General features: G+C 26.4%; 15 protein-coding genes and 5 long non-coding RNA genes across 35 annotated transcripts; 10 read left to right on the top strand and 10 right to left on the bottom strand.

Annotated features, from left to right (window-relative positions):
* Positions 1-7,817: 7,817 nt before the first annotated feature.
* On the bottom strand, positions 7,818-8,966 carry LOC126550201 (uncharacterized). The gene is made up of 2 exons (XR_007604243.1): positions 8,861-8,966; positions 7,818-8,175 (listed from the first exon to the last, which is right to left on the bottom strand). It is a non-coding gene; the product is annotated as an uncharacterized LOC126550201 (long non-coding RNA).
* A 1,372-nt stretch (positions 8,967-10,338) lies between these two features.
* On the bottom strand, positions 10,339-69,664 carry LOC114132548 (prothoracicostatic peptides). 3 transcript variants are annotated; one of them, XR_003593060.2, is made up of 6 exons: positions 43,163-43,566; positions 16,805-16,943; positions 15,806-16,063; positions 15,462-15,611; positions 12,263-12,355; positions 10,339-10,567 (listed from the first exon to the last, which is right to left on the bottom strand). XR_003593060.2 is itself a non-coding variant. In XM_027998035.2 (6 exons), the coding sequence occupies exons 2-6, from the start codon at positions 16,922-16,924 to the stop codon at positions 10,521-10,523; spliced, it is 660 nt and encodes a 219-aa protein (XP_027853836.1). In that variant the 5' UTR covers positions 16,925-16,943; positions 69,643-69,664; the 3' UTR covers positions 10,339-10,520. The 3 variants fall into 3 exon arrangements, 2 of the variants coding, with proteins under 2 accessions (XP_027853836.1, XP_027853835.1); XM_027998035.2 differs by lacking the exon at positions 43,163-43,566 and adding an exon at positions 69,643-69,664 and having other exon boundaries at positions 15,470-15,611; XM_027998034.2 differs by having other exon boundaries at positions 15,470-15,611; positions 43,163-43,565.
* A 3,774-nt stretch (positions 69,665-73,438) lies between these two features.
* On the bottom strand, positions 73,439-77,254 carry LOC126549677 (uncharacterized). The gene is made up of 4 exons (XR_007603804.1): positions 76,825-77,254; positions 75,638-75,786; positions 73,623-73,830; positions 73,439-73,563 (listed from the first exon to the last, which is right to left on the bottom strand). It is a non-coding gene; the product is annotated as an uncharacterized LOC126549677 (long non-coding RNA).
* Positions 77,255-77,403: 149 nt separating this feature from the next.
* LOC114132532 (thyroid transcription factor 1-associated protein 26 homolog) lies at positions 77,404-79,671 on the top strand. The gene is made up of 3 exons (XM_027998015.2): positions 77,404-77,803; positions 78,288-78,420; positions 78,925-79,671. The coding sequence occupies exons 1-3, from the start codon at positions 77,722-77,724 to the stop codon at positions 79,160-79,162; spliced, it is 453 nt and encodes a 150-aa protein (XP_027853816.2). The 5' UTR covers positions 77,404-77,721; the 3' UTR covers positions 79,163-79,671.
* Positions 79,672-80,225: 554 nt separating this feature from the next.
* On the bottom strand, positions 80,226-85,403 carry LOC114132525 (apoptotic chromatin condensation inducer in the nucleus). Of its 2 annotated transcripts, none has more exons than XM_050199665.1 (2): positions 84,451-85,403; positions 80,226-83,400 (listed from the first exon to the last, which is right to left on the bottom strand). In XM_050199665.1, the coding sequence occupies exons 1-2, from the start codon at positions 84,932-84,934 to the stop codon at positions 81,482-81,484; spliced, it is 2,403 nt and encodes an 800-aa protein (XP_050055622.1). In that variant the 5' UTR covers positions 84,935-85,403; the 3' UTR covers positions 80,226-81,481. The 2 variants fall into 2 exon arrangements, with proteins under 2 accessions (XP_050055622.1, XP_027853806.2); XM_027998005.2 differs by having other exon boundaries at positions 84,442-85,400.
* A 151-nt stretch (positions 85,404-85,554) lies between these two features.
* On the top strand, positions 85,555-87,764 carry LOC114132526 (mitochondrial potassium channel-like). Of its 2 annotated transcripts, none has more exons than XM_050199666.1 (2): positions 85,555-85,866; positions 86,596-87,764. In XM_050199666.1, exon 2 carries the CDS (start codon positions 86,669-86,671, stop codon positions 87,500-87,502), a length of 834 nt encoding a protein of 277 aa, XP_050055623.1. In that variant the 5' UTR covers positions 85,555-85,866; positions 86,596-86,668; the 3' UTR covers positions 87,503-87,764. The 2 variants fall into 2 exon arrangements, with proteins under 2 accessions (XP_050055623.1, XP_027853807.2); XM_027998006.2 differs by lacking the exon at positions 85,555-85,866 and adding an exon at positions 85,894-86,090.
* Positions 87,765-90,873: 3,109 nt separating this feature from the next.
* On the top strand, positions 90,874-94,648 carry LOC114132549 (alpha-tubulin N-acetyltransferase 1-like). Of its 2 annotated transcripts, XM_027998036.2 has the most exons (10): positions 90,874-90,998; positions 91,091-91,381; positions 91,550-91,667; positions 91,769-91,915; positions 92,076-92,244; positions 92,308-92,452; positions 92,532-92,562; positions 92,765-92,837; positions 93,385-93,446; positions 93,565-94,648. In XM_027998036.2, the coding sequence occupies exons 3-10, from the start codon at positions 91,573-91,575 to the stop codon at positions 93,704-93,706; spliced, it is 864 nt and encodes a 287-aa protein (XP_027853837.1). In that variant the 5' UTR covers positions 90,874-90,998; positions 91,091-91,381; positions 91,550-91,572; the 3' UTR covers positions 93,707-94,648. The 2 variants fall into 2 exon arrangements, with proteins under 2 accessions (XP_027853837.1, XP_050057221.1); XM_050201264.1 differs by lacking the exons at positions 90,874-90,998; positions 91,091-91,381 and adding an exon at positions 91,459-91,477.
* A 2,981-nt stretch (positions 94,649-97,629) lies between these two features.
* On the top strand, positions 97,630-103,449 carry LOC114132529 (alpha-tubulin N-acetyltransferase 1-like). 2 transcript variants are annotated; one of them, XM_027998011.2, is made up of 9 exons: positions 97,630-98,074; positions 99,093-99,239; positions 99,304-99,472; positions 99,537-99,675; positions 99,745-99,775; positions 99,839-99,911; positions 99,987-100,048; positions 100,112-100,267; positions 103,247-103,449. In XM_027998011.2, coding segments are annotated over exons 1-9 (876 nt in total). In that variant the 5' UTR covers positions 97,630-97,976; the 3' UTR covers positions 103,248-103,449. The 2 variants fall into 2 exon arrangements, with proteins under 2 accessions (XP_027853812.1, XP_027853811.1); XM_027998010.2 differs by lacking the exon at positions 103,247-103,449 and having other exon boundaries at positions 97,631-98,074; positions 100,112-101,212.
* On the bottom strand, positions 103,305-105,554 carry LOC114132530 (polyisoprenoid diphosphate/phosphate phosphohydrolase PLPP6). The gene is made up of 3 exons (XM_027998012.2): positions 105,326-105,554; positions 105,160-105,259; positions 103,305-103,866 (listed from the first exon to the last, which is right to left on the bottom strand). The coding sequence occupies exons 1-3, from the start codon at positions 105,461-105,463 to the stop codon at positions 103,466-103,468; spliced, it is 639 nt and encodes a 212-aa protein (XP_027853813.1). The 5' UTR covers positions 105,464-105,554; the 3' UTR covers positions 103,305-103,465.
* A 1,387-nt stretch (positions 105,555-106,941) lies between these two features.
* On the bottom strand, positions 106,942-113,542 carry LOC114132519 (glutamate [NMDA] receptor subunit 1). The gene is made up of 15 exons (XM_027997993.2): positions 113,132-113,542; positions 111,570-111,821; positions 111,380-111,472; positions 111,104-111,205; positions 110,377-110,651; positions 110,166-110,279; positions 109,942-110,089; positions 109,647-109,863; positions 109,441-109,575; positions 109,211-109,368; positions 108,589-108,972; positions 108,341-108,498; positions 108,096-108,268; positions 107,748-108,001; positions 106,942-107,653 (listed from the first exon to the last, which is right to left on the bottom strand). The coding sequence occupies exons 1-15, from the start codon at positions 113,327-113,329 to the stop codon at positions 107,393-107,395; spliced, it is 2,922 nt and encodes a 973-aa protein (XP_027853794.2). The 5' UTR covers positions 113,330-113,542; the 3' UTR covers positions 106,942-107,392.
* Positions 113,543-116,930: 3,388 nt separating this feature from the next.
* LOC114132520 (probable cyclin-dependent serine/threonine-protein kinase DDB_G0292550) lies at positions 116,931-127,556 on the bottom strand. 3 transcript variants are annotated; one of them, XM_050202412.1, is made up of 5 exons: positions 127,359-127,556; positions 127,228-127,293; positions 120,427-120,770; positions 118,072-119,362; positions 116,931-117,483 (listed from the first exon to the last, which is right to left on the bottom strand). In XM_050202412.1, exons 2-5 carry the CDS (start codon positions 127,268-127,270, stop codon positions 117,395-117,397), a joined length of 1,767 nt encoding a protein of 588 aa, XP_050058369.1. In that variant the 5' UTR covers positions 127,271-127,293; positions 127,359-127,556; the 3' UTR covers positions 116,931-117,394. The 3 variants fall into 3 exon arrangements, with proteins under 3 accessions (XP_050058369.1, XP_027853796.2, XP_027853795.2); XM_027997995.2 differs by having other exon boundaries at positions 127,007-127,293; positions 127,359-127,555; XM_027997994.2 differs by lacking the exons at positions 127,228-127,293; positions 127,359-127,556 and adding an exon at positions 120,896-121,581.
* On the top strand, positions 123,493-126,260 carry LOC126550571 (uncharacterized). Its single transcript, XR_007604679.1, has 3 exons — positions 123,493-123,753; positions 124,447-125,930; positions 126,000-126,260. It is a non-coding gene; the product is annotated as an uncharacterized LOC126550571 (long non-coding RNA).
* A 3,455-nt stretch (positions 127,557-131,011) lies between the features above and the next one.
* LOC114132537 (E3 ubiquitin-protein ligase Mdm2-like) lies at positions 131,012-138,360 on the top strand. The gene is made up of 6 exons (XM_027998020.2): positions 131,012-131,532; positions 133,195-133,245; positions 133,353-133,505; positions 134,870-134,994; positions 135,667-135,843; positions 137,879-138,360. The coding sequence occupies exons 2-6, from the start codon at positions 133,197-133,199 to the stop codon at positions 138,263-138,265; spliced, it is 891 nt and encodes a 296-aa protein (XP_027853821.2). The 5' UTR covers positions 131,012-131,532; positions 133,195-133,196; the 3' UTR covers positions 138,266-138,360.
* A 9,720-nt stretch (positions 138,361-148,080) lies between these two features.
* On the top strand, positions 148,081-155,380 carry LOC114132554 (synapse-associated protein of 47 kDa-like). 4 transcript variants are annotated; one of them, XM_027998044.2, is made up of 9 exons: positions 148,081-148,509; positions 148,608-148,793; positions 148,858-148,928; positions 149,199-149,320; positions 151,456-151,593; positions 152,329-152,468; positions 152,539-152,669; positions 153,037-153,171; positions 153,488-155,380. In XM_027998044.2, the coding sequence occupies exons 1-9, from the start codon at positions 148,379-148,381 to the stop codon at positions 153,490-153,492; spliced, it is 1,059 nt and encodes a 352-aa protein (XP_027853845.1). In that variant the 5' UTR covers positions 148,081-148,378; the 3' UTR covers positions 153,493-155,380. The 4 variants fall into 4 exon arrangements, with proteins under 4 accessions (XP_027853845.1, XP_027853843.1, XP_027853844.1 ...); XM_027998042.2 differs by having other exon boundaries at positions 148,084-148,509; positions 154,458-155,380; XM_027998043.2 differs by having other exon boundaries at positions 148,085-148,509; positions 154,258-155,380.
* Positions 154,434-158,411, bottom strand: LOC114132553 (ER membrane protein complex subunit 6). Of its 2 annotated transcripts, XM_027998041.2 has the most exons (5): positions 158,196-158,411; positions 157,957-158,117; positions 157,520-157,612; positions 156,688-156,707; positions 154,434-155,033 (listed from the first exon to the last, which is right to left on the bottom strand). In XM_027998041.2, the coding sequence occupies exons 1-5, from the start codon at positions 158,233-158,235 to the stop codon at positions 155,003-155,005; spliced, it is 345 nt and encodes a 114-aa protein (XP_027853842.1). In that variant the 5' UTR covers positions 158,236-158,411; the 3' UTR covers positions 154,434-155,002. The 2 variants fall into 2 exon arrangements, with proteins under 2 accessions (XP_027853842.1, XP_050058378.1); XM_050202421.1 differs by lacking the exon at positions 156,688-156,707.
* A 189-nt stretch (positions 158,412-158,600) lies between these two features.
* On the top strand, positions 158,601-161,573 carry LOC114132552 (protein Pixie). The gene is made up of 8 exons (XM_027998040.2): positions 158,601-158,776; positions 158,915-159,362; positions 159,449-159,656; positions 159,786-159,972; positions 160,036-160,157; positions 160,223-160,507; positions 160,590-161,137; positions 161,388-161,573. The coding sequence occupies exons 2-8, from the start codon at positions 158,934-158,936 to the stop codon at positions 161,433-161,435; spliced, it is 1,827 nt and encodes a 608-aa protein (XP_027853841.1). The 5' UTR covers positions 158,601-158,776; positions 158,915-158,933; the 3' UTR covers positions 161,436-161,573.
* Positions 161,574-162,962: 1,389 nt separating this feature from the next.
* Positions 162,963-171,567, bottom strand: LOC126550570 (uncharacterized). Its single transcript, XR_007604678.1, has 3 exons — positions 171,162-171,567; positions 168,180-168,267; positions 162,963-163,074 (listed from the first exon to the last, which is right to left on the bottom strand). It is a non-coding gene; the product is annotated as an uncharacterized LOC126550570 (long non-coding RNA).
* A 9,864-nt stretch (positions 171,568-181,431) lies between these two features.
* Positions 181,432-186,585, top strand: LOC114119276 (uncharacterized). The gene has a single exon (XM_027980783.2). The coding sequence runs from the start codon at positions 181,432-181,434 to the stop codon at positions 186,583-186,585; it is 5,154 nt and encodes a 1,717-aa protein (XP_027836584.2).
* Positions 186,586-187,389: 804 nt separating this feature from the next.
* Positions 187,390-234,274, top strand: LOC114132535 (cytokine-inducible SH2-containing protein-like). Of its 4 annotated transcripts, none has more exons than XM_050202420.1 (2): positions 187,390-187,767; positions 232,376-234,274. In XM_050202420.1, the coding sequence occupies exon 2, from the start codon at positions 232,465-232,467 to the stop codon at positions 233,446-233,448; it is 984 nt and encodes a 327-aa protein (XP_050058377.1). In that variant the 5' UTR covers positions 187,390-187,767; positions 232,376-232,464; the 3' UTR covers positions 233,449-234,274. The 4 variants fall into 4 exon arrangements, with proteins under 4 accessions (XP_050058377.1, XP_050058375.1, XP_050058376.1 ...); XM_050202418.1 differs by lacking the exon at positions 187,390-187,767 and adding an exon at positions 212,236-213,094; XM_050202419.1 differs by lacking the exon at positions 187,390-187,767 and adding an exon at positions 225,709-225,733.
* On the bottom strand, positions 205,425-207,813 carry LOC126550569 (uncharacterized). Its single transcript, XR_007604677.1, has 3 exons — positions 207,743-207,813; positions 207,274-207,455; positions 205,425-205,514 (listed from the first exon to the last, which is right to left on the bottom strand). It is a non-coding gene; the product is annotated as an uncharacterized LOC126550569 (long non-coding RNA).
* Positions 234,275-242,079: the final 7,805 nt, after the last annotated feature.

Genomic DNA, 242,079 nt, shown 5'->3' with positions numbered 1-242,079 from the left:
AGCTATTTAAAAGCATTGTAAATAATCATATTGAATTGGCTGATGAATTTTTAAACAAAAATGTACCTACCTATAAAAAAGTTTTATTTCATTATACATGCATGTACATATAAATATTATTATATTATGTACTTATTGTTAAAATATGTAATTAAATTAAAATGTTTTAATAATTGACTTATATTTTATAATATTCCAAGATGTGGAAGGACTTGATGGAGTAAAAGTATTGTCAACTGGTGACCGAGTGTTCTGTGAAGGAATGATTTTTCACTTGACAATTGTATAACAAATGCTTATTATTAGTTGCTCCAGTTTATGTAAAATAGAATATGGTAACAGGTACCTAACCCTAAATACTGTAATTTAGGTATTGATAAAAGGGTGTCTTATCTATTAAAAAAAAAAAAAAAAAAAAAAAACATTCTTTATTATAATAATAAAACATTATAATATACGTATAGGTGCCCATTATAGATAAATCATTATTATTTGTACTGCTATTTCTAGGTAATTTCTTGGCAAACCGAAATCAGCTTCGAGACGCACTCGTCAAATATCTCGCCCGTCTCGAAACTGACCGAAATAACGCGATTTCGGTTCACTATTATTATCATCATCATCGTCGTGATCATCATGATCATGATCACGATACGCGTATCGCTATTATTATTTAAAATATATATCTATATGTGTGTGTATACGTCATCGGTTCACCGTCAAAAATCGTTTACAAGACACGCCAATCACCGATCGCCATATACCGCGACGAGAGTGTATAAGTGCGTGTGCGTCAATATAGTAAAATGTAATGTTTGATCGGTTTGACCGAACCATTTATTGTCTTGAACCACAAATTATTGTTATTTGCAAAAGTAGAATAAAAAATAAAAGCACATATAAATATTATATAATACTACATTTTGCATTATTTTAATCGTTAACTATTTTTTTTTATTTAATATTTTTGAAATATTATGATTTAGGACAATTATTAGTATTTATATTATAGTATATATTTGCTCAATTGAAATTGTAGTTTTCGTTTTTATTATTAAATTACGTAATAATATGTCTGGTGCACACGTACCTAGTCCAAGCAGCTATGTGACACTATAAAGGCAATCCCGTGATCAGAGCTTCGTTCGCACCTGTTTTACGAAAACATATTTTTTTATTTAAGTAATATATTATGCGACTTTAAATTTTTATTTTATATCGTTTTTAATTTATGCATACATTTTTCCTCCGAGTCTATTAGCAGTATAGGCACAGTGCCTATAGGGTCCATCCGACCCAGAATCGATACCCTAGTTGTATGTGACTGTACCTACACAACAACGTATAATGTGTATACAGCTATACCACTTAGTACACTGCTCTATAGTTTACCTGTAATGTTTTATCGAATCGGTTTTGGCAGGTCGCGCGCCTCAGGTGAAAAATAAAACCACTTCTAACGTTATAATATACGATTATTATAAGTATATAATAATATTATATACATATATATGTTAAAAGATATCGCGCAATAATATCACGCGATCTTTATTCGATTATGATTACCACCCGAGACGCTGTGTTCAATTAATTATCCAATACACGACTGCGTGCTGCTACCGGTCTTGAGTCGTTCGAACTGCGTTTAAATGACTTTCCAGCGGTTTAAATAATAAATATGAACCTATAATTTTTTTTAATGCTCGTAATACGTATAATTAGGTAAAGAAAAATATGCGTTTTTTTCTTTAAATCTTCAAATATTTTTGCATACAAAATCGAAAACTTTTCTCCCGACTAACCACGTTTTATTAAGACTCCTAAATTTAGAAATAATACATAGGTACTTTTACATATTAGTTTTAAATTTCATCAGGTAAGTATTAGTTTATTCAAATTTGTATTCCCAATTTGATTTAAAGACATAATATTATATATTTTAAACATATTTTTACCAAAACCGTTAGGAATTTCAGTTTTTCCTTATAACGAGAGTATTTATTTCCCGGTTTCAGTTCGACGTTTATTTTTTAAGCATACTATACTAAAAAAAACTTCGGTACAAACTGGTTTTTATATTTATCTGTCAACATAAATATTCGATGTCACCAGCTTTAACATACTGCGCTTACCCTTAATATTACAAAATCATCATAATCACTTCCAAAATGAAAAATACGAGATACTCATCCTATTCTGTAGGCAATTAAATTAAATCATTTTAATTAAACGATTTATACTATGAATAGATTTTCAGTTTTCTATAGTGAAACCTAAATGTTAAAAATGGTTAAACTTGTTTAGTTACAATATATTTGATTATATTACATTACTATATGTTCTGGTATACTTATTGATTTAAGTAATTCATTTAATTTAATGTACATATACACATTTTTTATTTGATAGAATAATAGAATAATTATACTTATATGGTCGTATATATTTTAAATTTTGTTCAGTACACACATTGTTGTATTGACGATTAATGAATATACGACACAACGTTACTTTTCCGTCCTAAAATACGTTAATAATCGTATTAATAGAACCAAATGACCAATATCTCATGCCTTTATCATAAAAAATTAATCATTAAATTAGAAATGTCATTGAAAGTGATACTTATACCACACAATATTTAAATTTCTAAATTCTAATATATAATTTATACATCGTAAGATCTTGTTTTTCAACAAATATAGGTATACAATTATTATTATTTTAAAGATTCAGATAACATATTATACATATATAATAGGCATGTGTGTTTCGATATTGATAGATACATGTATTTTCTTTTTTAAATTATTGTTTTTTAATATTGACGTCTGGGTCAGGCTGGGAAGCTAATTTTGGGTATTTTAAAGATTTTTCTAAATAGATACAAGATTCAAATACATCACAGCTGATTTTTTGATTATACGATCTTGATGTTCCTCACGTCCATACTGCCCGCAAACAAACACGGTGCCTACAGTGATTGTTTACACAAGATAAAAAATGCTTTCCGTAACTCTATTATAAGCTAGTTATATGAGCCTGTCACGAATTTTATTTTTGATGTACAATATTGTTCCCAGGAATTATGAATACTCTTTACTTTTAAAATACTATGTTTTCTTATTATGTGTGCGAGAATAAAATTTATTATACCGGGATGTATTATAGTATATTTTTATTATTTTAAGCGTTTGAGATTAAGTGTTTTTTATTATTGAAGTTTTGGACTTAAAAAAATCATTCAATGGATTTCATTATACCCACGTTCAAAATATTTTTCTATACGAATTCATGAATTTGTGTACTGAAATTATTATATATGAAATAATAAGTTCGTCATTTTTATTAAAATATTAATTTAACCATTTCATTATGAAAATGAATGTTTTCGAAGTTCTATATTTTATAATAAAACAAATAAGTCGTTATAAACAACCAGCTGCACGTTTGTAATTATACCTATACTTTATAAATGAATGCGTACCTACATACCTTCAACATAATATTCATTGATCTTTTCATTTAATTTATGTATTCTTAATAAAATAGTTCTTTTTATCCAAGAACTGTGTTTTTATTATTAGACATTTATAAACCGACAAGAGATGTACCTAATAAGTTTTGAATATTTTATTTTTATTTATCATATTTCTATATTATAACTATAATAAAAGATCTTAGAGTTATTAAGACTACAAACAAATGTATTTTTCATAAATTGAATTTTTAATACCTATTTACAGAGTAAAGTCTGTAAAGAAGCACATATTTATTATCTATTGGATATTGCAAATCGCAAAATCATTAAGTATAAATTCCGAGATGAAAAGCAAATAATGTGTAGGTATACTAAAGAAAATCAGAAGACCACCACTTTGTTATAACTATAACTGTACAATGGCGGAAATGATCCATCATTAATTTTAATTTTTTATTTTTAAATCTATGTTTAATAACGTTAATCGCTGATGTGTGTAACTGAACTGCGTTTTAAAAATCGTTTTGTAAATATTATATTTCTCCTTTTACAGTTAATATATATTTGTAGGTTATACATTGTTGGTAAACTGAACATATTATATTTAACCAAAATAAAAGCAATTTGAAATAATATGCAGTTTACTAAATTTAGTATTAAGTAACTTTTATTTATTTTAACTTATCAAAAAACATTAAATGTTCATAATATAATTTACTACGAAATACAAATATCACAGTAAACAAAGTACCTATAGGGACAAAATTAGAATATATTAAATTGTATTGATCTCCCACTTACTTAACGTAACACAAAGTACCTATATCTAGATACCTACTTTTCCAAATCTCGATAGCAATTTCTCGATAATTTTTTTTTTTATTTTAATAAAATAAAACTGTATTTTTTTCTTTACGAAACTCTTTATTTTAGACTGTATATCGGGATAATAAGGAAGTTATTTTATTTTTTTCACATTTCTAGATATATTGATTGAGAAAAAGATTTTTTTTATGAAATGTTTCATGAAAACTAATCTTATAAAAAAAATAACAATGTTACTGGGTTATACCCAGTTATTTAAATTTTGAAACGTAGGTAGATAAAAAAAAAAAAAAAGTGGCAAATAGTACAAAATTAAATTGGTGCTAAAAATAATTTTCTCTATTCTTTCTTGAAACTATGAAATTTAATACTAAATGCTATCGGATCATAAACTGTTTTTATTCTTTTTTTTATCACTTTTTAAAAAGTAGCTCAAGACTGCAGAATATAAAATATTTATTATTTTTGATTAAAATAGAAACAAATGTGGGCATTTCCCTTTCTCATTATTTGGAAATTCTGAATTGTAAATAATAGAAGGTAAGAACCTGTATACATTGCATTGATAATTATGCACGATGAAATTATTTAGTTAAATTAAATAATAACTTAATTTAATATTATGTAGTGAATATAGTATTAGAGTAGGTATTTTAAATGGTGTTCATAATATATTTTAAATATTTTTATTCATCTGTAAGCACTATCGCTATGTGGAATTTTGTATACAATTTTAAAATATCATTGCCCAGTAAATAATATTTTATCGATATTTAAAAGAAAGAAATAGAAAAAATTGAAAATTGAAAATATTTATGAATAGCTCAAAAAGAGTAGAAATTTTTTTAAAACTGTAATTTATTGAAATTTATAATATAAACATTTAATGAAAAAGTAGAATATTTATGGTTATTCTGAAAAAAAATCGAGTTAGGTACACCAAAAACACAAATATTTTTGTTGTAAACTAGATTTGCGTAAAATTTCCTATTTTTCCTTTATTGTTTTGTTTGTTTTTGACCTCTTTATAGTACAAGCTAGATCCTATCTGCTACTTAAAACCACCTTTAAAGTTGAAAATTAAAGTTGTTTTCAACTGCTTATCGCGTAGGTTAGGGTACAATCTAACACACATACAAAATAAAAATAAAAAATAAACATATACACATTACTGTTTAGATTTCTTTGAAGTACCTACGTAGAAACAAAATTAATTAGAAATATTAGAATATTGTTGTTGTTGTTTTTTTTTTTTTTTTTAATAAAAAAGGTCAGTATTTATTTATGTAAATGGTAAAATCATAAAACTACATGACTTACAGGAAAAATCAAATAAAAAATAAATATATAGTAAGTCTGTTAGCAATGTCGAAGTGAATATTTAGATGATATTTCTTCGGTGCATGGTTAGTATTCGCAAGAACACACAGAAAAGCAAAAAGAAATAATAGATAGTATGAGATGAGACTACTTGTCTATAGGGAGTCTAACATGGGTCGGATTTCAAACATAATATGTAATGGAAACTGATGGAAGTTATGCGGTAATCGTAAGCACACGCCTTCTCGGTTGAGCGGTGGGTATATGCACTATGCATATTGTGATTTTATTATAGTTTTAAACAAGTTAATAATAAATTATTAATTTAATTTAGGTATAATAGACTTAAGTACTTCACTACTTTAGAGTTTTCATATTTCAAGACAAATATTTTACAAATTATTACACAGTAGACGGTACTAATTACTAACTTACATTAGTCTATAGAACTACCAACATAATTTTCGTATATAAGAATATATGTAATTGTTTTAAAAAAATAATAACGACGATAAATTGTTGTTTAACGCCATTGTTCAGCTATTTAATTATATTTTACATCAAATATTTAATACACCAATAACATAGATAAAATTTTTTTTTTACAGAAATTTTGATTGTTAAAACTTTAAATTTATGTTTAGTGTAAAAAAATTACATATTACTACAGATTATAAAAAATTATTGTAATCGTTCCATAATTAATGGTGTGTATACTTTTATATTCTGTAAAAAGTACTTACTTTGAACTTAATACTCACAAATTTTATCATAGTACCTACATAATTATTAATTATACATATTAAATTAAACCTAATGAAAATTACATTTACCTTCGCTTAAAATATAATATAATATTTGATTTACACGCCACCCTATAATAGTTAACAATTTAATGGCGCTACGTGACTATACCTAAGCATCACTGTAAGCAAAATAATTGTAATAAATACAAGCGCTCTGAATTCCAATTTCACATCTTATCAAACTTGTTGAATAGTGTAAGTATAATAATTTTATTGCACGCATGTATTATAATATTATGTCATGGTAATATTCGAATTCTATAAATATAAACAATTATCTAGTGTATAGCAGAGAATATAATTTTTATAAATCGGAAATAAAATGAAACTAAAAATAAAATACCTTCTGGTCATTTTAGGTTAGATCCAAAATCTTTAGTCTGCAACAACTGTAATGTTTAAATACGAAATAAAGCTGTGTCAGGTTTTGAAAGTAGCGACTGACGAAGACGAGCAATCAGAGTACATAATTTACCTATTATAGCTATTATTTACACGTAGACACAGACGTCCTCGTATCTTACATTGTCTACTGTCCACTGTACCTTGGACATTGTATACAAATTATACAATTATTGGCCTGTATGTGAACGTGATAATTTATACATTTACCATATCTACAAACTACAACGATAAAATAGAACTATTTGAGTACATTGAATATATTTTCATGTACAAAAATTACCATCATATACCAACATTGTAAATGGCCAGAGCAAAAATCATAAAAATTAGTAAATAACAATTTAATATACATCATTTTTGAATATTGGGGCATTCCATTCGTAAAAATTAATAGTTCAAAGCCACTCAAGTTCTTTTAAAAATGTAGTAATTTATTATTGAAAAATATTATTTTAATGGGTAATATTAAAATAGTAAACTTGGATAATTTCAGAAGCCAGTTTCAAAATACTTCTTGACTTTATATCCAGAGCGAGCACGTAGTACACCAATCTACGTGTATTATTATTTATTTGTATAAATTGCTTATATAAATATAAAAGCCATAACTTCGACAAGTATTAAATATAGGAACAATGATGAATTTATATCAGTAAACTTATTTGGATCAATATAATAAATTTAAACATATTTTATAATAAATAAAGTAAACTCGATCAAATTCAATAGCCGAGTGTTATGATTAATTTTACTAACTATAATTTTTATTTTAACTAAATTTTATTTATTTTAACATTAATAATATACATTACCTATTTTAATTATTCATAGTATTGACCAATATATATTTATATTTATATAAATATATTTCAATAAAATCATCAAATTTAAATTAAAGCGTTGTAGTTCTTATAAGCTTTAGTAATTGGTGTATAGAGTTTATTGGCCCAACAAACTATTAGAAGAAATAAATACCTATATAATGATATACACAAATATATATTATATTATACCTATGACCTATGTATAATATATTTGCAAAAATGTGATAATATTTAGCGTGTTGATGGAGATTTTTTTTTTCATTTGTTTTTCTTGTTTGAAACACAATATACATTTATTACATTGACAGTTTTAATGGACAAGATGCATTTATGACGGTGTTCAACTAGTTTTATTCCGTATTCTTCAATTTGTCCGTAACAAAAAGCATAAAAACAGCTTGTTTTTTTGTTTACCTCCTAGTCTGTTTACAACAATAAGATTGATTGTATATACTTGCATTCACTTCACCAGAGTCAATTAATGCACAGATGACAAATGAGTTGAATGAGACACCTGGTTCATATGGAAAACTCAATTTTAGGATTAAAATCAAAGTAAATAATTGCGATTTAATGGTTGTTTATTGTTTGTTAAGTGTATTAAAAGTTTAAGTCGATTCTATATCACACAGAAAAATAGTATGTCATTAGACCATTTTTAGAGACGATTTAACTAAGAACGTAATTATTTTTTAAAACCCAGTAGGCCTAATTACCGCACAATCTACTCGATGTTTAAGATTATGCATTTTGTCATGCACTCTCATAAAAAATATAAAATTCATTAGATTGCATTAGTTTTTTTTTAGACTTACTGTGAATTATTTTAAAATTTCAAATTAATGTAAGTGTAATAAAATATTAAATTTTGTCATTGAAATAAAAATTAAGTTAATTTTTAAATAGGATTATATTGCCATTTATCTGACGGCAATACATTAATTTAATAAAATAGATATAAAGTTAAGTACCTATTATAATTATTTAGATTAGAAACAATTTATCTACGATTTATTTAGTGTCTAGTTACTTATTTAGTGACTAGGGTCTATACTATAGACATTTGTGGTATTATTTTCAAAACAACGTAGGTATTGTTTGAACTCAAAATATATTGTATTGTTGTTATTTATTGATGAATTCTAATTCAATTTAAATTTAGTTATCTAAATATTAAAAATGCATATAAATATACTTACATGTTTAGGTTGTGTATCACCAAGTGAATATATACTAATGGATATTATATTTTGTATTTGTACACTACATATGTTATGCATTTATTAGCGTCATACGCACTATTGTGTTTTTTATTAAAAAATCTTAGATATATTATAATACAACTTTTAAGGTTAAACAGATGTTTTATTTCGGTAGTTGATACCAAGAAATTCAACGATGTATAAACGGAAATCGTACGGATACGCTACAGTGAACAATTATAAGTATAACATTATTTTTGTATGGGGGACAGAGTTGAGTTTATATGTGCAAGTACCCGATGTACTGTAGGTACCTACTGATAAGTTGTTTTTTCGATAAAATGTATATATTTTTCTATTGTTGACATTTAAGAATTGAAAACCCGCAGAGTTATGACTTCTGCCTAAACTTAACCTATTTTACCGTTAACATGTTGTTTTTCACGGATTTAAAAACACGTTTTACCTGGTTACCAAGTTAATTGATTTTTAAGTGTAAATTATTTTAATTTTATACACAGGAATTTAACTTGAAAATAAAAATTCAAAACGTCGTATTAGTCTTAGTCATGGTTTTTGATTTTGTTGTTTGGTAATTGATGGTATATTACATCCTAATGTTATACAATAATAATAATAAATAATTACATAGGTGGCAGACTTTGAATGAGCTGAAATAATTAAACGTAATAAACCATTAATATAAGCGGAAATTAACATTAGTAAAAGTAGCTGATTATTAAATTTAACAAGATTTACAAGGTGTCTACTTAACTAATATTAATTAACCGCACGAGTTTGAACAAAATTTAAAATCAATTATAATTTTATATTCAAACACTAAAACTAAAAGTGTTTAATTTTTTCATAACCATTTTTAAGTATAATTAATTTGGTTAATACTAAATATTAGTTTTATACTTCATATAACTCAACTGCGCACATCTTAATATGTTAGTGTATTATACATAAAATGAATTTGTAAGTTGATTATTTGTTTAATTTAGAATTTAATATGTATTATAATTTATAATTATTTTTATGGGAACGTGATCCTGAGCATATATTTTGCTGTATTTAATGTTTATAAACTAATAATGATCTTTATTTTAATCATAATTGAATAAAAACATATGTATTCGCAACTTTTTATAAGTTCATAAGATAATTTTAAGTTATAACTGATTAATATAACAATTTCGAGTCAATGTAAATTTACGTTTGAATGATTTGTTATTCATCTTTTGTATTATTTTTTTTTTTAATGCATTTATTTTAGTATGCATTAGTATAATGTACGTAATACTGTAATAGGTTAATACATATAAACATATTATATAATTTAAACCTATAAATTAGGCATTAGCTCATACTGTGAGCGAGGAAATATAATTTTTGTTTATAAGATAAAAAAAAATAAATATAATTTTGGTTATTAATATTTAATATTTACCTGAACAAAAAAAAAGTATATATAAATGCACAAAAATATTTTTAATTGATTACTTGAATGTAATAATATAATTACGGAGGCATGGGTACATAATATATTAATTTTATTTCACAATCTGATGTAATAGTATATAGTCTGTAAATTTAGGGCTAATAGTTAATAATTTTTTTGTGGTAGTACTTTCAAAAATTGAGAATTTACATCTCATTTTTCATATTCCGCTTGGAAGTTGGGTAAATAACTATTGTAACCTGAAATATAAAACATACAATCATCAATGCTTATTTTAAATAAGTATTAAAGTTAAACTATTATTATATTTTAATTTTTAACATGATGGTAATTATTACTTCGAGCATAAAATACAACAAGGTTTTATAGTTTGTATATACAGGAGAAACATGAATTGATGGGTATATCGTAGCATTCGACTAGAAGACGGTTTAAAGAGACAAAAAGTGAGTTTTGTAGAAATAAAAGAAAGCAAAATCTAAGTTATGTTATTAATTCTATAAACAAGTAGACTTGACGAAATTATGGTATGAATAATTGGTAAGTATAAGTGGTTAGTAATTACCACTCACATTGATTACGCTAATATCTTATTATGCGTAATCGAAAATTATCAAGGAAGATCATACTTTCAGGATTGCTAATGGTAAATGTATGAACAAAATTTGGCAAGAAATGTGCAACGATGATATGTGAATTCTAATAAATATGATGACATATTGACATAGTATATATGAATCATTATATAGGAATTATACGTGTACCAATATTAGGACCTTCGTTATAGGACCGATAGATTAAGGATCATATGATACACATTCCACTGTGGATAAATTTTACTTTAAGTAGTTATAGAGGAAATAGTAATAAGATATAAGATATAGGTTGTCTGAGGAAATTACAATGGTGTGGTTTACCTTAAAAATGAGAAAAACCACAAACTGAAAAAACAAATACCATATACCTAGATTTTTCTAAAAATAAAGTTTAAAAATACTGACAGCGTAAAATTAATGAATTTAAATTTGAAAATGTCATAAAATAGATTAAAACGTGAAGTAAAATAACCATAGATATGAACTTTATGCCAATTAAAATTAAAATGTTTCATTGTTATGAAATCACACAGTTATTTCATTGTTTGTAAAAATAAAAAGTGACGTCGTAATTATAAAAAAACCATAAGCCAATTTTTGTGATGTTTTTATAGATATTATGCTAGATGGTTAAACTTCTTAGAGTATTTGGAATTAAAATTGAAGATTTCTGTACAAAGCCTTATGTAAACGTTTCAAGTATAAAATAAAATGTAAAAAGTTTTGCTTCCATTCGGGAATCAAATCTATAGATTTGCCAAACAATTTTCAGTTACAAGTTTTCATATTTTCTAGAAAACTATTGGGAAATTCCATAAATAAGCTTTTTAAAGTATCATTTGTTTCCCACAATTAATTTTTATAGAGATTGAATTACGAATAAAATGAAATTGAACACAGTTTTTTATTTCTTTAAACATTTAAAAATATTCTTAACATTATTTTTAATTTTAAATTGGTTGTTTTTATGAGTACAAATTTCATATGACGTAACAATTAATATTTATTTTTGATTAGTTATAATATTACATGTAAACTAAAATAATTTAAAATCAAGCAATTAATATTATTATCACCGGTATAACTGGACTTTTATTATTTATTTTATACGTGATGATATTAATCGAATAACTGTTTAACAATTTTTTTTCGAAGCCGTTAATGTATTACTTTAATATTGTTAACAAAGTAATACGCACCTGTTTTAAATGACTATATATAATAGCAGGTGCTTAGCATATAATATTTTCAATTCAAATTACAAGCGTAACAATCGTTTTTGAACCCATATTGTAAACGAATAGAATACATTAAGTATTCAATTTAAACATAATTTACCTGGCGGAAAAATATAAGCTTTGTAATTATCGTTGTCTCCATATCCTGAATACTCGTTCATGTAGTCTACGGGATTTCTTTTCCCCCATGAACCTGTTTGCACACAAAGTATTTATTATCATTATTTATTCATTTTTTTTTTTATTTATTTATAACATACACAAGCATAATAAATTTAGTACAAAAAGTTTAATCTATTCATTTTATATTTATAACACATTAAAATATCATTGAGTTAATAAGTTGTCCACCGTTAGCAATAGCATACTGCAGCCAGTATAGGAACTTAAAATTTAAAATTGTATAATAAATAAATTGAAAACATAACATATACATTATACACATCATAATATTATTGTGTGGCATAACTAAATATTGATTTAGGATTTTGTTTAAGAATCTAAAGTAAAAATATAAATGACTTCAAACAAAAATCATCAACATTAAAATGATTTAAATACTTTATTATGAAAACAAATAATATAAAATAAATTATATTTTATTGTACATAGATGTTTGTGAAATTATATCATTCAAATAAAAATCTGAACTAATAAATAGTCTAAAACAAGTCTAATGGTCTTAAAATAAATGAATATATGTTTGAATTGATTTATTGTAGAACCATTAAACCATTTAACTATAATACTAATACTTTTTTTCTAATGTACGTGTATTTGTGTATATTTTAAATTCTAGAGGGAGTGATGAATGTATTGGTTTAAAAATATAGTTTTTATCAGCATAATTTCAGATTTTTTATCAATGACATATTAGAAACGATTTAACTAAAGCATTGAATATAACTATATAGTTATCTTGGAATTAAAGTCTAATTGCATATAGACATCGAGGTTATTTTAAAACAAACCATTTCTTCAAAGGAGAAGATGTTTAGAAGTTTAGTTTTTGTATATTTATTTTACAAATTATTTAAAATTAAAATACATTTATATGGAATTTTCTAGTATCTTTTTTAAGGCTATAATATTTTATAAAATAAAATTTAATTTAATTAAATATATTTTTAATCTAACAAACATATGCAATTAAAATATAAGTATGTCTCAATAAAAATGAATAGTTTCAGTCTAACGACATTATTAGATTGAGTTTCCTCATCGCTAAAATATCCATTTATATTAAAATCCCCATGTTAATGTGTTATTATATTTATATTATAATGAATAATAACCAAAAGTATAATCTTGTTTACCTATATTACCACCTATATGCTATGAATATTTTGCCAACTAGAGCATCTGCTCTTCTTACGTGCATTAAATTATTACGTCATAATGCATACATAATGACTTATAAGAATTAATTATGTTAAATAATAAATTTTCAAAATATTAAAACTTTATAATGCGTTGTAACAATAAAAATAATATCGTTTTAACTATCTATAACTAGTCGACCATATAAATATTAAGTAATTGAAAAATATAATTTTTACAAAACTACCTATATTATAACACCCAAGATATTGACATGCATATTGCTTAGAGTTTATTTTTTTTTTTCATTAATAAAATCAAAACATTCCTAATATTAATTGTTATTGGTTAATTGACTTAAAAATCTATTTTTAAGTGGGTAAAAAATTAATTTAATATAAATCATCTTTTATTTTGAGTTTTATTATTTTTGTAAATTGTATTTAAGTTATTATTTGTGATAAAGATCAACAATAGAAACATTAATCTGTTAAATAACATTTAATAACATTTTTTACGGATTGTATCTTTCTATCTTTAAAAAATATTACAAATAAAAAGTTTTGGTTCAATTAAATTATGACAATAATTTATTTATGTAGTGAAATAGGGAAATAGTAATTTGGTTGTATGTATATTATTGTGTCATATTAAAATGTAAAATATAGGGTATAATAATTTATAAACAACATTTCACATGATTTTGCATAAGCATATTATGTTAATAGAATATAACCTAATATTTTAATAACTATAGTTATAACACAAAGGATTTAAATACTAAACGATGCTTTTGTTTAAATGTAGATTATCATAATCCTTTTAACTTAAGACATCATTTAAAGTACATTTTAGTCTTCAACCTAATAATAGTAGTAATTTCTTGATAATCTAAGAAAAATCTTTCTATAGGCTTCTAGTTGGAGTCTTCTAGTAGAAGCCATGGAATTAATGGGTTTTCTACTTAATTCCAACTTAGAAACCATATCTCAAAGGATATTGTTTTGATAATGCATTTTATTTTATAAGTAATTATTAAATTCAATAATAATAAAAAAAATTAATAAGTAATAACTTAATAATTTATTATAATGACAACTATAATAATCTAACCTTACTGTTTTTGTAGCCTAATTAATTAGTAATCTTATAACTACATTTTATTGTAAATCTTACCGTCCTTGTGGTAAAATTAACAATTATGTTATTTCTGAGAAATAACATTTTTATGAAAATACTCGAAGACGAGAAGGTCTTAGGAATCTCCAAGGTATCGCATAAGAAGTGCATAGAAACTTCCTTAGGAACTACTTGGTATTTGGGAAACCATTTAATTGTTATTTATTTAAATATAAATTCTTGAGAAATAAGTAAAATTGACTTATTTTTAATTTTATTAGTACATTTATTAAAAACAGATTAAAAAAAAACCGAAACTACGATACATAGTCACAATTTTCAAACACCATAAATTAATTTTATCATAGCGCTTTGGAATTTAATACTAATATACCTATATCAAAATAATAATTTTTTCATCGACACTTCAAAAAAAAAAAATACTTAGAAAAATCGAAAATGTCAGTTTCATTTAAATTTAAAAATAATTCTCATTTTAAAAGTTTTGTAAATAAAAACATCTTTTAAGCATCATTATATTGTCATTTACAAAAGTCCATATATTATTATGATGAGTATAACATCTATATAATATTTTTTATTTTGATTGTATACTCATGACAAGAGGAATTAAATTAGAAACTCTAATTATTGCTTTAAAAAATATAAAAAAAAAAAAAATAATGATAGATTTTGTATTCCAAAGGATCAATAAATTTAAAATTATATATTAAATAATTAATATATAAATAAACTTAAACTTTAACAGGTCAATGTTATTTATTGTAAATTACAGCATTTAGCATATCAACAATAAAGCGACCCGGCTTAAACTAAATAAAATAAAATATTTAGCTTACCGGCTTACCTCTAAAGCTTGTCCAATCAGCTGCTCTCTTGCCCCAAGATCCTTGGAAATTGTCCCATGATCGTTTTTCTGCTTCATTAGGATTTTCGTCTTCGTATTTGTCTAAATACTCATCAAATTGAGACAATTGATCACTGCTTGGCTATATTATTATAATAACAATTGTATATTATATTAAATTATATTAGAACATAAATTTTATTATTATTCCTACGCACATGATAAACATTTTATTGACGTCAACAATAATATGTGAAAGTGCAGTACTACAAGCGTACGTCGTAAATCATAAAACTCTGTACGACGGCCTACGCGTGAATACCAAAATACACGTACCTGATCCTTAAACCTCTTTCCCCAGCCCCCGGACTGCATATCTTTCCATCCGCGTTTTCCCCATCCGCCGTGTAACTTTTGCCAGCCCTGCCTCTTGCCCCACGACGAGTGCAAGTTCTGCCAGTCCTGTGTCCGTTTGCCCCACGTGGTTTTTAAGTTTTGCCAACCACGTTTGCCCCAACCAGCCGTCTGCAAATCTCGCCATGCCCGTTTTTCCTCTTGATCTTCGTCAAAAGATCTCGTGTAGTCCGAGTTATCCTGTGTATGATCATTTAAAAATATATTATTCTTTGATATAAATATATTATTACAATTTAGAGAATTGATCAGTAATACGTTTAAAATGTAATACTATAATAATTCATAATTATTTAAATATTATTTAACGTGCATAGTTGTGTTTATACATTATACGTATATAGGTACGTATATAAAGTTTAAAAACTATTAAAGAAGAAAAATTACAGTGGAAATATTTTATGGTAATTTAAAAAAAAAAGTAAGACCGGATAAGCATATAATATAATAATCATAGAGTGTATTATTACATTGAAACATAGAAATATTTTTTTTTCAGTAAAAGAAAAATTTAATAAAATACGATTTATCAAATTTGTATACTAATATATTATCAAAAAATCGAATATATTCAGAAAGTACTATACCTATTATAAAGTATAAATATTAAACATACTTGCTTCACTATTGTTTGTACTCACATATTATTCTTTAATTATATACTTAACACTTATAATATGATTTTGTTTTTCAGAATTTAATGTGTAGGCAATAAAACAAGACACTTTTATTTACGACTAACTACCTACATTTATATTTATTCTGTATGCATACTTGAAAGTGATTTCCACGAATATATATATATTTTAAATTAAATAGTTTTAGTTAAATTGTTATTAAATAATGTTTTAATATGTGAAAAAATTAATTTGAGTTTTATTAAGTATAGATACGAATCTGATCAAAATCATTTTTCTTTACTTGTTCAGATTGACTTGATTTGATTGATGATGCTTGAATAGCAGACTCCGGTATTGAAAAGACAATTACTGGACATAAAATAACCAATGTGGCCGCTATCCTCCTTAAAACATTCTGCATTCCGCCACTTAAGTTAATCCTAGAACACAGAAGTAAAATAGTTAGATAAACGCTGGTGATACTTATGATTTATGAATATTATACTAATTCAACTAAAAGTAAATTATATGAAACCTACACAACTATTTGAATGATCAAGTACTCAAAACATAATATTATATTTAATAATAATTCATTTCATTTACAAACAAACGATACTTTATACTTCATCATTAACATACAAAATACAATGTCTATATAAATATTTTTTTAATAAAAACTAATATAAGAAATGTCTAAAATTCATTATTCTTATTTATAATTAGTATTTTATTTTATTAAAATGTTTCATAGTTCAAAGGGTTTTTTATTTAGATAGCTAAAAATATAAACTTATTATAAGTAATTAAAATTTAAAATTAAATGTTTATTTATTCTTTTTTTTTTAATAAAATTTATTTCATTTACTTATAATTTTTTAGCTACACGTCAGATTTTTAAAATAAGTTTTCTGAATTTATTGATTAAAGTGAATCAAGTTGAACGTATAAAATAACTACTAAATATTATCATAATTAGGCAATCAGCAAATAAAAAACCTCATTAATATGTTAATCACGACACTTATAAGTATAATATTCTTATCGTACGTTTAATCTTTTTATATTGATAACCGTGTTAATAATTTTTCCAGACAGAAATCGTCACTAGGTATTCAAAAAGTTGTATGTATAATATTATAATAATTTAAAATGTTGTCTAAGTTAATCATTAATTAAATAAACATATCAATATAAGTATGATTACATTCAAACTCTAGAAAAAAATTTTGATTTAAATTAAATAGGCCATTTAAAATAAATAATATAGGTAGATAGGTATGTTTTGCATAAAGAAAACATAAAACTGGACTTTTTATTATTATTATTATTATTATTACTTATTACTCTTCGACTAATGACTATTATTTTAGGTATACAAATACACGGTTGTTGAAAAAATGTATAGAAAATAATACCTATAATCATGTATATTTTAAAATATTTATTTACAATCGCTTGTAAATTATATTATTGCTTTATGTTATAGTAGGTAAAGTAGGTACATGTAGCAGTCACATACTATTTCAATATAGTATAATGATATTATAAAATTAAAAATGTAAAAGTATATTGTAATATGTTTACAGTATCTGATATTATAAACAGTTATAGGTTATATTTTTAACACCACTTTACAAACTAGTAAAATTCTTTACCTGTTTGATGATTATGGATTACGATAATTACATTTGTTTCATTGGGTAGCATTTTCTTTCAATTTCTTAACGTCCGGCTATTATTATTATTATTTTTTAAACAAATCATTCACACGGTTTTGAAATTTTCATTGTTGTTTAATGTTTATCTATGTTATTATTTTTGTTTCAAATAGTCGACATTTATACAAACACGGAGGGCTGTCCTGTCTTGTCATACAGTGTCAATCACTGCAGGGGCGTATACCTACACATGATTTTCTCATGGCTGACGATTATAACATTATTTATGAAAAAAGAACCGAAGGTATATAAATTAACTATTCGTATAACACATCAGTATAATAAAATTATATCACACAATCCAAATGTAAGTTTTTACATAAGTAGACAACACAAAATAATATATATTTAATAGCCGACTTTATAGTATTATTTATTATCATTGATCGTACAGAAACACTTTTACTATAATCAGTAAAAAAAAAAAAAAAAATTAAAACTGAATGAATTATGATCAAACTTTATAGTCTAATTTAAGTTGTCATTTATCTAATTTCTTTTTTTAATACAACCAATATTTCGTTCGAAGTTTTTAATAATTACTTTTGTACTGTTTTCCTGGCAAGTGCATTGAAATGGTTCTATACAACCAAATAGTAGCTGCACAATTTAAAATTTAAATATCTACTTAACGAACACTTGATCATCATTAATAATTATTATGTAAAGTAGACAGTAGTTTGTACAACATTAAAATTATTTACTAAACTTTTACTCATTAAATTTGAACAGCAAATATTTAATTTTCTCTTGGTATTTCTTAAATAGTTTTCAACATTTCAAAATAAGAAAACATCCGTTTAAGTCGAACCATTGACATAGGATATGTGCAAAATATTTTCAATAATTAATATGATATATTGGGAAATATATCAGCGTTAAAAGTTTAATGGTATCTACCTATTCTCACATTTGGAAAAGTTTTTAGCCTTGAACATTTTGCTTTCCATAAACGCAACACTGATTTTTACATTTTACCTAGACGTCTTTCCGTTTTAAGTAAATAATAAATTATGTTTATTTCTGTTTTACTAAATACTATGCCTATATTATAATATAGTTTTTGTTAATTCTTCTAATTGAATACAGTTAATGTTAAATTACGTCTAAATAATGTGATAATAAAGGTAAATAATAATAATCCAATAATTAAAAAACAAAAGGTTATGAAAGGATCTATGTCCCATATGACCCTACTGACAGATGAGGTTTAGTATTTTCGTCTGTGTTTTTAATATTAATATTTAATCATGGTTAATGACTGGACCTGTTACAGTATACCAGCCATAACATTGCAATAATACACGTTTATTTATTAATGATATAAACATTATTAATATGTATCATTTATCTTAGTAACCATATAGCAGTTTAAACAAAATAAAATGTCATCGGTAACCTAACCTAACCTAACCTTGCACATTTATCTATGACCACCAAATTATAATATTGCGTTTTGTATTGACTTTGTCAACTTGACATTCGACAATAATATAAGTTCTATAAATAGGAACATTATAAAAATAGGTACAACAACGAAGAACTATTATAACACACACCGCCGGAATTATTGTTTGATGCTATGTTATTTCGTCGGGTTGTTCAAATAAGTATAACATTAAATAGTAATTGGTATTATTTCACATAAATTTATTATTATTATGTGCATTTTTTACACGCACAGGAAAAAAAAAATAAGAAAAGTATGTTATAAAACGTAATTTATCTGTTGAATTCACGGTTTAAACGTGTATAAACATAGTTTAGCATAATTCAGCGGTAAACAACAATTTAATAACACATTATATTATTATGGTAAATTATACGGCGAAGTAGTAGGGAAAGTGAAATGCATCGGTAAATTAGCGTCCCGCGTAACCTGTTTCCCGCGTTTGCCCACCATATGGGTCATCTGTATTGTAAAGACACTATCTCTCTTCAGCAGTCAACGAGAAAAAAATAAAAATAATAATAATAATCATAAAAAGTAACATCTCGTACATAATATAAATTGATAATAATTATTAAATTTCTGCAGTATTGAGCAACGTGCGTGCGGGCCTGCGAGTGCTGGCAAGAAGGTGTCTGGAAGATTGGTGATGAGGAAGGGAATGACAGTGGCGTGCGTAATGCGAAAATGATGCAAACCGCTTGCAGTGTGATGAATGCGCTTATATTGGCTGACGTACAAAAAAAAGTTCACATGCGCTTGAGAACTTTTTCCACGTAACATATTACACGAAAAAATAATATTGTACACGTTCCTTATTTTGTAACTCGTGACGTTGTGATTTTCCTAATTTTTTTCTACCTATTTTTTTTATTATTCTTTTTTTTATCAATTACGTCATCAGATACTACTAATGTATGTTTGATTTTAATAGCAAACATTATTTGTCATTTATTTATACACTAAAAATAAAGATATGTTGAGGTATTCTGTGTAGTGTTATTATTTTTGTTCAATAATAAGTTGTATTAATATAATTTCGGTTTATTTAAATATAATATTAGTACATTTTAATCATTGGATCACTAATAAAATATCTAATCAAAAATAACTTATTGTAAAAGTATAATATCAATATGAAATTAAGTGATGCAATCATAGAATTGTTTTTTTTAATTTTTTTTTTTCTTTGTCATTATTTCCCTTTTTTTTATATAGTATAAAATGTGTTAGTAATTATTTAAATGATGTATCATTTCAATACTGTATCTAATAATAAATAAATAATATATTAAAAATAGCGGGTAGGTACGAGCAGATGTACAGTAACCGTTGTTTCATTTATCAAGTCAGATATTATTGTATCTTGCTTATACTGCATTCAAATTATTTATACAACAGCGGTATACAATTTAAGGTATATTATAACTATCAATGTATAATCCAATATTCCCTTATATGAATATAGGTAATTACATAATAAATAATAATATTTCAAAATGTAATCAAGTTAATTATTATAAACTCAGTTTGCACGGCCTCGTATATATTATATTATTATAACATAAGCATCTAATGTGTAATGCAAATAAAATTCAAAATATTCGTAATTGTGTTAATAAATTATTAGTGCATGATAGATTATGTAACTTGGTTTTTAATTAGTTAATCAAGATTTATATGATATTAACCTTTCTAAAAAATAAAAACGATAGTAAGAGCTGCGAATTACACCTTTGAACGTACAATTATGTAAAGTATTTGATTGTGTTTAAATAGTTAGATACAAGTTGTAACGGTGGATGGAAGTTAAATACATATTATGTACAATTTGAAAGTTAGTATTACTCTCTTTGAGTATTCTATCATAATATTATGCTCTTTGTGAGCATCTCAAAATAAATTAATCTATACAATTGAGCTTAAAAAATTATGATTAACTATCGGTAAATGGTAATGCATTAATGCATTTGTATAATGTATAATTAATTATAGTTTTAATATAAACATAATATTGTATTATTAATAATCTATGATTACAATTTTTTTAATTATTTATGGTATACAGATATAACTTATAAGTTAGACAAATATAAAGTTTGATGGTAAAGGTACCCAACACTAAATGTAAAACTATATAAGTTTAGGAAAAACGAGAAAAATCACTCAACCCGTAAATTTAGAAGTTTGTTCATTTACAGAAACTCTATAAGTGTATGTCCTTAGAATGTTTAAGAAAATATATATGGGTAAACATAACAAATACAAAAGAAAGATAATACTTAGCAAGAAGCACACTATTTGAATAATTATTACATAGAGTTGGTTTACAAAAAAAAATATATAAATAAATCAGAATAACGATATTTAAACTGTTTAATAAAAAATCTGAAACGATAGAGTAATTGAATTGTACCAAGATAACAATTAATATAAAATATCATATTTGCTAAAAAAAAAAAAAAGGATTGTGTGAAATTACTTGGTAATAAATAAAAAGGTAACCGATATAATCGCCGGACAATTTAGAAGGAAAATAAATAAAATAATGCTTTATTAATAATAATTGAAAAATTAATAAATATATCGGATACCTTTACTAAAGTGACAGTATTGGTACATTAGTTTCGTTCCTTTTTTTTCAAAAATAAAATAATAATAACGTACTTCAAATAAAAAACGATGTAGGATTATTATCTGTTTTCCACGAATCACAATTTATCCTGTAATTAAAAATAGGTATTTAAATTTTTAAATTTAGTCTACAAGCATTTGAACTTACATTTTTTTAGGTACATTAAATTATATCTAGTTAAAAAAAAAATTGAGTTCGTTTACGTATAAGCCGCTACTCATTTGCAGGTTTGTTCATCAGAACCTGTACAATGCTTATTAATTATTACATTCAATCTATTTATATCATAAAAATAAAAATATATAAATATACCTAAACAATATAAAAATATGAGTTTAGCGAATAATATAATTATAATTATATAACATTTAATTACAAAATCTAGTATAATACGTTTGCAACGTAATAGTTTTGTTATCTATAAAAACCATAAATTTGAATTATATAATACGATATACCTATGTAGTTGATATTACTTCTGATAAGTTATAATTTTTTTTACGACTTTTCAAACAATTGGTTAATAATTTAGTTTTTTTAAACTCGCATTATCTGTTGTTACAAATTTCATTTACACTTAGGTACCTAAACATCTTGAAATATCAAATGCATAACTAACGTAGCATAAGTTTATAATAATATTAGTTATATGTCGCAAGATAGTAGTGTAAGTAAGTTTTAACTTAAGTTTCTTTATTTAAATAATGTATAAGTCATTAGGTTAAGAAAAAAAATAGGTTTAACCTACCAAAACGTTTGCATTAATATGCCAAAAATAAAGTATAAACAAAAAACATTTTTTTGTTGATTCATTTTCACCGAAACTAATCATTGTCACATTAATTTGGTTTGGCTCATTTTTTTTCAACTATATCATTTCAGTGATTTAGACAAAAATAAATACTCGAGGATTTTAATTTAAAAATGAGCATACTAGCTTAATTGAAAAATTTGTTGGACCCATCATCCAATTAGAGTTTGTGTGGAATTATTTCGAAACTTTTTCATTATTCTCCGAAACCTAATGCAGCTTACACCCTTCCACTGTATAATTGTAATTATAATATTACACATAATTACAATGAAAATAACTCATAAAAATTTTTTGAAATATTCCTTCATTTTCAATTCAGAGGTAAAAGTAGAATTAAAAAACTTTCTGCAATAAATTCAATAATTTATTTTAATTTGACTCTTTTTTTTTTCAAAAACTTTTTTATCTGGTAAAATAACAGGAGAATTTCGTGTTTACAACGTTTACTTTTTTTGTTGTAATCATTCCGTTTAGTCGGGTTGAAATAAATGGACATTTTTACAAACCACGATAAATGGTAATAATTAATGTTAATCGTTGTGCAGTTTATAATAAATTGTCTTTCATCTATTATTCGTGATTCTAATCATTCCATACGAAAATTATTTACACAAATCCAATGTAACAGTGAGTAAAAGTTATAATTATTACCTATTAATAATTTATTTAATTTATTAAGCAATGAATGGTTGTTTTGTTTCATTGGGTTAGCAAATGTGTAATTTTAATTTCTATTCAACAGTTCGGTTTTTATTTTTAATTCAATATAATATAATAACATTTCAAGTAATCTGCAGTATAAATTAGATTTTTGATCATAAAAAAAAAAAAAAAAAACGAAATAAATATTTAATATAAAAAAGATATTAATATACCTACAAATAAATAAATTTAAAATTTTTCAATAATTTAAAACTGTTATAAACTAATAGACAAAAATATAATTTAGCATTTTCAACTTGTAATATAGGAGGTACTCGTTCATTGTACACGCATTTTAATTTAGTTGATATATATATTTATTTATTTATTTGGCATTTTTCCAAGTTTGGATACTATTTCATAAAGGTTAATCATTAAATTTACACGCAAATATACACAGGTACAATGATCACCATTATTCATTACATATTAGAATATTATTTATAATATGATGTATAAGTATAAATAATTATAACAATTTTACGAACCATACTGCATCACCTATTTACCTATATGGATATACGTCATCATGTCAGTTTATTAATATTTATTTTAATATTATGATATAAGTACTAAGTACTGTAATACTTTTATTGAATAATAATATTTTATACTTTTAATATTTGAATATATTAAATTGAAAGGTAACTAAACTGCGTATATCTTCGAATCATATTAATTATAATATTATTATGACAAGAAACTAATAATTTAATGATCTTTAAAACTATCGACTCTCCTTTTATAGTTTGTTGAAATAAAAGTAACTTTATATGCACTGCTAATAACAATAACTGCCAACAAGAATAAGAATTATTTTTAAAAAATTATTAAAAACATTTATCATATTATATTCAATATTGTCCATGATAATATGGATTATGACGTTCAAAAGTTTTATGGTCATACCTAGAATATCATCCTACCAAAACGAGTAGTGATAGCATTTTGTTTTTTTAATGGTGGGTATTATATTAAGTATTTCCTTATATTTTTGAACAATTTTAATTGAAAAATTAATACTCACAAATGGACTTTTTAATGAACGTTATCCATAAGTGATCTTAAAAGACCGTAAATCGTGACAGAGTTTTGAAACCGTACGAGAAAAAATATGTATTAAGTTATCAAACAAAAAAAATTGCAGTCATTTGGGGTTAAGCGAAACATATAATTTGTGTAATGCGTTTTTTTCTTTATCATCAAAACATACAGTCTTGTTTTAAGATTTTCAATATTCATTGCCACCATTAAATCGTTTGTAACTGACTGCTGGGAAAGATCTATTTATTATAGTACTATATTAGCACTCGTAAATAAAGTATATAATACATATATATATATATACTCAATGCATTAAGGATCTATGACTGTACGATCATTTTATACTTGAGTTGTTCTTTTATTTTTTTCCGCTTCAAAAAACCCATCCGCATGTATCTTTCGTATACAACGTATTTTTTCTATTCTTTCCACCCCCGCCGTTTCCACTACGGTTTGATAAAACTGTAGAGTTCACTGAACGAATTATTAATTGTCATTGAGAACGATTAGTCGTTTACATTTCCTTCTCCCAAAAATATATTTCAAGTATAATAATACATGTATATCCTTCGCCCAATGTATAGATAAATAGGTTGTAATAAAGTATTTTACTATTTTCTGGTTTTTGGATTTTATTGATTCTTTTACGAATACAGCGTTGTAATTGAGTGTCACTCTTCTGTTTTATGAAATATAAACATTTGCTATGATAGTTATAACGACTGTATGAACTCCCTTAAATCAAAAACAAAATTTATAAGTGTAACATAAAAGTTCAAATATTCTTCAAGAACTCTAGATAGCGTGTGAGTTGTATAAGACTAAAAAAAATGTTTAACAAGACCATAACATTTGTTAGTTAACACTTGTTATTTTAATTACAAAAACTTTAAGAAAAAACTCTATTAAAGTATGTCAATACTTTCAAATAGAATTGTAGTAACGGTTTTATAGCAACCTAGTTGTGTTGTGCGTAATCGATTCGTTTCATAAGAAATATAATTATGTTTATTCACATAAACTATAAAGTATAAACCAAAAATCAATAAAACAATTTAATAGAGTCAACGATTGAAATACATTTATTCTTAACGACATTTATTTATTATTATTATTTGTTGTTTTCTTTTTTGAAAACACTAAAAAATATTTTCTCATTGACATTGTTTTTTTTCATCAAGAAACTATTACAGCCGCATTGTAAACAGTTTTTTCTACCACTTACTTATGTTTAAGTAAATTGCAATTTAAAGTGAACATTATGATGCTTATTTTAATTTGATTTAATACAGTTAAACATTTAAAGCGATGCTTTGGATTTTTAAAAAATATTAAAAACATTTATCATATTATATTCAATATTGTCCATGATAATATGGATTATGACGTTCAAAAGTTTTATGGTCATACCTAGAATATCATCCTACCAAAACGAGTAGTGATAGCATTTTGTTTTTTTAATGGTGGGTATTATATTAAGTATTTCCTTATATTTTTGAACAATTTTAATTGAAAAATTAATACTCACAAATGGACTTTTTAATGAACGTTATCCATAAGTGATCTTAAAAGACCGTAAATCGTGACAGAGTTTTGAAACCGTACGAGAAAAAATATGTATTAAGTTATCAAACAAAAAAAATTGCAGTCATTTGGGGTTAAGCGAAACATATAATTTGTGTAATGCGTTTTTTTCTTTATCATCAAAACATACAGTCTTGTTTTAAGATTTTCAATATTCATTGCCACCATTAAATCGTTTGTAACTGACTGCTGGGAAAGATCTATTTATTATAGTACTATATTAGCACTCGTAAATAAAGTATATAATACATATATATATATATACTCAATGCATTAAGGATCTATGACTGTACGATCATTTTATACTTGAGTTGTTCTTTTATTTTTTTCCGCTTCAAAAAACCCATCCGCATGTATCTTTCGTATACAACGTATTTTTTCTATTCTTTCCACCCCCGCCGTTTCCACTACGGTTTGATAAAACTGTAGAGTTCACTGAACGAATTATTAATTGTCATTGAGAACGATTAGTCGTTTACATTTCCTTCTCCCAAAAATATATTTCAAGTATAATAATACATGTATATCCTTCGCCCAATGTATAGATAAATAGGTTGTAATAAAGTATTTTACTATTTTCTGGTTTTTGGATTTTATTGATTCTTTTACGAATACAGCGTTGTAATTGAGTGTCACTCTTCTGTTTTATGAAATATAAACATTTGCTATGATAGTTATAACGACTGTATGAACTCCCTTAAATCAAAAACAAAATTTATAAGTGTAACATAAAAGTTCAAATATTCTTCAAGAACTCTAGATAGCGTGTGAGTTGTATAAGACTAAAAAAAATGTTTAACAAGACCATAACATTTGTTAGTTAACACTTGTTATTTTAATTACAAAAACTTTAAGAAAAAACTCTATTAAAGTATGTCAATACTTTCAAATAGAATTGTAGTAACGGTTTTATAGCAACCTAGTTGTGTTGTGCGTAATCGATTCGTTTCATAAGAAATATAATTATGTTTATTCACATAAACTATAAAGTATAAACCAAAAATCAATAAAACAATTTAATAGAGTCAACGATTGAAATACATTTATTCTTAACGACATTTATTTATTATTATTATTTGTTGTTTTCTTTTTTGAAAACACTAAAAAATATTTTCTCATTGACATTGTTTTTTTTCATCAAGAAACTATTACAGCCGCATTGTAAACAGTTTTTTCTACCACTTACTTATGTTTAAGTAAATTGCAATTTAAAGTGAACATTATGATGCTTATTTTAATTTGATTTAATACAGTTAAACATTTAAAGCGATGCTTTGGATTTTTAAAAAAATATGATTTTAATTTTGTTTTTTTTAACAAATAATAAATTTAAAAGTCAAATTAGAAGATATTTAATCACAAATATATTGCAAATATATACCATTATAGTATAAGCTATCATGAACCACGTATCTTATCTTATAAAATGACAGTTGAAATACAAAATATATTTGTTTATCAGATAATACATTTACCTATTAATAAATAATAGTGTCAAATCAAAATCTCAATAAAATGATGCACGCGAAAAATCTTTAAATTTATTTTAATGTACTTAAGGGATTTTTATAATTTTATATCATTAACTATTATATTTCCTTACAATAAGAATGCTTCTGATGTACGAAAAACATAATACCTAATATGTATAATATATTATGTGCCTATAATACTTTTAAGTTTCAACTTCATAATTTGATCGATAGTGGCTTTAAATTGACAACAATGAGTACGTAATATGTATAACAATCCTTTGACAATCGTATATAATACCTATATTACTTCTACGATATATTATTAATTCAATTTAAAAATAAGAATTAAATAATTATAGAAATATATATTTTTCTCACAAATAATTATACAATTTAAGATGATTAGTAAATTAGTAAATTTAATATATAGGTATGTTCAATTTATTCAATTACAATAATTATGTTATTGTAATCATGTCTTATGAGTTTCTATACTAGACATTTTATAAATTACCTATAAAGTACAACCATATTTTCCATTCAAATACCTATCTAGTTATTGACCACAGTAATCATGATGATTATTTTGGTAATAATTGATCAAATGCTGGTAAAATATAGTATAATAAATAGGTAGGTACCTGGTTATTAATTTCCACTTATTAAAAATTATGGATTATTATATAGGTAACGCCAGTATAATATTATACAAATACTAATAAATAATAATATAAAGTCAACTATATTATAAAGGTACCTACTTATATACTAAAATAATATAATATAGTGCATACATTATTTAATTATTGTATACTTGTAATAAAAACATGCAATTTATATAGATTGTATAGGTACTAGGTAGGTACATTAAATATATTATTATACAAACTTGTGTACCTATATTATAATATAATATGAACTTTGTTAACATAGGATCACTATTAGATTACTTTTTGGTAAATCTGTGACGTAGAACCCCCAAGTCTATGTATAATGCAAACAATTACGGAGCCTGTAAAATATATTTTTATGAGGTCCTAAAAATGATAGCGGCAACGTCCAGTTTTGAATTTTGAAAAATAAAACAATTAATGTAAATTATAACAGTATTGTTATTTTAAGTTAAGTTTAAAATTATGAAATCATGAAATTATAACTACCTTCACTTTTTGGCAGAACTTTAGATACGCCATTTATAACTATGACATATGTGGAGTTTATATTGTTCTCATGTAGTATTATTTTTTGCTAGTTATATTTTAAAATAACTTCATAACGATTTTTTTTCAAATTCCAGTAATAATTATTTGGTTAGTTTTAGTAGGTATTTCTGTGGGTTTTAAGATATCTATATGTATTATAGCTGTATAAAAAAATACTTAAAATTATCAAAATTTGTCATTCATTTATTTTCAGTTTAATTGTCTGAAATATGTGACTAAAATTGTATGTCTCAAAATAACACATACGCTGTAGTCTCGAGAGATCCGAATCCCAAGCCTGTAGCCTAATAATATTAAAGCCAAACATATTATAATATGCATATTGTCTATAGTATTCCCCGGCGTACCTATGTGTGTTGTATATCTATATGTTGGCTGGTCCCTAGAATTATTTCACGTTCGAATTCTTTACACACCAACATCAACTTGTATATATATATATAATATAATATAGCCTATTATAGTAATTTGCATCATATTTAACTCAAGATATTGTTTTCAATGTCAGTTATGGTCCGAGAATTTGCTCGCACATACTATACTAAATATACTTTGTTGTCAGAGCAGTAAACCATCTAATCTCGTTATTAAATAATAAATATTTTTTAAATATCATCGCATGAAAAATCGAGATAAATTTGAAACTGAATTTAGGTGAAAGTATTGTATGATTATTAATGTTATTATATTATATATTATTATTATTATTATTATTATATATTATATTTTACCATTAAATATAGATGGAGATTTTCAAATTTGAGTTATCAGATCTATATTAAATAAGTTAAAATGTAGTGGGACGGTTGTTACATCTTGGAGCACACTGCTATTTATCCCTGTCGAAGAAAAAATGATATACTATAGGTAGGATTTTATGATTAGATATAGTAGTGATTATATGAGAGAAATACTGACTTAAATAGTAGGTCTAATTAAATAACCTATAACAACTTACTCCCTCTGAGATCGAAAATTGGAAGTAGTGTCAATGAATGCTTCTTCCTCTCATATTATTCTAGTCATGTACAAAATTTCACCAATTTATATATTGATTTAATTGTGTATACAGTTATATGCAATGTTTTTGACAAAAATTACATAAAGTATAATTTTATTAAATAATAATATAATGTAGAAATCCTTAGAAATATTTGCTAATTTACTCGATTCGTTCAAAATCGTATTTTACAATGCAATTTATCGATGAACTAATAGTGAATACATCCATTATTATAATGACTTACTCAATTAGGAGGTATACTCGAAAACTACTACACAGCTACTGAATGATTTCCCCAGTTTTTTTAGTTTTTCAAGTACAATTATAAAAAGGCAAGATTGGTATTAAAAGTACAATCCTTCATTATATTACTTATAATATGATAAAAATTAACGATAAATAATAAACAATAACATTTATAAGTGAATACTTTTTTACATTAAAATCGTACCTATGAATAATAATAGATATTACGTAGTAATTCGTTACATTCAAAAATATTGATTAACAAATATGAAAATAAAATTAAAACTATAGTGTTGTAGGTCTTGCCAGTAAGGCAGTACATAGTGTATAGTAACGAAGAAAAGTAATTAAAATTCAGCAATCACGTACCTATAGTTTATTTTATTTGATTATGTACGCATGTATCTTCATAGTTCATACATAAGTACAGACTACAGAACCCCCACGTTTCAGTTCGTGCCATTCATGTTAGTCACCAAGTACATAATAATAATATTAATTTTAATTCTTTTTCGTTTAGTATAAACAAAATTGAAAATTCTCGATAAAAATTGAAGTATAAACTAAGTAATGTCAACATTTCTTATGTATTATTACAACCAGTTTTTTCAGCTGTTTAATTTACACAAATAATTTATGACTTTCTTTTTATGTCTCTACAAATTAAATTTAAGAGAATTAAAAAAATATATTAATACTATATCAATGAGTAATCTATAAAACATGAAGTTAAAATAATTCACATTATACTATATTGTATGATTTTGGTATTAAATAAAATATTGAATTCTACAAATAGAATAATATAATAATTTTGTTTCTTGCTAATTTAACTGCATAAAATTCAATACATGTTAGTGATTATTTTTAAATCATAATATGCAAGCGATAGTTTTATTGTTGATAATCTCGAATAGATATATAAAGGTTATATTAAGCCTAAATGTATTTATATTTACATTATTTGATATATTTGATTAAATTCATATTCAATAGACATAATATGTAAAGAAAAAAGTAGTCTATATTATATAGATATAATGTATTTTTGCCTTAGGACTAAAAGTAAAAATATTTGCTAACATAATTGTAAATAATGCTTGTAAATAAATTCATACAAATATATATATATACCTGTATGGCTGTATACAGTTCACATAATAACATTCTTGAATTTTGATTGTCTTATTACAATAATGTTCACTTCCGCGTGCATCGTAATACTATAAATACGATAAATTATCATAAAATAGCCTTTTATAGTTGTTTATTACGATTTACGTGATTCGAATCGTATAGTTTTACAGTTTACCTACTTTTGTACGCCTCTAGGCATTTTTTTTTTCAATTCAAGTTTTGTTGTTTAAGAAAATGACTGATAGAATACACTCATAAATAAGTTACTGGGACAGATTAAAAAAAAATTGCTTTCATTTGATTCCCGTTTAACAGGTTGTATAATAGTATAGAGTTTAAATTAAAATGTATAATATAATTGATATATATTAATATATTCTAATGATGCCTCTTATCAACATAGGTCGTATTACGATATTTTTAGGGCGTGACTATATAAATGAAATGTTCTATTTTTTGCAAATATTTGATTGTACATTACTCTGATTTATAATAAAAATATATATATTATATATATTAGTATCATAATTATGTAAATTCGGTTTTGAGCCAAAAATAAACTCTATGATTAATAAACCATACAATTTTATAAATTTTACTATTTTAATTTGATAAATTTCAATAAATAATCGTCCATTGAATTCGTCAATACTTAAGGATTGAAAATTTAAGATTTAATATTGTTTTTAAAAAATAAATTAAATTTTACTATTTAAAAAATGATTTGTTCAAATTAATCATACTCCACGAATAAAAAAGCAATCATTATCTATGATTAATTTTATTTAGCTTTATTTGAGTTAGTTAAGTATTATAATACCTTTTTAATTATTATTATATTTTATCTGCTATGTATGGGTGATAAGTACAGGTATTGGTAACAAAATCAAATCATAAAAATTAAATAATATTTATAAATGTTGAGTGATATAAAACATAAAGTCTTTATAAACTTAAATCGTTAAATATTTACTGTGAATGTCTATTATTTCATTTTTTATAGTTAGGTATGTCTAACGGTAATTCAAATTTTAAAAGTAAACTTTTTTAATAAAATACTATTTATAATAAATTAGCTATATTATAATGTAACAATGATTCTATTATATAATATATGATTATTATAATTTATAATAAGCAAGTGTGTAAAAATGTATATAATTAAATAAGTAGTAAAGAAGTATATAATTTACAAAAATTTGAAAACATCACAAAATAAAATATTTTAAGTGTAATAATAAAAACGGATTTTATGTAAGAAAATAAAAAGTAAAATTGAAAATTGTATAAAAGCTAAGCATTGTAATAGGTTAGTATTTTATGAAAAAGATTTCTGGGTATAAAACTAAAATGTTAAAATGTTATGTTTTTTGTTATTTCATTATACGAAATGGAATATTGAATGAAACGTTACGAAGATAACGGAAATTAGATGTTTTTAATTAGGGTTTATAAAAATACATAAAAAAAAAATGTATAAATTCACCATATGAAGAATAAATAAATTCCCGAAAAGGAAGACAAAATAAAGTATTTACCTATGTATGTACAACTCATTATTAAAAAAGAAAATTGTATGTACATATACTTATACGTATTAAATTTACAACTTATAGAATGGTATGTTATTCATAATATATAGTATGTATATTTTACTTTCAAAAAATGTATTTTCAAAATCAATTTTTTTTTTATCTCTTTATTTACTATTATATAGGAAAATTCACTAAGCATCCTCCTTCCTCTATTTTTTGCAATCATGCAGTTATTAAAAACCGATTTTTAGAAATTTTAAATACACTTACTTTAAGTCCATAAGTTTCAAATACTTGAGACTTTTTGTGCTTATTAAAAAATTTTATTTGAAATATTATAAATTACTTTTATTTAAACAAAAATCCCTCTTTCCTACTGTAAATTATTTAATCTATAATTTTTTTGAAAATGCTGACAAATAAAAATAAAAATTCGAACGGGTAATTTTTGAGTTATTTAACAAAATAATAAATCCATGATAATGGGTTTGAAATATACATATATGGGTACCATGATTATTAGACATTCTTTAAAAAAAACTACTAGACCCAACATTATATCTATTATTTATTGATTTAAAACTATTTTTAAGGACTATTATAAGCTAGAAGTAAAAACTACATTTTAATAACCCAAAAACTACTCATTTCAATTTTAAATTAATTACATCGAAATTCCCCAAAAAATGTGAATACTAATTTTAAAAATAAAATTTCAAATCCATAAGTAATACACTGAAAAATTGTTGTAGGTAATATTATATAATGGTTAATTGATCTTACTGTATACTAAAAAACAACTAATTTTATTTTATTACGATCAAGTGACGTACACATGACCAGCTGCATCATAGCGTGCATATACCTGCAAGCGAATATTGTAGATAATGCATAATATAATTATATTATGTTAAGTGAACTTTCGCCAATTGATTGCAATATAATGAGCACATATACATATATTAATATACTTACGGGTTAATATTATATGGTTGTGCGTTTAACATATTATAGCCGGTAGTCCATAAATACATAATATCAATTAAAAATCAATGACGTAACAGTATATATGGTCGTAATTTATAATCGCGTGAGGATATTGCAACAGCAGCGCCCATTTGAAATGCATTTTTTTATTCCGCCGCAGGTCTGTTGTAGTTGTAGCGTCTACGTCACCGAGGGAAAAAAATCCATCTTGAAAAGTCTCCGGGGGACAAATCCGTACATCGTTCCATTTCTTATACACGGTAACAATATTATTATTATATTAAACACGGTATCATCTTTTGCAGCGATGTTTTCAAACTTCGTTAAACATACGGCGATAGACAAAATACGGTAGTAGAGACTCTACCGGATACTATGCGAAAATATCTGAACGGCCGCCGTTGATGAGCGTGTCGGAAAAATACGAATGTCGCAAAATTTCCGATACAGCACCATAACATTATATTATGTATAGTATGCTTGCGATCGATATATAATTATATTACGGCCGGCCTGTAACTAAATATATAGTTACAGTTATGATTGTATTTTATAAAACATACGTATATAACTGAAAAAGAGTGATCGTTATTTTGCGTTACAAAATTGATTGTGAATGAATAAAATGTCATTACTTTGAGCAAGTTCGCTGAACATGGTTTTAAGTTTAAACTGATAATCCTGCTGGTGCAAATTCCACAAATTCAAATTTACCGATTGCTACCGCTTGAGCGTAACACACTGCAGTAAGTACTATTGTGCATAATAATAAATAATAAATATTTTGTATGTAATATTGTAATCGGTCATGTGTATACATTTTCCGTATTTTAAATTCAAGTAGGTAGCGATGACTATAGGGATGTTTACCATCGTGTACAATAAAGTTAATATTACAGTTTATCAATTTTGTTATTATTATATATACCAGTTGATACTGAAAAATATTACTGTAAATATAATACTCAAAGCTTAAAATAACTATCATAATATAATTGAAAATTATATTTCATAAACTAATTTTACAAAGGCAACTTTTATTTACACACCAGCACATAGGTATAACAATAAATAACGCGTCGGTACATATAAATATATAGATTGATTGTTGTTTGAGTTTTTGAAAGTTGTTTTCACGACAATTTGAACTTTTTTGAATTTTTCTGAACTTTATCAATTAACATGAATAATAGAGTCATAAGAAATATTTTCAAATAAAATATAAATATAGAAACCTAACCAACATCTAATACAATATAATTTACAAAACTTTGTTTCATATAGGAGTGATAGGACTTTATAATAACTGATTAGAAACGTCTTTAAAATTTTAAAATAGAGATTTAAATAAGATGCATAAAATTATTAGTAAATTAGATTTTTATTAAGCACAGGAGTTGTAAGATTTAAAGATCACATATATTGTCAACGAATACCGTCAATATAAAAAACATATATTGAAACTTAAAATAACTCATCTCGTAGAAAGAAATCTAAATCCTGATAAAGTGAATGAAAATAGTACAATAATGTTTTGAAATTACCAACAGTTAACAATAATGTAGAACTTACAGTTTATAAGTGAATAACGCTAGATATAACTATGATATTATTATTATAAATTTTAAGATTATCTTTGCTTTTACTATGTACCTAATATTATTATTAAGAAACCATTCAATATTTCCGTATTATAACTCTATATGTACACATAATATATACATAACCTTAATAGCTATTTTTATTTATTTAATTTTGTATAATATACAAATATATATATAAGTATTAATATTTTGTTATTTTTGTTTTTAAATTTTTCGTTTAATGTTGTTATGACATTTTAACAATATCCTCGTAAATATTAAGTTATTACATTTTTAATTTAAACGATGACAATCTGCTAAAATGTCGAAGTGAATAAAAAAATAAAATGTCAATTTTTTTAATTTCTCACTATTTTTATGGTTTTATAATTCGAAAATACGATTGATTATATTATATCTACGTATTTTCTAACCATGTTGAATTTTAAAAATATTATAATTTTTTTTTTTTTACTTTTGGGTTCAATTTCATAACCCGGACAATTAAGAAAAACATTTAGAAACTACCTATGTTTTTTTTTTTAATTTTAATGGTCGTTTATTTAATTTTGAAAAACTGTGTACTGATGAGCATTGAGTACTTTTCTTACTATCTAATAAGTAGTTTTTCACCAAATTTACTATATTATATACCTACTTATACTTTGTACTTATATATAATATTTAAAAGTGGTAATAATAAAAAACGATTCACAGCTTGTATATAGATTACTATTATGTTAAACTTTCGATAACTTAAAGAATGTATCAAATAATAAATCTACAATAAATTATATAAAATTGGTGTATGGTAGGCCATAATACTTAGATAATTTTAAATTATTATATAGAATCGTGATTTAGTAAAAAAAAAAAGAAAAAACTGAGTAAGTAATTTATCGATTGTTTAAAAATCTTCAACAATTTATTGCATTTTATTTAAGAAATTACATATTTTAAAAACAATCTCTGTTTATAAATTCACAATATATAAAACTATGCATGTGATGCGTGTTGCATTTTAAGTTTTTCTATTATACCGCCATAAAAAGCGTTAATCGAAATGAAAAAAACCACTTCATTGTAAAATTCATATCAGCCTTGCTCTGATAAAAATCTATTAAATCTGCATTATTTCCGAAAGCAATCAATTTCGCATTAAATCAAACTTTAAACGTGTATGAAAAAAGATTATTTAAGGTGCATTTTCTGTTTTTTTTTTTTAGAAACTATAGTTTGGATTTGGATAAAATAATAAATTTTAGGTTTTTAAAATTGATGAGAAAAAAGTAATTGAATGACGTAATAAAATCGTATGCTAAATACATTTATAATAATTAAATAAATAAACGGTAACCTATCAAAATTATTTTAATGGTTTCAAAGCTGTTAATTGTTATCCTCTGGATTATAAGGAATTTATATCTTATATAAAATAGGTTGAATCCTATATATATATAAATGTGGTCTAGTTTTTTATACATCCTTGGTAATAGCTAATAGGTAATTAATAATATGACTAACAATTCTAACAATGATCTTTCTAAGCTGGTTTAATCTACAGTATCCTATTGTCGATGTACAGATGGGCTTTACACATGAAACCATTGCAGAAGTATATTTTTTTTCAACCAGGAAAAAAAGAAATAAAAACATTGTGAAACCAAAGGTACATTTTTTCTCCTTACTAAGAATCTAGAAATAAATAGATTAGAAAAAAAAACATTTAGAAAAACCTACCTATATATTTTTCATCTACTCTTTACCCTCTGGCATAAAGCAATATTAAAACGAAAACAAATATTTAATTTATATATCATGTAGCTATAGTATAATTTATTTAGTGCACTATTATAAAAATGCACACAAATAAGAATCGAGTCTAGGGTTTGAATATTAGCAATCATTTGTTTTAAATAACTATAATATTCTATTGTTTCATTATTTCTACATAAAATAGTTAATATATATAAAATAATCCAACAAATTGTTATTATTTATATTTTGAAAAATGAGAAATATTACAATTAAAGAAAGCATTTGATTGCATCGATCAATTATATCAACTAATGAGATGATACAATATCATTGTTTGATAGATAATTTGTATATAACTACTGATGCTCAAATAACTACATTGTCGTACACAATACAACTTATTGCAATTATATAATATAATTATTTCCACTATAACATTATTAACATTTATATACAAAATTATTTGTAAATATAAATACCTACCTATACATTTTAGTTGGCATACGAATTACTATATAGTATTATAATACGAGTATGTATACAATGTAGTACATAACTAAGTTTATTATTATTATTATTATTATTATTATTATTATCCTGAAATCGAATAAATATGAAAATAAATATTTATTCAAAGTTTTTGCAATTTTCAACTTTTTTTTATATTATATATTTATAACTTATTTATTTTTATTTTGCAAGTTATATGGACTTATGCGATGGAGTCGCTACCTGCTGATAATATATTATATGAATAAATAAAAACAAGTGTGTATCTTAAAGTAGCGAAAGGACATGAGCATTTAAAATATAAACTTTATATAATATATTTAAATCAATCGTGTGATATTGAGAGGTGGATTGTGTTTGCACCTAAACACTATACTTGCGCCTGTATAGAAAAGCCTCGATTGCACTTAATAAAATTTAATAACGTTCAAACACTTGTTTGTGCTCAGAAATACATTACAAATCAATAAACTTGGCAACGACAAGTGGTTCAAAAATAAAAATAGTAGGCTAAAATTATCTATTTTCATTTTCATTTTTAAATCACTGTGCAATGTGAGAAAAACTAATTTCTATATCTATTGTAAGAGATGAGATTTTATCTATTACCATAGATATCTATCTTTCTGTCTTAGATGTAAATAATTTTTAATACCTCGATACTGCATTTTATGGCTTAAACAATTTTTAAACGCTAATTAGGTAATTAGTCAGTCGTCGTTGTACTTAATTTAATATCATGTTTATGTTTGGTTTAGTTTTATATCAAAAATGAAGGGAAATAAAATTATAGGAACTAGTAAAAAATCACAATTAACAATTTTACAAAGCATTATCAAGTAGGTTTCGCTGTATAGAAGGTAACGAGTCGACCTCAGACATAGATTAGGTCACTATAATGGATGTGTTAAATTTAAATACAACTATAGATATCATTGTATACGAAAAACGATTATGAACAAAGATAATTTATCATCATAGGATAAATTTTTCCTAGGATGGTGAAAAAAGTAGCTTAATTTTTAATGACCTGAATACCGCAAAATTAAAGTATGTACAGAAAATACCAATTTAAATAATTGGTGTATGTTTCACCACGACTGGTAATTTTTAATTATAACAAAAATCTAAAATAAAATGTAATAATATAATATTAATATTATAATATAATTATAATTTTTGAATTGATAAAAATTTAAACTTAAGATAAATTTTTTTTAATTGACTAAAGCTCAACTTCTTTTATAACTATTATTAAAAGCCAAACTTATGGAAAACCTTGTATTCAATCTTCCATTCTTAGCTCCTTATACAAAATTTTTTAAATACAAAATAATTTACAAATATTCATTATTTTGACGAATTTTTATCAATCAAATGAACTTCAAATGCTAATAAAAATTTGTGCCTATCTATGTATTCTTCTAACTTTTGAATCACTATAAGACTAACTCACGAGGAACTTTGTATTCAATTTTCAAGTATTTTGACTCAGCCAAAATAATATCATCGACATTTATAAAAAAAAAAACTTTAAAAAATCGAATATTTCAATAATATCTATAAATAGCTCAAAAAAGTCGGAAAATTTAAAAAATTTAACCGTATATAAATAAAGCTAATATAAAGATTTGGTATAAAATATAAATTTAAAGTATTTACAATGATTCGCTTTTGAGTTACAACTATATAAAAAATCGAATTTATCAAAAACTGGTTTAGCATAAAAATTCTCGTTATGCCGTCAATTTTTTGTGGGTTTTTCCAGTTTTATTAAAATGCTGGAAACTTTTAAACATCTATAATGCACCAAGGATATTCAGTTTGCAACCGGAAACCCCCCTGAATTTTTAAATTGAAGCATTATTTCGACAATAGTTATGGGGTACGCAGACAAAAATTTTAATTTTTCGAATGACAATATACGTTTTTAATTTCATATTCTGTACAGAATATTTTTCGGAGTATTAAGTATTTCAATAGATAAAAATTGAAATTCGGTCGAAAAGTTTATAAATATAATATTATTTTAATTGCTTATACATACTTATCCACTAATACATAAAGTATTATGTGAGTGTAGTGGGGAGGTACGGAGATACCCCGAAAATGTTGTTATACTACTTCACCTACTTAAACTTTAAATACTTATAACTCATCATAAACTATTCATACAAATTTTGATTTTTATGTATCGAAACACTCCGGAAAATATTCTACTTCAAAATATGAAATTAAAAATGTGTGTTGTTTTCAAAAAAGTAAGAAAAAAATATATATTTTTTTTAAAAAAAAGTTGTATTATTTTGACTAAAAATTACATAAAACAATATTTTCAAAAGTATATATATTAAGTATTTATGTTTAAATCTAACCTTTGAATTTTTCATTTGTTGAAATATATTCTGATTTTGAAAAAACCATTATAAATTCTTTATCTGATATCTGGCCAGTAATAAAACTTCCCACTTGCATATTTCACTTGGATCAATTTTGGTTCAAAATATTCGAAATCTTAGATTAACAAATATGTATAGTTCTAATAATTCAGACGGAAAATGTTTACAATATTGTTTGGTATTCCATTTTTTACATTCACTATAAGTATTAGATTGCTGGAACTAATGAAACTAATTTTGAAAATGTTAGCAGAAAAAATACAATCATTATTTGATTTAAGTTAACAATTATATTAGCAAAGATAGTGTATATCCCTCTCAACCGCATGTACTGAAGGATGTATAGTCAAACACAGACAACAGACGCATGTAAATTATTTTATAAGAATTTTAATTGGTATTTCTTTAACGTTCATCCATTAATCATAAAATTTGTAAAAGTCTTAATACAATTTTGAATAAATATATAAAATTAAATTTAAATCTTGATAGAATAATAATTAAATAAACAAATAAAAAGCAATGTTAAAAAACATAAAAAAATATGGAGATATATCTGTATCACCATTTAAGTTTATAAAAATAGTAACAAATTTAAGGAAACGAAAGAAATTAAAAAAAAAAAAAAATAACTATAAAAATGTTAAGCGGTGGGACGGTAATGATAAAAAATAAAATTTTTAACTTAACCACAATATTAATGACACAAATCGTAAAGCCAAATTCTTAACCACGCTAGAATAATAAAATTATAATATAATTTACGCTGCTTATTTAGCGATGTTGCTAAATTTATTTATTTATAATGTAAAACTGAGTGCAAACGATTATTTTAATGTTAATTAATTTTATTAAGCGCAATTGAGGTTTTTACATATAAATGAAAACTCGCATCTCTCTCTAAAATATTGAGCCAGTTCACTGAATCTAGAAATATTAGACATAGAACAGTGCGATAATCTGGATTCTAGAAATATAAACTTATCATTATTCGATTTATGTATATTTATAAGTTTCAACGTTACTATACAGAAATTTGATAAACGTATAAAAACAATTCTTACTTCGGTGTTAAAATTCTTTAATATTAAACTTGAAATAGTTTTTCCGTAAACTTTTATTACACCCATACTATAATTTACTTGTATTTTTGAAAATAATAATTAATTTATTGAACTTCACACACTATGTATTTTTACCTATCTAGAACAAAATCACAACATATGCGATAATATAAATAGGTAAAAACCGTGATAACAACTTAAAATTTATTATTAAAATATCATTAATATATATAAAACCAGCCGACAGAAGTTTATTCCCACATTTTAATAATAACATTGCTACGAAGTGTTTTACGTATTAATAATGTTTGAATAACAAATACTTTACTTAGATTAATGTATTGCATTTAACATTATTATTTTTTTTTTTTGTAATATAATTTAAAATTGATATTAAATTATTCTTTAGCGTTAATAAAAAAACCTCTATTAATATTATCAACAATAATTTATTTGTATTTAAACTGTTCTTATTTATTTTTAATTTAGAAAAGGTAAATACTTTTTATTTAAATATATAAATATATTATGTATAATAATTTTTTTTTTAAATAATTTAAAAATTAAATTTTAACGTAATATTTATTTTTAAAATTTGACATTTTTTCAAATAACTAGCTTGATTAAATTACAACATTGGGATTTATATTCAATATTACTATAAATATTACTGCTACATAATATATTAGTAGGGTGTGTGAACAATGAGATTTATAAGTATCTCTGTGTTAACAACTTAATCAGTGGATTAATATCACTTAGTTAAATTAATTAAACAACAAATGTGTATCACGTAAAGTACAGTTAACTAGTTAAGATGAAATTATATATATATTTTTTTTTAATCGTTTAAGTGGAAAGGACTAATTTGATTAATTATTAAATGACGGTACAAAAATTTTACTTAAAAACTGCTTTCAAGAAAAAAATAAATAATGCATCCTTTTTACAAATTATTAATTTATTTTCTACAGATATTATCCAATAAACTATAATATCCCAATTAATATATTTTCAATATTTTATGATTAAATAATAACAAAAAAACAAGAATATTATACCTTAAATGATAGTAATTGATTTCAAAATATGTATACCTTAAGTGTGACTAAATGCTATTATTTTTAAATTTTCTTTAGTTTATTATTACGAATCACTATTTATTCAGTTTTTTCAGAATTTGAAAATAGAACATAATTTAAAATATTTCAAAGGAACGCTAAATGATATCTAAAAAGTATAATATATTAATGTAATTATTGAAAATTATATTGATTATTAGCGTATCATTATTTAAAAATGTTATTTAATTATTTTAATAAGTAGGTATATTTAATAATTATGTACACATTAAAATGATTAAATAATTTTTATGTTTGTAGTTATATTTTTTATATTTCAAAAAATAGGCCATGCCTGCATTGTACACGTATATCTTTGTACCTACCTACCTATAATTATGCTGATTGCACAATATTTTATAGGTAGTTAAAAATGTATACTATAAGAATATATATAAAAAAAAAACAAAATTTTTTTCACAGTCTTCATCGTCATATCGAACATAATATGTTTATTATTCGAATATTAAATAATAAAAAAATACATCATTATATTATAGTAAATTAAAAAGGATATTTTCTTATCGTATTGTATTATTATACACTTAACTATAAAAATATAGAATATCGGCTGTACCTCTACACACATTATGCCTATTATATTATGGGGATTGGTATTAAAAATAAACGATTTTTATTATTATTATTATTATTAAAAAGGTACAAACCTTTTCTGCGGTTATCCGGTAGTCAGACGAACGGTGTTAAATGTACACGCGTGTACCGCCGTTTGCGTGCCGTTAGCGTATAAGGCGGCGGCGGCGGATCAAAAGCCTGTTGCGTACAACGCCGTGTGTGCGGACGACGACGACGACGACTCAAAGGCGGACGGGTGCAAGTCACGGCACGAACGTGTGCGCGTGTGGCGCCGGAGAGCGAAAATATTATGGAATATATGTTTTTGGGACGGAAAAAAAAGATCGCGGATATCGGACCGACGACGACCGCGTGTGCAGTATAGACGAAATGTGCCGGAAATGGATCCGATATAATATTATTATAAATAATATAATAATGTATACTGTGGTCAGCCGCGATATTTTTTTAAACGTCGTGTGCGGCTCGACATCCCGCGACAACACGTTATATACACAAACTCCGCGTCGGTCCCGCCCCCGCAATCTTTTACACCCTCTGCCCTGTACACGCGCCCGCGCGAACGCTATCTCCCCCTAAACTAAACACTCCCCCGCAACCAATATATACATGAATATACTTACAGTGGCAATGTGTACTTGCAGTGATAATACTGCTTCAAAGTGTCCGTCCGAAAAGCATGTGTGTGCATGTGTCTGTTACCGATCGGTCGGTGGCAAAATCCTGTTGCCAACTGATATAGTATATACATTACCTCGATACCTCCTTGCAGTGTTTTCGGCTAGTAAGCCTGATGTTCCTGAGCCTGGACACCTCCCTCTATCATCCCTCTGGGACTGTATTCATTTCGGGCACGCATAATTTGTAACGAAAATCAAAGGAGAAAATAAAAAAAATAAAATTTGATAAATATAAAATGAAAAAGTTGTAGGTAAATCAAATAACACTGCGCCGATCCATTTCGAAATTCAAATTATTTAAATATCAATATCTACAATCTACATGTTCATACTCGGAAAAGTTGTAATAGAAAGATGTGTTTAGAGTGAAACTTTAAGTATAACTTAAATCGAATTCTCCAGCTTAATCGAAAATATAAATTAATTATAATATAATCTTTTATACATATATTTTAGACCATTTTTTTGTTTTTAAGAACGTAAAATCGCAATTTTTATAGAAAATTCAAAATATAGTTTTTGTTTTCGCTGTATATTATATAATTACAGATCTTAGAGTTACTAAATGTAAATGTTATGAATTATTTATTTATAATTTGTTATAGGAACATACATTATAATATTATATTTGTTCAAGTACAATTTATATCTACTTACTATACCCTTAAGTCTTTTCATCGAATTTTCAAATCATTGTATCATTGGCCATTGCTAATAATATTTAGCATTTATTATAAAATACCATAATACAATTTATATTTTTTTCTTACAATATCGTTAAATATCTTGGAACCTGGACGATCCGGGTTTCATGAATATTAGTTTATCTAAAAAAAATACTCAAATTAAAATATTTTATTGATATCGATAACCGAAGTGGAGGCTCGAAATAATTTCACTGATGAAGAATTCATCGAATAATACTAGCAAATTCCAAATATTTTTAAAATAATTGGAGAAACCTTAACTCTCTTAACTATACAACAGAGCTATTTCCCGGTTTTTTTTTTATTTAGTCCTAGACATTAGAAAATATTTTGAGTCCAAACACTGAATTTTCAATCTATAGTATTTTCAATCTCCTAACATTATAAATAAATTAGTAAATCCTCGGGGGAACAATCCTAGGAGAATAAAGATATATAGTACTATAGTAGGTACTACAAGTATGATCGATATCTTAGTTTGAAAATATATTAGACAACGATACATTAGTATTTATTTCTAACATTTCTGTACATATTTTAACATTTCATGAATTTAATTTTTTTCATCATCAATACTGAGTACTTTCACTATTTATATAAATATTTTAATTAATAAAAAAATATTAAGTATTTTAACACCCAAACTAAAAGTTAATTTATATTTAAATCTGTTACCTGATTAACTGCGCATTATTTTCATTCTATAGTATGGCATAATTATAATATTGATAACTGAAAAATATTATATATTAAACAATAAACAGTGATTGAGTGATGACATTCTTATTTAAGTAGCTAATAAATTGACTTGAACTGTCTTTAATTTAATTTTATACAGTTCAATATCAGTGACACCAGAATTGATTTAAAGTATAGTAGCATGTTTATGAATAAAAACATATCTCTATAATTCAAGACATCTACCAATTACCATTACCCATATATTAAACATAGGTAATCTGGTAAAAATTTGCATATTCCCACTCACAAAAAACTAACACTATTTCCGTGTAATAATTAAAAAGGCAATGTGATGACCACAATTTCTGTTTTCATCATAACATAGGTTCAACACCAAAATGACAAAATAGATTAAAAAATACTTAAAATTTAAAATAAATAAAAGTTTTTTATGCAACATTTCAAAAGAATAAATTAGTTTTAAATATTTTGAACTAAAATGTTAAGTGTAAATCTAAATACATTTTTAGTTAACATGAAAAGTTTTATTATATTTTTATTCTGATTGTACATAAATTAAATCATCAAAATGTTTAAAATTTACAAAAAACCCTAGAACCTATTTAAAAATTAATTTTTTTATAGAATTATGTTCAAATTATAACTTTAAATTTTGAGGAACTACGTCCTCGCCCCTCTTATAATTAATATCGATGTAAATTACAAGTGTATAGGATATAATATAATATATAAATAAATATAGGATCCCTAAGGTATAGTTAATATTTAATAGATAAAATACGTACTTTTTAACATTACAGATTTATTGAATTAAATAGTTATTTAATATAACTAAATACTATAGCATCGATTCCACCATTATGAACTGTAAGTATTACATATCTCAGTTTGAAACTTAATGTTTTATTTTTAAATATTTTTAAGCAGTAGTATTGCTTTTTCAAATTTAACAATGTGAAAAATATGAGCATGTTAAATTGAAATACATCATTATTTATTCGTATGATGCATAAACTATAATTCCTCCCTTTTTAAAATGTTGATGATCTACAAATACTTTTCGTATAAAATAATAGGTATTATAGTATACTATGTATAAATATATACAACCATTTCAACTTTCAAACGATTTCATAGTGGGTAGGTACTTAATGTTTTTATAGAAGTACAATATTTCTTAAATATGAGATTTTATATTTATTCAAAAGCCCAAAAAATAAATATTATTAAAATCCATAAAAAAAAAGATTATTAACATTGTATTTTCTACAACAAGTATACTGTGTGTGGGTGTTTCAAGCTAAAAATATTGTGATATCTTTTATTTTCAAATCGAAACAAGCTAAAAAAACTAATTTAAGACTTACTTAAGAACTTAATTGTTTCATAAGTTATTGTAGATATTTTAAAATATGTATTGGTATAAGCTGTCCAATTTCCAAGAATAAATTTAATTTTAAGCGGGACAAACACTTAACAATAGTATACGTATCGATAATTACTAGACCGGAAACGTATAAATACATGACGTTGTTTTATATTCTTAATTAAATAAACAATGTAATGGTAATGTAAAGCCTTCAGAGTGGAAAAAATTAATAATAGAGTTAATTTATGAAACTTTGAAACTTTTGAGAGGAGAAAAAAGCATATCAATAAAAAAGATTCTTACTATTTAAAAAGAGATTATTATTGAGATAATATATTAAAAAAAATATTCGTTTAGGACCGAATAATAATAAAAATCATTTGATTATATTGACAATACTGTCTGAAACACTGTGACCACAAGAGCGTATAAGCGTATGAAAGGTAGATACAATATAAAATTATGTGAAACAGTACCTACAGAAGCGAGAAATATAGGAAAAGATTAGGTTAGCAAAGGATATGTTAAAATATATTGAATTATATGCTAACACAATATTGTTTCTGCCAAAATACGAGTAGTAGAATAGCCTATATATAGGTAGGTACAATCATATATTTGTTTAGCAGAGTCCCATTATACTATAGTGGAACTCGCACTTACTATTTATATGTGTTTTCTAAATACGCGAGTGACGAGTGTTAAGCATTAACATGAAAACGTTTCCGTTTCGAATACGCTAAAAGTCTTTGGATTTAAAAAAAGGGTCGAATTTGGGGACAAGGGCGCGCGCACGCGCACGCACACATATACACATCATGCACACACATGCAAATATTATTGTACGAAAGACAACACGCGTGACGGTAAGCTCGTTTCGAAGCTTTACCTATAGGTACAATGATATAAGGTGTTACGTACTTTTTGAATATTATACTCTAGATTCTTGTATATATTTACATGCAATACGATACGAGTTACGATAATATTTTCATTCCGTAGACGTTGTTTTCATAGATTTGAGATTAATCAGTATAATGTTTGCATTTCTCGTTCACTACTTTAAGTGATAAATATGTAAGAATGATCGTGCATACATAAAGTCTAAACATCATGTGTAATGCTCGACAAGATTAATGAAAGGTTAAAACTGTAGTACACAGTTCAGAAACTTCAACTAATTAGGTTTATAAATAATATAAGTGCACTATAATATAACATTGCGTTATGTATATTATATATTTTCTCTGCTATATTATGTACAAAGTAGTGATGTAGGTGCCTATAATAAATACAATTTAAAACCTATACTCTAACGAACACCTCTAAATAGTAGACAGTTTTAGAAACAAACTTAACATTTCTACAGACTGAATTCTTTAAATAGCTGACACCTCCAAATAACGGGCAAAATGTCAATGACAGAGTATTTGATTTTTAGAGGTTTCACTATTATATAATATTAACGAATAAAATAACTGAACAATAAAATCGTATACTCTTAATATATTTACGTGTATTAATTTTATATGTATCTTTTGGCCAATACGTATATGAGCAACAGAATTTTTAAATATTCCATTAAGTTAAAACAGAAAAACGGTACACGCTGTTCTGGATATACGATGGAATATAAGTGAAAATTTATTATTAAGCATAGCATTTTAAAAAGTTTTCAACTAAATCGTATTTATTTATTTTCATTACTCAATATGTACAATTTATTTACTGACAAATATATTATAATATGTTACTAGTAAAAACATTTATGATAAGAAAAATTGTGAATTAAGAAGTATTTTTAACTTCCCGCGGAATCATTGCCTATTCAAATATAATTTATAAGGACATAGGTATATAACCAATTATATGTTACAGGATTGCATACATTTGAAACAAATTTTTATAGCCTTTGAACTACATAAAAGTTTGGATATTTGTGGGTTTTCTTATATCTAAAAACTATGATTAATTAAAATATACAATTCTAATATAGAATTTATACAGATTTATTAAACATAATAATATTATTTTATAACAATTGACTTGCATTTCTACATATATATAATTAAAATGGTGATAACCTAAGTGTTATCGGAAAGAAGAAATCTTTACGTAGATACCTACTGCCAAAAATATTTACAAACCCAACTATTTTAATAGTGGCCACTAACCACTCTTAATCGTCGTGATACATTTATAAGATTCGACACATTTTAACAAAACGCTTATTATTTTTATTTTATTTTTTATTTTTATTTTTACTTGAAATTTAATCTAATGTGTAATACAATTTTAACCAACAACTTCCACCAGAAAATTGGTTGCCTATCATATATACAATTCAACAGCTTATGTGATTAACAAGTAAGTAGGTACAAAATGTATTCAATAAAATATGTATTAGGTAAGTACCAAAAAAAGTACGTTTTACTGTTTTATCCCACTCCTATTCCTTTGAAATGAAAACAATTTTTCTTTAAAATGCTTCAGAATACGAAGATACGTTTAAACTTTAAATCATTGGTAGCTATACTTCGATATAGGAACTATATTATATTAGACATCTAAAAACTAGAATATTCCTTCAATCTAAGCCCATAGATAGCTTTTTAAGCTAATATAGAATAACTAATAAGTATGGATGTTTGTAATTTACACCGAGCGTACTATTTTCTATTCAGTAAAAACGTCAAAATGTTATTAAAAATCTGAATTATTTATTTTAAGAATATTTTACAACTCTATTACGTATAGATGTAGATAACAATGAAATTGGGTGAAGCAATTTTGTAGAAAACAATTCTTACCAGATGTTATATACATTTTTAATATTCTTGTGTAAATTAGACTTCGTTTAACTTATATATTTTATTATTATAACATGGATTTTAATACTTGTTAATAAATGACTTGATATGATAAAGACAAATATTACTCAGTAATTAATACTGTTACAGTATTACTGTATTATACTAATATATAGTAAACACCAAGCATGCTCATCCCCCTTTTATCCTTCAATAATGCATTTATTTAAATTCTGTTTTTTAAGACAAGTATAAATCATTAAACCTACTTAAAAAAATACCACATTTTCAAGTGCTTAGATTTTTTTATACCAACAAAAAAAAATGACGATAAGAATGCTCGACGAATATATTATCATGTATTATGTATTGAATGTATACATAAAACAAACCATGCATTACAACAATAATAGTTTTATAAATATACTTAAAATTTTAAAAGTTTAATTAAAAGTTTTTTTTTAATTTGAACCATATTAAATCAGAAAAAATATTTTCATAATTAGATTGCTAATGGATTTATAATCTGTATGTATATAATACAGGGTAATTTTTGTAACACTCAATATACGTTTGACTGTCAATTTTTAAATTACACTAGCAGTGGCCCACCTTGTAGTAATTATCTGTTATAATATTTTTATTTTTATAATAACCTATTTGCATTCAAATATAAAATAGTATTTAATATTTTAATGTTTATATAATTAAAACCGTATGTGAACTGATAATATAAAAAGTGAAAAATCATTGTCAATAGTAATATTTTTCATTATAAAATACTTAATAAATGAAGTGAATGATTGATTAGCAGACTATAAAAAATATATTTTGTAAGCTCAATCATATAGTTTAATGTGTATTAATATCAATTACACTAATTTAAACTCGTAGATGTGGCTGAATATTAATTATACGTTTCAATAATAGCTAGGTACAAAAATCCTATCAATATCGAATTTTAAGTCATTTTACTACATACAATATATTTATGCAATTTTAAAATGAAACAAAAATTATGATTGTTGATTATTGATTATTACAATCAATATAAATTAAAAGAAATAAGTGCTAAAAAGTTTTTCTTCTCATCGCATAATAAATGTGTAGTAGATGTTCAAATTATATGTAATATACAAATATCTAAGTTTAATTTTAAACAATTAATACATCAAATAAAATTAATTTAATTTTTTTAAATATATATTTTTTTTTCGTATCTCCGGGGGTCACCTTTTGAAATAATAAAAATTGCTTTAATATTCAACTTAAGAGGTTAGTTTTTGATGACAAATTGGTTTTAGTTAAAACTTTGAGTGGTCAAAAGTACTCACACTAGTTCTGATGACAGTGTCTTTTTTTAAATATTCAGGAAAACAAACAAAAGATTAAGACGTTCAAAATAAGAATCTATATCATAAAAACAAGTCCCGATGTTTTTCACATACATAAATCCACACCGTTCAACATATCACCAATTTTTTTATTGTTATACCTAATAGTCTGCTGAAGATTTTAGTATTACTTTTGTTAAGGAACATGTCCAATATTTTGACATGTTCCAATTTTCACAGAATTATGTTATTTGTGTCTAAACACACTATTTAATATGAAAACGAAACATATCTACGTGTTTCTATTGTAAAAGTATGTGTATCTTAATTTTATTTCATTTATTTCGAAAAGGGAACCTAATAACTTATAATAAATTAAAATAATTATTTAAAGCGTACCTGATAGTTAAGCAATCGCCCACGACCCACCTCAGAATGTGTAGGTACATAGAATCGACGATGAATCAATTATTTTTGTCGACGTATATGGAGAGATGTGACAACGGCTCAGTGCTTTGAACAGCCCTGCGGAATTTGAAGTATATATCACTGCATTCCAACTACGACTGACAAACTTAATCTTAAGACTTGAATAATTAAGATAGGTTATAAAACGCATAATAATAATTATTGATAACCAATAAAAAAATAGTAGATAAATCAGTAGCGCGCTGATTGGCTGTATGATGTGAAGACCCACATAATGCTATGTTTAATAATCATTATTATTGTTATTCATTTAACGACGTTAAAATATTATTATATAATATATTTCCGGGGTGTAAGAATAATTATATTATTATTAAAAATTGTTTTTTATTATCTTAAAGTATATTTATGAGAATTTATAAACACCTTAAATTATTATTATTATGTATATTTATAAGGTTTGTACATTTTATAGCATTTTATGATCGAAATAACTATAAGACGACTAGACAGGATTTGAAACAGCCCCACAATTTGCAAACAACTAACCACGGGGGCGTAGCACGCGGGTGACAGCTGGTTTTTATATAAAACCAATTTGTAATGATTCAAAAATTGTATTTGTGTAATCTTGAAACTTTTAAGTATATTATTATATGTTATATATAAATTATAATAAAAAAATCTGAATTAATTTAATGCTATTGCATTTAGTTTATTGAAAATAATATAATATGATACAAATATACAGGTTCTATTATAATAATTAAATATTAATAAAATAATTTTTAATTATTTTCATTAAAATTCAATATAACGATTTTGACCTACCGTATTACAAATAGTAAAATAAATTACTATAATAGCAATATAAATATATCATAAAATATACTTAATAATAAAGGCTGACAGACTTTCTTAGCTCAGAATCATTTTTATATACAATTGTTTATCAATGAATTCAAATTTAACTTATACATTGCAGTGAATTTAATGAAAAGATATACTTACTCGAAATTTACTTTACACCAGAATGGTTACCAATAATAACTTTCCCTTTCTTGTTTTAATAACATTTTCGTTTCTAAAATTAAACATTTTGAAAATTTAGTACACTATTCCTCATAAGTTATTTTTATAACAATTCAAAAATACCCAAAAACACATATCTATAATTATTTAATTATTTTTTAACATTTAATTTTAATGAAATTTGTTAAAAACAACTACAACAGTTTGTAAATTTATTTGTGATAAAGAATTTGTACGATTTTTTTACGATTTTTATACGTATACTTAATATAATATATATATTACATTTATTTGTATATTTTTAATAGGGAATTATAATTGCTTATCAGAACTAAAAAATATCACAAATTATAAAATTATCATATTTTAAAGCAACTGAAATAGTTTATGAATTTGATATTTGTTTAAATTATGTTGTTTACCTTATCCTAGAAACCTTGCTATTGAGACACAAAAATAAACATTCCTAACAGTTGATCGATTTAGAATTACTCCATTTCATTGTATACTCTAAAAAAGAGTTATTTCTCTCCCAGAGGTATCTCTTTATCTTTTTATTTTGAATGTATAGACTGTCCCAAATAGTATAAAGAAACGAAGTCAGTAAACAATTTAAAAATGTTTATAAATGTTTTAAAGTTTCATGCAGTCGGATGTCTATTTACTTAATTCGTTTATTTTATTTTTTTTTTTTAGTTTAAAACTGATATACTAAACAACCTTGTAAATACTAACTTTTTAAAAATTGTACATCAATCAATCAAATAGTATATTAGGAAAAAGTAATAATATTTTAAATAACTATTTTAATTTAATATAAATTATTTTTATACAGTATAGTTCAACACCAAAACATCTTCAAATACGAGGTTGAAAGATTATTAGCTTTGATCTTTTCGTTATTCGTTTTCCCAACCTAATGACTTTATATACCAAGTAGGAACATCTTTGACAATAATGGGTGGTAGTTTTATTTCGTTTTTGCTATTTGTTTAATTTCCATTTAAGCAAATCGATACACAAAGGTATGAGAACATTCGGTGTCAGATACAGTGATTTACTTCAATCCACAAACATTTAAGTAGGACAGAAACCAAGAAAATTCGATCACTATAATTGGATAATTATTGTAACAAAACAAATACAGATTTTATGTACAACATGTTCAAATTATTACACGTAGAATGTAGATAATATAAAAGAAAAATGAATTGATCATTTTAAATATTTAATCAATTATAAATTACATCAGTTTTATATGGTATAAACTTAAAATAAATGGTATAATATTAATAGTATTTGAACACGTCAGGTTTTTTTACAAATAATAAAATATTCTATACATTTTTGGACATCTTCATTACCAGTCGTGCTCGCCGTATTAAACTCCACGCTGATCATATGATTTCAGTATTTCTATATTTAATTTACTGTGTTTACTCATACCGTACGTTGTAGGTACGATACATAATAAAACATCAGATTTTGCGATTGGTGAATTGTTATTCAAAAATAAAAATATATAATTATTGTTTTTATTTAAATTATTATTACCATTATTATTACCTATTTGTAGTATGGAAAAAATATACGCCTAAAGCCAACTTAAGAAAATTATATATACCTTATATAATCTTCCTTTACATAAATAAACTACTGCCTGAATCCATGATCATATATTGTGATTATGTTAGATTGTATCGTGTTGTAAAGAAAAATATTTTAATGTATTATAAAGCGATAAAACTTAATAAAGTGTCGAGTTCTACAATAATAAGTACACCGTACGCGCTTCATAATTTTTAAGCCATCGCTATTATTGAATAGAATAAATTACATGATTGTTTTACATAATATTTCTTGTTACTAGTACTTACCATCACACAGCTTATTCTTTATTTTATTTTGTTCGTAGAACGTCTAGTCAAAACGAATATTTTATAAATCCCCGTTTTATTGCCATTGTTTATCACGCTTAAAAAAATATATATATTATTATATTGTGTGCGTAAAAGTGATATGATATTAAAAAGAGTTGGTTTACAATGAAAACATGAAAATATATAATTAAAACAAAATTGGAAAAACAATAATGACTAAAAATCATTTTGAATCGTTCACATTTATTATTACTCATATTAACTTATTAATAATGGTTAAACATCAAAAAAAAAAAAAACGTTTAATATATCCATTTTATACGTAGGATGTGTATTGTTTATCTAATGTTCTATTTAATACTTGTTTCACTAAACAAAACATTGCGTATAAGAGCCCAATACATATTGATGAATTGATCACGCAAAAATAGTTAAATATTTCACTTTAAAACAATATTTAGAATTATAATCTACGATAATTATTTTATAAAATTAATTCGTCCATGTTTAGACTGGACATAATCACCAAACGCATAAAATATCGTAAAATTTTAAACTTGAAATTATAATATTATTTTATAATATACTTAAAGATACAGATATTAAGATGTTTTTCTTTTTTTTTTTAAATACAGTGCAGTTAAAATTAGTTTCATAATTATGTAAATTTCTGATAGATAGGCAGATCCATAATATTTTTAAAATCATTTTAAAAATGTACTAATTTGTCATTAATTTTAAATTGACTCTTATTGTCTTGGTACATTAAAAACAAATTATTGTTGCGGTATACTGAAAACGTTGAGCTTTGCATTAAATGTACAACACTCCCACAGAAATTCTGAAGGTTATCTTAGTCGCTTTTTTTAATTTATATTTTAAACTCATTAGCGTAGGTGTATGTAGTGTGTTCATTAAACCTAAATTAAAAATCTAAATTTAAGGAGATGTGACAATTTTTTAATATTTACTTTTCGGAACTTTTAACATACTTTCAACTTACCGGGTTTAAATTAATTTTATTCTATTACAAATAAGTAATAACATTAAAAATCTTACTTCTTAACATAGAATTGCAAACTAAGTTGTTTTAATATAAGTCAGTGTAATTTAATTGCTGCTGTATAAAAAACTTAAAAAATACATAAATATTTTAAATTGTCCACCAAACACAAATGTTTTATCTCTTCAGTTATCAAGAACAAGTAAGTACTATAATTTTAAAATAGCTTAATTAATTTTATTTTCAAGTTACAATTATTTTTGAGATAAAATAAAAGTATACAATTTTTTATTCAGTATTTCTGTCAATTTATAATTTGTTTTATTAATATAAAATTAAAATATAAATTAAATGTATTGTAAACCATATTGTGTTTCAATAATAATAACGAGGAAGATATGGGGTAAATTCAAGATTGTTAACAAAAATTCCTTATACCTACCTAAACCATACCAGGAAAAATGGTAAAAAAAAAACAATTACAATTTTCTTGAAAACAAAATGTTCAATATAATAATAATATATAACATTGAAAATGTTATGATTTCAATGCATCCAAGATATGAAAAATAACGAGTTTCTGTTGAATATTAGGCACCTAAAATTTATGACTATATATGACAAGGAAAAAAATCTCGTTGGGAAAACAACAAAAATATAATGGTTGAATACTTGAATATAATATATAATAGTGTTTAAATTTTTATTATATAAAGCCTTTATGATATCTATAAAATGTAGGAAAAATTCTCACGATGATATAATAATATTATTTATAGTTGGCAAATCGTAACAATCAAGGTGCCGTTTTCGAGTTAAACACGAATTGTCGTATGTACAATATGAATTTACAAAGTGTTTTACTTCCATAACAGTGACACAATACTGGCGTGGAAAGTCAAAACTCAAAGCTATAGCTTCGCAAAAAGTAATTTCTTTGTCCTTCATATCTTGATTTTCTATGGCATGATCTATAATTCCATAAACTTATTTTTGTAAGAGTGTAATCTGGGCTTTTGTAACTTGAGTGTTTATGTTTTATCATACAATGTTCTGTATTTAATTCAAACATAAAAATATAAAATAATACAAAGTTTATTTAAATGTATTAAATGTACTTACAACAAAAGTACTCGAAACTTATTATACATGCATACAAAACCAGCAAATACTCGTAAATAAATTCAAGAAACAAATAATTTCATATTATTGAATATTATTCATATTCATATTATATGAATCATATTGAAATGTCTCATATTGATTCCATTTGATAATCTAATAAATAGAATTATAAGACTCTTCGTGTTTACTAGTAATACTAGAAATAATACAGAAAAACATCATTTTTTTAATAGAAAAAATATTACCACAATTTTTTATATTCATATGATACTGAAAACAATTTCATCTCCAAGATAAAGTGAAATGATACATTTTTGTAATTAGGTAATTTACTTTATGTCATTAATAATATCACAATCACCTATAGGTATGTCAATATTCGACCGTTCAGCTTCATAACAATAGATTTTATCGGTCCTTCACCGGTTATTGTGGTAAACTCTAATGGCTATTGACGACGATTACGATTCAATTTATACGATATAGATTTTCGACATTTTCTAATTTTAAGGAAAATACCAACATAATCCGTTAGTGTTATAATTTCCTACAATAACGACTTTTCTATAATATTCTAAAAACCTAACTGTACTGTTTATTAGACGTATGGTGATTCGTAGATTCATGAGCGATGATCATGTTTTACTTTAAATATGATATAATACCAAAAATTGTTACTTAGTACGAGTATAGATACATGCCTTATTTAAAATACACCATTTTATTGGTTAGGTCAAATTTTAAATTAACTTAGAGAGTTCAAAGTGTATTACACTAAACTTTGAAACACTACCATATAATCACTTATTACTATTATTGTGTGGCAAATTATATTTTATTTTTCTGTACAATTTGTAAGACATGGTTTAGTAAAAAAAAAAAGTAATTATCTTAAGGAAGTTTGTTTAAATATTAAGGAATCAACATAAATTTTATGATATAATGTTTAATTGAGCGTAAACTAACAAAGTTGGTAACTCAAACTATTAGTTAAGTTAGAAATTTTCAAAAGTTTTGTTATCTAAAAAATTACGAAATTCGATTAAATATTAATTATCAATTCATTTTTATATTACCTATTCAAGTTTCATGGATTACTATTTTTTTTCGTGGAATTGGGTTATGTATTTATTTAGTTATTGATAATATAGGCGTGTGTAATTAAATAGATACTATTTATTCCGAAAAATATAATATTAGATGGAATGAACAGAATTTTTACCAATATATTTTTTAAAGTACCATTGACTATAACAAAGTTAGTTGTATTATATTTATTAATAAATTTAATTTAAGTTTAGTAAATTAAATAATTTCATGTTCAATATGCAAACATACATTTTAGAAAAACAAATTTAACATTTTCCAACATTATACTAAATAAAAGGAAATAAGGTACATTTATATTTTAATTTTAAAATTACTTTCAACATTTTAACATAGCTAATCATTTATACTAATGATTTTAACTTTTTTTCAATTACTCACTCGTTTTTAAATATATTATTATATTATGTTTTATTATATTGCTTTTGTTGAGATCTTGAAATATTAATTTTTTCATGACTTTAATTTATCAAAACATGAATATTATATATTTATATATATGAGTATGTATTATACTTGATGATTATTTATTGTAAAAATAAACATAGAAATTTAAAAAAATAGTAACTAGAAAAAATATTTATAATTTCATATTATATGAAAATTGAAAATGTTAGTCGTTAAATGTGATATTATGAATAAGAATTACTACAAATTAAATTCGTGAAATTTTGTACTTCGTACTGGAATTAAAAATATAACAATTGTTATTTAGTTAGGTGCATATACATTATACATATTATTTTGAAATTAATGTTCATATTTTTCTATTTTTTCTTAACAAATTAAAGAATCATACTTATATTTTATTCATGATAATATTTTAAAATATTATTCAATATAATATTTATTGTAATTTTTCATAGATTAATGAATTATTCCATAGATTATTAGTTTACTAAAATATATATATAGGTATCGGTATGTGTATTACTAAATTTATATTTTGTCAACCATGTAATTATTTTAGTCAAATTTTCTCTTTCTCCATCACCGTTAACAATTCATGATAAAATATAATAAGAGAAGGTTTATGCAATTTTTTTTTCGAACTTTTATTATAATTATAAAATGACTATAATGATGTTTAACTATGACTTGATAATCTTCTTAAATATAACTATTTTTCAAATAAATATTTTTTTAGTATATAGTATATACTATAATTTAGCTACAACTGATATAGTTATTAAGTTTGCTTTGTTTAACTTAAGAAAATAAAGAAATCAAAATAGTTGTATTATGTTGTATTATATTGAATTGTGTTATGTTTTATCTTTTAGCTTTTATCAACTATATAATTATTTAAAAAAAAACACCCGAAATAAAATAAATATTATACATATACATATATACATCACAAAATTTTGTAGTTATATTTTGTATCTAAGTACGTTAATATATTATAGATTCGTTATTTTTATTTATTTTTTTTTAATTAATATATATTTATAATCTATACATACAATAAACATGGTATAATAAGTAAGTATGATAAAACTTATACGTATATGTGCAAGAGATAATCGATGTATAACACACATATCATCACTGCAATACTTACAAATTGCAATAAAGAATGACTCACTAGATGGTTCAATTATAAATCTATTTTTTGTTGTAAACCACATTCGTTAAAAAATAATGATTATTAAAACTTATTAATTCAATTAGATACGTTTATAAAGGTTATACGGGACTAAACTCAAAACAGTGTTGACGTTGTTTTAATTTACATCATTTTTGATAAAGTTAACATTTTTTAAGAATTTAATAAAAATTATTATATTTTTTATATATAATATTAACATATAATTTTTATTTCCAAGACACAATCATATTATAAATGTACTACAAAATAATTCGTCAATTTTTGATTTTAAATACACATATATCTCTACTATATTTACGTGTTTACAAATGGAGTTCATGAATGTTTTACTTAATTTTTCCGGGAATCTCATATAATATTTCATTACTATTTGATTCACGTTCTTCTCGGCCTTCTTTTTATGAATATGATATTAGATACAAGTTATAGAGTTCAAGTAGTAGTAGATATATAAAGAAGACATCAAAAGATTTCCGCGAGTTTCTATAAAATTGGATTTCAAATCATATCTAGGCCGTTAACTTCAAATATGTCATTATTATTATTATTATATATTTACAACTTTATCATGATACACATATAAAATATATTTTCATACTTAGTACCTAATATATTAACATATATTCACAATGATGTTCTAGTGTCATATACAAATAACGATACATTTATTTTCAAATGAAATTTAAGTTTAAAAAATTATAATTAAATTTATTGATGGTTGAGTAGTTCTAAATATATCTATTATATACTTATAATATCTCAAATTCACAACAATATTAACTTTCCTGACAATGCAGCGATTATTTCTCACAAGAATGTTGTATTTACATTAATTGTAAATGGTAAATCAACAACAGTGTTAAAAATAAAAAATAAATAAGAGTAAATACATCCAAATGAACTATTAGCCATAGGAAGTAAAATAGATAATATACGTGTAAAGTATGTAAAATTCTATAACATATATTATCCAAAAAAAAAAAACTAAGAAAAAATTATTTTATCTTCAATAATCTTGTTTATACCATTATAATAAGTGCAATATTTACTGTAGGAAGTATTATTATAGAGCATAATTTGTTAATGGACCATGAAATTAAATTGTCTAAATTTTTGGGTTTTGGTTTTTTTTTCATATTTAACATTGCTTATGTTTTCTGTCCACGCGCACATATATTATATTACTACCCTTCAAATATTTTATAAAGATAAGTTTATTTTGTTCATAACTACTCTTTGTATTTTCTCATACTATCTGTTATTCCACCTTTGAGCTGTAATAATTACGTTCTTTAATTTATTTATTAAGGAGAAGTACTCTTCTTTATCACAATTCTGAGTTAAACTAACCCCCAGGGGAATTACTTTCACATTACAACTCTCCTAGAGTTAACATGTATTTTAACCAGAATATTTTTCCACGATTTTTGTTTATTAACGAAATGTTATTTTGTCTTAAATAAAATAATATATCGTTTAACGAAACTAATGAGAAAATCTAAAAATAATCTCTACCAAAAAATAACATTTAAAATTGTAAAATAGTTTTTAAAGTACTTTTCTATATATAAAAAGGTATAACCATAGTAAAATCTATTTTAAATAACTATACATGATACAACTAACAAGCCTAAAATGTATTTAAATTTTAATAGAAATTTACAAAACAAATATGAAATAATAACTATATAAGTATTCATTAAAACAATGAGTTTTTAGTTGAATATAAGCTATATAATACTTACATATCTTTTATTTTTCAAAAGCATTTCGAAATTATTTTAAGTCTTTGGCATGATCTATTCAGCTTATAATTTTTGCGCATTCTAACTCTAAAACCATTGTACTGTTTAATGATTTGATCTTTCTGTCTAATTATGTTTTCATTTTTAAAATATTGCACTATAATAAAAAGAAAAATAATCAATACCATTGCAAAAATTCTTATATTACCTATATACTTTTATTTTATTTTTTTAATTAGAATAAAATAAAGCAAAAAAAAAAACCATAAAAATCAATCAATCAGACCTGATCAGTACATAAGATAAGATAATTGAAAATTAGGTAAGTGAACAGTAATATTATAATTAATTACTAGCATTCAGGAATTAAACAACAATGCATCGACAATACAACAGAAAAAAATATAAAAAATCAAATAACTGTTGAATCCAAGTTCTACACACTACAAGACCAAAACAAAAACTGCAACTTTATCAATTCATTGCAATAATAGAATACTGTGGTTTTTGTGTTTTAATCTACAGATTAGTTATCAGTTAACATAATTACAGGTAGTATCTACGTACCTACAGTCATAAATATAAATATGTACAGTAAATGAGCTTCAAGTTGCAATAGCCAATAAGAAGTAAATTAGTTAATTTATACACTTATATGATAAAATAATAATAAGTTTAAAATGCATGTTTTTCGTATAAATAGTATGAATAATCAATTTTAATAAATTTTAAATTAATTAAAAACAGTGAACTTAAAATAAAACAACTTTGCAAAAGTGGATGATTTTAACCTACTTAAGTGTATAAGGACTGCATTTTATTTTAAGTATATAACACGTACGGTTTTTAAATGCAACGTTAAAAATATTTATGACTAAATAATAATAATAAATAAATGTTAATACAAAAATAATTAAAATTTGTATGCATAGTCCTTCTGTACACTCATACTTATTTATGTTACATGTAAGATACTAAATAAATACACTTTATAATCTATAGGTATACTATTCTACGAACTAAATTAATTCAGTTGAAAATTGTTCAATCGAGACTACGATATATTCACAATTAGTATGAGCCACCCAGCCTACATAATAATATGTTCGGTAAAAACTGTTTGTAAAAAAAATTCCATATAACTGATATCTATTATTAGAAAAAAATAATCTAAAAAGTTGTATACTCATATAAATACTTAATACATTTTCTATCATCATCCTGAGAACTAACACTTTTGAAGCACAATTAATAAAATTGTTTGTAAATACAAAAGTAAAATGTATAACTGAACTTTTACTTATATTGGTAAACTATTCAAGACCGCACTAACACCTGATATACATTGTTTATATTTATTTTCGAAATAATAAAATCGATTTTAGATATCTTTAAGTTCATCAGCCAAACATTGTTTTTATTAATTTTAGTATATTACATCGAACCAAATTCTAAAAGACGATAAAACTAATGTACACTGTATATATACATTATACAATGTATTTGTACTGCAATTTAAACGATAATTTTATGCATTAAATTATGTTTGGTTTTATTTCAATTAACTTCATGTTATTAATTTATAATTACAAATTTAATGAGATTTTCTAATATAGTATAGGTAAGTATAGCAAATATCTATTTAATAAAACCGTATTAACTATTTCCCGTGTATATATAATAGTTAGTTATATATGTTGTACCTATTTATTTTATTTGAGCTCTTATAATTAATTTCATTATTGAAAAAAATGTCTTATAATTATTTTGTATATAAATTGAGTAGTTGTTACGGATATTAATAATTACTAATTAGTATACTTCCTGAAAATGTCTTTGATTATTTTCCTGCTAAAAATATGTATACAAATATACATTCCTCGCTCCGTTCAGAATCTAAAACAACATTATTTTATTGAAATGTTTTTATTAAGATCGACCGGAACTCAAAGAGAAAATATTTTAACCACTGATTTTAACAAATTGATATATTTATAATACGATGCTTTTATGTGCTAAAAATGTTGCCAATTAATATTTCTTAGATGTCTTCTTTACAAGTACAAAACACGAATTAATAAAGACACTTTTTGTACATTATTTTTTGAAATTATTTATTTTTATACTTTATTTTCAAAAACTTCTATTCTAAATAGTTTCTTTATTATATAAAATAATGACAGTAATTATAATATAGGTAATGAAGAAATTTAAAATAAAATATTTACGAAATTTTAATTTTTAAATAAAATGTTTTATTATTATTTATTATTAATGAAGAAAATTATACTATTTTTATTCTAAATGCGTGCGATACAATAACCATAAGTAAATATTATAGGAATAAAACAATAGTAATAATTAATAATTGTAAGTATTTAAAAATAGGTAGTTCTTACTTAAATAATAACACCATAATATTATTTTACATGAAATACACGAATTGAAGAGGTCATCCAGCAACAATACTTTGGTGGAAAATAACATTTAATAATAAAATACTTTCCTATATATTTTAATCAATAGTTTATATTTAAATATATATATTATACAGATACCTGAAGCCTTAATGTGTAAACCAATTTTTTGGGTTTTTTTTTTTAAATATATATTTTATCAATAATTGAATCCCATACTTTTTACACGATAATTATTTAAATAAATAAAAATACGCAAGTAAAATATTTTCACAGAAAATTTCAATTCAAAACGACAAAAACATATTATTTTGTTGGTTTGATAATTCATCAAAATCAATTTCTATTTTCCATACGGCATGAATGTATAATATTACTATATAGGTACCCACTGGCCACTATCCAGTGCGTACATTATTTATATTGAAGTATTGAAATCAGTAGAACAAATCATAATCGGTTATCAATATAAGTGCGTATAAAAATTAAATTTATTAGACATGTAAAAATAAATATTTATTTATTTATTCTGAATATTATAATTAGATAGATTAATTTATTAATTTAGGTAAGTATAAAAAAATATACGATCCAATTAACTTTTTACATTAAAAGAAAATTCAGAAAATATTATTTGTAACTTTAAAATGTGTACATAAAGCCATAGACACTATTAATTGGAATCAATCAATAAGTACAAAGTATTTAAGTTCTTAAATAAATTTCCCAAATAGTATTGATTGTTAGATTTTTCCTAAATACTCATCTAATAAAGCCTTTTCATAGAACATTAATTGTATTTAATTTATCAGATTATTAAACCATTTACTTATTTTAAGTAGTTTTTTTATTTATTCATAATAAAACTAATTTGTGATTATTAATTTATCATTCGTCATTATCCTTAAATGTATTCAAAAATGTAATATTATGCAGAATATTTAGATATTTATGACTCATTTTTTCTGAGACTTATTTTCTTGTCTTCGTGTTCACTCAATTTCAAAATGATTTCAACATTAAAAATAATATTGATATACAAAAAAAACTTACAAAACGAATTCCAGTCTCAAAAGTTTTTTAATGTTTAAAATTATATGAAGTATTTTGTTATTGTGTTTATTTTCAATCAAACACTTAATAAAAAGTATAATATTTAAATATGTTTTTATCGACTTATATATGAAATTCTTTTTTTAAATTTAGATACCTACAATGCAAATGAAGTATTCAACATATTATATATAATGCAAATGTCTACTATTCGCACCATATATTTTTTTTTATTATTTTGAGTACAAAATACGTATTTTTGACATAATTGTTATTGCTTAAATTATACCTATACTTAAATAAATATACTTTAAAATCTAAAATGTATTTATAAATATTTTTTTTTTTTGCTCATTCGGCTGTTATTATCTGTCAATATAATAATATTCAGATTGATATAGAACAATCACCACCACAATGTATGGTTTGCGAGTATAATATTTTTTGAACAAACGCAGTAAGACATTAAAGAGACCTTGAGATCACCAAATAAACATCACATATACTTTATACCTGATGTTAGGTTAAGTTAAAGAAATTATTTTTTATTTGCGTGGTCTATATAATTTTAGCTAAAAGAGTAAAGTATATTTAGTTCTATAGTTATTTACATAAAGGACTTGAGTATCTACTACGACTACCTTATTGGTAAAGGAGAGCTCTCAGAACTATTTATATGAAACAAGTATTTTTCTTTTTCGTAAGTAAAATTGCTATTTTGTCGTATCATAATAAATTGGGTATAAGTGTTATACAATGAGGTTCTTTTAAAGGAAAACTTAAATTTTAGCGATAAACACAAATGTTTTTGGAAATATTATAATATTTAAATCATGATCAAAAAACATTAAAGAAAAAAAACACATTTATCAACGTTATTCTTAAAGCTTTGTACATTTCGAACGACAGCGTACATTTTTAATGATAATATTTCAAATTTCAATACATGAACATTTCATTTAGAGCGAGTATAGTTGATTCGTTATAACTTTATAAGTATTTAAAGTTTTTATAAGCGGGCCGAATAGGTGTGAACCAACGAATACAAATACTTCTGACGTGGCTCACGATATGATGATTATTGATAACATGTGTGCATAAGGCGTGGGTATAGTCGTCTCTATTTCGAGTACAAATTATATATATAAAAAAAAAAATACCTATACTTGTATATAGTTGATACGTTAATTGCATATATCCGGTTAATTTTATTAAATCAACGTGTATAATAGAACATAAAATAATTTCTGGTTGTGAACAAAAACTGCTTCATAATATACGATGCTTCCTGCCTGTATTCGTTTATATTAAATCACCGTATGAATCCAATCTCAAAATGTAAATAATATTTATACAAAAAACATTACACGCGTACCGTTCTCAGTATTGATATTTTATATATACCTAATATTCTTGGCAAACATTATTATAATATAATATCAACCGCGTGTACTCATAAACAAATATGGCGAAATCGTATATTTAATTATGGCATTGTTCACGTTGGATTAATTTGGTGATTAACTCATCGCTACTGTCAACTAATTCTATAATACGTCACCGATGGTCGTCGAGGTCCATATATTTAACGATATTTATCTGGATATATCTGTATATATTTTATATTATTACAGATTTATATATATATTACGACATGTGCTTCAATAATCGCCATATGCTAATTTGCGTGCTTTGCGTATAGAGTGATCCGTTTAACTGACTATACAATCATTTTCCGAATTTATTATTTTTTTTTAAGTGTTTATACTACAATAAATATTCATAATGAATACGTCTAAATATATAGAAAACTATGCTACTTCCGGTAATTCGAAAAATAAATATTTTTTAGTTTGTTATTAAATTCTATTGGGTACACCTATATATATTTTTTACGAATACTTATTTTTACGAACGTTCTGTACAATTTTTCATTCTCCGTTATAATAGTTTGAAAACGATAATTTATATCCGACGTAAAACACTGAAATCGCTTGAAATCCTACAATATGGCTTAGAACCTCTGGAGACCTAACTATACTACGTTCAGTAGTTGACTTTTGATTAAAAATTATTATTAATACTTTTTATTTATTTATTGTTTAATATCCACATGTACAGTAACAAACTTATTTTATAAATACATATCGTGATGAAATAAGTTATATCGTATATGAAAGTAAGTATATTTATTACACTTATCGGTTTAGTATTACTATGATATTATGTGACAAAGATTACTGTAAAATAATAATATACGTCGTAATTTTATGTAGGTAAAATTAAAATATTCCATTTTTTTTTTCAATTGGTTTTTAAGGAGGCTTGAAACATTATTCTCGAACGAAAATAACATTTGACTAATACCAAAACTATCGGCGAGACGACCCGTGTATGACACGCATGAACTCTCCAGTTTATACAGTTTAAATTTCATGCATTAGCGTTTGATAATATGCAATGATAAAAAGTCCCGATCGTCCGGTGCGTATGAGAATATCGTTTTTGTATACGCGACACCGTTTTGTAAGTGAGTTATTTTCAACACACCGCCCAAACGCATTTTATAATATCTCTGTTGTCCATAGCTCCTATAAGTTATCAAATTTCTAGTTGTATCACATAGTATATTAGTTTACGATTTTCCCGAAAAACAATTTAATACGTTGTGTACAACAAATAAGCGAAATACACGAAACAAACGGCTGGACAGTTATACCATTTTGAATGTTTTGATTATAGCTACAGTGAATATTACATGTTGTATGACATTTAAATACGATGAGAGTAAAAGTTGTGCGTACAAATATCGTCACATCGATTTATATAATATATATACAGGGTGATTCTTCTTTATCAATCAACATTCATTATTTCAAAAAGTATAGATTTTTTTTCAAATTTTTAGATACACTTTTTTCTACGACTTTACAAAATTTTAATTTTTTTTCACTCTCGTATTTAATAGTAAAAAAAAAACTATCAACTTTTGATTTTCAAACGGCAACCTGTATTAATAAAGCCATTTTTTTTTTAAATTGTTAACTTTCGTTTATCCGTAGGCGAGTTATAGCTGCTGCTCAAAGTTGTGGGTAGATTGGTTTATGAAAGTCGTGGGTTTTATACATCATCAGTACACTAATTAGCACTGTCGGAACTGGGATTTTTAATAACAACGGATCTCGACCGTATTACATAATGAATAATGATCGTATCGGAATAGGTACCTATATAGCGAAATGTATATAATATCGGCGATCGAAAAGCGTAAATATTATTTTCTTTTTAGATCTATTTTTTTAACGCGTCGTGCGCGATATTTAAAATATTATCACGGTTTAAAAACGCGTAATATTATTGTAATCACACGGCGCTACAACCTTGAGTACCGTAACCGCGCGTGGGAAGGACTCTCGCGCGCGCGTGTGTGTATAAATATTATGGTATATAATAAAACGCTCTCCTCACCGCGGTCAACATTATAATCGTTATCGTGCGGTAAGTGCCGAGACTTACAGAGCGGCAACAACAACAAAAACAACGACGACGACAGACGACGACCACGACGACGATATTAGGCGAGCACGGGAAACGTTTATTTTTGACGAGCGAAATCCTATTATACGACGTCCGGCAGGGTCACGGAGACTGTTACGCGGGTCGCGGACTCTGCAGCGGTCTGGCGAAACGATCGTCGTCCCTGCTTGGTACCAATGGATGTTTCGTGTACGGTGCCCGCTGCCCCGGCGGACGTCCCGCCGAGGTCGCCGCCACACGTACACGCGACGGCCCGCTGTAGGACTTAGCCCCGTTCGGTCCGGTCGTAATGACGCTGCAGCGACGGCAGCAGCGTAATAATAATAATAATGATAGAACGTATCGTTGCAGGTCGCATAGCTCGACACACACATAATATACGTATAATGTTATAAAATATATTATATCAGCTGCGACTGTGCACAGGCTTCCCGTCGACATTCCTACTTTGGCTAATCGTTTTCGCTCTATTATTACTGTACGACGGTGGCCGCGGCAAAACAAGCGGTTCCGCGCCCCCGCAAACATTTCCATAATATACAGTCGTCGTGGGACTGTCAAGTGTATTATTAATACGAGATGTTAAATTCGAGACGAGCTGCAGTTCCGTCTGCACGTCACTCGACAAACGGCGACGGTTTAAATTCGTAACAGATGGGTTTTGGCTTAAATAAATTCGGTCCCCGGCGTATCGTATTATTGTTACAGCGTCGAGTCTCGATAACGCGAAAACCTCGATAACTCGAATTTTTTTTTTTTTGTCCCTGTGGAATTCCTACACTCGAAAAATAGGTACATAAGTCGAATTGATTTTTAAATTTCTTGAAATTCCAGTAATCGAGACTCGACTGTATTATTATACAGACATATATATCGACTATGATGCTAACGAGGAGTAGTTGAGAAAAAATCAGACCTCGCACCGAACGGGTTGGAATCGTCATTATTATTATTGAGGTTACACATTGTGTTTATTGAAATCAATTAAATAATAGAGCTTATAATACTATATGACTATAATATTATGTACATTGTTTAGAAAAAATAATATAAAACACAACGATACGGACAACGGGCTTTATAATAATACATCAATAAACTGATTCATCAACAGCCACTACTCATAATTGGTAGAGATATAAGAGAATACGAGATGGATTATAGAGCTAATATATTTTTACAGATTGAATGTTTAAATAATTGAGTGTAATTTTTTAGTTTTAATATTTTAATAAATATAATCAATTTATTTAGAATATATAATTCATATTTTGAAAATGTCGTTAGCACAATGTGCAAAAACCTCAGTTTCTCATGTATTTTCCTCGAGTGATTTGAAAACATTGAATAAAAAAAACACAAACCCAAAAAATGTTAAATATTCGTTATACTCGATTAAATTAATTAAACGGTATTATAAAATGACTTTGGTATGAAACAAATCGATTCATGTTAGTAGATATGTTGACTAATGGTTTGTACAAAAATAAATTAAATCAAATAAATTATTTATATTGCCATTGATATTATAGTAAGTTTTATTTACCGAATAAATCTATATATTTTTGTACGTACCTAGATTCTTTTTATAAGTAATTAAAAAAATATGCTAAACTGAATACATTTTTACAAAAGCTAAATTGCAAGGTTAAATAACTTATTATATTATATTAATATTTGTTTATTGTAAAATATGTAATTTAATTAATATTCTACGTGATTCAACATTTTAAAGAATTAAATTAGCTGTATTTTAGTTATATAAATACTACCCTATACATAACATAGTATTTATCATATATAATACGAGTCACTTGAGATTAACGATGTTATTACTTGTTATAATATAATTATAGATTTCTATAACTTTATAAACAAATTTAACTTTAAATATTTATTATGTAAAGAGCTATCAAAAATTAGTTTTACTTTAATTTTTGTATAAAATATTAGAATTAAAATATATTATCTTAACGTTAATTTATAATATTATCATAGTATAATCAAACCTGAATTAAACCGTTTTAAAGTCCTGCGCTGTTTTTAACAACAAGATCCCCTAAAAAAAAAATAAAAAAGGCGTTTATTACAATTATTTTAATGCATACATAAAAAATTACTGCAACGATATTAGTGATCTATTATGGTAATAGGGATAAAAGATTTGATCTGTTATAATATCCAAAATAAACTTTTATGGAGTATAAAAGTATAAAACATTTTAAAATATTATATTTTCAACTAGTTTTGCAGAAAATTACTTTGTTTAAAATCTTCATATCAATGTAAAGAAAAATCTTAGTAAATTTTTGTGCAGAATTCAATACTTAGTTACTCAATAAAAAATTCTGTAATACATTCTGCAAGATCCTAAAAAAATGAAAAATATTGAGGTTCGGGGAATGGAATCCCTTAATCCGGACTTGTATATAATAATAATTAATTAATGATAAATTATTTATTATGATGATTAATAGGTAAAATTCAACAAACAATTTTTCCAGCCAATTTCACACACCTCATTGTTAACACTTCCAGTTCGGTATGATATTATTATATAATGATATCTATTATGACAATGAATGAATTACACCTATAAGTATAATAGTAGCGCATTATTTGAGTGTTAAGACTGTTGGGTTTTGTACAACATTGCTGAGTGGTGCGTAACAAACGGGATGGTATTGTGCGGGTTTTCATTTCAATTCGAAACGGTTTTTCAATACGAATATATATCTAGTATTTAGTATATATATATATATATATTTATACTGTGTTATAAGCTGGCCATCAACTGGATAATCTGTAAGATTAAAATCGAGTTTGCTCTCAACAAACCTAATATTAATCCAGTAGGTATTAAATGCGTATACTGTATGTATAAATATATGTATATACATGTTTACACGCGAACGTTGTTATGTACACACAAAGCCGACAATATACCAAGCCATCCATACACCGACTCTTTTGACCCGTGGTTTGCCTATCCGTTTTAATCCCGCGTAACCCTAAACGCTACAAGGCGAACGTATATACACACAATTCGTATTGCGTAATATGTGCGTAGAAAAATTGCTGTAAAATTAGTTGTATTTAAAAACAAAAAATAAATCATCAAAAAAACATTTATCCATAGCTTCAAACACATCTATTACACATCATTCATAAATAACTATATCGTTGCAAATCGCTGTGGGTTTGACGTTAATCCGTTGTGCCTGTACCTACGTATGCGCGGTATATTGATAATACTGAGTATAGTGTTATTGTATTTACTATATACCTAGTAAGTAATTAATATAAATAGAGCGAGTACATGGTAATTGTTAATCTACCAAGCGTGATCCTCTCCCCATTCTTTTCTTTCTCGCATTCCTATTTTTAGAATTTTTAAGTATGCCCATTGCCGAAAGACCATATTTTCAAAAGCTTAGAGTTTCTTACAGCATATTACAATAACTATTATATGTATTTGAAGATGCTAAAATTTATTTTTAAAAGTGAGAACTTCCCTTTTTTACTGTGAGTTGTTAATCAGATAATTGTGTGTGCAAATTTGATGTATTTAAATCAAAACTAAAACAAACAATTAACTTTCCGAATGATTATGCAGTATATATATAATTTATACACTTATTATAATTTTCTATCAAATATATATTTCTAATATCGTAAAGAATCAGATAAGAACTCTATCACTTATTACTAAATTAAAAATATATTTATATTTATAACATAAATATTATAATATTATACTGATAAATATATATATATATAACTCAAAACCTACTGCTTGTATTAAATATATGAATTTATGTTATAAAAAAAAATTATCTACTAAATAATTCAAAGTGAAACAAAGATCCGAAAAACAAATGAAAATTTCATCAAATAAAATTTTAATAAATCTAATAGTATATCATAATATAATATGATACCTACTTACTTGACGTGAAGGTAGCAGGTAAAAGTAAAAATTTTACAATTTAAAATTTGAATTATTGCATTATTTATGCACAATAATATGATGAGCAAGGGCTCCACAAAGCATACTGTATTGTTGTGTACCTATTTATTATACAAAGTCGTTTCGGGTATAATGCGACGAGCTTGGTTCTAACCAAAACATTCCCAGAACGTATTATATATAGGTACCTCTATTTATGTATGGGAAAAAAGAGTGAGGGGATTCCGATGAAATCATTTCCGTTTCCCGTGTAATAATATGATGTGTCACACATAACGCTATTACTAAACCCCCACGTACGTCACGTGGGAAATGCGTGTTTTGACCGCACAATTTTCCCGTCATCGCCGGGACCTGAAGCAGATCCTCAGCCACCCCGCAGTATTATTACATGCACGTCGCCGATTGTTTGGAGACGTCAGAAACTCGACGCCTGTCTTCAACTACGGCGTGCTGTGTACATATCACACGCCATCGAAGAAAATCTCCGGTAATGACGTGTCAAAAGGTGCCGTTGTTGCCGTTGTTTTCCTTTCGGTTTTGATGGGTTTGTGACCGGAATAAAACGACCGCAGACCAGAGGACAGCACCATGTCAATATTTCCAACAAGCCATCCCCCTCGTCCCTCCCACGAAATTATACGACGGGCGTTCCGGTTGAATAGCTAAACACCACGTCTGTTCGCCCCGCTGATTTTAGTCACACCGCACATAATAATTAATAATAACCCGCATGTAAAACAGTAATCACGAGAATAGAGAGGAGATGAATAGAGGAGATGATCACATCCACCGTGCTTCACTCTATACATACTAATATTATAATAACATTATTGGCATGATATCGCAGTTGGCTAAATTATTTCAGAGACTTTTTTTTTTATTATTATTATTTTAATTAATAATATAAATATTAATAAAAAATGGTATAAAGCAATAACAATACTAGTGGTGAGTAAAATATGTTATTATGTTAAATTATAGCTAATAAATTAAATTCCATATTTTAGTTTCACCACGCATAAGCCCCTAAATTGCCTATATAATGCGCCGTCTTTAAAAATACCGAGCGTGTAAAGTTAAACATTTTATTTTTACTGTGGAACATATTATTATTCTTTTAACTTTCATTATATAGGTATTACACATTTCTTTAAAACTAAAATAATTAATAAATGAGACAAAATCGTGAAATATTAATAATATAATACATATTTTTTTTTAATTTATCGACTTTTTAAAAATATTTGAGGACGTTTTTAAATTTTGCGTGTAAAATCTACCTAATTTTGTATGTAATAAATTAAATGGCTATTGTTTTAACTGAATATTTTTTTTAATTATATACCTATTTAGTAATAATTTTATACAATTTATTTTTATTCTAAAATTGTTGTCATATAACTATAATTTTATTTATTTCTAATAGTAAATCATTTCTTATGTACAAACGTGTTAAAAAGTGTTTGATAATATATAAGAACTAAATATGCTAAATAATATGTCAAATAGAAAATTTATAGACAAATACAAATCATTATTATTTTATTATTTGAAATTTTTTTATTATTACTACCTTTCATTATTTTTCAAATACAAATTTAATGTTATATACCTAGCTAATGGTGATTAATATCTTAAATTAATTTAAATAAATCTTAATTTTTGATGTAAATTGATAATAATTATACTAACAATAATAATAAAAATAATATTAATAATAATTTCAAATAATTATTGTAACGAAATAACTCAGTATTGGAAATTTAATAATACTATTATTAGTAAATATTCACTTTATCAAAATAAAAATAGATACTAACTGTATTTAGGTTTTGTTTATTCAATGTACTTGTATACGGTATACTACATAATATTTATTGCTTATAACTTATATTCGTTTATGTATATTTATGAATATATTATGTACATTTCACGAGTCTTTAATTTTCTTAAAACCCTGTAAATATAACCAGTGACATATTATCATGTAAGCTTTGAAAAATTATTAGAACTTACTCTTAATTCAAACTTTGGTAAACATTCTATTAAATTATTTCATAAGTCTCTCGTAGACTCTTGCAAAACTAAAACTCTTAAGTTTCTTGGTTTCTTGGTTAAAATAATGCTATAAGCCAACAGTTGAGTATAACTCATAATATTCTGGGCCCCATAGTATACAGTTGTTTGTTCATATGTTGTAATTTTTGTTAAGTCGTTTGATGGACTTCATAAACAAAATAAATTTATACTTTAAATATACATAGCTTTTAATTTGTATTATAGACAAGATTGTCAATAGATGATCAAATCCTTTCCGAGAAGTTGTATTACTGTATGTATTCACATATACACTATAGCTACCAATAAATTTCAATATATTATATTTAATTAATTTCACTTTTGAAATTAATTTACTGTACTGTTTTACACAGTAATATTTATTTTGATTTCTAATATTTTTTAGTTAAAGACTGAAAATAATAAAACAATTTAAAGATCTGTTTCCTTAAAAATACTAAATACTAAATTTATATAAATATTTTATCATAATTTAAATGTCAAATTCCATTAAGTATTCAAATAGTGGTGTGTAAATTTCAGTGCATAAACAGTTTACGGGTAGAAGAAAACATTATTATAAATCATAATATAGTTGACAAGTGGGTATACAAGTTCAAATTCTAAGACACCCTGTACACACAATATAATAGCATTAGTAATTCCCGAGGGTTATGCTGCTGATATTTGGCGCAAACCTGTAATATAGTAGTACCATACAGTTTTCGATTTTAAGATTTCACGTATTCCTAATTTATTAACAACTTTACAGACTTACAGCCCATATAATACATAATATAGTGAAAAGTAACAACGATATATTCGAATATAATAATACATGTGATACGGGTAAATCCCGTCCAATCCCGAGAAAACAGTGCAGCACTTAGTCCGAGCAATGAATAAACGACTGTATACTGCAGTTTTCGTTCTTTAAAACTGGATGATTTGAAATAAAGCAATATTTAGACATTATTTTTTACTACTATTATACGTTTATAATGTGGTCTGGTCGTATTAATGTGGTCCATTAATACATATAAATAAAAATTTATGTTATTATCCGCAATAGTACTGCACACCACGCCACGGGATATACAACGGTGTCAACCACTAACCATCAGCGTATTGTATTACGATAACGCCGTTCACGGCTTTTTAAAACTTTGTCTCTAGAGTCAAGTCATTAATTCGGCATTTTAGAGATGAGGCCATTAAAATAATATTATTTTATATAAATTAGCATATCGTGTATCGTTTTTAATTTCCTAAATGTTAATTTTTATTCGTGTTTTGCGTGGTTAGTCATTGCTTTCAAAATATGTCTGTACTTATCGAACTATATAAATTTATTTGAGTAATACTATGAAGTGAATTCATCATCATTATTTTACAATCTGTGGTTTTAATATTCAAATTTAATTTTTACTTAGTCGTTTGGCTAGTTTTAACACTGTACCTATATGTAATTTTTACTTGCAATGTAATAAGTAATTGCAACTTTATATGCTTACTCGTATATTTAAGTTTGATCTAAATTTTAAAGTAATCGTAGTACATAATAATATGTTTGCTGTAAAACCTTAAAAAAAAAAAAAAAAGAAATATTGAAATTATTCTAAGTAAGTTTGAATTAACAAATAATAAAACAATTAATTTTCAATAAGAAGTGTGAGTATTATTGTTGATATAATAATACATTATTTAATTAATGGTATTATTATTTCTGTATGCCATACATCACTTTATTTAATATAATATTATATCGATTAGGTTACAAAAAAGGAGGTATCCTTAAATTTTCTGCGAAAGTCTATATAAAATTATAGGCTCCTAAAATTCCAATATATTTTACCCTAGTTTTTATCATGAATAATAATATGAAAATCGAATTTATACTTTCTATAATATATGTGTACCGTGGCGTAATTATTATAATTAAATAAATTTATAATGCAGTTTATAGTACTTACCTGTTTTGAAACGATCACATAAAGTACAGCCACGCCATGGTTAAATGATATTAAAAATAGTGTAAAATTTCTATTGAATCGTTATGAAAAACCCACTTCCACTGTGTGTATCTATATTATATATTCATTCTTTATCTCGCTGTTTCCACCTATAATGCCGTAAACAAAAACATACGTAATTTATAATATACGTGTTCTACGTGAATAAATAAATTGTTCTCGTCCAGTCATGTATTTTCGTGTTATTACCTACCTACCTATCGTATAAATATTTTTCTCTTATATTAATAATATACCTATTATATATAAGTACACCGCCTAGACGCAGTTAACAAACGAATAGTTAATCACCATAATAATAATATAAGTATTGTATTTCCGCTAAATATTTTGATTGTTTTAGGTGAAATACGTGAATAGAAATTAAAATCAATAATTTGGAAAATAATTCTACTGGACTTTAATGGTATATGCTGTTGATACAAATAATTTATAAAATTTCTGATTAATGATACCATCGTATGACCCTTATAAACTACAGCCATCGTTACATATTAGATACATCATACAAGGTGGGAAAATACGACGAACTCATATTATTAGTTATCTATTCAGTTATAAATTTATAATAATAATAACCATTATTTACCGAATAAAATTACAATTACAATTTTAACAAGACAGTGAAATTCAATGTAATGAAAATAGGTATAATATTTAATACATAGATATTTTATAATAAATAATAAATAATTAAAACATATTATAATATAATATATATATAAGTAACTAACTAAACCCGTGAACTTTGTAGCCCGTTAAAAATTCTACTTAGGTATAATATGTCTCTGCAAACTGTGTGTTAAATTCGTTGGATTTCTGTCCGTCTGTTAGTTTGTCCTTTATGCATTCCTAAACAGCTGGACCAATTGAGACGGAATTTGATACAGAGACATATTAGACCCATGGGCAGAAAATAAGTTAAGTTAAAAAGTAATAGACCAAACCCCGTGGGCCGGGAGGACATTTTGAAATTTACGATGGACATTTTTGTTTATAGATGGTTAGGCATATGATTGTTTCCATAATTAGTTTTTTTTTAAAAAAACTGACAATAAGTGGCCGTGGGCCCAATAAGAAATATAAATTTAACATTTCTTACGATTTTTCACGTGACATGAACTTACTAGCTTGTTGAATACCGGGATGGCTCAAAATAAGGACCATAGGTAGGTTTATCATACGTCCGGATTTCGTTCAGACAGTCCGGATTTCAAACATCTGTCCCCTCTGTGCAACGGAACTGATGTCCCTATTTGATCTAAAAATATTATGGTTACCCTAACCGTAGGGCCTCCTGAGCTGAAGACTGCTGAATATTTTACAATATGTTTACTTGAGTAATTGAGTAGGTAGTTAAATTATTATTTACTGGGTATTAACAGTTATATTCTCGAAATATTGAGGCTGATTGTAAGCTGACAATTAAGCGATTAACCTATTCAAACATTTCAAACAGCTATATCATGATTTATTTGAAATATAAACATATTATATAATATACATGACTACGTCGTAAACTAGGAAAAAAACTTGAATGACACCAGCTATTCGTGGACAGTGGAACCTTCTTATCAATGTTAACGATATCATTTTAGACATTTAAAAACAAAAACAAAATGTTTATCTTCGTTTTATTTTTGTGATAATATTATCACAGAATAGAGACGAAAATACGAAATTCACGTGTGTGAGTAGTTGGGGACGTTGGAGTGCAACTTCGTAGTTCGTACACGTAAAAATTCACGAATGAAATTTAATACTATTTCGATATAAATTTGAAACAAATACAACATCACAAATTTCTTAAATCATTATAAACTGCAGTGACTTTATTTAATATAAGTATATCAATAATTATTAGTTACCCTATAGCGTCATTGAGTGTTGGACGTTGATATTCGACTATTGATTGACTGTGAGTATTGGCCAATACTTGAGTTTGTCAACTCACTGACTAGAATACCTAAGTCTAATTTTTAAAAAATACAAACTGATTGAACTGATTGACTCAAAATTAAATCATGTCATCTCAAGTTGAAAAAACAAAAAAACCATTTGATAAGAAAAAATGGAGAACAAAAAAATACAGCAATAAACAAAAGTGTAAGCATAATATACAAATTATTCAATATGTTAATATGTAATATACTAATATCTTATTTTTAAATTTGTTACTACATACATAATTATGCATACATAAGTCTTAAATGCAACACTATATAATATAAAAGAAAATCTAACTTAACAATTTTTTTCCAAATTTTGATCCATAAAAAATTAATATTCTTATTTCTCATCTCCGTGCACTATTTTAATGTTTTGCACATAATTTGCTATTATTTTTAAAACTATTATTATATTAAGCATTATAAATTATGTCCAATGAATAACAAAAGGTTAACTCTTGTTTCTAATTAGGTATAAAAAAAATATTAAAATGTACAGTTGTATATTATCTCAGAAATTGCTGAAATAAGACAAAAACATCTTATAAAGACGAATTAAATTATTTTTATATGTATTTTCTCTGCATTTTATTTATATTAAAGTCATATTTTACTTATTTTTTTATTTTTTTATTGTTCAGTTCAAGACTGGGATGAACGTCGCAAAAAGGCTGTAATTCGTGATTACTACAAAGATTTAAGCAAATCTGGTAATGAGAGACCTTTAGATCCATTGAATGGTAAAGATGCCAGTCTTACTAAGCAGCAAAAGAGGTAAAAAAAAAAAAAAAATGAAATATTAAATTATTTAAAATAAACATATTAATTATATACTTACCAGTCTCTTTCTTGTTAACTTCTTAAGTCCTTTGATAAAACCTGATTCCCATGACTGGTATACTTGTACAATTATTTTTCACTGGTGCTGTTCCCAAGGATTGTAAGTAAATGTGACACAAGTCAAAGAAATGACCATATTACTTGTATTACTTATCAAGAATACACCAGTCGTGTGAACACCATAATCGTACACTGATCAAATGTACAATTATTGCGTATTTGCCGTGGAAATCCGGCTTTATATGAAAGGTTTTTTTTTTTCTAGAATCCTGTTTTGTCTTTAATTGTTAATTATTATTTATGGACATACGTCACACGTCTTGATATTTAAGTATTGGTCAGTTATCTGCTCAAAACGTAACTACCTATGTTGACTTCTAAATTATTATTGAATGTGTCTATGTTAAAATATTTATAAACGTGATGTTTTGTTTTCAGGCTAAATCCACATAAAGAAGCACAAGAACGTTACAATCAAATACAAGAAGAAAAGAAAGCAAGGCGCCTTGAAGCATTGAAAAAGAAAGAAGAAATTCGACAAGCACTAGATGAATATAAACAAAAAAAGAAATTTAAAAATAAAAAACTTGGAAAAAAAACAAAAAAAGGTCAACCAGTTATGAAAGAAAGATTAGAACTATTATTAGAAAAAATACAAGCTAGTGTTAATACATAATTATTGTTTTTATTTTTATTGATAATTTTATATAAAAAATACTATGATATTGTGAAATACTGTATTTTGTCAACTTTGAAATTGTATAAAACAAATAAACTTTTGACATTTATGATTTTTTTACAATTTTAAAAATTAATTATTTCTATTAAAAATAAAGTACAAAATCATAAATGATTTTTTACAATACAAGTTTATCCATCAGATTTTAAGATAAAATTATTCTTAATCTATATCAAACGTATTCTTCTTATTTTGTTAAATGTTCATAAACATTTGATTAATTTTTAATTTAACATTATATTAAAATACAAATACAAACAATATTTAGAATTAAATCCTTTAAAACTTGCTCAAAATCAATATTGTAAAAACTGGAAGCCCTTATACCAGTTTAATATTTTCAAGATAAAGTGTATCATAATCAAAAATCATTTTCTTATTAAAATGTAAAATGTAGTTAAAATATTTATTAACTATTTACAAATACATATTTTATTTTATAATTTATTATGTATTTTTTGTTGGTCCAAGGAATGTGCTTACAATATTGAATCGTTTTTTGTTAAAAATAGTTCATACTTCTACAGAACGTACAAGGTTATCAGAAGAAAAAATGTTACGACTTTAATATATCTAGCTACATTTGTTCAACACTAATTTAAAAGTTCAGTCATCACTTTTCAAAAGAATGATAAGAAAAAAGGCCAATAGTATTTATTGCACCACTAAATCTAAAAATTAATTAACACTTATTTTAAAATTTTATAAATTGTTTGCAGGATCAAAATAGTTAATTCTAAATATTTTTAATTTTACTATATTGTGATACATACTTTACATTTATTGATAGTTATATATTTACATAATTGCAATATTACAAATATTAATTGTAATCTAAATTCCATTTATAAAAAGAAGGTACCTCTTAAACCACTAGTTTTAATCAAGCAACAGTCAAATAACACCCGTTGGTTATCCTTACCCAGTCAACGATCTGTATGCTTGCAATGTAATAAAGTAGCAAGTCTGCTGAAAATTCTTAACTTGAATGAAGTAGTAATTGTATTTTAATTAACATATATTTGTTGCTTTATAATTTTTAAGGAGACAAAATCTTAGTGCTAATCATCAAATTCCATATATTAAAAATATTTTTATAAGTACAAAAAATGTATATTATTTAATCATATCTAAAGATGTGATATTTAGAAAATATTTATTTTGAACACATTAAGTTAATTTATTTATACTAAGCTGTTAAATTGTTTACTTAATATAACAAAATTAATTAAAACAAAAACAATGGTTAACCATACATTAACCAAACATGTATCTAAGAAAATATAACAAAATACAATATAGAGACGAGTTTACCAAACAATTTGTATTTGCTATGTACAAAAATGCAAACATTGGGAATATAATTTTGATATAATTTATTTTCTGTACATTTAGATTGGTTAAAATTATTAGCATTAAATAACTGTATTTATGAAGTCTACAACAATTAATATTATAGCAGGCATTATAGTAATGAATAAAAATAATATTAACAAAAAAAACATATTATGGACCCAATAGACATATTAAACTTTTTTATCCTGACATTGATTATCAGTCTTTATTTTATTAATATATTATTATAGCCCATGGTTCTTTTACCATAAAGATCGACAATTATACTAATAATTAATAAAATTGAATCCTTGAAACAAAAAAAAAAATCCAACATTGATAAATTGTAACTTAACCATAAAATATCGTATATTAAACCAAATTATGTTCATAAATTGTCATTTTTTTATTATTATTATCATTATTATATTTTCTGATCAATATAAACTTTATAGATTTTAAAACATTTTATACAAACTGTTTACACATAAATTTATCAGAAGTTAATTAAAGCATGAAAAATATAAATTAATGTTATTGCTAACACAATAAACACCTTGGTTGTAAGGCAAAATTATTTCTAAACAATAAAAAGAACTAATATGAATTTTAAACATCAAGTAAATACAAAAATAACAGTAGGTAATTTTATTTTATACAGTCTTTATTATGATAAATAAAATTATTTAACGCAAAGACGAATTATAATCAAAATATCATAAAAACAGTTTGTGGATTGTGATATCCCTAAAAAAAAAAAAATACAGTATATGAAAAAATTAGCCTACAATAATTATGCGGTTTTTACTATGTGTAATGAGTTAACCTTCTTGTACATGGTGACAAAACTCAAAGGTTTTACCGATTTGTATAAAATGTAGGTATTCTTTTTAAAATATAAAATACTTGAATACACAAATTCTAACGTCTCTTAGGATAATGAAGGTTATCTCTTCTCCTACGGTCAGTCTTTTGAGACCGTTCCATCTCCGCAAGATGTTTACGTCGTTGGTCTTCTTTCTCTGCAATCTGTTCCATAGAAAGAGGAGACCAATAAAGAGTTGGAGTAGTTTTGGTCTTTCGAAAAAGCTCGTCTAAACTTTTAGTAGGAATACGTTCTGGTGTTTTGGATTTTGACTTCTTACGTTTATCATGTTGATCTTTTTCATCTTTTCTAAACTTTTTATCCTTTGTAACATGAAGATCATCATCAGATATTTTTCTTTTAATAGATTTATCATCTTTTTCACCATTCATATCTTCCAACTTACCTCTATCCCATTCGCGTAAAATAAAATTATTATCTACCTGTGTTCTAAGTTTCTCTACTTTAGACTCTTTTTGTTTATCTAATCGTTCTGGGTGAGTTCCATTCAAAGCTTTATTTAATTCATCTTTATTAGTAAAAACAACTCTTAAAAATTTGGGATTGGTTGAAGGCCATTGGGAATCATTGAGTGCATATACAGTTTCAATGGCTTGCTCTTCATTTTCATACTCAACAATACATTGGGATTTAATTGTATCCATCCAAAATCCATTAGAAACAATTTTTCCAGTTCTTTGTAACAAATCTCTTAGTTGACCAACCGTGAATGGCCTAACAAGGTTTGTAATACGAATTACACTAGAAGTTGTTATACGCTTTACAGAAGATTTTTTTTTTGGCTCTTCTTCATATTTTTCTTCTACTAATGATTTATCAGATTTATTATCATCATTATCTATGAAAGGTTTTTCTTCTTCTTCTGGTGCTTCATAATCAACCGCTTCATGATCAATTAACATAGTATCATTAAGTTCCATAGGTTCTTCAACATCTTGTTCTTCATCTGAATCTGTCCTTTGTATTTCTCCTTCTTCTGATCGATACTCACCATTATCAGCATTAAAATCCCCATTGGATTCTATTATAGTACCCAAAGTAAATGGACTTATCGTTATAGGCGTTCTTGTTTTACAAGAGCCCCATTTACGTTTAGGGTGTGAAGACAATGGTTTTGGCATTTCATTTAATTCTTTCTCAGCGTCAACCTGTTTTAAATTAGGTATATCTGATGATGAAACATTATAAGATTCTTCAATTGATTTAGTTTCTTCACTATCTACTAGTTTAGATGCATCTTCATTAATTGGTATAGGTTTTATTTCATCGACTGATTCAGTTTTACTTACATCAACTGAATTCAATTCTTCTTCATAGACTGGTTTAGGTTCGTCATCAATTAGTTTAGGATCTTCATCGTCAACTAAATCTGGTGATTCAACAGTTAATTGTACAACATCTTCCATTTGTTCTGAATCATTAATATAATCAGATTTATTGACCTCTTCTATTATTGTATTATTAGGTATTTTATTTATGTCAACATTTGATACACTTTCTAAGACTTCAGATGAACTTGGTTCATCTACTACATTTTCAATGGATTCTGGAACAATATCCTGAATCGTTTCACTCAAAGCTATTGGAGTATCAATAACTTCTGAAACATTAACAGAGTTTTCTTCTAAAACAGGTTCTGAAACATTAACAGAGTTTTCTTCTAAAATAGGTTCTGAAACATTACATTCATCAATGGATGGACGGACTGTAGAGTCTGAAAAATCTTCAGATGAATTTGTAGGATTAGTTGACTCTACCGTAATAGCAGCAGGTTCTAAAACTTCTTCATGAATTGTATTTTCTTCAACTTGAGTTACATTAACTGCATTTTCATTAATAGTTATATTTTCTACAATAGGTTCTTCTTTGGATGTTATAAATTCAGATGATACTTCAACACTGTCTATTTGATCATTATCAATATTTTCTTCATTTGAAGGGATAACAACTTGAACTGAAAATTAAAATAATACAGTTTAGAATTATTAACTTTTAAAAAACTAGAAAAGCTGTTAATTTATTAGTGAAAAATAAATCTATAAACATTAAGAACATCTTTAGTACTAGTATATGGATAATATTTATTAGAAATTTTCTAAAGTAATTTCTTAATTTAACATGACTGTTAAATTAATAAAATATTAGGAACTTAAACTGTATTAAATATAAAAAAATAAGCAATTTAAAAATTTAAAAATAAATATTATCATTAATTGTTGATGCAATATTACTAAATACAATTTACACATAATTTGAAAAGAAATTAAGACAATTAGTTTAATAGCATGATAAAAATTCTAAACTTTTACTAGTTATATACATTATTATATAGAACAAATTCAGATTCTTAAAATAACCAATAAAAAACACTAAAAATATTTGTTTTATTGTTTTTTTTATACAGTAGGTAGATAAATTGAAAATAGAAATTTTTAGAACACTGTTATAATGTATTTAATGCATAAAAAAGTTATTTAAAAAAATGTTTGATTAAAAAAATATGTAATTACCTACATACCAATTAGATGAAATATTTAATATGATTAAACTCATAATTTAGGTACTATTTCATTATTTCAACAACTATTATTTAATGTATAATATTATACTAACATACGCAGTAAAATATGAAGTAGCATAATAAAATTTGTTAGTGCAATAAAAAACTAATGAACAAACTCAATTTTTCTAATATTATTTATCATTACATGGTTTAACACATTACTTAGCTTTTAAACAGTTTAAATTTTTGGTAATCATTACAATTATTAATATTATATTGAATATTTGAGTGTAATATGAAAAACATTTGTAGTTGGCTAATCAACAAGAAAAATATAGGTAAACATCATTTTAATTGAAAAAATAGTTGAATGATGTATTTTTATATTATTATTACAAACTACCAGATCTAAAACATGCCTAATGAAAGCAATGAAAATTCTTAAATAAGGTTATTAGTATAAGTGTTAATGTAAATATCTTTAAAAAATACCTTGCTCACTAGAATCAACTATGTTTTGTTCACTTTCTTCAACAGCCACAGTACTTCCAAACTGTTCTAAATAATTTGTTACACTACCATCTAACATAGATGGGTTTGTTGAACTGCTAGCAGCTTCTTCTTTTTCTCTTCTTTCAGCTGAATATTTAGCTTCAGCAGCTTGTTCTCTTAGTAAATCCTTAGGCGAACGCCTCAAACTAATTTTCAACTTCTGAATATCGCCATCTGATCCATTGGAACATTCGACTTTCCACATACCAGTGGTGTTCTCTTCACTGCAATCATTACTTTCTGGCTTTGGTAATTTTATCGTTAATGCAACCTTTCTTTCACTCTCATCAACTCTGCTAGAAGCTCGAGTTTTGCCAACTTTAGGGGGTGGCGGCACATCTTCTACTGATGTTTCAGACGTAGAGGAATGACGTCTAGTACGACGCCTTGACGTACGTTCACGTTTCGGCTTGCGACCGGTTCTTTTGCTCATTTTATGACTTTATAACAATATCTTTTGAAAGGTTCACTATCATAAACCCACGAGCACAAGGGACATTATAAACATTCACAACATATATTTTCAAATTAAAAACTCACTGACAGTACTTACTACAGCATAACGGTAAATTTAAGTTCTTTATTTTACAGTACAAAACTTACAAAAAGGTTTTTCCACACGTCGATCCATTTATACGAAAACTTAACGTAATTTATGTTTTGGAAATTAAAAAACGAATCAATAAGCACCAAATTTTTGTTGTACTCGAAACGAAACGGCGGCCATTTTAATCGTTTATCAACACAAACACATTTACTCGACATCAACTTTCTCCATTTTTTTTTTTTTTTTTTTTAATTCGTACTTAAACCAAAAAGTTTTGTCAAAAATAATTTATCTAACAATACATATTGGTTTTTAAAAACTAAAATAAATCAAATACATAAAAATTAGATTTAATTAGAGTTTTTTGGTAAAAATGTAAAAAATATATCACAATAATTGTATGGCGTAAGCAGTTGGTAAACTTGTCAAAATAATATTTGATAACTTTAATCTAGTACATGAGTTATTCCATTGGTCAATGTAGGTATAACACGACTCGATTTTTTACCTAAGGCATAAATCAAAATACCGACTATACCATAACCGTATCAGAATTCAGAATAATCAAAATCACTCAATCAGAATAATCAGATGTCTTGATTGTTTTTAGATTAAGAATAAAAAATGATCTCTAAGTTGATGCTTTAATTATTTTCACTAATTCAGTGCTTCAATACACAATAGTAACATGTTCATAATTAGTAATTTTATTTGTAATACCTACTAATGTCTATATTATAGTTTAAATTTGAATTTTTAAATTACAGTTCCTTTAAATTGATATTAAATTAAGATAGCAAAGTTTTTATTTTAAACAAGTATGTAAACTAATTATTTATAAATATGATTTAATCTAGACATAATTTTAATCAATCATTTGTTCCTAAATCATCTTTATACACAAATATGAATTGTCACACCCATGACAATAAAATCTATTTAAAAATTAAAATATAAACTGAATATTTCACTAGAAGTATTCAATATTTAATTGGTCTTAATCATCAAATCTACTGTGGCAGTTTTTACTTCTGGAAATAAGGTTTACTTTTTAATTGTTTTATCCCCTATTTATAGTATTAAGAAATATATTTTAGATAGATATTGAGAATAAAAAAAATATGTTTTAAATAAATAAATTATTATTTAGTAAACAATATGTTCAAATAAATCTTATTTTATTTTATGTCTTATACCATAATAATTACAAAATAGCAAAAGTAGACAAAATACCTATTATAAAATGTGAAATAAACAACAATTTGTACATCATATTTTATAATAAATAATGTTTCAATTTAACTTGATTGATTTATGCATGTTTGTATAATGAAATACAATTTTTTTTTCAATTATTCTTATATAGTTCAATGTTTTCCACTTAATATGAGTAATGTAATGTCCATTGTAATTTACTATTAACTATTTAAATTGATTTTCAATTTTTTGAACTGTGTTTTATATTGGTTTTTTTTATATCATTAGCAATGTAAAATTTAAATAAGAGTTTATATTCAATCTCTCAGAATCAATTTCCTTATTTTCAGAAGTATGCTGGTCCAACAGAATCTATCATTGGGTTTCAAATGAATTATGACTTATTGAAATATTGTTGAAACCATGAAATTTAAAAAGCAAGTAGAAACAGTTTTACAAATGATAAAGGAAAAAGCACAAAACAAAATTTCTAAAACAAATAGTTCACGTACCGAATTATATAACCGACTTGCAGTTTATCGTCCAGAATACGATAAAGTTGTTTCATGGTATGAACGAGTTACTGGTTTAAGTGAAGTTCGAGTAGCCCAAGATAGAGTGTTGGAGTCTCAAAAACAATTTATGAAAGCTCAAGATAGAAGAAGAGATGTATCAGTAGAACTAAGAACAATTCAAAATAAACTAAAAGACCTACGAAATGAACTTCTTAATACTTCTAGAGCAGAAGATAGGTACATTGAATTAGTTACACAGGAACATTCATTATTAAAACAAGAAAATTCTATCATTGATCGAGTTAATTATTGTGAAAAAGATGAAAGAGATAGTTTCATATTGCTATCTACCACCTTAAAAGACAGTCATGACCGAGAAAGAATACAAGCAGAGAGAACTAAATATGTATCAATTGTTGGCTCGATTCTTGGTACTATTATTGGTATAATTGGAAGCACTTTAATCAATGCATGGAAAATGAATGAATTCAAAAGAATGGTGTTAGATGCCAAATTGGATTCATCAAATTTAAATAAAAATGATCAAATAAAACATTTATTATTACAAGTTGAAAAACAAAATAAAATGTTAAAAAAAGCACAGTTAAAGTTAAACTCAGATAAACTGACAAGTATCGTAGAGCCAGACTGGAAATATACTGATCGTGATGTTATTATTCTAACAACTATAAATTGTACTATAGTTGCTCTATCAGCATATTTAGTGTCAAAATTGTTTTAATCCATAATATTTAAAATTTGGTTTTTATTATTATTAGTTTTTATTTTTTAATAAATAATCTCTCCATTAAGTATTGAGTTTATTAAGTGTTACCAAAGTTTTTACTTGTTTTAGTTATTTATGTAATTACTTATGTATATAAATATAATTTATATGTGATAATAAAGTAATATGATAATCGTAAACATTTTCAAAACAATTGAAAGTATGATTTAAATTTTGATTGTAACATAAATTAAAATATACTTTAATAAGAATGTAAGTGTGTTATTTAATCTATAATTATAGTTATTAGCACAAATAATGTAGAAGTATAGGACTATTTGCAGCTATGATTATGTTAAAACAATGTCTTCAATTACCTAAACTTACCTATTAGACACTATAATTTAAATATAAAGGATTTAGGATACAAAACATGATCCAGATGACTGGACTATATTATAGCCTGCAGGTTACAACTGATCATCTGCAAGATTATAATAATTATCAAGACCTTCAATGAAGTTTAAAATGTGTTAGTTACAACTCTCATAGATAAAATGAGTAACTAAACATTTTAATTAAGTTCTTAAAATATTTTACTTCACTGTATTTAAAAATAAAAATATGTTTAACCTACAACTTATTATATACTTATAAAATATTTTTATTTTTTTATAAAGAAAAAAAAATATGCTATCTGTAAAAAATTGTATACCATATATTTCAAAAAGTTAGGAAACCTAATTACTGTATGCCTATTACAATACCTGCATGGAACATCAATCAATAATACTACTACTACTGTACATTTAAAAATTTTAAATGTAAAATATTTAATTAGGTACCTCATTAACTATATCATATTACCGTTAATCAGCCAAAATTAATCTTGTGACTGTCTCCAAACTCATTGAACACTCTGTATAATAAGCATACATTATTATGAAAAGAAAAAAAATTAATTGGTACTTTGCGTAATCTTAAAATAAAAAAAGCTCACAATTAGCTATTAATATTCAAAAGTCAATGCCAATTGTAAAATTATGAAATAGATAATATTCATGGTTACAGGTTTGATATTATTGATATTAAACTATTTATATTATATGGCTCAACTTTAATGGTACCTACCTATTAAGTAATTTTTTTGGTATCTAATCAAAATCATAACATTATAATTTTTTAAATGTATATGAAAATTAAAAAAAAATTTCACAACAATTTGGAGCAGGAAGAAGTAGAAGTGCCTCAAACTTTTTTGCCAGTAAGCTAGTGAGGCAAGAATATTTTATAAAAAAAAAAGTGCCCAACATAACTTGTCATTGCATCATCAACATGATTACCTATATCGCTCAATGCCATGATGGGGAATTACCCCCCACACAAATGTCACGATTTCATTAAAAATGTATTCTACTACAAATTCTAGTTACACTTCAATAAAAAAAATTCTCATAATTATGCAAATTATTAAAACCTACCGAATCCTATTCTTAATTTTTAGATTCCAATGAATATGTATTCGTTTTAAAATGAAGTGTGACCTCTTTTTACGTCTGTGTACATAATAAGTAATCAAAGAAATTCTTCGATTTTCCACTTAGTTATAGTCTTTGGAAGTTAGCAATTTTATGTTTTTTACACATATCTATTCAATAGTTAATACCTACACTATAATTTAGGTACCACGCTTTTCATAATTTTTTTTCTTTTTTGGTACTTATGTATATTTTAACTTGTTTAAAACCATGATACAATCAGAATAACTAAGAATAATAACAAAATAAAATTTTGTGAGACTTAAGACTTAGTCATTTTTTTAGTGAAAATTAGAATTGTTGAGCAATGAGCAGTAAAATTACAACTATAAAAAACGACCAACTCCAAATGGCTATACATTTAGGGTAGATAACCTATACCGTAATAATATATCGTTTTTTTTTTTTTTGAAAAACTTACCAATATTTTCATGCTGCTAAATAATTGTATCAAAAACTACTCTGCGATGAAATGATGCCCAATCTACAGCAGTATGTCAAAGTAACATAAGTATATTAAAATTAAAATGCCAAACTTGAGATCCTCCGCACGGCATTATTAAGCAATATTCCATGAATTCGTAAAAACGTGATATCGTAAACTTTGAAAAGCTACTTCTTCAAAAGTAAGCCCGAGAGATAAATTCTGATTGTACCATCGTTTTTAACTCGTCGAGTTACATAGGTTTCGATAAAAAAAAAAATCAAATTAACGAAGGAGAACTAAACTGCATTTATAATAGATTTTGGAGCCCGGTGCCAGATTTTCAAATTTTCCGCAATTCTATAAAATTTGAAAATTAAATTTTGTATTTTAGTTACCACCTTAATAGTTAATTATAATACTTTTCCACTAATTCACTACTCGATACCTATTTAAGGGGGGTTGATAGGGTGTATTATATCGAAAAAATGACTTCACGGGAATAATTCTCAGACTTCGTAGAATTGTCGGATTTTGATAACTATATTTTTGTTTAAAAGAAGAAGACTTTCTACAGACCACATCGAACTCCGATTTTAATTTATTCAAAATAATAGTAAAATATAATTTATATAAAATTGCTTAAAATTGAATTGAAAAACGGAGATCGATGCGGTCTATAGAATATTACCCTCTATTAATCAAAAAAAAATATTATCAAATTTGGTTGATTCTACAGAACAGAATACGTATTCCCGTATAGAGCTTACTTTTGTGTACAAAATCGCATCGGCGCCGGGCGCCTGAAACCGAAGAGTTTAGTTGAAAAATATAGGGACAACATAATTTTGCAAGTATTTTGTTAAATTTATTGAAGTTTCTCATAAAATTTAATAGTCAAAAGTTACTAGGTCTATTTATTTTTTTATTTTTTTATTTTGCATAAACATAACCAGAAAAATTAAAACCCTTAATTTAGTTATTTAATTTAAACTTAAATATCTACTACCTACATAAAAATAATCAAAAATTTAAATGCATCAATAATTAATGTATTTAATAATTTTATAAATAATGTTGTGATTAATAACATGTAACAGTAAAAAGTCCCTGCAATTATTCTTTTTTAATTTATTATCTTTCTACCTTCTCTATGTAATAATTTAATAACTAAATTCGTTAGAGGAAAACATCATTATTTTTCATTTATTCCTATCCAATTTTGTCAAAATTTAAACTTCATGTTTGAGCATTACTAATTTATTAAAGATCAACAGGTATTAAAACTTATGAATTATGATATACATTTATAGGTTTACTTGAACTAAAAAGAAAAAAATTATAATAAATTATTGTTTGTGATGTCTTAGAAGCATCAGACATCTAATTTGTATAGAGTTAGTACACTATATACATATTTAATAACAACTGACAAGGTTATAGGTGTATGTATACCTATTCAAATAGTTTGAACGTTAATAGCTATAAGGAATAAAATGTATGCTTAAAGGGCCTAAATTGAAATGCCGAGTACAGAAAATAATTATTGGTAATTATACTTTACTTATCTTATTTAGAGATTTTAGTTGGTTTGCGTGGTATGTATAAGAGGACATATTATTATTTGTTTTTGTGTTTTAGTTGTTTTGCGCCTTTAAGGGAGGTATTCTTCAAAAAATAACAAAATTGTTTTTGCTGAAAAGCTCAGTGATACATTGTGCGGTGACGGTAATTCAGTTACCGCGGTATAGAAACATCTGCAGCAGTAGCGCTGCTGCACAACCCTGTAGAAGAAAATCAATAAATTAGACAGCCCTACTCGAAATTCGCATAATATCGCGGCCGTTCCTATTATACTTCTTAGTTTTATTCTGCATTAGAACGTCAACAATATAACACTGTTGTTATACCTATCCACGTAATTCAGAGACAGTTCGTACTTTTACGATTTATTTAAATAGTATAAATAATTTATTAAAAATGATATAATATCTTATATTTACCTATACCTTTTTTAATTCGATTTAGGTTTAATGTTTTTAAATATTTAATTGCTTATTTAAATACCCAAACTTATTTAAGATTTATCATATTTTATAGATTTTTCATAAAAACCGTCCAATATGGAATTTAAATTTGATATAAAAGATTTAGCTGAAGGAGGAATTGTAAAAATTGATCATTCTTTAACACCACTTGGCTATGAAGATGATGAAAAGTATGAATGAAATTTGTGCATTTAAAATTATGTTACCAAAAATATTAAACTACCTTCTATCTCAAAATAATTTTTATAAATAATAATTATAACTGTTTCAGCTTACAAAAAAAAGTTGCAATGATTATTGATGAAATGGGTAAGGCATCTGCCAGAGCTCAGGATTTAAAAATGCCTATAACAACAGCAGAAAAATTATCAAAATCTGATCATATAGTATATTTACTGTCAGAACAAACAAATGAAGAGTATGTATTTTATTTTTCTTTAGTAGATATCTATGGTATTTAATATTAAATATTAAGATATAAACATACATTCATTGCTTTACACTAGTTACACTATTACCTACAATATACACTAATTGGTTGGTACCTATCTAATCACTACCTAATATAATATTTTTAGAACATTTGTCATTGTTGGAATTTTGAAAATGGGCTGGAAAAAATTATACCTCTTTGATAAAAAAGGTTCTCGCTCTGAAGCAATGGTATATTGCTTACTTGATTTTTACGTTCATGAAACTAGACAACGCCAAGGATATGGAAATAAACTATTTGAACACATGTTAAAGGTAATGCAACTTTAATATTTTCTTAACTTTTTTAAACATTTTTTAACTGCTTTTACATTTTAGGATAATGAGTTAGAAGCAAAACAATTAGCTATAGATAAACCTTCAAAAAAAATGTTGCAATTTATGCAAAAACATTATTCTCTTAAAAAGTTAGTAGATCAAGGAAATAATTTTGTAATATTTGAAGAGTTTTTTGATAATCCAGGTAATATACTGTATACTTGATTAGCTATTATGGCTGTATATATCACATATTATTAACTATTTTTATATTTTTATTTTAGGATTAACACAACTAAAAGATAAATTTGATAGGTAAAGTATTTTTAATCAAAAAAAAAAAAAATAATAATAATATGATATTTGTGATATTATTATTTTAATAGTGTAGTTATTAATTACTTAATAATACAATTTGAATCTATTAAAATAAAACATATATGTCCTTATTTGTTAATTTATTTATTATTATAATATAAAATTAAACAATTATTGTGTTTGGTTATTTATGTCACAGTACAAATGGATACAGAAGCAAACCTACATATGGACGCCATGCTGCTAATAAACACAATGACTCCATGTCTGATGTATGGATAATTATTAATTATTTAAATACTTTATATTACTATGAGTTAGTTACAATACTACAAGTGTGAATAAGCTTATAAATAGAAACTGAAAAAATAAATGTAATGAGGTATGATTTTATGAAGAGTATTAAATAGAGAAGTGAATGATGTATTCTTGTTAGCGGAATCAGGAATATACAATAAAAAAAGTTGAGGTATATTTTTAAAAATTATGTATATATATATAATTTTCAATATTATACCAAACAACCAATGTATTATAAAGTAATTAAAAAAATAAAATAAAATTCAATAAATGTTTGGAGGAGTCTGTGAAACAACTTGTAAATGTGAAGCAAGGTTCTGAGGCTGAGTTTTTGTAGTGCTCAATAGTTGTCGAGCTATGGGAGTTCTGGTAAAATGAAAATGAATTTCAACTACCTATTAAAATTAAACTCTTCAAACAAAAGTATATTTAAGAATATTAAATATTGATCGAATGTTATTTATTGTTTATATCAGTATATTATTTACTAAAAAAATGTTAATATTTATTTAATGGTAGATATTACATGGGGCTGGTAGTGCAACTAGATTGAATGACAAATACGTTGCTAATGCTGATATGTAAGTAGCTAATAAAAGTACCTGATTTTTTTTTAAATCCAATTTATTGAATTTTTCATTTACAATTACATTTAAATCATTATTTAGTTGTTCAACTTTTTTTTTACATATTAAACAGCATCAATAACAAATTCAAGGATAACAAACCAAATCTCGTCACAGTTCTTCCTTCAGAAAAAGATGTAAATGACACAATCAACGGGAAAAAGGGTGCTCCACCAAAATTGGATCTAAAATTTTATCATTCACATTTGTGGTAAAAAACTTTTATAAATATCAGATATTATATCAATAATTGCATTTTTAGCAGTCTTATTAATCTTTAAAATAAGAAGCTTTTTAAACTTTTTATACAATTACTTATTTAATTTAAATATATTATATATAAATTAATTAATAAAAAAATACAGTACATAATACACACTATATTATAATTAACAATATAATATATAAGTACCTAATTAAAATGTAGGTATTATTTCTACATGCAAGTGCCTACCAAATTAACTTATCATTTTTATTTTATGTTGTATATTTCTAAAGTTAGTTTAATGTTTTAATTGTGCAATTATAATTTTTATTTTTTACCTTAAAATTATTATACATTACTCTTGATGATTCAATTTTATTATATAGATATTAGATAAAAGGTACATTTTATATTTATCTGTGATTTAATTTTCATTAATTTGTTTTGATGTTACCTATTGTTGTCTGAGTTATGTTAAATTATAGTTATTTTTATTTTAATACATGTGAAGTAGAATTATGCTTCATAAACTTGTTTGTTTTTTATATAATATACCTATTGTACCTTATAATATTGCTGATGAGATGTATAATTATTAATTAGTTATGTTAATTACTAAGCATATATAGTTTGTATCTACCTAGGTGTCTCATAGTTATTAATTTAAAAAATTGTAAATGTTTTGCACGAATATCAAAAATCAAAGTTATATTGAGTTTGTTAGGTATCAAGTTACTTTTAACCAATAACCATTAGGTAATTAAACATATTACAATATTTGAATTAGGCATACCTACCTATACATTTTTGTAAGTATGTTGTATAAAATATACAAAAATAGATAAGTAGGTATGTGTATTATAATTTATAAGTTTTTCCTAATTTTCAAACTTTAAATAAAAACAGTTTTGTAACACTTACAATAATACAAAAATTATAAGCCGTATTTATATTTAATTTGTATTTTATTAATGACATTGAATTTGTTTAAATAATTATATATTTTTAAACAATCTAAATAATCATGTGTGAGTGTGATTGATAGTTAATAAATAGCTAGTATATTATATAAAAGTTGATTTTAATTCTATAGCTAAAATTTACGTAGGTACTTATCTAAAATAAAAATATTTTGTACATATATTTACCACCTATCTTAGAAAATGCCTAACATTCATTTATGAATTTTATAGAACGAAGGTATAACCATACAATTATACAAATACCTACTTATTAAAATCAGAAATATTATGTGGTACCTACCTACATTAGGTACCAAAAATAAACAATATATGTATATAGAAGCTATATAGCAAGGGGGACAGCGAGAAGAGACTCAAGAGCTACCAAATGTATTAATAAATATGGAAGAGCCAAAATGTAAAAAAAAAAGGTCATATGGTCATATTATTATATAATACATAAATTTATATTAAAAAAAAATGTTTTGTAGAAATATTATGATAAGAGGCAAGCCGCAACTTGGCCACCCCTGCTATATAGCTATAACAGATGATGTTAGTAATATTAATTATAAAAAATACTAAAAGACCATATTAGATTTTTTTGATTTATGCCTTAAGGAGTTCTATGGTAGTACTTTTTCTACTTTAAATTTTTAAGTTGTTATTTTTTTGATAATGATTATGTACCTAGATCAAAATTCAAATTATATAATATGTCCTAGTCATTAATCTAAGAATAGTACCTAGTCTATAATAATGATTTTATTTAAAAGATACCTATGTATTTATTTTAATATTTATAATCTACCTATACGTATATAAAAAATATAGTACGACTGGTATTGATAATATTCAAACAATTACTGTAAAAAAATAAGGATGTAATTTGATAGAAATAAGTTTATATCTCCACAAGATTTTTTAAATGGTAAAATAAATATAAAAAATTAATACTACGGTTTTTGTAAGTTTGTTTAAAAATTAAAAAAAATAAAAGTATTAAATTCATATTAAAGAGTAAAATAGAATAAAACATGCTCTCGTTGAATCGAATCGCGGGATGTACTTTTCATAATAAATAATATAATGATTAAATTATGTAAATTCCGGCTATACAGTTCTCTATTTTAATTGTAAGCTATACATATAATTTAAAACATATCATTAATCTTAAGAAAAATAATAAACAAATAAAAATAAGGATTATCCTACTTATATTATATGTTAATGTGTTATGATAACCTGAATAATAGTTTACATGCTTTTATTGATACAGGATAACGAAATAAAAGAAACAATATCGATTTAACGTCATGAATTATAATTTGTATCATAAATAAGTGTCTTACTCCATGGCCAGTGTAAAATATTAAGGAGGTGCAGTGCGTGCCCCCTTTAGTACCCCGATCTTGTTTTGTATTTTACCTTGAGCTGTTTACATGGTGACTACGCCCATATATTTTGTATAAAAAGGGTCGTAGATGCTTTTACGAATTAGACATGATTTGACTACATTTATGCATAGATCGATAGACCAGTAAAGTTGTTCTACTTCACCTACTTATCGGGGTATCTTTACGTGTCTCAGTAAATAAACATTATTCTTAACTCAATTGTTTGTTATGTGTTATTTATTTACTACAAACTACAAACAAAGGATCCCTCAATTTTAATTTACACTTGGCTCCACTTCAAGGAATTGAGCATAGGCAATTAAATGTACATTACAATATTTTCAGTGATTTTGTTGTCTTTCCAGTTTATTATTGTTCATATAGGTACTAAATTATTGATTCATTTTTAAAATTCATCGGACAAGGAAAAATTATAAAATACTCAAGCATGTGAAATTGTAAAATTCCAAAAAATATCTAGGATATTAATTAAAGATGACGTTTTAAATACCCAATACCATAAAATATACAAGTACCTACGTCCTACACATCATAATTTAAAAAATAATTTACATTTACTACTCAATAATTAAATTTTGCATACCTAAAACTTTTGATTTATTATTGTTATTTTTTACATTAAAGATTTTATGTACTTTTTTTCATTTATCAATACATTTAATAAATTTCTTACAACCAACCGTAGCCGGTAGGCGAATGGAGCCACTTTATTTGTTAATTTGTTATTTAACCGTTAGCTCTGTTTTTTATCTTGAGATCTAAGTAAAATCATTTGAACACGAGAGTACTCCACAAAGATATACACGTCATCACAGAATGTTTAAAATCACGAGAATTATCTATAGTTAGTATAGAAGTCTAAATTTCATTTATATTTGGCTACCAGATTATTCGATAACCAATTTAATAAAAATTATTCGTTATAGACGCAGCGCACGGCAGAGAAATACAGCACAATATGCGCTTATGTAAAAAGTTAATTCGTAAACTTTGAAAGGTTATAACTTCCAAAATAATTATTTACGTGAATTTTTTTTTTGGCACTATCGTTCTTAACTCGTTGAAGTACATGATTAAAAAATAATAATAATAATCGCTTGGTAGCTAAATTATAAATTTTCTTAAATACATCATAAAAATAAAATGACCATAATATGTTATAGACCATTTTCGTTTGAAATTTTTTTTTCCTTAGTGATTTAAAATGAAATTCAAATAATTATAATGACTTACTCAATGTAAAAATGCACTCGATGCTTATTGTACAGCGGCGATTACCTACTTTCTCCCATTTTATTTTAGTTTCCACAGTAATTATAACTGTTGAATAATTATGTCCATTGTCCTTACTTTTTATGTGAGATTTTGCGAGTTAAAGAATAATAATATGTTAATGTATAAAATTTATTTTTTTTTAACAATGGCGGTAAAAATGATTTACAGTGTAGACAACAAAAACTTATTATTGGCGATACCGTCATGAGTTGCCGTTTATCGTGTTTAAATTATTCTTTATCACGTAAGCATGTATAAGTATAACGGTAATTCGTAAGGGGAACGCTTAATACTCTGTACAATTGTAGACCTGTACTGACAATAATTTGCTTTCTGTGGTTTTACTGTGTGTCTGTGTCAGCCGTGAAATCCACAGGTAACGGTTCCACTTCCTCTTTTGTTTGTTCACCTCTCGCTGGTAACACATTTTATTTCCGTCCATCATTAGACGTTTGCGACTCAACAATAATTTATCTTATTATATAATCCACTTACGTTGTACGAACACGGATAATTAAATAATTTCGATTCATTTTTATACTTACTCAAAGTTATCGTGAGCGACGCTCGTCAGTCCGATTATTTTATATCATCAGTTTACCTAAAGACTAAAAAAATCGACGTCATGGAATTCCAATACGATCTAAGCCAGATTGCCCAGGATCAGATCATCAAAATCGACAATACACTATTGCCAGTCGGCTACCAAAAAGAGGACCCAGAGTTAGTATATAAATATATTTTAGTATACTATTGATTATTATAATATCTACTACGAGTGTCACGCGTTGTATTTTAACATAACATCTTATTATGCTAATTAAAAACCCCATAGTGATTTTGTTAATATTACTTAAGATATTGTAGCAGATTATTTGCAACCGTTAAGTACTCTGGTTAAAATAGTATTTTAATATTATATTTTACAAACAAACTGATAATTCTGAAGTGTAATGGCAAATTCTTTGATGAAGTGTAAAGCATGCCTAGATATAATTATATGATATTGTCATATTTTATTTAAAATGTGTTTTTTCTAATTGCATCTTATATAATATTATTTTAATGGTCGTAATAATTTTTATATTGTAAAATGTTTTACTAAACAGGATTTTCTTTATTACGCATTATTACTTTTACTAATTGTAAATCTATTAGACAATGTTGTTTTACTATATATAGTCAATCACATAGGTACAAAGCTTTCTAAACATATTTATTTATAATTTTTTCTTGGATTCAATATCTTAATAATTGTTTTTATAAAATATTGTTAATCAATTTAATGAGGGTTTAATGTATGTAGAGATGTAAAATATTATACGTATTATATATCTATCTAGTACCTATTATATATTAAATAAACTCTAAAAATTAGAAAAAAACGATTATTAAATATATACATATTTTATAAGTATATGAAAAATGCTGTTTTTTTAAACTATTAATATTGATTAGTAATTATTAAATGATCAATTAATATTTAATGCATAGTATTTCAAGTTAAAACTATTTGTCATGTCAAAATAATGTATTATTACTGTCATTTTCAGATAAATTAAGTATAAATAAGATAATAATTTTTAATAATAATATATTAATAGTCCTTATTAGGTTTAAGGGTTATTCCAATTTTGATTGCACTCTTAATATGGTGATTAGCTATTAATTATTTATAAATACTCTAATACATGATATTGTTCAATTAATATATTTAATCAATTATAAATCATTTTTATAGATTACAAATGATTATTTCTAAGATTTTGGATAAAATGGGAGAAGCTTCAGGAATTGCTCAAGAGTTAAAATCTCCAATTACTTCAGCTGAAAAACTCATGCGTTCAGATCATATTCTATATTTAATGACAGAACAAACTTCACCAGGGTAATTAAACTAATATCGACAAAAAATTAATAACGTAAAAATATGTCAATTAATTTTATTACAGACATTTTGTTGTGGTTGGTTTGCTAAAAATGGGATGGAAGAAGTTATATTTATTTAATAAAAAAGGTTCAAGAACTGAAGCAATGGTCTACTGTTTACTTGATTTTTATATTCATGAAACTAGACAACGTCATGGTTATGGAATAAAACTTATGGATTACATGTTAAAAGTATAAAAACTTAAAAAATATATTTTATATAATTCAATTTACCTATGTTTTTTAATTGTATTAGGATAATCAAATTCAAGCAAGTCAATTAGCTGTTGATCAACCTACAAATAAACTTTTACAATTCTTATGGAAGTATTTCAACTTATCTAAATTAGTTAATCAAGGAAACAATTTTGTAATTTTCGAAGAATTTTTTGAAAGTAATGGTACTTTTTATATTTTTATACAAACAGGAACTAATTAATTTTTATTTGTTTATATTTATTTAGCCTCATCTGATAAGGAATCTGGTAGTGATCGGTAAGTGAATAGATTTTTAATACAAATGTATTAATTATGTATTCATAAATATTTTTTATATAGCTCAAGTGGATATAAAAGTCAACCAACATTTGGACGTCATGGTGCAGCTAGACAACAAGATTGCATGGCTAATGTATTTAATTAAATTCTTAATTTATTTAATCTTTTTTTCATTTATTTATTGTTATATTATTATACTTCATTATAGATACTATATGGAGCAAAACCATCAGAAACTCAAAATGGAAATTCAAATGGAAATGTAGATAGGTAAAAAATATAAAAATAATTAAATAATCTTTTATTATTAATATTGTTTTTATTATATCTTAGAGTTGAATATCAACAACGAGATAATAAACAGCATAAAGAAGAACATCATGTTGAAGTGCAACATCATGTTGTAGATGAAGGAGATGGACATAAATCAAATCAATCTAACCACACTCAACCAAAATTAGATCTCAAGAATTTTCACACTCAATTATGGTAATCTGTTAAACTTCACCTTTTCTAACAGGTGGCAGCTTATTATTTGTTACATATTTATTACTGTATTCTATTAACTCTTGTTAATTTATACTAATCCTAAATATGACTGCAATTATAAACTAGAATTAAATAAGAAAAAAATTATAAAATACAATTGCACTAATTCATTATAAAGTACTAATTTGATATGCATAACATTTGATTCTGCCTACTTTAAAAAATAATGTTTGATATATAAATAATGACATAAATATTTTTATGTTATTTTTTAAGCTTTTAGTTGGTTGTTACTTGTTAGTCAATAAGACTAATCAGTAATTAATTTATATATTTTTAATTTTTTTAACCATTTATTGTTTAACTTTTTAACACACATTATATATGTAATAATAACACTTTAAAAATGTTGAGTGATTTTTTGTTGTGAAAAACTAATTGATGATTTGTATACTTTTATGTTGACTGTCTTTTATGTCGTTACTTGATGTAAGGTCATTATATGAAAAATTTATTTCACTATTAAAGGCTGAAAATGTATTTTCTATAGAATAATAGTAATGTTTTTGTATGTTGAATAATGAATTAAAACTGACAGAATTTATTTTAAAAATGAACTATTAATCATAATTCTGATACTATTAATATTGTTAAAAGATTTCCTTTTGGCAATAATACAATTATAGAATGTATTGTATTGTATTTTCTATAATAATGTTCCTAGACAATGTTTTTTTTTTTTTACAACAATCATATCGACCAATTTGTTTGTATTGATGTTCTAATAAATAGTTACTAAATTATTATTAAGACGTTGACCTTATTAATTTCTCATGTATTAAATAAATTATGATTTATTATTTATGCATTGGAATATAATACATTAAAATTTATAATTTCTATTTAATATATTATATTTTTTCTAATAAAAACTGTATTTTATTCTATGGTTTGTTTCTACCATAAATCATAAAAATTGTTGGTGTAAGGAAATTATGAGTATTGCTATTTAATATCATAAGAACCGTGTGGGATGTTAAATAATTTTTTTCTAATTTTTAATATAAAAATTCATTCAAAAAGTGCCCTTTTTGGAGGTAGTTAACTTTAATTTGTGTTTCTAATATGGACTACATAATTGTGTTATGTTGATTATTGTTTCTGCTATCATGAAATGTAATTATTAGTATGCATTTTACTGAAAAACATGGTATCAATAGATAATTGAAAAAATGACAGATGTATGCAAGTTATTATAAATGCTTTTGTAAACAGAATCGTAATCTTTTTCTAATTTAAAGCAATAATAAATTGTTGAATTCAATAAAATCGTTAAGAACGAAGTAGTTACATGACATTCTAACCTTATATTAATACATATGATCATGCACCTAACTAATATAAGAATAACTCATTTTATATTTTTGAAGTTAAGAGTGTCAATGTAATAGTACTATAATAGGATATAAACATAAATTCAAACAACTATGAATTTCTATTTAAAGGGTTATAATATAAATTATAACTATATCGCCACTGTTTGTGCCATAGCAATGGAGTGATAAAAAAATAGTCCTGGTAAACCATTATTATTGATTATTAAATTATGTAATATTTAAATATCTATGATATAATTTCTTTAAAATACGTAATATAAAAGTAAACTCTGTGCCTAGATCTTAAAATTATTATATTATCAACTATACATATTCCATTAATACTTTCAAATTATAACTATTAAATCATTATATACTTTTAAATTCTTTACATTGTCTTGACCAGTTTTTTGCTTATCAATAATACATATTAATATTAATGTTTTTTATAAAGGGAGATTTTCTTCGCATACCACCTATGAGCTTTCCTTAACTAGTGGTACCGTACCACAGTTGAGAAGCACTGATTCAAATAATTGGTACATGGTTCACTGTTATTTATTACATATAATTGTGGTTTAAAATACTACTTTTATGTTTTAAGGAGTTATTTGTATTGGGTATTGTTATTGAACGACAACAGTCTATGAGATTTATTTTTATTAAGAATAATATAATTTTTAAACTAAATATGTCTTTAATATTTTGGCATTAAAAATAATAACATGTTGGAAATTAAAAAAGTTCATAAATAAAGAACTGGTAGGTATTGATAATTGGGAATACAAAATAGAATAAGTAAGAAAAAAATGAGGATCTATATATAACCATAATTATATTACCGTGTCAAGGACTCAATGCTGTTACTGTTTACATAGTTATTTTCAGTTAAAGTACCTATTCATAATAACATCATTACTCTTTGGCTTCTATAACAATATACATAACAATGAGTAATTATTTACATAGTTACATAATATAAATAATGACATTGTTTAATCAGAAATGATTCATAATCAAACAATGAGTAAGTGATTTGTGCTTAGCTCATATGATTACAAATAAAAACAAAGTATAAAGATACAAACACACAGGAATGTAGACAATATGCATGAGAAGGCAGTTTAATAGTTACAATAAAAGATCCCAATTTTTTTTGATATTTTCAAATCGTAGTATTCTCAATACTATTTCCTATTACACATATGAATAAATAAATTTATTAATAATATGCTAATTAATAGAGTTCACATAATTGAGTATTATTTACATTCATTCATACACATTATAAATATTTTACAATTATATGATAAATGTGCATAATTAGCTTTTGTTTTTGTGTAAAGTTATGTTTTAATGGGCTTATATATTTGTATTTTAATGTTTCTTATAGTATAAGAATTAAGATCTAATTAGATCAATTAATAAACCATCAAAAAATTATTTTTTAAAATAAGAATAATGAGTAATAGAATTTTGCATTTTAAACAGTATTTGTTTTGAAATTGATTTTATGATGCATTTTTACTTTTTTGTATTATAAATTATTGTAATGTAGTTTATTTTTTAAAAATTTTATTTTAACAAATATATTTTTTTACAGATAGAGATATAGAATCCTTCATGAATGTACATTCATCATAGTAATTCAGAAATATAGAAACAATTGCATAAATATAATTTATTATTACATTTAATACATATATTTTAATAAATATTCAACAGCCTTTCAGTCTATTAAAAATGTACAATATATTTCTTGATTTTACATGTTATAATTATATTATACTATTTATATTATTCATAGATGTTTAGTTAAAATTTACACGTGATATTCTCCACCCTCCAATTTATCATCTGACACATATGAAACCACATACTCGGCTGTGCTCTGGTCAATCCAAATTACAGATACTATTAATGATATAAAATACCCTAATATACTGCCAGCAATGACGTCTAATAAATGATGGCGTCTTAAAAGTATTCGACTAAAAGCCACAGCTACTGCCCAAACACATAAAAATAATATCAAAAACTCATTTAACGGATACAATTTAAAAAAATAAAACAATATGAAAAATGCTCTTGATACATGTCCTGACGGAAAAGAGTAGACATCAGGGCCAATTGTAACCCATTGATCATTCTTGTTGCCTACAGGTCGACGCCGACGAACAAATGCTTTTATAGTGGCAACCGCAATAATATCAATAAATAATCCTAAATGTATAAAAAAAAAATGTGTAATTTTTCTTTTTTGAGTATATTTCAAACTTAAATGTAAAAAGAATATATATAATGAAAATACAGGAATTTATTTCTTATAAAATAGTATAAAAATAAATAAGTATTTAAAATTGCAAAGTGAAAAACTGAAATTATAGGTTTAACCAATATCATTATTTATAATTTATTATTGGAAAACAAAAATTTATTTAATAAATGGTAGAAACTGAGAAATATGAAATGGATTAAAAAGACAAAATATTTAAAATTTAATATACACTTAAGCAAACCACCATTAACTAGTATTAAAAAAATACTGAAATATGAATTTTAAAAATATTTTATAAATTTATAAAATCATTAAGATATAATACATCTAAATTATATTATAATTTATATAGATTTCTAAACAGATGCTCATAGTTGTTCTTATTTTCTTTGAAAAATTAATGAAAATAAACTATTTTAATAATAGGTCCTAAAGCATGATTTTAAACAATAATATATTTAAGGTATTCTTGTAATATGCACTAGACTTCCAGTAACATTTTTGACAATCTTTATTTTTTCATACTACTAGCTTCAGAAATAAGAAGAATGGTCAACATTATCAGAAATCAGTAATAACTTTTTTCTTAAGAGGATACTACATTAATTGTGTGTATTGTCTTTGTCTTATACTTACAACAGCAAATTAAATTTGCATTCAGTAAAACTAATGCTGTTGTTAAATTAATTTTAGAGCAAATTGACCTGTTATTTAAACTTAAAGGTAGGAACATTATTCATTATCTATCATTGGTTTGTTAAGATAATATTTTGATTTTTAGGCAAATAATGTGTATGTATAACTAAATGCTAAAAATGCAATAACTTGTTTAAAATTTTTTAAAAATGTAAAAAAAACCAATGAGATAATGGATAATGTATTAAAGTTTGATAATAAGTAAATTTGCTTTACAATTAAAAATAAGAACATAACATGGATTCTACTGAAAGGAAATTTGCTATGTTGTACATATGTAAAACTAAGATAAAAATATGAGGAGTTAGCTTCCCCTTGAGAAATTACATAGTAGTATGTACCAGTTGAATTAACTAAATAAAATGCTTTTACATAATATATAATTAATAGAAACAAAGAAAGTTGTATAAAAGTTATATTCAATTTAATCTATACTAATCTCATAATAAACATAGTGTTTTAATAAATGTAAATAAGGAATGTTATTAAAAGTAGAGCGCATACAACAAGAATACCTATTTAAGAACTGGTTTAAAACTTACCAATAAGAAAGTTAACTTGCATTTGAAACAAAGATTTTGACCAAGCAAACCAAATAAAAGTCATCCAACAGGCGATCCATACAATTCCATGACATGAATACTTAAATTTAACATACTCATAAATATTAATGGTTGAAATATATTTTTTAACTTATTTAAGCACTACCTCTAATCCTTTGTAGTAAGTAGTAAAACTGCGAACAGGCAAAAACCTGGAAACTGTGTTACAGACGGCTGAAGTAAGTTTTGCGTCGATGTCCAAAATACCTTTCATCGGCGCCGGTACATTCCGTTTTTGAGGCATTTTAATTTTTTTTCAACGAAATTATGAAGAATTGAATACCGGCTATTTAATTAATAACAATATTCAATATAGCTAAAAGCGATCATCTATAATACTAACTAGTGACTACTGATAGCAGTGATGACTTTACGTATACAGGTATACTAAATAATAATAATTTTTATTTTAACACAATATAATCACTCTTATCAGTCATCATAAAACTAATCTCTATTAGATTTTGTACATGAACTAAGTACATAAGTATTATAGTACTGTAGTAGTAATTAGTTTGTGGTGTTATAGGATTAACTGATAAAAATAATGTTTGCACATAAAATATTAATAATAATTAATAAATAATACCTATTAATTTATTATTATATTGTCTTCGTGCAAACATTAAGTGTTACCAGGCGTACAGTATAGGCAAAATAAGTACATTACTGCTGTGTTCAACGTTGTCGATAATATTCATACATTTTAGCTCATCGTAATAATATTCTATTCGCTGAGAGTACCTATGTGGTTCACTACTAGTTTAGTTGTATGAATATTGTACACAGTAACCACATTCTATCGGCGAATGGAATGTAGGTACCTACTTCTTAAACAGTTGCATTATTTTTTTATTGAAACTCTAAGCTTTAGAATTCCTCCAGAATTTTGACCCTAATTGAATATTGATACTGAAGTTTATTTATTTCTAAAACAATAACATCACTAAAATATACCATATGAAATGTGGAAGGGTTATTCATTAGCGATTAATTTTTAATAAGGGTTTCAACATTTAAGCAGGCTACTTTTTTTATCGTCCGACCAGAAATTCTTCTTAGTAAATACGTGTATTTTATAAATGTAGTATAATGTATCGGGTTGTAAGGTTATATATTTAATATTTTAATTAATTAAAAAAAATTTAAATTGGAAATTGGTAATCCCAATCCATTTGTTTTAAGATGCATATTTTGTAACTGCAAATAAGTATCTGATATTCTGATGGTCCATCAAAATATAATTATGTCAATATTGCCAAAAACTTTAGACCCTATGATGACCCGTGAATGAAGAGGTGGAAGTGGCTTGGATTCAGTACTATACTAATGCTATGCCTGGAAAGGTAGCAGCGACTCCCAGTGTTAACCTCTTCTTTATGAATTTAAAAACAAACATTTTTTTATCGCATTGCAAGGTAATTTGCAATAAATTCATATAAATTAAATATTAATGAATAAAAAGAGCTTGATGTACGAGTTTGAAAAACTTAATACACGGATAAAAATTATTGATATAACAGCAATTTATTTAAGTTCTTAAAATTCATTTTTAAGTAAAATTTTGAAGTTGAGAAGTAGGTACATCTAAAGAAAATTATTGAAATTCGCCTGATTTCACGGTATTTACAATTTATAAATAAAATTGTAAGGAGCAAAATGCCATTTCATTTATTCACTTATCAGTACCTATAACAACCATATACATTTAAATACATTGCATTTAAATAATTAAATTTTATAATTAATGTAGGTATGTAAATATGTAATATATAAATAACATAAATGTGAGTATACGAGTATGTTTATAAATATTATGATATATACATTTAATAACAATAATAACAGATATAATAAAATTTAAACAAACAAAACGCTATATAGCAAAATATTAAATAAATAATATAGGTAGCATAAATTATGTTTCATATTACGATAAAATATTAGAAACTAGGTATTAAAATGTGGTCGTCTATATTGTCCCTATTTCGTAATCCCTAATACACAGGTACAACATATAAAACACTAATATTCTTATGTAATTTATGTATTAAATCCTATTTTATACGTCATATATCCTGATAAGTAGATTTAATTTCTTTATCATATAATGAATTATGTTAATTATTTTTTTTTTTATTATGAACTATATAAATTATTTTTATAATGCCAATTACATGAGATTATTATGGAAATGTAACTGTGGAGGACCTCCAATTGGTGACCGTAGTGGAATATCATCACTCTTTCTGTGTACCATTTGTCGACCGGACCAAGCTCGAGTCGGGCTTGGTGAGTTGCGACAAGTTCTCGGTAATGTTTCAATTGATCGAATTGGACTTATGTTTAAAACACTTCTCGGCAATGCTTCAACCGACAGACTAAGTGCTCCAACACCACTAGTTCGACCGTGCATTCTCATCATTTTTCGTTTCTGTATAGAATATTAGATATAAAAATGACTTACAGGCACTTATATATTTTAATTTTATTAAATTTAACCGTCATGCATAACAATTTACACTAACTTGAACTATAGCCCTCCACGTTTGTCCATAATTACGGGCTAATTGCAATCGATTCTGTTTACGTACATGATGTTTTTTGTAGCCTATCTCGATGACGATTAAAACCATTCCAACCACTATACCCACAGCGACGAGTATAAACACACCAGCCATATTTTTCAATCCTAAGGTATTGGGTGTTTTTTCTTGATCTTCACATTGTTCTACTCTCCCTTGAAATATCCATTTATCGTCCAAACTTTCCATGAAACCACCTAGTTAAAAAGTATTGAGGTTTAAAATTTACATAGCCTGTAGCTATATAAAGTGTTATATAATATATTATATAAAATACGCATATATACATACTTTCGTGGAAATCTAAAATTGATAATGTAACTGCTTCAGACCAAGGCGAACCTTTTTGTAGACCGACTCCATACCCAGAACGTCCAAATAATTCACCAGCCGTGACTAATTGACAATCTTGCGCAGCTTCGAATTCCAAACGGCTGCTGTCCCATATAAATGCCATAAGTTTACTGAAAATTATTTTAAATGTCATTAAACATCGATGATCTTTATTAGATAAATTTTATATTCTGATTATTTACTCGTTCTTCACGTCACGAATTGCATCTTCAGCAGTTTCGTAGTTGTTGGCTTCCATTGTTCTATACATGTTTGACAGTTCCACTTGTCGTCTAAAATACATATCAACTGCGGATCCCTTTACTGTGGCACAAGTTAAATTTTCCATTGTACTACGGAGCTATTATAGAACAAATCAATAATTATGCATAAGTAGTTGATAAGTATTTCTATTCTATTATACTATTATTATTAAATACTATATTCCTACCCTAGCATCATTAATTCCAGATAGTTTAGTCTTCGGTCTTTCGAGCACAAGAAAAGCAGCCAAATTGGCAGTGTATGATGCTACAATGATCATGGCGAATCCAGCCCAAACCATTCCTAGAACTCTAGCTGAGAAACTTCTTGGTGTTCCTTCGCCAATACCACTGTTTAACAATACTCCCCATGCGAACCATGTAGCACTTGATAAATTAAGTGCATCCTCTTCTGTACCGTCAGCATTAATTAACTTGAATCTAGCAAAAGGAGAAAACCTGTCGAGTAGATATAAGACAAGCGCAACCACATGAACAGAACCCATGACAAGCACCCAGAGTGTATGGCTGAATGGTTGCAAAAATGATACAAGTGTCGAAGATCGTGATGGCTAAAACATATTGAAAAAAAAATGAAAAATCATATTATATTTTGAAAATATAATACTTAACTAGGTCATGCAAAATCATTGTGGTACATTTTAACTGTTGAGATATTTTTCATTTAAAAGATACATCCAATTTTTTTTTATTTTAAATATTTAAATATATATATATATATATATATATTTAAAAATAAAATATCAGTGTGATTTTCATTGTACCCAATATCTGAGATAAACAATTTACCTTCTTCTCCAAAATAGTAATTCCTTGGTACTTGAATGGTTTACTAAACTCTATGAATTCTGCTCTTTCTGGATTGATAGTAAGAGGAGCTAATATCATATCTGCTCTTTCATAAACTATTTCACCAATCAAACCATTCCATTCTTTTTTTCCACTAGCTAAAATTATTTATCATGGTTATAATATATAATTTAACCTTATACGTTTTTATATTTTATAGAAGTATTAACCTGAGTTGTTTCTTATTTCATAATTTCCAAATTGTCCGTCAGGTGATAATGATAAACTGTATGTAAAATTTATTGTTTCAGAAAGTTCCACAAGCAAATCGATACAATATCCTTTACAACAATACACTATTGGTTCTAAAATTAAAATAAATAAATATGAATTAATATCCAATTTTTATTAATTTTTTCGAAGTAAAATAGTTTACCTTTAGATGAAGTATTATACAACGGACACATTATTTCATCTGTCTTACAGCTATTTCCATCTTCTTTCTTTAATGGTCTTACATACACAAATGGTTTTTCTTCTATTGTTAATACTTTTAAATGTGTAGGGATCATAAAACCTTCGGGTTTCTTTTTTAAACGTCCTGGCCATATAATGTTAGATTCGTTAAGTCGAAGTTTCATCTTATTAAGCTCCTAAAATCAATATATTTTTTTAAATCATCAATATTATTATTTTATTACGAGGTAAATTATTATTATTTATTCATTTACATTATTAAAATAATATTTCCCAATAGCATCTTTATTGGCCACTTCTTTGACATTGACTATATCATATTCAGCATATATTCGATCACCGTTATTATCGAAAGCTACTTTACCCGTATGTCCATCTTTATATACTTGTTTCTTTATATATCTAAAAAGAAATATTAATAATTTAATGTAATGCTAAATAAACTGATTGTTATAGTTGGCAAATTAGCAAAAATTACTCGAAAAGTGTCTTGCCCGTATCCCAAATAGCACCAGAGTTATCACAATCAGCGGGCGGTGGTGTTATAGTTTTTGTACGGTTCATATCTGTAATCGCTGATGCCAATATATATCTGCAGTAGACCAAATTAAAATTAATACATTAAATTTGTATTTTTTAATACATGTAAAAAAATACTCCATTCTACTAGAAAAAATGTATATGCGTACATGCTATCATATATATGAGCTAATTCGTTAGAGGCGTTAACTAATTTCAATCCGATCGTTCCTTCCGGTACATTATTAGCGTCTAAAGCTTGCTCCGTTACAATCCACACATATCCAGCCTCGGTCATGTTTCGATCTGCCGCATCTCTGAAAATGATTTCTGCGTCTAATTTGCTTGCGTACATTAAATACACCCTGGCTTGTGCGTTCTTCATTTCGTTTAATTGGTTGTTGAAATGAAATAGACCCGGTTCAAATTCGATAACCGCCTCCACCTAGAATATTTGAGAAGAAAACATTTAGACACATAGGTATTTCTGCATAAAATATTGTCACATTTTCTTTATATGTAGATCTATGTTAAGTGATTCAATATTATTTGCATTCTATAGCAGTTGCGTTATTACTGTGTGTGTGTTTGGGGGTAGGGGGTGATGGGTATGACGTTTTAGACTGCAGCACATGTAAAAATTAAAAACTACATAGCCAGTGTCGGTTATGACTAGCGTGTCTTACAGTAGAATGATTTGGAAGTTGCAGGGGCATAATATTTTAATATTCAGTCGATAATATTTCAAAGTTTTGACACCAAAATAGTGAAATTATAGTGTTATTATACTTTATTAAAAGGACGCAGACTCACGCAGTTATGTTATACTAAATTACATATTATTAGTATAATATATATTTTTAATCAGTTTATTATTATTATTTATAGTATAACAACCTGAACTTTCTTTTCGATGTCTTCTCCTTGATTTTGTGAAGTAGTTTGGAATCTACCGACAAACGCTCTACCGTCGGTATCAGAGCTGTGGATAAATATGACCTACAGCACATATTACGTTAAAATTATTAAAATGTTTAACCGAACAATACTAAACAATTTATACAGTATATAATATATATATATGAAAATAAATTTGAACTGCGCACAATAACCTGTGCAACAGTGCATATATATATATATATATATATTATATGATATATACGATGTAACTACCTTTAAATAATTGAAATATTTGAGTAATTCTACCCATACTTCAGCTTGGTGTGAATAGGGTGGAACGGTACGAAGAAATGACACGTGAATATTCTGTAACAAGTTTCAGATTTACACAACAATAGTAAACGATGCATAAAAAATCAAGTTAACACCATTAATTTTATAATATAATAAATATTGTGGTTACTTTATCCGAAAAAGCAGAATCTCTGGACGAAATACCAATCACGGGTATATGATAGAAACCACTGGTGTATGATACAGCAGCCGGAGACAGATCTCCGATTTGTGGATGAGAAACAATAACGGCATACACTCTTCGCACAATAAGCTGCTTACAAACGTTGAGAGCCGTTTTGATTGGATTTGGATCCATTTTTATGGAATGAGCGTAGAATGTATTACCAGGTTTCATAAATGGTGTATTGAAGTTTAGATGCTATAAAAACAATTACGTATGACATGAGTATATATTATTATTTAATACAGGGCATAAAATAGCAATAAGTAGGTAATAATAAGCGCAAGTGATGACTTATGAAGTATACCTATATATCTATAAAATATTGTGAGTCTAATCCCGTTTGAAATAGAACCATATTATACTTCAACTAAAATATAATGGTATATAGCTTATTAAAACCTCACTATAATTTTAAGTTTTTCTTTCGACAATATAATACAAATTATAAAGGTACTTAGTGCCTATGACCTAAGTTACTTATAGAAGTGTTAATATTTCACATAAACCTTAATGTTTTTTATAATATATAAAGGTACTAAAATGAGCTTAAATGAGCTGCATAAAAAATTAAATAGTGCTAAATTTTGATATTAAAAAAATGATATCCGGTAGCCGGTAGGTTAGGTTAGTTTATATCTTTAATAGTTATAACTTATAGGTAATAAAAATTATAATTATGAATTTTTATTCTTATATATTATATATTATAAATAGGTACTTAAACAAAAATATTTAAAATACCTACATAAGATAATATTCTTTACTTAAATAGCAATGTAACGTAAATTAATATTGATTAATAATAGTTTAAAGTTATTGAAATATTTTATTTGTGTTCGAAATTTTACAACAAAAATTATCGATCTCATCTCAATATGACAATATTAGGTACATAGATTTTCCAGGTATATATATATATATATATATATATCTTCACTCAAAAAAAAACATAAAATATTTTTAAAATTATAATATGTGTAGGTTAAAATACAAATATAAACATTTGATGAACGTTTTGAGTGTAAACGGTAATTCGTTTTGAGTTACAAATTACAGTAACAATAAAAGAAATTGGTTTTGTGTAAAAATTCATATTTTTCCAAATTTTTTCTCCCAATTATTTAAAAAAGTAGGTATTAAGAAATTGTTATTTTTTACCTCCTAAAGTACCAACAAAATTCACTTTCCTATCAGAAGCATTTGAGGCATTTTTTTCTATTGTAAAAAGTGTCTTCAAACATAAGAAAACTCATTATAAATTATAATATGAATACATTCATCACTTGGAATTTAAAATAACTTATAAATACTTAATAATAATTGCTGTATAAGATTTATGAATATATGTATATACTCGATGCATGCATAGTATTAAAATTATAAAAACGTACCTACAAACAATTGCGCAAATTCGCGCGTGGTTTAAAAATCACTATTAATTGTTATTTATGCTAAAATTATTTATACAGGCAATAAGCATATTAAATGTATAAATTGTACATTACTTCAATTGTTTGTTTGAAATAATCTTCACTTGCGTTGCTACTTAAAACTCCACCAATGTGAAATTCATATGGATTATTATCGGTATTTTCTTTTTCTAAATTTTCACTGTTACAATGAAATATAGAAAACAAAAGTAACAGAAAAACACTAAAAACTGGTTTCATTTTGCTAAATTGAATTTTAAATATCTTAGACATTATTTTAAAAATTTCAATAAAAAATCGATAAACAATTTTTTGAATACGCCCAAAATGTTATATTTAATTTTTGTTTTAACTATTTATCGTTATTTTTGTTAAAACTATATAAATAAATATATGTATATATATATTTAAACATATTATCTAATTGTTAAGAAAAACATTGCGATTACATTGTGATTTATACCTTATAATAGGTATATTAAACTGCATAAAGGACGAAACTAAAGTCACAAGTAATGGACCACAGAGCATGCTTGAGAAAGACTGTAACTATAGCAACAGCATATTATCCTGTCAGGATATATTGATCAGATTACGGTATAGCCATACCTACAAAACGTAATAACCAAATTGTAAAAATAAAATTTGATTCAAATCTCCTCAGAATTAAAAATAATTTTATAATTTTATTTGATATTAAATAATTACATTTTGTTATTTATAATTTATATAGTACACACGGTTAAAATTATCCAACAATATATATATATTTATCTTATTTTAAAAGGAGGTCGTCAACTTGTATTTTGTAAACAACGATAATTTAAAAAATAATTTTGTGTGAATGTTATCAATGGGTTTGTTCTTTTTAAATTTTAAGGCGACCATGGTTGTGGAATAAATAATGTTTTGAGATCATCCGGGTAATTTTACACTTGCGCCATTTTTGTTACCTATATACCTACTCACGTTGTATCTAGGTACCCCTGTATTACACATTTACACATCATAAAGACTGCTGTGGCACTACTGCTGCACTATAAACACTAGATTCTTATTATAATAATTATGTATTACTTATTAATATAATATGACAATTATAGCAGGCTATAAACATAGAAATGATTTTTAGAGCTTAAATAGCCCAATTTTGTGATTGCAGAAGTCAATATTATTATTTAATAAATTAAGCATAAATGAATAATACTCATTTTATTTGTACGATCTACATACCTAAATACCATTTAAAAATCAATGGTCACTATAATTTATTAGTTAGGACGTTAGGTATAATATATACTCATCACTTAATATCATCCAAGAATAAGGATAGGTGGTAGCTGAATATTTATCCTGCAGTCGTATATAAGTACTTAAAAACCTAAGATAATGCTTAAGTAATAATAGAAAATAATATATTATAACAATACCTATTATCCTTAAATGTAGTGAGTTTTTAAATAAAAATAAGGAAATATGTAACCATGCTTGTTACCTGCGATCTGCAGTAGGTAGTTAAAGGGGTCAGGTGCAGTGTTCTAAAAACTTAAGGTATTTTTGTGTCTGTAAACTAAAAATGACAAAAAGTTAATTTTTAACTGTAAAAATACTAGATAAATAGATACATCCTGAATCATCTAATTTAAATGGTACTTTCTTTTATCGCTTTACCGCCCAGCTTGATAAAACATCTGCTTAAATATAAAAATTCAAAATGTATGGTCTATAACTATTTTTTTAAATCTCAATTTCATACATCTGATCTGGTAAGTCTCGTATGATATTGTATGTGTATGATATTTATGGAAAAAATAAAAGAATTATTTATAAATACATATTAGTAAATTATTCATTGTTGTATACCTATTGGTATTTAAAACGATGACAGATACCTAATCAATTTTTCAATAAAAATATATTGTTAAGCACATTTATTTTAATTGAGACAATAATGTCAATTAAAGAATCTTTATACTATATTACTATAATATCGTTTAAAGCATATTGTAGTATATAAGTATATCAAACAGACAAAATAAATAAATAATTATTTAACATTATGATTGATTTTATAATTTAATTTTTTTCTAAATTTAATTTTAATGAGGTATGACTCTTCAAACATATAATCATAGGTAGGTACTCAAAATCAAAAGCAGAAGATATACATGGTTCTATATCACATTATCACTTATACATTTATACATAATATATCCAGAAAGGTCAATGCAGTCTAGACTCCCCCTGAAATTTTTAATAATTAAATACAAAATATTTTGAATATCAATCACTAATCAGTTAAACAATAAAAATTGTATTCAAAATTATTTGACCCCCCCCCCACCGCAAAACAAAAATAAAACAAATAAAATCATGGCTACGTGATTGCCTTTGTTGATACACAAACATGACAATTTAATAAATTTCTCAAAAATTGTTCTTGCAGCAATTAAAAAATACCAAAAATGACAAAAATACATGATCATAATTTTTTTATATAACTTTTTGTAAATGTTTCAAATTTGAGGATATTTTAACAAAAAAAAACGATTTTATTATTTTAGCAGGTATAGGTTTAGATAAATGCATTGATTATACAAATCAATAGTTTTATGTTAAAATTAAAAAAAAAGTATTAATCATAAAAATTTGAATTTTTTTTCAATATGTATAGATAATATCATTATTTTATATATACAAAAAATGTTTAAAAATATTTAGACTAATAAACAATATTTGTACCATGAGCCTATATGGTTGGTTAATCCCATTTTACACCATTCTATTAGTACCTAGTATTGACTATTAACTTACTGAACTGTTATAACTTACCTATAAGTGGTTAATGATTAACAGGCTTGGATTTATATGTAAATACATATTTTTACTGTGACTTGATAAATTTGTTTCAAGGGATTTCCAATAAAATTAATTATATTTTATTTTACATATTTTGCCATAAGTACATATTTTTACATGTTTCTCAATAGTTCCATTTTTTCCTTCATATTTCAACAATTTGTTCATTAACGATTTATTATTAATTATTAATTACGACTGTATTTTTCAATACATACAATTTCGGATTTCCCATGTTTCTAAAAGTACAAAATACTCATAATAACAAAATAATAGCAATTATTAAACTCAATCTACGGTCAATATATAAATTCAATATTTATGACCTCGATAAACGATAGATAAAGATTGTAAATTTAAAAATACATGTTATTATAAATTGTAATCAAGATAATTAATATTTTAATTTTTTTATTTATAGCTTATAATTTTTAATATCTCTTTTTTTTTAATAATTTTACTATTTAAAGTATAATTTATTTTATCAGAAACTGGTATATGGATTATGGATGTATTTTATAATTAAATATCAATAAATAAATCATATTAGTAAAACATATATTTTGAGTTTCTTAGCACATATTTATGTACATATTTTGGTAGCACAAATATATAATATTTTGGTTTCATAAATACATAAAAATCTGAGCCCTAATGATTAGTAATAGCTTATGAATTATGATATAGATACTAGATAGTTAAGTTATATATATTTCATTACCATAAGTTACATTTTTATTAAAAATTAGTTTAACCTATCTTCTTACTAATAAAAAAATTAATTTCTAGCAAAATATAAATAAACTATAAAATATACATAAAAATAAAGATTTAAATGACCTTAGAATAAAATCAATGAAACTCAAAAAAAAATGTAAATATATATGTTTGAAAAATCATCCTAGATAACAATAACTTTAACCAATAGCACATAAAAAATAAAACATGTTGTTTTATCTCAAATGTAAATTACATAGGTATGTAAGAAAAATATTTTGAAAAACGTTAATAGATTTTGAAATAAATGTTGTTCGATAAAAAAATTACCCTCTACTTGTACAATGAATATCATCTACGGAAATATGTAATGATTGTAATGTTTTGTAATAACATTTTATAACTGTAAAAGTAATAAGTAAGTACCTATCTACTATATCTTTCAAATGTGCACAATGACACTGATATTACTAATATTATGAATTATCCATAAGATTTTTTTTAACTCTAGTTACATTTGACTAATGTACAACAGAGGTTTATTGTGGCCTAATTTAAAGTTTGTTATAGCCACTTAGAGACGAAACTAAGTAGATTTCCAAAAAAATCAATAATTTACAGTTTAATTACACAAAACATAAATGTATATATTAAGTAAAAAAACAACACACAAGTTATTAAAAATTATAAATGTGTAATTTGTGTAATAAAATAACCGTTGCATTAAATTGGTTAATTATGATGTATTGAAGCGATAGGTATTCAATATTCGATACAGAAATCTTTAGCTGTCTTAATGCATCTATTTCCAGTAAAATATTTACCAACTTCATAGGCTACTGTTCTTTCATCTAAAACAGTTTAATTTTAAAATCAAATATTAATACTATATACAAGAAACATGCATATTATGTAATAAAATAAATAATATGTTTCAAAATTAATATCATAAATATATACCATTTGTTCACTAATTTAGGAATCATTTGATTTCTTGGGCAGATTAGTTTGTATCTAGTAAGGACTTTTTTTTCAAACTAGTAAGTACCACTTAAAATATTTTTTTAAATATCAACACTTTTTTTGAAAACTATATATTTTGGGAAAAACATTTTTCCAAAACAATTAAAAGTATAATTTTATTGTTAAAACTAAATTGAATTTATTTTGATTGTATTTATGGTAGGTATACTATTATGCCATAAAGCGTTAAGTTCTAACCTTCCGACATTTTAAGCTTATAAGTTATTTGTATAAAACGTTTCTTAAATCACTTAAATTAAAATTATTCGTTTCGATTTGTTTTTATTATGTTTATTTATATAAGTACATTTAAATCTAATTGTAACATTAGTTAGATACTTTATTTTTTTAAATCTTTTAGTTTCATTAAAACTTATAACTAGATAAAACAAAACCACCACTTAAGACAAAATTACCTTGATCATATGTTCGATCCATAAGATTCTTAGATATTAATCTAGCAAGTCTTTTGAACAAATTTTTGTTGTCAATACGACGTGCTGTGTAATAAGGTGTCATAAATTCGACAACCATTTTTGCAATTCTTTTATGTACTATAATACGTTCTTCTTCTTCAGACAACGGATCAAATTCATAAGAATGACTAGTTCCAAACAAGTCTTTAAATTTCTGATTCAGTCTTATTTGTAGCCTTTGGGGCAATTTATTCATACTTTTTCGTAATTGATATGATTTGGCTACTCGTTTACTTTTAAGTTTGTTTGAAAGAATTTCACTTATTTTGTCAGATCGTACAATACAAGGATCTATATTAATTGGTTTAGTTAATTCGGTTGAATTCTTTGAGGATTTATTATTTTCAATTAAATGTTCTTCTAATTTTGAATACTCTTGTTCATATTCAGATTTAGAAGAATTTGAATCAGATTTAGAAGAATCTGAATCAGATTCTGAGTTTGAATCAGATTTAGAAGAATTTGAATCGGATTCTGATTTTGAATCAGATTTAGAAGAATCTGAATCAGATTCTGAGTTTGAATCAGATTTAGAAGAATTTGAATCGGATTCTGATTTTGAATCAGATTTAGAAGAATCTGAATCAGATTCTGAGTTTGAATCAGATTTAGAAGAATTTGAATCGGATTCTGATTTTGAATCAGATTTAGAAGAATCTGAATCAGATTTTGATTTTAAATCAGGTTCAGGAAAATCTGAATACTCTTGTTTATATTCAGATTCAGGAGAATCTTGAAGATCTCTTAATAATGCTATAGTACTTAATATTTCATTTCTTGTGGAATTTTCTTGTTCATCTTCCCTTTGTAAATTTTCAAACTCAGAAGATTCATAGATATATTGTACTTCCATATGAGCATCAGAAAGAGAATTTGAAGAACAGGATGATTTTAAGTTATTAATGATATTTGATTCAGAGATCTCAGATGTTACATTAAAGGAACTATGAGATAAATTAGGTTTATTTACCAGATCTGTACTAAATTTATTAACAGGAAAATTATTATTTAAATTATTGTCAGGATCAGTCCATTTTTCAGTCTGTGTTGATGTTGTTTTATTGAATTTTTCTTCAGTATTAACACTTACATCGATACCCATTGATTTGTTTGTTATATTTTCAGCTTTGAAATATTCATTACATGTTGGTATTTGATTGTTTGACTCAATAATTTGTTTAAGTAAATCATATATCATTGAATTTTTTGTACAAGTCTTGACTTCATTAATCTAAGTATACATATAAAAAAAAACACTTACAACATTAATAAACTATTTATCATTATTTTAGCATTTATGTAAAATTAAATGTATATAGGCTTGCCATTCATCCCAGTTTTAACAATATGTCCCGGTGTCCTGGTCGGTCATTATTTTTTTCCCGGTTAATGGAAGCCAAGAAGAATTTTAATATTGTATTATTTAATAATATTGCACATAGTATCATTATATCATTATCGTATTAATGAAAATACTGTATGAGATCTAATGCTGTGTAAAATTAATTTTGGTTTAACTTGTAATGCATTTTATGAACAAATTAAGAATAATATAGTTGTATTGAAAAAATTAATTCAACGGAAAATTATTATCAATATCAGCTAAATACTAATAATTAATAAATGTAAATGTAGTAAAAGTAGTTAATATAATATTTTTTGACAAAAATACTGTTTGGACAAAATATTTTCAGACATTTTACACACTCTCACATTTTTCAATAAAATAACGGATAATATCATTTTCTATATGACTAATAACTATACTAAAAAAAAGGTTATTCAATATGATGTCCCAATTAGGTGATTTTAAAATCTGGCATCCCTATATATACATATATTTAAACTTAATTTTATATTTTAATCATTACAAACAATTTGTAATTTAAATTTACAAAAAGCATGTATACTGATATATAAATATATTAATTTTAGTATGTGACGTGTGAAAAAGAAGAAGCCACCCAATAGTGATACTTTATTAAAGAAATTTGTTTAATTTTATAATAGTAAGTATAAATACTTTTTTTCAATAATCTATAATACCATCTTATAAGTAGGAATCTAATGAGTAATGATTATAATTTATTATTCATTTACCACTATTCGCACAATTTGATATCCAATAGATGTTACATTAAGTTAACATTGGCATAAGTATAATATCTAATTAATATTTAATTATAATTTAATAATTTATGTAAAGATAATCAACAAATGTTGGTATAACCATAAACAACACAAACAATAATATGTTTTAAATTAATAAATAGTAATGTACAAATAAAAACATACCAAATTAGTCATGCCTTTGCGATAAATTCTAGCAATCATACATCGTCTTAAAGCTTGCTTTTCCAATTCAGCCATACATAAATTAATACAATGTTGAATCTGATTAAGTGGTTTTTTTTTGTAGCTACTAGTAACATCTAAATTATTGAGCAATGTTTCATGGAGTCGTTTCAAGTATTGGTTTCTAACTAATTCACACAATACCGTATCAAAGCCTTCAAAATCATCATCTATATCCCATGGACTTTTAGGTAAGTTAAAGTCAATGTTACAAAATGGAACTTTTGATGATATATTCTCAAATGAACTAAGTACATTAGAGTCAACATTTAATGCCATTTTTCCTAGAAAATATATATATACTATTAAACCTTTATTATAATACTTATACAACTAATGCCTAATGTTTAAAAGCAATACATTACAAATTAGGATGGATCTATAATTATTTCAATTGTATAAACTTTACCTGAAAATGTGCTATCAATTTATCCAATATTCAAAACACCCTTTATATAGGTATAAAAATGCACAAATTAATTTTAAATTTAAATAAATCATTTTTTTTCTATGTAATGTTTCCAATTTAACTAGTGATACTTTAAGATCAGTATACATAATAGTCATTGCCAACTAAGAGTTTTTCACTCCTTGTTATCCAATATTTTGGCACGTAGGTAATAAGGTGTAAGCTGATTATTATTGAATAAGAAGCAATAAGAAGAAAATCAATATAACCGATTTTTATTAATCAGGTATTATATTAATTAATAATTGTAACTTATTATATCCTATGCACAAATATTTAATAGGTACCATTTTTTTTAAATTATGGGTATATATTATGTTACAGATTTATTTGATTTTAACACCTATCATGCTATTAAGGATAATTGGTTGGTAATTAAGTTAATGAAACAAAATTTAGAAACATAAATGACAATATAATATTACATTCTACTTTTTAGTGTTTTTAGTTTTTTACATGGTTACAAAATTATTATCAGTTTTCGGATGGACCGCGCTGTGTGAGGTGTGACTGTCTCATAGAGTAAGACAGTCATCGAGTACTGAGTAGCGAATTATTTGTTATCAAATACCGAATCAAATTTCGAAAACATTTTTAATTCTTTGCAATATTGGACAATATGAAAAACTCATTCCGTATCCACTAGATCGCATCAACGGCCTCTGCCTCTGCAAAGGCGCGAATGTCGACAATGTTCATGGTCGTACCATTGATTTATCATAGACGTATAATATAATAAAATATAATATACATCTATTTACATAAAATGGTCGTACGCTAAAACGTAACTACTAACTAAACCTAAATTAAATGTGTAAGTGACAAACTGACAAAGGGTGTTATAGCAAATGCTTTTAGAATAATACGTTGCTCTTTAGTTCGGTAATGCGTAAATTTGTAGAAGTTGTTAGACCGTAGAATACTGGAATGGTGTGCTATGAAACAGAATTGAAATTTTTTACTACATCTGTGGAATCTAGATCCTTAAACGTTGAACAGCCTTGAGTAGACAACTCTTTCAACACTTTTAGATAGAGCTGTTAATAGGCTGATTGTTATTTAGCTATCCGGATCATAAAAATGATTGCTGTATTAGCTAATTTTTAAACAATAAATTTGTAATACAGTCGTTACTAGAAGATTTTTTACTAGGTGGTCTTGAAGTCTTGATGATTCTTTTTATTCCATTAGTAGAAACAAAATGTATTACCCTTAAGATCATTTAGGCTATTTAGATTGTCGAATGGTTCAGATAACATTTGTTCCGTAGAATTGTCGAAAAATTAGAATTTTTATGCGTCAGATATGAAATTATGAAATGCCGTGTAGGACCTAAGAGTAGGTATGAAAATAAAGAATATAATCTGTTTCTTGATTAAATAATATATTTATTACATAGGTACGACATACCATAAGCTAGAGTCAGTATGATGAATGTTTGACAAGAATTTATTATTTTATGATAACTTATAAGAATTTACGCGGAAGTGTTGCAGGGCGGTTTGCACTTCTTTGATAGGTAAGCTATTTCTATAATTTTGCTAAACGCGTCTAGTATTATTAGCATTATGTTTTTGTTGAATCGCGGAAAAAATGACCACGAAAAAAAAACCCACGGAAAAAAAACCCCCAAAAAAACCTACGGAAAAAAAAAAAAACTAAAAAACACACGCCGGAAAAAAAAAGCCCAAAAAATATGTTATACATAATATTTTACATTTATTTATAAATACATATTTTAAATAATATTTACAGTAGTAAAATATAATACTTTATTAAATTATACATACATACATACATACTTTTTAGCAATTCAATTAAATTTTATAATGTTTTAACTTAGCTTTTTATTAATTATCATTATTATACAGTTAAGTTAATTTTAATTTTTTATGTAGATATAGCCTACAAGTTATTATTATAATTAACCTTATAATTCAATTCAACAATTTAATATTGTATAAAAGTAGTATTAGTAGTACTAATAGTATTAACTATTGATTGTTATCGTTTTGACACTATTTTATTATTGTCTCAAATGATAAACAAATGTAATCAATGATTATTAATTAACCCTTAATCAATGTTGATTTTGCTTAAATGAGTTTAACTTTTTTTTTATAGACTACTATCGAAAATTATTTTTTTAAATTATTATATTATTTAATTATTATGACTATGCGATCTCTCGTATTATAATTATTAGTATTATTATGTTACCACAAACGAAAATATTTTGTATTTTTAATATTTTGTTCCTATGTTCTATTAAATAATTATATGATAAAATTATTTTAAAAATATTATTATTTATTATTAAATAATTATATGATTGTAAATCCATTGTATAATTAACAATCAACTACAGTTTATAAAATATTTCATAATATAAGATTACAATGATAGCACTACTTTTTTCCATGGGCTTTTTTCCGGTGTGTGTTTTTTAATTTGGTTTTTTTTCCGTGGGTTTTATTTTTTGGGCTTTTTTTCCGTGGGTTTTTTTTCCGTGGTCATTTTTTCCGCCTCCCGTTTTTGTTGAATTAATAATAAAATAGACACCATTGTTACAGGTGCATTAAAAAAAGTAAATTATGTATGGACAACAGCTGATGTATGGTCTGCAAAGAGAAGTTTTATGGGTGTAACCGTTCACTGGGCACTGGATTGATGAAGACTCGTTAGAGTAAAAATCAACTAGCCTAGCATGTCGCCGTTTTAGAGATGGTACACACGATGGAATCGTGAAAATATTACATAATATTACATATTACAAGTACAATTTGGACGTGACCAAGGTAAACGGTATAATATATACATAATAGTTTTAATAATCGGACAAAAAGTCCGAAAATACAAAATATTCCATTTAATTATCATTCATAATTTTATAATTTGTTATTAATTTTAATAGTTACCTAGATATAGGTATGTATTTAAAAATATTTTAGTTTTTTACCTATGTATACAAATGTAAAATAATGGTCAATATAAAATAAAAATGTTAAAAAATATTTACATTCTTCCTACAATATAATCAATATTATCAAAAAACAAACGAAATACGAATATGATCTAGACATAGACAATATATATTATCTATGGATCTAAATCTATATTATAATAATTATTGTGGTATTTTTTTTTTTTATAATAATAATATTGGTTATCGCTTGTAGATATAATCTTATGGTAGATAACATGTAGATTTCATGTAGACAGCCGCAATAAATATCATCGCGATAGATATATAATATATATAGGTACCTAAATTAGTAAATTTCCGTTATTTTTTGTTAGTAATACGAAGTAAGAAAAATAATATATAATAATATAATATATTTACAAACATTTTAAACTTTTAAAATAAATATTAATTATATAATATATTTATAAAGAATATTTTGTATTTTCGGATTTTTTGTCAGATACTAAAAACCTTTAATATAAAATTAACTTAATAAGCTTAAACATTTTTTTTTTAATAATAGGTAATAGCAACGGTTACAGATAATGGCAGTAATATGATTAAAGCATATGTATTTGGTGTAAAAATGATATATTTTAGAAAATTGAGCGATAGTAATGATACTGACAAAAGCAATAGCGATTCAAGCGTTAATAGTATTCAAAGTGAAGATTTAGAAAATGAACTTTACATTTTTCTTTATAGTGTAATGATGTGCGTTTAAGCCATCATATCTTTTAAATGTAAAGTATATAAGAAAATAATTATAATAATTATTAGCCATTAAGATTAAGCACACACACATTAAGATATCATATTATAAGAACTCCAGTCTGCCGTTCAGGCGGCCTATTGCGTGATCTGTGTCTCATCGTACGAACGGCAAGAGACTACACAGACCGTCTGGACAGTAAGACACAGTGAATTAATTATAAACGTTTTTAATAATAATTTAATATATATATATTAATATGTGTAAAAAGAAGGTGTTAAATAAAATTAATAAATAGTGATTAAAAGAAAAAAGTTTTTTTTTCTGGAATATAAATCGGTCACCTCATTCCACATATCAGACGAAAGCCACGATTTCAACGAACAAGTCGACACGGAAATCAGAGAGGTAATATAAGTTATGGTTATTTAATAAATAATGAATTTAGAAATATGCAATTTCCACTGATTAACTAAGTAATCCTCTTTTTCAAATCACTACAATAGGCATATTCAATGTTGTGCTCATACATTGAGCCTTTGTGCTACCAGTGATATAATAAAAACCATAAAATCATCACCACATCTCCATGAAATGCATACTTAAGTCATGCAAAAGTGTAGTACATAATGTCATTATGGAATTTGACAAGTCGACCAAAATCAGTAGATAATTCAGTCAATTTTAGGACATACATTATCACAACCTGGTGAGATGAAGTGGAATTTACTATTTGACTCGTTAACTCAAATTCAAAAAATAAAAGAAAAATTTAGTGAACTTACTAAAGCACTCAATTTTAAGCAGTGATCATTTACTGTTTCTGACCATAATTACATTGAGAAATTTTTATTTTGTGTTAAGCCTTGATAAATCACAAGCATTGGGTATATTACAAGGAGATAAAAATGTATTTTATGGTATGGTAACACTATTATGCTTAAAACAAAAATTAACGGTAATGAAAAGTGAATAATTAATGTATTATAAGCTAATTCAAAAAGGTCTTCAAGACAGCATAGAAAAAAGATTTTTTAATATTTTAAATTGTAATACAGTGGAAGCTAATATGCTATTGCTGCTTTTTCTTACCCTAAGTTCAAAAATAAGTGGTATTCATACATCATCTTCTCGTGATAAACTTTTATCAATATTTAAAAGAGCAGTAACAGCTGAATCTGTAACTACTACTAGTGAAGAAAATGTTGAAATTGAAGAAGATCACTCTGATTTTTATGACTGGTACAGCAACACAAAATGACAGAACAGATACATCCACTTTAGCTGAGATTGAAGTATGTATATAAAATAAAATGTTTTAATTAAAAATTAATCTAACTTAAGTTTTAAATGTTTATTTAAAGAATTAGGGTATTTTGAGGAACCACATCAATGTCTTGAATGTCAACACTCATGTCCTACAGTAAAAAAATTTTTCTTCAATACAATTTTCCTGCATCTTCAGCTCCGGTAGAGAGACTTTTCTCTTTTGCAATGATGACAAGTTTACCATAGTCAAATAAGTTGTCAGATGATTTATTTGAGTATAAAGTTGTATTAAAATCAAATTTAAATTATCAATTACAGAATGGAAACTTTAAACTAAAATTAATCATTATTTACTATTTTTATTATTGTTGTTGTTATTATCATTATTTGCTTTGTTATGAATATTATATTTTTATCATAATTTTGTTACATGAAAATTGGATATTATTCACAATTTATTTAATTTATTTATTCAGAATAATTTTTATTTTTTGTTCATAACTACACAACTATTTAAAATAAAATATTATTCTTTATTCACAAAATAATTAGTTATTCATGCTTTTATTTTTTATTCATCATTTTGATTTGTTTCTGCCCAACTCGCATGCATATAGGACATAGGTACTGCGATACAGTTGTATTGAAACTAAATTGGTTTATATGAAGAATGTCAGGAAGTCTATTAGTATTTGCTGGAAAATAAATTGTTTTGTTTGGTGCAGATATAATACACGTAGTCAGATATGTACTTCTGTAGTTTATTAGCATTAGGTTTCATAACGTAATATCTCTAATTAGTACTTATGTTTTGAATATAATTCACCAGCCATAATAATGGTAATACTTATTCATTACATTAACCATTAACTTAATCAAAAATATACATTTTGCGTATTGGAGGTAAGGTTTGATAAGTCCTGACAATTAATATACTTTGATCATTTTAGTATATTATATCAATAATTGATCAATATCGTAGAGTAATATAATACAATAATAATTACTCTATGATCAATATACAAATATTGTATGATTCCGTCTAAGATTGAAGCACAATACATGGAGTGATCAGTATTTTTGCACTTCAATATTAACATACCTAAAGATTCTTCGGGCTAGCATTTGGTTTTGTATACTGTTTGCTCCAAGTTCTGAGATATGATAAAATTGTTTTAAATTCTTGGCGAGTAAAATCATAAGCTTTTCAAGAATGAAAATGAAGCAAAAGAGCAAAGCGTTTTAACTCTGTTGAATACTTGCGTGGAAAATTTTTATCACAATTTTTTTTAGCCAAACTATTAATTAAAAATTTATTTTTACCAGAACAGGTAGTACTGTCCATATCTTCAACTTCAACTTCCATAATTGATCAAATTCGTAAGTTATCTACATTACAAAAAATAATAATAATAAAAATAACTCATTTTTTGCTTTACCAACTTGTCACTTACCACAAAAACAACAGCTTAGAATTTTTGAACATCGAATACAATATAATAAAAATTGATACAGAATCACAGTCACAGTATTACAATTACACACAGCGTATAATAATAATAATTACAGAAAATAATTCACTTAAGTTTTGTTATTGTAGTTCTGTAAGACTGAAACATGTGCTATTCAAAATTCAAACTGTCAGCTATAGATATAATACTTCAGCTATAAGGCCGTGCTGCCAGTTATCTTATCAATTTTCATCATCAAATTATTCTGTATTATCACACTGTTTTTAACCACGGTTGTGTTATATGTAAACAGGTTTCTAGAATTTTGTTGCAAATTTAGTGTCTATGTAACGTCATCATTTTCCTAAAATCGTTTAGCTATTTAATTCTTTTTTTTTCCTTTTTTTCTGCCCTGTAGTTGCAGTAGTGATGAGCAATGCTCGATTTGGGGGGGTGGGGGGTGGCAGGGGGATGAAGTACCCCAACTAATTTTTCAGAAATTTTAGCGTACCTCTTACTTACATTTGTAAGGGGAACGTACGGGTTGCTGGCACGCTGCATCATTCTGCAATTTTATCAGAACGCACGTGATAACATCATAACTTTGAAAATTTATTTATTTATGATAATTTATGGAACTATTTAAAAAAACAGTTAATGAATTGTTTTTTATTTAGTTACTTTTAAGTTTATAGTTATATTTAATAAGGTATAACTATAATATACAATATAATATTTACACTCATTTTTTTTTTGTAATTGATAATTTATAAATATTTTGTATGTCTTAAGAGGAGGATTAGGGGGTGTGGGGTCTATGCCCCCACGGCTCAGTAATGTTTAAAAGGTGATGGGGACGCTATTTTTTTTTAAATTTTACAGAGTCCCCCTGCTTTAATTTTGCCTAGTCACGTATTTTTTCTTCAAATAGTCTTACAAAGATACACTGAGTGTTTCGCCGTACCATGTTGATCAAAATATAGTGTAGTGTGAACTTTTTTAATTGATTAGATGACGATAAAGTAAAATGAGGAATATGTAAAACTATATAAAAAGTTAATCGTTCATCTTCAACAAATTTAATTAGACATTTGAGAACCAGAAATCCAACAACTGATTTAGCACCTCGCCCTAAAGCTGTTTATATGTTCCTGATCCATTAACAGACAATTCTAAATACCTAACCGTTATTGCAGAACATCGTTAATTATTTGTTATTCGTTGGTTATGGTCATCTCGTGGTAATGTGATATAATCGTTCATCTCATTGTTTTCAACACAATGTTTTTCACTATTGTCATGCTCTAACCGTTTGGCCTCTGGCTTTATTATCAGGGGCGTCATTTGGGGGGGGGGGGGTCAGGGTGTGCGGTTGTACCCCTTACATTTAAAATATTCTCAATTGGCCTGCTGAAATAATGTACCATTTATTCGTAGATCCGCTCTATTTTTATATGGCCTGGTGAAATTTCAAAATGGCACACCCAAAAAAAAAACTGAAATGACGCCCCTGTTTATTTTACTATGCGCTTTTAGTAAACATCGTTCGTGTTAATTATTTATTCACTCCTATAACATGATGTTTTCCCAATTTTAGAGCTTTTATTTGATTTGTTGTTCCCACGTGGTCATCTCTCATATTTGTGTACTGTCAACCGGCATCACATTGCATGTCATTATTATAGAATTATTCAGGGTAAGCAGGTGTACCACATTAAATCATTATATTTATTATTTTAACTATAGCAGTCTGTTATTTAATATTATTATTACTATAATTATTATTATCTTTACATTATAACAGTTTGTTACTATCTTTATTAGGGTGTTCTTCAGTGCCGCTCGTAGATAAGGGCGCCCCCCCTTCTAAAATTATTATTTACTAATATTTATAAGTTTAATATCAAATTTAAAACGGGAGCTTAAAAATAAATCATTCGATACTGTAGCTTCTGAGAATCGATTACCAATAACAATTTTCCGGGATTCACGAGCAGCGCATGCGAGCTTGGGCGATGTTAAAAGTCGCTCGTCATAAATATGATTGGAATACAAAAACTAAGAAGGGGGAACACTATCATTATACTGCCGCTGAAGCGATGATTTTAATCGCCTAATATGCACGGTTTCCGAACTTGCGTATGTTATATTTAAAATATGTTTGGTCTCACCCTCTATACGGCTATACTAGTGGGCATATATATATAAAAATGAACTGAAATCAATCGGTTAAAGTTAACCCGTGCTGACTTGTAATTTAAGTGTGAACTCCTTAAATATTTCGTTAACCTTTCAGAATTTGACATTTTTTATCCGATATATTTTAGAGTAAATTAAATTTCTTATAACTTTTACAATATTACATTGTTTAATATCTCCAATAGTTCGTGAAATATATTGACTTGACTGTAAAAATATAAGGAGTTCAAATTTAAATTACAAGTCGGCACGGGTTAACTATAACCGATTTGTTTCATTCCGTTTTTTATAGTTCATTTTTATACATCTACGCACTCGTATAGCCGTATAGAGGGTAAGACCAAACATATTTTAAAATCAAAAATTAAGGAACACCAGTGGCGGCTAGTGTGCTTTAAAAGTGGTAAGGCGATATAAAATTGCTTTTTTTATGGAAGGTATCGAATACAAATAATATTAATAATAGACAATTTTTATTTAATTAAATCCATTTAATATACATAAATTATTATACATGAAAATTAAATAATTCCAATGTATATTTTTGGAAACAAATACCATATTGTAATTTGTTGATTAATGTGATGAAAAAAAATTAAAAAATTTGTAAATATATTTATAATATTATATTAACATGATGTATGTATAAAACTATAATTTTTAACTACGCCAATGATTAAAATCATTGTCATTTCTAAGCCTGTAAGTGGGAATGGAGATGAGTATTTTCTAAACTTTTAACCCCATAAAATATATTTTAGAGGAGAGCCGTGAGCAAAAAAAAAGTCATTAATAACCTAACCTGGCTACGCCATTGGACGTCATTTCAACTTGTAACCTAGTTTTTAGTCGTAATAACTAAAAAAAAAATTAGTATTATACAATTTGAAATAAAGCGAAAATTATATCATTTATTTGTTTTTATGAAAACAGCGTCATCTAACCACGGTGCAGGCGATGATCGTGTTTGAGTGATAATTATCGCAGCAATATTCTTTATACATTGTTATAGTGACCTCTCTATTTATTCTTTCTCTGGATCACGGATTAATATACATAAATTAATAATATATATCTATATTAATAGTATATTAATCCGTGCTCTGGATTTGTATCACGGCTATATATACTGTATATAATATATATATCATAACACGATGTCAATATGTTATCGTGTATCATAATTCATAATATATAGCCGTGATTTGTATCACGGACTAAGATAGACTGATAGAATGGACTGGTAACGGTAGGGACGGCGAGGTGGTGTTTCTGCCCCGCTACACTGCACATCTATCACAAGTACACTATGTTCTTAGTCCGTGATTTGTATGAAAGTATTATCACGTTCTAGGTGTTATCACTCACTATCGCTGTATCGCAATTCGTGATAAAATAATTTTCATGGAAAATTAAAAATAAATAAATAAATGCTAACAGGCATGGTGCTGTATAGTCTGTCGATTGTTATGAATTGTGTCAATTATTAATGTGATATAGTAAATTTGTAATTATCTATTGTAATTTCGAAGTGGTGGTGTTGTGGGACTACCTATAGCCCCTATCTTTTAGTAGTGAGTAATGTTTAATGGAACTAGTGAAAGGAGTAAATTAGCGTTTAATAAATAATAATTATCATTTTCTAAATAGTAAATTCCATTAACAAACATGTCGAGCCTTGTATCTATAATACGCGACACCGTGTTTCTTAATCTTAACTGCTCAGCAATGATCGTTATTTGTTAATGGTTAATATGTTATCTTTAAACTATGGTCTTCTACTCTAATGTATCTCACTTCCGGACTTTCCACGTTTTATAATAAATCGAGTTTTAAGTATTATGTTATTTCGTGTGTGTTTTGTTAAAAATGTTTTGCTACCCAAACGTCAAAATGTCCATATTAAAAATTCCATCAACTACTGGATTGATTGATTAGGTTTATTTTACTGCTTGATTTGTAGGTAGTATTTTCTAAGGTAAGTCTTGTTGTTTTATTTGTATTAATGTTATTATAAGGTATTGTATTTGGTTCCTATGTGGATCATTAATAAATTGTATACCTTACTCTAAATTATGTTTGAATTTTTGCAGTATAACTGAGTATATTGTCTAAAAATATTTGAAATAATGTATTGACATATATAAATATATTAGTATAGATGTTGACTTAATATACCTAATATTAGTACATTAGTGGAATATGTATTTACTATTTTAGTAATACCTATTGCCTATATGTTTATTTAATTAAGTATGAATTAAACTACCACAACTTTTAAATTTAGTTATTAAAATTTAGTAGAGTATGTAAAAGACTTCTGATTATTTAATTTAATATTTTTTTAATAATTTATTACACAGTGAAGTATTGTTAATAATTATTAAAACTTAATATGTAATAAATTATAAAGATATTTATTTTATTGATAAATGATTGGGACATTAGGTATGTTTTATTTGTTTAATAATTGTTAAACAATTAAAATTTAGCATAGGTACCTTATATTCCACTTTTTTAAATTTAATGATTTATGTGATTAAATATAATTATAACTTATATACTATGTATACTATTTATAAATATATAATATATTTTAATATTAACTGATTATTACATTTTAGTAATTAGTTATTAAATTTTAAGAACTATTTTACACAATATGTTATTGAAAATAATCTTGTTAGGCTGTACAAGAATATAAAAATAAAAATTTATTCTACATTTCATCATTCAAAAAAGTTTTAAAATTTAAAAATGTTTGGGCTTAAAAGTTTTTTATTTTATTTTATTTTAATAATGGATTATAATAATTGTTTTTAATATTTCTTTGTTTATAGTATAAAAAATTATGATTACTAGTTTGAGAAACCTAGTTAAATAATGAGTTAATTATAATTTTTAGATGATATAACTCATATCATTGTTTGAGGAGATTATTTGGATTACAGAAATTCAACAATTCATAGAATATTTGTAGGAATAGAGTGGTGGAAAAATTATGTTAAATAAGAAAATACCTATAAGATATAAAACAAACAAAAGTTTTATGAGTTTAAATATTGAAAGTACTCGTAGTGATTTGATAAATAATTAAAGCTGAATTAAATTATATAGAAAAAAACATTGATTTATTTTTCAATTTATCTCATTTTATATGGATTTTTTTCTAAAAATCTCTAGGTTATCAAGTTACCAGCTTTAATCATATGATTTAGTAAAAAATAAAAACTTTTCTAGTTAGTTCATTGAAATCTTACCTCTTGTAATTACTAAATATTTTTGGGAGCAGCAATATTTATACTGTCTTGTCCTAAACTTAATAGTTATAAATTTTTGATTGGAGTTATAGGAATAATTATGTAAATGTATTTTTAATTAAAGGAAGAAAATATATTTTCTGATGTACATAAAGTATTTTTATCTGATATGAGTATGATATCATAATAATATAATTTATTAGTCACATTCAGCTGGAAAATAAAATACAGATCAGTTTTTAAATACCAGAATATTTTCAAATATTATTCCAAAAATCTTTTGCAATTACAAAAAAAAATTTCAATTATATTTTATTGTGTAACTTTTTTGTGATCTACAGAAAACTCAAGTAATTTTATTAAATTAAAATTAATTTCAGATATGCCTCCCCAAACACTTAAAAGACCTACGGAAGATGTTTATAGTAGTGGTACGTACATTGTACAATCTAAAAAGTGTTTGTTATTCCCCAGGAATACGTTTATATTTGAGTTATTTAGTTTTAGTATAATATAATTTGTTTCAATTTACTTATAGATGATGAATATCACATGGGTGACACATGGGTTAACAAAAAAAAGTCAAGATATTTGTATACGTACAAATTAAAATCATCCGATGATTTATTTGAACATATAAATGATTCAGATCAATCTGAAAGTATTGATAGTACCCAATCCAAAGCTACAAGTAATAATTTTTATAAAAATATTGAAGTTGAATCCTAAATTCAACTTAAATATTTGACGTGAAGTGTTACAATTGTGTGATTTAAGATAAATAATATCACCATAAATTTAAGTTTTAGTGAATAATTTTATTAGATATAAATAAAAAATATAATTTTAATTCACTAACCTATAGCCCGGATTAAGGGAATGGGATTTGGTAATAGAATAAGAACTGAATTAGAAAAAATAATGGTTAGGTTTACAAATAATAAATTGCTCTGTTGTATGGGTATAATAAAACAGAAGTTAAGTTTTTCAATTATTTGTTGAAATAATTTGAGAAATCTTATTAAAAAACATGAAAACATATATTTACTATTAAGTTAACAATTGTTAGATTAAGAATAAACAAAAACTAGGACTGTCTTTAAAGACTATTGCTTACTAATTGTTCCATAATTTAAAATATTTAAATAATAAAGTAATTTTAGATTTTATAAAGCAATTATAATCATACAAACCTCTTCTTAAGTTTTTTTTAGGCATGGATTTTTAAGAATGCCAATCCTTTTATTTAAAGAAAAAGGCCCTCTGCTATAAGTAGTCTTAATCCGGGCTTATTTATTAACTTCAATAATACATTAAATGTTTTAATTATAAATTTTATAATTAATAATAAATTAAGGTACTTATTAGATTTAATGTTCAAAATATTTAAATTTATATTGATATTAACTTTTTCTATGCACATTTATATGTATACATATATTTATGGATATGTTATATACATTATTTATGAGAATATTATATTGGCAACACATGGATTATTATTTAATTGTTTGTAATTTGTATTATTTTATTTTTTTAGTGTTATTACAATATTAGTGTGACAATTATTGTTATATTTAATATATATTCAACTATTGAAAAAAAAAAAAATTCAGTAAATGGTGACTGATCATATTGATCAACTAATAATTGTATAAATGTTGTCTTCAAAACTTAAATGTTTTTTTGTACAGCTTAATGTAATTAATTGGAAATTGTAATAATATAGAAAAATAATAATAGTTTTATTAATATACTATTATTTATTTAATGTTTATGAATGCAAAAATAATATTATGCGCAATCTGTTTTTATTTTATTTTAGTATTGAACAATAATTTCTAAATAAAGAACTAATTATAAATATTTATAATTTATAATTAATTTCAATAAGTATAGTTTTGATATGAAGAAGAATGAAACTTGGTTATATTTTCTGGATCAAATAAGAGTTAATCTGTAATTCATCAAAATAGACAATTCATGCACCACGTCAATTTTTAACTTAACTATATATTTTGTATTTACATTTTAATTAATTCAACCCTTTTTTAGTTGAAGTAGCAGATATTCTTGATTTTTCATCTGTAACAAGTTGTCCAAGTGATTGTGATTGTGATAGTCAAAATTCTAGTCAAAGTGATTGTGTCTATAAAAGTTCAAGTCAATCAGAAAGTGAAGTAATAAGCATTAATTCTTATTATAATGATTACAATTATTTATATTATTAAAATTTTCCTACAATATTAAATAGCCACAATGTCATATAATTGAAAAGAATCTATATTTATTATAAATTAATAATTTTTTTATATTATTTCTGCAATAGTCAGTGGTGGTGTAAATGGGGTTGATTTAACGCAGCTGTTATGAAAAAAAATGGTGATTGGGTGTTGATGTTTGTAGTGAAGTAGAAATTAGGAACTTATTCTAACATCATCAATTAAATATAAAATACATTTTAATATTTTGGTGTTAATATAAAACGTGGATGGGTGGATGTTGAAAATATTTTACTGTGTCAATGAAATAAGTTCACGCCGCCACTGGCAATAGTGCAATATAACATGTAATTCTATCACTGTATACTGTATACTCATATAATATTATTTCATAATCAGAAAACACAGATCCATAGATTAATTGTATGTAACAGAAAGTGGTAAAATAATTGTCTGGCCGCCCAATAGTTTAAATATATAACGCATAAGTATACATACTACAGGATACCATTAAATTAAATTTATTTCATAAAAATTTTGAAATTGTATGTTTTCCCAAAAACTTCTATTTATGTCAACTAAAATGTTTATATAGTGACTTATAACTAATTATATTAATTAAATTGATAGGTTTCAAAAGATGATATCTTCCTTGGAGTTGAAGATAATTATGACCCTGATGATTCAGATTTAGAAAAATTCATTTCAGAGACAGATTTCAAATTCCCAGTAGTTTTTCAAAAATGCTGTAAATGCCAAAAACCAAATTCCAATCATTATTTTCAATATTGTAATCAGTGTTTTAAGGTGAGTAATATTATAAAATTTAAAATATTTTTTTTTTCTTAAATATAGTCCTAGGTGTAAAATAAGAATATGTGATACAAAATTATTTACATAAAATATCGAAGGGAAAAACCACCTAATTATAACACTACTCTATGTTTTGTTTTGTTTTTTGTTTATCCATTTTCAATTGTGGAGGATTTCCAGGAATTGTAAGAGTGGCTAGATTTGATATAGAGGGTTGACATGAGAAGATAATACAATTATTAAACTATTTTATTATTATTTGAAAATAAATAAGTTAAAAAAGTAATTATGAATTTATAGACTCTAGAAAAAAATCATGGTCAAAATAACTAATTGGTAAAAAGTTTGATGCTAAAAAATGGGGAGGAAAGTGTGTAACTGCTCCACTGTGCCCATTATTGAGAAATCCATTGTAATGTATCTATTAGAATTGAAGTCAATGATAAATCATTGCAAATGTAAGACAATTTTGAGTAGAGACATTCTGTTAGTCTATATTTTATAATATGTTTTTAATCTTAATTCAATTTATTTTACTATTAGTAATATGGTAGGTTAAATTAATGTTCACACAAATTGTGTCATTGTATTTATAAAATATAATAATATAGTAAAGTCTTGTTAATCTGATTCATATTTATACCATAATACTGAAAATTATTGAAAAAAAACTACATATTTAAACGTAAATCAGGTAAAAATTGAAAATTATTTATTTTCATTATACTTTTATTGAATTATGCATGTATTATATCTGTATAAATATAGTATTTATTATCACCAACAATATTATAGGATGATTCAATAGCATTGAATTATTATTATTAAGTTTTCAGTGGTAAAAATATGCTGGAATATCAAGGTTCTATTATATTTGTATAAATTTCAAATCTACCATGAAAAATAATTTAAAATTGTTATTTTTCATTTAAATATTTAAATTCATCCAAATTTTAAATTAAAATACATTCCTCGCTTCACTCAGAATCTAAAATTGTATTTCAGTTTTTTTTTGTTCCATTATATTTTAAAAACATTGTATTTGATTATCAAGCTTTTCAATTGGATATTTTGGTACTTTTCGGTTAACCTGACTACCAACCGATGCCGCGACAACCACTGATCTGATTTCGTTATCTAGACTACATATATATATTGACGACCACCGTCTTCAGTCAATTGCGACTACCTAACTAAATAACTATAATTTAATAATTATTACCAACCTCTACTAGCAAAATGATGGACATCGTTTTTTAACCATATGACCATGGATTAACCGTTCCTGTGACCTACCTTAGGTGGTGTTGCATAACAAATCAAGGGATATTTTCGTTTTAAATGTCTGAGCTAGTGGTAATGCTGGCCCCTAATTCTCAGACAGTTATTTGGTAAAATTCATGTGGTGTCAAAAGCATATCCATTTATGAGTGTTTTATATTGAATGGCTTAACATTTTCCTTTTCAAGTTAGTTATTAATTTTAAATTTTATTTTTAGTTTTTGTAATAGTTTTAATAATTTTGTGATATGACATTATATTAATTGTATAAATGACAAATTTATGTTGGTCGAGACTTTGAAGAGGTAGTCAAGATAATGGAATTGAGACTCGTGGTAGTCGGGATAACCGACAAGTACCGATATTTTTTTTTATCATTATTTTTAGAAAAAAAAAATAAACTTCAAATTTTAAATGTTTATAAGTATAATAAAAAAGTCAAAATATAATCACCAAATGGATTTATTTTGCTGAACAAAACATTTTTTAAAATTTAAATACTATGTGTGACTGTCATTTATTCCATAATGAAATGCTATCAAAAAATATATTTATCATTCATAAAATTCCAGTTGTAGGTCTATATTAGGTTAAAGCAAATAGCCAATAGGGAAACTACATTGGGTATTATTTAGGTACTATTGGGCACTTATTGTATTAATATTATCATAGAAGACAAAAATTAAAATGTTATTTTAATTTCAAACAAAATATATCATTAAAATTTCAACTTTTATTATTCTTCTAGAATCGGATGCAATTATTTGAAAGTACATCAAAACCAAAACCAAAGAGCATTAAACGCTTATACAACATGGCCAATCGCACAGAAGAAAATTATATACCTAGAGATTGTCAAGAATCATCTTCAACCTCCAATTCACAAGAGTCACTGAATTCTTTAGGTATATCTGGCTTATGTTTGTCTCAAGAAAGTACATCTAATACATTTGAAAACACCACTAACTCTTGCAATGTTTGTTTTTTGAAACCTAAAAATGGCATATTTAATCATGGTAAAACGGCACATGTGTATTGTTGCTACACATGTGCCAAACATATATGGAGTAGATCAGGTAAATGCCCTATATGTAATTTAAAAATTAGATATGTTACTAAAGCCGTCCGAGTATAATGTTATTTTAATTAAATTTAATCACCTGTGTATACTTTTATGAATTTATATTAAAATGTGCATATTATATAATATAATGTATTTTATACTTTTAATTAATGTTTTGTTAATCAGAGAATAAAAAGTAAAATTTTTATAATATATAACGAGATTATTAAAAAAATATATAACTCTAAATTGGATACAATGACAAAAAAATAAGTGAGCAAGTGGGGGTTCTACTCTGCTGTACATTAGGTCGAGTATTATGGGTGTTTAAATTTGAATTCTATGATAAATTATTGTGTACAGTATATGATTTTGAACGGTAACATTCTGTCAGTCTATATCACTATAAGCATTGATTATAAAATAGTCTACTCTATAATCAATGCTATGAGTACATTTTATGATATGTTTTTTTCAATGTAAATATAAGTCTTAAGTCATAATTAAAATAGTTTTCAATGAATAATAATAAAATTTAGATTAGGTACTATAATAATTATATGAAAAAAAAAAAACACTTGGAAAATTGACTCCTTTACACTTTTTAAATATTAAAATAAATAATATTCATACAAGTGCTTCAAATAGTAACTACATAAAACAGTATTTATATAAAAATGACTTCTATAGTTGTTGTTTTTTGTTCTTGTGTTTTGATAATTTTGATTATTACAAACTGCATTAAACTAAGTAAAGATTTAAATTGATAACTTTTAAAGTAACTATGGTTAAACAACAATTATATTTTAATAATAATATTGGTATTACATAAAAAATCCTGTTTTCAATTAATTTTTTGTTTGTTTTTACCGATTATAAAAAAAGAGTACTGATAATTTTAACCTTTCCAAAGTACCTACTGACTATATCCAATTTGGTATCCAAAATTTCAAAGTTGAAAATCGAAGATTTATTCAACTACTTCGACCAGTACATAAAAAAAAAAAAAAAACATTTTGAGAAATCAATACATTTATTACTTTGCTCGAAATTTAAAATGCTATTTTTTAATTATTATAATTTAACATGATAAAAAAAAAGGGTATGAAGGTATGTCAAACGTACTTCATTATCTTAATTCATATCTATTAAGGAGGGTATATTAAGTTTGATTTTAATAATAAAACATTACAAATGAAAAACAATTTTAAGAAGAAATAGTCTTATTTGTCTGTCAGCCTTGTATAACAGTAGTTATATTTATATCATAATATTGTATTATTATTATTTTTTTGTTTTGTATAAAAATAACTTTTTTCATTAATTTTTCCAGGTAACTTTAAAATTTTCAATTTTACAACCTCTAAGTACTTAAGATTCAAATTTCTTTTAGAAATCACTCTCTAAGTTAAATTTAAAAGCATTTGTTCTATGCATACAAAAAAATATAAAATTGTTTTGCTTAGTGCTTAGAATTTAAAAAATGAACTATTTCAAACAAGTGTGTAAATTCATTAATTTTTATGATGAGATTTGAATTCTCAGTGGAGTACTGTATTATATTTAAGAATTATTCTCATATTGAATAAAAAGTAACCAAAGTATAACTATAGTTAGTTTAAATATTTTGATAATAAAAAATTTCTAACTTTCCAAGTATAGAATTTGATAACTACTAAAATACACTTTAGTCCTAAAGTTGATAGTGTATGATGATTATTTTTCATGATGATTTTGAACTGTTAAATTAATATTAATAATAACTTGTCTTTAAAAAATGTTCACTGAATATTAATTTTTCAGATTAAATAAATTTGATTCCAAGGCTTTATTATTGTATAGAATGTTAATGAAAACTATTTAATAAATAACTTTTAACATTATCCAATATTTACTGGTGAAGGTTAAAATTATTTGGATAAAATTGATGTTTCATATTTATTAACAAAAAAATTACACATTAGCCAAAACGTGGATGGCTAATGTCGACATTATCCAAATTTTAAAATTACCGTAATATACATATTTTATATAAACTATTACAGACATGGTTTAAATTTTTAACTTGTATACAATTTTATTTGATAGTAGGTAGGTTTATATAAATATTAAAATATAAAAGTTAATATTCCATTCTAGATACTTAATAAGCTTTATTACTCTTATTAGTTCAAATATTTGGTGGCATTACAAATCTAAATTCTAGCCAATTGCCTGCCCCCATATAATTATAAATGTGTGAATAATTTTATAATTTATATATGTATACATATATTTATTTATATTTTACTTTTATTATTATTGAATAAGTAAAATTTTTATATTAATTCAATGTCATAATTCATAATTAGTATTATGAAGAAATGTATGTATTTTAATGATTCATCATTCTAAGAGTCAGCACATAGGCAACAAAATGCATACTGCATGCCTGTATTGTTGATTTTATACGCATATGTAATAGGAGAATGGTAGAATGATGAAGTCAAGGTGAATAGCCTGTCGTCTGGGTGTTGGTAGTTCTAATAAAGGGGATTTTTGGTATAATGGCCTGGAAGTCTTTGGACGTTAGGCTGCAGAATTGATGGTGTTTCGTTTTGCACCATTTTCGTAGGGTTTCACATCGCAGTGTTATTTTAAACTATACTTTGCTGTGAAAATGGCGTTACTTACAGAGAAGACCTCGAGAAGGTATAGCATCACCTCCCCCTATAAAACTCTCTTACAAATAACATAACGATGCCATGAAAAATAAACTTAAGATGGGTAACAACATTATTGTCAAACTAGTTGGTACAATTTGGGAGTGAAATACAAATGTTTTAAAAACCTCTACGATAACTTTGGTTTATAGTTTAGCAAAGTATTGCGCCCCAGTTTGGATGAGGACTGAAGAGTACCCACTGTAACAAGTTCAACGTACAATTAAATCAAGCCGTGCGTATTTCGTATCATAACTGGTATGGTTAAAAGTAACCAGTAGGTATTCAAACGCAATAGTTCCCATTTCTCTCCAACCTGCAGAACTTAGTAGAAAAGCAGCAGTGTCATCTATCCTTGAACAAATTGAAAACAAGAAACACCTATCAGTTTACCTTTACAACTGTTTTCCGCCATCTTGATAAAAGGCTCAAATCGTGGACCGTGGTAACCTATAATAACGAAGTTGAAGATAAAGTTACCCTCCAGAAGCTGTGGATAAAACAATGAAAAGAATCAAGATTCAAAATCAAACCCCCTAATTTCTGACCCTAACTATCCAAACCGCTCGGTTTTGAACTAGGTACCTATATATCTCGGTTTATTTGCCCTATTTTGTGAACATAAGTTAAACAAAATTCGTACTGACCAGGGAAAAAGTAATCATCTCTTACACAAATGGGGTTTCTCAGATACAGCTATATGCATATGTTGGAGTGCCCACTAACCAAATTTGAAGGCGCACATTCATAGCTGCAATGTCAAAGCGATAAATTGTATAAGCAAACTAACTATGCACATAATATAGCCTCCTATTCTAACCGCAACTCATTTTGCCTTCCCTCCGCTACTACCTCAAGTTATCGTATTATTATTATTATTATTATAATTATTTATCACTTCAATCCACAATTGTTTGAAATCTTTTTTTATAGATGAATATTTATGTTTGAAGAATTAGGAAGATAATATTATATTTTTTGCATAGGATAGGTATTTATTATTGGAAGTTACTTATAAATTAGGTGAGTAATAAAAAAGATGACCTGTTAAATTACTGTTAATTTATATTGTAGAATATTATATTATACATGGGCAGGTTTTTATTTTATGCTTAGGTGGATTGGTAGCTTTAATATTTACCGATTTTTCATTATGGATAAATTGTTCATAACGCGCTGAAAATGGTGACTACTTAGTTATGAATTATATTAATAAAATACAACTCAACATCTTAATAATTAAATTTTGTAAATTTTATATTATTATCAATGAAAATTAATATGTATATCAATAAGGTCGATGTATGAATTGTTTGTACATTATATATTTATATGAATGCTATATAAATATTAAAAGTATACAAATGATGTTCATAATACATTTTGATAAAATGTATTGAAAATAAAATCTTTACATAGTAATAATAACCTATCATTTATCAACGATTTAGATGATACATATATAGGTAATCAAAATTAAATTTTAAAATTTATCTGTACAAACACCTTAATATACTCTATCCATAAAAAATCTATAATAACTAATAAGTACCTATATTTTAAAATCGGTCAAAAAACACCTTAAATCCAAATTGAGTATTTTAAATGTTTCAAACCTAATTGAACTCTAGTCAGCAAACCTTTTTTTGAATAATTTATCATTGCGTTAAATATTAAAATGTGTAGATAATAATTTAAAATAACAATAATATATTAATATGCGCTGCACACTGCACTGAGGTTATAAATTTCACTAAGCGGGTGAGCGAAGCGAGACTATAATACTCGCGACACCTATAGTCATATAATTTATGATTATAATTTATAACGTTTACCTAAGTATTTAAATATGTCATGAATTTGTATCCATATGTGACCATTTATCTATTTTAATTCTGTCAGTGCTTTTTCCAATATTTGTTTACAGGCTATAGCAACATTGCAACAATATATATGTATAAATATAAATAATATAATATTTAATAAGTGCGTATACATAACATTTTAAATATTAGTGACATGTAATTCTAATACACCCAATCAACATTCAATTTTAATACTACCTAAATATAAATTTGAATTAGTCAAAATCAAATTAAATTGTTAAACAAAATACCTAATACCTACCTACCAATAAATAATAATAGGGTATAATTAAACACAAGCTATACGTATGATATAGGTAGGTATACGTTGTATAGGTAATAAGTACCTATGAAAAATAAAAAATAATGTAAATTTGTTTACTTAAATTGCATGATATTTATTTTCATTTAAAAAACTGCGTTCTATGCTATTATTCGCACAGACTTTCAATGCCCCGCGCCTTTTAGATTATCACGGCGAAAATAAAAACAATAATGACCCTGGGAAACAGGCACGGCGCCAAGGGGGGGCAAGGTGGGGCTCTAGCCCCCCCAGAAAACAGATCAGCCCCTTCACCAGCCCCCCCACTAAAAAATATGTACGATAGATATTGTGTAAAATATCAATATTTAGCTTATATAATATATTTGTCACAACTAAACAAATTGAGGAATAAATTAAATTTATTATTTGTCTAATAAGGAAAAAATTTACTACAATTTCAATAAAATGTGTTTTGAAATTTGTAAAATAAGAAAAAATCTTTTATTTATTTTTTATTACCTTTATTGAGTACTAATTACTAGATGAAAATGAACAAATAAACGTATCCCAAATCATTGCATTAAAGATGATTGAAACAAATTGTTCATTACTAAACACAATTACTTTAATTTATATTTATGAAATGTAGGTAAGTAAAAGAAACATAATTATTCATTCACAAAGGTATGTAATATTAAAGTCATAAAGAACTTATCATTTTTGTGTATCATGTCATCATTATGAATATAGTTGTTGAAGGTCTGTGATTAGACATTTTATTACATAAGGTACAAAAAAAAATATTTGACATTATTCTTAAAACATTTTTAACTATTCAAAAGTTTGTATATATTATCTGTTTAGACTCTTAGAGCATACAATATAAAACGTATGTACTATATAGATAATAGCTATATTATGTTATATGATACGAAAATAGTTATATTTCATTAAAATAACCTCAGTATTTGTTGTAAAATTTTAGCCCACGTAAAAAAAATATTTGCCCCACTCTGCCTCCCCTGGAAAAAAATTCTAGTGCCGTGCCTGCTGGGAAACACGCCCTTTCTACAGCCCGAGCCAAGCTACTAAGCACGTGCAACTAGTCCGCGAATAATATTCACTCCTCAGCTAATTCCGACATACATTTATGTATATAATAGTAATCAAGGATTGTGTAGCTTTCCACAAAAGCTCGTTTAATCCTTAACTAATTCGAGTAATCATATTTGGTAATACCTAAATAATATTATGATATAATACTGTGTTAATATATGCACGTCCAAATTTAAGGCACTAAAACTGCCAACATGGCAATAACATAATATTATTATTAAATTCGTACGATAAACGACAATAGTAGCAGAAGATATTTTAATTGATTTTTTTTAAAAACATTAATTACGAACAATACGTGATATTGTACATTATACAAAGGTAAACGTAGGTATTGTATTGGATACCATAAGAATAAGTACAAATCTAGTAACAACATGTATCACAGAAATGACGTAATTGTAACATTATTGATTGATTTTGTATTGTTGTTGCGTGTTTTATTGAACACGACACTTGTCTTATATTTCGGTTTTTGAAACATCAAATTATAGAACAGCATATTATAACAAAATAAAAATAGCCAGGGTGGTGTGCTAGCTTGCAATTAGGTACAATAGTAGGTATAGGTATTTATATATTAATAATGATGTATGCGCTTTTCATGTATTATATATTTATTGTGTTTGGTAATAATAATAGAAAAAAAACGCAAAATAAATATAGCATTTGTACGTAATTACGGGTTTGAAACGTTTGAATGTGGAAAAAATACATTATCAAAAAAACAAAAAAAACTCTTTCCTTCCCTTAATGCCCAAAGCTCAAAGCGGAATTATTGATCTACTGAAGTAAATTGCTTCGCGTTATCTTTCTAACGGTTGTTCTTCCAAGGCATCGATTTGTGGTGCAAATACCTTAGGTAAGGCGGTCAATGAGCTGACCGTTGGCTAAATACTATTTATTTAGTTAAATAAAAATAAAATTGGTATGATGGATTATAATAACAGATACAGAAATAAATAATAATTTGTTTGTGATTATAAACTACGATATTACAATTATTGTAGTACACAGTATTCTAGTGTATAGGGTGCCACATTTATACAGTTGAAACTTTATAAGAATGAAAATTAAAAAATGCCCAGCTACTATTTATTTGAAAAATCAGAAAAAAAAGAAATCGATGAAAAACATAAATGTGCTTACAAAACCAATCTTCACTATTTTGTTTTTTTTTCTGTGATAAAGATACTTGAATTTTTGACCACAAATATTATTAAACATGTTTTAAATAATCAGTTAAACAGTTGTTTAAATTTTTTTTTAAGTTCCATATTAGAAGATCACTATTATAAAATACATATAGTAACAGCCAATAGCCATACAGACTCATAGCCAGACCAAAAGTATTCGAAATAAAAATATTAACATTTTTAAAATCAGTAGAGTAAAAGTAAAATTTTCATTTTAATAGTTAAAGCTTAATCATTTAATACAAACTATTTACTCATAAGTTGTTCGAACAAAAATATAAAAGTCTCATTAATAATATAAATGTATGTACTTACAATTCTGTAGAGAGTTTATATTCAAATTTCAAATTTCGATTAATAAGGATATTTAAATGAAAAATAATGATTTTAGCTAGTAGAACAACTTCCATTTTTTTTTTTTAGTAAAATATACATACTTAATTATTACTTATATTAGTTAGGTATATATTAATTATTCAAATAATATATATATATAGTTATTTGTTTTAGTTTTTCACTGTTTGAACTATTACCTATAGGCTATAACTATAAGTATTTAAATCTAAAATATTACTAATTATTAATTTTAATAGGTAATTATATTAAAATAATATTAAATATGTTGTACGATCGTATACTTAAATAATATAAGTAAATAACAAGATCTGTATTTTATAAAAAGGAAATACGATGTTTTTATCAGCTTTACCTTCTTTATATTACCTATGTAAATATAACTGATACCTAAACCGGCTAAACCATACATAAAAATGAGTAATATTTAATTAATAAATTTATCAAAATTGCGATAAAAAAAATGAAAACATATCATTTAAATTAATGAATAATTTAATTTGTAGGTACTACGAATGGTACCTATACCATAGACGAAACTAGACAATTTTATTAAGACAGGCCAAGTGACAAATATGAAAAAAAATTCTAATTTTTTCAATTTTAATTTTAATTTTAAATTCTACTAACTACTAAGTCAGTATAATTCCAGCCAGCATAAGGTCAGGTCAGGGCCTGACCCGTAACTAGCCTATGGTACCTGCTACGAATACTAGGTTCTTACCTAAACCTACCTATAAATCTAACTACTATTCTATAACTAGATTTTTATAGCAGGTAGTAGGTACCTTCTAGTGTCTAATAAGTTCCTTTGATATTTGATTAAATATTCAAATATATTGTAGTTAGTTGTTAGTATATTTCAGAAACTAAAATTTTTTTTATTACAAAATTTTGAGTGAGCAGAACGAAGTTAAAATGTAGGTACCTAATATATAGGTACTTAGTAATTAGAATTATTAAATTTGTATTATACACCTATAAATATACCCAATATAACTTTATAAAATTTGAATTTGTTTCAGATTATTTTTTACAGTTTAATGATTGTAAAATCCAACAATTATAGACTTATAATAAAATAATAGGTATGTTAATAAAAGTAATTACACATTATATTGTTTTTGAAATTAAATAATGTTTTTCGTTTTTATCTTAGGTTATTAAAAGTTATCCAATGGGCAATGTTCACAGTTTGAAGTGTCAAATAATAATAGTAGATAATAGGTACAGTATTTATATTACACTTTTTAGTATAAAATAATTTATTCTGTATTAAAAAGGACAAAATTTTTTCTTTTTTTACTATCTATACTGCTCATACTTCCTCATTAGAAAATAGAAATAGGTAGTTAATTTATAAAACAGTTACACTAATTGTATGCTTTTTCTACACATTTATTAGATTTAATAAACTTAAATTGAAATTTTGAAGTGTTCTAAAAAAATAATAATCTAAAATTTATCTATACAGCCAAAGTTAGACGAGTTAATAAAAATTATAAACTAGGTACCATCGATTTAATTGAATTATATTGTCAAGTTAAATCAGCATTTGGACATTTATCTATAAGTTAATGGTTAACATAATAACATACTATAAAATTTAAATTTAAAGGTTTAAAGTTAATATGGCTAAAATATTAACGTATTGCGTAGGTATCTATTAATTATTTATAGCCCATTTTTTAATATAATAAAGTAACGATTTAGATTTTGTTGAAAAAATTTTATCTAATAATATTAATAGGTATGTAATTGACGTCTACTTAAAAAAATATGTTTATTATTTAATGTAGTCTCATTAAAATTTTATTAAGATATTTTATCTTCTGGTGACTGGTATAGGTAGGTATTTATAATCAATGTTAGTAGATAGGTACCTACCTAAAACTTATACACTTCAACTTTAATACGAGTACCTTTGTAACCATATTAGTATAATATTACCATGTTCAATAATAAATAGTAATAGTACTGTATCGAGTATTAACTGAGTGAAAATAAAGTAGGTATAAACTATAAACAGTACAGACTAATGTACCTATTGATGTCTGTCGTTCGATACAACCTATAGGTACCTAATTAATAATGAGTAATAAATATAGTAATTTACTCATATTAGATTTTACAACAATGTCCAAATACTTGAAATATTTTAAATTCAAAATGATGAACAAATATAATCGTTCAACCTTTAATGATTTTAAATGGAATCCCAAATGGAAATGGTAAAGTTTTTAACGTTGAAGTATGTTTATCACAACTCGTACTGATAACCGACAAAATGACGTAAAAAATAAAAATCTATATCACAGAGGAGCTACATCACCGCACCGAATCCTTTTTTCTAAATTTTAATCGATTACCACGTACTGTTGTGCTGCCCGTGCGTACTACGTTACTACTGCGTGTACTGTGTGTCAACTTGCCAGTCAAGTTTCTAGCGCACTGCTGGTCGGGTGTTAGTCTCTGTTTTCCAGTTGTGTTCTCATTCGTTTTCGATATTTTCAAAAAATTATACCAATAGTGCCGTAGCTAAAATTGCATTTATACATATGTGTGTTCATTCCGTGTTTTACACCAAGAGCAATAATTACCGTCTCTGTTAAGCAATATATTATACCAAAAACATTTACGTATAAGTTATCGTTTTGTGTTACTAAAAAAAAAAAAAAACTGTTAAAATGTTTAACGGAATCACTAGTCAGATGAGTAGCTGGATTGGTAAAAAGCAAGAAGACGTAGAAGAAACTGTACCATCGCCAAAGACTGAACTGCCTGAAGAGTATAATATTGAAAAAAAAGAAGATCTAAGGTAGGTAATTCATAATTAAAATATTGAGATTATGATTGTGTAATTGATTTTTGTACTACTGAATTTTGTACTACCTACTGATTATTTTTTATTTTTAGTCCAACAAAACCGCCCAGTAAACTAGAATTATTGGGTAATGTGAAAAATCAAATGTCCAGTTGGTTAGGAAGTGGCATATCCGGTCTGCGTAAAAGTGACAGCGAAGTTGTCCCAGATCCACCAGCAGAACTTCTACAAGAAGCTGCCAAAGAGAGTTTTAAAGAAAAAGAAGATGATAACTCCAGGTGAATTAAAAATAAATTGTTTCTTTAAGGAATCTTACATTTATTTTAATTTACTATTTGTTAGTGCTACTGGAGATCCAGATACTCCTATTTCAGAAGGAGAGGATGATTTGGGCAATACTCAAGGAGGAAATGGTTAGTTATTTTTTAACTGATTAAAAAAGGATTTTTAGTATTTTTTAAAATTTATAAGTGTGTTATAGTACCTATTGTTTATTTCATTATTTCCATAGACATTTTTGTCAATGTAATAAAAATAATATACAATAATTTAATTTTACATGTATTTAATAACTAATAATAAGTTACTACAATAACCTTCTTTCATCATTTTTTTTTAACTTTAACATAGTTATATCATTGCTTTTGTAATTATTATATCATTTTTGTTTTTTGTATTTTCAGTATCGACTAAAGCTCTTCAGGGAGCAAAATCGATAGGAAGCTTCTTATATAGTGCTGTGAATAAAGCTGGAAAAACAGTCAGTGAAGCAGGAGCTAAAATCAAGAAAACTGTTGGAGAAAATGTAAGTACTATGATACTTATAAATAGGTTTTTTTTATGTATATTGTATGTATAAAACTTATAGAATTTTACAAATATTAATATAATATATATAAATATATATTATTTATTTATTCTACTAATATTTTGGTAAAAACAAAGACATTTTGAAAAAACTAATTAATGTATTGCTAAAAACATGTACCTATATTTTATTAAATTCATACCATTTATATTAGTAAAATAAAGATCTTTTAAATTATCCATACAAAGTAATTTAAAAATTAAATATTTGTATGAAACATTTACCTATTTATTTATTACTATAATATTAAATTTTGAAGTTTTATTTAAAAGAACATTTATTCATCATAATATTTGGTAATAAAAAAGTTAAATACAATTGTTAAAAGCTAAACAATTCTATTTTATTTTTATTTTTTTTAAGCATGTATTAATAAAAAAAACTTGATTTTCATTAAATACACACAATAAACACTAAAATTTAATTTGCTTGTTTTTTAAATTTCTTTTAAACAAATTAAGATATTTTTATTAATTTTAGTTACATTAATAGTTTAAATAATAAGCATTGTTCTTTTAAGCTTAAAATAAAAAATAATCTAAATAGTATTCTTAAATTTATTTATGAAATAAATTAGTTAACTTTTAGTAAAACACGAATGCATTTTATTTAAAAATGTATCATTCGTTCATTTATGCCACCCTCTTGTAGCATATAAATATAACGGAAGTGCTTAAAGGGAGGGATGCTGTTTAATAGCAGTAGCAGTTTATTGATCCATCCTATCCCCTTGCATTTCCCAACCCTACTCATTGTACGGCTTTTAGCAACTACTCCCAACCTTGACCTAATACAAAAATAATTTATAAAAAATATAGAAATATTAATCTAACAATGCACATAAATTGAATTTAATTGATTAATGTGTAAATAATATTAATCAGTATGAAAATAATATTAGTTAGTATTGATTATATTGTTTAAATTAAGTTAATATAATAATATTTTTGAGTTTAAAAATATTGTTACATCATTTTAAAATTAGTCATAACTCATAATTAAAAATAAAAACAAATATTTATAGATATTTATTAGTCATTACTAATTATTATTCAGTATATCAATTTATTCAATTTTTATTAGTTCCTTGTCAAAACAGTAGTTGTATACTTATTCCTAAATATATTATATAATATCTTATAATTAAAATGTATAAGTACCAAATGTTTTGAAGAATGTTATTTATGTTTATTGTTTATATTATATAATTAAACAATGCTCACAGACCATTATCTTAAGAAACTAATTCATAAAAACATTTTATTGATAAAACAAATATATTCATGTAATTATTGGTTACTGAGTTATACTATCCTCAGAATAGGATTATTTTAAGATATATTTTGAAAGAGCTCAATTTAATAGTGTTTTTCTTTTCTAAAAAGTAATACTAAATAAATAGACCGAATCGATTCAAAGAAATCTTTAAAAATAAATTTTTTTTTAAATAAAATTTTATTAGCTACTAGTATAAACTATGATAACTTTACAATAAACAATACAACAAAAAATAGTTTGCAACAATTAAAATATACAAAAATAATATAGATATTTGAAAAATTTCAAATTCAAATTTTAACTTATAACATTTTTAAAATTATTTTGTTAAGCATGAAGCATGATACATATAACTAAGTGTCCAAGTATTAACCACTAGTATATATATATTAAGTAATTTAAATTGATAAAATGTCCAGTAGGTTAGGAGTCCTCTAGTATATGTACATAGTACATATATAGTTAAAATGATTAACAATTATGTGTATTAAAGAATAGTCAAAATAACATTTTGTTTACATGTTGACAATTTGTTAAGTCGTGTAAACAAAAATGTAAATCGTGTTAAATCAGATGCTATCTTATTGTATATACACTGTTAAATAGTTCAAAGAATCATAGATACCAACACTTTGGTACCTATTACCAATCCATGTTTTATATGATAAAGTAAATAATTTAAATTGAAGAATACTCTTTATAGTTCATACTGACATTGTATTAAAAATATTATACTCTGATTTAATTATCATACATAAATAATTTGTACTAGTAATGGTTTTTAAATTGTATAGGGTATACTTGGGGAATTAAACAAAGAACAAGAGTCATTTTTAAAGGATAAAAAAGATAGCGATGTTGCTGCTGTTCCACCTTGGATTGGTCATCCTAATGAAGAAGCTGTTAAAGCTGAATGTCTTGCATTATCTACAGTTAGTATAAACTATAATATTTTAAGTAAGAATATTTCCATTATAAATTATAATACCATTTAACTGTTGACTATAATTTCTTCTCAAAACTAAGATTCTCACTATTTTCCATCATCTAATTCCTTGAATATAATGATACATATCACCAAATTATCTCTTAAATACTCTATACCATCATTAATTCCATAGTTAAATATTTTTATTTTTATCTTTACTATTCTATATATATTTTATATTTATTATTTTATGTGAATCTCTTTAATTGAAATTGAAATTTCTTTATACTTTAATTATTATTGATAATTAATTTTTTTTTAGAAGTATTTATTTGTTTTTTTTTTTCATATTTTTAAAATAAATAAATTTAAAATATTTAACTTGATATTTTACCAACATTTAAAGAAGTCAAATAATTCACATATCAATCCAGTCTTATTTATAAATTATAAATTTATAAGCAATAATGATTGATATTAAACAATTTTAAAGTGAATGCTTTGTTGGCATAGTTATTGTTCTGATTTTTGTCCCCTAAATTTCAAAGTTGATATAAAAATAAAAATAAATTATAATTAATTTGAAATTAGTGTGATGTCAAATAATTATGATTTTACCATTAAATTATCAAGATAACATAATATCTCAAATATTTTTATTTTCCCCTTAATATTTGATATAACGAGTGTTTACTGTGCATTTATGATTATAATTATTTGTTTTTTAATGTATTTGTAGGATAAGCGTAATTTTGTACGCAGCCCTCCAATAGGTGTAGATTTCAGTTTCAATTATGAAACTTCATATCCTGTTGCTTTGGCTATTTTAGCCGAAGATCCAAACTTAGAGAAAATGCGATTTGATCTTGTACCCAAAATGTAAGTATTAATTCTCATAATATGATAACTGATATCAGATTTTCTTATATCAGAAATTATTTTTTTTTAGAATAAACGAAGAAAGTTTCTGGCAAAACTATTTCTACAGAGTCAATTTAATTTGCAATGCAAGCAATTTGGAATCACTAGAAACAACAGATTACAAAACAGCAACAACAAATGTCAATTCTGATTTGACAGGTAATTAAATGAGGATAAATAGTTTATTACTTATTAAATATTATATGTAGATAAAAGGTATTAACAAAAAAAAAAACCCTCATATTATTTAATAATTACTTTAAAATCTAAATATTTAGAAACATATTTATTATTCAATTTTAATCTATGTATTAGATAAATTATTATAGAAAATTAAACATAATATTTTATTTATTTTCATAAAAATATGATAATGTTTTTGTTGTTGCATGATGTTATCTTTGTACTAAATGTACTCATATTTATGCCATTTACTTTAAACTTTAGTGATATACTGCACATTTTATTATTTAAATTAGTATACACATTATTTTGCTTTTTTTTTTTTAAATTATTATAACAATAGACACCGTGAAAAATGACACTTATGTGAAAGAATCAGAGTTTGTATCCGACACATTTGCAGAACATGATACAAATGAAATAAATGAAATAAGGAAGAGTTTGAAAGAAAGTTTGGGCGTTGAGTCTTCAGAAAATGGTAAGTCATAGAAAAAAGTCTATATCCAAAAAAATCATAAACTATTTTATTTAAATTAATTTAAAAATACTCTTACTAATTGAAATTATTTTAGTATTCTACATAATATTTACAAAATAAGGTACATCAAACATTGTACCTATATTAAAGTAATTATAATTTTTAAACTTTAAATTGGAATTTTAGTAATGGACCAAAATACCTTTGCAATTTATATTGTTCTAAAAAGCCTATTAAGTATTTAAAAAACATTTGAATGAAATTACTATCTTTTTTTTTTTTGATATAGACTGTTTTATTTTTTTTTTTTTTATAGGATAAAAGACAATGTGAGAAATTATTTAGATGTACTTTTACAAATAGTTTTACATTATCACACGTATGTTAATAATATAAGTCATAGGTAATATTAATTATTGAATGAATGCACATAGTAAAATATTCTCATCAATTATGGAAAATTAAATTAACAAACATATTATGCATGGTCATTAAGTCCAAAAATTATTAAAGAAAATAAAATGTTTTTTAAATTTAATCATTTTTTTTTAATATTGAAAAAATGGTTTTAATTAAAATTAAAACAAACACATAGTATTTTTTTTATTAATTTATTGATTTCATGCATATGTATGGTTTATTATTTATACTATATTTGTTTATAATTTGATACTGCACTATATTTTATCATGTATCCTTATTTTTTTATGATAACTATTTATTTTATTTGACATCCAATTTATTTAGTAAAAATGTATTTATTCCATCTGAATTGCATGGTGACTTCATTCAATTTACATTTTATTATTTTACATATTTTATTAAAATTATTATTTTATATTTAATTCCTCAAAGTTCTAATTTTATTAATTGATACATGCAATTGGTAAGTAAAATTATTATACTACTGAACGAGTTTAATGACAACATTTGTAGATGCCCTTCTTCTTAACTATTGTACTAGGAATTAGGATTAATATTCAATATGCTTATTTTCTAACATACATGAAATTCATTCAAGTATGTGTGTAGACTGAATGTATTTCTAAACAAATATGTGTGTGTGTGTGTGTATTGTGTTAACAGCTTGAAACGATGTCAACAAATTGCAACCACAAGACGACTTTCTTTAAGCGCTTCGCTTCCATTCCCCCAAAAAGCGTATTTTCTCTTCTATTCGCTTTTCCTATATCCTTAATGTGCAATAATAATTTATACCTATAAGATCTATAAATATTTTTCCTATCCTTGTGTGTTTATTAAAAATTTTCGGACCCGGTTTGTAGAAGAACATTGGGAAAATGAGTTGGAGGCAGAATTACAAGAGTACGAGATTGTCAAGAACAATGATGATGGCCAAACAGACAATACAAAAACTGGATCCGGTGAACTATATGACCTCAAATAATTGTTTATTACATAGCTGTTAGGTCTCAAAAATATTGTTAAATATTGATTTTTTAAGGCTGGTGTTCTAATGTAGAATTTAGACTAATTAAGTAATGATTGACTGTTTTAAATTTTATTATTTACAACATTAATTCTATTATATAATATACCATACCTAACCAAAAATTAATTACCATAAATGGTTACTTAATAAAAATTACTTTCATGTTGTTAAATTAGTGATAATTTATTATTATTATTATTATTATTATTATATATTATTAAATTATTATTACAATACAATTTATTAAACATGATTATTATAATACCTTATAAAACAATTTGTTTTTATTATTTATTTTTGTAGCATAATACATCTAAGATACATAATATATTTCAGACTTAAAAACAAAAATCATAAGAATACATAAAAAATATTAAATTAATAAACATGTACCATACCATATAAAAATCTGTTAATATAAAGTTAAGGATAATTATTCATTTTAATATACTAATTTAGTGCATTTGTATGTAATACGGAACCTTAATACTAGATTAGTATACTACATAGGTATGTCTACGACGAGTTTACAGCTGCCTAATATACTTAATTTATTTGAAGCTTATATATTTAAATTTGTAGTTAATCTACTATGTACCTAAAAGCTAATTTGTTCACATGGAGTTAAAGTATTATGTTGGTTATTGATATTCATATCATTCATTATTAATTTTTTGTGACTATATTAATAGTAAAATAAACTGCTAAGTGTTATTTGAAAGTTTAAAAATTAAAACATATAACCACTGATGTAAAGGAGTGTGTTTAATCATTTTGTGACCAAACAGTTTTGGGACAAACATATGCAAGCAATTCTTTCCTATCTTTCCATATGGGTAGGATTATGAGGGGTAAACCAAGAACCTACAAATTAAAAATTGTTATTTCAAATAACGTATAGGTATTATAAACAAAAAATTATATAATTATTACCCATCACCTTCAATTATGAATTTTTAAATTTTTTTGTTGCTAACAATTAATGTGCTATTAGGCAAAATTTGTGCCATTAAGGCTGAAATATGTATACCATTAATTCAAACTAGGAACCTTTTTTGTTTTAAAAAATAAACACAATAAGTTATTTCTTTAGCTCTTACTCTATCTGAAAATTGACATGAGCAAAGGGTATACTATAGCATTCCCTTTGGTCTGTGGTGCCAGCCAATTTTTTTTTTTACTCTTTAGTTAGGTATAGCTTATAAACAATATAAACAGAAATTAGTTAAAACATTTTGACTGTTAAGTTTACATATTGCTGAGTTTATCAAAATAAATTAATAATAATTAGTAATAAATTTCAAAGTTAAAATTATAATTTTACTTATACATATTGACTATTGTTTTGTAAACTTAATAATTGTGAAAAACATAATTTAAAAAAATGTTAATTTGTTCCTTTATGAAGGAAGTTAAAAATTGAGCTATTTTTAAATCTAGTGACCTCACATTTGAAAAAAGACAGTCCACCCTTTTGCTCTAGTCATACATTGATAGATAAAAATAGCTTAGTAGAATTTTCAACTAATATTTTCATTAATTAATATTTAGACTCTTTATACATTTTATTAAATTAAGAATCCTCAGGCAAGTTTCCTTATTTCTTCCATCTAATAGAGCCCTAATTATAAGTGAATATCTGAATATATTATATACTATTAATAAATATTATGTTATGTGCAAAACTTAAAACTGAAAATATTAATATTAATATTAAATTATAACAGTTGGCTAACAGAAGATAAAATTTAATTAGATAATACTTTAGAAACCTTATCAACCTTAGAACTTTGTAATTGATATAATATGAATTTTCTAAAAAATGTATACCCTATAATTATATCAAGTTGGATATATATATCTTAATAATATATCCTTACATTTTATTACTAACATAATATTATTTAAGTTAGAATAAAACCTGTATATAGGTCACAACAGTGCCTGTACTTGGTACTGATGACTGTTGCATACCATGTAAAACTGTCATAACAAGTTTTTAAATTATAATTAAAATTTTCTTAAATAATAAAAATCAATGATGATTAATTCAAAAAGGATACGTCCAAAATAGTACATATGTCTGAAAATATTTAGTTAAGGAAAATATTAACTTTGTAATCATTTTAGATATTTGTAACTATTAATTCACAGGTTGTATTGTTTAGTAAACAACCACTAAACATAAGCTAATGGTCCTTTAAACATTGTTGAACCATACAATTTTATAGAATATTGAATTAATCTATTTTCCATGCAATCTTTAGTATATTCAATATTGTATTATAATACATTTTTTCTATAACAGTAAAATTTACTACAATACATTAATTCATTACAAATTTTGCTTAGCTATGCCAAATATTATAATATATAAAATAGAATTCAAGAATTTTTCTTCTAACAGACAAACTTGCCAACATGTTGTTGAACATGTTAACATGTTCACTGCCGCTGCTGTTCATGGGTCACGTAGGTAATAGGGTACAGACCCTATTACCTAAGCCACCACTGATCCATGATCGTTACTTATACATATTATAATAAGATATGTGGAACCCCAAAAAATGGATACAATTTTTTTCTGTTATCAGATTTTCATGAAATTGATTCTAGCAACCATCAACATTTTAAAAATAAATACATGATTCAATATTTTACCTTGCAGCAGCGAAAATTATCAAGTAGAATACTACATTTATAAGGTTCCACAAGTCTAAATTACAATAATTTAATATATTCCAACCCCTCAAAGGAAAAAATGTGTTATCTTATTACATTGATTATAGTTTATAATAAATTAAAAATATAATATTAAAGATAATGTTAATCTGAACTTAAATATATTATTATATTAATAAATCTTAGTAAAAATATATTCTATAAAAAGGATACAAAAAGTCCACTGAAGAATCCTCCTGTTAATAGACTATGTCTATTGAGGAAATATTTTTGCCAAAAGTTTCCTGCTTTGAACAATAACAAACCCTAGAAAAAAAAAATTACTCAAATAAATCTTATATGTGTGGTTATTTTTCTTTTTTTTCAATCACCAATTTTAAAACAAAAATATTTATAATATATTAAAACATGTATTTATTTATTTATTTGAACTTAACAAAATTAAAAACTTGTTTCATTTTTACTTTTTTCTCATAATTAAATTTAAGATTTTCCAAATTTAATCCATATACCTAATGAATTTCAATGGAGTTACTAGTTCTAGTAATAAATCTTATTAATACATTTTTATAACAAATCAATTTTCAATTTTGATTAATAACATAAATAAAAAAATATATCAAAAATAATTTTTAATAAAAGTGAGTTACCCATAATGCTAAAACAGAAAATATGTAAAATACAAATCCAGATAGTCCAGTTAAACCGAGAATGCCAGCAGTACACCCAGATAAGGCAGACATTGATGTACGACAATATTCAACAACTGATGAATTGTTACGAAGGGCCGGTTCACTGTAGGATACCAATTCTACAAATATGGAGCATTAAAGTAATCAATATTATTTCAAGTTTTCATATTAAAAATTATTCAATAATTGAAAATTACCTTTAAATTTTGTTTCTTTTGATTCTTTGTTTTCTGTCATTTTGAAATGAATTAAATATATATGAAAAATAAATTGAGTAGAAGTGTAGGACTAAATGAAAATGTATACTTTATTAATTCTTTACTTAGTAATTAATAGTACAAAAGTAGTAGGCAATTCAGAATAGAAATATAGTCAATAATCGCCCAATCATTAATCTAGAAAAAAGTATTTAAATTTTCAATCCTTTTGATTTGAAGTTCTGATTATATCGTATTATCATTGTTCGTGTACCGTGGTATACAAATAGATAAAACATATCACAATCTTAAAACTGAAATAAGTGCATCATCCTTGGAAAACGACATTTAAAATTTTGAGGTTATCAAATGCCGATGTCAACGTGTTTTTTTTTTTTTTTATCTTATAAAATTGAATAATATATACATCACCTTTAAGCCACCTATTTTAATAGGTAAATGTTCTAAATTTCTTTATTTATTCTTGAATGTATTATCTGTTTCAAGTTCTGTAGTGATTAGTTAAGTTCTTAATATCATTACTTATTTACTTGTTTTTATTAAGTTAATGATTTCATAAGGTATGAAAAGTTCATCATTATTTTTATAAGTTGTTCATTTCTATAACTAAATTGATTGTGAAAGTCTATAACAATATTAAATACTTGTTATACTGAATCAAACACATTTTTAAATAATAACAAAACATTTTTTTTTAGCTTCTAAATCTTTTTCGAAATGCCACGAAATAAAGCAGTCGAAGAAACGGATAAACAAATCCGAATAGCTATTGTGAATAATGATAAATGTAAGCCCAAAAGATGTCGTCAAGAATGCAAAAAGTCTTGTCCTGTTGTAAGGATGGGCAAATTATGTATAGAAGTAGCACCCAATGATAAAATAGCTTCAATATCAGAAGAATTATGTATTGGTTGTGGTATTTGTGTCAAAAAATGTCCATTTGAGGCGATAACTATCATTAATTTGCCTAGTAATTTGGAAAAGGATACTACACATAGGTATTCAAAAAATTCGTTTAAATTGCATAGATTACCTACACCAAGACAAGGCGAAGTCTTAGGTTTGGTTGGAACTAATGGTATTGGAAAGTCTACTGCATTAAAAATACTTGCAGGCAAACAAAAACCAAATCTTGGACGTTTTTCAGTGAGTTGATTTAAATTTAATAAAGAATCCTGTCAATATTTTTTTCAGATATTTAATTTAAGTTTTCTATCATAAAATATTCATAGGATCCACCCGATTGGTCTGAAATACTTAATCATTTTAGAGGATCAGAACTACAAAATTATTTTACTAAAATTTTAGAAGATGATTTAAAAGCTATGATAAAACCTCAATATGTTGATCAAATTCCCAAAGCTGTTAAAGGTACTGTTCAACAATTGTTGGATAAGAAAAATGAACGAAATAATATTGAAGAAATATGCGATTTCCTTGGTATGTTAGTATTTATAGAATATTTATTTCTTAGTCATTATTTATTTTTATGCATAAAAGACTAATCTTAATTAAATATTAATATATATTAATAACTATTATATTATATAATATTTATTATTTATCTAGAGTTGGATAAAATCCGAGATAGATCCATTGACCAACTTTCTGGTGGAGAATTACAACGTTTTGCATGTGCTATGGTTTGTATACAAAATGGAGATATATTTATGTTTGACGAGCCTTCTAGTTACCTAGATGTGAAACAGCGTTTAAAGGCTGCGTTAACTATACGATCTTTAATTGCTCCTGATAAGTAAGTGATTTTTTAAAAATTATCTTGAAATTATAATTAAATTTTTAAAAATAATTTTTTTAGATACATTATTGTAGTAGAGCATGACTTGTCAGTCTTAGATTATTTGTCTGATTATATTTGTGTCCTTTATGGAGTACCTGGAGCCTATGGAGTTGTTACTATGCCTTTTTCAGTACGTGAAGGTAAGAAATACTTCTTTATTGATTTAGTATTTTATTTTTATAAATTTAAATCGAATGTATTTTAGGCATAAATATATTTTTGGATGGATTTGTTCCAACTGAAAATCTTCGTTTCCGAGATGAAAGTCTTATTTTCAAAGTCTCAGAGAGTGCAACAGAAGAAGAAGTTAAACGCATGACTCATTATGAATATCCAGAGATGTCCAAAACTTTGGGCAATTTTTATTTGAAAGTTGAAACAGGTCAATTTACAGATTCTGAAATTTTAGTTCTGTTGGGTGAAAATGGAACTGGGAAAACAACATTCATTAAACTCTTAGCTGGTATTATGCCAGCCGATGGCGCCAAAGGTATTATTAATATTTATTTGTATTTGATTTACAAGTTTATTATTGTTTATAATTGAAATAACTGGTAAACATAATGTTGCAGCTGAATTACCAAGGTTAAACGTCAGCTACAAACCTCAAAAAATCAGTCCTAAAAGTCAATGTTTGGTGCGAGTACTTTTACATGAAAAGATTCGAGATGCTTATATACATCCACAGTTTGTAACAGAAGTCATGAAACCATTGAAAATTGATGATATCATGGATCAAGAAGTTCAAAATTTGTCTGGTGGAGAATTACAGAGAGTTGCTATTGCATTATGTTTAGGAAAACCTGCGGATATATATTTAATTGATGAACCTTCTGCTTATTTGGATTCAGAGCAACGTTTAGTTGCTGCTAAAGTTATTAAGCGATTCATTTTGCATGCTAAAAAGACAGGATTTGTAGTAGAGCACGATTTTATTATGGCAACATACTTGGCGGATCGAGTTATTGTATTAGAAGGCCAACCATCAGTAACATCCACAGCAGATACTCCTCAAGGACTATTAGCTGGAATGAATAGATTTTTGGAGCTACTCGGAATTACTTTTAGAAGAGATCCTAATAACTTCAGACCTCGAATTAACAAAACAAACTCTGTAAAGGTGAGTGAGAACATTTTTAAATATATAAATGGAGTGGGTACAGTTGGTTAAAACCGTGTATGTGTAGGTTTTTACCACTACAGTTCTCAGGTGGTCACGCATCCAAGAATTGGTGGCATAAAGGGTCGGTACTTGCGCTCAATTACGTTGCGTAATGAACCACAGGCACCGAGCCACGCCTTAACACATAACTAAACTATGGTCATGAATTAAATGATTTACCTATGTAATTATTTTATTTTATTTCTAGGATGTGGAACAAAAAAGAGCTGGTCAATACTTCTTCCTGGAAGATTAAGAAACAATATTATTCAATTGTTTCATAAGTTATTTATCTCAAACATCAAATTGAATACATTTTTATAAGTATAATTGAATCAATTGAATATATATATTTTTTATAATATTATGTAAAATAAATTGATTTAATACCTTCTTCTGTATACTTATTTCATAATAATTCTAAAACAGTAAAAATAACTTGTACATTAATATATGAGTATAATTTTAACTATAATATTTTGAACAATTAAGTATATTTTTGAAAAGAGAGTGACCAGTCACATTCTATTATTTAGTTTATATTCATTTTTCTATTAATTTATGCAAAAACCTTGCTGTAGATGAATTGATACTAATTTCATGATACAATCAAATTCCAAGATGAATATTTAATAATTATAAAACTCCTTTAACAAATGATAATTATTAGTTTTCTTTTGATTTTAATTAAATAACATATATAAATGCAAAAAAAAAAAATTTTATTTTTAATCGTTTCAAAATATTCATATTTGCTTATCAAAAAATTGTATTACGGTCAAAATGATTAGTTAAAATTTTTTTAAATAACATGACAAATCATAAAACGTACTAATAGTTTTATTTTTGTACTCATTTTTTGGTCTTTGTGTATTAATGTGTATAAGAATACAACGCACCATATATTACGTCATATCGTACCATAATTTAAATGTGTAGATAAATATTTTATATACGTTAATGCAATGTTTATCTGATGAATTCTATATGGCGTGTTAGTAAATACGTTTATTGATAGTACGGTAAAAAAGTTCTCATTTGTTATCTTTGAATATTTTATAAACAACATTAATATTTAATATCTTTTATTCTTAAAAACTATTAATATATCTCTGTTATCTATACATAATATTTTAAATTTAACGAATTGAATAACTGATAATAAATTAACAATAAATATTAAATGTTATAAATGTCGACTTATAACATAAGTACTAACATGACTAAGTAATTTATTTAGCCATGTATTTAACTACTAAAGTACCCGTGAGTAGTTAGTATCGTCGATTCAATTTACAAAATTTGATTATTTTCCGTCTATAGAAATGGTAAATGTAAATTAATGTTGAATATTTTAAGGATGTTTAAAACCAGTTTGTAAAAGCTATTTATAAAATATTGATGATAGAAATTGATGCGAACATTTGATTAACATTAAGTATAATTGATTTCTAGCTAAGTTGCAAATATTCACTACATGGTAACCAGTCAACATAATTACAAAAGATTTTCTTTACGAAAAATTCGATTCATAGTAGCTTCTATAAATAAACTTAGGAACTAAAGAATACGAATTGTTGATAAAAAAAATTACAGAATAAGAAGTGGGTACCTTGTACCTAATGTACCTAATGCGTATGCATTACATTGAATGGTCGTCGTAAATCATATTGCAATAGGTGTACCTACTACCTAATATATATATTTTTTAAGTTAAGGGAATTATTTTTTACAATTTCAATTGTAATGAATTGTTAACAATTATTTGATGTTCAGTGGCCAACTGGATGACTTCATACTTCAAAAATGATTGGGTATGTTCTGTGTAGTGAAAATTTTGTTGCATGTTCCATTCTCTAATCCCGAGAAGACAAGATTTTTACCAACAGCTATACCTACACAATTTGGTCAGTTAATTTAAAATGTTTGATTATCATTTAACATATTACTATATATTACATAAATTTATTAAATTGTATTATATTTCAAAGTTTTAACTAAAGCAGATATTGAGCTGCCCATAATCAATAAGTTGAGGATTCCATTAAAGATGATACTTCTCTTGCAAAATACAAATATTTAGCTCACTATTAAAATCAAACTTTTCAGTAAATTGTACCTACCTATATGTTTGTATCATATTATAAAATGTTACTTTTATTTAATTTTTTTATCTTAAATAGGTTAATTTCAATATATGAAAAGAAAAATATCAATTAATAATGAACTATGTTTTTTACCTTGATATATGAACTATTTTCCATTTCATACAATTATTATGTATAACATAATTGGAATTTTAAAAAGCTTGTATTGGAAGTATGTATTGTGGACAAATGTTATAGCAAGTTTAACTTTTTACTATAATTGAAAGGTTAACATTAGGTATTAAATATTTTTATAGTTATGGCATCATTAATCTCTAGTTTGAATTTCTGTGTATAGTACACATTTTTCATTGACATCTACTACTAAAACAACATATCTTCTATCTGTCAAAACATTTAAATAGTTTTAACTAAAAACTTATATTGAATGATCTTGAGAAAAAGTGTAAAATATTAAAGAAAAATTTTCACAATTAGTATTAACATCTTATTATCTTATTAAAAATGTTTAGGTAACTGAAAGAGGTTATAATAAATGTAACAGTTGTTAACATTGTTGTTTATTAACATATTATAATTTATAATATAATTACACATTCATTGACATATTTTAAACTAATCATCAGTATTTTAGTGCCTATATAATACTGTATTTTTGTTTTAAGAGTTGGTACATGAAAATTTGAAGAAAAAAAATGAAGAATGTTTTTACTTTTTATGGAGATTTGCAGTCTACAAAAGTTTGCTACACAATTCTGCGTTTATTTTCTTTAATCAGAATTGAACAAATAATAATAGATTATTAATGCAAAGTAATTAATATTTTTTATATTGAGCCATTGAGGTATCGAAAAAAAAGTAACCAAAAAATATCGGAAGTTAAAATACCACAAATAATGCATCCACATTTATAATTAATTCAAGTTTTACTTATAATAATTAAAAAAACATTTTAAGTGTAAACACAAATTATATATTTATGAGTAGGTACCTATTTGAAATTCAAATTTTTATCTAAATTAAGGTGATTAAATATTTTGTTATTTAAAAAAAAAATAATGACTAGTTATTTTGTAGTAATTCAAAAAATATTATTTCGTAAATAATTAATATAATGTAATCTTTAAAATGTTTATAAAAAAAAGTTAGGCTAACATATTTTTTGATTAAATTCTGAAACAAGAACTTATGAAAAACTTTGTAGGTAGCTATTAAATTCATGCATTATTTTACAAATTATAAAACAACTTCTTCATTCTCTCGTTCTATACAAATGTTTTCAAAATTTTAATAATAATCGCACAAACTGAAAAGAAAACTTCAAATTTATAAATCCTTAATCAAGCTTATATACATGGACCTATTATCTTTAGCTCTGAAGTAATTCAAAAAATGTAGGTCAGCCCATTTCGGTGGTGGATGTTTATCCATCGTTCCTTCGGTCCTCGGACAGGATAGTGTAATTTTACTGTAGGTATTCGATTTGAATGCAATATGATTGCATTCGATAAAAAACGATTCTGAGTGAAAGAGGGGATCTTTTTTATTTATTTTTATTCGTTTCTATGGTGATAAACAAAGCCGTAATTATTTTATACTTCACATAATCGTGAAGTTGTACATTTTTTCTCTTTTAACCACTTTTATTTCGAGTATCATTTCGAAAATCAAAAAATGATCTCTCTAAAGTACCAGCTCAAAACATTACCTTTCAGAAAATATGCTACACTTGTACTTTTGAGCAATTTTAGGGGGTGAAAAGTGTTTACTGAATAAAAAAGAAATAAACATCATTGTAAAACCAATAAATTCCTCGCTCCGCTCAGAATCTAAAAAACTAATTTAAATAAAATTCAAACTCAACAAAATAAAATCCTACGTAAAGTCATTAATTACATCTTACATTTCCACCTTACATTTCTAATTTAACTCTCCGTACAAATATGAAAATCAAAACCAACTAACAAGAAGTCATTATTTCTTCAAAAGATATCATGCTAAACTGCTTTCACATCCTAACACTCTTATATCTAACGTATCCATGCTTACAATTCCTGAAAATCCCTCAAGATGTTTAAAAAGAAAATGATACAGACTTTCTAAACTAAAACTTAAAAAAAAAAATGAAAATGTAATAATTATAATAATAATAAAAACAAATGAACTGACGGTACTGTCAGTACTTGGTGACTTCTTTAGTCAAATGTTCCTGTTGTCAATGACTATAATCATAACATTTTTTTTATAAATTGCAAGTATCTGCAGTTATTTATTTTTGAATTACAATTAAATACCAAAAATCGTTTGAGGATAAATAGTTATTTCATTACTTACTATACCTAGTAAATATTCAGTATTGTAAACATTTGAACTTCAAACACTCATAAAAAATAATGCGTCTTCGGTAAACTTTTTTTTGTTAAAGGAATAAAAACTTATGAAGAATCATGAATAATATTTTTAAATCTTAAGTATTCAAAATCTCCCCTCAAATTAAAAATTGAAGCTCTTTTTCTTCTACTTAATTCTAACAAACAGAAATAAAATAAAATAACACACACACACATGATATATCATTGTAAAACAATACGCTCCGGATATAAAATTTTTTGTATTATTAAAATATTAACTATAAAATACCTAATTTGATATTAACATTAACATTGTTTGTATTTTTTTTTTAGATCATGTAAGTTAATCAATTCAGTTACCCATCTATTTATAATTTATCATTAATATTTAATGTTTGGTCAGTTTATATGACAAAACGTATCAGTAAAATTAAAAGAAGTAGATAGGTAACTTAACATACTCCATTATAATGTCATACCACTATAGTTGATACTTGGTACTAGACGTTTCATTTCCAGGGAAGAAACAGTTAAGCATAGTATGACAGAATCAGATAGATTATCGTTTATGACGTTTGTACGTGTTGTAAGAACGCATTGCAGGGGATACCTTCCACGAATATATCACTACGGTATTATATCTATACAGACTACACAATATTATATTATGTATTTATATATATTACGCGGTACTGAACACAGCTGATCCTTATTTATTTTATGATCCTGCAGCCATTCATACTTATTATAAGTCAGTTATATATATTTTAATAAGTATTAGTCTACATTTTTTTCGGAGAGCTTATGCTTTTTATAATATTTTTAATAAAAATTCATATTTTTTATTCATGGTTAAAATATATTATATATTTATGTATAATTAATATTAACTTAAGATTACTAATCCAGTAAATATGAGTATACTATAATTAAATACGACTAAGTGTACAACATATTGCACAATAAAAGGGTGGTTTGGACACCCATTTGTTTAAAAAATGTCATCTAATTTCTGTCCGTTTTGATGCTGAAAATAATATAACTTTTAGCTTATATTGGGTATTATTAACTATGATATTTTATAACATATTTTTATTACTATGAGTAATACATTTTAGTATTTTGAAAAGTTTTTTGATAGACATTTACCTTAAATGATTATCAATATTTTTTAAAAATGGAATAAAGTATAGATAACCGCTTTGCTGTTAACTATCGAATGAACTTCCGTCTCTGTCATTGAGTTAGTCACAGTAGTCAATGTGATTAGTGGCGTATTGACGGGGGGGGGGGGGGTCAGGTTCAACCCCCCCAGAACAAAAAAAAAAGTTACATATACATATAGGTACATTGAAAATAAATATATATGCGTATACTACGTAGTACGTACCCTTGCAACCGTAGGTATATAATATAGATTTTCAATGTATGTAAGTACGTATACTCGTTTAAGATGTAGTTTTTACTTCTTAGTTTATAATTTATTATAGTTATCACTAATCGCCGTAGCAGTAGATGAATTTATGATATATTATTCCTGTAGGAATTATTAAATCGAATCTTTTTTTGTTCTGATTTATTTAGTGTACCCTGTGAAGTTTTTACCTATAGTTAAAAAAAATTATGATGAACTGGGATAGATAAATTAGGTTTCTGATATTTCTTTTTTCACTACCAGGGCTAAATCGCTCTAAATAGTCCAAATAAATAAAAGTTAGTTAAAAAGCTTGTTATGTTTAAATATCCAAAAAAAAAAAAAATTAAATTCTAAGAGCTCATAAAAATTATTGTAAATGTGCATTAAGCTTTATTTTTTAATTTCTTACAAATAAGCTTATTATGAATTTTGTAAAAATTCGAACTTTGAATAGGTACTTTTTAATTATAAAAAATAAACGTTAATTAAATATTTTCGATATTTATTTTTTGTTGTTTATTGAGTAAAAATCACTGAAAATTGTTAAGTACCAACTAGATCCAATAACTAGAAATATTGAATATCACTGTATTTTTTCTTCTTTAAAACTTGTGAACAGATAAAAAACAAATAATTTTAGTTATTTTGATGTAATTCAAAAAATATTAAGCATAAAGATTTGAAACTTTTCTCAATTGTATTGGTAACTATAAAACTAATTACTTATCGATTTTTACACACAAAAAAATTTCCAAAATATTTAAACTAATTTCCACTTTCAAACTATTTATATCACGAACTTATTCATACTATTCTATGGTATACGCTATATCGCTGCAATGATACTGACTACTGAGTTATAAACTAATAACTGATATAATATAATATTTATAATGGTGTATTATGTAATGTTTTTGTTAAAATTTACCGTATTATTTAAATAGAAAAATAAATTATTATTCGTAGTAATATGAATATAAAATATAAAATATTCTTAGAAATGGAGGCGTACACTTTCGTATACATTGATTTATAATTGAATTTAAATTTAATGTATTCATCCATTTCAGTGATCTACCTAGTAACTACTCCATAATTAAGTATATTTTAAAGTTGAAACTTACAATTATTTTACTCGTATAGCACTGCAGAGCAATTTTTCCGAAGTTTTTGTATACTTGGTCTCGTTGTATCAATACTTAACATGGGCATCTAGAATATAACCATTCAAATGATATAAATTTATATATTCATATGTTCTCATGGACTTTATTGCGTTCAAATTGATGAGTCACATATTTTATGTGTATATACCTAATATATATAGATAGGTAGGTAATTATTGATATAAATAAATATGGATAGTGGCAAGTGGAGTTTACTAATTACTAATAATAATATCAATTAGTAGTTAGGACGGTAAGGTATCGATGTACTATGAAAGTATAACCTTGGTAAAATACAATAATACAACATAATATTTACATACAACAAATACATGTTTAAAAATTCAACTATATTATAATATGAGAATAGTAGATAAGTATTTAAAAATAAAAATAAATTATACTTCGATTTTTATTTTTCATACGTACACATTTTTATTTTCTTTAATTTAATTACCATAGCGATGTATTAATTAATTATGAAATTACTAATTGTATTTATATTATGAAGAGAAAAAAATATTATGCATACAACATTCATACAGATTATTAAATGATCCAATCGTTGGAAATTTAGTGTAAATAATTATAAAACCATGAAATGAATACATATATTTTTTCTCTGTAAGATGATTAATTATTAATAATTACTTTTTAATTTTATTAGTTTAATATTGAATTATTTAATTTATTATTATTAAAAAAAAAAAAACCATATATATATTTATATATTTAGCTTATGCAGTATAAACAATGCATCTGTTATTTAATCAATTAAAAAAAACTTATTTTAATTTAATTAGTTCTTACAGTTCATACTTACCATAAGTGATAACATAATATTTTGAACATTTTATTGCAAATTGAGAACTTATGTTCTTTTATATGAACTGTGAGGTCCATTATAATATCTTCTTAATAAATAAATAAGTAAACAATTTATAGAAGAATACCTACTACTTTTCACAATTTTACTAATTTAGGTTTTACAGTTAATAAATGTAATGTAGGTTTTGTACTAGGTAGTTAATTTGTCATTTTCGAAAGTTTTTTGCATTTAAAAGTAAATAAACACTGCTAAGTGTTACTTGGACAGTTGGACACATGGCACATTGCTCATTTAGTTATTGTATACTATACTTGTATACGTTAGTACCTACGTTACACAATATTTTCGAAGAAATGTTTATTATTTTTGGACTATATATGAACTTTTATACAATTCATTAGGTTTATTTATATTTTAATGTTTTAAAATATAAAAAGAAATATTTCAGATTTTATTTATTCAAAGCTCAATTAAATTGATTTATCACAATATTTATTTACCTGTTATACAATTAATACTCAAATCAAAGTACTTTACTTATTGTACTGGTATATTATTACTATAATTTCAATTTACAACTCAGTGTGAAATATTATGGTTTAAAATGTTTTTAAACTATAAATATTTAAGTTCTAGTATTAAATATTTTAGAAACAAATTATAGCAAGTGTTGGTAGTATTGCATATTTGTATTTTAACCTTTTAAATAAAACAAATATATAAATATATTTTATTTACACTGCTAATATAAATTAGTTTATATTGTATGTCTTTATATTCATTAATATGCCATGTTTTATAGAAGATTTGAATTTTGAATCTTTACTATTTAACATTGTCTCTAAAATAATACAGTATACTCAGCTCTAATATGATAGGTAAATTATTATAAATTATAGTATGTTTTAAATACTTAGGTTAAAATGCGTGATTTAAATAAAATTAAAATCGTTCTGTCAAAAATTCTAACAACATAGGTACGTAATAGGAATTAGATAATATATTTTTCAAATTAAAATTAAAAAAAAAATTGTAGTTAATAAGGACATTAAGAATTTATTTAATATTTAAATTGTAAAGGTAATATTACACCTATATGTCCAAATAAATGAGGACTATGCCTCAACCTCCCCTCATATGAGTATTTTAAATTAATTTTATGCAGATCGCATAATTCTCTGCCTAGTAAAAAAAAATAAAAATAATTAAAACGTCCGTAATAAATAATATTAAATTTAAAAATCCACTGACGCATTATTTTATATACATTATAATATATGTACACGGTATACCTATTAAGTAATTTGATTTGTCAATCAGGACACAACGTAAATGAAAATTGTGACGTACAAGGCAGTACAACATGTTATTTTAGAGGTCAGTTTATTATAATTTACTAACACGAATCAATTGCATGACAACCAATACACCTGCAATTTATACATTCGACCATTTCCAATTACATGTCGTCATTCACATCATTGCTACATATCATATTTCACGCATATTTTGTGCTCTTGACGTAGTAATTTATGTGCTTACACATATATAGGTCACCTATTAGGATACGGGATAGTCGGATATTCTATATCAATTTTTTTTAAAAATAAAAAGTATAACATAGTTACAGTTAATAAGTGTTATAAGTATTATTAAGAATTGTATTACCTATATCAAGTATATCCTGATAGGTATACCTGCATAGTCTTGCAAAGGGTCTGTATATTACAATAAATAAATGTATAAAATTTGTTTGAAAATTAGGTATATTATACGTTTGTATACGTCTGTAATAGTGTAGGACTCCTCGAAATTTGTTTTTGGAAACATACAATAATATAATATGTAGTATCAAAACGTTTTAGAAACATTGGTGAACAACATAATTATGCGAAAATTATTAGTTTTTTAGTGATGTATAAATACAGTTTTTCGTATTAATTTCTCCTCAATACTAAAAATGAAAAAAAAAAAAAATTTTTTTTTTACCCTGTTACTTATTCGAGTTTTGGTTTTGCATAACTCGGTGAAAGTTTTTGATTTAACTTATATATTATATATTTATATAGAGTATAAATAGTATATTGTATATATATAAATATATTATATACCTATTAATTCTTTTGATTATATTAAGCTCTCCGACCTCGCGTTTCGATTTTTTTGTCATGGTCCATGGAGGGGAAGATGGGACGATTCAATTATTCAATTAAAATAGATTTTCTCAGAATAATGCATTAACTTCACCATTACGGCTCCTGCTGCTGCCACTAACGCCGCTGTTGGACAACGACCGACAACCGTGGTTAAAATACAATTGTGCTGTGCGAACCGCAGCAGCGATTCCTGGTACCACCGCCACACCGTGTAGTTGCCGCAGTCAAACCCAGCCGTCCTCCTCTTGGATATTTCGATTATCTTTTCGCAATATGCTGCTTGATGATAATAATAATAATAATTCGATGCGCCATAAAATAATTATTTTAAGATAAAAATAATTTTCAACCTTGGAAATATTATTGTGGAAACATAGGTGATGTTTTATTATTGTCTATAAGTAGGTACTTAGCGTTGAATATAATAAAACACATTAATATTGCTCAGAATAAAATAAGTATTGTACAATAAATTGTATTTATGTCGTATAAAAGTTATTTTAGTAATTTATAATGCGCTTAAAATAAACTTTTACACTGCAAATACGATTTGTTTTATTACTCTTGTGACCAATTGACCTCATAATTTTTCGATATTTTTGAATAAAAACCTACTTAATATTTCGAATATCAATACTACCGAAATGTTTTTGTTTCGATATTATATAATAAACTATTTATTTTTAATTTTTTTATTATATTGTATTTTATTATATATTACATAAAACTTAGCGTAATTTTTTAACTCTCATAGATGTTGTCAAAAAAAAAAAAAATAAAATAAAAGTCAGATTATATCTAATTATAATAAGGCCAATATTAAATATGGGTGTAGGTTTGTACAACGACTAATACAACGCAAAGAAAACCAAGAACTTTTGAAAATAGCCTGGAGAAAAATCTGCGGATCTATACTTAAGATGTTTACACGGGATAATGATGAAAGAGATAATATATAATGAAGAATTACAGATTATGTTGAAAATGGTAATGATAATTAACTTGATCAAAAGTTAAAGTATACAATATAGCTAGAAAACATCACGGGCTAAAAAGAAAACGACCCATTTAAAGCAGACTTCGAATGGGTACCTCAGAGGAAAAGGCAGACCAAAAAAATGTAGTTTTGTTGAATTGAGGAAGACTTGGAGAGACTGGGTATTGAAAACTGGTAAGATATAACATACGATGTGGTGGAATTTTGTGTTGGCGGCAAAAACTCTCGGACAGTATAGTTTCGCCAAAGAAAAAGAAGACAATAACATATAACAATATAATTATAATATGAAGCATAATTTTTGATATACAATCTTATATAATTATTATTTTAAAAAATTCTAAGAACTTGCTCTACTGTAAATGTAAGTGTTGAGTGTATCTCGTTATTGAGTAGCTAATTTGAATATAAATTATTCATTGTATACGAAAAATTATATTAAGTTAAATTATATTTAGTAATATCTAACGCTTGGTTTGACAGCCTACTTATCTCTTTAGATATTTTATTATATATTTATGTAACTATTGTCGATTAGTTATAAGCTATAACTTATAAATCGTTATAATACGATCGTAATTATTGTTTCTATAATAATAAATAATTAATAATATGGTAAGATGAACATGAACAATTTTTTATCAAATTTAAATCGCATATATAATAATATTATTCATTTACTGCTATAAATTAACTAGAATAACTAGAAAAAGTCGAAAATATAAATAGAATAGAAAGAGCAAAAATATTTTGAAAATTTTGGCAAATCTAGAAAATTATAAATTTTTAGAAACCAAATTCAAGTCTTTATTATAATTTATAGGTATTTGTTATTTATTCGCGGAAGTAATGCAAAAATAGTTCCCACGACGTCGTCGGTTCGAACAGCAAAAAAAAAGGTATTAGTTACTTAAGCATTTAAAATAAATAGTGAATGACCTATAAGGAAATGTGACCTATCAAGTAATTAGTCATGACTAGAATCAGGCGTTGATGACTTTTGCATTGTGTTCTTTTATTTATATACAATGCTATCTTGGCTAAAAGTTTGTTTTATACTTCCTTTATTTAGGTTTTTATACCTACTTATAGTATTTTGCATTTTTTTATTTATCATTTTTTCATATTTTAGAATTTTAGATGATTTTTCGTAGTTTTTGTACAACATATGAGGGCATTCTTCTCAATTTTAAGATAATATAATATTGTTTAATAATTGTTATTTGTTAGGTTGTTGTGGAAATCACTTTGTGTTATTAATAATAGGAATAGAATAGGAAATTTCCTATACTATGCTTTTGAAAACTAAAAAAGCATATTATTTCCAAAAATAGTGGAAACTAATGTAATCTTGGTCATACATGTGGAATTGCTGACGAAAATAATAATATATATTAATATATCATGTCATCTTATTCATTATTTGGGAATACAGCATTGTATTCGGAAAAAAAATTTAGTACGGCGTTCTATAACACGTAATCATTTTTAGTGAACACAAAAAATATAATTAAAATGTATACTATTCGTATTTGAATAAGCTAGTAAATTAAAACAATTAATATTATGCATTAAAAAATGCCATTGTGTTCTCGTAAAAATACTATTTATTTATGTAAAAGTAGTCTTTTTCTCTTTTTCTTTATTCTCGTTATATTTTTAAATCTAATAAATTGTATAAACTTATGTTATTATGTTACTTATTGTTTATAACATACAATATGCTTATTAATTTATTTTAAATTTAATATTGTCCATAATAATTAGATGTATATTATAAATTACAGATGTAAACAATTATGAATCAAATTAATTCAATCAACAAATTTCGATTTGTTCATACATATAAATACTATAATAACAAAGACATTTTTTTTTCAATTTAAAACATGATAATATAGTTTGTCAGTTTATTTGTTTAATAATAATGCGTTGCTTATAAATCGCATAATATTCTCTAATCAATTAAAAAAATAAAACATTAATGAACCGAATGTGTATAAAAAACCGCGTATTTACACAACATTACACTAACTACAAAGCATGATAATACAATAAAAACCATTGATACATTCAATAATCTTAATTATAATATCAACATTATCGCCCTTTAATTCATTAAATAAAACTCATCATTTTAGATTCGACGAATGTATTGTTGTATGGGTTTAACATTTTTTTTTCGGTGTGTGACTAGCGTTATTTTTATAGGAACAGTAAAAAAAAGTATTTTAATCTTTAACTTAAAATGGTTTTTAACTGCGAAAATTGAATCTTAAATTGATGCTATGAGGTTGGGAGGTGAAAAAATCATGAATAATATATACTTATGTTATCTATGGAAAAAATAAAATAATTTTTAAGATGATAGGGATAAACTAGAAAAAAATTATGGAAAATGAAAATATTCACGCAACACCCGCTTAAAAAAAAAAAATCAATTTTGTATTATAATTAAAAAATAAATAACCATTGAGACTTAAAAGTTAAAACTTTCACCAAGTATTTATAATAGAATTTTCTGCACTTGTCAAAATGTTTAAAGTATTTAAATTAATTTTAATATGATAAGTACAACGAACATATTATCCTATCGTTTAATGGTACACCAATACATTGACGTATAAGTTTATATAAATAATTCAAAGTATAATAATTTATTAAAGAATCCAAATTATTTAAAACATGTACTATACAGTAGAACCTCGATTATCTGAGGTATTGGTAAGGATGGGATCATATGGATAAATAAAAACCACGATAAATCAGAACTTTTTATTTATTTAACAATGTTGTATGTATATGTGTACATCAGTACATCGTCTTGTTATAAAGTTATACAGGGCTTAAAAAAATTAATTATTTTTTTTAACCCTTTTTATAATACAGTCTATCCACATTAATTAATAATTATTTTTATCGTTCTTAACCTAAGTACAATGAAATACTATGTATAGGTAATTCTTACGCGCCCATTTCTTTACTTTTGGTACATACAAATTTTTGGAAGAGGTAGCACGGTTAATCGAAGTTCTATGTGCTGTAATTTGTTTAAAAAAAAATTATGTTTGTTGTAAACTTATTTTTAAACTTAGGGATTTTTACGTCACTGTTTTATGAGTATACCTACAACTTATTTGATTATTATAGTTAAAGAACTACCAATATCAATTATTATTGGGTATTATTTTAAAACGACAATTCACATTAATTACAGACATCAAATTTAATTTATTATTTCTCTATTATTTCTCTGTATTATGTAAACTTAAACTTATTAGTGGAATAGTGCAGACGTGAAGCAATTATTGAAAGCGTGCTGTGCAAAGAAACTTTGATTTTTAATGAGTTGTATAGCCAAGTAGAGGTATATTTATGAATAGTTTAGACTTTTTACTTTTTAAAGTTTTCACATAATTGAAATGTTTAAAATTTATTTATTGTAGGAACTTTAGTATTGTATAAATTATAATGTTAGGTTAAATTGAAAGAAGCGATGAAAAATAAATTATTACATGTATGAATATTAAGTACAATTTTTATCACACTCAATATCAATGATAAAACGTTCTGGTATTTAAATGTACGTGATCAGCCTTGAAATCTGTTTATAAGAAATTCACTAACGTGGTTTTGAGCCAAATTGTCCAACTAGAGCCTGCTCTTTCATATGTAAATGAAGGCTTGACGAGTGTATACGATGATGTATATAATGATGTGAAGGATTAAATAGGATTCATTAACGTTAATAAATGTTATTCATGAAGCATTCACGTACACTTCGGATGCGGGACTTTAGTTCGTAGAACCGCAAAGTAACGATCTGGTTAGCACAGTCCATTCACCTTTATAACTTTACTATAATTCGTCTAGACCAATTGTATCGGGATATAACTATAGAATATAGAGGCACGTGTAGAGTGTAAAATCAACTGTATCGAATTGATGTGTAATATATCAATTGCATTTAGCGTAATATTGTAATAATACAAAATTAGCTTTGATCCAACATTAACTTAAGTTCTAATGATATTTTTGAATCGTTTAAAATGTATAAGATTTAGCTGTGAAATACATTTTAAAAAAACTATTCTTTTTATTATACCTCGATTACCTACGTTCACTGTGTCACTGGGTTAATTTTTTTTTAATTAAGTAAAAGATTCATTAGATAATTCAAGATATAATCACAGTCCACAGATCTTTTTATACCATAGTGAAACTTATAATAGATATTGTGAAAATATTATTACTTATGTTTTGTAACATTTATAGTTTATACTTAATTTTTTAACTAAACCTGCAGCTAAAACGCCCAACTACAGTTAAGTTACGTAAATCCTACCCAATCAATTGATAATGGTATAAATTGCCTCTACCATTTTTGGCATAATGTAGTATGTACAGTATACATTGTACACATAGTGAATACCTAGCAATTGGTAGATTAGCAGCTTTTTTCAAATATTACATGTATGAAAATATAAAATGTAGAATAAATCGTAGATATAACGATAATGTATAACTAACAACGAATAGCTGATGAAAATCAGCTTAAAATATATTTTGACCTGTCACTATGATACTAATTTAATTTAAATCAATCACGATGTTTGGATATTTCAGAGTAATGATATTATAGAATGAAAATTGTAATACATAATAATAACAATTATAATAATAATTAATAATAACATTTATATAATAAATGTATAAGATATTTCCATTTAAAAATATTTTTCTGACATATCTATACTATCTATATTTGTAAAATATCTATGTTATGAATTATCATGTATAAATATAAAATATTTATTTCACACGCATTACTTGTTATTTGATTTCAACAAATGAATATACTTATGTCAGAGTGACATAATTCAACTTTTTTATTTTAGAGTAATTTCATCATACATATATTTAAATTCTTAAAAAATAGTTATAAAATGTAGCATTTGAAGTAGTATCCTGAATATTAGTTTGAATAAATACACTGCACCTGGGGTCACCAATTGATATATTGAATGAGCCATATTAAGAATTTATAAAGCTTGTTGATAAAATAACAGTTGGTATTGGTAGGTATTAAGCAATTTTAATGCTATTATGATAATATATTATACAATATTACAATGCAACTTCATATCACGCATATTATAATACCTATGGCTTAAGTGTTTGGGAAATAGTCAATAGTCTATGGAAATAAAATTAGCATTAATTCTACATTCCAAGTATTTTGAATGTCATCTAATATAAGCTATATAACGTCATATTCATACGAAGAATGTAAAACAATAATTATAGAACGAGGTTACCACGTATATTTATAATAGCATTTTATTAAATAATCATTAAAACTAATATAGAATTTATTTATTTATTTTTATTTTTTAAAATAAACTAGAAAAAGCAAGTATAAATGTTTTATTAATTTTCAAATATTGATCTTAAAAAGTTCAACAGCTCTTAGCATGTAGGCTAAGATTAGGATAAAACAGTTTTTTTTTTTTAATAATAAAACCCATGTTTTATTCGTTTAATACGTTGTTTTTGTGTTAAACGGTTTTTAAAAGTTTTTTTTTTTGTAATATTTTAAGCAATTTATAATATTTATTAATTTAATTTATAATAATATACAGGTACATTATAAAGTAATATAATTTTTATAATATTTACACTAGGGTTGTATACATCATGATCTACAACAAAGTATTTAATAGAAATAAAAACTATGTATATAATTTTTTAAACAAAACCTCTTATTTGAAACAAACTTCGTCCCTGGATGTAGCTGTGGAGTAAAATCAAAGAAACGTTATCGTGTCAGTTCAAGATTCAAGTCTAATACTTTAACAATCTAATCTATTCATATCTGTTTATATACTAATGAAGTTTATACCGTTATAACTATCAGATAGATGATATTATATCTCTTATCCTAAGAGAGAAATTCGATTTAGTTTATACCTAATTTTAAACTCGACTAAAATGTTCTTTTATTTATTTCTTAATGTTTTCAGTGTCGTAATTAGAAGTTGGCAAAATGAGCGGTTACCAAAGGTGCAGCAAAGTAAGGGAGTACATTTGAGTTAAATCAAATTGGTTTTTGGTATAAAATTTATTTTTCTCATAAATTATTTAGTTTTTTAAATAATAATAATTTAAAAAATATATTAGTGTTTTGATTAATGCATAAGAATGTAATATAATAATATGAAAAATATGCCAAAAAAATGAAACAAAAATAAGTGCCAAAAAATTACAATACAAATTTTGTTTTGTTTTTGTAATTTTAAAAAATAAGTGTACGAATTAAATATAAAGCCATGTGTTTGAAATATTTTATGTTACTTTTATCGTTATTGTAAACAACTTTTATTAAAAAAAAATGTATAAAGTGGACTGTCTGCCAAGAGGTCGTCTATGGTGACACAGTATGCTTTTCAGATAATATATATTATTGATATTAATGCAATTTGAGGAATTCTGTGACAAATAAATACTATTTGAAGAGACAAATTAATATTTAAGTTAATAAAAGGAATACCTACTTGGTTTTGTGTGTCTGAGGAAAAAAATTTAAAAAGGAAAAAAATATAAATATGAAACAATTGATAGTAATGCTTAATGACTAAAATAATAATGTTATGATTTAATGTATCTAACGATACAAATACACAAAAACAAATTTTACTAAATATAATATTGTCAATTAAGTTTAAAACAATTTAAAAATTAAAAATAAAAAGTAGGCAAGTGAGTACACTTAGGTTTCAAGTAGATCACTATTCTGGATGTCTTAAATTTGAATTCAACGACAAATCTTTTTATATGAAAAACGATTTTGAGCGGGAATGATCTGTTAGCCTATACATGTATCACTAAGTATATTTCATGATATGTTTTATTTTTTTTATAAGCTATTAAACCCATTTATTTTACTTTTAGCTTTTAGTATTATGGTAGGTTGTTGATATAATTTTTTCATGGATAATGTAGTATTTAATTATATTATAATAATATACATTATGATACTATGTTATAAAAATGTATAGGTATACCTAACTCAAAATTTAATTTTATCTTTTAGTAAATACCATAAAACAACAAAAATAGATTCATAAAAAAAATAGATATTATCTTAAAATAAATCAAAAATGTGATTGCATTGTAGTAAAATTCATAATTATATAATAAAATATACTTATACGTTTCCACGAATAATGTTTTTTTTATCATTTTTAGTTCAATACAATCTAAATAGATTAAATAAGTATGCAGGGTTTCATGAACATGCAATCACTAAACATTTAAAGAATCAATAGTGAGCTAATGGTCCCTTAAACATGACTTAGTACTTTGTGATTGGTCCAATAAATTTAATTGAACCATTAAGTATTAATTTAAACCATTAATTTGTCATGCAATCCGGCATTAGTCTAATATATTTAGTGCGATAGATTTTAATAACAGCAGGTATATTTATTTTTTAAAACATTCTAGTTTGAAATCTTTATCTTGTCAGATATTTTTGGATTATTTAAATTGAATAAACAAGTAATTGGAACTAAAATATATTGGTAAAACTAAAAAGTAATTTGGACCAAAATGACATAATTTATAGGTCTAACAAAGATACTTATATTGATCTCTATCTATACTTTATAGACATAGATTTTGTTGTAATCGATTTTATTGATGTCATAAAAATTATATAATATATATATATATATATTACTTGAGATACGAAAACCTATTTATCGATAATGCAAAATATATAATGTAACAAATGTTATCTTTGAAAGTTCGTTGTATTTAAATGCAACAAAAAAATTCACTAGCATTAGATCCAAAAAAATATACTGAAAATAAAGAATTAGTTAGACTAAGAGCTGTATTTTATAATGGGCTAGATCCTAGTAGAACTAAATCTCTTAATCCGACACGGATTTTAATACTTTATAAAGTTCGATGTATCTAGAAACATATTTTAAACTCAAAATACCTTTTTATAGTAAGATTGTTCGAAACTCGGCGCCTTTACATAAAGACCCAGTACCTATGGCTATATCGGGTGGAGGACCGGTCAATGTGCAAAGGCCTAAAAGCGTAACGCCGTTGCGATTACGTCGCGCGTACCGCAACCGGTGACCAGTCCTAACTGTGCCGGGCGAGCGAACGGAGCCGTCTACCTTCGGTGTCGCGTCTTTAGCGTCCGCGGCCGTTTTCGTCTCCTTATTTTACTGTTTTATTGGTTTTTATTGTATGCTACCGCAACGCCGCACACAGTGCCGCTTCTGGTGTCCGTCTAAGCTCTGAGGCTCTAAACGGTTTCGTGTCGCGTCCGAGCTCGTCGTGGGTTGAAGCCGGTCGCAGTGAACAATATTATATTATACGTAAACGGTCTGATCGCCGCCGCCGCCGCGAACCGAAGCCATACGCGTGTACACGCAGTCGCCGTCGCCGTCGGACCGACTCAAATAGACCGGCTATCGGTCAAGGTCATCGGCCGCCACTATCTCCGCGACTCTACTGTCTCGTCATCGGGTATCGTTGCTGTTCTATTATCATTTGTGTTATTATTATTTTATACGCCGTTGTCATTATTATTCTATCCCGTCTCTATGACCGACGGTCTTATGTACTATTATTGATTCCATTTTTTGTTGGTGTAAGCCGACGCGGAGAGACGTCTCCGCCGGGCAACTAATATTATATACCTGTTACCTACACCTAAGTCACGACTTATTATTATTATACCATTATTACCATTTAACGTTGTTCTGAAACTTATTTCTCCTTAATCCTCGTCACCCGGACATCGCTAGGCTGACCGCCGGTTCCGTAGGAACCCGACGGTGCCAAAACATTGGTAGCAGAGCGTGGTTTTGACACAATTAAAGTTTGTTAGCGTTCCTGGGTGAAGTTAATTAAGGGTATACTCAGTTGTTGGTCGGGTGTGACATTGTTGTGATCTTAAGCCACAGTGCTGCTCAAACTGTCAATATAATTTAATTGCTGTGATTGGATATTATTTGTGGTGTATTGTGTTCAACAGGTATTACGCGTTAGGTACGCGGTATTGTGTTAGGTCTATGGGATATAACATAATAGATAATATATCAGGAAGTTTTATTGGTATTGATATTGTTGTAGGGTGTCGTGCATCTTGCATTTAGTGTCCAATTGAATCTTTTTCTGTCATCCTCGGAGATTTAATTGAAAATGCCTGGGTCAGAGAAAAATGCGCTGGAGCGCGAGCTTCGGGTGTTACAAAGGGCTAGGACCGTTGCCCTGCTAAATCGCGAGAGCACGGTCAATCGTATGAAGGCGATAGCCGACGTAGCGTCTCAAGTAAAAGATAAGCCAGATTTAAAACCCAAATTGTTAACGGCAGCGAGTGATTTAGACTTTCTTTGGGATACATTTGTACAACATAATGAGGCCGTTCTGAACGCTTTGCTGGATTTAGAATTAGCTTCAGAATATTCTACGACGTTGGAGACAGAAATCCGTGCGTTGTACATTGATGCCCGCGCTATAGTCGAAGAATTTTCGCCTCTACCCAGTAACCAGGGGAATGGTAGTTTGTCGGGATCACGCCATTCAGTCCAGTCAGGTCGCACCTCCCGACGCTCTCGGCTTCCAGAGATACCGCTGCCGTCGTTCAGTGGCGATGTGTGTGGTTGGCCGGCGTTCCGTGATCGCTTTACTGATTTAGTCGTGCTGGATGAAGAATTAACAGACAGCGACCGTTTCTACTACTTGCTCGGCTGCCTTAGTGGCGACGCGCTAAGTGCTATTAGTTCTATTTCGGTATCCAATGGTACATACGAACTCGCTTGGGCTACGCTGGCCGAGCGGTTTGATAAGCCTAGGCAGCTGGCTTCCCTGATTATCGACAAGTTAATGTCAGCTCCAATACAGCCTCAGGAGTCCCTGGGCGGGTTGAAGGAGTTCCTTGCGTTATTTTCCGATCAAGTTGCGATGTTACACACGTTGCGTATTCCAAACCTTGGTGAATTCGTATTGTTTTCTTTAGCTTCTCGGTGTTTGCCATATTCCACTAGGAAGGGTTTCGAAGCAGCCAACAAACACAACTTTCCATCTATTCTGGATATGGTTGGCTACGTCAAAGATCGTGTGACCCTTTTAGAGGCCGTGAACTTCTCGAAAGGCTCTGGGGTGTCCCCGTCAGCTCCGTACCATATTAAGTCCACGTCGTCAACCCATGTTGGCAGGAAGCCAAAGGTGGCGATGATAACCACAAAACCAACGGGTACTGCTCCGTCAAAGTGTTTGTTTTGTTCGGGAGATCACGTCACTACGTCGTGCAACGCGTTTGCCCAAATGTCAGTGAGTGATCGCGTGTCAGCTGCACGTGATAAACGACTGTGCTTCCGTTGTCTCAACTCCACCCACTGGTCGACAAAATGCAGAGTATCCAAGCCATGTGCCCGTTGCCATGGTCGCCACCATACTCTACTCCATAAGGACATCGATACGGACTCACAACCCATCCCCTCGACAAGTGCCTGCCACGTTAGCTCATCGAAACATCCTACTATATTGCTGGGGACCGCTGTGGTTCACGTGCGTGACCGGTATGGGTGCATGCAGCCGGTACGCGCCTTAATCGACTCAGGATCGCAGATAAGTATCATGTCGGTTCCCTGTGTCGAACGGTTGGGGTTGACGCGTAATAAGTGGACTGCTCCGTTGACGGGCGTGTCCGGGGTCGCGGTTCTACAAGTCAAAGGTAGGGTTGACTGTCTTATTACGCCTAGGTACAATGATGAGCACCCCATAGAGCTAAAGGCGTGGGTTTTACCTAGAATAACAACTGAAATGCCTTCGCAACGGCTGCCGCCAGAAATGGTGAAGAAGTTTTGCCACTTGGCCTTGGCCGACCCGCGGTTTGATAATCCGGCTCCAGTTGAGTTATTGTTAGGAGCTGACGTATTCTCCCAAGTTATGGATGGGAAACGCGTCTTACTGGACCCCTCCTTACCTGCGGCGTATGGGTCAATATTCGGATGGATCGTTATTGGTCCCGTTTCCACGACAGAACCTGATACTTATCAGTCTCATTCTGTTGTCACCCTTGCTGTGTCACTTGAGGACATGGTTCAGCGATTTTGGCAAGTGGAAGAACCTGATACAGCCCCGGCTACATTCCATGATGAGGGTCAATGTGAAGCTGTCTATAGCGCTGAGCGGTATCGTGACCTTAATGGACGATTTGTGGTGCCCATGCCGTTCAGGCCCGGTCATCGTGATGAATCATTCCCGGGGTCCCGCCAAATCGCCATACGTCGTTTCCAGAACCTGGAACGGAAGCTCCAGGCCGATGAAGTGCTCTACGCTGCATACAGGGAGTTCATGTCAGAATATGAGTCGTTGGGACACATGAATATTGCGGCTGATGCCGGGACGTACTTCATACCCCACCACCCGGTCTTCAATGCGGCTAACAAGATACGAGTGGTATTTGACGCCTCAGCCAAGGCCAATTCGCAACTGTCTCTAAACCAATGCTTACACACTGGGCCGAAATTGCAGTTGGATATCCTGGACATCTTGACCCGTTTTCGCCTTCATAAGTTTGTTTTCACCGCCGACGTGTGTAAAATGTACCGGCAAATCCTCATACGCCCGGAATATAGGCGCTTCCAACACATATTCTGGCGGTTTTCACCTGTAGAGGAGCTAAAAGAATATGAGCTAAACACCGTCACGTACGGAGTTAATTGCGCCCCCTTCCTGGCATTGCGCGTACTGAAGGACATCGCTGATAATGAGTGCCAGGACTTTCCGGAGGTCCGGGACGGGCTGAGATACCAGACATACGTTGACGACATTTGTCTCGGAGCCGACACCGAGGAGCTCCTATCGAAGGTACAGTCCGAGTTGATAGCCGTGCTGGGGCGCTCTGCACTTGAACTGAAAAAGTGGTCGAGCAATTCACCCCGCGTAATGTCAGAGATTGCGGAAGCTGATCGCATTTCCGACGTCATCAACTTCGATGAGAAAGAAGGATGTATGATCAAGGTGTTAGGTTTGCGCTGGCATCCGACCAAGGACGTTTTTGGTTTTGATGTCCATCCGTTAACAACAGTTGTCACCAAACGATCCGTGTTATCTATTATCGCCAGGATCTTTGACCCGATTGGATTCCTTGCTCCTGTGATTTTTCATGCAAAACATATTATGCAGTTAATTTGGAAGTCTGAACTGGGATGGGATGACCCTTTACCACATGACCTAGGTGTTACCTGGAAGCTGTTGCTCAACGACCTTCCAGTGTTGTCCAAAATCGAGATCCCGCGTTTTCTATTGACAACCACCAGGTCCAACGTGCATTTATGTGGATTTTGTGACGCGTCGGAACAAGGATATGCCGCGGTAGCATATTTGCGAGTAACGTCATCTTCAGGACTGGTCACCGTACATCTCCTTGGTTCCAAAACCAAAATGTCCCCCATGAAGACTAGCACGATCCCAAGATTGGAATTATGTGCGGCCGTGCTTCTGGCCCGTTGGCTGGCTCGCCTCCTAACAGTTTTTGGGGACCGACTCCGCTTCGACGGTATCTTTGCATGGTCGGATTCTCAGATAGTGCTATCATGGCTAGTTAACCCTCATACGTGTTTCAAAGTGTTTGTCTCGAACCGAGTGCATTTAGCCCGTCAGTTGGTACCAACCTGCCAGTGGGGTTACGTCCGGTCGGCTGAGAATCCGGCAGATTGTGCATCCAGAGGGTTGATGCCCTCAGACTTGGTTAATCATGTATTATACTGGTCGGGTCCTGCTTTCCTCAAGGGCATTGTTGAAGCTTGGGACATGTCGGTCGCAGCGGTGCCTATGGAGCAGCTACCGGAAATCAAAGTCATTTCGCTGTCTGTCCAAATCGAGCCTGAGGTAGAGTGGTTTAGTCGTTTTTCTTCATACCACAACATGGTCAGAGTTGTGGCCTGGTTGATTCGCGTCGCAGGCCGAGCCCGGAAACAGAAATACACTTCAGAGTATTTGACTCGCGAGGAACTTGACGACTCACTCACTGTCTTAGTTAAACAGTCTCAAGTCCGTTGGTTGTCCAAACTCCACGAGGATCTAGCGCGCGGCCGCCCTGCACAACGGTCATTGGCTGGTCTGCGGCCCTTCGTCGACGCACGAGGTGTTATCCGTGTCGGAGGTCGTCTGACGCGTTCTAATCTAACCAGTGCCGAAAAACAGCCTATTCTGTTGGCTAAGGACTCTCACTTATCAACACTTCTTGCTCGCCATTGGCACCTGGTCACATGTCACTCCGGACCTCGAGTAATTACGTCATTGATCACAAGACAATTTTGGATAATATCGGTGAGGGCGGTGATCCGTCGTGTCATTGGTCAATGTACGATCTGCGTGAGAACTCTCGCCCAAAGTCCCCACCCAATGATGGCAGACTTACCAAGCTCCCGTGTCCAGATGTGTCGTCCATTCACTCGCGTGGGCATTGATTACGCAGGGCCACTGTCCATGCGTGAGTGTCGTTTACGTAAGGCCCGACAATATAAAATTTACGTGGCAGTGTTCGTGTGTATGGCAACTAAAGCCGTTCATCTGGAAGTCGTGTCCGAGCTGTCCACTAATGCGTTCCTGGCAGCTTTCGATCGATTTGCCGCACGTCGGGGCCTCCCTACTGACATATTCTCCGACTGTGGCACGAATTTCGTGGGAGCAGCAAAGTACCTCCGCACCTTGGTTAATGATCCGACTATCCGACACGCATTAACCTCCCATACTCCTTGCGTATGGCATTTTAACCCACCGAGTGCACCGCATTTCGGTGGCCTGTGGGAGGCTGCGGTACGGTCATTCAAAACCCTTTTGATACGAGTCATTGGTGTCCATAATTTTAGCTGGGAGGAGATGACCACTGTACTCTGCCGCATCGAGGCCGTATTGAACTCTCGGCCGTTAACCCCGATGTCATCATCTCCGATGGACGTCGACTATTTGACACCGGGACATTTCCTGATTGGTCAACCGCTGTTGGCGGTTCCAGACATGCCAGTACCCGAAAGCTGTGCTAGGGTAATAAACAGATGGAAACTATTGCACCAGTGCCACCAGTCTTTTTGGCGCAGGTGGTCGACTGAGTATTTGAGTTCCCTTCAAGTCCGATCCAAGTGGACAAATGATGTGCCCAATTTAAAATGTGGTGATATGGTGGTAGTAAAGGATCCAAATCCACCCATGACCTGGCGTTTGGGCCGCATTATAGATGTGACGCCTGGTAACGACGGTGTAGTACGAGTAGTAAAACTGAACACCGCGTTGGGGGAGCTCACTAGGCCGGTAGTCAAATTAGTAAAGTTACCTATGGAACAGTAGGTCGCAGGGACCTGCTTGCTCTGGTTGACCAAAGTGTAACACCCGCCCCACAACAATATAATATGGTATATATATATTATGTTAATGCTATTGCAAATGTATTAATCCATTGTTGTATACTGCATGGCTACGCCCCTGTGGGTTCTACAAATGGCGGTCCCTTAGATTCCGGGGACGAGAATTCAACCAAAAACATAAGGAGGTATCATAATTCTATGACTTTGTACCGTTTGTTTTTTAGGTTACCTCGGTTGTCACTAATGTTAACAGTCCATGCCCTGTCATGTGTCACCGTTAGCCTCGGCTCCCCTATTATTATTATGATTATTTCTTTATTATTATTATTATTAATTATATATTTATTATTTTTCTTTTATGTCTTATAATGTTTACTTTTTGTACCGTATTTACTTTATGCACCTTACGTGTCTCATGAATCTTATGTATTTTACTGAGTGTGTACCCTCTGTATCTGTGATTATTTAATATGTCTAATAATCATTTTGTTTTTGTTAGTTATATTTTTTTTTGTTGTTTTGGAATAATATCGTCGCGACGTAGCAGGAATTGGCGTGCCACAACACATCACCACAGCTTGTCTCCCAGAACCAGTTCAAATTCGCAATTGTGAGGCTGCACCTCCCAATGGGGGAGCATGTTCGAAACTCGGCGCCTTTACATAAAGACCCAGTACCTATGGCTATATCGGGTGGAGGCCCGGTCAATGTGCAAAGGCCTAAAAGCGTAACGCCGTTGCGATTACGTCGCGCGTACCGCAACCGGTGACCAGTCCTAACTGTGCCGGGCGAGCGAACGGAGCCGTCTACCTTCGGTGTCGCGTCTTTAGCGTCCGCGGCCGTTTTCGTCTCCTTATTTTACTGTTTTATTGGTTTTTATTGTATGCTACCGCAACGCCGCACACAGTGCCGCTTCTGGTGTCCGTCTAAGCTCTGAGGCTCTAAACGGTTTCGTGTCGCGTCCGAGCTCGTCGTGGGTTGAAGCCGGTCGCAGTGAACAATATTATATTATACGTAAACGGTCTGATCGCCGCCGCCGCCGCGAACCGAAGCCATACGCGTGTACACGCAGTCGCCGTCGCCGTCGGACCGACTCAAATAGACCGGCTATCGGTCAAGGTCATCGGCCGCCACTATCTCCGCGACTCTACTGTCTCGTCATCGGGTATCGTTGCTGTTCTATTATCATTTGTGTTATTATTATTTTATACGCCGTTGTCATTATTATTCTATCCCGTCTCTATGACCGACGGTCTTATGTACTATTATTGATTCCATTTTTTGTTGGTGTAAGCCGACGCGGAGAGACGTCTCCGCCGGGCAACTAATATTATATACCTGTTACCTACACCTAAGTCACGACTTATTATTATTATACCATTATTACCATTTAACGTTGTTCTGAAACTTATTTCTCCTTAATCCTCGTCACCCGGACATCGCTAGGCTGACCGCCGGTTCCGTAGGAACCCGACGGTGCCAAAACAAAGATATTTTTCTAGATGAATACATACATTATTTATTTTATAACACCGTGGGAACTGTGGCCATTGGTTTAACAATGACTGAATAATTATAGCATAATATAATACATTAAGATTTAATATATACTTAACTTAATAAAGTTCATATTTTATTATACAAATTGATTTTTTTTTTTTAAATAAGTGATTAAATTAAAGTTTTTTAGGGCCGGACTGAGAATTTCGTATAGATGTGCATTGTGTAAAGCGAAAAATGTCCACTCGGCCTGCAGTCTGGTGATTACAGCATTCAGTATAAGGATGTGCTTAAAGTCAGTTGAACTCCGCAGGTAGGACATTTGGCTCATTTGGGTGTTCCATACATTATTTAATTGGACGCGTTAAATCAATATACATATTTAAAATGGATATATATTAATAGTGTTATCTTAGTAGTTAATGTACGTAATAGTCAATAGAAAAACAAAAAATAATCATGAATTCTTATTTTAACAAAGAAATATTTTAAATCTTAATAAATGTGACCCTTGATGCAGTATTAATTTTCAAAAATAATAATTAGAAGAAAATGATTGATGGGAACAAAATATACATCAAGACACTCTGTAAAGTATCTTAGATTAAATAAATAGTATTAATTACGATTTATATATTAAATAAATGCATATAAATCTGTAAATAACTCCTAAATATTCAAAAGACTATTGATAAACTTAAATATTATAATTCTCAATTTACCTATCACATAATCTAGTAGATTAGTTACTTAATACATATTATATAGTTATATTAATGTTATACATATTTAAAATTTTCAACTGTTAAACTACGAAACTGTTAATGTATGTATACATTTAATATAATATAAATTAATTATTACGTATTATTTAGTAAATACATTTTATTTAAATTTTGGTAGATACCTAATGGTAATGTATTTTTACTAAATTTTGCATCCTTGCAATTATTTATATAGGCAATTAAAATAATATGTTTATTTTCATATATATATTTTTAAAAAATATGACCAATAAGCTAATAAAATAAAGTTTATGAGTAATATTAATTATATAGTAATAATAAAAAATGATGATACAATGCTGACTTTTAAATTTGTTATTTTACGGTGTATCATAATATAATATTATATGCCATTTTAAAAACATTAACCGAACACTAACATTAGGCAATCGTTTATTTGACGGATTTTTATCTTCAAAGCATTTATTTATCATTTTGTAACTTTGAACCGTCCATTACAAAGATTTTCTAAGAAATAGGTAATTATATTTCTGATAATTACAATGCAATATGCATATCATACAAAACTGTACATTAGTGTAATAGAATAGTTCATCAATAATCAAACATTAACGACGTGGTTTTATTGAAACTCGACAAAATTTAGAAAATAAGATTAATATTTAAATAAGTTCCTAATTTATATGGGTCTTCTCTGTTTTCGGGCTATCAAGTATTGTCGAGAATATGAAAAAATTGCTTTTTATATTTGATTTGCTTTTTTGTGAATTGTATTCAGTTACATTGTTTAACCCTTGTATGTTTGTACGGAAAACATAATGATGAAATACATTGGAACATAGAAAAAACAATTAAATTATATATAAACAATGAGATCGCCCCTATAACAAACACCTTTAATAGAAGACATTTTTTAGAGATGGGGCCATTTTCATCACTTTATTAATGAGAAAAACTCCGAATAGCAGATACATATTATTTTAATCTTAATTTAAAAACAATAATAAAATAACGACAGAAAAACGCAATTAAACTAGTATAAAAATAACAAACTCGTTCAAAATTTAACTTTTTCACGATAAAATGGGATGGAATTTATTTATGTATAAATGTATCATGTATGTATGAATTCCTTTTTTAAATATTTACTTTTTATGAATTTAAAAAATGTACGGAGGCAATGTTAGTGATTTTAGAAAAGAGTATCCGCTATTAAGAGATTTAACTCTAATACCTAATTAAATGAACATGTATATTGATTCTCAACTTTATTCATTTATTTTACAGAACTTTGGTAACATGGGTTACGACTTACATTCATGATGTTACAACATCAAAGTTGTAACAAAATATAGACATAATTTGTGTTACACAAATATTTGATAGTGGAATTAAATTTGAATATTATGGTAATTTATAATCGACTAATCCGCGGTAACTTGTTTGAAAGAGTTGATCAGGTTATCTACGTCAACTATTATTCGAGGGGAATTATTTAAAAAAGATTGGTAAAGATGTTGAGTGTTTTTCTTTAGGTATACTGTTGGGTTGATATGCATTAGGTATTCTGTTACTATAAATGTTAAATTTCATTAGAAGTCTGAAACCTCACGATAAACTATTAAATCACAATTTTTTTTTTTTGACATCTGTTATAAATTATATTATCAATTATCACGTTTACATGTTCGATTGATTTTTGATGTCTGTATATCAGATAAAAGTTTAAATTTACAACTAAATAGCTCACTGGAAAGTCGAAACTATTAATGAATATAAATAGGTACTTTATATAAATTATAAATATATATATTATTATGTTTATACTTAATTTAATTATTTTTGTCTATAATGCTCTTAAGTAAATTTTACCTAACTCAAAAATACAAAATTGAACCACATTATTTACAACTCAACATAATATTTAAATTTCAAAATTCTCTAACGGCAATATTAACATATTTTATAAACATATCATTATATCGTATATATTATAGGTTCCATTATAAATTACTTAGAAAGACAGCCATTTAACACATATAAAATATTAGATAATAAGTTTGGCTGTCAATTGTTTAATTATTATGTCCGTGATTTATAACGCACATAATATAATTGGTACACACAACTTAAAAAAAAATAATAATATGTTCGATACTAAAAATTAGATAAAGAGTATTGTATATATATGAATCAAAAATAATATAAGTAAAATTTAATAATTTTAATTAATTTAATAATATTCAACATACTAAACAAAAATAATTTTAAAATGTATTTAATTTTGAATAAATTACAATTTTCACACAAAAATATTAAAATAAAATACAACAAAAGTTATATTGACTAGAATGTTGGAGTGAATTGAACAAAAATTGATAAATTATTGCAAAAAAGTCCTCTTGAATAGTCATAGACTCAACAAACCAAATTTCTTACATTTTAGGGTTACGACTTCTTCTCCTAATGTTTGAATTATTTTTTTGTTTTTTACTATCAAATTTAAGTTGGCTGATACAATATATAGAATTTATGATGAATCAATGATGAAAATACAATAGTATTAATATCATTGGTTTATACGCTGAGCTTCAAAGACGGAATGAAATAAGTACGTTGAAATGAACCTTTTGTTGTATATCCGTATAAAATATTTTTTATCTAAAAATTTCAATCTTACAAAAAAAAGACAAGTTATGGGAAATCAATATAAATATATATATATATACATCTACGTATTTCGTTACTTTTTGAATTTAAATATAGTATATAATCATTAATAATACGTGACTGCGCATCTTTATTATTATTTCTAATATATCTATAACAAATAAAACTGTAATCATTAATTGTATAAATGTTTAATCAGCGAAGGTCAGCCGTAAATAAATCTATCTGACATTCCAACCTATTATTTACCTATATTATTATGTACATTACCTATTGTGTGAACAGAGAATAATATTACGGTTCTGCGTTACATATTATAATTGTGTTTTTTTTTTATATTCATTTGCATGGCTACTTTCTTTCAGTGTACACTACTTCCATCCGAGATTATTATCAGAGTTGCGTTCCGCTAAAAAAAGGTCATAAACTATTTGCGTCCAGGAGTATCTTTATTATAGTCTTATAGACTATAGATGAGTCCCAGATTTTAATAGCATTAATTAAATATTACAGACTATTGTATCACAGAACAGATTAATTAATAATTATATGATTCCATTAAATACATTTGATTATATTAAATTACATTATCACACATTTAAATAAATACAAATTATATAAATAAACATATTAAGTATAACGTATAAAGAAAAAATGCGTAATAATACGAATTTTGGATAGATTTAAAATAAAATATTTTTTAAGTATATTATAGCGGATTTTGTTTTTTACCTAAATTTTTATTTTTTTTATTCAAATTATCAATGTCTTCGTGTTTTTTGTTCTATAATATTTTTTAGTTGAATTTATGCTATTCATTCTATAAGTATTAATTTGAAATGATTTTAATACATATTTTATAACTTGGTGTATATACTTTGGATGGTAAACTTAACTTACAATTTACAATACAATCAATACTATTATAACACAATATAGGTATACTATAACTCAGTTATAAGTTATAACTATTATAGCAAGAATGAAAAATAACGTACTAGAGTCGCGTTCTCAAAATGGGACGAAAATTACCTATGCATTTATCATCAAATGCCTACAAGATATATATTTTTTAGTAGTATGTTGACTTTTCTTTACATGGTATAATTATACTATATACCATTTACCAATAAACTATAAATTTTCAATTTTTAATAACTTTATCCTTATCCTTATACCTACATATATAAAAGAACAGTCCTTTTCTATGTACCAATTTAAAATTTTTTGACACTATTGAACTTTTGAACTTTTTTTGAGTTGTTCCAAATACTTGAATACTCCCACGTCACCCATCTTTTCTTTTTTTGTTTGAGAAGAAAAGAGAAGTGTATGTGTAAGGTTAGTCTATTAAAACGTTATGGTTTTTCAGCAAAACATCATTTGAGCAATTATACGATTGTTAAACTATAAAAATTATAGTAAACATTATAATATTATAAATACAATTGCATTTTACTTTAAATCTGCGAACGGACGAAGACTAAAATTCAGCTAGTAAAATATAATAATATACTATTTAACGATAACAAATTTGACCTAGACGAATTCCTGCATAATATATTATAGAGGTATCATTGTCTATGTCATAATTTTATATTATTTTATCGGCATTGATATATTAAATAAATCTAATTTAATTTCATAAATTTACTACTTATGGTTAATATGTATATTGTATATCTCAGTATTTCAGTAATTATTTATCATGCTTCATTTAGATGTGTTTATTGTTTTAGTTATGTAAATTCAAACATAATATAGACAATATTAATTTTATTACCTATTGGTTATATTTCATTTGAAACTCATAAATTACGCATACAAATGTACAGTAATCACCTTCAAAAACATATAATAATGTTCTTATATAGGAATATAGGATGTGCTTTTCCTTATAAGTTATAACTTGTTTAAATATTGTTGTTGTTAGTTAATATTTTAATGGATAGATATTATACTATAAATTTAACAAACATTACAATCGATAAGATCACCATAAAGTAATGAAATATTCTATTTGGTTTAGTATAAAGTATTAAGTATACAATAAAAATGTATAATGGTGTATATATAGCAACTTTTTTTACGCAATGCCCTTTTTAGGATCAAATTTTGCCATGGTGTCCTATGTGAATACCATGAAAGACAAAACAAAATTTTTTTTATAAATTTTAAATTTTTCATTATAAACTGAGACCGTCACGGCCCTTAGGAAGTACTCATGGTTCCCTAAGTGCACCGCGGTGCACAGTTTGAGAACCGCTGGTGTATATAGTAGGTATACAGTATACACTGTATATTCTTTACTTTCTATTAATTATCATAACGCCATTTATCATTTGGTATTGATAAAACTTTAAAAAGTGAAATCTTTGCGCTAAAATACTTGCTTACTGAAATTTATTATAAATATAACTAATATATAATACCTTTCTAAACATAATATAGTTTTATTTGTAAATCATCTAAGTTATACATATATGTTTGTATACGGAAATCTATTATTTTGCTATAGCAATAGCATTTATAAGTAATAGGTAGTTGAGAATATTTTGATAGAATCAGGAATATGATTATATTTTACGTATATTAAATTCAATAAAGAAATTAATTTTAAAACAAATATATTATATTTTATTGTTAATCTATTATTGTTGGATGAATCAATATTATAAAGCTCAGCAAGATAACCAATTAAGAATATAATTTACTAATAAAATAAATAAACTAAGCTAAAATAAAGTTTATCTTAAAATATAAATTAATTTGAGTAGTTAAGTTATAATATATTTTCAGAGAAATAATAAAATAAATTAAAAGTTACCTTTTTATAGATTCGAGCGTAAATGTAATTGGAGCGATGAAACTATTGATTTTATAATAATGTGTGTTTTTTTTGTCTGACATCATCTTTGGGGCGATGAAATTGCTTCAATTTTCATTAATGGGGATGGATTTTGGTAGATAATTGGATCTAGTTGGTACTTTGGTGGGTAAAAAGTAAAAAATTCCTAGTACTTATTTTTTAATCGGGAAAAACAAAAAACTGCAATTTTTACGTAAATCCAATTCTCGACAAAATCAATTACTTCTGAATTACTGTAGACACTATTGCAATTTTCATAAAATGTTTATATATTATCATTTTCTATAATAATGCAGTTTTTAAAATATTTTGACTCGTTTTGTGCTATTAATAGCTATGTGAAATTTTCTATTTCATATTCTTTTTACCAAAAACCGTTTAAGTGAAAATTTGTAATATGTTTCGTAATTTTTTAATATTGGTTATGATTATTATAGCAATTTTATTAGATGGAGAAGAAAAGAATTGTTTTAATTGGTATTTATATTTATAGATATAAGTTTACTAAGTTAAAAGATATTTTTTTGTTTTTGTTTGTTTATTTTATTTGTTACGTGGTATATTCAATTTGAAATTCTGAGTTGACCGATGAATATATTATTTTATTTTATAGTGATGTGTTTTTTTGTGTCTAAAGACATTTTTACATTAGAAAAATGCTTCAATCTTCAACTTCATTTCTTTTCTAGTAAGAATATAAATCTTGTTAGTATGAAATAAAAATAAAAAAAATATTTTCTTCGGTGTTTGATGATTCTGTGTTTGTACTGTATCGACGCACGGATCGCTGCCAAAACATTTTTTCAATTCTCTAATATTATGGTCTGTCCGGTCCGTGATATAAGTAATATATATATACCTATAACAGTATAACGTGACGTTATACGGCACCGTATACATCAATGTGAATTATCTCATAAAAACTAATAATAATTGCCAGCAAGATATCGATTTATACCGAGTGATGACTGACTACACACTTAAACAATAAACATGGCAATCAACTTAACCCTATTTTTTTTTTTTTACAAACAAAAAAGCATAGAGCAAGGAATTTTCCTTAAAGGTGAATTTATACTTTACAGACATTCAAACATTACTCTCTACTTACTTCCTAAAAGAGTTTCTGGTGATACGATTTTCACTCTGCCCACATCAAGGCACCACAGGCGTCTTATAAACATCGAAATCGAGTTACATCAGCCTCTAGTTTTATATTATAAAACGACGCGAAGTAGTTCGCTATCTCATATAAACTAATAATATAATATTTTATCGTGTTGTTGTGTGCTGTGCCGTATCGGACCAATGTAAATCAGTCTAAAATGTTATTATTTCAGAGAAAATATAAATCTTTAAAGTTTATTCATAATTTTAATTTCAATGACCACTTTAAGAAAATATACATTAGTACAATTATTGTTGTCTGTAGATATCGCACCATGTAGGTGGATTTCAGAATTGTATGCTATTATAGTATTATTTACGAGAAAGCAAATTCCTATAATAAACATTCATTTATCATTAAGTCATTGTCGGAAACGTTATTATTAATTATTATTTTCTGTGTAAATATCGTATGAACAAGCCTGGACAAGAATCCGTGGTCGCACAAACTATACTTTGTTCAAGTTAAGAAATATATTCGGGTCAAGGTTTGTCTATGTGTAATGTGTATATTTAACTACCTAATATTATTCTCTGGAAATGTAATATCTAATATTTATAAATGACCATACAAAATTCGTGTTGGTATCTTATGGACTGTGTACTACTGTACGTCTTTACTGTGATATTCATATAAAAATACGTAATTTTTGTCGAAAAATAAATTTAAAACATACACAATCGGTTGTTTATGTAAGAAATATGTAAATCATTTTAATTCTTACAAAATAACTTGATCAAGCTTAAATAATTTATAAAAACAATATCATACTGTAATAATGTTAAGCTAATGTTGAAGTTCAAATGTGTCACGCTGTTATCCTACGATTGAAATCCGAAATCGTTGGGCACGTATGAACTTATTTATTTATTTGAGATTAAAAACAATAATATTACATAAAACATTTGACAAGATAACATTAATTATATTGTTCGATATCTACTCTCGAAGAGAAGCTTATGTTGGAAGCAGGGAGTTCACAATTAATGAATAACGAAACCAAAGCTTATGATACGCGTGACGTACTGACATATCAATGTAAAACAGGAATTAAAACTTACTATAAATTATAATATTATTCTGTTATTCAAAAATATAATTATTATAATTTATAGCAAAAGGTATCGATTTATAAAATAGACTATTATATATAGCTATCAATGGTTATAGTCGTTATAGGTTTTATTTAAGACATAATTATCAATAAACATAATAAGTTGTTTTTGTTTTTATTATAAGTTATATTAGTTATAAGACTAAGACATAAGTACTAAGAGATAGTTATAAATTTAATTTCCAGTGTGAAAATCAACCACTGCATCTTTCTGTTACCATTAATAGTACAATCTCCTCCCCAAACGATCGCGTCATTATACTTCTGGATAAAAAACAATAAGCTAGGTTAGTCTAATAATTCTAGTTGGCTAAACAAAAAGCGTCAAGCGTTCTCATAAATATAATATTGTATTACTTGACATTTTGATAGAACCTATAATATTATTATAATATACATATTATAATAGTATATTAGATAAACAATATTATGTGTGAATTAAGTGCTCTCATTAAGTTTTGTTATTTAATAATTAATTTATTATTATTAATTAATAATAAGACATGTATCTAATTATTACCTATATTATGTATATTGTACACAAGTATACCTCATAGTGTAAATCTATTAATTGTGAGATAAAAATAATTTTATGGGCAGTATATATCAATAATGATAAATGATAGTACTCCACATAAAAATATGATTTGTTATAAAACGTATTATTTATAAGAATTTCATTTTATACATTGTTATTATTCACTTACGTTTTGAACAATAAAATTGTTATACTCAATTATTTCAAAGATTACATAACACTTTTAAAGTGGTTAAATATAATTTTTTAAACTGTGTTATATTATTAAGTATGATGTACTATACTGAGTATATATTTATAAACAGTTCTTTGAATTTGGATAGATATCGTTTGAACAAAATTACTTTTCATTATTATATTCTTTAAAAATATGTAAAGCGTTAATTTGTTGTTCTTATTAATTTTCTTTTAGTTAAATAATTTATTTCAATTATTATGATAGCATATAATGTTATAATAAACACGATGTTACATATATATAATAGGTACCTATATTTGATAGTCTATCAGGTCCTAATAAACTATCCTAATAATTATTAGGAGAGTCTATTGATCTATTCTATAATCAATCCTACTACTATTATAGCATTGGAACATTTTACCATTTTTACCTGTATAGAATATACATAAATTTATGCCTGAGCTTACTTTCAAACTACTGCTAATGACTAACCTAACAGACGAGTGACAACTTATCTTAAATATAGTTAAATTTAAATAATATATCTTAAATAATTCGTTACCCAATTTAACGACGTATTATAACTTAACTGGTAATAAATGGATACATAAAAAAAAATCAAAATAATTAGCTTTGAATATTGTACGAGGACATTCAAAATATTATGTATAAAAATATATTAACACGTAAAATACAAATAAACCATATTTTAGTTTAATATATTAAGTATACGTTTATATGCATTATATTCAGATAAATAAATTCATTTAAATGCTGATACAAATTTGTAATTTTCTTCATGAACCATGTAGAAATTATTACAATTATAATTTACAACAAATTATATTCATTAGGTAATTTTAAAAACAAAACACTTAATTAGTAATACAATGGAGTATGTAGTTTGAATTAAATAGAGAAAAAGGTATGAAGAAAATTCAAATTATTTACCTTCATACATTAAATTTAATGTCTAGTGTCTACTTATAATTTTAAACAATATTTTTTTATATTTTTTGCGTATTGTGTCTATGGTCCTTCGTATTAAGAGGATGCCACAACCACATTCGTTGTCTCTGTCTTATACAAGAGTAACATAGGTTAGGTTAGTAGTTAGTAAGTTATCGGTTTGAAAACTTAACGTTTTTTTTTTTTTTGATTTTTTTAATTTAAATATTAAAAATTATTTGTTACTGCTATCAACAAAATTTAAACGTTATGACACAGATAAAATTCCTAATGCGATTTATAATTTTAGTGATTCTAATATAAATATCAAGGAAGTAAATTGATCCCGTGCAAAGCAGTTTTTAATTATGTTACGCGTATATAAGACAGAGATAACACATGACTACATGAGGGTGTGGTGTCATCTAAAGCACAGATTAAGTGAAGTGTCTTCAAGTATGAATTACTGCAACTTAATAAGTAGACTAAAAAATATTTAGTAAATATCAGGAAAATTCCTATTTAGTTTCTAAAGTGGGTATTCCATGTGACTCATATGATCTATTAATGTATACATTTTATACAATAAATTATTATCATGCTTTTCCAATATTTTAAAAATAATTTTATCATAATGTTTTTGTCTTATTTACCACTCTCTAGTATGGTTTGAAAAAATATTCATTGTACCCCTTGTTATACAATTCTTAAAAACTTGATATGTTAGAAATATTTATTACAATATCTATTGTTTTATAATATATCTATAAGAATTTAAAGTTCGAATTCGTATATGTACGTATATTATGTTAATACTATACTTGATATTATGCTTATCGATTTAATTAGTATTTAAAATGTATAATCATTAATTAATTTTCTGAAAAATTTGAGTAATCTTATACCTTGGTATGTATAAGACATATTTACTTATAAACCTTAATTCACGCTTTATTATATAGTGACCAGACTCGGCTTAAAATTGATTTTTTTTAACAAGTGCTGGCTTATTATTTTGTTTGCTAAAATTTTTAGTGATAAAACAGGTAAACTTATACTATTTTGCGCTGAGCTGTATCAAATATTGTCATAATCTATCCAGAGTATAATAAAATATCCTACACTCCTATCCGGTTTTTTATGTATCTATATTTATTTTTTATTTAATTGTTCGTACTTTTTAAAACTATCTTAGTAAGTATAGGTATTATACTTAATACTTAAATAAGTAGTTTATAATACTTCAATACATTAACTAAAAAGTATTTAAGTAGTTCCTATCTTAAACGGCTTTTAAAAAGAATATTTGATTAATTTTTAAAAGTATTATTTACAATAATGATAATATAAAAATATATAATTATCACAGTACATTAACTATCTAAAAGGATTTATTCTAAGTGTTATGGGTGTTATGGCTCATAACACTCGTTAGTAATAAGTCGTAATAAGTGTATTAAGTGTAAAATGTAATAACACTAACGTATAATTTCACAGTATCCTAAAATCACAAAGTTAATATCATGGAAATTAGTTTTACCTAAAATTACATATTATACAGCCGTAAAGTCATTAAATATACAACTAATAATCGACAGTATTAATAATAATGTCCTATTAACAAGGCTAGGGTCAACTTTTAACTTTCCTCGAAATAATTAATAACTATAATAAAAATAAAACGATTAAGTAATTAAAACATTAGTTTGATATTTAAATGTTATTATTCAATATTTATTATGCGATTAAAAATGTAATGTTCAATCATCTCGTAATTCGTCGTACATAAAAAAATGTTTTACAACCACTCTACAGATGGTGAAATATTCAAACAACGTTTAGATATATTCTTTGTGATAATACTCCTATATAGTTTCACTAGTCATCACAAGTTATAAATATTATGGAACTTGACAAACTTAAATGTCCAAAGTCACTAGATCAAGGCTGTAGTATACATCAAAATACATCAAAATATCATCTCGGAAACAAAATTGAAGTGTTGCTTAATAATAATTTAATTTATTATTGTCTGTTGGGTATCCTACGAATTACAAATGTGTTTTTAAGTGGATTAGCGTTCTATAGCGTACTGCTCATAATATAATGTAATATGCCAAAGAACTAAATTATAGCCTATATAGCTGCCCACAACTCACAAGTTTATTGGAATGCATTACGTTTGAATTGTTGATTGTGATATTTTGTGCAGCGTTGTCACATTTACATCTTCCCGACTATATTCACACAATATTATGTTCTATTCTACACCACTTTGAAAATGGATCGGGTCAATCTCCCGCTGTGCTGCATTCAGATAATTTTAGTGAGTAGGAAGGGGTTAAAATATTCGAGTTTCGGGTTCAAAAATAGGTATTCCTTTTTTGGTAGTTTTTTTTTTTTTTTTATCAAAAATCGAGTGTACAAATGTAAAATTTTTTGCGGGTTTTGAAAAACTGGTAAAATTTTCAAACTTGTTTTGACCTTTTAGGTGATTAAATTGAAAAATATCCTTCCACCGATAAAAGTGTACATTCATATTCATGCCGAAACCAAACGATGATAATATGTACAGCCTATAAGTTATACAATTATTATGTTCATTTTAATGAAAGTATGTAAAGAGTTTTAATAGGAATCAAACTTATTTTAAAACAATTTAAAATATTATATATCTTGGTACTAGATAATCAATAATTATCTATTTAATTTTAATATAATAGATATATTATTACAATTTACAATAAGTACACCTTTAAAAAGTTTTAAAGCTGCGTAGCAATATCACATCGTGGTACACTGATACTCCAATGTTGCAATTTATTGTAATTTACCGGGGTTTTTGTCCCGTTTATATTGCTTCTAACTGGCTTCCGTTGCACTACTGCATAGATGTTCTGATTGCTAGTCGAAAGTTAAAAGTGTTTCGGAGTAATCCAGGCGAGCCGTTCTTTAAAAATTATGTTATTAATAATAATAAAAGGATGGTGAAAAATTCATCAATAAAAATATTAACAATTAACCGAGTATAATATATACATAATTATATTCCACGAATGTACAAAAATAAAGTATTATCGGTGAGTACTAATTTGGATCATTTCGTCGAGGGTCTTGGAGCATAATATAACATTCATCGAATCGTAAATCTTAACTCGTTTTTGCTCTATACGTTCTTGTCGTGTAATTTACGAGTTGTTTCATAAAGTGGATATAATAATTTATAATAATATATTATACGCAAGGCGTGAGCCCGTTATTGTACCGCTGCGACGTCGTCGGGTCCGCGATAATATATTATGGTAATATTGTAACTAATAAGTTATAACTTATAAGTCTACACTCTACATGATCACCGTGGTAATCATATTATCATATATGTATGTGTGTGCGTATATTTATAAGACATTTCTTAAGAGTTTTATTGTTAATATTGTACAACAATACGCGGTTATTTGTATTACGTTCTAAACTCCCTAAGTCCGAAATAGCGAAGTGATAATGATTGTGATAAGTGATTCTAATAATCTAAAGAATGTACTTATTAGTAAGTTATTACACGTACTTACGTAGATAACCTGCTGCAGCTGCTGTAAACATTTCACTGGGGTTTCTACGAGAATATTATAATAAAATACAAAAAGTACAATCAAATTATTATTGTATTCTAGGAATATAATATGAATTTAGAAACAGTTTCGATAAAATTATATTTCATTTAATAATAATACTATATTAATGTGTAATAATATTCTTATTTTAATTATAACTAATGTAAGCTGTTAGAGGCTATATGCCTATGTTATTTCTATGTTAATGCGGCAATATCGTAGGTATATAAATTAACGTTTACCGGTAAACTATAGTAAATACAAGATTTTTTTTGTCTAATCAATTAAATTTGAATAAATACTTTATAAAAATAAGTTTTGAAGAATTTATTCTTTTATCAATGAAAATAATAATCATTTTTTTCTAAGCAGCTTGTAGTTTTGTTGTTCTGTGGCGCTTTATTATAATAATTATCATATTAATCAAATTATTCGTTTAAATTTTAAAATATTTTTAAGCTAAAATAATTTATTATGCCCATTAATATTATTTGTTATTTGAATGCGCAGGCACAGTTTAAGGGGGAGGCAGGAAGTTAATTAATCATTTTTATTATTTTTTTATAGCTATTTAACTGAAAAATTTTATACGTTACCTCTCTTCCTAATAAATTTGTTAGACTACAAAAAAAAATATTTATTTACATTCAATTTTTATGAGTGTTTTAAGTTCATATTTTCACTATAGTCATCAAATCACAAGTTCGCAAAATTATTTGTTATTTAAAATTTTTCAAATTTAATAACTCAAGCTTAAATAAGAAATCTAAAAATATCAAATATACATAATATGTAAAATTATTTGTTTTAAATTATTTAAAGTTTAAAGTTTGACAAAGATTGTCATTTAAACGAAAAATATCATTTATTTCCTTCAAAGGTTTTTGTTGTTATTCAAAAAATATTAAATTAATCATAATTTGTGGACTTTTTCAACTACATTCACATATGTTGTATTATTTTCTATTTATAATGCTTATTCTAAAATATTTTAGACTAATTTTAATCTATTAAATTATACTACGAACCTATTTACACCGTTAATTTAGCTTAACTCTCTGTAGTCTATGTGACTATGCCTTATTAATAGGAAAAGAAATTACTTTTATTAATACAAAGAAATTGGACAATATACTCGTACTTAGAAATAGTCAAATAGAATATGATTGATGACACACCGTTAATGCTAAAATCGTTCTTATCGAATGATTTCAAATTAACTCAACCTACCGTACTGCTAATAATAAAATAAATATATCTTACGACTTAGTAATGTAGATATCGATGGACCGTTTTCGCAGAATTGTTTTTTGAATGTTATGATTGAATTCAAATTTAGCACATCCATTTATCTTTACTTATAATGACGAGATACCTATACGGTATACACTCAAGACCTACTAGCGACTTCTCGCGTTTTTTCAATTTAAAAATTCAAATCGTTAATAAATATATGATTATAATGATAATTTTTTAAAACATAAATATATAGAGCACTGTACACAATTGTGCTTGTGTGTCATAATCATCGATCGCATTAAAACTTAAAACGTTTTCAAATTATTATTTTTTGTTTATTAATAAACGTAATAAATATCATTTAATAATACTAATTTGCTCCAATATATTTACGGTTACCGCCGTCACACGGGCTGGTAATTGGTATATAGTAATGATAATTATTATTACACGTCCAGTGAGCGCGTTTCGCCGTATAGACATCACCCCGTTGGCCATAACATACGACCATAATAATTGTAATATAATAATATTATTATTTCGCAGTATTGTTTGGGCACAGTTGTCGTCGCAGACGGTGAAACAAGCGAGTGCCGCCGAGACGGGGGTCAGCGGTGGTCACTGGCCATTGCGGCTGCGGGACTTGGACTGACCCGTGGCTAGGCGAACACCGCGATCACAGGCGAACGGTTTCTTTTCTCCCTTTTCTGCCTACAGTGTATATGTGTAATGATATATCATTATATTGTACGAATGGGCTCCGCCATTTATTGCTATTTACTTATCGTTCGTACACGAGATATTCATAACATTTTAAGTAGAATAGAACATATATAGGTGTACCTGTTTACTCAGTTACTCGGTGGTGTCCACTACTATTACGACAAACACACATACTCGTGAAATCGTGACTCGTTTTCGAGAGAAAAAAAAAATAATTGTATTTTTTCACATTGCCGTCCGTCGCCGTGTTGCGGTCGGTTGGGCTCGAATAAATTGTGAGAACGAAAAAATCATCTACGCCATCTGACCGGGGCCGGAGCGGATTGTTGGCGGCGGCGGTGGAAGTGAGAAACGGTGTCGCTGGAAGGGGCCGGGGGGGGACTGAGTGCCGAGAAAATCGTAGGCGAACCCGCTGTGTACACACACGCATGCAAACACAATATATTTATATATATATATATATTTTCATGTATGTTTATATATATATATATATGTATAAATGACGTACAGTATAATGTTATTATATTATAACAGGCGGCGTCGTCGGTGGTGGCGGTCGGGAGTTCCGAGAATAGATGCTGAAGGTCTCCTGAGCGTGCGTAGGAGTTCCGAGAAGCGCGTCGCGTTGTAAAAATATACTGGCACACGCGCAAATGCGCAAGCGCTCCGGACGAGCGCACATGCACTCACTCACGCACGCACACACGCACCTTCATAGCCACCGCCGTAATGCTCTGGCCTCTGATTTTCGCGTCCTGCATTCGCCGCCTTATTCGCATTTCCGGACACACGTAATGTAATTATACGAAAAGCGGACGACTGAACTCGACTGTGATGATGCAGGAGTGTGCTGCTCGAACCATGAAAAACGTGATCGCTGCACCCCTTTCCACGCACTCTGCCGATGGTCGGCGGTAATTAAATCCGGATTCACTGCATCTATATCTCTACGTTGTCTGTCTGGTACCGCGAAAAAGTAACCCCATGTGAAATCTCTCGAAATCGCATATTATTTTTAGCATTTAAAAGAAAAAAAAAATGTTTTATGATCCGATTTTACCAATGGCGTATGTGATTATTTATTCGTTATTATTTTTAATAGGACGCCATATACTTGCATATTATGCAGTTAAAATTCAAAATGTTTGTTCGTTTTAAAATGCTCTTAACTTAATTTAAAATTTAAATTTAAAAAAACCCATGTAACTCCTACATAATGTTATATATTATAACGTATAATTTGTTATTTCATTCATATGTAAAACGTAGATACCGTATATGTCTGTATAACTATGCAGACTTAGGGATAGAAGAGTATCTGTATAATTGTATTCCATGATAATATTATATTGAAATTATAATTAGTAGAATTTGTCTTGTACTATTTTTCTGTAATGTGCTGCATACTGGAGTGTTGTAGTGGTGTGCTTTCATAGAGGCGTATTAATTATTTCTATATATCATCGATTCTGTTTAAATAGTGATTGGTATGAAAAATATTGATATTATTGAGGGCCAGAAACTCAAAGAAAAATTTTTATTTGAAGTGCATGTTGTACTTGTACATACAATGTGTATACATATTATATTATGGAAATGCTGCTTCTGCAAAAAAAAAAATAAATAGCCATAAATGTCCATTTATTCAAATACTTCATTGGATAAACAACAAAAAATTCAAATTTATCATTATGATAATAATAATCACCTTCCGCGTCAAAATAAAATTCATGTCACAAAAATCAAAATGCAAATTATTACACGAGTTAAATTATTAAAATCTACGGTTGCACAGTGCATAATTATTTTCAAAAGCTGTAACGGGTCGTTCAGAAAGTATTCTTGAAGAACTTCCCAAAGAAAAGTTAATAAAAAAGCCATTTAAAATCAAAACTCAGAACTCAGAAAAATGTAAAAAATAGAACGTATGTATTTCATATACATAATAAATTAATAAGATAATATAAGAATGTATGATGTATCCATAGACGTTTCGACCGCTGTACAAAGTTACTGTTTTACTTGGTGTCGTATTTTAAATGACTAATTTATAAAAAAAATATAATAATTAATCATAATTATTTGGCTATATTTTAAACGAAAATTGGAATGTATTAAAACATTTAAAACAATAAATAAAAATATAACTAAAATAATAATATAGGTGTAATTATAAATCAAAAATTGTATTGTAGTGAATGGAGTGTTTTTAAAAATAAAATATGTTTATTATTTTATAACCACAGTAAAAACATCAAAACGATCATCATATTTGGTACCCGAAACAACTTGAAACTATTAACTCTATTTGCAAATACCTAGTATGCAGATGGACGTATGGACGTTTTTAGTTAGCCTTGAAACATTTTTGCAACTGTACATAATAAGAATTTAAAGATATAATGAATCCATACGACCATACGGTAGAAGGGCGTATATTCTGATAAAAATTAATATACCATGATATATAGATAATATTTTGTATTTATGTTATATATCTTATTTTTTATTTCATTCGGGGGGACCTACGCCCCCCCCTTGGATCCACTCCTGTTTACAGGAAATTAGTACAATTGGGATTGGATTGAAAAAATGATTATCAAGAAGATTACGGTTTTCATAATATGTTAGATGGCTTTTATGCCATTGCCCACTGAGTTAGGTTATAGGTCGATGAGTTGAATTGTTAAACTATAGGATGTTTTAAGTTTGACCGTTCGACGTTTTCCAGTGATACTTCTTTCGGAAACTTGAAATGTTTACCAAACCACACTTCAAATTAATTATCGTACAAATAATGTTAGCGAGTGGTGGAAAATTGATTTTGTCATTTAGTTGGAAGAAAACACCCATATACATTAATCAATAAAATAAAAATGAATTGTCGGTAGATCGTGCTAAACTTTCTCTGCAAAATATTGTATAGAAAACTCCAAAGCAAAATTTTCCAAAATCGAAAACTGTTCAAAAAAGATTATAAATCTTATGTGAATAAAAATGAAAATGAAATGGACACATTAAAACAAAAAAATATCTTTTAATTTGAGAAATCAATAAAATTGTGGGTATTTGTTACAAAACATTTGTTTATTTTTTTTATTTATATATTATGGACTTTTATTAGATTACTATTTTACTAAAAACATTCGTTTTATATTAATATTATAATATTGCAATTTTAATAGTTATATTATTTAATAATAATAATTTATTGATGGAAAATAAATTCCAATTTACATAAAATAATAATAATGTAAATGTTTCTAAATTATGAACTGACATTAAAAGATTGTAAATATTATGTATATACAACGTATACGTTACAAATATTTTTTTATTATGGGGTTATTTTTCCCGTAGTTACTTTTTCGCGGAGTTATTTATTAGGAGAATCGCTTGTCATGCCGTGTGCTTCGTCGTATTTCGATTGACCGCTGTAATCGCTGTATCGTTCATTAACCATGACTACTAGGAAATTTCAGAGTTGGTCCGATTTCAACTTTTAGACACGACACGACACGACCGCTGATGATTTAAATGTCAACCCTGCAAGAGAGAGAAAGATAATAATAATATATACTATGACTTACTCCAATCGTGAAAAAATAATATTTTAATTTTTCGTGTAATATTAAAAATATAATTGATACATTGATAATATGTGTTTTTTAAAATTTTAAAATTTTATTTCGTACGAAACACAAATTGTTTTATTTGGAATTTTAGTTTATAATTTATTGAAAATGAACAATAGTGCAATCATAAAACTAGGAATTAAAAATACCTATAAAAAAAAGTAAAACATAAGTTGTTTAATAGTTTATGCTACCTACTGCTAGTGTTCAAACGAATTTCATTTATTTATATTTCTCAGATCACGTTTACCTAAATACAATTATTTATTATTATCAATATATTTAAATTTTAAAATATGCTTTATTTAAACTTATTAGCCAACTAGTTAACAAAATTAAATCTTATTTGATAAAAATAATTTGTTTTAAAAATAGAATAAGTGACAAATGGTACCTTGAGGAACGTCTAAGATTTCATTGATAATTTTTCATCCATTCATTGAAAGTTGTTGTGTTTAACAATCTAGATTATATTATAATTAAACATGATTATAATCAAGCTGATTTAGAATACTATTAAGTAGTTCATATTACAGTATGCATCAAATACTCGTTAGTAAGAAATCAGTACATAGATTACATTGTCTAAATGAGGATTAGATTCAAAAAAGTCCAAAATAAATAGTTAAAAAACTGTAATAATGATAATCCAATATAGTCATTACAAAGCATATTATGTATTCAATAAAAAAAAAAAAAAAATTGAAGGAATGCTGTAAATTTTAATGAAATTGTTTTTAAAAATGTTTTCGCAAACATTAGGATTTTTAATACATAACTCTAGCCTCTAATTATCAATTTATTCACATACATGTTCAAAGTTTAAATGAGCACCTTTTTTGTACACGGGAGTGATAACAAAGGACTTTAAAATATAATATAAAAGAATAAATGAGCATATTTTTAGGAATAAAACACAAATTTCAATAAGTATAATATTATAATTTTAATAAATAAATTGGTTCTCTGATGTGATGTTTGAGTATTATAATTTATATAATATGATTATATCATTAATGGAATTATAAATATTTATAGGTGCGTGTAACTTTATCGATTTCTGTAATAGGTTTTTAATTTTTGACGACTAAAATATTGTAATGGTATTTTAAAATACCAAAATATCAATATATAATAAGTAATAACACATAATTAAGTTAGCCGTTAGGATAGGTTCAAATTTAAAATCTTTTCTAAAAAACATTTTTCAAGATCACAGAAATAAGTGCCAAATTGTTATAATTTTTTTTTTTAAATTATGATGATTTTAATAATAATAATAATAAAATAATATTGGAATTCAAAAAGAAATAACTGTAAACACTTTACATTTTCACCAAATATTTAGATTAGTATTTTTAAATATGATGATGTAATTTTTAAAATATTTTGATACTTTTTGAGCAATTTATAGGCTTGAAATATTTGATTTATGTTGATTAAATGTAAGTTATTCAGTCAAAAATCTTTAAAATGTATTAAACGTTTATTCTTAATTTTTTCTTAAAGCTATCGAAAAATAATAAAAATATACAATATGAATATATGTTTTATTTCTTTTAATAAGCATTTAAAGTTCAAATGTTTATAAAAGAGGACATTGAAACTTAAAATTACAATTGTTTTTTTTTTTTTTTGTAATTTATTCAAAAAAATTAATAATAAATCTTGAAAGTTTTAAACATATAATATATGCATATGTATTATTATTTTCAATACACAATGAAATCTTTAAAACCTTCATATTATTTGTAAGCTATTTAACATATTTTAAATAGGTTTTTTTTTTTTTTTGTAATTTATTCAAAAAAATTAATAATAAATCTTGAAAGTTTTAAACATATAATATATGCATATGTATTATTATTTTCAATACACAATGAAATCTTTAAAACCTTCATATTATTTGTAAGCTATTTAACATATTTTAAATAGGTTTTTTTTTTTTAATATAATATTCTAATAAATATTTTTTTATTATTATTTTTAATCTAGAGCTTGTAGAATATATACATAATAAAGTCCATTAAACATAATGGATGTTTTTAATTATATTATAATATGGGCTTGATGATTTGAAGGGAAGAACCAACCTGTGAAGGCACTTCAGCGTGAATTAACAAATTATTTAAGTACTCGTGTGTTTGATTTATATGGTCTTTGAGCCATTGTGGCTTAAATCTTCTAGAGGTGTTTCCGGAGATGGAGATAGACATTAGCTATTTAACGTGAGTGTTGGTGTGATTTTAGAATCGATTTTTTAATTTATAGTAGTATAGTTTGGATGTTTCTGTGACTTTAAGAATGCGGATATCTGAATGAAGGTTGTGGTTTGAGATATAGGGAGGAGCATTGGTTATGAGTCTGAACTCTGAGGATATTAGATATTTAGATTGGAATACTTTATATTCAAATATAGCGAAATTTTTTCATTTAATATGCTTGATAAAATTTTTAATTTTTGGTACTAATGTTTAATATTTTAATACAAGGTTCTTATCTGCAACTTGGGTAATTTCGTAGTTCTATCTTAAATTTGTATGGTTTTATATATTGTAAAAATTAGTTCAATTTATATACCGAACTAGGAATACATATATATTAAATATATTATAAGATTATCTAATTATCTTTAAAAATGTATTCTATAATGTATAAACAGTATACACCCGTCTTCTTCGTACAGAATCAATTTTTGTGTTTATAGTTGTTTGTCAATGAATTTAAATTGAAGTATTGAACACAATTTGTCATCTATTACCGACTGCAGTGACTTGGTTCACTTAAAATCTGCTATACAGTGGTAGTAGTAGCTAGTATTTTATCCTTATAATTTTCATGCCTTTATAGTAGTACCTACTCAAAAATATGTGAGGATCATCATGCGTATGTCAAACATTATTTTTATAGATGAACTCTTTTGTGACAATTAAAATATAGATTTTCAACCAAGTTATTACTAATCCTTTGTGTGAGATAGTGCCATGGCGCAACCAAAGAATATTTATAATATATAAATGAAACTCGATCAGTTAATTGGTGTAGTTTACTTATGATCTGCTCATTAATACTACTAACAATTTATTTTACTTATCAATCTGGGATTATATGTTTGTTATCGGAGTTAAAAAAATATTTACTGCTATGGTGTTAGACTTTCAAACTCAAAGGCCACAATCACTCTGATCAAACCAAACAGTGTCATGAGCCTGATAATACATAGAAATACGACTTGTGAGGAAAGATATGCGATAGTTTAAGGACAATTTAAGTGAAAATTGCAAAATAGATGTAAAGTCAACATTTTGGCTTGGGTAACAGGATAACGTACAAATGGTGTTGTTCTCTATTTAAAAGGAACTCGGCAAAATATTTCTGGAAAGAGAGAAAATGCACCCATCCCAGCTTCTACTACACATATAAATTATATAGACTCATGTACAATATATTAGAGAGCCTATAAAATATACATGCTATATATCCTATATAGTATGGTTTATACCTATATGCTGTTATATAGGCTCTTTACAATAAACTATCTATTTCTAGAATCTAGGTATTATTACGATTGTCTCGTTTCATATTATGGAGTATAGACCTTTAGACAATAGAATATTTATAGATAAACTAAACACAAAACTCGGTTGTCAAAAGCTGTCCGTCTGTTAATGGTTTATACTTTATATTAGTATAATTAATAATCAATAACTTATAATATTTAAATTAATAGGTTTTAAATAGATATCTTATCAAAACATCGCGTGAATAGAAATATTGTTGAGTGCCGCGATAAAACATTTTTACATTTCAAAAAATAAAAGGTTGCTTTGGCGTTTTTTTTAATACTTAACTGCATAATGTGCTTTTAACATTCAACTGCAGAGTGCCACAAAATTATTTAGTAATCTATGAGTCATTACTATTTATTAGCCAGTTTTAATGTTTTTTTCTTTTTCATATATTTATAGTATAACTTTATTTTTGTAAAATTAAGATAAGTTTAGCACGATCTACTGCACATTATGGGGTCGGGAAATAAAATATTTAGTTCAATCGATTAAAATATATTTAAAAGATTCATCTCTGTTCGCCAAATGCGGTTCCTCCAACACCATAATATAATGTGGTGGTGTCGGAAGGGATTTAGAAACATGTATATAGAATTTAAGTACAATAAAATAGAGAATATCGATTCATATTATTTAACCTCTAAAAGGGTCTTAGGACAATTTAGTGCGCGTACAAAGTTAAATTTCTTAACAAAACGTGTCCGAAAAATGGACTGAAAAATTAAAATCCCGTATACTAACCCACAGTTTGGGAACTTTTGATATAGAGTATATAATATTATATTATGTACTGTTGTATTATAACACAATATTGTACATTTTCAAAAACGCGTACATCCTGGTGGATGATGTATAATACGTATTATATATCATTTTGTATTGTGTTCGTTTCGTATGTGCGTCGTCGTCCTTACGGACCGACATCATCGCCGGGCAGAATAAAACGTGCCGAATTCTCTGGCCCTCCTCCTCCTCCTCCTCCACCTCCTCAACCGGTGATCATTCCACCCACACCTACACTGCACTCGTGCATCCCGTCGCGACGCCCACACACACACACCCGGCTCGGTCAGGGGGTGGCAGTATTATACACGCGGGCAGCGTCGCTTTACATTCCTCGACAGCCAGACCGGTACGACGACGTGGCGGTGGACTCCTCGTGGTCTGCATGCTTCACCGGCGAAACACCCGTCCGATTTTTACTATACTACTCTCTCGGTATTTATATTATTATTATTATATTAAATTTTACGTTTACGGCCCGTGTCGTCGTCTTCGTTCGTTTTCGTTCACCGTTCGGGAGAGGCAGCTGCCGCGACGGCCGTTTGTCGTGCGTTGGACGCGTGTGCGTGCGCGCGCGCGCGCACCCGCCGTCGCCGCCGTGTAGTTGCATAGTACACTACTACTACAACGGTGTGCGTGCGGAGGAGCGATTGTCGGGTCGGTCGACGGACGGACGACATCGGAGACACCGCCGCCACGCCGGTGGTAAAGAAGTGCCACTATAATACGTATAATATTGTAGTCACTACTATATAGTCAGTACTGGACCGGCACGCGAACCGTCTCGGCGTGGTTCATTCGCTCGTCGAAAATAGTATTATAATGTTGTGTGGCGTACGTTTCGTTGTCGTACCGGCGTGTGTTTCCGTTGCCGCCGCCCACGCTTTTGTACCGTGTACTGTGTGAAAAAATAAATCATTATTGTTGTTATTATTATTATAATAATTGTTTAAATCATAACAAAAGTGCGACGGTTATCAATTAAAATTAAATCGTGTCGAGTATTTTTTTTTTTTTTTATTTTCGCTTTTTTCCGTCTAACGATGTAGCCCATCATACTCGATGAGCACTCGACTTAATCCGATACTACTGCCGGAGAATACGATTCGTTTATCTTTTCACACTCTTCGGTTCTTCGACGACGACTTTATTGATCAATCGGTGTGTTTTTATTACGGACCATAAACACGCATTACAGGTATTTAGATTTTTTCAAAATATCGATATCACAGTAATTACACTGCAAGATAATATATTTTACATGTTTTAATTACACTTTTTTTAAGAGTCTTGCTAGTACTTGCTGGTTATTGATTATTTACTATACACTTAAAAATTAAATCTTATTTATTACATTATACAATAAACGGATAATCAGTTAACACTTAACACCAATAATTATAACATAGAGTCACCCATGTCTAAAAGTACACCTGTATGGTTATGGTAACCACCACCTGCTGAAATCATTCACTTTCATTAAAATTTAAAATTTATGTCTACATAACATTACAATAGTTAATACTGAATAGTAAACATATAATTATAAAGAAATAATTGTATTAATAATTAACATAAACGTTCAATAAATCAAATTTAATTCGTAGATATAACTAAAATAAAAATAACTCAATGGCGAGCTCGTTGGTATCCAATTGAAGATAATATGAGTCAAATGACCATGAAGTTCAATAAGAATCAATTTATGATATTTAATCTAAATACACTTTAACAAACATTAGTTACACTTACGTTGTTTATTTTATCGTTTTTTTTCAGTCTTCCTTGAATTTTCAGTATTTTGAATTAAGATATTTGTTTTGGATTTTAATGGCATGGTATAAGATTAGGCAATATGTTTTTAATTTTCCTCTAGCTAGTTGTACAAAATTAATTATTATATTAGGTAATGCGTGTATCAAGTGGAGTAATTATTGAAATGTGCAACTAAACCATCTTAACGTCATAATAACACTAGTTAAGAATTCTAAGAAAAGCATAACGTACATATTATATGCTTTAAATCTCAGGTCTTTAGGTTATTTATAATATACTATTCAAGGCGTTCAAACTAAATAAGACAACATTGTAATAAATAAAAGTGTTATCACGTCTTATGACTTATCTAATTATTAAGAACCACTATACATGGTATTTTCTTTATCATTGATGTATAAAAAGGATTCTGAAATTACGCCCATTAAAGGGGAGGAAAATTTTAAAATTGTTTTATTATTTAATTCGAATTAAAATATAATACATGTGTACCTATGTCCTATATACTATACTACTATATGTATATACTATTATATACTTGTAAGGCTTCTACAATTCTGGTTAGGTAGGTTCAGGGACGGTTTTAGTTCTTTGCCGGGGAAGGGTCAATATTTTTTAGTATGTATGTAAACTAATAAAATTACTCAGCAAGTGCCAAGTGTTAGTATAATATAGCAAAAATTAAAGTATTAAGCTAGTAATTGTAAAAATGAATAGCGTATGTATATAATATAATATTAATAAAATAAAAAAATATAATATATTATGTATAACCTTGACCATTGGCCATACATTTTTGGAATAATAATAATATGTTGCAAATTATTCATAATTAAATCAATGAAAATATTTGACAGAATAAAGAGTAAGATGTCTCATCTTGCGGGAGGATATTGCATCTATGCCCCCCTAAAAGCCGCTCTTGGTTAGGTTAGATAGCTGGTAAAAATAAAAAATGATATTTTAAAAGCAAATAAAACATTTTAATTTAATTAAGTAATTACCTAATAATTTATTATATTATTAAACATGTGAAACTTCTCCTAACTGATACCTGCAAATATTAAAATTTTTTTGGGAACAAATTAAACACTATCTACAAATAAAATCCTTTGAATAGCGGACAAAATTACAGCAACCGAGAATGTTTCATGTTTAAAAGTTTCATTGTAAATGAAATATGTATTTATTTTATAGAGGTAAATGACATAAATTACCTATTATAACTTTTTTTATGTATTTATAGGATGTCAGTATTTAGCGTAATATTTATTTTTTTTCTGACCCATGCGTTACAATGATAAAAAGCATTCCGCACGTAAAATCGTTATGCCTAAGATTTTTAAATGATTTTAAAGTAAAACACTTATTATAAAAAATATAAATAATAATATTTTAGAGGGTTTGTAATACTTATTTTATGTTTATTATTATTTATAAGTGATTTTACTATAAGATTACTCAAAAATAAAATAAATGATTCTGCGCGAATATGTCATATATCTATGTTGCTCATGGACCTGAGTGAGAAAACAAACAGTACGCTGAAATCTTATCAAGAGAACGAATATTTTTCATCTGTTTCAATTAAAATTTAATACATATAAAAAAGATACAGACCGGGTGATTTGTGTGAAGGGGTATTCATTTAAATCATTGACACTTCTTCAAATGTTTTTTTTTTCAATTACATATTATGTAAAATAATTATTAGCTATACGTCTATGCCCAGCTGTAGGCTAAAGGTTATTTTTTTTAAGTAAAGATATCACAAGTTGATAATTATACATATATAACTAATAAGTTATAACGTTTTTTCGAATTTAGTGGATGTAATAAAACTATACAAGGTAATAGGCATATTTAAGAAGAGATAGGTTATAATTAGTTAAAAATATGCTCAAAATGTTATTGCATGACTGCTTGGGTAGTCGCTGTATTTTTTTATTTGAGTGAAATACTGTATACAATATAATAAAAATAATTATATTAATGAAAAATCTGTCCAAACAATCCTATATATATTATATATAAGATACATAATATCTATCATATTGAAGTAAATTATTTTTTAATCACCATCTATTTTATAATCATATAAGTATTTGGTTCAGGCATTCAGCGTACTTTCAATAATTTGTACCTACTATTATAATTATTAATAATTAATAATTACGAAATTTAAAACAGTAGCACTTAATTGTATTATTACATACTAGCTATGCCATCTACATAACTTAAAATTTTGTTATCCAGCCCGTTCAAGATACCTAGTTAAAATTGAAATATTAATAAAATATTATTTATGATATTATGTCATATTTACTTAAGTTGTACGTGCAAGTTTAGGACTTTATATATTTATGAATATTAGTATAAGGTATTAACTTAATATATTTACATGTAGACGTAATGAAATAACCCTATACGTACCCTCATAACAAAATCAAAACGAAAAATGTATTATAGATGAGGATGTTTGTCGAATAAAAAAAAAAATAACGTTCTCAAAAGGAATTTTAATAATGGTGATATACCTAAATAATAATTATAACGTTGTGAACTACCTATGACTCTCCGCACTCAGCAAACACTAATTTAACGTATATTTATTAATTTATTACATTCAAATACAACATATATTAATACATATCAATTATAAATTTATTAAACCATTTATCAGTAAATTATAAACATTCAAGTACACTTTTTACAGTAAGTATATTACATGTTATAGAAACAGAACAAATAGAAATATAGCTTAAAATAAGCTACAAACTGAAAACGGCAAAAAAATTACTCAATTTCAAAACAAAACATTTATAACAGAATTATAAAGAATAATCGATAACACTAATTAGATTGATAACTGATAAGTGATATATCCAAGATATTTTTGGTGTTAAAATGTTAAGTATTAAATTATTATGAAGTTAGTCATACTGATCGTCAGATAATTTGACTACTTCGAATTTATGCACTCCCAATTTTCAAAAAACAACAAATAAGTACTTACAATTTATGCCCAACAACTTATAGTTTGTCCCATGTACTTTGGACAAAGTGGGCGGGGGTCTAACTCCACACTCGAGTTTAAACACGATCATCAATAATGAACGAAAAAATTACTTAAAAGAGCATTTATTAAAAATCTGTATGTCACAGTAGTGTTCGCTTAAGCCACATTTTTAAACATAATAACACAATTTCTCAGACTCTCCGGTTTTTTACAGTGATTAATTATGGTTCTTTGAATCGATTGAATGAGTTCATTATTACAATAATATAATAGTATATATTGATAGTTTACTTTTTTGCTACAAATTTGGTATTTATATCAAAGAAGTATTTGAATATATATATTTACGAGTACATTAGGTAGTAATTACATTTTACACAGTTTTTAATTTTTGTATAAATTATGTAAGTACCTACCTACCTATATTCCTAAGAATTATCCCTAAGAATGAGTGGTATCTGAAGTATCTTAAAGACTAAAAGCTTCACATAGATTCATCTACAAACTTAATACAAACATTACAAATAGTATTTTTTTTAAGTGATAATCTTCAAAAATACTCAATAATTATCATCAAATTTGAATAAAAAAAAATATATAAATTTGAAATATGTTGTTTTAAAAATAAATCGATTTTGTTGATTTTACTTATTGTTTCTTATAAATTTAAAAGAAAATGATGCTCTACGGCATTAGTTTCAATTATAAATATTAATTTTAATATTTTCTATGAACATTATATAATTATAAAATTAATTGTATAAACTTTTAGAGTATACATGTATAATAAAATCTACATTCTTTTTGAAAATTGGTAGTGTTTATTAAAAAGCTTAGCAAAGTTTAAATTATAATATTATTGAAATTATGTATACTTATTAATTGGTTAATACTATTTATTTCAATAAATAAATATTAAATAATTAATTACTGAATAGTAATCAAAAGCTTATTTTTTAAACGATTAAAACTTCATCTTTATCGAAATGTTTTACTTTCATGAATTATTGTAATGTATTACTATTCTTATTATTTTATATAATACAATAATCGGGCTATACGTTTATTTATATTTTATGTTGATGAGGTGTGAATTTTTATTGCTATTATTAACTATGAAGTATAACAAAAAAAAAAAAAAAAGTATTTTAAAATTTGATGTTTTATAAAAATGTAGTTAGACAATATACTAGAAGTTTTGACGGTAGAAGAGAAGGTCTCGTGCAACATTTTATAACATTCCTAGCTATATACAAGTACCTATATGTATGAAATTTGACACGGAATAAATAATATTATTTTGTTGTACTAAAATCGGATTTTCATATACTCAGTGACAACTGAATATTTATGAGGTTTCGAAGTAAATGTTTTTGATTCACTGAACAATCTGTATCTTTGTAATTAGTGGATGGCTGTCTTACTGTATAGTTTTGAACGGTTATAGCCTATAGGTCACTTTGTACGGTCACATAGAAAAAATTAAAACCACGAACAGTTTATACTATTATAATAGGTATAGTAATAACAGTCAATATTTACATACAGTCTGTATTATTTCAGGTTAGTTAGGTTATAACATTTATTATTACACATTAAATAGGTAGGTTATCTATGTAACTCTATAGTTTTATTGCAGATTTTTAATAGAAATAATCATTAATACCATAAGGTATTATGCACATTATTATAAATAATTAAAATTATTGATTATTTTAAATAATGTGTTTGTGTGAACAAATTTGTGAATAAACTCATAAACTGAAAAATTAAATTAATTTTATTATATAGTTATCTTCGTGCTTTTTCCAGACTTAGTGAATTTCTTTTAAGATTAAATTTTGAACAATTTAATCTTATTTCATCTTGTAAAATATATTCTTGTTCATTTTAACTATACAAAGTGTCCGTGATCAATTATTATCAATTTTTTTTTACTTTTCAAAGTGTTCGCTTATCGTTTTGAATATTTACCTATTAAAACTTAAAAGTTAAAACATAAATATAAAAAAGTACTAATGAAACCAAGAATTTTATTTGTATTTAAAATTTCTAGAAAAATGTCTATTGTATTTTATTTAATATTGTCTTATTTAACATTCATAAAGGTATTTTGATATAAGCTATAGTGAACCGATCTTTGATAAAAACAGTTTTGAATTATGATTATTTTATTTATTGATTTTAATGTATGTATATTGTATAATAATAAATAATAATATAATATTAGCTTGCGTCTAAGTGAGTGGTCGAGACATATCTTTTATATCCTATCCATTATCCATAGGTACTTATTATATTTATAATCGACAGCAAATAACAACAATACAATTATTTTACTTTTCTTCTATTGGTTTTAACTTTTAAGGAAAATTTCTTAGGTTTAGCTAAAGAAGGTTAGGTTAGGAGACTAGCTAATTATCATAAGCTTGTTTAAATAATTTAATGATGACAAATATATATTTTAATAATTTAGAAGTTAATACATTAAAAACCAATATCAATAATTAGTCAACAAAAACATGCAATTAAAAACGAGTAACAAAGTAAATACATTTTTTTTGATGTGTAAACTGTATGCAGTATCATTAATGAAAAAGTAGTTTTTATTGAAGTATCAATGTATCATGATAAATATACTAAACAAATAATCTTAAACATCATAACTAAAACTCGTTAGTCAACAGTTTCAGTTTTAGAAACAATGTTTATAAAACATGACGCCACATAACGTAACCGCAAATTTTAAGAGGAAGTTTTAAGAGGACATCGCACCTGCATGTGTTGTCTCCATCTTATACACGTACGACAGTAAATTTTCGTTCACCAATTTCAAGTGTGCTTTTAGTTTTGATATTAGAGTGAATTGACCTATTAACAAACTTTTAGGTAAGAACATTGTCTGTGTTCTCTCGTTGGTTTTTTACGGTATTTTAATTTTTAAGCGAATTATGAGTATTTTCAAATATTTAATAGGTTTCACTCATAACTCACTTAAAAATTAAAATATCTTAAAAAACCAACGAGATAATATTGATAATGTGTAATCATACCTTTAAGTTTGATGTTTGATTTTAGGTCATTTGACATTTCACTCTAATAAAATTCTACAAAATTAATTGAAGTATTTTTTTTTATATAAAAAATAGTATTTATTAGTAGTTTTTATTTATAGTATTTTTATCGTTTTGTATGACTTAAAATACTTTTTGTACTTGGACATGTGGTCAATTCTTGATTTCATGCGATATTTTACTATGAAATACGTTGTCGCTTCTCGGTATTGTTTGACTTTTATTTCACGGTTGTATGAATTATGGATGTTTTCCAAAAACATGTGACTCTGGGTCGAGAAAACTTTTAATGTTGTTTTTTTAAACACTGTGAAAGCTATACTAATTCTTTTTAAATTAATGCATTATAGTTGTCTCAATCGATATATTTCAATATATTTCTCAACTTTTTGAATTTTTCTATGTTTCTGGTACTTATTTATAACATAGTATTATTTTTATTTATTTTAAATTAAATTACTGTTATACAACTCACGGAGTTAAAAAAAATATTTATGAATCATATTAGTCAATTTAAAAATAAATATAGTTAACTAAGTTGTAAATATAAAGGAAGTATAAGAGTAAACATTAATATAACTGTCAACTGACAATTGTTGCAGAAATGACATCAGTATTAAAGAACGTAGTTTAAAATATGAGGCCATGCGAAATCAAAACTTAAGTTTTCAGATGTAAACATTATATAAATTCAAAAAAACAATGTAGTACACAGTGCTCCACTGTGCAGGTCTCGGAACCTTACTTTTAAATACAATACCTAACTCATTTTTTATTTAAAATGTTCAATAATTGAAATATAGGTTGACATAATTATATATGTACGTAAGTGAAGTGTGAATGCTTCCAATGTTCATCTCACCAGTGCTTTTATGTATAATCATTAATCATTAGTATATTTTACACAGAATCGTTTTACCTTGATTTTTCTCTACTATGCATACTATTATATTGATTAAAATTCCCCAGAAATATGTACCCAAGATATCTACAATTATCGTGTAACTCCCTCGTCTATGTTTATAGTGCGGATATACCTAAAACAAGACAAGTGATATTTCTTCATTTTTTTTATCACATCCTAAAATAGTTTAAATTTAGTTGTAAGTTAGTAAGTTTTTTTTAAAGAAGTTAATAACTTTAAATTTGAAATACAGTATGTTGTAATTTGTAAATACTATAAAACTAACTGATAGTTACTCAGTATAACATTTAAGAATCATAGAATTTGTAGACGAACAACGATTTAATTAGTATACTTTATTTTAAGTTATTAAACGTTGTACTTTATAGATGTAAAGAATATTGATAAGAAGGTATGTATAATACAAGGTATAATATATAATGAATTATTTAAATAATTTTATTTATGTTTATTTTGGAAGGAAAACCTTAACAATGAAAAATCCATTGTACAATATATATACAGATATAGATTAGGTATAGGATATATGTAGATAATATTATATTGTATTTTAATTTAAATTATATTATTTATGTTTAATTTGAAGTAGCCTTAACAACGTTAAAGATAAAACACAAATACACATTCTCGGAATCATGATTCCCTTAAAACAGGTGCAGTCTTGTATTAAAACCATTTTATGCTGATAGAAAATTATTAAAACAACTTCTTATTTGTTCACATTATAACCTCTGAATAGGCTTATGAATATTTCATAGTATATAATATATATTATATATTTATATATATGAGTATGTTTCTTAATATTACGTACACGTTATTTTTAATACCTCCGGAATCATGATTCCCAGAACGCGTATTTGTGTTTTATCTTGAACATTGTTAATGCTACTTCAAATTAAACATGAATAATAATATGATTAAAATTAAAACATAATAAATGTATCAATATAATATACCTAATCTATTACTATATTTTAATATAGGACAATGGATTTTTCATAAGATAAAATTAATCCTCAAATAAACCATTCTAATTAAATTGTTTTTTTTTGTCTATAAATTTAGTTGTTTTAAAAAGCTATTAAGTTGTTATAGTTTATACTGTTTATAGTATTTATAAATTACATTATAATGCACTCAAAATGTAATAAATTTTACAAAATATTTAGTAATTTAAAAATTTTGTCAAGATAAATTGGTTTGGAAATTAGACACAATAAAACAGATATTTATAAATAAAATAAAATAAATCAATGGTTTTACATCTTCTTGTTACGTTCTAAGCCTCTAAGCTAAGGTGACATGCTACCTTTTTTGGAGACTGGGCCCCTTGATTTCACATTTCATGATGTTGAAGATGGTTCTTGGTTAACTAGACAAGTTTAGTTTCCCTAAAAGTTGGAGCAGCGGGTCAGTAGTTACTGGTCGGCTTGCTCCAGACTCAATCTAGAGTCCTAACGCTATTACGCGCTAAAACGCTCAGTGGTTACATTCAAATCGAACCCTTGAACGTTCGCGCCAGAACATTAGTTCAGACTTACTCAGCCACGGGTGACCCCCCAAAAAAATCTTATAAGTAACAAAATAAAAATAAAATTAAGTACATACGAATTCGTACAAACGTTGATTAAAAAAAAAAGGCGGAGATAAAACGATTTTATTGTTTTATTTCAAGTTATTTTTAATGTTTAAAAAACATTTTTTAAATCCTTAGCTGAACCTATTTAACAAGAGTCCGTAAAATATAAAAACCAATGTATTTTGTAAGAGTACTAAAACATTATATTATTGAGTAAAAAATTTAAAAATGTTTTGAACAACTTAATATTTTGTTTACCTTAATTTAGTCGCTAACCTATCAACAGTTTTATCATCTTGGCTATCATTATTTAAAATATATAACAAATAATTTCTTGATTTATTTGCTTTAGAACTGCCGGTGAGTCAATAAGTCACCTATAGCCGAAGGCGTCAGTCACTTACAGTGTTTTAATGAGATTACTCATTCATCCTATTATTATACAATGAATTAGTATCAATACAAAATAATATTGTATACAAAAGACGTTAATACTAGCCTAAAATTATATAATGAGTAATAACTTATTAGTTATTTTACGCGTACTAGTATTTTAATAAATCTTTTTAAAATTGGACTATATTAAATTGATATAAAACTATATTTATTACTTTATTACTAAATTAAATTACGAAAAAAGTTATATTTATTTAATGTGTTACTCACTGTTGTTACTATATAATAACTTTAAAGAATATAGTACCTATAAACCCTTTCGGCCCAAGACGATAAAAAATGAAATAGGTACACTGTTTAGTTGCATGAACCACTGCACTATAATGCTGATTGTCAACTATAGTTATTAACTAAAAAAAATGTTCAACGTTCCGTTGAAATCATTTGGTTTATACTTACATATTATATTATAAACGTTTTAGTCGAAATCAATAATATGTACCTAGTTTATTCGCAATATATAAAATATATTTTTTATTCCAAAAGGAATCGTGTATTTGAGGTGTTTCTTGATCTCTAACCCGGATACCAACGGTTTTTAACCAATAAAACGCATAATATTATTGGTTGTCCCGATTTCAGTTGATTTATGATTGGAATAGTATTCCACCTTTAAAGTTTTTTTAATTGAAACTCATTAAATCAGTGGATCAATGTGACATGGTATATTTTACAGATAGTATTAAAATAAGTTATTTTTGCAAACGTAAAATGACCAACTTCAAAACTATAATCAAAAATATTTATGTATACAAAAATATGTTTAGTCAGCTAAAAAAAAATGTACTAAACCGTGTTTAAATATTTTATTTAACTTTACTATGATTTGTTCAGTGCAGTTGATATTACTTTTTTCATAATAACCGTACATAATTCATGGGTGGATAAACTTTTTTTAGTCATGATCTACTAAAAATATACTGCACTTTTGAGGGATCGACTTCCGCAGAAATTTTTTTTTTATTATTGAATAACTACCTATAATTATTAAGAAACATGTAGGGTGCGTGGTCCTAAAATAAATTCTAACATGATCGACTTTGAAATTGTCCGCGATCGACTGTTTGGCCGCCCCTGTTTTATACATTATGTGCTGTGTACAGCCACCTTTTGCTGCAATATACGCTGTATATACTTTATAATGCCAATCTGACACGAGTGACACGTTAATATACATATATATTGACTATATTAAATTCGATTGTTGGCCAATAATGATAATATGTTATAACAAATCATATATAAATTAATATAATACAATGACCCATGCTCACACATATTAAAAGCGGATTATGCAGTAACGTGCAGTCTATACTTTTTCGACTCATTTAAATTGCGTATAGGTACCAGGAAGTTTACACGTTTGCTATCGCCGAGTATATAATAATATAATATATACGTATATGAGTATATATAGTGTAAAAGCCTTTTTGTATTGCCATTTGTTTGTTGTCTCTAACCGTTTATCGACTACGACAAATTATATATACCCATATATACATCCGTAGTTCTGTACCTGTTGTGTATATCTACTTACAATACATGCAAATATAATGCTACCACCACGGTCGCCAGCAGACGTTTTATTTTATTATTATATTGTCCGCGCCCGATTAGATACAAATTCAAACATTTCTAATCGACATTTATTTAGGTACCGAACGATGCAATAAAATAATAGTAAATACCTAATTCGTAGAAAAAAAATTGTCCAATACATCATCATGTGTATGTAGGTCATAAAAAGTATGTGCATCAAGTTTATGCACGAACAAAATTAACACTTTTTTACACTCCCGTTTTTTCGAATAACAATATTTATTTATAATAGTTACTATTTATGCATCGATCACTTGACACTTGTTAAAAGTATTAAATAATAACGTACATCTTATATTGAGTCGGTAAACAAATAATAGTAAATAAACATAATTATAATCGACAAAAGTTAAAATTCACAATACCTCAAAAATAAAAATTACTTGATCACGTTTTATACCTATACTTATAAATATGATTACGAATATTATGTAGCGCCTTTATATTTAACTATACCTGCAATAATACAGATGCTGTTTAAGATTTTTATCATATTTACATTTTTTTATTATTCGATTGCATCACGTACAGATAACCAGGGGCGTATTTAGACTTACTTCTAGGGGGGGGAGAACTAAAATTTTTTCTTTAATTCAAGCTCAAAATTTACAAGTACGTGGTAAAAATACGTGGTCGTGAAATGGATATAATATACAGCAATAATGCCATTAACTACGATTTATGATATAACAACTATCGAGGCCGTATTTGAGGGGGTTTTGGGGGCGTATCTCACATATAATCGATTCCTTAAATACGGATATAAGGGGGTTGATCGCGATCGCCCCCTTCACCCCCCTGAAATACGCACCTGCGAATAACTACGCGTAAACACAATTTGATAATCGGTAAAAATATAAAATTAAAAATTGATAAAAATATTTCGCATAACTTCTAGAAGTGGGTTTGTAGCCGCTAGCCCAACTTACAGCTTTCAAAATTCACACAAAAATTATCGCGGACCCAATTTACACCTATATGGACTTATGAAAATCTAATATGTGTATTACATGCAGGTATACACATATCATTACAGTGGTGTATTCAAATAATGTTGTATATTTTTTTGATAACTAATAATATATAATATAATATTATGTTTATAAAATAAATTGTTTCATAAAGTAACGTACATCTAATAGTCTTCAATTATATTACTTATATTTAAATTATTACACTGTATATCAAAATAGGTAATGTAATAAAAATTATTATTGAATTCAATAATAAATCATCACTTATCATTTCTGAGCTGTGGTCTGTGGATTCATATTTCTAAGAGTACCTAATTTATAATTATTATAATCAATTTATATTAATATATTAAGTATTTTGTTTTTTATTTTTATTTTCAGGAATACAGAAGGTGAAATAAATTTTTCTGAAAACATATCGTGTAGATTATTGTAGGTACTTATATATTATATAGTTATTTAAAATATTTATTACTCAATGTTGTGAGGTAATAACCGCATATAATAAATTGTATTATTATTTATTTAATTAATTTATATTTTTATTGGCTGTATATCATATATTGGTATAACTAGGTTTGTGGTACAGTTTAAAATGAATCTAAATATATATTTTTAATTGTATTGTGTGTGAGTATAGAAAATAATAGGCATTTTGCGTAATGATAAAAACTTATAAGTCACTAGAACTAATTAATATTTTTAGAATTATAAAAAAATTATAAAAAGAAAATGATTATTTTTGGTTTAAATATCTTATTAATTTAATTTGAAAAAAAGGTTGCTTAATAATATATGTAGATTATATACCTATAATAATCGAGACGGCAGACACAAATCTCGAGGGTTTTCTGAGTTCGAAGAATAATAATATATGAAAAGTCTCACCGCCACTATTTAGGTATACATATTACATACAGTTCTCTTTCCGTGCGTATATACCATTATTAAATTTATTAGTTCAAGTTTATGGATATAATAATTTTTATTCGACTCTTGGTGCATTGGAAACAACACCTGGTGGCTGGTTACGGTATTTTTACTTTTAATACTAATATTTTTTTTTTCCTTTTCAAATCTGTATTCGCGTGTTTTCAATATTTTATTTTTCTTGTTTGCTGAAACGTGCTTAAAATTGTAATCACAATTTTATAATTCACTGGAAGCATCATTTGAGGCAAGCGCACTTGCCATTTTACACTAGCAAAAGTCAGTCATTAATTTCCATTAAGAGTTCTACGAAATTGCTTTCTCCCGCGTATATTATATGCGTTCGTCGTTTGGCTGTCGTATTATAGTCATTAATTATTATTACATTAAACTTTCACCGAAGAGAAAAATCGTCATAACGGCGTTGAATTATGAATGGAACTTATCATTATTATTCTTACCGCTCGATCGTCTATATCTGTTTCTTGCGAATAAATTATAAAAAATGTTTAAACGATAATAATAATTAATAATCAAGAATGACTCTATACTGATTAGTAATTAGGCCAATTTAACGTCGATTATCACACGGATAAATAAAATAAAAAAAAAAACATAACGAAAAACACACTCCTGCGCAACATGTGAATGCATAGCAATATAATATATCATACGTAAACAACGTTATTTTCTACATAATATTCTACGAATCGTACATATTCGCACATCAGTATGTATCACAAGCATTTCGATATAATTTAACAGGATTCGATAACGAAAACAATTAATTAATTTATTGTTCGTTGTTACGCCCCTGGATTATAAATATTATTATAATATTAAATATACAAAAGCTATCGTAAGCTATATTGTAGTATAGTATGGACTTATTTCTGTTAAGTATAACATGAAAATATCTGTGAATTTCCACAGTGTATTTTATATTATATTATTATTATTTATAAACAATGGATGTGCGTGCGTAATTCGGCACACCTATGTTTAATTTTCTATTGCTGTGTGACGTGATCACTGAATATTATATGATTCAGTAGCAGCTACTCACCGCGGTAATAAAAATTATAGGTATTGACATGACGTGTTCTTTTAAAGTTTAATGTTATTCCTGTTTATCGGAAATGGTCACTCGAGTCCGCGATCACAATAGAATACTTTTTTACATTTTTTTATTGTTATACAATTTGTGCATCATTCGATCATTGCACTATTATAAGTTTTAACACGAGGATATAATGATACTACAATAAAGAAAAATACATGAGACATTTTGAATTGTAAGCGCTTCTAAGAACAATTTCAACTATATAATAATTTATTTTAAGTTTTGTGTAGTTATTTTTTTATATTTTATGTTAGTTAATTGAATAGATCACGATATCTGTTCCGCTTAAAGAAATCTTATTAAAGGTTTCCTGGCATTGTCGGGAAGGGAAGCTAGTTTGTTGTAAAACATTTTGTAAAATTTTTAAAATATATTATTTACTTCTTTGTACATAGGTTTTAAGTTTATAAGGACGTCACATCCGCATGCGTTGTTTATGTAAAATATCCTTTTATTTTTAATGATAGGTCATTTTACTCTAATATTTAAGCTAAACATATAAATTCGTTCTATTAAACGAAAATTAAGTGACGGAGATTACAGATGCGGTATTTCAGATGTGGCGTCATCCTAAGATTAGAATATGGAGACGTGCAGGAAAGTCTTTTAGAAATTTGGTACAATTTTAAATTCATAAAGGTTTGGATTGTATTTACTATTTTTGGCATTACCCAAATTTGTAGTCCGTAAATTATATTAATGATTTTTGTATGTATTATAAAAATATATGGACGATCATTACGACTTATTATAATTATATTTATACGCGGGCGTAACAAATGTCTACAGTAAAATCGAATAGGAGGAGGAATCCTCGAGATTCGTTATCGACGACCGCGCGTGGCTTAAATAGATAGTGTCATAATTTGTGTTCTAAATTACACAGTTCGGTGTCATTAACGCCGCCGTTAAGTCTCATCAAATTTTTAATTCCGCCTCGCGTGTTCTTAGTCTCCGTAATAATGATTTCATAGTTAATTTCCTCTCGATACTCGAACACACTCATATTTTAAACATAGTTAGTCAGTGTTCCTACTTCATATCAATGTATAAGCGTACCATATCATACAACGGACGTTTATAAAAAAACAGCAATAGTACAATAACAGCACAACATTTTTTATTCATATCGACATTTTCACCGTTTCCTTTCAGGGTATGTATTAATGTATTGTAACATGATATAGATTTATCAAACACACATACACACACATATATAATATATACATTTAAGTAAAAAAATATCACTTCATCGACTTTGATTATGTATACTGTGTATAGCATTATATAATATAAGATTCGCTTAACAGACAACAGTGGTATATTGGCTTTTGGAAAACCTCTAGTCATAAACTACTTTTCCAAAATTAAATTTTTATCTTAATGATTTGGAAATAAAAATAAAACTGTTTAATATATAGTGGTCTTTATATAAAAGTAAAAGCTTAAGAAATGATAGTGATATAAAAAAAATGTACTGAAAATAAAAATATATTTTTTTTTAACAACTTAAAATTATGAAAAAAATATTTTCATATTCAAACGTAATAGTTTTCTGTTAGTGTCTTACATAAAATGGATCATTCAGTTTAATAATATATGCATCATGTTTGGAATGTGTGTATATCAATTTACATTATTAATATATACCTAGGTATAGGTATGCTCAACAATTAATTATTAGTGTGGATTATATCTGTACCATTTATTGTTATATGAGTTGGCTTGTGATACAAACGCGGATAGCATACGTTATTGCAGTACGTTGAAACACGATAACGGATTTCTCGGTGAAATACGTGCATATAAGTGTCTTAGATAGATGATGATAATAATTCACCTGTCTCGGGTACATATTACATATTTTAATATTTATACCTTATTTACGTATTCATATGAATATTCGTCTGGTTTTGCTGAATATTAATCTCCTATAGTCACTGCTGTTTATACATAAACATTATGTAGTACAGCGTAAATATACATATATTATACAATACTATTATGTCTACATTTTCGATAATTTTTAACTTATAAGAAACTTTGCATATTAGATTCTCAGACCTTGGTATCTAGAATTAAGAATGCTATCAATCAAGTATAAATAGAAAAAAACTAAATAAATTAGCATATTTCAAGTGTTTAAACATATAATAATATTTAGTCTGAGGAAAAATCGTTATGTTTCATTTGATGAATGTTTAATGTTATCAAAAATTCTAAGAAAATAAACGCCTGTATAAGGGTGGTTATTATAGGAAAATCTTCAGGTCTGAGAAACCTAGTGGCTCCACTCATTCATAGAGCCGCAACAGTCTACATTTTAGGCACCCGTCATGTAATGTATTGTGAACAACTGGACGGTCGGCGCTAGCCGCAAATCAGAAAATAAATTATTCTAGTTCCATAAAATTTGGTTGCATTTGGCAACGTTTATTTTTGACCAAATTAGACAACGTTGTATTGTAATGCATGCGTCACGCCTCACGCAACGTAAGCGTTAGGCGTCCACCGCTACCCACAAATCAGAATATAAATTATTTTCATTTCATACGATTTTGTAGCAAATGACGGCAAAATTTTCATTTATAACTAAATTTGGTGACGTTATATTGCAATGCATAATTATATTTTAGTGATAGAACGTAAATTATGTAGGTGTAGGTGTAGCCCATACAGGTGTCAACGTTACAATAAAATGTAATTATATACTTGTTTAATATATATTTATTATTACTAATTTTTTTTATATTTTCATCGCGTGATTTATGACTCAGCGCATATTACATTGACAGTTCCGGTGAACTAATTAATAATAACGAATCATAATATTGGCAAAATGTTTGGATGGTTGTCCATGTTATACTGTCCATCTACAATATACACAACGATATTATTATATAGTGTACCTAGCGTTTTACTTGTGTACGACCGTAGATAGGTGCGCATAAAAAATGCCAGATGAAATGTTTTGAAAACGATTTTTCATCAAATTATGTTCCGTATACACGTTTTCGTCTTAAATCCAATCGAGTGATATACTACTATATATAATATATAGTATATACAGCATCTGACGTCTATCAGATTTTCTCCGTATTCATCGTCTATATCGTTGCGAGGAGACGCGAAAGTCCATGTGAGAATATATTATGATGTGCCTATATTCAATTTACATAACGCATAATGCGAAAGTGGAAGGAAGCGTAGTACGTATACGTATGTAGTCATGTAGATGTATTCCATTAAATCATACATAATACGAGGCGTGTTTTGTGTTGAGTAGGTATCTGGTATATATACAGAGTGATTCCCCTATAGAATGTTCACCCCCTTTTTCCTTTAATTACGAATTTATTAAAATCCTGATTTTATTAATGTTTAAGTATATACCTACGTAATTACTATTCTTATGAATTCTTAAGATGTTTGTTCTACTTTAAAAGTGGCCTATGGCGATACAAACTTTGGTTTTTAAAACGAAAACTCTTTATACTGTGAATTATTTAGTGGACGTAGTTTTTAAAATTTTGATTTATCTATAATTCAATATTCGAATGAGTTTTACAGTTATTAAAATATTTATACAAAGAATAAAAGTCTATAAATAAAACAAATGGTTTTACAAAAAATATATAAATCAGATGTAATATTGGATTTATAGTGTTATACTTAGATTTTACAAATTATAAAATATGTTGATATAGAAAATAGATTAGTAATAATTACTAAAATTTGCATGTAACTTTAACCAATAGTCATCATCTTCCAACTCCATTATCGTGGACCTATTATTTTTAGTACACCAAGTTAAATAACTCAAAAACTAATCGTTTGAATATTGACTTTGATATGCGTACAATTTTTCAGAAAAACATTGAATAGATAATTTAAAGTAGAAATAAAAGGGTTCTCATTTGAAAAATAGAAGTCTTTAAATCTATGATATACATTTATGTTGAACAAAAAAATCTCAAGATTGAAAATATGGTTTTAAAGTATACTTAAAGATTCCGAAAATTAAATTTTGAATAACTACAACATTGAAAAAAGGTATGTTTGACGGATTCACCTTGTATTATGTATTTGCATATATTTGTATATATTATAAAATGTATTATTATCGTGCTCGTATGTATAATACCTTCGCGTATATATACAAATATTTGTTTTTGTTCTTTTCCACTAACAAATGAAAAATTATATTCCTCGTCGGCAGCGGCGTAATCCCTCTAAACCCACATTTTGCCGGAAACTTATACGAAATATTCAAAAAAAAATATTATTCCGCCGCTGTCTGCATAACTGATATAGTACCTATAATTTCAAAATCCAAATCAAATACGTACTGTTAAATATGCCACGATATGTACAAATATATAATAATAACTGTTCCACAACTTACAGTTCATTCATAGGTATATAATACTTGTATGATATATAAGTATACTATATATAGTATATGATATGATAATCAACAACAACGTATACGTGCCATCGTGTGCGTTTCAGTGACTGAATGACTGCACTTGAAAATGCAATCCGTATAATATATTATAATATAGTCGTTATAGGTATGACATTTCTCATATTATAATATAATGTAATATTTTTCAATAATCGAAATACGAATATGATATAGGAATAGGAATTTAATTCGTAATATATATATATATATACGTAATATTTTAATAATTGTCGGTCAATGTTGCTGTGCTGCAGCTATGCGCATAATAAATTGTATCCCGCGAGCGTGTCGAGCGACTTTTACGGTCTCGTGTCGAAATCAATACCGGCCCGTAGACCACACGTGATAAGGCTTCCAAATTTTAAGGACTTAAAACAATACTACGTATTTGTCTCTTTGTTTCTTTTTCTTTGTTCGACGATCATATTTTATCATTGTTTTTGTACATTCGACTGGAATCGTGAATCGTATTAATTACAATATCGTGTGTTAAGAACTCCGCATTTATTCTGTTACATATTAATTATATCGTCGTTATGAATTTTGTTTTCAGTGGCGGCGCAGACACTACTACTACGACTTCCGTGCACGAGTCATTGACGTCGGACGACGCAGTTCCGGTGTACGGGCCATGGGTAGAAGATGTTAAACACTCCGTGCTGGGAAACAGGCCTGTCGGACAACGGGAACAATGGCGGCGGCGGCGGTGGCACTGCGGTCGCGTCGCCCGCGGCCGTGCAGCTCCAAGACGCGGACGACAAGTCGATGCGGTTGCAGGCGTGCTGGATCCGGTTGTGGGACCGGTGGGCGTGCGAACAGCGCAACGTGGTCCTGTACCAGATGCACATCAATCACGTGCTGTCCCGGGAACGGTCCAAGCTCGCGCTGGCCGGCGGCCGGGTGGTGTCGTGCAGGCGCGTCAAGCAGACGGCACCGTTGTCGCGGTGTTCTACGGCGCCGGCCGCTGTGGCCGCGGCTTCGCCCCAAACCGCCGTCAGGCGTGCGGCCGCCGTCGCTCCTTCGCTGTCGCCCCAAACCGCCGACGACGCGGCCGCGGACGCCCGCGACCTGCGCGTGCTGTCCACGGCCGTCGACCGTCTGCGGGCGTCCGGCTGGTACTACGAGGGCGCCGAGGCGCAGGCCAGGGCCACGAACGCGCTGGCCTGCATGCCCGCCGGCCGGTTTTGCGTCCGGGACTCCCGACACTCGGAACACCTGTTCACCATGGACGTGCAGACGGGCCATTCGGGGCTGGTGAGCGTCCGGTTCACGTACGCGGACGGCGTGTTCGGGCTGGACTCGATGCCCCGGCGGGCGGGCGCCCTGCGCGTCCCCAAGTTCCGGTGCCCGATCGAGCTGATCGACTACTACGTCCGGCTGTCCCGGATCGAGGCGACCGGCCGGATGCACGTGTACCCCGTGTGGATCGACCGGCAGTGCGGCCAGTTGTTCACGTGGATGAACCTCCGCCGGCCGATGGTCAAGTCCAGCGCGGCCGGTTTCCCGTCGCTGAAGCACATGGCCCGTCTGGTGATCAATCGCCACAAGCGCCTCATCACCATCACTCCCACATCACTACCAAACGAACTGATCGAATATTTAATTCAATATCCGTATAGCCTGTGATTATAATAAATAATAATGTAATATTATTTTATGATTATTTTCCACACACGTTTACGCGCGTGAATTTTTTACTATTATTATTATTATGATTTTTACTATATTATTATGTCGTTCTTAATTTATTTCGTCTTAGGTTTTTTAATATTAGTTATTAGCTCGAGCTCGTGTACAAATTATGATTACGTATTTGAATAATATATGATAATGTGTATTATAACGTAGAAACTAGAAAAAAGATGTTATAATAATGTATAATATAGGTAAACATTTTTGATGAAATACCTTAATATATACATTTATACCTACTATTTTTACAATCAAAAATAATTATATTGTATATTTATTATTTTACTTTTTCCGTCGTCGTGAATTTTTTTTTTTTTTGTATGCGTTTAATAAAATATATGTTGAACGATGTATTTCAATGAATTCTGGTCTTAACCATTAAAATATGTGAGTAAAACCACTTATATACCGTACACTTTGTGTGCTTATGGTAAACGTCTAAGTAGGAGAATTACTATTAATGCTTTTTATATAATAGTTACAGTCGTTATAAAATATAGGTATGACTAAATTGCGTAAGATGAAAAAAAATGAAATACGCGCTATCAAATGATAATTTTTTTTTTTTTACTTTATTTATTTTGCACGCATTTTCTTAATGTAAATATTTTTTTTTAATGCATACTTAAATTATGTTATCTTTTTTATAGTAAATTATTATTATATATCGTGTTGTTGTTTTTAATACCATAATTATTAGTTATTTTTAATTTATCATGTCATTTCTGTTTCAAAAATACATAAAATGATACAATCAAAAGTTGAATAAAAATGAGTTTTTAATACGGTATGCTGCCAATTCCAATATTATATTCATGAAATCTAATTGAAAAAAAAAAACTTAAAAGAAATATATGCATATGCTATTATATACAACTCGTATTGTATAACATATTACAAGGTTATAGTCAAATATTTAAAAAAGAATCCTCGGAATTATGGAGTCTAGATAGGTCGTTATCTTTATTTATAATAAATGTAATAAACTAATAACTAATAAGGTATTCGTGCTCTATACAGGGTGGTCCATCGTTTTTGTGATATTATTCACTGCCAGTAACAACATTTTTGAATTACTTATTAAATTATAGTTTTTTTTCATTTTAAAGGTAAGTATTCATAGTCAGTCGGTTGAATTCAAATTCAAGTTTTCAACATGAGACGACAAATACGAGTATAGAAATCCTGGTAATGATAATACAATTGATCAATTTAAAGTTTTCAATAAATACTTTTTAAATTAAAAAAAAAATTTAAATAAAGAAAACCAATAATTAATCAAGTTTGTATCTCTAATACAGCGATTCTCAAAACTTTTTTTTCGCGGAGCCCTTGATATGCTAAAAATAATTTACGGAGCCCAAAAAACTGGAAATACTAATTTTACAACTCAAACAATTTATTATGGATCAATAAATTGCTAATATACAAACTTTATACTACATAAATGTAACTTGTAACAATTTAACTAAAAATAATAAATGTAAGGACTTAATTCAGATGTGCCCACGGAGCCCCTAGATTAGTCTCACTGAGCCCTATGGCTCCGAGGAGCACAGTTTGAGAACCGCTGCTCTAATGGATGACTTTAATGAACCCCTTTCATGTCTACATAGCTTTTATTAATGTAAACGTTTATTTTGCATTATTTTTTTATTCTTAAATTATTTATTTCAAAAATAAAAAATAAAAATAGGTATCTATATTTTTATAGTTAGTAAAAATTTACAAACAAGAGTTTAATAATATAAGGCAGTCAGGCCCATTCCAACTAAATCATTGAACACTTTAAGATAACATAATTTATTATATACTTTATACTTTACACTCTAATTAATTGTGTGTCAAAAATCTTCTCGTTATATTTCCTTTTTAAAAATTTGAAAACGGCCATTACGGAACGTTTTAGTTTTTGCCCATAAATATAGTAATTATAGTTTGTACTCCAACATAGTCTCCTTAAAAAGTATGTCTTATATTTTTCGCCTCAGGTGTCTGGCATAATGTTGTTTATAATTTGAAAACTTATAAAACTTAATGGAAATAAATAATTTTAACTTATTTAACTTTTATAAGATAAAAATATGCTTCTAAATACTTTGTTGAAAAGGCATGTTCGTGAGATATTAAAACGAGAGAATGAGTCGAAGAAAATAAAATTTTATTACGGGGGCGAACTCATCAGCAGGACACCTTGTATATAGTGAAATACAGTGTGTACTGTGTACATGACCTACTACGGGAACTTTGTTTTAAACACCATTGTTAAAAGGATCGATAACGGCGAGATTGCAAGAGCCAAGGGCGCTGTCATTTCAGTCGTTATTCCAGAAAAGTATATCGCTGCACGCCACTGACTGCGATTTATTACAGTAACAACTGGTACGGGTTCGGGTTTGTATACAATATAATATTAAACCAGATGGAATTTGTTTGTGGCCGGTCTTAAAAACTGCTTTTAAACGCGCATACTTCGGCCGACAATCAAACTATGTCGGATTTTTTTTTTTTTTTTTGCTGTCCGTTTATTTTTCGCCGAATTAGTTAAGCAGCAGCGTAATATTTGTAATGCAAATTTTACGAGGTGCGGGATTTTTCAGAAAGCGAATTCCTTACTGTCATATTATATTATATTAATAGAAAACACAAAATTAATGTTAATTTCATGCAAAGCTTTATTCGGTGCACATAATACCACGACGAGGCCCATACGCAAACGCACACGCACGGACAATACGTACTATGTACAGTGTAATAAATGGCAAAAAGAAAATTCCTTTCCACGAAAACACAGTCGTCTTATCTACGACGATATAATAGAAGAGGTATATTGATTAACGCGCCCGAACGAGATCGTGAAAATTAACGAGTCTAATAAATACGATTACAATTATTAGATTATCATTATTATCATTAATAATAATACTATGACGATATTACGATTAATACGATGATGATGATCATTATAAAACGGGCAGTGAGGAAGCTGCTATTATGTACACCGTACACACAACGCACAGCTCCGACGGTTGTTGTCAAACACCCGATATTATATTATTATAATATGCGATTGGGTCTGTGTAATTAATGTTTTTTCTCTTATCATCTATAAACACATATATTTGGCACCGGCGATGATAATTATATTATAATATAATGCGTACGGTTTCCGTGAATTCGGCTTCTTCTCAGATATCCGTTCACACATCATTATCACAATCATCGTCTACACACACACACGCAGAGCGCAGTTCGATTTTATAATGTCTCGGTAATGACGGCGCGCGTAATCGAAATAATATAATATTCGAATGGACGTGGGGAATAAAAGCAGCGTACAAAACCCACACGTTTTGATACGATTTATAACGTGTGATACGACGAATTAAAATATAAATATAATATCGTCTCGCTGCTCGTGCGACCGTCAATGTGTGCCGTCGGTAATCATACCGCCACCGACATTCCACGGCGTCGTCGTTAAAATAATTTTCCAAAATATATAACGATTATCGCTATATTGCGGTGACCGTGCCACGCGGTAATAATAATAATTATTATTTTTATTATTTTTTTTTTTTTTATATTTTTTTTTCATCGTGCTCAAAGTTTTGTACGTGTAATTAAGTTGTCAACTCGCTCGTCGACAGTCCTACATGCCGTTTTTAACCTTACTCGTATTATATATACCAGTCATATACCACCTATGTAATAAAGGCCGCGGCGCCCAATTCCGCCCGACCGAGCTGCGTACGAAATTAAAGATAGGTACTATTTTTTTTTTTTTTTTTTTTGCGGTTCGACGTGTCACCCTCCCAAAACCACACGTCACGTCGTGTTTAAAAATCATGTTTATAATACGATATTGTCGATCGATTTAATGTGCGCGGTTTTTAAAGATATTTTATTTAAAACGCTGCACGTCATAACCACATCATAAGCGCGGCGGCCGTGACAAATCTGGATCTTTTACAATAAATTATACACTCGGTTTTTGTTTGATTGATCGTACGCGCGATTCTGCGTGAAATCGGTGGTATTTGTCGGTACGTCAACTATTTACGTGCCACCAAATCACTACGGCTTAAAATATTATTAATAATGTAAACACGATGTTAGTTCACTGTGTGTGTGTGTGTATAGAGAGAGACGTTGCAAATAAGCGCCACACCTATTCGGAGTATACCTATCACGTATAAATGTATAATAATACGACCATACGTGCTGCTGTAGTACAGTTGAATGATTTATAATTTTTTTATTTTTTTTTTGTTCGAATAACATGTTTATTGTTTATGCGTATATTATTTGTTCGTATGGTTTATTCACCGTACCATAGCGATTTCCTGTTGCGTGTTTCAAAACTTGTATACCATGTGCCCAACCGCCGAATTGTTCTACAAATTTATTTTAAACATATTTTCAACTACCTATACCGTATTAATTATAATGTATATATGTTGTACTGTTACGCTTATTTGTTTATGTTACTGTCAATGCGCTGCAATACCGGGCAATGCGAACTGCTAATACAAACAAATAATTTATGTATATTATTGATCATTCATTACATTTTAACATATTACACATATTTTAAAACAACAATAATAGTATAGTAATTAAAGAATAACAAAAAAAAAAAAAAAAATAATAACTATTACCTATCAGTTTTATTTTTATTATTATAAATTTAATTCCATAGAATTTTATAACGAACTATGATTATAACTAACTAGGTACGCTATAATTGTACACGGTTACCTTCTGAAGTCATTGACATAATTAATTTTTCAGCTCCTAGTACTGTCATTACGTCATATTTTTTTTATTAATTTTGAATCTATTTACTTCTTTAGCTTTAGTCGTTTTAAATGATTAATTATTCAAAATTTTTTTGATTTACTTAGAAAAGTACCTATTGTTAGTTTTTTTCAACTCAATAACATGGTTTAAATGTTCATAAAATTTAGACTCCATTATAAAAAAGGATTGGCTCCAAGTTCGAGGAAAATAAGTTTATACAGTGTGCTTCAAAAATGTTATAGTTTATTATAAAATTCTATGGAATTAAATTTAAAGTAAAATAAATAATATTAGCTTACTTTTTTTTTTTTTTGTTCCATAAATATTATATAATAATTATAATTATTATTATAATTGTTTTAAAATATGAGTAATATATTAAAATTTAATATTGATAAAATTATTCGAATTTACGGCTTACATTTTTCGGCAGTACCACATTGGCCGTAACATTTATACACGTATGCGAAGTTAGAACTCTAAATCTTTATTTGTTTGTACTGCTATAAAAAATATGTTGCAAATTTTTTTTTATCGACGTTGCAAATTGTTGCAAAGTCATTGCGAAAAAATTCCATAAAATTGGACTCGATCGCTGACAAAGTCGGGAAGCTAAATCACTTATACGTAACATATTCAATATATATTGATACTGCGATCGCTGCCTCCGCCTTCCGTCGTATCGTATCAAAATATTAGAAACGTATAATAATTAATAATATGTAGGCACTATAGGAAATTAATTAATTTATCCCAATTTTCTCTAAGAAACGTAGATTTGCAAGAATAAAACAGTTAGAACTTTGGAAAAAAAGAAGTTTAAATATCTAGAGAATCTCATTTTATGTTATGTTTTATATTTTATATTAGCTTAAATTGAATAATTGGATTGTGGTGAACTGCAGTGAGTAGCATGAAACTCGATGGCCTTAAGGCTTATAGGAGGTTATCACTTAAACACAAAAATTAAAATTAAATGGTGATGTTAGAAAGAATTTGATACCAGAAACTAACAAAAATAATAATAATAATGATAATAATTATTTATAAATATTATATTAAAAACATAAATATTATAAACTTAAAAATGAACTTTTCCAGCCTTAGTTTGATTAAAATAAAATATGTTCTCAGATTTTTAAATTTGTGATTGAAATGATGGATGTATTGATTTTACAATGATGTGTGTTTTTATGTATTAGTTTATACTGTTTATTGTAGAAAACGTATATGTGTGGTAGTTTTATAGTATAAAAAAATGCTTTGATCTTCAACTTCGAGAGTAATTTCAGACAACAATTTGGATATATTTGATATTTTCGAAAATTCCTAGTACGTAATTTTAAAAATAATATAAAAACAAAAAGAGGAATTTTTAAGAACCAAAAACAGTTTGCAACAAAATCGATTTTCTAAAAACAAATCAAAATAGTAACGCGCTATATTGCGGAAATTACTTTGTAAAAGCAATTTCTTTTAGATACGAGTATACAATATGTACATTGTTGTTACATGGAAAGAATACTAACTAAAATACGTAACGCCGTAACGCGTTACTTTCGTTACGTTACTACCGAACATTGGGGTTTACCAGTTTACCGACACTCAATATTTTATTTTATTTGTTTAACATAAAATAATACTTATACATATAGCTGTAGTTAAAACTAATTTACCAACTTTTTTTTTTTTTATCACGCTGTATAATATAATGATTTATAAAATAATAACTAACAAATATATTATATTATATGCCTTGATTTAATAGTTTATTGTTGAGATACAAACGTGAAATTGACAATGCCACTAAAACTAATGTACAATTAAAAGGAATAATATAGGATAAATGTTGCTGAACAAAATGTATATATATAGTTGTTATTAAATTATTATTAAAATCAAATTGAAAGTTGTACAATTATTACCTTGTATATATTATATTGTGTGTAATCCTCATCATTTATGAATTCGTCAAACGCAAGTCAAAGGATTTGTCCAAATTAGTGGTTGGACTTAGTGAGCTCATGAATCACAATTATACAGTGCGGAAAAATATTCTCCTTAGTTTTAAGATCAAATAAAAAAAGAAAAATTTTATTTGTCAATTTTTTTTTACACGTACTCGTATTTATTGTGCAATATTGGACATTTTAATTTACGTAGTTTTAAATAAAATTTTGGTCAAGTGGTACTTTTTATCGTCGATGCGTTGCTCTAAGCAAAATTGAAAGTTTTAACTGTATTTTAAGAATTACAAAATATTGAACAATTTTTAATTTTAATCGTCGGAATTGAATATAGAACAATGTACAATAAAAAATGGCCCGCAGTATAAATATAAATTTTAAATTGGGCCCGCAAGTTAAAAAAAGTTGAACACGCTTGCTATGTATACAGTGATGGTGGTAGAGTTTGCAGAGCCCTGGGCAAAATAAATTACTACCTATAGGGGTCTTTTGATCACCATAGGTACAAAACAATTAATTAATAAACATTTTTAACAAAAAATACAAATTAAATTAATCATAATATAGCTTGTCTTGCTTTTATAGCAACAATCTGATTTATAATAATATCATCATAATCTAAAGATTCAGAAATAGTTTTTTTTATTGAAATTATTAAAAGGCTTGAAAGGTATTTTCTTTACTTAATTTATTTAAAAGCTGCTCTTGGCACATGCACAAGTTATTGGTATTGTCAGTAAAATTTTAAGTGTAATACCAATATTTGGAAAACATTCTACAGAATATTTTACCACTGACTACAGAGCTTCGAGAAGAATTGTTTCTTCATTAATTAACAATCTGAAATTGACCAATTCATTGTATAACTCCATGAAATAAATATCTTTAGAATTCCCATCTGTTAACTATTAAGTAAATTTCAAGGTTTCATTAAATTTACATTATTCATATTTTGTAACTTTCCAATGCGAAATTAAAATCCTATATAATCATCGTAATCTTTATTTAACTATTTATTTATTTATTTATAATAATTAAACGGACAGTTCTTATACTAAATGGTTTAAATTACAGCAGTAAGAGATAACAATTGATAATAAAATAAGTATAGTATACAGTGATAACGAATTCGTGCGATTCTATTTTTTTAAACCATTTTTCAAGTGATCTAATTGCTTGGTCAATAAAAAGTAAAAATTATGTGTTGTTCAACGGACTTTTGGTCGCAATAACCTCCGAAAAGGTCGCGGTGACTACGACTTCCAAAAATAACCATACAATTTACGGTATGAAGAAATATTGTAAATTTAGTAAAATCTCAAAACAGTCAGAACCATTTCAAAACCGGGGACTACAAGGTCTTTATTCTCCCTCTCGACCCTCGTACTTCTCCAACTATTATACTACTATAATACTTTATTATTACATATTATCATCATAACTGATTTGTTTAAACATTTGAATGTATACCTTACACCAGTGATCTATATTAAACCCTATAATTATAGTGCTATACATTGATAAATAATAATATTCATAATTCATGTATGATTTTCATTATGATTTATTAATTGAAAGAATTTACAATTTCAAATTATTAATTAATAATATTTTTTATAATAATTTCGAACTTAATAAACTGTTTTTACTACGGTAGTAATGCCAGTAATGGTAGTAACTGTTAAATTTTCTTTGGAAGAGAGAATAATCATTTTTTAATTAATTAGGTATATTGAATTTATATCTTCATTTTTGTTGAATAATTATGTTTTTAAAATTTAGTAAAGTTTAGTTA

Source organism: Aphis gossypii, chromosome 2 (genome assembly GCF_020184175.1).
Source record: "Aphis gossypii isolate Hap1 chromosome 2, ASM2018417v2, whole genome shotgun sequence".
NCBI classification, from domain to species: domain Eukaryota; kingdom Metazoa; phylum Arthropoda; class Insecta; order Hemiptera; family Aphididae; genus Aphis; species Aphis gossypii.
Note: the sequence above shows the minus strand (reverse complement) of the source record. Positions and strands in the feature narration are given on the sequence as shown.

What these genes read in the sequence shown, in the direction of transcription:
- LOC114132520 (XM_050202412.1), bottom strand. Translation starts at nt 127,270, where the DNA reads ATGGAAGTTGAAGTTGAAGATATGGACAGTACTACCTGTTCTG. An exon ending in GGACAGTACTACCTGTTCTG is followed by an intron (nt 120,771 to 127,227) that starts GTAAAAATAAAT and finishes TATATTTTCTAG; the next exon opens with GAAAAATGGCATTAAATGTT. An exon ending in GCAAAGGCATGACTAATTTG is followed by an intron (nt 119,363 to 120,426) that starts GTATGTTTTTAT and finishes ATGTATACTTAG; the next exon opens with ATTAATGAAGTCAAGACTTG.
- LOC114132554 (XM_027998042.2), top strand. Translation starts at nt 148,379, where the DNA reads ATGTTTAACGGAATCACTAGTCAGATGAGTAGCTGGATTGGTAAAAAG. An exon ending in GAAAAAAAAGAAGATCTAAG is followed by an intron (nt 148,510 to 148,607) that starts GTAGGTAATTCA and finishes TTTTATTTTTAG; the next exon opens with TCCAACAAAACCGCCCAGTA. An exon ending in AGAAAACTGTTGGAGAAAAT is followed by an intron (nt 149,321 to 151,455) that starts GTAAGTACTATG and finishes TAAATTGTATAG; the next exon opens with GGTATACTTGGGGAATTAAA.
- LOC114132548 (XM_027998035.2), bottom strand. Translation starts at nt 16,924, where the DNA reads ATGCAGAATGTTTTAAGGAGGATAGCGGCCACATTGGTTATTTTATGT. An exon ending in GAAAGAGGTTTAAGGATCAG is followed by an intron (nt 15,612 to 15,805) that starts GTACGTGTATTT and finishes ATAATAATATAG; the next exon opens with CCAAGCAGTGATCAATTGTC. An exon ending in TGATTGGACAAGCTTTAGAG is followed by an intron (nt 12,356 to 15,469) that starts GTAAGCCGGTAA and finishes GTGTGCAAACAG; the next exon opens with GTTCATGGGGGAAAAGAAAT.
- LOC114132530 (XM_027998012.2), bottom strand. Translation starts at nt 105,463, where the DNA reads ATGCCTCAAAAACGGAATGTACCGGCGCCGATGAAAGGTATTTTGGAC. An exon ending in CTTACTACAAAGGATTAGAG is followed by an intron (nt 105,260 to 105,325) that starts GTAGTGCTTAAA and finishes GTTAAATTTAAG; the next exon opens with TATTCATGTCATGGAATTGT. An exon ending in GCAAGTTAACTTTCTTATTG is followed by an intron (nt 103,867 to 105,159) that starts GTAAGTTTTAAA and finishes TTATACATTTAG; the next exon opens with GATTATTTATTGATATTATT.
- LOC114132549 (XM_027998036.2), top strand. Translation starts at nt 91,573, where the DNA reads ATGGAATTTAAATTTGATATAAAAGATTTAGCTGAAGGAGGAATTGTA. An exon ending in TCAGAACAAACAAATGAAGA is followed by an intron (nt 91,916 to 92,075) that starts GTATGTATTTTA and finishes TAATATTTTTAG; the next exon opens with AACATTTGTCATTGTTGGAA. An exon ending in TATTTGAACACATGTTAAAG is followed by an intron (nt 92,245 to 92,307) that starts GTAATGCAACTT and finishes TTTACATTTTAG; the next exon opens with GATAATGAGTTAGAAGCAAA.
- LOC114132553 (XM_027998041.2), bottom strand. Translation starts at nt 158,235, where the DNA reads ATGACAGAAAACAAAGAATCAAAAGAAACAAAATTTAAAG. An exon ending in AAAAGAAACAAAATTTAAAG is followed by an intron (nt 158,118 to 158,195) that starts GTAATTTTCAAT and finishes CCATATTTGTAG; the next exon opens with AATTGGTATCCTACAGTGAA. An exon ending in ACATATGTACTATTTTGGAC is followed by an intron (nt 155,034 to 156,687) that starts GTATCCTTTTTG and finishes TTATATTAACAG; the next exon opens with ATTTTTATATGGTATGGTAC.
- LOC114132535 (XM_050202420.1), top strand. Translation starts at nt 232,465, where the DNA reads ATGTTAAACACTCCGTGCTGGGAAACAGGCCTGTCGGACAACGGGAAC.
- LOC114132532 (XM_027998015.2), top strand. Translation starts at nt 77,722, where the DNA reads ATGTCATCTCAAGTTGAAAAAACAAAAAAACCATTTGATAAGAAAAAA. An exon ending in ATACAGCAATAAACAAAAGT is followed by an intron (nt 77,804 to 78,287) that starts GTAAGCATAATA and finishes TTTATTGTTCAG; the next exon opens with TTCAAGACTGGGATGAACGT. An exon ending in CTTACTAAGCAGCAAAAGAG is followed by an intron (nt 78,421 to 78,924) that starts GTAAAAAAAAAA and finishes TTTTGTTTTCAG; the next exon opens with GCTAAATCCACATAAAGAAG.
- LOC114132552 (XM_027998040.2), top strand. Translation starts at nt 158,934, where the DNA reads ATGCCACGAAATAAAGCAGTCGAAGAAACGGATAAACAAATCCGAATA. An exon ending in GCCAGCCGATGGCGCCAAAG is followed by an intron (nt 160,508 to 160,589) that starts GTATTATTAATA and finishes ATAATGTTGCAG; the next exon opens with CTGAATTACCAAGGTTAAAC. An exon ending in ACAAAACAAACTCTGTAAAG is followed by an intron (nt 161,138 to 161,387) that starts GTGAGTGAGAAC and finishes TTTTATTTCTAG; the next exon opens with GATGTGGAACAAAAAAGAGC.
- LOC114132519 (XM_027997993.2), bottom strand. Translation starts at nt 113,329, where the DNA reads ATGTCTAAGATATTTAAAATTCAATTTAGCAAAATGAAACCAGTTTTT. An exon ending in ACATCGAAAAGAAAGTTCAG is followed by an intron (nt 110,652 to 111,103) that starts GTTGTTATACTA and finishes CAAATATTCTAG; the next exon opens with GTGGAGGCGGTTATCGAATT. An exon ending in TTACTATTTTGGAGAAGAAG is followed by an intron (nt 108,973 to 109,210) that starts GTAAATTGTTTA and finishes AATATGTTTTAG; the next exon opens with CCATCACGATCTTCGACACT.
- LOC114132529 (XM_027998010.2), top strand. Translation starts at nt 97,977, where the DNA reads ATGGAATTCCAATACGATCTAAGCCAGATTGCCCAGGATCAGATCATC. An exon ending in TACCAAAAAGAGGACCCAGA is followed by an intron (nt 98,075 to 99,092) that starts GTTAGTATATAA and finishes TCATTTTTATAG; the next exon opens with ATTACAAATGATTATTTCTA. An exon ending in TTATGGATTACATGTTAAAA is followed by an intron (nt 99,473 to 99,536) that starts GTATAAAAACTT and finishes TAATTGTATTAG; the next exon opens with GATAATCAAATTCAAGCAAG.
- LOC114132537 (XM_027998020.2), top strand. Translation starts at nt 133,197, where the DNA reads ATGCCTCCCCAAACACTTAAAAGACCTACGGAAGATGTTTATAGTAGT. An exon ending in GGAAGATGTTTATAGTAGTG is followed by an intron (nt 133,246 to 133,352) that starts GTACGTACATTG and finishes ATTTACTTATAG; the next exon opens with ATGATGAATATCACATGGGT. An exon ending in ATTGTAATCAGTGTTTTAAG is followed by an intron (nt 135,844 to 137,878) that starts GTGAGTAATATT and finishes TTATTCTTCTAG; the next exon opens with AATCGGATGCAATTATTTGA.
- LOC114119276 (XM_027980783.2), top strand. Translation starts at nt 181,432, where the DNA reads ATGCCTGGGTCAGAGAAAAATGCGCTGGAGCGCGAGCTTCGGGTGTTA.
- LOC114132525 (XM_027998005.2), bottom strand. Translation starts at nt 84,934, where the DNA reads ATGAGCAAAAGAACCGGTCGCAAGCCGAAACGTGAACGTACGTCAAGG. An exon ending in AGTTGATTCTAGTGAGCAAG is followed by an intron (nt 83,401 to 84,441) that starts GTATTTTTTAAA and finishes TTTAATTTTCAG; the next exon opens with TTCAAGTTGTTATCCCTTCA.
- LOC114132526 (XM_050199666.1), top strand. Translation starts at nt 86,669, where the DNA reads ATGAAATTTAAAAAGCAAGTAGAAACAGTTTTACAAATGATAAAGGAA.